The 277,487-nt window shown below is 49.7% G+C and overlaps 14 protein-coding genes and 10 non-coding genes across 35 annotated transcripts in view; 10 read left to right on the plus strand and 14 right to left on the minus strand.

Annotated features, from left to right (window-relative positions):
* The first annotated feature begins 713 nt into the window (after positions 1 to 713).
* Positions 714 to 9,520, plus strand: LOC119155856 (E3 ubiquitin-protein ligase HECTD3-like). Of its 2 annotated transcripts, XM_037404951.1 has the most exons (21): positions 714 to 1,144; positions 1,235 to 1,395; positions 1,947 to 2,039; positions 2,475 to 2,610; positions 2,977 to 3,092; positions 3,332 to 3,445; positions 4,533 to 4,615; positions 4,827 to 4,992; positions 5,571 to 5,652; positions 5,927 to 6,109; positions 6,207 to 6,256; positions 6,377 to 6,441; positions 6,718 to 6,821; positions 7,086 to 7,205; positions 7,332 to 7,421; positions 7,514 to 7,720; positions 7,980 to 8,109; positions 8,559 to 8,633; positions 8,905 to 8,986; positions 9,114 to 9,185; positions 9,362 to 9,520. In XM_037404951.1, the coding sequence occupies exons 1-21, from the start codon at positions 827 to 829 to the stop codon at positions 9,444 to 9,446; spliced, it is 2,532 nt and encodes an 843-aa protein (XP_037260848.1). In that variant the 5' UTR covers positions 714 to 826; the 3' UTR covers positions 9,447 to 9,520. The 2 variants fall into 2 exon arrangements, with proteins under 2 accessions (XP_037260848.1, XP_037260849.1); XM_037404952.1 differs by lacking the exon at positions 3,332 to 3,445.
* Positions 9,521 to 10,054: 534 nt separating this feature from the next.
* On the plus strand, positions 10,055 to 112,243 carry EIF2B3 (eukaryotic translation initiation factor 2B subunit gamma). 2 transcript variants are annotated; one of them, XM_037403995.1, is made up of 12 exons: positions 10,055 to 10,146; positions 10,373 to 10,521; positions 12,975 to 13,114; positions 29,731 to 29,890; positions 35,534 to 35,645; positions 60,267 to 60,356; positions 78,785 to 78,915; positions 79,565 to 79,758; positions 83,922 to 83,999; positions 84,707 to 84,855; positions 100,558 to 100,661; positions 112,027 to 112,243. In XM_037403995.1, exons 2-12 carry the CDS (start codon positions 10,374 to 10,376, stop codon positions 112,077 to 112,079), a joined length of 1,359 nt encoding a protein of 452 aa, XP_037259892.1. In that variant the 5' UTR covers positions 10,055 to 10,146; position 10,373; the 3' UTR covers positions 112,080 to 112,243. The 2 variants fall into 2 exon arrangements, with proteins under 2 accessions (XP_037259892.1, XP_037259893.1); XM_037403996.1 differs by lacking the exon at positions 60,267 to 60,356.
* A 13,365-nt stretch (positions 112,244 to 125,608) lies between these two features.
* On the plus strand, positions 125,609 to 146,640 carry PTCH2 (patched 2). The gene is given in 26 exon segments (XM_037404740.1): positions 125,609 to 125,678; positions 125,681 to 125,829; positions 125,831 to 125,932; positions 126,249 to 126,441; positions 136,445 to 136,634; positions 136,757 to 136,826; positions 137,059 to 137,150; positions 139,111 to 139,306; positions 139,407 to 139,528; positions 139,891 to 140,038; positions 140,267 to 140,398; positions 140,476 to 140,631; positions 140,755 to 140,847; positions 140,936 to 141,061; positions 141,141 to 141,259; positions 141,381 to 141,786; positions 141,871 to 142,183; positions 142,456 to 142,598; positions 142,688 to 142,868; positions 143,389 to 143,672; positions 144,227 to 144,364; positions 144,514 to 144,656; positions 144,929 to 145,028; positions 145,589 to 145,822; positions 145,992 to 146,405; positions 146,523 to 146,640. Coding segments are annotated over 25 exon segments (4,314 nt in total). The 3' UTR covers positions 146,523 to 146,640.
* A 1,988-nt stretch (positions 146,641 to 148,628) lies between these two features.
* Positions 148,629 to 155,467, minus strand: BTBD19 (BTB domain containing 19). Its single transcript, XM_037404742.1, is given in 9 exon segments — positions 148,629 to 148,786; positions 148,916 to 149,041; positions 149,239 to 149,370; positions 149,671 to 149,739; positions 150,999 to 151,058; positions 152,559 to 152,612; positions 153,045 to 153,282; positions 155,248 to 155,357; positions 155,360 to 155,467. Coding segments are annotated over 9 exon segments (1,032 nt in total). The 3' UTR covers positions 148,629 to 148,651.
* A 1,847-nt stretch (positions 155,468 to 157,314) lies between these two features.
* Positions 157,315 to 157,992, plus strand: DYNLT4 (dynein light chain Tctex-type 4). Its single transcript, XM_037403518.1, has one exon. It carries the CDS (start codon positions 157,321 to 157,323, stop codon positions 157,990 to 157,992), a length of 672 nt encoding a protein of 223 aa, XP_037259415.1. The 5' UTR covers positions 157,315 to 157,320.
* An 825-nt stretch (positions 157,993 to 158,817) lies between these two features.
* Positions 158,818 to 166,104, minus strand: PLK3 (polo like kinase 3). 2 transcript variants are annotated; one of them, XM_037404823.1, is made up of 15 exons: positions 165,866 to 166,104; positions 164,989 to 165,096; positions 164,786 to 164,902; positions 164,223 to 164,352; positions 164,048 to 164,135; positions 163,433 to 163,528; positions 162,540 to 162,735; positions 162,074 to 162,200; positions 161,568 to 161,677; positions 161,371 to 161,500; positions 161,179 to 161,262; positions 160,822 to 160,984; positions 160,564 to 160,693; positions 160,237 to 160,344; positions 158,818 to 159,847 (listed from the first exon to the last, which is right to left on the minus strand). In XM_037404823.1, the coding sequence occupies exons 1-15, from the start codon at positions 166,016 to 166,018 to the stop codon at positions 159,653 to 159,655; spliced, it is 1,935 nt and encodes a 644-aa protein (XP_037260720.1). In that variant the 5' UTR covers positions 166,019 to 166,104; the 3' UTR covers positions 158,818 to 159,652. The 2 variants fall into 2 exon arrangements, with proteins under 2 accessions (XP_037260720.1, XP_037260721.1); XM_037404824.1 differs by having other exon boundaries at positions 159,653 to 159,847; positions 161,371 to 161,488; positions 165,866 to 166,018.
* A 4,864-nt stretch (positions 166,105 to 170,968) lies between these two features.
* On the plus strand, positions 170,969 to 173,319 carry LOC119155823 (chondroadherin-like protein). Its single transcript, XM_037404867.1, has 2 exons — positions 170,969 to 171,015; positions 171,311 to 173,319. The coding sequence occupies exons 1-2, from the start codon at positions 170,997 to 170,999 to the stop codon at positions 172,543 to 172,545; spliced, it is 1,254 nt and encodes a 417-aa protein (XP_037260764.1). The 5' UTR covers positions 170,969 to 170,996; the 3' UTR covers positions 172,546 to 173,319.
* A 1,641-nt stretch (positions 173,320 to 174,960) lies between these two features.
* Positions 174,961 to 179,064, plus strand: BEST4 (bestrophin 4). Its single transcript, XM_037404946.1, has 9 exons — positions 174,961 to 175,112; positions 175,394 to 175,488; positions 176,009 to 176,242; positions 176,563 to 176,717; positions 176,814 to 176,891; positions 177,222 to 177,374; positions 177,667 to 177,747; positions 178,193 to 178,347; positions 178,650 to 179,064. The coding sequence occupies exons 1-9, from the start codon at positions 174,961 to 174,963 to the stop codon at positions 179,062 to 179,064; spliced, it is 1,518 nt and encodes a 505-aa protein (XP_037260843.1).
* Positions 179,065 to 181,544: 2,480 nt separating this feature from the next.
* LOC119155885 lies at positions 181,545 to 181,674 on the minus strand. The gene has a single exon (XR_005106892.1). It is a non-coding gene; the product is annotated as a small nucleolar RNA SNORA35 (small nucleolar RNA).
* A 683-nt stretch (positions 181,675 to 182,357) lies between these two features.
* On the minus strand, positions 182,358 to 187,443 carry RPS8 (ribosomal protein S8). The gene is made up of 6 exons (XM_037404218.1): positions 187,336 to 187,443; positions 186,385 to 186,491; positions 185,900 to 185,999; positions 184,336 to 184,511; positions 183,257 to 183,386; positions 182,358 to 182,516 (listed from the first exon to the last, which is right to left on the minus strand). Exons 1-6 carry the CDS (start codon positions 187,337 to 187,339, stop codon positions 182,407 to 182,409), a joined length of 627 nt encoding a protein of 208 aa, XP_037260115.1. The 5' UTR covers positions 187,340 to 187,443; the 3' UTR covers positions 182,358 to 182,406.
* Positions 182,730 to 182,801, minus strand: LOC119155874. The gene has a single exon (XR_005106882.1). It is a non-coding gene; the product is annotated as a small nucleolar RNA SNORD38 (small nucleolar RNA).
* LOC119155873 lies at positions 184,014 to 184,086 on the minus strand. Its single transcript, XR_005106881.1, has one exon. It is a non-coding gene; the product is annotated as a small nucleolar RNA SNORD38 (small nucleolar RNA).
* Positions 186,091 to 186,194, minus strand: LOC119155875. The gene has a single exon (XR_005106883.1). It is a non-coding gene; the product is annotated as a small nucleolar RNA SNORD46 (small nucleolar RNA).
* On the minus strand, positions 186,559 to 186,645 carry LOC119155872. The gene has a single exon (XR_005106880.1). It is a non-coding gene; the product is annotated as a small nucleolar RNA SNORD55/SNORD39 (small nucleolar RNA).
* A 569-nt stretch (positions 187,444 to 188,012) lies between the features above and the next one.
* On the plus strand, positions 188,013 to 188,127 carry LOC119155879. Its single transcript, XR_005106887.1, has one exon. It is a non-coding gene; the product is annotated as a U5 spliceosomal RNA (small nuclear RNA).
* A 741-nt stretch (positions 188,128 to 188,868) lies between these two features.
* Positions 188,869 to 188,983, plus strand: LOC119155888. The gene has a single exon (XR_005106895.1). It is a non-coding gene; the product is annotated as a U5 spliceosomal RNA (small nuclear RNA).
* Positions 188,984 to 189,282: 299 nt separating this feature from the next.
* KIF2C (kinesin family member 2C) lies at positions 189,283 to 207,439 on the plus strand. 3 transcript variants are annotated; one of them, XM_037404248.1, is made up of 21 exons: positions 189,283 to 189,461; positions 189,598 to 189,692; positions 191,292 to 191,393; positions 191,604 to 191,652; positions 194,281 to 194,400; positions 195,154 to 195,270; positions 195,670 to 195,770; positions 196,021 to 196,116; positions 197,291 to 197,345; positions 197,432 to 197,594; positions 197,853 to 197,943; positions 199,545 to 199,608; positions 200,718 to 200,809; positions 201,013 to 201,155; positions 202,612 to 202,816; positions 203,238 to 203,348; positions 203,846 to 203,913; positions 205,463 to 205,568; positions 205,646 to 205,762; positions 206,125 to 206,251; positions 206,709 to 207,439. In XM_037404248.1, the coding sequence occupies exons 1-21, from the start codon at positions 189,398 to 189,400 to the stop codon at positions 206,783 to 206,785; spliced, it is 2,163 nt and encodes a 720-aa protein (XP_037260145.1). In that variant the 5' UTR covers positions 189,283 to 189,397; the 3' UTR covers positions 206,786 to 207,439. The 3 variants fall into 3 exon arrangements, with proteins under 3 accessions (XP_037260145.1, XP_037260146.1, XP_037260147.1); XM_037404249.1 differs by lacking the exon at positions 195,154 to 195,270 and having other exon boundaries at positions 189,285 to 189,461; XM_037404250.1 differs by lacking the exons at positions 189,283 to 189,461; positions 189,598 to 189,692 and adding an exon at positions 190,018 to 191,185.
* On the minus strand, positions 201,132 to 212,070 carry LOC119155493 (armadillo-like helical domain containing protein 1). Of its 2 annotated transcripts, XM_037404251.1 has the most exons (6): positions 212,015 to 212,070; positions 210,981 to 211,053; positions 209,882 to 210,036; positions 208,955 to 209,032; positions 208,076 to 208,184; positions 201,132 to 201,204 (listed from the first exon to the last, which is right to left on the minus strand). In XM_037404251.1, the coding sequence occupies exons 3-6, from the start codon at positions 209,942 to 209,944 to the stop codon at positions 201,176 to 201,178; spliced, it is 279 nt and encodes a 92-aa protein (XP_037260148.1). In that variant the 5' UTR covers positions 209,945 to 210,036; positions 210,981 to 211,053; positions 212,015 to 212,070; the 3' UTR covers positions 201,132 to 201,175. The 2 variants fall into 2 exon arrangements, 1 of the variants encoding a protein (XP_037260148.1); XR_005106740.1 differs by lacking the exons at positions 201,132 to 201,204; positions 208,955 to 209,032 and adding an exon at positions 204,800 to 204,829.
* On the minus strand, positions 211,772 to 211,886 carry LOC119155889. The gene has a single exon (XR_005106896.1). It is a non-coding gene; the product is annotated as a U5 spliceosomal RNA (small nuclear RNA).
* A 360-nt stretch (positions 212,071 to 212,430) lies between the features above and the next one.
* LOC119155868 lies at positions 212,431 to 212,546 on the minus strand. The gene has a single exon (XR_005106876.1). It is a non-coding gene; the product is annotated as a U5 spliceosomal RNA (small nuclear RNA).
* Positions 212,547 to 213,420: 874 nt separating this feature from the next.
* Positions 213,421 to 213,535, minus strand: LOC119155887. The gene has a single exon (XR_005106894.1). It is a non-coding gene; the product is annotated as a U5 spliceosomal RNA (small nuclear RNA).
* Positions 213,536 to 214,312: 777 nt separating this feature from the next.
* Positions 214,313 to 216,698, minus strand: LOC119155572 (armadillo-like helical domain containing protein 1). Its single transcript, XM_037404384.1, has 5 exons — positions 216,537 to 216,698; positions 216,061 to 216,191; positions 215,376 to 215,542; positions 214,416 to 214,557; positions 214,313 to 214,316 (listed from the first exon to the last, which is right to left on the minus strand). The coding sequence occupies exons 1-5, from the start codon at positions 216,696 to 216,698 to the stop codon at positions 214,313 to 214,315; spliced, it is 606 nt and encodes a 201-aa protein (XP_037260281.1).
* Positions 216,699 to 220,313: 3,615 nt separating this feature from the next.
* TMEM53 (transmembrane protein 53) lies at positions 220,314 to 224,735 on the plus strand. Of its 3 annotated transcripts, XM_037403818.1 has the most exons (4): positions 220,315 to 220,334; positions 221,004 to 221,116; positions 222,344 to 222,497; positions 223,001 to 224,735. In XM_037403818.1, the coding sequence occupies exon 4, from the start codon at positions 223,037 to 223,039 to the stop codon at positions 223,661 to 223,663; it is 627 nt and encodes a 208-aa protein (XP_037259715.1). In that variant the 5' UTR covers positions 220,315 to 220,334; positions 221,004 to 221,116; positions 222,344 to 222,497; positions 223,001 to 223,036; the 3' UTR covers positions 223,664 to 224,735. The 3 variants fall into 3 exon arrangements, with proteins under 3 accessions (XP_037259716.1, XP_037259715.1, XP_037259714.1); XM_037403819.1 differs by lacking the exon at positions 222,344 to 222,497 and having other exon boundaries at positions 220,314 to 220,332; XM_037403817.1 differs by lacking the exon at positions 222,344 to 222,497 and having other exon boundaries at positions 220,316 to 220,410.
* A 5,107-nt stretch (positions 224,736 to 229,842) lies between these two features.
* The window catches only part of RNF220 (ring finger protein 220), a 229,237-nt gene continuing 181,592 nt past the window's right edge, over positions 229,843 to 277,487 (minus strand). For all 4 annotated transcript variants that reach the window (XM_037403813.1, XM_037403812.1, XM_037403814.1 and 1 more), the window contains 7 exons: positions 263,637 to 263,733; positions 262,608 to 262,694; positions 260,882 to 260,937; positions 259,081 to 259,159; positions 243,839 to 243,947; positions 242,612 to 242,686; positions 229,843 to 232,969 (listed from right to left, as the gene is read on the minus strand). In XM_037403813.1, coding sequence (XP_037259710.1) covers positions 232,898 to 232,969; positions 242,612 to 242,686; positions 243,839 to 243,947; positions 259,081 to 259,159; positions 260,882 to 260,937; positions 262,608 to 262,694; positions 263,637 to 263,733 — 575 coding nt within the window. In that variant the 3' untranslated portion in view covers positions 229,843 to 232,897. The remainder of the gene's footprint in view (positions 232,970 to 242,611; positions 242,687 to 243,838; positions 243,948 to 259,080; positions 259,160 to 260,881; positions 260,938 to 262,607; positions 262,695 to 263,636; positions 263,734 to 277,487) is intronic.

A 277,487-nucleotide genomic window follows, 5' to 3' on the forward strand; every position in this document is an offset into this window, starting at 1 on the left:
GGGACTTTTGAGCTCTGCCAGCCTGGTTGTTTCCTGATACCTCAATGCAGCTTTTTGCACCCAGCCTGGAAAAACTCAGGTAGTGTGGGGTGGAGTTGAGTTGTTCTTTGCCACCGCCTCGCTGTGGTATGCAACAGGCAGGGGCGACACTGGGTGACACACTGCCAGAGTTCTGGGGTGGGTGCTGGAGTTGTTGCTGGCCGTCATGGCTTCGTTCCTGCTGCCAGGATGCTACCGCTGGCTGGGATAAAGCTGTCCCTGGACAGGGAGGGCCAGCATCCTCCCCAGTTGGGTGCTTGGAGTCTCCCCACCCACTGCAGGTCTGCCTGGGGCAGGAATGTGTCCCCTGAGCTAGCTGTGAGCCGGCTCTGCCCGTAGCGGGATGCCTGCTCCCTTCTTTTTCCCTGTCCATGCCAGAGGTGTAGCCCGGTGCCCTGCACCCCCCCAAGGAGCCCCTCTCTGCTTGTAGGGATGCAGGCAGTGACAAGGGACGTTGGAGGCCCGGAGGGAGCACAGTCCTAAGCCGGAGGCGAGGGAAGGCTCAGCTCCTGCTGGCAGAGACCGGGCTGGGGATAACACGGACATCTTGGCGGAGGGGGGGATGGGGGCGGCCCCGCACCCGGCACCCCGCTGGGGAGGGCTGTGGCCCGGGAAGGGTGTAGAGGGGCTGGGGCGTGCCGGAGGGCACGGGCGGAGCGGCGCCGGCCCGGGGAGGAGGCGGAAGCCCCGGAGGCAGGGCAGGGCTGCCCGGGGGGGAGGCTGGCACCGCGCCGGGCACGGCAGGAGCCGCACGGCCGGGCGGCGCGGAGCCGGTAGCCGGTACGCGATGCGTGCGGGCGGGGAGGCGCCGCACCAGGTGCTGGGCCGGCTGCGGTTCCTGCTGCAGTGCAGCGAGTGCTTCCGCCGCGCCCGGGCGCTGCCCGCCGCGCTCTGCTACGTGCCGCGGGAGGTGCAGTACAAGATCTGCAAGGACCCCGCCGCCGCCGCCGCCCGCAGCCTGCTCAGCGTCTGGGACAGCCCGGGGCCGGCGCGGGGCGGCAAGCGGGCGGCGCGGGCCACCATCGAGGTGCGGAAGGGCGGCTGCCTCCGCGCCACCGGCGAGGAGTACTGCAACGGCGCCGGGCTCTGGGTCAAGCTCAGCAAGGTAGCGGCGGGACGCGCCCCGCCTGCGGCCGGCGGCCGCCCCGGGGCCGTGGGGTCTCGGTGTGGGCGACGAGCCGGGCTGTGCTTTCAGGAGCAGCTGGAGGAGTACGGCAGGAGGCATGGCCTGGAGGAGGGCTGGCTCCTGGCGCAGCGGTTTGGAGAGGGAGGAGATCGGCTGGTCCCGGTTAACTCCGTGGAGAAGACCCGGTGGCAGCACCGAACGCTGGGGGTTGGTTACAAACCCGCCGACAGGTACGGCCCCTGCCTGCTGTGCCCCGGGTGGGGACGGGGCTGGGGGCGCGCGAGGCCGGTACCCACGGAGGCTGTGTGACCCAGCCATCCCAAATCCCCTGGGCACGTCCAGCACAGCCCCCCTCACCCCCCCGCGCCCGTGGGACACATCCCTGCCAAGCTGCAGGCGGGCCAGCAGGTGCCCCTTCCTGGGCTAATCCTCACGGCTCGTGGCAGCACCAGCGCAGGGTAAGGATGATGCCAGGGGCTTTCTGAGGCACTCGGGTTTGGGCTGAGCAATGTTGTGGTGGTGGAATGGTAATGGGAAAGCTCATATTTGATTTTCACGATGGAAGGCCACGTGCAGGGCTGGATTCCCCCCTTCTGCTCCAGCCTGCACCCAGGTGCAGGGATGCTCATCCCCCCCCACAGCTGTTTCTGCAGCCCCTGGGTGCCATCCCCAGTCCCCCACCACTGCTGCCTCTGCCCTAGGCTAAGGCAGTAATGCTTGGGCACACTGAGCACTGACCCATCTTTTCCCTTGGATGACTCCTCCACCGGTGCTGCTCCAGCTGGGAACAAGTGGTGGACCTGACCTACTCCGTGCACCTGGGAAAGAAGCCCAGAGTTGTAGAGCAGGATGAAACCGCGGTGCAGAAGTTTCGGTATGAGTGCGTTGCCTAGAGTGGTACTGCAGCACCCCAAGGGGTGGCTAGCTGTGGCCTGGACATGCCTGCAGGGCCAGGACTGGCTTCAGGGTTGGGTGTGGGGAGGATGGGCACCATGAGATGCCTTTTACATCGATACCATTTGACAGTGCTCAAGCAAAAATGGCCTTTGCTCTGTGGAGCATCGGAGTGACTGCGTGGTGCTATTCCCGCTGGGCTGGGTGGCCATAAACACCTGCTGGGCTGGGCGTGGTGGTGGGCAGATACAGCCGTGCCACCTGCCTGCAATGGGGACAGCTGCCCAGTGCCATCTGATGTGGTGATCGTGAGATGCTGCAGCCAGTCCAAGCTGGGACACCTGCACAGTGCTGGTGGGCAGGTTTGGGGCAGAGCTTGGTGTCCCCGTCGCATTAACACAGAGCCCTCCTGCAGGTCCGTGCCCCCAGGCTGGAGCTATGAGCATGACATGGAGCTGGGGCGCTTCCTGTATGATCACAGTGAGAAGAAGCTGCAGTGTGTGGACTGCATCAAGGAGCACGTCAGCAGCATCGAGGTCTCCTCGCAGCTGGTGCGTAGTGGGGCTCCTCTGCAGCCTAAAATCAGCGTGAGACACATGAGCATCACCACTACTGCAGGCAGGAGTGCCTGGTGGTGGCAGTCCCCTCCACAAGGGGCAGGGGATGGTGGTGGGGTTTTGCTGCTCTAGCAAAGCTGCCAGGAATTGGGCATCTGGAGCAAAACCCCATTGTGTCTCTGGAGCACTGCGAGGGGTCCATGGCCGTGTCCAGTTTGCCCTGTGTGGGAGACCTCGTCCACCCGCTGCCTAGTGAACCAAGGGGCTGTCCTGGTCCTGGCCCCATGGGACCATGCTGGGGTGGCCACAGCATGCCCAAGGATGCTCAGCTCCCTCCCTCCACTCACTGCACTCTTGCAGGAGGACTGCGGTGCAGCCCATCTGACGGACAACAAGACATACACCTTCTGGGAGAGTGACGGGTCTCCAGGGCAGCACTGGGTGCGGCTCAACATGAAGAAAGGCACCATTGTCAAGTGAGACCTCGGGGTGCCCCCGGGCAGGGTATGGGGCAAAGCACCACCTTCCTCCTGAATGCAGCTTTCCCCAGGCTGCAGCTGGTGGCTCAGGGCTGGTGTGGGGGGCAGCTGCCACCAGATACACCCAAGGAGGACACAGCCTTGTCCCTAGCCCCAGGACATCTCTGGAGGCATCTCTGTGCCCAGGCAGCTCAGGAGGGGAGGACAACACTGCCTCTTGCTCTTCTCATCCCCAGGAAGCTGTGGCTATGGCTGGATGGGCAGTCCAGCTGCTATGTACCCAGGCGGGTGGCTGTGTATGGGGGGGCACCGAACAGGCTGCAGCACCTGAGAACCATCCTAATTAATGAGTGAGTAATGACTGAGGAGCAGCCTGGGCCCAGCTTGGGCCAAACTCCTGAGCTGTCTCTGCATCCCAAGCAGATGCTAAGGAAGGGCTAGGGTTGGTCTTGAGTGACCTGCTGGTGATGGTGGCACTCCAAGGGTCAGGGCTCCCTGGGTGCAGGCTACATCTGTCCCCATATGTGTGGTGGTCCCCTACCTCGATGTGCCAGCTGAGCACCTTCATCTCTACTCATGCTCTTCATCTGTGCTGTGGCAGCTGAGCTGCAGCATGCTTCCCCCTGCCTGATGACTTTGGGGGTCTTTCCCCCTCCTCTTCCTCCTCCTCGCCTCTGAGGACATGTGCCCCTGCCATCACCTTTCTGAGCATCTCTGCCGTGCTGTAGCCAAGAAGTCCTGGGGTGCTTCACCTCTTCCTCTTTGCCCTGGCTCTGTAGCACCCTTCTCAAGGTTGGCAGGGGTTTACACAGAGGTGCAAAAATCTCTTCCTCCTTCCCCAAAATTTGCCTGTTTGCCTTTTTTTGGCTGAGCAATGAGATCTGTCTTTGAAGAAGCACCTGCAAGACCACTGAAGTCTCCTTCCTGGTGGCAGGAACCAACTCCTCAGTGTGTCTGGGCAGTCGCAATGTTTTTTCCCTACATGCCCATAGGTCTTTGACAGGACCTTGCTAAAGGCTTTGGAAACACAAGTGAATCACCAAATTGTTCATCTCTGCAAATCCCTGTTTCCTTCAAACACATCATCCTTGCGTGACCAGCTCAGCTTGAAGGACGGTTGTGCCGGAGATGCGCTGGGACACCCTGGGAACAGTGACTCACTCTCAGCCATCTCGCCTTTCTGTTCTGCTTTGAATTTATGCTGTTTTCTGGCTATTTGGATGTGGCTTCCACCTTCTTCAGGACATCTCTGTGCCTCTGACAGCCTCTGCTCTCTACTCTGTCCCCTTCTGCTGTAGCCCCGGTGAGGCTGGGGGGCTCTTGCCATGGGTCGTGGTGCATCCTTGGCTGGGGGAGCCAGAGTGGCCCACACCTTGCTGGCCGCCTCACTGTGTCTGTGCCTCATGGCTCTGCCATCTCCCTCCATGTTCCATGCAGGAACAGCTTCCAGGATGTCTGCATCCTCCGCGATGTGAAGACTCACCTGCCGGTGCTGGAGATTCGCATCCTGGAGTGCCGGGGTGAGCCTGCACTGCTGCGGCACTAAACCTGCGGCTGGTCTGGCATCTATGGCTTTTCCTGCCGCACTGGCTGCTTTTCAGGATTCATTGGAGGGAAAGCTGGGGAATGAGCTTCATTTGGGCTGCTGCAAGCACTGTGGGCTCCTTGCCCCCAGCTGAGCCATGCCAGCCTTGCAACCACGCATGCAGCATCGCTGTCCTTTCTTGGCAGACCAAGGGTGCAATGTCCGCCTGCGAGGGATTAAGATCAAGTCCTTCTGGGAGCAGGACCTGATCCTCAACGCTGACATGTTCCAGCCAGCCCGGCTGGTGCGCTACCCTCTCCTGGAAGGGGTGGATGCTGATGTGCTGTACCGGCGGGCAGTGCTCATTCAGAGGTATGGCACAGGGATGGCACCGTTCCCACAGCGAGCCCAGGCCCTGAGAAGGATTGTGCCCTGGGCTTTAGCAGGCGGCGCACGTGTCTTGCTTGAAGTCTGCCAGCTCCTTTTCCATGTGTGGCAGGGACTTCAGCCTGCGGCTCCCCATCCAAACACAGCTGCTTCCGATGTCTGGGGAGCATGGTGGCAGCACGGGGCAAGGGGGACCTGCATCATGTGGAGTCCCCCACCCTGCTGCCTGCAGGGCAGCCCCAGGCTGGGGTCAGCACTGGCCCCACAGAGACACCCCCTGCAGTGATCCAGCTGCAGCGCTGCAGCATGAGCTGGGCTGTCCTCGTTTGCAGCTTCTTCTTGGGGAGAACAAAATGAAGTGCTTGGCCAGAGGGTGCTGGTTGGGTGCTCCTCTTGGTGTGCTGGTGTTAACTGATGGGCTGGAGGAGACCCACATGCAGCAGCGTGGCACCCAGGCTTGGTGCATGCCTGGGGCTGTCAGCGATGAAACACCACAGGTGTATCAGGCTCCACATGCTCACCAGCCCCCTCACATCCTTACACTGCTCCTCTCCGGTCTCCAGGTTTGTCCAGCTCCTGGACGGTGTCCTGCATTACCTGATCCCCCTCTCCGAGGACAGCATTGACACCTTCAATACGCTCAGGGTGAGCGTTTGCTGGGCTCCCCTGCGATGGTGCCAGTAGGAGCATCTCATCACAGGCTTGGCTGGTTTTGCTGGCAGCTGTGGCATGTCCCACTTGATCCAATGGGGACAGCCCAGCCCAGGGCTCATGCTGAGAGCTGCCATGCTGAGCTTTGCCAGAGGCATGGAGGAGCTGAGCATCTCCTGCAACACCAGGAGCTGCGCTTGGAAAGGGGGAGAGAGGGCATGCAGTGGCAGGATCAGGTCTGTAACCATCCCTGCTCATCCCTTGCTAGAGCATGAAGCCGTTTTTGCTGCTGTGCAAGCAGAGCACTGCCCTCCTTGCCCACTGCCTTCGGTGCTCAGAGACCGCCCCCCCACAAACCCTGCCAAAGCTGTACATCAACCGGCACCTGGCCCGGGAGCACCGCGCCAACCCCACGCTGGACCCCAGCTACAGGAATGCCGTCTTCACCCAGGTACAGCAACGCCATGCCCCGTGCCAGGTACCTGCCAGTGCAGCATTGCTTGTCCCCGCTGCACCTCATCCCCTTTCTGCTCTGCTCCTCTCTCCAGTTGTATGAAGGTCTCAGATCTTCCAAGAACAATCAGCCTCTGGACTACAGGTAGGTCTTTAGCATTGCATTTATGGAGTGTCACCTACCCGGAGCATGGTGCAGGGGGATGCCAGGTGCTGCTGGTTCTCTTGGAGAAGGGATGTGCATGGGGCTCTTGCTTCCCTGCAGGTGGCCCCTGAGCTACAGCCAGTGGTGGGAGTGCGACTTCATCACTGAGGGCATCGTCGACAATGGTGAGAGCTCTCCTGTCCTGCCCCAGCGCTGTTCCCTGGGCTTTCTTATGTTGGGGTGCAGCTTGGTGGGTTGCCCGCTGTGGCAGGGTGCTCACATTGTTCTAGCTGCTCTGTGGGAGGCAGCCCTGCTCTGCATATGTGAGGTGTCCCCTGCATCTCCCCTACCCCACCAGCACTGCTTCTGCCCCAGAGAGCACGGGCACCTTGGCCAGATGCTGTGGCTCAGTGTCTTGCCCTGGCATATCAGGCACTAACCAGCCTCTGCCCCTGCTGCAGGCGGTGGTTTTCGGGACAGCCTGTCAGATGTGTCGGAGGAGCTGTGTCCCAGCTCAGGCGATGTCCCCGTGCCCCTGCCCTTCTTCGTGCACACCTCCAACCAGGTTTGGCACCCTGCTGTCTGCCTGTCTCAGCCCTTGGGGAGCAGCCAGCAGAGCCCGGGGGCTTTTGGGGCGTTAGTCCTATCTTAACGCTTGCAGGGCTATTGGCCAGGGGGGCTGTGCTTGTACCTGGGTGGTGGAGATCTCTTGGAGGGATGTGAAGGGCAGGAGATGCAGGCGAAAGGGCGATGGAGAGGGAGGCTGCAGAAGGGACGTTGCTGGGCTGGTCACATCTGTGTCAGCAGTTCCTAAGCCTCTCTCCCACAGGGTAACAGCAGCAGTGTCACCAGGGACATGTATGTCCCCAACCCCTCCTGCAAGGACTTCCCCAAGTATGAGTGGATCGGGCAGCTGATAGGAGCAGCCCTGAGGAGCAAGGAATTTCTGGTAAGCATGGCAGAGCCTCCCTGGCCAGTGAGGGGGCTTGGCAGGGGCCACTGTCTCTCAGGCAGAGGGGCTGCCCTCGGGAGATCAAGCGGTACAGGGAGAATGTGTCTCCACTCCCTCTGGCAGATCCTGGCCCTACCGGCCCTGGTGTGGAAGCAGCTGGCAGGGGAGGAGGTCAGCTGGAGCAAGGACTTTGCTGCTGTGGACTCGGAGCTGGTGAGCAGGGCTGAGGGCCAGCAGGGCAGTGCCACATGCTCCTGTGGCTGCTCTGGCTCCGCTGTGATGGTTTTTGCCTGTTGGGGTTGCAGGTGAAGCTGCTGGAGGTGCTGGAGGGGGTGGACAGGGAAGCCTTTGAGTTCATGTTTGGCAAAGAGCTGACCTACACGGTGGTGCAGAGCGACCAGCGGATGGTGGAGCTGATCCCCAATGGCAGCAGCACCATTGTGCGCTACGAGGACCGCAAGGAGTTCATCCGCCTGGTGCAGAAGGCTCGGCTGGAGGAAAGCAAGGAGCAGGTAATGCCATCCCCGAGGGCTGGCATGGCTCCAAGGGGACCCTGCTCCTGTGGTGAACCCTCCTGGTAGCTGTGGAGTTGGTGGTTGCGAAAACGTGTCCCTAAAACCAGCTCCAGCCAGGCGGTTTCTCTGTGCATCCCGTGCTCAGGATGCCCATGGGCCTTTGGGGTCCTGCAGTCCCTGCCCGGGGTGTCCCATGTGGCTGCCCCAGGCTCAGACCCACCGCAGTGATGTGGGGCCCCTACTGTGTCCCCCCAAGATCGCAGCCATGCGTGCTGGGCTGCTCCGTGTGGTGCCCCAGCCTGTGCTGGATCTGCTCACCTGGCAGCAGCTGGAGAAGAACGTCTGCGGGGACCCTGAGATCACAATGGCCGAGCTGCAGAAGTTCAGTAAGTGCCAGGGCCAGCCCAAAGCTGTTCCCAGCCCCCTCCATAGGCAGCCCCCCCTTGGCAATACTCATCCTGCACACGCATCCTGCCCCATGCTGAGTCCCTGGTTGTGGGGGAGGATAAGCCAGAGGGCCCCTGGAGAGGGATGCTTTAGGTTTAGCTGCAAACCCCACCGGTCCCCACTCTGGTCCATGCGGTCCTCAGCCGCTATGGGCAGAGGCAAATGGCCACCCTGCAAACCAGGATCCCCATTTCTCCCCCTGCCTTTGTGCAGGGTACCGGCCCCACTCAGGGGTGCTGGGAACGCTCAGGGGCTCCCTGAGAGCAGAGGGTCTCCTCCTTTCATGCTTGCGCTCTGGGCTCTCAGAGAAGGGCAGGATGGACGTGTCCCGTGTCAGTTTGCTTTGCTAAAAGTTTCCAACAAAGCTGTTGTGCATTCTTCATCGCAGTCACGTTTGAGGACTTCCCCTCCGATGACACTAGTATCCAGACCTTCTTGGAAGCACTCAACAACTTCACCAGCAGTGAGTGACCCCAAGCCTTTCCTTGCCCTTTATGTGCAGCGGGGTGGGTGAGGGGACTGGGTACCCTCTGCGCTGCGCCCGGGGATGCTCACCAGGTGTCCCCCTGGGAGTCAGCTGGGGTCATCCCACCTGGCCCTTCCTGGGGGATGCTGAAAGAATCCCTTAGCTTTGCCCCATTCTCCTGGGATGATTCTGCAAGAGCAGACCCTGCCACGACAGCAGGGACTGATATGGTCCTGCCCTTCTCCCTGAGCCCTGTCCTTTCCCTCAGAGGATCTCAGCCACTTCCTCAAGTTTGTCACTGGCCGGAGCCGCCTCCCAGTTCACATCACCGTCTATCCGGAGAGGACGAAGTGAGTCCATCTTGCCTGTGCTGGGGTCCCTGGGCCAGGCTGGGGTCTCTGCATAGTGCGAGATCCCCGCAGTGTGCCAGGGTCCCTCTGCCATCCTGGAGTTTGACTCTCTCTCCTTTCTCCCAAGCTCGGACACACAAGACCTGATGCCACAAGCCTGCACATGCTCCTGCACCTTTCTCTTGCCCAACTATTCCTCGTGAGTCAAGCTGGGGACAGGGGCAGGGACAGTCCCCCCTCCTTGGGGCTGGCACTGGGGTCTCCTTCCAGGCTCCCCAGGTCCTGCCCTGCGGGGTGTCTGGTGGGTGCGGGGAGGGAAGTATGAGGCTCCTGGTGCCCAGCACAACAGCCGTGACCCAGTATTCCCCCCACCAGGGCCAAGGCCTGCGAGGAGCTGCTGCGCTATGCCGTGTACAACTGCCTGTCCATCGACACTGACAAGGACCCCTGGGATGAATGAGGCACCCCATGCCACAAGAGCCACCTGCCCTGGGGACACCAGATTCAATAAAACTGCAGGGCTGGATCTTGCCATCTTGCCCCAGGTCCCATTTGTGTCTGTGCTTCTCGAGGGCTGGGACTGGAGTGGCCAGCAACGGGGGGGGCCCAGCATGGCACTGTCTGCGAGGTGCTGTGCTGGCACCGGGTGCTGCGGAGTGGAGAGCAGGGCGTGCACGTGGTGGCTGTGGGTCCTGTATATCTCCTGGGCTCGGTCTGCGTGGGGAGCACAGCTGCAAACTGCCCCCCTGCCCTGCAAGCTGCTCCCCCCATGCACCCTGCAAAGTGCACCCCCATGCACCCTGCAACCTGCCCCCCCTGCCATGCACCCTGCAAACTGCCCCGCCGTGCGCGCTGCCTGCAGCCCCACCTCTGGCCACCTAGGGGCGCTGTGCCGCCAAGCCCCTCCTGTAGCCGGGCAGGAATCGATGACTCGGCGCTCCGCAGGCCGAGATCCTTCCCTCGGTGTTCCTCTCGCTGCCCTGGCCGGAAGGAGCAGACTGCAGCAAGGCGAAATGGCGGATCGAGCCTATCGGCGCTCTACCGCCTCTGTCCGTGATCGACCCGCTCGGCTCTCCGCCCGCGCACGCGCGGTGTGCGCCGGCGCCGCCATTGCTGTCCTGTCAGTGAGGCGCTGGGAGCCGGCGGCCGCCAGAGCGGAGGTAACGGCGGGGCGGGGGGCGGCCCGGTGCTTCCGCACGGGCTGTGAGGGGCGCGGGGGAGGCGGGGAGCCGACGCACGCCTCCGAGAAGTGCTGGCGGCTAAAGCTGGGCCAAGTGGAAGCGAACTGGTCTTAGCCCGGCTCGGCCTGTCCCATCCCGGGCCGGTCCTGCCCTGCCCGGTTGTGCCGTGGTTGAGTGAGGCCCTGCCCCTGTGCTCCTTCTGCAGCATGGAGTTCCAGGCCGTGGTGATGGCGGCGGGAGGCGGTTCCCGTATGACGGACCTGACCTCCAGCATCCCGAAGCCGCTGCTCCCGGTGGGCAACCGGCCCCTGCTCTGGTACCCGCTGAACCTCCTGGAGCGTGCCGGCTTCGAAGGTGAGGCACCACGGTGTCGTGGGGAGTGGAGGCGACACGCTTACTCTGGTTTCTTCAGGCATCCCGTGGTCATCTCCGCCGCTCCCGTTTGTCGCCCCCTCTTGTTCTAATGTCTTGTCGCAGGTGCCGTGTTGATGGGGGCAGGACATCTCTCTGCATTGGAGCTGTGCTGTTGGCCCATGTCACATCCCTTCCTTTACTTTAGGCCGCGTCTCCTGTGCCAGCGCCCCCCTTCCCCCTCTTTTCCCCTCACCAAGGCTTTTCCTATCTATATGCTTTTCCCAATTTTGATGTCTTTCCCAGTCTTGTTAACCAGGAGTTTCTCACTCGTTGCTTTCTCTCAGTGATTAATGTAAGCAGCGTGAGAAGTGTGTCGATCTCGTGGGATATCTCTTGGTTTGTTGTTTCAGCCTGGCCTGAGGTTCAGGGTTACTTGCTCTGTCTGAGGCATGTAGTCCTTGTTGCGTTGTAGAGCCAAGTGCTGGGTTTTGGACAGAGCACGGAGGGGGAAGTGGCAGACTCATAATGCTTGCCTGTGGGCCTTGTTTCATGGGAGGGCTAAAACAGTATTTAGCACATTGTGAGGTTCTTCAGTATTTTCTGGGTTTAGGTTTTTGTTTGCCTTTTGAGTGGTGGACCAAATCTCTCTGTGGTATTCCTGCTGCTTCTTATAAAAAATTTTCCTGACACACTTCACGTCTCTTTTTTTCATGTTTATGTTTGTCCTTTGCCTTTCTGCATCTCTGGTTTTGCTTCTCCTGTATGATTGTATGATTATTCTGTACTCTATCCTGAGACTGTAGCTTTTCTCCTGACTGTTTTTTTCTGTGAAGATGTAAAGATCAGATCATGATTATCCATGTTAGTCTCTTACTATTTAAGTGTGAAGGAAGAAAAGAAAGAGCAAACTTAAGATTCTGCCTGTATTTTGTTTCATTAAGAAGTCCTTAAGAACTATTTTTCTCTTGGAATTCTTTGTTGCCTGTTTGTTGGAATCTGTTTCCTGAGTGTCTGCTTTCTTTGACTGTTCTCCTGTCTCTTTTTTTTTTTTTGGACACGCAGAGTTGTACATGCGGCTTCAATAAGCAAACTGCCACCTTCCTGCTCTTCCCTTGCTTCTGGCCCGGGACCAAGCTATACATTTCTGTGTTAATAATCCAATGGCACGAATCCTCTCCCTGGATCATAATTTTAATTAAATATTACATAAGGCTTTAGCGCCTCATATTTGCTTATGTTAGTAATTAGGTGTTCCACAGGCTTGTTCACTGCATCCCTTTTGTCCTAATTGCAAGTGCTTCATCCCTTCTAATACTTAGACCTTTGTCCTGCTCACTAGATTTATGCTAAACTGTGTGGGCTTACAGCTTCCACCCGACACCAGTTCCTTCTCCACTGCTTACTTATTTCCCTAATTCAAGGTTTGCTTTCAGTGTGCTTTCTCTTAAGTTTTTCAGCCTGTTTTGAATCCACATTGGCATGTGGTACAGGAGTGGGAGAGCAGCCCTCCCGTATCTTCAGTACCAAACTGCCACACAGTTCTCGTGTTTGCAGTTCCTTTCTCTTTTCTGTTAACAGATTGGGAATGAGTTCAGTTTTAATTGAAACAGTTTTACTCTTAGTGTGCTTTTGTCTTACCGCAGGAGCTTCCTAGGCTGAGGGCTGTATTACTTCCCATACTTCTCTGCTGTATGTATGACATACAATGTTACAGTGTTGGGGTTTTGGGAATGTGGGATATTTTAATTTGAAGGTTTCACTGTTGCTTTTCCTTCCAGTTCTTGAGGCCACGGGAAAAAGTGTCTTGCTGGGTTTTTTTCTTAATCTTTTCTTTGCAGAGCTTCTGTTCTCACATTCTTCATTTTGGAAAGTGTGCTTTCATGCCACTCCTGATAACCTTCAAATATGAGTTTACCTTTTTTCTTTTGAAGATGGAATGAGGTTGTTGCTCACATATTACGCATACCACTCTCTTGCCAAGCTGGTGCTGAGAAATAGTTTACCCATTGTATTGTAGTACTGTGGCTGGTGGTGTTGTCCACAGAGAATTATACATGACCAGGGTGGGCAAAAAACAAAGCTCTAGTGTTGGTGACATTAATACAGGCTCTCATTGGTCTGTTTGAGATCATATGGTTTGAGGTTGCTTGCTAATGATAGAAGACGCTTCTGTTCTGTCTTGCTGACTCATGCCACTCACATGCATACATCCATTTCAGTAAAAACCTCCACAAAGCAGGAGAGATTGTTTCAATATTCATTAGAAGTTTAATTCTCTTCTTCAAAACTTACTATTGCCAGAAGAGTTTGGTTTGTTGTAGAACGCAGTTATGTTACTCAAGCCTTTTGACAGTTCCATCAGCCTTTGTAAATAAAGAGTGTATCCTATTTGTGATGAATGGTTTTTGGGGTTTTTTTTCTGCTTGATCTGATCCCACTTTCCTCTGTCCTAGAGGTCATTGTGATTACAAGGAAGGAAATCCAAAAGATGTTAAACTTGGACACAAAAATGAAGCTGGATTTTGTGTGCATCAGTGACAACATGGACATGGGTACAGCAGATTCACTGAGGCATATTCACCAGAAAATTAAGGTATTACTGTCTTTTATTGAGCTTGACTGGAAGACATTTGTTTGTAATGATTTTTTTTCATCGTGTTTTAAGAGTTGTCCCATGTATTGATATTGCAGGTAACCAAACTTCAGAAAAGCTGAATTTTGTAAAGGTCAGCTCATGGGGGAACTCAAACAAAGACTGTAAATGAGTAGAACTGACAGCGAAGAAGGCTAGAGCAGATCCAGGCTGGGCACTGGCTGCTTCTTAGTGTGAGCTTTCTGGCAGGTTAATTAAAAGGTTGGATTTGTTTATACATTTTTTGATATGATAATGCGATCGCTGTTGTCCACTTAGTGCTTGGGGAAGTAGTTCTGCACAAATGTTCTTTGTAATCTTAACTTAAGCAACATGCCAGTATGTAAGGAAGTTTATGTTCAGTTCTTGGCCCTGCCGTAAGCTTGTCTGTGCCGTTATGCAAGAGACTTGCTCTGTGCTTCAGTTTTTGCTTTTGCTATGCTTTGCTGTATTGGTTATATGGTAAGCTCTTTGGTAAACAGTGCCCAAATGTGATAAAGGGCTGCTGTTGTAATAAAAATGCCAGTTTATAGAATCTTAATTTCCAGCTGTGCAATTAAAACACTCCCATGTAAGGCAGAAATGTTGCTCAGAGCTCTTACCATGATCTGGGATGGAATTTTATTTTGTCGTTGTCATGCACTTAATCTTTCTGATTTCTTCCCTGCCTGTTTAGGCCATCTTAGCCAAACTGGCTATTTAAATAAAGGTTGCAACAGAACATCAGTGAACCATTTAAGTCCTGAGGTGTCTTTTTTTGTCTTCAGGCTCTTTTTGAAGATAATAAACTGCAGTATAACAGGCTGTGTAGTCCCAGGAGAAGGACTCTAGCTGAGACAAGATGAAACTTTCCAGGCACATATGGGTGTCTAGATGGCATAACGAAAGAGATTCTGCGAGGGATTGATGCACAGACTAGAATAATTTAGAGGGCAAAGAGAAGATATAAAAAGGAAAAGCAAAATCGACAAAATCAGTTTAACTTAACTGAATGTTTCTGTCATGTGGAGAATTGCTCTCTGTCATAACTTAGTTTGGCAGTATTTTTTAATTACATACATGCAGTAAGGAAATATCTCTGCACTGCAAATGGTGACCCTGACCTTACAGTTTTATTGCCTGATCACAGTGATCAGTCTGGCTGGCTGAGTGTCCCTCTTTTTGGTAATTCAGGCAAATTTGCTTAGGGGGAGGCCTGGAAGACAACAGTAAAGCTTGGGGAGGTGAGAAAACAGACTGTGTCTTTGGGGGCGGCAGTGTTGATCTTCTGTTAATTTTTCAGAAAAAAGACTTAGGGAAGATGTGAGGTAGTATTGGAAAACATGCACCTTTTCTTCAGCAGCTGTTGTGTTTGAATAGCAGCAAGTGCTTCTGCCGCCCTTTTTATTCCATGTCTTGCTTGCCTGGCCAGAGGGGACAAAGCGGTCTCTTATTTGAAATAAGCCTGTACCAAGTTCCTGAGCAGATTGCTGCACTGTGTGTTTTGGAGTCATTCCTCTAGTAAATGCATAACACTGTACACCCTTTTCAGGGTATACCCTCTCCTGTGTGATATAGGTGAGAGAACTACACCGTGTTGAGGTCGCTGAAAAGCTGCTGTATGTTGGCTGTGTCTGTACTATAGTGGGAGAGGGATGTCACTGAAGAATGAGTTTCCCTGGTGAAAACAACTGCTGCCTGTGGCCATAGTTTGCTGACTTTTTGCAACCCATGCCAAAAGTCTGATGAGAAGTTTAAACTGATTGCTGAAACTTAGTTGTTGCAAACTGAGTTAACTGCCCACAGACAGAAGAACAACTACGCTCACTAAAAATGAGGTAACATGGCACAGTATAGACAGCTTGCTTGTGTGCAATGCAAGCAACAGGGGGTGCAGCCAAGATTATAAATGCACAGTAAGAAATACATCTAAGGGTAGCTGAGCCGCTGATCACAAATTCTGAGATATGCATAAATGTTGGACCACTGTAAAGCATAAAATCTCATGACCTGCTGCCTTGTCTAGCATTTGACTGAGGGAGTTCCACCAGTGCAGCATTGCTGCTTGCTGTGCCTGCAGTTGCAGGCCTTTTTGTTGTGTTGCACCTTGGTTAATGAAGCTTGATACTTTACAGATTATATGTCGAGATGAGATTTACAGAATTGCATTCAATAGTAGCATGAGAATACATATGTGCAAAGCCTGTCAGGGCTGAGAGAAGGTAGCTTGGGCAGGTAGGACTGTCTTGGTTAACAGTAACAAGCAGCTGACTACCAGTCTTAGTCTTCCCTGGTTGTTCAGAAGTTCACGAGCGCACACAAAAAGCCTTTCAAGTTTTTGTTTGCTATTCACCCACTCCACACACACAGGATTTTTGACATTTTTACTGATACAGTCTTCTGGTTATTTTTGATGGAAAATTGGTATATTCTATTAGCCTACACCTGATGGACAATGTAGCATTAGGATTTTTATGTTCATTACAAGTCTGAATGTATCCTTTTCTTGGATCCTTCACACAACAAAAGATGATAGCTAAACCTGATTCTTAAAGGCACCTGCTTGAGAAGTAATGAACAACGAAGAAGTTGGTATAAGTTGCACTTTCTGGATTCATGGGCCTGGCTGTCAGTCTGGTCTGTTCTTTACCAGTAGGTCTTTATTTGACTTTTGTAGTGGGTTGTTTTGTTTGTTTTCACTTAAACATTCAGATCTGGGGTCTGAATAACTAACACCATTAACCATTATGTCTTCACAACTCTTTAGCTGAGAACTGAGGCTTAACGAGGTGCAGTAATTTACCTAGGATTGTTAAATAGATTTGTAACAGTACTGGAAACTGGATGTCTGTCTCAAATCTGTCATGGTTTCATATGTAAGATCATCTTTCTATACTGTGTGCATATGGCACGCTTTGTTTCCCCACCTTGAAAAAGCCAGCAGGACAAGAGATTAAACACAAGTTGAAGCTGTTTTAAATGGAAACTACTGAAATAGAAACTTCAGTAGAGCTGCAGTCCATTACCTGAATTGAGAGTGCTGATTTTTCTTCAGTGTGTGCTAGATTGTGACTTTAAAAAGGCACTCAGTTCGAGAGTGTGTCTGTCTAAATGTAAGTAACTGAAAAATCATTTTGCAGCATACGAAGTAGAAACTGATAGGGATTTTTTTTTTTTGCTTGTGTTCATATTATTTTTGATTGGGTAATATAACACTTATCAATGTTTTGCACTAAGTTGAGCACTTAAATTGATGATGTCAAAAAGCAAGAAGTGGGTATAGGAGTTATTTGTTAAATATTTTGTTTTATACAGGGATGTGAAAACAATTTGTTTAAGGTCTTTTTGACAATCATTGATCAGATCCTTTAATTACTCTCCTGTGGACCATCCCAGCATTTCCCTAGAATGCCGTTGGCTTCAAGATCCTGCTATAGTTTCTGTACCTTGTGGCAGTTTCCATGACTATTATTTTAATATCCAGTCTTTGGTTTTTATATACTTTTAATATCACTCAGTTTTATTCTTTTGGCTCAAATTTTAAGTTCCTAGTTTTCTGCTCATCTTTTGCAGGACTGATAATGAATGGCTTTTGAAAATACGGAAATGAAAGTGAAGCTGCAAAGGTTTAATTCTTTTCTCATTTATATATAGGATCAGAAGTGGTAGGACGTAGACCGTGTAGACTCACAGTTGATGGTGTAATAATGCTGTTGTAACTGCAGCTTCACCATCGTAGGGGTGTTTATAGGTCTCAAGATTAAGAGGCTTTTAAATGAGATCAGTGTTTGGCATTTTTAGTAAAACAGTATGTTCAGCATACTGCTGTAAAATAAGGATGATATCACAGGTGTGACAGAGCAGGTGATAAGGTGTAATTTTGTAACTTCCATGTTCTTGTTTTTATTTATTTTTTTTAGCATCTAAAGCTTTCTAACTGCCCAGAACAGTATGGAAGGAGGCCTCTGTAAGAGGTGTGGCTTTTATTTTTTTAAAATCATGTATAATTGCTTTGTCCTCAATAACTGTCACTATTGGTAAGCAGCACTGGCTGGAGCTTTGACATGTTTCAGTCTGAATAATAGGGAAATTAGTAAGAGTCTTGACAGTTTGACAGTTTCAGTGGTGATATCTGATATGCTTTATAGCAGGAGAAGAGATGCGAACACTGTCTGCTGCATGCTGCGGTAGGAGATGATGTGGTTTTGTAGTTTTGTTTTGTAGGCAGCTCATATTTCAGTGGTGATACACCCCACCTCACCCCCAATTGTGGACAGTCTACTGCCTTTTAAAAAGTTGACTTATTTTCATGTCTCTTGTAATCTCATGTAACGAAATCCCCTGGCTCACTTGGGGAGGCTTTTTCCTCTGTCTGGTGTTAGTGGACACACTTTTTTTCAAGTTACAATGTAAAGTCTTCTGATATGTCCATCAGGGCTTTTTAGTGGGGTTATTCCCTCCAGTATGTTGTTCTGTGACTTCTTCAGTCCAGATTTATGTCTTCATTTATTTGACTTCTACTACCATTCTTAAAGGCCTTCTCTTGCAGTTCAGTAGACCTCCTTTGGATCATTCACAGGACCAGTATGCAAAATGTATGTGCAGAGACTTGCCATGTTAATAGCACAGTAATAGTGTCAAGACTGCAGAACTCATGATTTGGGGGATTAGTAACAAGAAATTGTAATAGGAGCTAGGAGCCCAAGAGTAAATTGCAGCGTCTTAGAGTGTACTAGTTGAAATAGAGTGATGGTGGGCAGCCACTCTGAGGGAGGAAGGAAAGGTAAACACAAGACTGGAATGTATCAGGTAAAAGTATTTTTTTATGGTAAAGATGAGAAATCAGTACTATTGCTTAAGGCAATGGGAGGATTTTTTTGCCTAGAATACTGCACAGGTGTGGAACTCCGATGCACCAATGTGGAATAAACACTAGAAGAGGCGATATTCAGAGTGGAATATAATTGGGTTTAAATTTGCTGTGAGAAAACAGGCTGAAAATTACAGAAGGTTTTTAGTTGTTGCATAATAGAATTGTGAAATGGTCTTCCAGAAGGAGTAATCAAGACAAAAATCCCCTAAATTTATACTAGAGTGAGAAGCTGGGGTTTTTTGTTATTTTGGTTGGGTTTTGTTTGTTTTATTTTAAATAAACTAAGTAATGTGTACCTGAAATGGCAGCAGGCTAACCTCTGACTCTGGAAACCCCTTTGTGAACTGTGTTTCTGTGACTTTCTGCTCGTACCATTCATCAGACTGCTGCAGACCTTTTTGTGAGTTGTAGATTATTGTTGATGGGAAAAAAAAGGGGGGGGAAAAGGCAAGGGTTGAGGAGGTGTCACTGTAGTTTATAAATGAGCTCCTCTGAATTTAGGCATCTCTAATATTTGACCATTTTGTTTCCTGTGCCAAATTTTACCAGACCCACACAGCTGCTGTCTGGCGCCACCTCCCAGGCTGGGGCCTCTCCAGGCAGCAGGTTGAGAAACCTGGTTAAATCATGAGTCTGTGTTTCAGTCTGAAACAGGAGGTGGATTGGGTGTGCCTGGATCAAGCATTTGTCTTCGCTGAGTCTATATTATTTTCATCTTCTGTTAAGCATTTCTCTCCCTTGTGTCACTCAACTACACTCCAGCCAGTGATTAAAATGTGGTGTTCCAGCAGAGTAACAGCGATGGAACAATTTCACATTTTCCTTCCTTTATGAGCCCTTAGTTGTGTTAATGGAAGCCCTGACTAATATGGTGTGAATTAATCAGCATGTCTTCTGCTGCTATCACTTGTGAGTGCTTGCGTGTGAAATGTTTCATCTCAGGTGGTCCACCTGGTTTTCTCAGTTTCAAAAAGTAAGATTTGAAAGTAATACAGCTCTTAAAAAGCAAAGCAAAACAAACCCTAAAAAGCTACCAAAAAGAAGAAGAAAAACCAACTTTCTTTGAACAAATAAACAAAGATTGAAACTCCAGATTCTTCTCTTGGTATGTGCATCTTTGGGAGCCATGTTGTGGAAAGTGTGATGTCACGGTGGTGGTCTGTATGCTGCTGAGGGTCACTGATCCGTGGAGTCTTGGACCGCATGGCTAAGCGCTTCACTTCCTCTGTTGAAAAACCTCCTTTGCAAACACATGATGTAAGTAAGCTTGCTGTAACGGCTGGAAGGTGCAATCTGAATCCTTTTGGTACAGCTGAGTAGAGTTTGGTGAGCATGGAAAGAAAAACTTCAGTCCCCACAATACATAGTTATGTATTTTTTTTATACTGTCAGTGGAAATAAAAAACCAAATTAAATTCATTTGTAAGAGGCAAGGTCTTTATATATAAGAGCAAGACTCAACTAAATATTCTGTTTATCTATTTTGAAATAGTAAAACCAACTTAATCAGTTTTTTTCCAGCAGACCTGACGGAAAATACTATTACTGGAATGTCTAAAATGGAAATAAAAGTTGCTGTCTTGCTGTTTTTTCTGATTCTGCCTTTCAATGTTAGTGCTGCGTGGGAAAAGCAGATGTATCAGATGGTGGGTCACAGGGTGTGTAGCATCTTGTTTCCTTCTCTACCTCTGATTGAAAACTGCCGCCACTGAGGCACTAGGCAGAATTTATTAGGGATTGCATGCTCAAGTCCCATTCCCAAAGCACAGCTGATTGCCTCAGTAGAAAGCAGCTATACTGGCAGGTGCTCAGGCTGCTGATGTTGCTGGGGGGAATGATAGTGCTGCCTGACTGTGTGCTTGATGAATGTGTCCAGGACTTTGCTCTGATCTTTATTTTTTCTGGCAGGCTAAGAATTAGAGAATTAAACAGTTGTTGGTGGTTGGTGTGTTTTCTGGGGTGGGTTTTTTTGGTTGTTTTGGGTTTGTTTTGTTTTGTTTTTTCAAGTTACTCAGCTTTAGAAGAATGTAGCTACTTAAATTAATTGTTTTGCTGCCAGGGTTTACTATGGATCAAGGCTAAACCACCAGAAGTTTGAATGAGGCAATTAGCTTTATAGGTTAGGATCAAGAATTTTTATTAGGGCGTTTGCTATTCTGCACATTGTTGGCTAAAGAAGATGCCTTTGTTACACATGCAGGCAAAACCTTAGGTGTTTTGCAAGGAGTCATTGATAGACCTGAGGTGCCTTTCAGTTTCAACTGTTGCATCTTCCACTGCATGTCCTTATCCTTTTCATGTTCCTGGCAAATGGAGGCCTGTGCTCGTTATGTTAACCAATGCCTCTTGTTTCCATGTAGAAGTCAATTGTCAGCATTTCTCTTATATTGCAGTATATATTTTCATTTAGACCCTATGTGATTTCTGATGAAGTACATGGATTCAACCTATTCTAATCGCAGATATGGTAATCTCTTTGCACGTGTATATAGCTGAAATACTTTGTTTAAAAGTGTCCTGGTAAAAATCTTTTCCTTTTCATTATTTGGAAATAAATAGAAGTTAGTGTTCATTTTTGTAAATAATCCTTCATTTTCCCTGTTTAAAGTATATACAGTCTTCTTGTGTACTTAACTTACTATGCTATGTGTTCAAGGAAAATTTCAGCTTTAGTAAAGGAAGCTCAAAAAACATTTTGCACTTTGTCTTTAACAACACTTTCATGGACACATGAAGGCAAAGAAGAGTTAAACATCCTTTGTTATCAGCTTATGTTATGAGGCATAGGAAGCCTTTTACATGATAAGTCAAACTTCAGGTTTATAGTTTTCAAAAGCTGTTCTGTGTTGAATGTTCAAAGAAATGAAAAGTCTGTGCAAAATGAGTTTGTGCATCTTATTTTCTTTCCGAAGACAGAGTTAAGATATTAAGAGTGTGGGGGGAAAAGGTTAGTCAGTGTCTTCCAGCTGTCATTTTTCCTTGGTGCTGTCAGTGGAGAGGGCAAAACCTTGTGCCATGTATGAACCTTGAAAATGTGACTGTCACCCATGCCTGGGTGAGGGCATGAAGGGTGGTGGGAAGGCATCACTGATGTCCTGGACTCCACAGAGCAGGAGGAGTTGTGTAGGGGCTCCGCTGGATGTTGCTCAGTGATGTACTTGTTCTCAGTGTTAAGTCACCATCTGGTCTGGTGTTTTAATAATTTTTTGCTTGTTATTGCCAATGTCCTTGGCCTTTCCCCATGAGATTCAAGGTCTCCCTAGCTTCAGGTAGGGTGATACTTGCAAGGAGGCATTCACAGCTGTTTGTACATTTTTCTGGAATAATATTGCTGTCTGCAGCCTTTTCACTTTTTCTAGCCTGCATGATTTCTACTTGTGTATTTTCCCCATGTTTGGATCTGAACAGCCCTTCCCTCATTGGAGGTTGGGGCTTTTCATGGCATTTGTGGGCTGTACAGCTGTCACTGTTGCAGGTGATATTCCACAGTAAGTATTCATCATTTGAAAGAGGAAATTTAATTGTTTAGATCAAACACAATTGCATGTGTTGACCCAAGTACATAGTTCCAGTTATTGGGGAATGTGGGAGGGAGCAGATGCCAAACGTCAACCCATGGAGTTACTGTACTAGAGAGGATTTTTCCCTGTGTCTGTTTTTGTAGCCTGGTACAGTAGTGTAGCATTGATAATGGGGAGGTGGTGCTGTGAACAGCACAGGGTGTCCCAGAGGCTGTCAGTTTGCTCAGCACTGGTTTTCTGTAACTGTTTGATTTGGTGAAAGCCATGGTGAAGAGTTGACTTGTAGGACGCCTGGATTTAATGTTGCAGTTTTGTCATGTTATTGTAACTGGGAACCCCAAACCCATAGAGGTTACCTATTCTTTTTTCTCATTTCTGTGCTGAAAAGGGAAAAATAATTGTGTATTCAGATTTTCTTGAAACAAATTGAGGTATTCTGCACTATAAATTCTCTTAGCTCCTTTGGGATGATGGTGAAAATTCTGAATGTAGACTAATAGTGCTGGAAACAGCAGTGGAGGTCTTGAAGTTTTCATAAGATTTTTCTTACAACAGCAGTTGCTGCAGGCCAAATATCACTGGAAAAATTGGAGAGGTGCTAGAGGAGAAATAGTGCATGGAGGATAGTACAGGTATCTACTGTTCAAATCAGTACTTTTATTTAACATAGTATGATTGGTTTTTACAGGGAAACCCACCACATTTGAACAAAGCTAATCAGGTTTCACACAAGTGGACTCTCACTTCATGCAGGCTAGTGTGAAATAGCAATGCCATTGAGCTGTGTTTCAAAGAGCATTAGCTTTTGCTAATAATGCTTTGCAGAGAATTAGCATTTGGGTTTTCTGTTGGAGCAGGGTTGAAACTGGGTGTTGTGTAATGATTTGGTTTGACCTTGGAAAGAGTTTCACACCATTTTTTTTAATTTAAGATCATGCTAATACTAGCAGTGGGATGGCAGAATGATTCCTGAGGACACATCCTGTATATGTCATGGTTTTCATTTGTAGTCTGGTTTGAGACTGCAAGGAACCATTATGATCCTCTCGTCTGTAAGGGAATTTGCACATGGTAATTAGGGCTCTTAGCCCCAAAACCTACAGATGACTTAATGTGTTTCTGAACGATAGCAAGGCTTTATTCATATATTCTACTAGATGAAGAGGCTATTATATTGTTTGGTATTTTATTCCAGTTTATACTTATTCTCCCTCTTAAACCACTTTGTCTTTTATTTCTGTGCTGAACGCTGATTTCTAGCCACCGAATCCAGTTGTACCTGCTTTTTGTTGTGTGGCTGAGAGATCTGCTGTTTAGGTAATTGCAGGCTGTGGGCGAAGGCCTTCTCTCTGTTCAGTAAGTTGAGCTGGTTAAGCTTCATTAGGACTAGTTTTTATTATTATTGTTTGTATGACTACAGCACCTGACTGCCTAAGGCTCTGCTTACATTAAGCGTTAAGCCTGGGCTTGAGCTCTGGGCTTTGGCAGCCAGCCTGCTGTGCTGCTGCTGTTGAGATTGGAGCCCGACTGCAGTGTTCTTTCTGTTCATGTGAGGCAGAGTCCAAGATCAGCTGCGCAGCAGATCTGGTAGCGCTGCCGTCCAGGTAGTCCTGGAAACCTGCCTTCCAGGAACAGGAGTGACGAGGAGAGTGCCATTTGTTTCTAGAGCTCTGCCTGTGAAGCAGTTTGTTCATGCAATGCATTGAGCCAGGGGAGAATTTAGCTTGCCAGTCTCACCCTCCATGAACTGGTGAATTCAGTCTGGGTTGTGGGGTGCTTCCCTGAGCTTTAGCAGGCATGGTTCTCATGAGTGATGGTGCGTGCTTTCTGGATGCCTTTAGATGGGGGGAAAACAGTCTCCTCTGTGGCATGCTTAGGTTCTGGACATAAACCCAGGAGGTGACTCCTGACCTCAGACAAATGAGCAAGCCTAGCAAGACAGGCTGATATGTGTCAGTATCAGCCTGGTGCCCCAGTGTACTGATAGTCTGATATCGTCCGTTTTCTGTAAGTGTAAGGGTAGTAGATTTATTTTTAAAAAAAAAGTAAAAAAAGTTGATGGAGCCTAAAACCATTTTTTTTAGAAGGTACAAGTAGGTAATAGAGTTGGCAGCCTTTATTGAAGTAAGGCAGAAGTAGATTTGGTAAGTACATGGTTAGTGGAAGGGATAGGCTATTAAAAGGAGGGTAAACAACTTGTGCTTGATATGACAGAAAATGGAACCAGTGAAGCAGAGTGATGTGGTTGGAGGAGGAAGCGTGGAAAATGATTTTTGGAGTACTATGTAAGTAGGACTAAGTTGCATTAGTTGGAGCCAGAGGAAAAGGTGGATTGCAAAGATTATGTTCCAGACCAGAATTTTTACAGTTCAGTGTCATATCAATGTCCTACTTTGAAAACAATCTTAATAAGCTGATGAACTTGTGTTCATCTCTAAACTTTTGCTTTTGGTTGCTGGTAACTGAATTACCCTTTTCCACCCTATGTGTCAGTTTGAGCAATAGGTAACAAGACTTCCTCCTGGGAGGAGACAGGATGCCTTCTGGGCTTGAATATCTTTCCTGTTCCTAACTTATATGTATGTAAATTAAAAAATATTGATTTTGGATGGTAGCTCTTGAGATACAAAGATAACCTAAAATGGTGTTTTCATTGTATGATCCCATCTGATACAACACATAGGATGAGCCATATGATGGGACTGGGGTTAGGTCTCCTCCCCAGCTTCTGGCATCTTTCTTCCAGCTTTGTTTGAGAAGATAAACAGTGATGCTGACAGGTTACATATGTGAAGGCATTCACATTGCCTTAAGATATCCTCACCTGATGAATTCAGGGCCGTCCAAGAAATTAAAAGAGACTCCCTTGGCTCCTGCATTAGACTTTTCTGTTTTCTTTTTTAAAAAAAAAAAAAAAAAAGCTTCTTTCACATTACACGCTGTCTTTCAGAAAAAAAAAAAAGTTTCTTCCATTTTTTAATGGGGAGAATTTGCTGCTGGATTTCAGATGGAGGCACATCCTGTGCCACCACTGCCCTCTGTCCTTGAGAAGAGTTACAAAGGTGCTGGTCTACAGCAAACTTGCTGCTGCAGAATGAGTGCACAGTAGGTAAGTGCTTCATGTCTGCTAACAAAGTAGTAAATCATTATTTTCTTCTGAATCTTGCTATCAAGGCCATTACAAAAGCAGAGTGGGAATTCCCAGCCAAAAGCAGCCATTTTGGTTGGTAGCTAAAAAGATCCTACAGACATCAAAAAATAAATGAAGTTCCCTGCTCCAGTTACAGCAACAGCCATAGATCTTCAAAGAGGTCACAGGTGTGGAAGTTGGAGGACTCTTAATGGAGACTAAGATAAAAAGGCATTATTTTTTAAAGCCTTGAATGTAAGTTTCTGATCTGAAGAGTGGTGAGTGATGCAATTGCTTGGAGGTATCTTTGGCTTTGCCTGGAGCATGCTAACAAGCAATCAAAATGCTTGCCCACAGCCAAACTGTTCTTTCCCTTTCCACTCTTTAGAATAATAAAAGCATTACACACAAACCCCACTGTTAATGCAACATGTGGGTGAAGTTCCAGGCTATTGTGTATAAAACTCAGTCTTAATTCCAGCAGTAATTATAACTTGTTCCTCTTTCCCCTCTTGTATGGTGACATCGCAGGAAGTGATGCAAAGTTCTCTGTGCATGCGTTAACTTAGGCTGAGTGTAGGAACAGTGTCTATCTAATTTTTTGATTATATTTTTTTCACTTCTTGTCAGTCTCAGCTGTAATACTCTGCAGTTGGAAACTTTCAGCATTTATGTTTTGTCTGTCTTCTGTTAGGAGCTGGGTCTACTGCTCATGGATATTTTGCTTCTTTTCTGTTTATAATGCGATCTAACATTTGTTTTCCTCTATCTCTTGAGGCTGATTTTGTTCAAATTGGAAATTTCCTTGCAACATGTTTCCTCATCTTCTAGTTTGCAGTTTTTGAGGCCATCGGCAGTTTAGGCTACAAGGTCCTGCCCTTGTCCATACTTAGCATAGAAAATGCCATTAAAAATGAATCATTTGCTGCCAGCTATCTGCGGTAACCTTGATATCTCCTGTTTGAACGGAAGGGATCCAGCAATTATTGCTGAATATGAAAGAGTTTTTAGCATTGTCTTTTGTGTGCAGGGTGTGAGAAAGTCTAAGGCTTTTTATTTATGCTGGTATATTACACCATATAATTGTATCCATCTTTTGATCTGTGGTATGAATTAGTTCCATTGAAAACATGTTTTCTATTTTTAAATTGGTTGTCTTGAACTCAGTTCTTGAAACATTCTGCTTTTTGGTCTTGTTTTTGTGTAGATTTTCCATATTGTGCTGGGTTCAATATAATTGTTGACATGCTAGTTTTGAGGGTTTTTTCTTTACTATTTTTTTCTCTATTTTATATGAATCTCTTGATGTTTTATGTTACAGTGCTGCGTTTATCCAGATTGAATATGTAAGTTATCTCATAATATGTGAGCATTTCACAGTTTGGAAACGTTTGATGGTGAAGTGCCATTAGCCAGTGTTATAGAAAAGGAGAGCAGAGATCTGGAGGTCTTAAGTGCCGTGTTTCCATACTTGATTTGACTGAACACTCAGTGTTCCATGATAGCTAGACTGGAAGCCCAGGGCTCCATCCATGGTCAGTAGGACCAAAGAAACATCTTCTTGAAACTAGATCATAGGTAGAATGATCTCTGCAGAACCTCATTTTTCTCCATTGATCAGCAGCCAAGTCTAAATTCTGAACTTGAGCGCGTAAATTGAAAATTGGAGGTTAAGTGGGATTACAGAGGCCCAAGTGACTCTTCCAAGGAGTGTCATGTTCTTCTCTTTTCTGTGACTCCTGTGATGCTCAGAAAAAACTGTAAGCTGTGCTGCCTGCATGCTAGGTCTGCTGTACCTGCACCTGGGTAGCACTGTAGTGTTTTCTTGTGTTCCCCAACCCAAAGTAATTTGTTGTTCTCTTTTATTATGCTTGATGGTATTTTCACCTGGTCTGTTCAGCAGCTTCTGTGGTAGAGCCCTGGTCTGTAACAAGGGCTTCTCTGTGTCATAAAAGTAGTAAACAAAATGGCACATACCAAGTTTGGCAGAGCAGGAAAATGCCAGAAATTCCAAGCATTTGTTTCATGTCCCATCCATTAGATGGTCCTCCTTGAGTTAAGACCCTTTCCGTGTCCTTCCTGTGGTTGTAATGGGTGTTGAGTGTGCATTTGTGCATGTGTTTTTCTGCCTTTGCAAGTGGTTCTGCTTGGGGTGTGTGCTTGCTGGGTTTTTTTAATCAGTTCATGTTGATTCTTATCATCTGTTTGTATAATAGTTTGGGGTTGATGTAATCATTGTTACATGTAGTTTATTAAGAAATGTATATGTGTGTGTACTTAGGTGTTTGCATAATTCATGAAGTCAAGTATGTTCACATACCCCTTGTTAGCACATGAGTGCATGTAGTAAGTACGTACTTCTCTTTGTATCAGTGGCTCATTGGGAAAGGTGCACTTTATTTATTTGGCATGTATATATGTACAAAACCCACAAGCTCTACCATTTATTTTCTTTCTTCTACACCCACCCTAAAAACGTAAAGAAAAACACACACTTCTGCTAGGGTTCTAGGATAGTTTATTTTTTCATTCAGCCATTAGTTTATTCGTTCAGGAGTTGTACACTGGAAAAAAAGTGCATCCATTAGACAGTGAGGGCTTTATTGGGGGGGGGGGGGGGGCTGTGTTTCAAAGGGGAGGCTGTCAAGTCCCAAAAGAGCCTTTCATGGTGTATTCTCAGCGTGCTTCTGAGGCCACTGCTCTGCTCATCAGGAGGAGAGGCAGAAATGTGGGCTTTACAGAGCAACTGTGTGTTTCACTGGTCCCTGCGCTCACTGACGTTTATTTACATATTGGGAGAGTAAATGGGTAGAACAGATGGCAACCAGACATTTGGTGGTTCTGTTCCCGTATGCTCCTCAGGGGTCTTGCATTCAGTTTTTGCAAAAAGCTTGTCTTATAGTGAGGAGAAAAAACCCAGGAGCCGGTTCACAACCATGAAATGCTTGTTGGATTTTTGTTATAGTGACAGATTAAAGCATTTAGTAAAATGTGAAATAATTACAAGGTTTGTTTTACAAGTCTAGATACTTGTTCCTTAGGATAAATCCATTGGTCTGTCTGTTTCTCTCTTTTTATTATTATTTCTTATTTCCACCACTGGAGTGAATGCATTTAGATTTGAAGCTGGTGATCTCTTCCTTCTACAAACTGAGTTTGAAAAGTACAGGTCTGTTTATGTGCGCCTTGGATACCTTTTGGCCTTTTGTGCAAATACTGTAACTCAGTTGTGCTCTTGTAAAAATAAAATATCTGAAAATTTTGCAGGCTTTCCCAGGATATTTAATATATATTTCTTCACTATTTACAGTTATGAAGCTGGAGATTTACTTCCATACCAAGTTGAATTTTTTTCTTACTTTCTTTGTACACACTGGAACGTTGGAGCAGGGCAGCTTGCTTTAGTGGTTTAGGTTGTTTAGGTTGGGGGGGGGTGGGGGTGGTGTCCCAATATGTGCATGTTGTTTGTTTTAAGGAAGTGATAATTAAAGCACTTCTGGGCAAAACTGTAATATAAAATACACATTTTGAAAATACGTTAAAAGGGGTGATGCAAGTCAGGTTTTGAATGTGTAAAATTCTCAACCTGCACATTGTTCCTTCCTGTAAAGCAGCCAGGTGTTTCTCAGTAAAGTGGGGAGAAATCAAATGGAAACTGAAGAGCTTGACCTTTTGCACAGCATGCCAAATCAGCAGTTCTAACGGTTTGTGATGTGATGAATTCCAATGACTTATTGGTAAACACAAGAAATTGGCTAGCATTTGTAGGAGAACCTGTCAAATAATGTACATACCAGACCTCAGTTAGTCTTACCTACAGTGTGGAATCTGCTAGTATTAGATAGTCTGTAAAGCAAACCTTTCTATAATAAGTCTTTCTGTTAAAAAAGGTCAATGCTAAACTGGTTCGCTTTTAATGAAAAAGTAGAATTACTGATCCTCCATGAGTTAATACTGGTTTTACCAAGTATTTTCTCGTGCCTATCGTTATTTAATAATGTCTTTTTAAAAGACAAAACTAAGAAGCCATGTCATGCTCTGCAGGGGGACTTACCACAGTAGATGGTAGCACAAAAAGTGAAAATGGTAAATGTCAAGAAAGAAACACTATCTTCTTTAGAAGGTTGATCATTAACAAAAAATAAAGTGGAAACTTGCTGCTTTTCTGTAGGCCATGCTGCACAAATATTATGTTAGGATTAGTTTAAATGAAGATAATTGCTGAACTAGTAGATTTTTGGCAGTATATTCCACAACCCACGTGAAATACAGAAAATTGTTTCTAAGTAAGAGTATATTGATAGTGTGCATGGTTAATGAAGCTGCTAGGTCTCGCTCAATATGTGACAATGTTTCTGTGATATATGCACAGTTCTCTTAAATACTTTGTGAGGCACTTTGGAATCCTTTGAGATCAAAATTAAATAGGACCTAACTTCCTCTTTTTTCTTTTTCTTTTTTTTTTTTTTTTCTTTAATATGGTCTTGCTGGTTTTAGGAAATGTATTTCTAAACTGAGCCCACCATCGCAGTGCAATTACTGAGTAAATCACATCCTAGATAGTCTTTGCTTTTTTTTCCCTCCAGTAAAATAACATAGTTTAAATATCTTTTCCAGCGGTTTGTAGCCAGATGCAAAGTCAGCTAAAAAAGATTTCTTCAGAAAGATTTCTTTTCTACATCATTATGTAACTAAAAGTAGCAGTTGTAAATACTGCAGAATTTCATGGCAGTCTTGAAAGCCGTGGCTTCTGTGTCCAGGTTCCTTCCCTTAGGAGCAGATGATGGCAGTTTAGATGGTCACATATTCTTTATAGTCCAGAGCTGGATAAGCATTAACTAAATAACTAATTTAGTAACAGCAGGACTCAAGAAAAGTGAACTGGCGAAACCCAGTAACGATTTTCGGAAAAGTATGGACCCTGTGTTTTTTAAAGTAAAAACCAAATAAAATTAATTTTTTTAAAAAAAGGAAAAAGTTATGAGTGGTTTTGTTGTTGAGTCCTCAAATGCGAATCCATATGTGGTCATTTGTATCTCTGAAAGGGTTTGGGGTTTTTTTTCTTCTTTGACAGACGGATGTCTTGGTGTTGAGCTGCGATCTGATCACAGATGTTGATTTATATAAAGTTGTGGATCTCTTTCGGACACATGATGCTACTCTCTCCATGCTGATGAAGAAAACTCATGAACCCACAGAAATGGTACCAGGACAGAAAGGGAAAAAAAAGCCAGGTATGTAGATAGGAATACATACATTTATTTATTAATAAATTATAGTGAAACCACTGGTATGTATGATATGTTTAGTTATCAGTCCCAGAGCGAAAGAAATAAAAAAGCTACAGATACCCTATTTTTCCTTAGATTCCCTGGTGGGGGTGTGACTTCTTTTTTTCCAGCTCAGAATTAAGTATTAGACTCGTGTAATCTTGCAGGCTCTGATCCAAAGCTCACAAGAGTTAAGGGAAAAGCTCCAGGTGACTTCAGTGAGTTTTGGATCAAACCCTAAATTTTTGTTACATATGAACATTAAAACCGTTAGGTTTTTCAAGAGTGCTAAGCATCAGCCAAATTGTAGCTGGGAATTCTACCACTTACTGTAGGGACCAGCATTAGGTGAGTAACAAATACTTCTAGAAACTCTCCCCTCTTGTGGTATGTACTGAATTACTCTTCTGAGATCACATGCAGGAGCCTTTTGCTAGGCAAAATTCCCACTGATTTCAAGGACTTGGTTAGATGCTTATCTTGTCCCTCTTACCATAATATCTTAGTACCTTGTAATCTTCAGTGTATCTATTCTCACAACACTGCTGTAAGGCAGGGCAGGGCTATTATCCCCATTTTACTTATATGCTAAAAGTACTAAATACCATACAGTTATTCCCATACCATACCTCACATTTTCTTTTAATGATATCTGTTAAATTGCTGAGGCTTGATTATTGCCAGCTTAGTGGGTCCTGGTCCATGATTAAAGCTCAGAGGCATTACAGTAATATGAATAAGAAAGCATAGCTTCAAACTGTTTGAGAGGGGAGTGAAATGCAAGCCAACAGTTGGACTACGTGTGTGTCTGAAAGTGGAGGAAATGTGTTTTTAAAAGAAAGCTGCTTAGACTCTGCATGAAAAGATTTTCTGGAGCAAAGTGTAAGGTTAGTAGGGCTGAAAGCATTTAGGACTTGGACTCTCAAACAGCTCTGAATCCTCTATTTTTGAAAAAGCAATCTAAGTGATAATGGCACATAAAACATTGTCAAGAGCACTACTACAGCCACAGAGTTGAGCTTTCAGGAGTTATAAACTAGTGGGTTGGTGGTTAAACATCATAGAGCTGCCCAGTATGTGAGCTCTGAGCACAGAGCGAGGATGAGGAGGTCTATGAGGATAAACAAGATCATCTGAAGATTCTTCACAATTGTAAACACATCAGGTTGCACATACATTCTTAATTCACTTGGTTTTTAATGTCTGTGTGCTTGACTTCCGTAGCATAACTCTTCCTATGTGACTTGTTAAAATTTGTGTGTGATTTCTCAGATCTGTGAAAGACGAAACTTGAAAACATTAAAATTCCATTATGTGGAAGTGATTTGACACCCACAGTGTCTTTCTGTGGGTCTTGATGCTAAGGTCTCCTACTCAAAACTACTCAGCTTGAGCTGTCATGGATAGCACTAGTAAGTTGTTCTCTATGAACTGCCTTGGATGAGACATGAACTCTACCAGACCTTTCTCAATCATTTGCTGAAAACAGGGGAGTGCCAAGACAGGAATTCAGCGTTTTTCTCCAGGTTCTGGAGAGGGGCAGTACGTTTTAGGGAGTATCAGACCCTCCTGCCTTTCATTTCTACTTGACTGAATGCGTCCTGTTGCTGTCAGCATAGTCCTAGCTCATCCCTATTTCTTTCCCCATGCTGGCTTCTTGCCACCACCAGCCTCCATTCTTATTCTTTGCTAAGTCTCGGGCTTCAAGGATCTTTGTCAAGAGTCCAGCATCTCTTTCTCTTATATTACTCTTTTCTTTCACTACCAGTCCCATTCCCTGTTCCGCTTCTGACTTCTCATCTCAACCTGCTTCATTTATTTGCCAATAATCACCCTTTTTCCTTCTCTTCTGATTCCTGTCTCTGTGGTCCAGTGTCCTTTCACAGGCAGTCCCAATTTCTACCAGTTTTCAGGGACTGCTTTCCCCCCTCCTTCCAGCTTGTTTTGCAGAGTCCTCATTTTTATGCTTTTCTTTCCTCTCACCCTTGTGAGCTTATGAGTTTTATTTCCTTGTAAAAAACAGGTTGCAAAAACAGCACATCAAGCTTTTTCCCCTGGAGCAGTCATCACAGCGTGGCTGTGGAGTCTCATGGCTTGTGTGCTTTGCTTGTACCACCTCATGGTTACAGAAGACCTTATATGTCACCTGCTGTTTGATCAGTTCTAGGAACTGAGGAATTGAAACAACCTTTCTTTAAGAATAACGTGTAAAAAAATTTGCAGCAAAAGTAAAAGTCTTGAAAGAGCACATGAAACTGCAGTTTTTCAAAGATTTATAGTGGAGTCAGATGGCAAAAAGTACACTCCTGATACACAGGTTAGCAGCGCTTACTGAATGTCATGCTGCTTCTCTGAAGAAGTGGAATACCAGAGCTTTTCAAGGGAAGGGCCACCTAACCATTTAAGCTTATACTAAACACTTTTCTTTTTTTCTTTAGCCTTAGAAGCAGCTGAACTGTTCTCACTGAATTTTCCAAGCATTCCTCTTAAGCCAGGCACCTGGCATTGGAAATTTCATTCCAAACAGTTAAATGTGATGAAGCTTATAAGCAACTGAGGACAAGATACTAACATGGAATGTGCTAGGCAGCTTTTCATAGTATGTGGCATTATCAGCGCCTTCTCTAAATGTGACATATACATGCTTCTATGTACTTGCACTGTACTGTTCAAGTGTTTGAAATGGATCCTTAGTCCTGACAAGCCACTAGATACATCTGCAGCTTTATTTATTGTTTCACGGTTCCTACAAATTCATTCACTTTTTGAGAAGGAGCAAGACTTTTATTTCACATGTGTCATGGAATCTGATATAAAGTTGTTGCTTTTGCAATATTATTGAACATTCAAGAACTGTGGTAGAAGGAACAGTTTTTAAATTAACATGAATTTCAGTGTTAAGCAGTTATCAATTCATACTGGTGGTTTCTTGAAATGCTTGACATTACTCAGCTGCAAGTTGCAGAGTGAAGTTCATTGGTTTTTATATTTTTTTATGTTGGCAATAATAATCTCATTGGCTTTTTTAATTGATTAATAAGAGGCATGGCAATAAAAGATAAAAAGGCAGAGTGCTAGTGAATGTTAGTAACCCAAATAAACAGAGTGTCAGGAGTTCAGACACCCAGAATGGAGCCATGTGCTTAAAGATGACCTGCAAGGGACTGAGTGGAAAAGAGTGTCTGAACCTTTCTGTGTATAAAGAAAGGCAGAAAAGATGGGGATGGTGACTCTTGTCTGCTTGTTTTTCTTGTCTTGAAAGCAGCAGGCATGTCATCACTGGTATTCCCTGTGTTTGCCAGAAGACCTCTTGGTGGTCTTGCAGGCTGCATCGTGTGAATTCTCTCCCTTTAATTGAAAGGGTGGGGATAGTGAATCTTTAACAAAGGTGTCTTTTTCGCAAGTGTCAATTAATTACATTTGATTAAAAAGCATTTTAGAAAATCTGACTGAAAATTATTTCTTCTCATCTCTGAATTGCTCAACTTCCATTCTTTTGTGTTGTCATGATTTCTTTAGGTCTTTAAAGCCCTTAAAATTGGTGGGGATCTAATTTCTAAGGTAATTAATAAATGGCAATAGCTATGTCAGATCCTTATTTATCTGTTTTGAGGAGGAAAACCACATCCTGCATTCCATTTTTATACTTTAAACAATTTTGTAGTTACCATCACTGCAGCCTTAATGTTTTTTTCTCATACTTATCTTGCAGTGAGTTTGTAAACAAGTTGTGTTTGTCGTTCTGCTTATTTACTCCTTAGTAATTAATGCCAGTATGATTTGAAACAGCACTCGTGTATCTCTGAGTATGACTGATTTTAGTCATAAGTTTCGTCTTTTCTAAATTACAAAAGTAATGCTGTTTATTGCCAGCATACAGGGAAAAACCTGACCTGGCATCTGCTACAAAAAAAAAAAAAATTTAAAAAAATAGTGCTCCCACAGGGTTTTGCTGTCTGTTTCTCACCTATCCACACAAGTGAGAGAAACCGGTTTGGTGGCATGTACCATGTACCTGCTCTTGTTGTCATCAAGTTTCCTTTTTTCCTTTTTTCTTCTTACGTAGAGCTTTGCTATAGCAGTGTAATATGTTGTGTTACTGTGGGAACAGTCAGAAATGGGCAGCCGAGACCTGAACTTTGAGAGAAGTAGCTTGATGGAGGAAAACTTGTCACTGTTGTGTTTCTAGCCTGTCAGGAGATCCCAGTTAGGTGGCAGTGGCAATGATTGATTAGTCCCTACTCTCAAACTTCATCACCCCTCCTTCGCATGAGTTTCAGCACTGCTTTCAAGACTTATTTCTGAATTCGTACAGCAAGTGAGCTTTATCCTAAACGTACTTAATTTCTTATGAAGTTACATGTTCAGGCCTATTTTTGTACTTCTTTGCTGTATTATTAATTTCTGAGAAGGGATGGGGGGGATTCGTAAAGAGGGTATGTTTGATCACTTGGATCAAAGACTCCCAATAGGAGAACTTTCAACAGGTGCGTAGATTTGACTCTATTTTGATAGCTATTGCTATAGTAACTCTGAAGGAAAAGGTAAAATAAAAAATGGGGCTGAACTGGGGAAAATGGGGTTAAAATAGTTTGGCTGAGAAAAGATCTTAGAGAATTAACTACTTAAAGAGCATGCTGTTACTCCAGTGTGGTTAAAAGCTTAGAACTTAGGAGATTGAGTATTTGCCAGTTTGGCCCAAAATAATAGTATTTAGTGGGAGAAAAGAAGGTTTTGTTCAAAGTGTACCATGGCATTCTTGTACAGTCTGTGTTCCTGTAATGATGGTTGCCACCAGAGTGATGGCTTATACTACAAAGTGCAAGTTACAATAAGCTCCCACCACTGCATTCAGATGTTGTGGAAAACTGTTCAAAAACAAGTGCTTTACATGTCAGTAGACCAAAGTCACTATTGATACACAGTCAGTGATTGCAGGAGGTGGGAATTGCCACAATAATATATGTGACTATGAGGTATTCTCTTGGGTGGCGGTTTTATAAATAGGTCTTTAAAGCAAGTTAACCCACCCAGAAACATCAGCGGTAGGAGTGTTAGAATCTATACTTTTATGTGTTTTTGTGTATGTGATTTAAGTTTTCTATTGCTATCAGTATTTATTTGAAATAGGAGATCAGTTGTAAAGTAGTTATGTCTTAACTGAAATAATAATCCTCTCCAGACCACCTGATTCTAATGAGTGATTTACGATGGGGAAGAAGCAGTTGGACTTTGAAGAACTCTCTGCTTGCCTTGGGTTTGTTGTTGTGTAAATTCAGGTACCAGTTTTTAAAAAGAGAGAGAGACAGAAGGAAAGCACAGCTCAACATGGGAGTGTTGCGTGTCAGGACTTGTAGTTGGCATTTTCATAAAAAGGATGCAAAAAGCTTGCAGGGCCAGAGTTGTGAATGTTATGCTGTGTATCAACTACCCTGACTGAAAATAAGTTAATAAATATTGTGGGTAACTTTCGTAAATTCACTGATTTGCTGGGTTAGTCTGAAACCTAGTATTTCATATTTCGGGGGTGGTTGGTGGTCCCATTTGTCTTTCCAGCCTGCATTAAGACAGGGTTATATAATGATTGTGTTTGATTTTCTACTTCAGTGGAGCAGCGTGACTTCATTGGAGTGGATGACACAGGAAAAAGATTGCTCTTCATGGCTAATGAAGCTGACTTGGATGAAGAACTTGTCATTAAAAGATCCATCCTTCAGAAGTAAGCTTATGAGTCCTTGTTACAGAAGCTGAACGTGGGATGGGGGAAAATAGCTGTGTACTAGGAGTGATGGTTAAAGACCAAGTAGGATGAGAAGGGAGGAGGAAAAGCAGCTTCTGCAATATTCAGGGAGCAGTATTTTATTATTCATTACATCATTACAACCAGCTGATAGGCTTGTCTGATACCTTTATTGTGAAAAATTCCAGGGACAGAAAAGGAATGGGTGCAAAGGTAACTCCTTGAAATGAAGCCAGTATTATAGCTCAGATAACAGTTTAGATTCAGAAATGGTAGACCTACGTCCATAAATGAAATGCTAGTCTCATTGGCAAAGTCCCAAATGGATTTACAGACTATCTGAGCTAGGCCCTCAGGATTTCATGGCACTCTTCTGCATATAAGGTACAGAACCTCAGCTATCTTTGCGGGCCCAAAAGGATTCATTAGAGAATCCATGTTTATATCCACCATTAAACTGCACTGGGGACTTGGATGAACTTATTAAATACGCAAGACTAGCGAGCTTCCTGCACAGTGTAATTCATATCCATTAGTAGAAGAAGGAAAGATGGCTTGTTGCTCTTTACGCTGTTCTCAGCAGTGGTTTTAGTTTTCTCAGACACACGTTGTCTGGCATCTTCTGTAGAAAGCTCTGCTGGCTCCTTGAGAGGCCAGCCTTTGTAGTCTGTCCCAGGCTGACAGACTTTCACCTCTGTGAGATTAGACACCTGTGGGGCAGCCATCTGAGAGCTGGGAAATTCATCCATGTGAACCCTGTCAGTTAAGGATGCGGACATCTGGGGTCTGCTCTCAGATAAATCTCTTCTGTGAAAATGCCTCTGGTGTGTGCTGTAGGCCACAGCTAGGTGTAATCTTTCCTTGAACATCCCGCTACCAGATGCGAGGGAGGTGCTGTATGCCCATGGAAAGATGAATGCTCTTCTGCCTAAGTTTAAGGATTACCCTTGAAGGAAGGTAGTCAAGAGTGAGCCTGTTAACTGCTGTGATGGAAAGAGCCTGTCCCAGCACGTTTCCTCCAGTGGGGCTCTCATGGGTTTTTCTTGGGCATGGCAGGGACCAAACTGCAGACAAGCCTTCTGTATGGTTCTATATAGGCTGATCTGCGTAGTGTAGGAAGTTCAGCACTGTTGCATTCGGTGGTTTTGCACAAACAAAGGCTAATAGATCTATGTAGGGCTAGAGAGGAATATTTTTATCTGTTGTTAGTCGTGGGCTTGTCTTTATGGTTTTCTCCTAGCACTAGCATGGCTGTGGTATAACAACTTAGAAATTGCTGTAACATGTGTGATCTTAGTTGACCTCTGATTTTACAGGTTCATCTAACCAGAGGATTCTCATTCCTGTTACCCTATAGCTAAATTAATCAGGCTTTATCCTGCAGGCCAAATGTTGCTTTTAGGAACACCTGTTCAGTTACATTGTCTTCAGCAGATCTTCTTGAGCATAACTGTTTTGTGTTTGGTAAATGTAGTGTTGGTGATATACAGATGGGATAAAAATCTGTGTCTCCCTGTCTTTCTTAGATTTCCATATGCACAGCTATGAAAGGTAATGTAAAGTGTTAGCTACCCTTCAAGTAAAGCCCATAAATGATATGGTAGTCTGGAAGCACAAGGAGAAAAGATCTGCTAAGTGTTAAAAAGAAGGGCAAAAAATTAAGATGCTTTGAAGCATCACGCAGAAGCATTGGGCCAGTATCCACCTGGGTAAGCCTCTGACATCTGGAACTGCTTGCTGTGGGTACTTGTGCGCTCTCTCTGTTTTACAGCTGCCATCTTGGAGAAGCTCTGAGGGAAGCAAAACAGTATATGGAAATTGTCAAGTATTTTCAGATGAGGCAATTTCAGGGTAGCAACAACTGTGGGAGCTCTAGGAAGACAAAGTGTTGGCAGCTAATGATGTTTTAACCACTGTGTTGTCTAGACCTGCTGAAGCCCTGAGTTTCTCATGTGAGAAACAAAAGCAACACTTAAAATGATCTTTGAAGTCTTCTTTTTTTTTTTTTTTTTAATACATCATAGTAAAGCAAGGGGGGGGGGGGGAGCAAGCCCAATCTCGCCATCTTCATGGATAACTGGAAGTGACTGCCTTTCAGCTACCATGTTGGCCGTTTCTTGATCTCTGGACTTTGTTTTGATGAAACAACAGGCTTTGTGGCAAGATGGGAGAATTTCCAGTACACTCATTTGTTCCTCTGTAAAATACAATAGACATCTTGAGGGTGTTTCTTTTGTTTGTTTTGCTTTTAATGGTCCCTTTGAAGGGCTATAGTGGTCTTGTTACATGAACTCTAGAACTCGTTCTGTGCTTGTTCTGCTCTTCAGATCCTTTTCTTTTTCTATTTTCTTTTTTCTCTCCCTTTTTAAGGAGGGAGGTGGAAGGAGGGGACAAGGAGGGAGTGGTGAAAGGAATGGGAAGAGGGAAGATTAGCTTTTCTTTAAAGATAGGAATCTTGTTACTGGTAAAAATCTAGATCCCATACAGAAATGGTTCAAAAGACCTTTGGCTTCCCCTCCTCACAGGAGGGAAGTTGTTGACAAAACATCCAAAGCTGTAGAACGCTAATTTAAATCCTTGAAGAAAAACCTTTTTCCTGACCTTTGCCTTCCTCCTATCATTGGATTTCACGCTCTTCACTTTCCTGCCATAAAAGAGCAGCTGGTGGGGAGGGACAAGGGAAAACACACATTCTCCTGAGTACCTGTTGAGTATTAAATATTTATTTGCTCTTGACTCAGGCATTTTGTAATAGAGTGTTTCAGAATGAAACATTTTAATAGGATTTCTAGGTTTGTGGTATAACCTGTTATTCTTATTCTCATTTTGGTTAGGATTTCTTTTCCAGATTTGTTGTTTTGATTTGTTTTGGGGTTTTGTGAGTTGTGGATAGCCATTCTGGTTTTGAGAATGCCTCTCCTTGTTACGCCACAGAAAGGAGTCTGGATTCTGCTCCTCTGGGCAAAGCTTTCCATCCTTCCCCCCACCCCCCCGGTGCTGTTAATCACCCTAATGACAAGTCCCACAGGTAGCATCCTCTCTCCAGTAAACAAGTGCAAAACAGTATCAAATACATCCATCCAGATCCATTCAGGCACGTTTTGGTGTGCATCAGGGTAGGGCAGGAGACTAATTTATTGGTGGTGCCTAGAGAGACTAATGCTGCTGGGGGAAACATTTTCAAGGAAATGGTTCCCTGTTTGGGTAATGAGAGCTTATAAAAAGCCATGAACAGCCTGTGCATGTCATTCACTTTGGCAAATAGTTGCAAGATGAGATACGAGAATGAAAGAAATACAGTTTGGGGAAGTTTTGAAGCCAACAGGGCCCTTTGAAGAGAAAAAAATAAAGTTATGTGCTCATCCCTGGAGTCTGGTTTTGCTGGTGACATCTCTCTGACTTGGATCTTGACAGGATGAAGGAGTGAGGAAATGATGAGAATTCCATAGCTGCCTCCTTTGCTTTCGGAGGGGGCAAAAGTATTTGTTTTCAAAGCACGATTACAATGGACAGGGAGCCTTTTTGCTCCACCTCTGATATTTACGGTCATGCAAAGTGAGACAGTAAAAGACACCTGTTGGAGCAGGTCTAAATTTGGAGCATTTCCTTTTAAGATCTTGTGGGCTGTGTAAGGGTGAGTTCAGCCTTCGTGGGTGTTCTGTCTGCACAGACGCAGGTGCAGGGCTTCTCCTAGAGAATATGTTAATAAATCACCGTGACAATTCCAGCTACTTATTACCTCATGTGCTTCAGACAGAAAGGAATACCTCATCTATAAATATATACAGTACTAACATTAGTAACCTTGAAGTAACAATACAGATCTGTTTTTAAGATACTTTAATAAAAAGAGGGGGGTAAGATGGGGGAATTTTTCTTCCTTTTACCCTTGCATCATGAGACTAAAAATGAACTGTGTAGTATAATTTTAAAAGTCGGTGTTGCCAAGTAGGTAGGTAATGGGAGTTCAGGAATAGCTTTGATACACTTGATTTCCTTTCTGTTGCCTTGGGATATTGCCTTTTTTTTTTTTTTCTGCTGATAATTTGTTTTAAATAAGTGGATCGTATATAAACACCCTGCAACTTCCTTAGTGTTTCTGTTCTCTGAAACTGCACTCCTTGGGGAATTGGCATCTCTAAAATACTCTGCCACTCGTATGGTGGTTCTTTTGGGTTTTTTTTCATTTAAAATCTACTCTGTGAGAAAGGCTGGGAATGACACAGACATAAGGAGATGTTCCACTGTGTAAAGCATCCTAAACTAGATGATGGGCAGATGTCCTTTTTCAGATCCAGCTGTGCTGATGAAGGGGACCACCACCTCCAGCTTGCCCCAGCTGGGTGTATGATCGAGTGCTTCATAAGCCACATGTGTCAAAATGAGTTTCATTATGTTTAATAGATTAATCAGCAGGACTTTGATAACTTGGTTCTTTATACTTTATGCATTAGGGAGTGGTCCCCACAAGCAGTGCCACTGGCAGGGAAGGGAGGGATGCAATAACCTAACTCCGTAGGAGAATCCTGAGGAGCAACTCAGGACAGACCAGGAGCAAAAACTCTGCTGGGCTCAGCTGTCTACAGGATGAATCTATATGTATTAGCTTTGGTGATGGTCCCATGTTGGAAAAATCAGTAGTTTTCGCTATTAGAAAACCTGTTACTAAGTTTCCTTTTGAATTCAAGTGGTATTTTGAAGAATGCCATGGAAAGATGTTGGGTATATCTTCCCCCCTGCCCCCCCCCCCCCCCCCCCCCCCCGCCATGTGACTTTCAGAGAGTGGTGTGTAGATCTGCATGTCTTTCCTGTTATTTCAGATCTGCTATTGTCACACATAAAAATAAAATTTTTGGACTAGCACCCAGAAAATAAGTCAGGTTCTTTTTGGCTTGTCCATCACAAAAATAGAAATTGTATGTGTTGATTTAGGTAATAAACCTTTTGCAGATGCACAAACCAGAAAAGAATCTGGTTCCCCTTCCCAGAATTGAATTGGTTTCACAGTACTAGTAGGAATTTAGAAAGTTGTAAAAAGTTATTTTACCAGTAAAGCAAGCAGATCTGACTGTGAATCAAAACAGGGGGACTAGGACTATTGAATAAGAGGGTGTGATTTTTACACACTTAACTTCTCAGACTATAACCACACTTTAAAAATGTTGATGTAGCTTTAATCATACTTCTTTACAAAAGAGGATTTTGCTGAACATATCAGAAAAAGATATTGGCCTCTAAGTTGTTGTTTGAGCCATGAGTTGAGAGTAGATGTTCTCAAGATGCTATTGGAGGTCTTGTGTGCCTGTTTAGAATTTTCTCAGTTCACTAAGAGTAGCTGCTGTAAATAAAAGGCATTAATTTTCTCAGAAAGTTTGCCCTTTTTATTATGAGTTTAAACTTTGCTCAACTTGCTCTGCTTTTTCTGTAAATATATTGGGGATGAGGGTAGCCTTCAGCTTCAGAAACAGAGTATTTTTAAAATGATTTATTATTTCTAACATGGATGTAGTCAAATATAAGGAAAATATTTTAATTTGGTGCTTTTGTATGTTATGCTTGTACAATAAATGTGAACATACTATCAAAGCAGTAAGTGAGACATTGACTTCATATTTTAAAGAACATGCTGCTATTACCGATTTTAATACTCTTGCTTCCACGGGATTTTATTGTGGTTTTCTGCTGCTGTGTTATTTTGCTCATTCATTGGAGGGGGGTTGAAAGGAATGTACAGCATATCCAGGTCCTGCCATGTCTTGACAGCTTGTACAGGTAAGAGGCATGAGTTTTTGAATCTGGGATATTAGCAGGAACTTCTATTGAATGTAGCTATAGAAAGACTTATTGGCAACAGATTTAATTTTGCTGCAAGATTCTTGCCAGCATTACAGTATGTGTAAGACTAAAAGCAGAGTGTGGTGCTCAGCATTTGGTTTCTAATTGTCAGTAAATGTATGTTGTGCGGATTGTCATTTGTCTTGTCTGTCTGCTGCAGTCTCAGACCAGCACTTAGCCTGGGATTCGGTTTTGCTTTTCAGAGGTTCCGAAGGAGGGAGGGATGACTGTATTGCTTGGACACCCTCGAGTCCATGTGACTTGGTAAATGCAGTGCTCTGGATGAGTCATCAGGTTGGACAACACTGAAGCTGAATCTCATTGTTACTCTGAGCCAGGCTTGGGTCTTGAAAAAGACGACAAATGGTCTGTTTTAGAAAGGTGTCTTAATACTTTAGTACAGTTGCCACTGTGTATTTTTTAGCAATGTTGTGAGTTAATTGGTTTCACAGATTTGATGGGAAATGTAGCCATCACCAGTTGTTTTTGTAACTTATTTTACCCCGATTGATCTAGGTGTAACCTATATGATCTAAAGTTCCTCTGAATGGTTTGGTTAGGGGAGACACACAGAATGATCAATTATTTGCTTTCAGTGTATGTTTTCAGCCATGGTGGGAATTCAGTGTAGCTGCCTGCTGAAATCTTAGCGTTTCAGCTTGTGCCTGGTGATCCCAGAATGACCAGTACGCAACAGAGGGGCACAGACTCCTTATTGTGCAGTTGCGATGGTACAGAGAGGAAAAAAAGCCAAAGGTCAGAGGAGTTATCCCTGCTTGTGTGAGCGCTGTCAGGCTCTCCCCTACCACATGTCCGCCATGTGTTCCTCATCAGCGGGATGTGGAACTCCATGACGCAGAGCAGACTGGAATGCGGAGTTAGTTAACACCCGCCGTTGGGGAATTTATCAGCCAATGTGGACTATGGGGGGGAGGAAACGACCTAGTTTAAAGCAAAGTAAGGGTGAAATGAGGCATGTGACTGTTCCTCTTCAGTTAAAAGGCCTGATTCTGCTTGGGGCTGAGGTCCTGGCTCATGAACCCAGCCAAAGGTTGTGGTTCCCTTACTGTTCTGTGTTTCTGGTGGTTTTATTAATCCTGTACGTTGTCATGCCTAGCAGTGGGCTGGAGGGAAATACCCTTGGGATTTTTGCAAGGAACCATTCATCCAGTTTATTCTAAGAAACCTGGGCTTTGAAGAGCCTTTCTTTCATCCTGGTCATTGAGATCCCAAATCACTAACTTGCAGGGATACATAGAAGTGATAGCCTCTCCATTAAAATTAGCTACACTTGCTATCAGCTGAGCTGTAGTTGCATAATATTTTTAGTGCTGATTTATTACACTTACTTCATGGCTACTGTGAACTCTAACCTGGATGATTTACTGTAATGTTTAGCACTGCTAAGAATATTGTGGAAGTCCTAATGGAAGGAGTCAGAATACACAGTTAGCTGGTTGAAGGTATATGTGGGCCCACAATTCTTATCGGGATCATGTTCTGCTTTACTTGCAGCAAATATATATCTTTCAAAATGTTTCCATTCATTCAGAATACAATGCTGAATTCCCTCTTGAATAGCCGTAGTGTGGTTCTCCCCAAACAGCATTGTGCTGGCAGTTTCTGGAATTACACAGGAAATGAAGAGCATAGCAAACTTTCCTTTCTCTTGCTAAGACATGCTCCCCGGGAGTTCTTCCAGTAGATCAAGTAAATAGCAGAGATCTATTCCTAAGGGCAGCATGTCCTCTATGTTTCTGCTTTGAGAAATCCTAATTTTCTCTGGCTTTAAATCCTTCCTTTCTTCATCAAATTTATTGCACCATTTCCCCAGCTAGAGAAGATTAGATAGAGATTCTTTTTACAAGCAGTAAAACTTTTTATCCACTTGTCTTAGAGATTTCTTACAGGACTCTATGTAGGATATACTCTGTTAAGAGGAGGTAGTTCTTAGATCTTGATATGTGAACTGGCAATGCAGAATGCTTTATCTTGCACAATTACTCATTCTAAGTGTAACTTACATGTACCTGCATATTAGCTGGCAACAACTGCTGGTATTATTTGGGTCGATCATCATGAAATTGTGTAACCTTTTAAACAGACCTGTTGGTGGGAGGGGGTGAGTGGAGGCTGAAGATTTTGAAAAATCTGGGTCAGACAATATAGAGAGATTTTAAAGGGGAGCAATTTAGGGCCTTCAGACAGAAAAAAAATTGGCTGACGGACTTTAATTAAACTCCAAGGGTTGGAAGCAAACCAGTAAGAAAGCAAGGGAAATTTAAGTTAAAGCTCAGCTTCTAGTTTTTCTGCATATAAATCTTCCAGCAGCTGGTGATATTTGCAAGAGCACAAGAGACTGTCTTTCAGTATTTCCTTTGATATTTGCCCCCCCTTTGCTTTATTATTCCCAAGGACTAACATTAAATATCATTTCAGAGGCCATGTGTGTCCCTAACTTCTCTGTCCCATCTCTGTGGTACGTGTGTTCATACATGTATACATATATGTGTAATATATTTTGTTCACTAACGCATTGGTACAGCATTTGTAGAACTAGGTGTAATTTTTTTGTTGTTTTTTTTCCTGAAACGAGCTACATCATTTCTGAATATACCTCTGAAATTCCCACTTCTGTGACTTTGAGCCTTAGCCAGGTAGAATAGTAATAACAGAATCACAGCCAGCAGTGCCATAAATTTCAACTAAAGTATCAGGCAAGAAGTCTGATTTCTGTTTGTACTGTTGTTAGAGATATTTATGCAGGGCAAGTCTTTCAGCAAGTGTGATTATTTTCAGAGAGGCCCTCTCTCCACTCTTGCATTAGAATGTGCTGGGGATGTGTGCAGGGAACGGCACCTGATGAACAGCAGCCGGACAGAAGGAATAAAATCCCTTGGGAATGAGACTTTTCTTTATGGCCGTTTTTCACTTCTAAGGCCACTTGAAAAATATTGTTCTTCAGGTAGATCTCCTTCGTAGATCCCTGGGTTAGCATTTGGGTGCTTGCCATTTTCCCAGACCAAGAAGCTACTGAAGACTTAAGCTCTTCCAGTAGAAAAAGTATGCAGGCACCTATTTTGCAGCAGCAGACACTATTGAAAGAATAATGGACCCTTCCCACGTTCAACTCCATTCTTGCAGTTGGTCCTAGACCTCTGGAGCCACTGTGCTAGCAAATGATTACATTCTGGTTCTCTTCTGTAACTCTTCTAAACAAAATGTTGAGACATTGATTTATAGAATTTAGATTCTTTTGTTGTCAGTGTAGCTAAAAGTAGCCTCTGGCTATTGAGGGGATAGATCAGTGAGACACATTAGTGCTTGCTGGTTATGCTTTTCTATATCTTACCCTTTGAGGAAATAGTATATATTTAAGATTTAAGGAATAAGTCTCTTGCATGTGTTTGGTTTAGATGTACCCCATGACAGTGTAGCTCTAGAATGTAGGTTTCTGTGTGTTTTCTGATTTACATTATTATATGAAGAAAGCAACCAGAAGAAAAGTAGTCTTCGGCATTTTTTTTGCTATGCCCTTTGATGTTTGTCAACTGAAAATAAGGGACTGTGATACTACGGATGTTATGTAGATTCCAGGCTTTCATAATGTGACAGGGATAACCTCATGCCTGGGGTGAAACATTGACTTCTCATGTCCTGGGCAACTATTGACTTAAAGGGTTTGCAGAAAAGTTCTCCGACCTTACTTCTCAGTAATCTATTCTTGTCTTTGGAAAAACCCAAAGTGTTAATCTTTTTGATGGTTGTAAAGGACCCTTGAAATAAGCAACGTTTGTATTTACAGAGGAAGAGTTTTCTTGTTCTACAGGTGATCTAGTGCTGGATAGGGTAAAATTTAACATGTGAATTGATGGGCTATCACCTGTTTACATTAAGAATGTTGTGTAATTAATATAGAAAGAGATCTCCCTTCTTTGCGGTCTTGAGAAGTCCACTTAATGTTTGTCTCTCGTATTTTCTTCACTTTTTAAAATTAACACAATATTACTGTTCTGTCTCATAAGGGCATAACCCATGAATGTTTATGTCAGTAGTGTAAATGTAGAATGCTGCTCTGAGTACAGGGTATTTAATTATTAACTTTCCTATATTTAGAGTCAGAATAGTTACTTGTTAAAATGACCTGCAGGAAGCAGCTAATCTAACACATACAGCATGAGCTACAGATCGTGTTTAAACCTGGATTTTTAGTTTCAGCACTTTTATTTCTTCATGTCAGATGCCAGTAGTATTTAAAGGTATTATTGTATAGTTTATTGTGTGTTAACATTGTTGTGTGCTGCTATTCTTATCACTTCACTGTCTCTGATTTCTTACCACTGTACTAATTCTCGTTTTTCATACAAAAGCACTGGTCGTACAATGAAAAATGAAATATGTTTTCTTTTGCATTAACAAGCCACTACTCCTGAGCGTACATGATCAGATTTGTAGATGGGCATTCCTTGCGTGCGCATGAACTGGTTTTACAAATGCTGGCTCGAGTCTGGCACAGCTTATTGCAGTGCACCTGAGCTAACATGCGAGTGCTGCTGGGGCCAGGCTGGGCTGGCAGTGATATAGCTGGGAAGACAGAGCAGCTCCTGAGCTAGCAAGTGGGGGCTCAGGGCACACTGTGGAAGTGCCAGAAGGACTCAGAAGGAGCCAGTTCTGGTGCAGAAACAGCAGTGTCATCTGGGCTTTCTTGGGTCCATATTACTCTGGATAAAGGAGAAAAAGCAATGTTCATGTTTCTTTAGTCCTTGCATTTGTTCGCTGCTCTCCACTTCCAGTTTGGCCACCTGAGGGCCAAAAAAAATTAAATTCTGGAATAAGAATTGTGTTTTTGTTACCCATATGTACAGCTTTGGTCAGCACTTTCAGGTTCCAGCAAAATGCAAATATCATACAGGAGTATAATCTTCTATAGTTCTTCAAATAGCTTACTTTTCACAGTAGAAAAGTAATTACCTTTTAGAAGGTGATCATTCCAAAGACTAACTGCTTCCATTTCTCCTAAACAGTTTAAAAGCATGACAACTATCTTTTGCAAATGATCTGCTGTAAAACATATGAGTTGATTGGGCTGCTGTGTGTGAGCGGCTTCTTCATTTTTTAATGACAATTTTTTCCATAAAGAAGAGTTAGTTTTCTGAATGACAGGTTATGGTAATAAACCAAGGTAATACTGCTCTGCTAAATAGTGGCTTTATAAAGATATGATGAACCTGTAAGTCAAGAGTGCCACAAACAGCAGAAATGCCAAATACCAGAGCTGAAGCACAGTTGAGTAACCTGCTGCAAAAGAGTCTGTCACTTTACCTGTTCCTTCATTTCTGTGTTTTGAATTTGTAACTGATTGATTTACCATCTCGAGGGCAGTGGATGCAACAATATGAACTTGTACATATGAGAATGGTGTGTGGATACAAGGATATGAACTTGTGCATCTCTGAGAAAGATATCTAGTACTGAGCATGCATCTTTGAGTGACTGAAAGCTCATAGCAGACTGCAGCACAACAACGCAAAGGCTGGTTTTGCTTTGATGCTCTTTCTGTCCTTTGAGTTCTTAATTTTTCCTAAACAAAAACACGTGTCTACAGTGGAGGTGACTTGCAGATTCCATTCAGGACTTCTGGAAGGCTTCAGTCTCTTGCCTGCCACATGCCTGCATACCTGCTGATGATTTTGGCTCCTCCTGCAATTACAGTAAGAAGACTGGCCATAAATGTTAATTAAAGTCTCAATGGAAGTACCCAGGTCTTGGGTATCTTAGGATACTGCTGTTTCCTAAGGTTTCCAGATATGTTGACATGTAGCTGATGAGTGTTTTTCATCATTGGTCATTGCCTGAAAATTTACTGTATGGTGAAGAGGTGAAAGCTGAACCAAGCTATTCAGTATCCAAACACTTGAAATTAATGGGGATTATGGGAAGCTGTGCTGCACTGTAGTGATTTGAGGCCACAACCAATTTTGTGCTGTGCGCATGGGAGAGTCGAGGACAGCTTCAGTGTGCAAAAGTGGAAGACATTGGGGCCCTGTCTTTGCAAAGGCTGATCAGATTTCTGAGTGTAAGTTTGCTGGTCCAAATTGTTGATCCCTGCTTGCTGCAGGCTGAGTAGAGCATGGGTATGGAAAATTAGACGAAGTTATGAGGAGAAAAAATGATGAGCCTCAGAAGCATTCCTTACAGATTGGCACTGACTTGAACTTGCATGTTGTCTCTAGAAGTGGATAATAGCTTCTTACACTCTTGGTTAAATACTTGTTCCCAAAATTCTGGGATGTTTTGGCTTTTAAGCCTAACGTGAAGAAGGACAAGCAGCCGAAGCCTGCACTAATGTGGATCAAAATAAAGTAGAAAAAAAGTGTATGAGAACTACTAAATTCTTAGTAGTCTTGCTTGTCACCTTAAGGAAAAATGTCCCCCTCCCTGCCATTGTTTGTGCCCTGAAGAGAATCCAGTGTTCACATATCTGAGGAACTAATTCGTCATCCAGTTGAATAGTAAGACCCAAAATTGAGATTAGCAGTTATCAAAAAGTAAGAAGCAAGTGCTCTGCTGTTACTTTATAATTCTGTGATTACTTGCTAAGCTGAGATTTTTGCCAGTCGCATTTTTTTTATGATTTCTGAGTACTGTTCATTAATGTAGTTATTTTAGTGCTGAATGACAGCATGTTTTTATGCACTGCTGTCACTTCTAGCTTCATTTCGAAAGGAGAGGTGATTCTTCTTGCCAGAAGTGGAACTGTTCTGCAGTATGGTTTGTACTTCCAGAAGTTCCTTCAGGGCTTCAGTTTGTATCTGATTTTTGGCTGGTTTGCAAGAATATATGATCCAATCGATCCAGTCACATTTTTTAATTAAAAACATACGTAGTTTGTAGATATTAAAAAAGGATCATTTGCATGTAAGGAAGAGCCCATGAAAGCATGTTTTGAGAATTCTTACCTGCACCTGGGCATAGAAAAAGTTTAGGAAACTATTTTGTGTGTGTCCGTGGTGTATTTGTTTCTTTTTTATCAGTGTACGTCAGAGGTCTGAATACGAATAAAGCATGCTATGCAGGCTAATTAAATCAATGCCTCTGTGGAAGAACTTAGTTTCTGGAATTGCTGTTGTAAATCTGAGATGTAAACAAAAACCTAGTTATTTTTATATCATTTCCCTTTGCCTCGTGTACGTGATTCTGGAAGTTGGAGAGTTATATGTTTATGCCGCTTTTTATAGCAGAATATTTGCGTGGCTGAATTTTTATTGAAGCATAATTCCTGGTTTCCTTAAAGCTGAGCAAGGCTACTGTACAGTGGTAACGCGCATTAATTTGTGTTGCTGTGAAAGGCTTTTCAATTTAAAGCTGTCAAGGCAGCAGATTGTCTTCAAGTGTTTCTTCATTAAGAGTTGCTTGCCACTTTTGCAGAGATGGCTGCTTTAGCCACAGCATGTAAATCAGGAGATTCACCTGAAAGAAGGATGTGCAAAGAACAGCATTTAGGCCATGGAATCTTACTGTCCCTCCTTCTCCTGCCCCTACATACCTGGCAATGATGCTGGTACCACGGCATTTTATTCTGTGTTATTTCACCTTTGTGCTGAGATGAGCAGTCTCCAGAGGCTCCTTTTATCTGAGGTTGGCTTTAGTTTGTTCTTTTTCGTTGGTTTGTAGCTTCCTGATAGACTATGAGCTCATTGTGCTGGTTCCTTTGAAACATGGAATGCAAAGATGCTACCTGTCCTAAAAGTTGGAAGTCTAAATGGACTTTACTGTTATGGATATAGCCCTTGCTCCCACTAAATATGGAATTCCAGCTCTTCAGAATAAACCTATTTTCTAGTGAATTCAAATACACTAAAAATCTACTATTTGTGAGGAGTGCGGCTTCCGTGGTGTGAATAATCAGACTCAGTTCTTCTGTTGAAGTGCAAAAATTCCCTTTTGTTTATTAGCAAATTATTTTGAGAGCAGAGCCCAGAAGCATGGGACTTCTAGAAGTAAACTAGTCTTTTAAAGCTTCCTGTTCGTTTTGGTTGTGCTTATTGCTTCTTACCTCTCTCTGATTTATTTATTTTTTTTTTTAACTATTCTCTGCAAAAGCGACCATTGTAGACTTGGCACTTTTTAATATTACTAATATAGTCTAGAGGGTTAGCACAGGTCTTTATAGTTACAGATGGTTTCTAATACATTTTTTTCTGTATAAACTAAGGGCAGGACTGTACACGAAATCTCTGTTATTGTATTTGTGCTTTGTACTCGTGTACTTGTTGACTGTTTTACAAGCCAGTAACGTAGTAGCCACAGGCTAGGAAGCTTGCCCAGAAATCTGGCATATTTAATTAGTGCTAGTAAACAAGCAGAGTTTCAAATTTAATTTTTCCTTCTTTAATTCCTATAAACCTCAAGCCATTTAAAACTTAATTTTGACACTAGTTTCGTTTATGCAGTTGGATAATACTGAAACAGTCCACAACCACAGACGGAATAGTCCCACTCTCTTCCAAGCAAGAAGGGAATAGAAGTTGTTTTGTTTTAATAGTATTTGAGGTTGCCGTAAAACTGTAAATTATAATCTTCAGGTCATCCACTACCCATTTTCTTTTTCTTTCTGTTAAGCAAAGTGTTTTTAGATGAGAAATTGTCCTACCATGGGTTTAGCCTTGTCAGGGAAGAGGATTGGATTTGTTGCCATTCTGGTCTTTGTAGAGAGCTGTTCTAAGAGCAAATTATGGAGGCATCTGAACTCTGTTACTTGCCATAGCCAGTTCATTGCTTCTGGGCTGTGAGGTTTCACTTGCTACCCCAGGTGGCATAAGCAACAGAAGGGTCAGTCGCTGTCTTCTCTCTTGCTTTTCAGTTTCAGCTTGTGAACAGTGGGGAGGATGGTTCTCTACTACTGCTTTTGCTATTAGGGACCACTGCAGTCTAGGCTACTGACATTTCTCCTATTTATTTCATTGCTGAAGCCACATCGTCTCCAGACAAGTAGTGTGCTGATGTCTCCTTATCACGGCAATATAATTTTGGCCAAAATCTCAACTTTGTAACTGCAGCCAAAAAAAACCCCAAAATCAAAAGATTAGTATTTAAATTTTAAAAGTACGCAGAGGAGCAGTGTCTGGGCAGCTTTGCATTCAGGAACATGGAGGGGTTTGGGTTGTTTTGTTTTGGTTTTTTTTTAAATGATCAGACTCCTGCTTATTATAAAGGCAGCTCCTACGTACTGTATTAAGAGAGTTAGCAGGTGCTGGGCTGTGCAGAGCAAGACTCTTGTTTCTGTGAAGTTTCTCAGTCAGCAGTAACCATCCCAGGGAAGGAAGTTAAACCTACTGCTAAGTACCATCTCACTGCGTTGAATCTGCCAGGATTGTCTTCTGTTCTCTGCAGTATTCTAATTGCCATATTATCACTGATCAAAAGGAGGGAAATTCCCTCTGGCCCAACCTTAAGCTGTTATTTAGACCCTAGTAGTGGGTGGAAGATGGAGAAAGATCTGGAAGTCCAGCTCTATCCTCAGTACAGTGTAGATTTTTGTTCGGTTGGGCTTAATTCTGTAGTGCTCCAACTTTAGCATCCTCCTGAAAGCATTTTAGGTGTAAGCTCAGTTTCTTATAGTAATATGAAGCAGCAACTTCTGTTATAACTATTAACAAATCTGGAAATTTTAAATCATGAGTAATCTGGTCTAACCAGAAACTAATACGGTGTGGTTGTAACCACTGTAATTACTTGTTTTAAAAAAAAAACAACACAGATTGGGACTTTGGGTGGATGCTAAGCTACTCTTGTGGTAACGATGGATTTTTCTGTGTCTTGCCTTTTTTCCTGGTTTGTTTTTTTTTTCCCCCTGATACTTATGTTCATCATCCCATGGTGTTTCTAATGTATTTTGTAAAATGCCAGTTAGCTATTAAAAGAATTAATCATAGTGTTCTTTGGGGTTGAAAAGACAAGATACGTCTGCAAAGTGGCTCCAGTCGGACTTTATTTCTTAGTTTTAAATTCTGCTGTCACTGTGCAAAAAGAATGCTACATGTTCTAATTTTAAGGCTTTGTTTTAATGAAGTTCTTATTTGATACCATCAAAATGATAGCTGATAAATGAAACAGTATAGGTTATTTTAAACTAGAAAAGAACACAAGTATCTCTCTGTTTCTTGTGTGATGTTCCTGTTACTTGGGGTATTTTTTCACTGCAGAATTGGGCTGAGTCTAATGCTGATGATGTCCCGAGCCCTGACAGGGCTGAAATCCCCTGTCCTGAAATCTCATGGCTCAAGGCTGATGTTGCTTTAGATCCAGGCTAGCATGCTTCTGAGGATGTATCTGAATACATGGGCTGAGTCATAACTTCAGTGTGGCCAAGTTAGGGAAACCCCTCTGTTTTTTCTGTAGGGAGGCAGGATTCGTCAAGTCTGACTGCTCATACCTTAGTGTAGTTTCCCCTAAAATTTATCTTTCTTCCATGTACCCAGTCAACATTGCCAAGATACGGAGCAGCCTGTGTGCTGGCAGTCACAGCCAGGCTCCCACTGCAGTGGCAGCAGTGCCAGGTTCTTTGCCCGCTTTATTTTCTGCCTGAGATAAAGCTGTTTTCATTATCTGATTAAATATTTGATGCTTGCGGTTGTTGGGATCTCATCAGGGTGAAGTGTGGTTATTATGTTGCCAAATGCTAAAATGTTCAGGTTTCAGTCTACTTGAGATGTGAAGAGATACAACTGTAAAAGTTTATTATGAATCAAAAGTGAGGCAGAAGCAGTATGTTCCAGGGATGGAAATCAAAAGGAAACAGGTCAAAGCATCAGCTGAGGAAGCTACAGACCCTCGAGGAGCAGGAGCCGAGTATAATTCACTTAGAGTAGATGAAGGAAACGAGCATTGTCAGACCTACTGTGGAAGGCATCCTACATGGGCTGGATTTGGGTAGGGTTTGGTAATTTAAACCATTACACCTGAATTTTTCCCATCTTTGGATTCAAAGCGCATGTCGTCTTGCTTTCTAGACTGTAGGTGCTGGGGGGAGCCAGATGCTGCCTTGTCTTAACACACACGTATTACTCGTCTCTCTCCCTCTCCTTCCTTCTAACCTTGATGACCTTCTACCAGACTCTTGTCAGGTTGTTATTCGTTCCCATGAAACGTAACTGTTTTGAATGCCAATATCTTCTAAAGAAAGGCTCACGTACATGCACCTTCTGTCATAAGAGCCCATTTGCTTGTCCGGCGAAGATCCTAGCAAAGGCAAGTGAGTGATCAGGTATGGCCTATCCACAGTAACAGGCTTAAAGAGACATTTTTCATTTTAATAAACTGGTGGTACAGAAGTAGGTGATTTTCATGAGGTACCTGGAAGGCTGCTCACAACAGGAAACCCAAAGGTATGTGTGACAGCTCCAGTTTGTTGTACTTCTGGGCCCTGTAAAGTGAAAGGGAAACACAATGATTATTTTGACTTTGTTTTTTCCACTTCTGCTTTTACTTGCAGTTTAAAGTTGGGGTATGGAGGATTTGTTTTTGCCTGTGTGGTTTAGTAGTCCAAAGGTATGCCGTTACCTTGAATTCCCAGATTTTGCAGATCATAGATTCTGAATAAAACCCACCTCACTTGGGAGGTGCAGAAGGTCTTTGGAGCCTCATCGAGCCAGGCTGCGATCAGCCAGTCACACTGCCAAGTACAGTTTTGTTTGCCTGAGTCTAAGCCAGTGACATAAAGAAATTGTGGCAGCCTTGTTGTGTTTAAGCTATATATTGCTAGTGACCTGCAGCTTTGACCTAGTATTCAGTTTCACTGTTTCCCATGCATTTACTGTAATTATTTGATTTAAGAAAATATATCATATGTCTACTGCGTAGCCCTTTGGGAACTGGTGTAGGAGGGATCAGCGGGAGCTGCTGTTCTTCAGTAGCCTCTGGACAATCCTCCAGCCTCAATTGTTTGCTTAAAATTTGTTCCTCATATATTGTCATCCTTTCAGCCCTGGTGATTTTAGGGAACAATTATTTACTAAGGTGAGTTTTCACGAAGCAGGAAGCAAAATGAGCTGAAAATTGGAAATGATTAGGGTTTCCAGGTGCAGACTTTTTAGTTCTTTCTCCTTCTTTAGCAAAGAAAGCATTTCCCAAAGCTTGATTAAATCTTTTAAATCATAGTTTAGCCCAGCATGAGAAAAAGAAGCTCAAATACCAGATCTGAACCAAATGACTAAGCCATGTCCGTTGTGTTGGAATTGAATTGGTTATAGTGCACAATAATCTACTTTATTGTCATCCTGGCCTTAACTGTAGCATAAGATGATTACATTGAATGTGTATAATAATAAGGCTTACACTTTGTATATACTGCTTTAAATATTTTGGCAGACCATAGAAAGAACCTTTACGTGCAAGGCTTGATTAATCCTTTTCCTCTGTGTATAGAACAAGTAGCTGCCAGAGCTCAAGGGTAAAACCTATTAATAATGTCTCTGGCAGTCCCCGCCCTCCTTCACAGCGTATTCTCTTCTGTTCACACTGAGCTCCAGACTTATTATCATTTTCGGTCTCTCTCTTTTGCCTTCTCAGTTTCTACATAGCAATTGTGGTATTCTAGCAAACTTGAATCTAGTATCAAAGTGTCTAGTATAACATATTTGCATGAACTCTGTTTTTCCAGTGACAGGGAAGGAGAAGAGGGGCAGGGGCATTGTGGGGAGCCCAGCCCCTGTGTTATTTCCTACAGCTGTTAGCACTCAGTACGGTAGAGAAGACCCTTAGAACCACGTTTAGGGAAATGCTTTCCCCAGCAGCTGTGTCTGGTGTGCTCCCAGGGGATGCATGTGCATCCAGCGACATGGGAGCGCTCCTCCAGCTTGGGGTGGGTGAGGAGTCACTGCTGCTCTTGTTTTCCTATGGGGAAGCTGAAACAGGGCAAAGAAAAACATTTTATAGAAGGTCATGGGATAAGTGGGCTGCGCAGCCACTGGCACCCTCGCTGTTCAGTGTCAAAGTCAGGAGAGGTGTTAATGTTGAAGCACCGTGTTGATGCCAAGATAACGACTCTTGCTACGGGAGGTCTCACTGGCTTATTGTAAACCATTTCTGGCCTTGAACAAATATTAATCCTGAGTTCTGACTGCTAACCTATACTTTTTATACTAGAGAAAATGATTTAATCTTTGGCTTTCAATGAAAGTTGGTTCCTTTACCAAAAAGTTTTCAGCATGTTTTTGTTAGAAGTAGGTTCATAGTTTGTATTGTAGTCTCATGGGTATATTAATAATATAATACAACAAAGAAAAATGGCATGCGATGAAGGTTTTGAATGAAAAATATTTATTATTCGGAAGGCTTTCAAGCAACTTGGGTCACTAGATCAATAAAACATTTTCATTTGGAAAGTACTTCCCATTCCTGCTGCAGCCTGGGGAAGCAGCAGCCAGGAGGGTGGGGGGGGGTGTGGCTACCAGAGCTGCCGGTGGGCAGCTGATTCAAGCTGCGAACCTGCCGTGTCCTCCCGTGCCAGGCGCTCCAGGGACCAAATGACGTCTTTGAAAAGAAGGTTGTTACAGAACTGGAGGAAGGGAAGGAGTGAGGGGTGCCTCCGAGCTGGAAAGGGGGGTCAGGGCCGGCTTGAAATCTTGGGTGATTGCCTCCCTGTGCCTCTCTCCACTCCAGCTCGCCCATCACCGAGGTGTGCCTCGTAGCCAGAACCGAACCAGCCGTTTCCACCCGGGAAGCAGCATCGCCCAGCACACGCAGCCCCCCCACCCCGCCACCTTACCGCCCGGGCGGCGGGAGGGGGCGGGGGCTGGGGGGGCCCGGCCAGCGCTGCTACAGCCGCGGCCGTTCAGCCCGGAGGTGGCAGCATTTCACTGGTGGGCAAAGGAGCCCTGGGATACAGTGGGGACATTCATTTGGCTAAGTGCTTGGGGAGCTTTTTGGCCAAAAGTACTGTGTTTAAAAAAAAAATAAAAATAAAAATATTAAGGTCATAAGGTGTCCGGGATTTTTGAAGAGCCAATGTAACAGTGGTCTTTTATTAGTAGCGAGTTCACAGCCAAGAGCTGTCCCGTAAATGAGCAATGCGATTTAGGGATTATTTCCCGCCCCCCCGCCTTCCCCCCCCCTTAAAAGTAGGAATGCTTGAGACATTAAAGGTGATCTGGCAGCTTTTGCTGTAAGACTTCTCTTCGTGTTGATCTGTACACTGGCTTTGTATCCACACGAGAGCATCACCTCCATGCACACGGTCAGGGGTCAGCACCGTGTGTTTGAACTGGATGGCACACTCGTCACACCAGAATACAGTTTGTAGTTTGGGGGATAGGAAGAATGCGGAAGACTGCTTGGCTACATGGACTATGTGAGCTATATGCAATTAATTAGGAAAGAAATGAGCATGGAATGCATAGTTTGCACTTAGCGTTCTGTTATTTATTTACTTATTTTGGAGGGATAGGGAGGAAGATGAACTAACACCCCATAAGCCCACAGTGGATGTAATTCGGATATCTGTTCAGGAGCCAGGTTAATAGCAGATATGATTGGACTTTTATTGTGTCATTGCTCAGATTAGCATTAGAACATGGACAGCCCCAGGTCCCTGAGTTTATTTAAAGACCTTCATATTTTCCGTCAACAGCTGTGTGAAGTTAAAGGGAAAGAGGCTATGGGATTTCTCTTTCTCAGCTAGTTTATTTGTGAGGTGGTGAGGTTAATGTGGCAATATCCCATGCTTAGTAGAGAGGCTTTTTGGCTTTAAGCATTGTGTGTGCTCCCTTCAGATTTATGATTTTGACCCCGGCCTGGCATTATCACACTGTCAGTGGGAGTGCAGGGCTGGTTTGAACCTCCAGCTCTTGGTGGTAACCTCTCTTAATTAGTTTACAGTTGAAACAATTGTCATCTTTTTTGCCTTTAAACAAGGGAAGTTTGCTGTATCAGTGGTTGATTTCCCTGAGGGAGGAAATCCTGAGAGAGGTTATCAGGGAGAAAAAAGCTCTGGGCTCCACTTACAAAGCATTGCCATGTACGAGGCATGCATCAATCCTGTTAGTACTGCTTATTATTTCACAATGGCCTGTCAGGAATTACGGGCACGGACCTTTCTAAGGACTCTGGCAGACCTTTATGCACTCTCATCCCGAGTCAGGATTTTGTGGAATTATGTGCTAATAAAAGCTAATTTTACACATTAAATTGCATTCTTTGAAATTGGTCTTTTAATTGCTGATCTTTCCCTGACTTCTCCACAGATCTCTCTGAGCCTTCTCATTGTCGACTTTCTGCCAGGGAGCCCTCCGTGCCTCATCATTAGGGCTAAAATTTCCCATCACTTAACATAACACACGGAGTTTACAACTGGGAGCAGCCCCCTCCCTTACATGGGAGCACAGACAATAATAGACACTATAGTGGCAGCACCAATAGGAGTTTTACCATGTATTTTAATGACTTGTGCTTGATTACATTTGCTAGATTGAACCGAAGTTCATTTAGTAATTGGTATGATTCTTAGAGGGTTCACATTTGACAGTCCTTGCTCATTAAAAAGCTCCAACAATGGCTGTTAAACTTTCATCTCAATGGTGACCCTCTCAGATACATATCCAGTCTTTTTCTTTTGATAAACCACCCAACCCGGCATTCATTAACACAACCATCTGCAGCCAGCCCCTTCTAGTACCTTCTCCCTTGCTTTGATGATATTATTGAAAGCCTTCTGTATTATCTTCCTCAGAGTGATAAGTCTAGGTGCATCAGCTCTCAGCAAATGCATTGTTTGTTATTTGATTCTCTGTATCAGCTGTTCCTTGCAACAGGCTTATTTTTCATATGTTGTAAAGATTAACTGATGGAGTGGGAGATCAGAGGCATGAGAAGAGAGTGTGGCTTTCGATATTAGTAACCAGATGCTCATTTGAAATGGTGATGGAGTTTGCTGTTATCTGTTAGATTATTTGGCTCCTTTGCTTTTACCTGAAGATAACTGTTTTAAGCAGTAGTCAATGAAAATTAGCATCATCTTTAGTGGCTTGCTATGATAGAGTGCTCTTATCAGTCTGGTTTAGTGTGGCTATTCTCCCCTTAAATCTGGTTTACAGAAATCGAAGCTTTGTTTATGCATGTGCCCAAACTTGCCTGTTTGACCTTTGAAGCTGTGATTATAATATTAATCTATGGGACTATTCTGTTGCAAATCACTTAGGTGGTCTGTATTTCAGAGGATTTTCATTGTGGGACCTCCCTCTTGTCCAGCATGATGTTCTGTTATTGTTAGTATATTCTACATTGAAAGCTAACTCGGAGTGGCATTTCGGTACATCTTGTCTGGCTGGGGTTTTTTTGGGGGGGTGGGGCGGTTTTGTGTGTGTGATGGAGCTGCAGCTAGGATAGCACTGTGCTACTGCCTGTCCACTTGCACTGATTTTGTATAACTTTCTTACAAAGTTGCTTAGCTACAGAAAAACTTGGTACAATACTTGCGTGCAGACACAAACTTCAGCCCACAAATCCTCGGTGTCCTGCGGTGTAGCTAAATAGTGTTATTCCAGTTTGCAGGTGGGGAGACTGTATGTGTGAAAGCTGCACAGACACTGGCAACAGAACCAGCATTTATTGAGGAGTTCCTGTTTTACACTCTTCTACTTGACGTCTAGTCCTTGCAGCCTTCCCGGCCTTGTGTTTAAGGAGGGGTGTGACAGATCTTGAATAGAGAGAGAACTTGGCATTCTGGCACTAAAGAAACTGTGTCCTATTTGTCATCTTCAAGTTAAGAATTGGGGTTTTTTTCCTCCTGTTTTTCCCTCTCCTTCCCATGTTGCATCCCTTTGTATTTTTTTATATTTCTTGCTTTGTTACATTGTTTTGTTCATTTTCCCAGCTTTCCTTCCTGCTCTATTTCTTTCCATTTGTCTCTCACCCATTTCAATAAACTGTTATATTCATTATATAAATACAAGGGAGCCCTTTTTCTCAAGAGTAGATATGAAAATTCTCCTTCATAAATACACAAAATGTGGAAACCATCCCCAGGATGCAGAGCAGGAGGGAGTCTGCTGACTTCCAACTGCAAGACCTCATTAAAATTAGTGGATTCCCTATCCTCTTTGCATAAGGAACATTGCTATTTGGGCTGACTTCCACAGCAACATCTGGGCCACTGATAACATCAGTACTGGAGCATTGCTAGGTGAGCTCATGTTTTGTTAATGAAGTAATCTACTGAAAGTGCATATATCATTTTTTAGTACCACATACTTTACTGCAGAGTGTTGTACTACTATTATAGGAGCTTTCCTTTGCAAGTGGGACTTAAAGAATTTCTTTAAAGTTAATAATATGCTTAACTTGCATTGAATGGCATGCTTGAGAAATGCCACTGAAATTATAAAATGTTAAGATTTAAGTACTCTGGTAGTTCAATGCATTATTTGAGAAATACACTGGAAAATGGCTTACTAGAACACCTGATAGTCTCCTTTGGTGTTGCCAAATATTTGGTGTGCTAGTATGGGGGGGCAGGGGGAGAGATGTGTGCCCTAGTTGTGAGTGATCCCTCTGCTGAGCTCACTAAATAGTAAAAGTGATCATGATCACAACCATCTGACTAGCATGTTCTGAGGTAGGCGAACAAAAGTTGGATGGAATATACTGGTGAGATATGTTCATTCAAACTTCATTACGAAATCCAGGCATCAAGGAAGGAAAAATGAAAATGGAGACAATTTCAGGTGTGAATTAAAATTTCTCTCCTTACAAAGCCTCTGGACTGTGAGTACAGTTACAGATTTCTTGAACAGCCCAGTGTATTCCCTGACCATTGTGTTTTGCCTTTTTTAATTTGCAAGCAAAATATTCTTGTGGCTTTTCTGCCCTGAGACCTGGTGGTGACTGTTCAGGCAGCCAGAACACACTCAAATGAGGCTACAGGTGCGTGGAAGGGAAAGTAATATTGGCATAAAATAACTAGCTACTTTGAGAAAGGTTCCAAAAAGGGTTTCCACTAAGAGCAGGGAATGCATAAAGAGAAGTAATAGAAGTAATCAATGAGTTTTTATGATTTAAAACTTTGTTCTTAAAATATTGAAGCTATTGAAGGTTTCTGAATTTCTGAAATATTAACCTGCCACTGGTCTGAAAGTGAAGAATTCCCTGTTTGCCATTGTTTGGCTAATGATGAGCGGGAATTTCACTGGTCTTTTCCACCTTACTGGGCTGGATAGGCAAACACTTTGTAATTGAGCTTTGGCATTCATTTGTAATGTGTGGTGTAGAAAAGGTGAGCAGACCCCATCTCCTTCCCCTATTACCCTCTAGGAAGTGTTGGAAAAAATACAGTAGCGTTGTTGTGTTTGCTAGCAGAACATGCACAGCCTTGCATATTAAGGCAGGCACTTAGCCAGCAGCTTTGAATTATTGTACCCTGACATTACCCACTGTAACTTTTAGCACTCTGGGCCCATTACTTTGGCTTCCTGCCCAGTAATGTGCAATTTCCACTTACATAAGAAGATGTAGCAGGAGTAATGACTCCTTGGAGGAGGTGTTTTCTTTCGCAGCAAATCAGCCCAGGGCCAGCAGGTGTAAGTTTATAGACACAGTCCAATAATGGCAGCCTGCACTGTTCTCTGTTAATCCAGCAGTTGATGGAAAGGAACAGATCTGCCTTTGCATAGTTTTCACTATCCACTGCTTTAATTGCAAAGTCAAACTCTTGTAAATGGCCACACAAAGCTAAGCTCCATGATTTTTCTTTTTGTTTTTTTTCTTTTACAGGCACCCCAGAATGCACATCAGAACAGGGCTGATGGATGCTCATCTCTACTGTCTGAAGAAATATGTGGTAGACTTCCTTGTAGAAAACAAGTAAGAAACCAAGCAATACATATGGTAGTAGCAGGAGTTTGCATAGACATATGGTTCATACCAGAGCTTTTAAAGGAAGATTTGTTTCATTAAATTGGCTAGTGTGAAACAGAAATGTGAAAGAAACCAGTTTTCAAAATGCTTTAACTACTCTAAAAGGAATGCCAAGCATTATGGTGAGTTTCTTATTCAGACCTTTTTTAAATTAAAAAAAAAGAATGGAAATATCTAATAACAGGATAAGTGAAAGCTAAAATTTTTGCCTCTTTTCTGCATCCCTTTTTTTCTGAATGTATCTGTGTTTTTTGGCTGTTCATTTCACCAGGGCTCCCCCATTGTTAGGGCTGTGAATACATTTCTGACCTTTGATTTTCCCCACCACAGTCTGTTTTGGCCTTTGCAATCACCTTTTCTCTCCCCCTTCACATCCACCATCACTGCAGGTGGGCTATCTCTGTAGCATCCTATGTTTTTAGCTTGTGATGTTCCTCTGTCAAAACTCTGAGACCACCCACTGAGAGTAAGAAAAACATCCATTTATGGAAGTGGAGAAAGATCTTAGCTATAATATTTCATGAAACAGATGAAAAAAAACCCTGTTTATCTTTAAAAAACAAACAAATGAACAACTCCCCTCACAGTAAGTAGTTCAGTTTTGGAAAGATGTCCTGTTCCTAGACTTTTTTTAGTTCTCTCGTAGCCATTACATATATTGAGTGCTCACTGAGTTCTCAAGAGTTTTTCTCCCCTTTTAAGTGAGATGAGAGAAAAAGGGGACTAAGTGTAGTGTTCGTAGGACTTTTTATTAGCAGATTAACTGACATGTGAAAAAACATTGAAGGGGGAGGGATTTGTGTTAGTCTGGACCATATACAAATCTGGTGATGCAGCTGGATACATGATTGAAGGAGCTCTTCCAGAATAAGGTTCTGTGAGTAAGTTAAAATTAAGTGGAAAATCTGTGTTAACCCCCAGGGCAATTTCTTACCATGCATAAGAACAAAGCTTATCCGATACTTTGACTGGCACGTGGGGGCATTGTGCAAGTCATTTTAGTTCCCATTTGTGTATGGGAACATGTCTGAAAGGTAAGAAAGCTTCAGGAGCAGCAGATGCTTTAATCTGAAATAAGCCACTTATTCAGTGTATTTTAGAAAGTTGGTGACAGTTTGGACTTCTTGTATTTCCTGTGGTAGCATGAAGCAGTTTACACCTTTCTTTTGTCATAATACAGCATGTAGGACTTATTTCTTGAAATCCTAGCCCTGTTTTGCTGGGATTAGACATTTCCAGAATATTAGACATTTCACACATTTCAGTTCTTTCTCCTTGGTATTTCGTGCTGTTTTGAATTTAGATCATTAGGTTTGTGGGACAAGGACAATCTTTGTCAGACGTGCCACAGTGCATGACACAATGAAGCCTCTAAGCATAAATAGTAGTAACTTCAGATTTCAAGGCTTTATGCTGTTTCCATTGAAACTGGTGAGATCTTTGGCTTTGTCAGTGGTGAAATTTTACCTTGTATTAACCAAAGCCAGCAGAATGAAATCCTGCTCTGAACTCCTCCAGTTGCCCCCAGGTTCCCCTAGAAGAAATCTACTGACTTTTTTAAAGTAATGGCCAAACTGACTACAGTTGGTTTTGTAGATTATTTTTTTATTATTATTTTCTATAGAGAGGTCATTCTCTGTCTTCGCTATTTTTGGAAGCTGGTGCTGCTTTTCTGTGACACTTCCATGATAAATACATAATTACAGCAGCTAGACAGCATTTCTTAAGACTCGATAGCAATATCTGGCTTACTAATGGCAGGTAGCTGCTTCATTCCCTTTATTACACACATCCTGCTTATTCAGTCAATTGAGAGAGACCATCAATTGCAAGTAATGTGCTTAACTGGCAAATCTGGGTAATGGGACTTTTGCCATGAGGAATAACTTGGGCTTTCAGGCTTCTGGCATTGGTGGGCATTTGCAGTTGTTTTTCTTCTCTGAGGAAGGGGAGGACAGTGCATACCCAAAGATCTTTCCATGTTTGGCAGCAATATGCCAGGACTTTTGAAAGACCTTGTGGAATATTTTTTGCCTCAAAAGTACTGACATCTACATAATTGTTTGGGTTTAAGGATTCTTTTTAATACTTTGTTTTTCAGTCCAGAGAGAACCTAGAGTAAGATTTTGCTCTCTGCAATTCTGCACCAGGACTGGAGAAGCTCAGATGCCTTAAGTTGTGCATGTTTAAAACTAACAGCAGGGACTGAAATGAACAGTGAAGCTCTTGTATGGTGCCAGGAAGTACTGACACAGTGTACTTCCTCAATATTACAATATTTACATTGTGTTAATATTTTAACAGCAGGGTTTGATGGCAGGCAGAACACCTTTTTTCATTGTTTGTAGCTCAGTGAAGCATTTACATTTTTTTTCAGTTTTTATTTTGACATACAAAAGCAGAAAAGACGTTGCCCAGCAGTAAAAAATAGAGATCCTAAAACTGGCTGTAGCTCAGTCTTTTGCACAGGAAAATTATGATTACTTCCAGGTCAAAGAATTACATGAAAACTAATGTAGTTGTGTGTGGGGTCTGTTGCTTCAAATGGGATAAAAGCCCAGTGTAGTCCCAGCTTAGCTGCAAAGATGTGCCAAGAACAAGCTCTCCCCAGGTGAATGTAGTTTGTATATAGCTGCACCTGTAAAGGTAAATTGCATTCTTCCACTTTGATCAGGTTAATACATGCATTGTATATAAAGTCCAAAGTCACTATCAACTACTATGAAAATAGGGAAAAAAGAACACGAAATGGCTAAATCTTAGTTTGGTCTAAGTATGTGAATCTTGGTTTAGGATTTGGGACAACTTTGTGATACGACCCATCTAGAGAAAGGCTGAATTTATTGTTCAGCTCCAGCATAAAGTTATGATGCCAAAACGTTATCATCAGCTCAGCCACTGTCTTGCTTTGAGGTACTAGACAGATCCCTTAATTTTTCTGTGCACTTGTTTCTTCTTCTGGGTGGGACTGTTTGGAGAATAATCAGTATTTGTTTGGCAGCAGTGAGGTTCTACTATGGGGTGTATTAGGAGAGGTCAAAATACTGTTTGGTAGTCTGTAACTCAATTCACATTCCTTTAATAAGTTTTTATGAATTGTTTTAAAAGGACTGAATAGTAGATTCTTCTGCCTTAAGTTTTATTGCACTATAGCAAACCAAACAAATTCTTGAGTTTTAAAACGCAGAGTTTGTTAGTGCCTTTGAATAAAAGTCGGAGGAAATGGTTTGTTTATTAGAACCCCCACAAATGTGTATGTCCAGACAAAAATAAAAAGTATCATGCCACTAAATTTTTTTTAAACCCCTGGAATTTATTTTTTGGGGAATTAAACTGCTTTCTCTTTCCTCTTCTAGGAAGAAAAAATGCATTTTAGCAGTTAATCCCTATATCCATCTTTGTCACCCACTAGTTCAGCACTGGATCCTAGTGTAATTGAGTCCTCAAGGGCAGGACAATTCTCCCCTGTCTGAATTTACCAAGGTCAAAAGCTTGTGGTTCCACAGTGGCTTGGGGAACAGCTGAAGAAGTTCTTGTCCCTAGCAGTTTGTTATTCCATGCAGCTGAAATTTATTCCTTCCCTTCTCTGCACACTCCTGCATCACCAGGATGGGCTGGTTATCTCAGTGCTCCTTAGCTCCAGTGCACTGGCAGCCCCTGGCAGGGTACCAGCAGGGGAGCTCTCAGAGCTCTGCCCTGGGATGTACATCTTCACCCCTGCATCCGCAGCGGATACCCAGCACTGACAACCTCTGGGTCTGTTCCCACTAAACTCACAAGACGTCACAGACCATAGCTGCTACCAGCCACGTCTGCACAGGGACTGTGACCTCAATGTGAATAAGCAGCAGCTTGTTTGGGCTGAATTTTCTGCTGATTGTAACTATCCCTGGGGATGTTTTTCTGCAGAGGTCTTTGGTTCTTCCCCAGGTTCCTTTCTGCATCAATGAAGTTAGAGCTGATGAGGTTGGTCTTCATGTGGCAGATGTACTGAGTCTGCCAAATTGTATCACATCTTTTCACAGGAGGGAGGTCAGTTAAAAATTTGATCTTCCTGTATTCAGGCGAGGGCTTTCATTTCCTAAACATTTCCTTTTTCAGAATAAAGCTAACCTGAGGATCTTACAGGTGCTGCGCGTTGTGGCATGGGGCAGGTGAGCGCAGGCCACGTATGGTGCAGGAGCTGCTCTGCCAGCCCAGGGCAGGGATAGTTGAAGGTGAACACCTGCACCTCATGATGAACTGCACAATTTTGCTTTTCTTAAAACGATCATTACACGAGCTGAGCCAGCAGGCTAGACAGAAGCAGAGGCTGTAGCTGGCTGGGGGCACGGCTCCACCCCACAGCTGGCGGGCCTCACACCCCTGGGGCCCTGGGGTGGCAGCCAGCACAGTAGCCAGTCCCTTTTTTGGCACTATCCTGAGTGCTAGGTTGGAATCCTGCCTCACTGCTGCATTCAGGGCAGATGGAAGAAGAGAGTCCTTATTCCCTTTCCCCTGTGAACTTCATCTGTAGTGGAGGGCAGGATCTAGGCCTGTGCTTCGTGAGCCCAGCGTGTTGCACAGACATGCACCGATATTTCTTTACTGTGTGCTGACAGTTGGCTTGCTAACAATCCCAGCAAAGCTGCTAGTAGAAGAAATGTGATCAAAGTGAAATTGCATGGTAGTTTGTGTTGTGTTTTTCCAGTATGTTTCTAAAGCTCTAGCCTGGTGAAATAAGATACTTGATTTGGGGAGAGCAAGAGGGGGGGAGGCAATAAATAGAAAGCAACCTCTTCCCCTGTAAAGTTTTAATGTGGAAAATTCAAAGCTGCTTTGGAACTAAAAATGTGGAAGATGTGTGTGTATATATCCTGTGTATACACTTAAAAGTATATGTAATATGCATTTATATGTATGCATGAATGCCATTGTGCTCAGTCAGTTGCGCAGGTACAGATGATAACATTTGTTATGTGTAAGCATTTCACCCTACTCACAGCTGAAACCTATAGACATGTGGAGGCTGCAGTTTTCACCTCTCATTGGGCTAGACCAGAAAATCCAAAGCCAGATCAAGACTCCCTAAAACAAAGCAGTATGTGGTCCTACTTGATAAGTTACCTCCCCAAAATCACTTGTCACATTTCATCAGTGCAGAGCTTGTCATGAATATGCTAATCAAACCTTAGTTACAGGTTGGGTACCCAAAAAGCTACATTTAAAAATACTAACTTTGCAAAGTTAAGCACTGGGCGGTTAGGAAGTGCCACAGCTGAGGCTCCATGTGAAACCTTTCGCTTCTATATGTGCCACACAGAATCATAGAATCATTCAGGTTGGAAAAGTCCTTTGAGATCATCAAGTCCAGCCATTAACACAGGACTGCCAAGTCCATCACAAAACTATGTTATGGTATGGTTTGCAGTTATATGACACTTTATGGGTTTTTTTCCCTCTGCGCCAATTGTTTCATTTCAGTAATTAATTCATTGCTGAAGGCAATGCTACTGTTCGATATTGTATGTACCTTCTGTAGTTCAGGTGAAGGCCACCAGCATTACTTGCTGCTTGTCATTTAAACCCTGTTCTGAAGATACGGCAAATACTTTCCTTTTGGATTATTGGTGCTCATCACTGATACTATAATGCTGTGTCCACACTTTATTAATTGTCTTTCCAGTACTCCCATTAATGAAGTAGCAGTCTTTCCCTGTTCTGAAAAGGGGAAACTAAGGCACACTAGCTGAAGTTTGAAGCATCTTTTTAAGTATGCCATTTTCCAGTCCTTAATATTATACAGAGATCTCTTAATACTGAAAGAATCTTTTCCATTGATGATAGCTGTCACAGGGTGACACTGATCAAATCAAAAACATGCTGTCAGTGGCAACCTACAGAAATTAGATTTATGCTTTGCATTCAGCAACATCTGTAAACTCCTCTGACAGAAAGGAACTTTAAAAAAAAATTAGTTCTTCAGGCATCATTCATTTGCCTTAAATATTACCAATTCTTTTCTCCTCTTGTAGCCCTCTGCCTTGTACGTTTAACACACATGTTCTAACAAATGAGGCAGGCATTCTTCTGCCTCATTACACAACCTTGATTCATCCCCAGGGCATAGTCCATCTTTACATTGGGTGAAGAAGAGATCTGAGATTGGGGAGAGCGGAAAAGTAGGTGAGTTTTTTTAAGGATTGTGTCATAATGCGTACACACCAGGTCTTAATTAAGGTTGTATAAGCAATATAGTTCTAGCTTTTCTTAATATGAGTACCCAAACTTTTACTGTGATGTTCTTTTTAAGTGTGTATATATATGTTTATATATGTGACCCTTTTAGAATTAATCAGTGAGGCTACTGTGACTCTTGCTAATGGACTAGCTGTTATCAACATAGATTTATCACCTTTCAGGTCAGCTACCAGAAGGAGATGAGATGCTCTAAACATTGAAGACTATCCAGCTCAGCCTTTGTAACCTTGGCCAAGAGTATACTCTTATTCTGTGGAGTAGTGCATGAGTAGTTCAGTTACCTTGCAGAAAGAGAGAGAGAATAGAGCATGCCAAATATAGGACTCAAAAAAATTTAGCTGCAAAACTGATCTCTTCTGAGCATGTGCAAACAGTGGTTTTTCAGACTTAGCTTGATGTAATATGGGCACTTTTTATGTTTACAAATGTAACACCCTGACGAAAAGACAACCTTGCGCCAAATTGCAGGCATGGAAGTACAAGAGCTTTTCAGTGGAGCAGCTGAAATATTTTTAACATGGACAAAACAAAGTTGGGGTGGTTTTTTTCCATAATTTTGTTCTTGGAAATAGCTGAGACATTTTTGATGAAGCTATCCAAAAGAATTCAGCTTGAGGCAAACACCTGGCATGGGTAATTTCAGCCAAAACAGTTAAACTTTGGCAAAGTTTACAAACAGATGAAGACAGAAACTTACAATAGGAAATGCTGGGCAATTTATCTATAGGCACCCCAACTGCATCACCTCTGAAAGCTAGTCACCTCAGGTTTTGTGAAGGCAGTTGCCACTGTGTGTTTGCTAAGATGTTAGGGCTTCTCTGTTATGCACCAGAGTGGCAGTTGCATTTTCTAATGTAAGGAGATCTATGGACTTTGTTTCAAAAGATTGTCCATGTATCTAAAACGAAGTTGATAGCACACATCTTCCTCTTACACATTAGAACATTTCACGTACTTTTGTGGTGTCCTTCCCTCTTCCCCGCCCCCACCCCCCCTCTTCCTCCTAAAAGCAAGGTCAATTTTTTTATTGTGTTTAGTAATGTGTTTTGCAAATCACCATTTTGTCCTGAGTCTAGTACTTCTGAATTGCTGGGTGTAGAAGCTGCCACTGTTTCCCTTGTACAGTCACCTGGGGAGCAGGCAGCTCCATTTGTGGCCTGAAGGAATGTCGTGTGGTACTGGAAAGGCAAGAATGAAAAACAGCAGCACTGTGGTTGCTTCAAAAGGTCTGAGTAAGCATTCAGAGTGCCTTGTCCTGGGAATGCTGAGTGCTAACATCTTGTTTGCCACCAGGAAAATCCACTTTCCTTGGGGAGCCCTCCTCTCGGGGTGCACCCTGCAAGAGGCTGAGCTGGAGCTAAGAAAACAAATCAGCTCTTCTGCAGTTCTTCCAGCCCTGGAGAGCTGCCTGCCAGAATTTGCCAGCAGAGAAACTCTTCTCTGAACTGAGCAAATTTGCAGTAAGCTTTATAGCCAAAGTCAGTATGATTTGTTTGCAAAGTTAAACACTGGGGGTTTTTTTTGAACTGCTGAAATAAATAAGAGCAAATTGTGTGAGGTCATAGCGCTCTGCCTTTCCAAACTGCTTCAGCTGCAATCCCAGTGCAAGCTTCTCGTCTTAGCTCCCCTCTGCTATGTCCAGAAAGCCTCCGCTGGGCCAGCACTAGGAGGGGAGAGGAAGGTTTTCTGTCTCAGTGCTGTGTTCTGAGATCTGTGGCCGTGAGAAAAGCTGCAGCGGAGCCACCTTCTCCTCCCCAGTAAATGGCAAGGGCAGTATGAGATCTTTGAATACTGGAGGTACAAGTGACTGGTCTCTGAAGCGCCTGCTTGGATGGCTGTGTGCTATGCTGTACACAAAGGCCCCTACAGGTTTATATTAAGGTGCTGCCCAGACTAAACCAGTACATTTTTTCTTTTTCCCCTCTAAATGCCTTTTTATCATTCAGGCTGTCACCTGTGTTTCCTGGCAAGGGCTGCTGGCTGGGGGAGGTCTGGCAGAGCTGAACACCCAGCTTTGGTGGTCTTTGTGTGGCTGCCTGAAAGATGGCTTAAAACAGAACCTGCTCTGTGAATACCTGTGAGTTAACATGTGTCAGCCGTGTGGCTGGAAGGTTTCTCCTTTGCTGTAAAGAGAGTTTTTATAATGAATACTTCCCTTGTGATTAAAATGGGTAAATAAACAAATAGCTCCTACAGGAAGTATACTGTGTAAAGACAGTGCAAATAGATTGTAGCTTTCCAAACAAGGAAAAGAAAAAGAAAAAACAAACCCCCCAAAACCAAAAAAAATATCTCCAAACTCAAGCTCCTCCTTAGTGCCTTTAATCTATTAGAATGTGAAATGGCAATTTATCTTTCCCATTTCCTTTCCTTGTCAAACATATCCAGCTGTTGCAGCTTTCTCTGCTCCCTACTAGAAATGCCAAGACTTGAAATCTGTTGATGTCCTTCTCCTCCAGGGTATCATTACCATTATCATCTTTCCATGGTACCAATCAAGCTCACTCCTGAAACCTCGGGGAAAAAAGTAATGATCCAAACTAGACTTAAACTATGATTTTCAGCAAATCACTTCTGTAATAAATACGATTCCTGTTCCTGTTAGCGTACTACCTGGGAGTAGACCTGTCTTTGGATGTGCTGAATTGGAGCTGATTAACTTAATGAATGGCTACAAACCTTTCTGTGAGATCACAATATGCCATCGTGGCCATGTGCCTGAGATACCCTGAAGCATGCTTGGTCACAGCACAGTATCCTGTGCATGCAAGCTGCTCCTAATGCAGATTTTTCTAAGTAAATGTTAACATTTCTTGTCTTCTGACTGTGATGTACAGCATAAGATTATTACCCTTTGGTTTCCCTATGAAAAGTGAATGTAAGGAGGGCATGAAAAATGTTATTCAGTTATAGAATCACAGAAAAATTTTGGTTGTGGAAGGACCTCTAGCAGTCTCTAGTCCGACCTACTGCTCAAGGAAGTCTTAACTTTTGTGTTGCTCCGGGGATTTTTTGCAGTTGAGTTCTGAAAATCTCCAAGGATGGGGACTGGGCCTTGCCCCAGGACTGTACCACTCACCGAGAAGTTGTTTTCTCTGTCCCAACTGGAATTTCCTTCGTTGCAGCTTGCGCCTGTTGCCTCTTGCACTTTTACTATGCATCTCTTGCAAAAGTCTGTCTGTCTTCTGTGTCACTTCACTTTTGGTAGTGGAAAACTTTAATTAGATCCCCCTGCAGCCTTCTCTTCTCCAGGCTGAACAAACCCAGCTTCCCCAGCTTCTCCTCCTGCGTCACATGCTCTTGGCCCTCTTGATGGCCTCAGCTGGGCTTGCTCTGATCTGATAATAAACATTAAAAATTGTTAACTGTTTTTTCGACTGTTTCATGCAGTTGCAGTTTCCTTGGGTAGCCTTCAGCCAAATTGATTTTTGTCTTCATATGAGCCATGGATTTTGAACCAAGGAGGAACAGTGATTCCTTTATCAGTACAGTGCATTTTCTTTCACACAGCACTGCTTGCATGTAAGATACTACTTCAGGTGAAATTATTATCTTACCTTGCTGGACATCTCCCTGTGGGGACAGAATCCTTATATGTGATATGGTCTGTTTCGCTTGCAGTGGAAAACATAATTCTCTTGTATCTTCTCTTCAGATGATCTGATTGTACAACTTTCAAGAATTTTCAAGATAATGTTTGCCTTTCTTCCCCTCTCTGGTGTGTTTCTAAATCTCTTTTCTTCCACACCACCTCAGTAACTGACTGATCCTTCTGAAATGCTGATTTCAGTAATCCCCTTTTACTCATGAGTTGGATTTTTGGAAAAGAGAGAAAATAGTATTTGTTTTCCTGCTATTCTGCTTCTCATAGTTTTTGTATTCTAGGCATTAGTTCAGTGTCAAATTCCGTTGTGCCTTAGCCAGTCAAATGAAACATGAACAATAACAAAGATGTCTATAACACTGTTGCTGACTTTATTATTGCATCGAATTATCGTGATGGGAGGCTTTTAACTTTCTATAAGGGAGAATAAATACTATAAGGCTGGCAAGGCACACAGCCCTGAGTGGAGTAACTAAGACAGATCTTCATTAAGTCAGTAAATGATCAATCAATCAATAACAATATTCTGAGTTCCATTTTGAATGTGATGAGTAGCTGGAGTATGAAGTAAGGGCTGATCTTAGAACATAGTCTTGAATCAAAGGGGAGCAACTACAAATTTCTTCACTTACATTGAAAAATAAAAAAAGGGAATATAAAATTTTGAACAGCCACAGGACAGTCTATGAGAAATGCTGAGTGCTGTCTAGTTAAGTTACCAATTTGTAAGAAGTCAACAACCTGAATGGGAAGGAAGAGTGACGTTTCCTTAAATCAAAGATGCAGAGATGAACTGTAGCACACACAGCATCTTGCACCAAACTTCTCCAGATGAATACCACCTGGAAAGAACTTTATGAATAAAAATAGGCTGATGAAGAAGAGGAGATTGACCAAAAAGGTTCATCTTAAAGTTCTTCAGGAAATGATAGTGACAAAAAAAAGTTTAGTCTTATTACAGGACAGAAGACGATGTTGCAAATGCCACGGTAAACAGAAGAATTGTCCTGCAGGGAGGGGTGGAGCAAGGATTAGTAATCAATAGGTGAGGCTAGGAATTCATTAAGGGAGAATGATTGCTGGGGGGATGGGTGTAGAAATTGGACTTTTACAGGTGGAAGCAGAACTGAATTATGCACCAGAGCTTCTGTTTATTTCCCAGACTGCTGGAAGAATGGCATGTTGTGAAGTCGAACGGAGAATGGGTCTGTTTGATTGCAGACCACCAAACACAGTATCTGCATGGAGAAACAGAGCAGAGGTGTGGACGTCTATGGTGCCTTTAATGCAACCTCAGTAGAGTAGGGTGAAAGGACTTACCGTGTGAAGCTGCAGCCATGTCTACATTTTTTGACACATTTTGTACAGATAAGTCTGAAGCATTTGACTAACTAAATAAATATTTATGCACCTGAAGTTTACATAGTTCATCAGTTTTCTGGATACACATATACTTTATCAAATGCATCATATGCATGTGTTTGTTTAGGCATATTATCAGAACACCACTGTTCAGTGTACTTTTCAGAAAAGGAGCCTAATTTCAAAGGCATTTAGAAAAAAGCTGGTAACTCACACACAGATGGCTGCAAAGGCGGAGGTGGGAGAGAATGGGGAAAGATAAGTTCTGGCAAGGAATCACATTTGCTGCAGGTGCGCTTGTTTCAGAAGAATGGGATGCTGTCTGGGAATGAATGAGATCCATTCCTTAGCAGCATGTACAACCTGCCAAACACCCTGGGTGGCCTCTGACAGCCTCAGAGACTTTTGGTCAGAGAGAAGTTCTAAAAATGTCTAAACTTGCTGGCATTCCCCTGCAAAAGCTGTATTAGTCGGGAACTGTGGGGTGTTCCTGGCTGTTTGGCGAGTGGGCAGAATTAAGGTTACTTAGATGACCCGAGCTGAATGCACGCACGCTTTCAAAGGATTTGAGTATGTAATTGAGGAGTTTTAATTTCTGTGGTCAATGTTTCAGAAAGCTGCCTTGTTTCCCAAAGGGATTTTTGGCAGAAGTGGAGGTTAGATCCCTGCTCCTTTAAGTGCATCCAGACTTGGTGGAACTTCAGAACAGCTTTTTATGTGGTTTGCATCCATACCATCCCTTCTATACTTTGATCTAGATCCTCTCTGCATTGTGGTGTCTGTGATTGTCACTTGCACGTCGTCTTCTGCTTTTCCTCCATCACCCAGAATGCAGGGATTTCTGTGGTGATTCTGCAGTTTTGCAAAGTCATAAAATTGAGCCTGCAAAGCAAAGCTGTGCAGTTACATCAGTTTGCTCTGCAGTGGCTTTTGGAATAGTCCCACATGCTTCTCTGAACACTGGGGGTACATTGCTGTCAGACTTAAAGGTTTTGGTTAGAAAATAGTATGGAAAGACAAATGAAGCACAAATGCAGTCATGTGGAATTACCTTTCAGTAGAACATTTCTCAAGGTTTCCTTGCCTTCTCCATAGGCTTTTAGCTGCAAAAATAATAAAAGACACTGACAAATAAGTAATTAATATGAAATGTGTGTGTGTGTGAGAAAAATCTTGTTTGCTCTTTTTGTGATAGAAATTTTGAGAATAGAACAGGACAAATAGAATGCAGCAAGAAATAACATCTGCTTGATGCTATGATTGGTGTTGCAGATTATTGAATTAGGCACAAGTAATTGCCTGGTAGTTTACTGGCTTGCCTGATTATTTTGGAGTTTTCCTTTATTATAATTGGTCTTGGGTACACAAGAAAGGCAAAAAGATTACTGCAAGATATAAAGGCAGAATTAACCTTCTGCAGGTATGTGGCACACCCTATAAATTTATCATTTGGTATTTTTTCCTTTCGTAAGTAGCCCTTCTCCACTTTCTCCACATTCTTAGCATGTCTCAGAAATTCCAGCATTTTTAGCAGTGAATCAGTGAGAAGAAGGGGAAAAGGCCTGTAATTACTTTTTCCATTGTGCTTCTTAAAACCGCGTTGTGGGAAATGGACCCAAACACTGTCTTTTAAGTGGTGTTGAGTCTGAGGCAGGTGGTATTAACTCAGGACTGCATTAACTCTTTTCAAATCTCTTTCCTGTTTCCTTGAGGAAACATGCCTGGTGTATATATGTGGCAAGGGCTGTTTGCCTGCCTCTTGCATTGACATTTTAATTTGGTCCATGATATAAATATCATTTCCCTAATCCCCCTTGCCCTGACCCTGTTTTGTCTTTTCTTCAAAGTGAGTTGACTTTTTTTTTTTTCTTTGAGGAGGGGGGAGGAGATGGGAATGGTGGCTGGCTGCTCTAGTTTGGAGCATTAAATGCTTGGGGGAAAAAATCTCAGAGTAACTGTTGTTTCTTTCTTTGTATTCACATGGAAATTTTTAATCTCCATCAAAGGATCAGGAGAAAATAACGTTGAGATTCAACAAGAGAGCTCCCAGCTTACACGGAATTTTTAAATGTTATTTGGCTTTATCCTTTAAGCGATGAGAACCATGAACTATGTACCTACAGGGTTCAGAATTAACTTTTCTCTTTTCTTCCAACACACCCTCTTTTTTTTTTTTTTCCTCCCTCACTTTTGTTTTTTTTACATCTTGATTGTTCTGCATAAACATGCAACTTCTTTTTGGCCAAAACTGTAAGTGCCTTAGGATTTGTTTAGTTGTATTTATGTGTACATTTCTAATGTTAATTATGAGCACCAGTCTGAAATACAGCCTCATGTTCTGCTTTTGATGTGATCTGAAGAATCTCTGTTGAAGGCCACAGAGCTAAGATCAGAACCCAACCTCCTATATGCTTGCATAGTTGTACAAGAGCTAACATCAGCCTGTTCAAAAAAAAGGGGGGCAGAAATAGGTGTAAAAGGACTAATAATCTGCTTGTTTGTAGTGGGGAATTGCAAACACTATCTGCACCTGTAGCTGATTGTGGTAATAATGATAGCAAGGGAGACCCCCTGCAACTAGCCCATGGAGAGTAACAGCAGATTTCACAGGTGGGTGCTGACAGCAGTGGTAGATTTCATGCTTCATCACAGATTAATAAAACAGGGAGGATATTAAAATGCTAATACTCATTAATACTGTTTTATGGTGTTTAACATTAAACATGGAAAATGAAAATGAGTGACAGCCGGTAAATGGAACTGACAGTTGTGTTCGGGGTGTCTGAAGCTGGTGAGCACTAACTGCAGGAAATAAAAGCTGTGGATGCTCCCATTCCTGCTGTGGGTCAAGCCAAACAGCTCTTCCTGGTACCTAGACTTTTGCAAGGTCACCTAAACTTAGACTTAAATAAATAGACTCTTCTATTGCTATAATATATCTGATGAGATTTTTCCTTTACCGCTCTTGGTCAAAACCATTATTTTCTCCGTCATATGAAAGATAAAGTCTACAGCAATATGTATGTCTAAGAGCAGAAATCACAGCCCATTGAAACGTAATTGTGAAATACATTATTTTTTTTAAGTTTAAGTGGTCAACATTTGGGTTTTTCCCCAAAACTGTTCTTGTGTTTCATTTGGCTCCATTGTTCTTCATTTCTTGCTGAAGTTTCAGTAAGCTTCCCTTCATCCCAGAGGCAGTTGCATTTCAGCAACAAGTAAAAGTTGGCCCTCTGTGGGCTTTAATGTATGTAATGTAATATATTATAATGTAATATACACAGATACAAATGTAATTCTGCCATATCACAGACTGTTCTAATTCTATTTGTGGTTAAAACTCACTGAAAACCTCTGCATAGCTGTGTTTAAATATGAAACTTAAAGATCTAGGGTATTTTCACCTAATGGTCTTCACAAGTAAAAATTTTTAACTTAGCATGAACGTTATCTCTGCCTTTGCTGTCATGCAAAAATCCTAGGAGCACTGGGAAGACATTGTAGTGCACAGGGACCAGGGTTAAAGGGATTCCAAAGGCATGCTACTTATGTCTCTCTGGTAATGATAGTACTTGGTAAAATTACAGTTGTCTGACCAAGTATCCATTTTTGTAACTTATTGTTTTAAGTTTTAAATAAAATTAACCTTGAATATCCTAGGTTTGTAATGCCTACATGAGTCTACAGTCTGCATAGCTGACTGCAAATGCCCTGAGCTCTTAGGTACATTTAATGTAGACCTTTCCAGGGGGTTCTTTTGCTTTTAAAAATTTCATCTTCTCTGAATTCCCAGCTGTTGCTTGCACACACACCATGAATTTCAACTGCTCTGTTGTCTTCATTTTCCCCAATGTGGGCACGGTCGCTTGCCAACATCCCCCTTTGTTGGGACCTGCTGCGTGAATGGCAGAATCCTGATCAGTATCAACCCCTTTCAAAATTGCTGCCATGTCCTGTTGTTCTCATGGGACCGAAGCCCCATAAGGTACTGCAGGCATTAGTTGTCCCTCCACTTCCTTTACTAGCAGCATTTTAGCAGCATCCTCAATCTCTGGTGGTTCAATTGAAAACCTACTACTTTCTGTCAAGATGAAAACAGACAGATAAAACTTCAAAAATCAGATTTTAGGGAATGAAAGATCATGAAAAATGCTTGTCACTTGGGCTAGAAGTTATTAAAGCATGTTTATTTTGGCAAATGTTCCTCAAAAGCAGGTTCATTTTTATCCTCTCTGCTGTCTGGATTTTGCTGTGGGGTGTCAGAGCATGGTTACTCCAGGTTGGCTTAGAACTCCATTTCTGCCAAAGTTTTGTGTGCCCTTCTCTCCTTCTACCCACCCCTCCACTCTCTTTCTCTGTGTTATAGCAGATTTTTCCTTGTGTTGATCTCAGTGGGTATTTCGTTTTATTCCTTGGTGCTAAAGAAAATAAAAAACTTTAGAAAGCAGGGAGATGCCAAGTTTTAAAACCTGAAGAGAATAATAAAAAGATTGCTTTCTTCAGCATATACTGCTTTCTTCAGTATATACAGTCTTACACTTATTTCTCCTTAATATAGGCATGTATAGTTCAGGATTTGATTGTAAGAATTTTTAACACACTAGACCAGAAATATTTTTGGGTTGTTTTCTCCTGAATCTAGGTTACAGGCTAGTTGGTTCTTCCAAACTCCTGCTGATTTTTCTCTCTCTTGATGAAGGGTCTTCAGTCCTATGCCTCCTTTGATTTAAATTCCTTTCCTAGTCCCAGCCAGATGTTTGGTTTCCCCCCTCTGTTGACAGATAATATTCTCACGCTATCACTTCGTATATCCACATTTGCAAGATCTGTCCCAAAAAATTCCCAAGTTTTTGTCACTGAGTGCCTTGCTACATATTTTTTAATACTTTCCAAAGGCAAATTCCTTTAATGTCGCATATAAATTGCTTAAACAGCAAGCAAAGGCAAACCTTCCTGGTTTTCCTTTTCCGGTAAGAAGGGTGGGTTTCTAAGCCACATCTTATGGATGACCCAGAGATTTACTCCACCTTTGCCGAAGGAATGTGGCCAGCACTTCAGAGAATTGCAGGAAAGCTGCAGGAGTTTGGCTAAGAAAGATTAAACCATCAAAAACCAAGCAAAACTTTGTCTTTCCCCCTTTCCACTGCTTTCATTTCCTACCGTGTTGTGTTGTCCTCTGCATCAGACTATTTAAGACTGCCAAATGCTTGGATATTTTATAGGTAATATATCTTATAAATGCCATGGCCAGCCTCTGAGGGAAACACAGGATTGTCGGTTTTGGATGGAGTATAAAACCGAAGCAGGAAATCATTGCTGAATGGCACAGCTGCAGGCAAACATTGTAAGCTAGTAAACTGCCCATCTGCACAGCCACACGTGTGTCAAAGCGCGGGGCCAGGGCAGCCATGGCAGAGCGCGCCTGTAAGTGGTTAGCAGGGAGAAATTTGGTGATTAAAGAATGAAGTGTTTTGCTTCATTACTTCCTGAAATACAGCTATCTGAAGGTGATTATAATCTTATTTTCAAGGAGGAGAGACTGAAGACTAGAGCTTTTCCATATCTGAAATAAACAACAAAAGCAGAATTTCAGATCTGGGGTGGGTTAGATCATCCCACAGGACAGAGGACATGACACAACCTACAGCTGAGGACTGAAAGAAAAGATTGTCAAGTATTTGTAGGGCTGAGTGTTTTGGTCCTTAGGTCTGCTTCACTATCATTTACCTGAACAGTGGCCTGGGCAGGTCATGAGCCACACATTTCTTAAAGTTTGAACTGTTGAAGATCCCCCTTTGCTAGGGATTTTGCCAACCACAATCACTTTCAGGATACTCATTCTAGTACTTTCTGGTTTTTAATTTAACCTTCAGTTAGTTTCTAGTTTTGCCGCCTTCCATTCTTACTCCGCTTTCTTTGCAGGTCATCTTTTCTTGAGTTCCTCTAGCCAAGCCCTCTGTGTTAGTTCTCCCAGTCCTTCCTCTGAAGTTTAGCAATTCCTCTTCTATATGCCAAGTTTGAGTTCGTTTTCCACATGATTTTCCCAAGCACTACCTTAAATAATCCACAATTCAGGAACTAAATGCAGATTGTTAAAATAATAAAACAACAACAATAAAGCTCTTTTAAGACTGTCTCTCATGCACTCCAACTGTAAAAACTATTAATTTGGGAGGGGGGGGGGGATCCAAATACTTTATTGGAAAATAAAATTACTTTTTAATAGTCAAAATTAAATTACCAGGGTTATAATCCCATTGTACAGCAGGCTTTCTACATTGATATTTGTCCACTAGGGAAAGTTTCTCTTGGTTCATTGTAATGTACAAATCAATGCAAGAGGAAAGATAATCTAGTGATTAGGGTCCTTGTTTAAGGCATAAGTGGCTTGGGTTCAAGTTCCTGCTTTATCACGAATCCCTCATGTAATTTCTCTACCTCCTAGTATTGGGGTGTCAATATAGTAAAAGTTGAAGTCTGTGTGCAGGGAAGATGGATGTATTGCTAGCTGAAGCCTTTAGAAGTTTTATGTTCACTGATATATTTTGGATCAGGGCACCTAAAGAGTGTGAAACTTGGGACCTAAACTTGTTAAAATGTGCTGATTTCTGCTGGCTAAAGGGCTGAGTCTTTAAAATGTTCTTGACGTTTCATGTGAGCTGGAGGACATAATTTCATTTAAGGATCTGATATTTCATATATCCTTGAGCATTTCCATATTTTTATCACAAAGAAAATGAGCTGCTTTGGTTTTTCCTCTATAGGCACTTTATTCTCTCTTTTCCTGTCAATCAATGCCATTTTTAAAGCCACTTAAAGTGCATCTCAGTTGTCATTACAGTGTTGGTACTTTCTGCATTCCATCTGCACATGAGCATGAGTTGCAGGGTGATGCTGTATTAAATTGTAGGCATCTCTGTTAAAATATAGGGGAATAAGTTCTGAAGATTAAGCTCTTTCCTTATTTCGAATCTTTCTTTATATTTTAATGCATTAGGGTAGCACATGACCAGTGGACATTGTCTTAGTGCCAGCTGTCTTCGAGTACCTGGCATTTTGATTCGTCCTCATGAAAAATGTGCAAAATGTCCAATAAAGTTATGCAAAGAATATGAAGATATGTAAGGATTAGCATTTGTGGACTTCATGTGTGTATCTCCTTCCCCAGGACTATCACATCTCTCCGGAGTGAACTGATTCCACATCTGGTTAGGAAACAGTTCTCTTCTCCTACATCTTTGCAGCAAGGACTAGACAACAAAGAAGTGGACCAAAAGAAAAAAGAACAAGCATCACTAGGTCAGTCAAAGTCTCAAAGATTTGATGAAGGTTTGAAAGCCTATGTGCTACGGCTGAATTATTGGGTAGAGTTCAGAATTAGTCTGAAGCACTACTTTGGGGATTTGGGTTTTTCCCTTACAGTTTATGATAGCAAAGGTTCTAGTAGATGTCTTTTTCAAACAGTATTGTGCATTTTATAAATATTTTTGTCCCCCCTTATTTTGGTGCAAATGAAAAGCAGATCAGCCAGGCACTCTGTATTCTTTTTTTCAGGAATACAGTATAGGTAAATGCACTTTTGAAAGTATAATTTTAGGAGGGAGTTCCTAAGATTGCATAGGGCAACAGAATAAGCTTTAACCACCCTACACTGGGAACTGGACGGGATCTCAGATCTTGGAATTTATTTTTAGCATTTCCGCTGTCTCCTTGTTTGACCTTGGGCAAAACATTGCATCTGTCCTGATGCTTTGATTCACACCTGCAGAATAAAAATAAGCACTTACTCACTACATGTGATAAAATCTGGTAATGATTGCTGAGTATCTAGCCATTCAGATGATGTGAAACAAAGATTTCCCTTCACCAACAGTATTTTAATAGTATTCTTCTTCAGAAAGTATTTCATTAAATCCTGTCTAACTTCATGCATGTGTGTGTTCTTCAGACATTTATAGTTTCATAAAGGAAGATAATAGCTTGCTGAAACCTGCTCCAGATAACTCTTGTTGGAATGATCATAGAGGAGATATGAATGAAACTCTCCATGAAGGAAAAGTGCGCTGCTACGTCCATATAATGAAAGAGGGACTGTGCTACCGAGTGAATACCCTCGGGTTGTATATTGAAGCTAACCGACAGGTGAGAAAAATACAGAACTGCCACGTGGGAATACAGCAGTAGTTCATGGGATATTTTAGCCTCCAGGAGTAGCTCCCGGTGATACAACAGAGGAGTATGTGGGAACTGAACCAGTGCCATGTTATCTAGGCACATCGCCCTACTGGTTGCGGGATGGGGCCATGAGGCCAGGAAACGGCTCTGTCACTAATTCACTCCATAGCTTTGATTTGGCTAAGAAAACCCCCACCCCACAGACTCTTGAAGGTGGCAAGACCTGCAGCCAAAGAGCCAAGAAGTGTGGAAAATAAGGCTGGAAGTAGCTTTTATAGGTCATCTAATCAATATGGTCCATGTCCTAAAAGCAAGATCAGTTCTGCCTGGACTTTTCCTAACAGATGCTTATCTAAGTGATAATGACAAAGATTATTAATGATTTGCAGGAAGACTTAAACTACCCATACATTCAAACTGCCTAATGCTGTCCATTATGAAAGAATTATTTTAGGAAAAGGTTTCAATACAGTAGCAATCCAGGTAAACACAGAGGTGAAGTGTTGATCCATTTGCAGCTTTCACTTTCACAGTACTGAGAATTCATAAGAGCAAAGATCACAGGATAGGATTAGAGAAATCCTGTACTTGCTAATATGCTGATGATTAAAAGCTTTTAATATGTTTTGGGTTGGTTTTTTTTACTACACTTCATTGCTATCAGGAATGGACAGTTTCCTCTAATTTTGAAAGACCGATAAGGAGTACAGTAGGGAAAGACTCAAGATTTCTGGAAGGGGGACTGGGAGAGCGATAAAGTTGTATTTGGAATCCTGGAAATGGACACTGCCTTGCCTTTGCTGTCAGATTGAGTTGATTTCTTTTCAATAAAATGAATGGATGAATTTATGCAAATTAGAATTGCAGCATGGCAGAGTGAGTTTACACACTGGAGGTCTTTTTCCTTGGTTCCTTTTAGAGGAGCACAGAAATAAAGTGATTTGTTTTGAAGTTAGGGGCATGAGGAAGAGGAGAAAGGCATCACTACTGCCAGAAAGGGAAAACTTTTCCCAAGAATATCAGAAGCAAATGTGCCCAAAGGGTTAAGGGAGAACACTGCTTGCTAGGGGAAGTGTGCGTGTACATTTGGCAGCCACCACTTCAGTAAAAAGTTATTGAGTTAAGCCAGTCAGACTCCATGTGGGTTTTTTTTGTGTTGAGGGTTTTTTGGGGGGTTATTTTTTTTTTTAACCTAAATATTCTACATTTTGGTCAGTTCAGGAAATGTGTTTGCTCCTGGGTGGTACATAGAATTAGTGTTTTGAAATCACATTGGGGCCTTCAACGTTGGAAAGGATTTTCTTTGAATTTTTAACTTTTCCAGAATGGTAAAATTTCTAAGGAAACTATGCGGAGGTAAAACGTAAAATGAAGCTTAATGAGGGGTTGTGAGAAAGGAGTTCCTTTTTTCAGTGCCACTGTATTTTGTTTCTCTTGCTAATCCTCATAAAAGGTACACATTAAATTTTATCTGCTTTTTTTTACCTGTTTTGTTGGTCTCTAAGGAAGACTTTTGGTGTCTTGTTTGCTATTATCTTGGTCTTCGTAGACCAGATTCTGATTCCCTCACTGCAAAGCCAGGACTTATAACTTTGCTGTCCAAAAGGACAGACTCATGGAGCAGTAGCAGTCCAGTCCAGTAGCCGTAGGAAGGAATGGCATCCTAACCCACTGCCCTTCTGGTGAGGAAACACTTTACTCACATCATTTCATTTCCAGCTGGGTTTCTGGATGCCTGCAGCCTGTGTGTGTGGGCAGGTGGGTTCAGGAGGGAGTTATCTTCAATAGCAGGAAATAGTTGCTTTGTAAGATGAATTAAATCCAAACACATCTTAAACCTTCCCTTGACCCAGGCACTCCCTCTGACTCCTGCCCCCTATCTAACCTTCCTTTTCAGAGCAAAATGCTTGAGCTGGTAGTTTTCTTGGGTCACCCCTCAGGCTGCACTACCATTGACTGTTTCTAACAAGAGCTTTGCTCTGGCCAGTAAAATCCTTTATTTATTTCACCACACCACCTTTTCACTGAGGAGGGCAAGAGCTTTTCTTCATTTCTTTCCCTTCCCACAGGGCAACACTGGATAGTAGGAATCTTTCCAGCCTATGCTGTAGGTATGCTTTGGTGTGTGTTCCTCTCTTGGATCTATCAGTTGTGGCTGCCTAGCTGTGTGTCAGGTGAGGACAGCATCCCTTCACCAAGTCATCATCATCCAGGCAGATCAGCCTAGTCTGTGGTGTTCTGGTGAGATGGTGGTTATCTGTAGTGCCTGCACCTTGGACTAAAGGATCTAACCTACTCTTTGTTTTCTAGAAAACATAGTGGGAAGGACCATCTTCAAGATGTAGAGAACTGCAAATGTGGAAATGCCTACCAAGGGCAACAGGCAGCCTGAAATGATAGCTCAGAGGTGTGAGCTCATCTGAGCTCATCTCACTCATCTGAGCTCATCTCACTCATCTGAATGAAGCATAAACTGTGAAAATTCTTATTGTGTGAAAAATAGCACTGTTTATCCATCCTTGCATGCTGGAAGGGAAATGAGCTGGTCATATTAGGAATATCCAATTTCCTGCAAGTATCATCTCATTTGAGATCTTGGGATATTTTTTTCTGATCTGATCCCAACTTCTTCAGATCTGTGGGATCTGCTTCTTAAGGCTCACTCCCAAGCCATCAGCTTTTGTTATCCCAGCTTTCTAAGGAAATTGTTTTACACAATCATACTGTATGGCTCTGCCTCCCTCACCCCGCTGGCCACGCTGCTGGGGATGCAGCCCAGGGCACAGGGGGCTTTCTGGGCTGTGAGTGCACGTGGCTTTGGAAATTGCTGGCAACTCTCAGCCAGATTTAACAGCGCAACAGAGATCTCAAAGATAAGCTTTCCTAAGAGTTCTATAAAAATAGGTGCCTGGGTAAAGAGAGACTTAGTAAGTGCCACTCCTCCCCTCAGGCAAACCCAGTTGCACCATCACTGTGCTGATACTCCATTTGACCTCCCAGATGGACAGTCAGTGCATGCATCCTGGCTGGCCAGACAGCTGTGGAGCTCCACACCAGCCACGGCACACGCAGCCTCAGCCTCTCACTCAGGCATATGATTTGCCCTGACTCAGACCCTGTAGCCCTGATTCATCACTTTGCTGCCTTATGCATCTCCCATGTTTCTTTGACAGCCACCTCTGTCTTACCAAGATGCATACATTGCATCACTGCTGCAAATAACTCTGTACGGCACTGTGTCTGTGCAGTGCTGCAAGAGTCCTACCTCCCCTGTAATCCCCATCCATGCTGTCATCACCTCTCTGGTGTGTGTGACCTTGGCCCCAGCCTGACGCCAGGAGATGCAGAATGCCTCAGGCTGCTCTTTCACCCAGAGAAAGAGGAGTGATGGAGTGATATCCCATCCTCCTACAACGCTGGCTTCCCTTTCTTTTCAGGAGCCAGTTCAAAATTGCTCTCCATGGATTTGTTCTTGGCTACCTCATGGGCTATGTCTCTCTTTATTACCATTGCTGCTTTGTCTGCTTATCTAACACCTGCCTTCTCTTTGTCAAGAGCCTTTTCTTCTGCAGCTTTCTACCATCTGGAATAGCCACTTGATCAGCTTTAGTTGCTTCCTTCTTAAACCTCTGAAATACTTGTTTGTTGCCTGCACCTCAGTGTGCTACCTTATTGAGTGGGCTGAACATAGTCATCTGTTTATGCCAGTTTACTGGTTTATATTTGATATTACTTGCTTCCCTCTCTTGCATTACTGAATGGTGTACACCACACTGAGCTACGTTTGAAATGGCATTGTAGTAATCTACAGGGTGTCACAGTGTTCAGCTGGAGCCAGCCTGCTTGCTGCTGCTGATCCACTGCTTATCTGCAGGTGGGAAGCTGAGTTGAGAGGAGACATGCAGTGCACTGCAGTGGAAGTATACCTGTCCTTTACAGAAGGGGAAGATGATAAATCACACATACCTGGTTGTAGATTTAAAATGCACAAACCTATGTTTTCCTTTAAGTTAAAATGTTTACAGTCAAAGCACTAGTGCAGTGGAAACCAAATTCATCTTTGAGGTGTTTATGTAACATGCAGGTACAGCACTGTCATGTTAACTGGTGATGTGGGTTTTTCCATCCAGGTTCCCAAGCTATTGCTTAATCTGGGTCTGGAAGAGCCACTGGTTCATGGATCTGCACAGATCACCGACAGAGGCATGGTAAGTCTCCCCTTTCCCTGTCTCTGCTCTTTCAATACAGTTTTCATGCCCTTTGCTTCAAGAGCTGCTTCCTAAAATTCAGTCCCACTGTCGGAAGTGAAGCTGGGTTCTGAAGTGTGGAATTACAGTGTAGGTGATCCAGCCCGGAGTCTCCTCGTAGGCTCACTCACGAGTTCCTGCCTTTCATTCTCTGTCTGTAAAAATGTTTGGTAAAAATTCTGTCATGCTCCCAAGTCAGACACTGCAGTCTCTTGTTCCCTAATGGCGTTCATGTTAGTTGAGCAGTTTTGCCTCCCAAAGGATGCCAAACTCAGAAAGGTCAGTAGTTTAGCTCTACTTCTTGCTGAAGCATTTTGGTTGAATACCAGCTTCAAACCTCCTTTTCACAGGTCTCACCGGGCAAACAGTGAAACTAGTGAGTACTAGCAGGGCTGTTCTTACTGTGCTTACCTTACTGTGTGAAGCCTACAGAGCCAGACCAGCTAATGGAGCTTTACCAAGCTAAAGGACCTTGGAAAGACTATCCAACTGCCTGCCTATGGGATGGGCCCAAAATTTATACATCTTTCCTATGCCAAGGATCCTTAGGGTAGAGCAGGGTGCACTTTGATGTGTGCTTGAGACATACATTTTGGAAGAGGTGTATGGAGAACAGATATCAGAGAGCGCCAGGTATTTTTGCCAGTTTCTGTTCTTTTCTTCCCTAGGTTGGATCAGACAGCATCATTGGGTCATCCACACAAGTGGGGGAGAAGACATCCATTAAACACTCCATCATTGGCAGCATGTGTACCATAAAAGACAAAGTTAAGATAACAAACTGCATCATCATGAATTCTGTTACAGTCGAGGAAGGGTATGTCATCTCTTTGTATCTCAGTCCTCTTAATCTGCAGTTTCTTTTTCTAGATAGATTCTGAGTCAATAACTTTTGTCCTTTAAGCGATCCTCAGCCACAACAGTTGATACCAGGGGGGTTGTTTCTAAAGACTAAGTCAGAAATAAGTCTCTGTAAACAGACTACAGATGCACAAATGAAATAAATTAATGAGAGGGATGCAGCTTTGGAACATACATTTCTTCTTTTTTAGAGGAGATCGTATAATCTTCAGAATGTGTAAATAAGTTAAGTGTATGTGTGAGTCTTCATAAGATTGTGTGTCATTCTTCCAAACTTTATTTTAGTGGCTGGGACTACGAGTGTACCAGAAATATTTGAGGCACAAAGCGTATTTTAAAGCAGTACACTTACCAACTAGAAACATTACAGCTTCACCTAAAATGTCATTTTCTTTGGCCCTTTTTTGTCATCTTGCAGTTTTGCTTTACCATTGCATGTGCTGAGTAATAGAATAAATTAATAATTTTTTCAAAGGGAAAATCTGCCAGCTAGTAGAGGTTTCCCATGCATTAAAGACACTACCTAAATAGGTAGCCTTGAGCTTTACATTTCCAAATGTGGGAAGAGTGGCCTATCTGTAATTGTTGATGTCTGCATGCCCCCATCTTTCCATACGTGCTGGCTTCCTGTGGATGTCAGTGGAAAGGAAACTGCTGATTGAGTCTGTGCAGGCCTGTATAAATTCGCTGCTCCTTCATGGCTTGAGGTTTGCTTAGGGCCTCAGGAAAAAGGCCAAACTCTTAAAAAATGCCAAGTTGGCTCTTAAAGTTGCATATCTGAAAAACAAAAAACCCCAAAGGATGTGGGGTCTATGGAGGATACTACTGTTACATAACTAAATTACAGGTAAGTATGGTACCTTACTGCCAAGTGTTTTCCTTTAATAGAAATCCACAGTAATTTCAAGCACATCATAAATCAGAATTCCATTGAGTATAGAAAATAGCTGGTTTCCAGTTCAATTGCAAATAGATCCAGTATGGCTGTATCACAAGCACTGCTGTCATAAGAAGTACGGGAACCTTTCTCGTTTGATCATGAGACTCTGTCATTTTGATTGATGAATTGATGCCACAATCGTAGTGGTATGGTTTTGCATATGAGGTGAGCGGCTCTACCATTAAATCACAGTGGCAGCTAAGTATATAAATAGTGCTATGTTTATGAAGAGTCCCAAATCAGCATGTGTTTGCCTGCACTGTTATATAGTATTATTCTCTTCTAAATCCTAAATTCAGCTCAGAGTCATTATCTTAAGCATTCCACAAAATTCCACAAGCGTCATAAAGATGGTGATAAATTATTTTTTTAGAGGGATAAACTAACTTTTGGGGTAACATTTTTATGAATTTCTGGAAAACAATGTCATCCCTAGTCACTCTTGGTGAAAACAATGTAGCTACCATTGAGTAAAAAACCTCATAGTCCCCAGGGTTTACCCCCTTTAGTTGCTCTGTGGTTACTGCACACTGATGCACTGGAGTAAAATTTGTAATTATTGCTTTCCAGCCAGAATTAAGGCTATAGACCAGGGAGCTTTATTTCAAAGCATACTGTAATTCATATTGTGTAGATCTGTACAGATACTAAGCTCATAAAGTATTTCTTATTGCATCATGGTAAGTCTTAAACTTAGAGGGGTATGAAGTCATGCATACACAGGTAGTGAGATACAGAAATATTCTAGCTGCTGAGTTTTGTTGAAGGAAGTCTTGCTTGTAACAGTGAAGAACTTCTATGTATTTTGACCCTCTTTCATGACTTGCATTAAATCTGATAGATATTTTTTTTAAATGCTAATGACTTGCACGTGTTGATGGGTCCATTTGCAACAGGTGGATAAATTATATGTGGTTTTGCTTTAAACCTCCTGCAGTGGAGAACTTCTCTTTACAAACATCTCTTCTCCCAGGTGTCTCTAAAATAACTCAGGCTTTATCTAATCAGTGACTTCAGAAAACATCTTGGACTTTAATTGGAAAGTCAGTATATATGTTGGCTGATATAGGTCAAAATGAGCATAATAAAATGCCTTAACAGAACTGATTCATTTTTTTGTTGCATAGCAAATGTCTGACAAATAAGCCAATTTTAACAGGTCTAAGGTATTATATATTAGAAACTTCTGGAACTGCACTGAGAAGTGGATAAAAACTGTATCATTTAAAGAATATACATTTTAATGATGACATGAGCAGCTCCATCAACTAATGGACTGCCTGTAGTCAAATGTGAGTGGTAGCTGAAGGCCAGGGCCAGCAGTGTTCATTGCAATAATACCAACTTGAAGCAGTAGGCTGAAAAGGCTGCAGTAGGGCCCATATTATGGAAAAGACAAAGCTATTTACATAACTCAGAGAAGAAAGAGAGAACAAGTAAATGGTTTCTGAAAGTCAGGAGACTGGAAATAACCAAATGCAAAAATTGGTCTGCATTCTAAGGTCATTTATGAAGACCTATGATTATACATGGCACTGCCTCGGTAAGGTAATTCCCTTACCACTTCCATCACCTCTAGCTTCTTTGGGTTGAATCTTACCTTTCTTTTTCTTTTTTCTTTTTTCTTTTTTTTTTTTTTTTGCCCCAACTCAGCTGCAAAAGTGATCAGCAACTTCTGTTCACTATGTCAACATAGAGGAAAAAAAAAGAAAAAAAAAAACAACTAAAAAAGAGGTGAAGTTTTATCTCTTGATGATTTTACTGCAACGTGATTTGAGGATCCTGTGCCATAGTTCCCTTGGCTTCAAGATCCACAAATTACATCTCCGAACCAGAAAAAGGTTTTGAATAGCCTTACCACATTTGATACCAGCTTCTGAAATGGATAAATAGATTCTTTCTGGGCAAATGGGAACACCACAAGGTGCTGTGCTTTAGAACAAAACTAGGTTCCTATTGTTAGATTGGCTCACTATTGGAGAAACAGAGGTTATGACCTAAATGATGATGATCTTCCCAGCTGAATAGATGAAGGGAACAGGGTTAGCTTAGACAGTGCCATTGCATACTCTTTGTAAATTATGATCTGTTCTCTAACAACGGCTAGTGTGTTTGATACTGTGAAGGACCCAGTAGCAGGGTTTTTTTGTTTTCTGTGGTGTGTAGGACTTCACAGGAGACATATATAATGTAACAGAAGTGATTTGAGTAGATGTGAATCCCTCCCTTAGAAGAGATTGCAGGGGATTAAAGAAGTTGGGGGCAAAATAATTGGTAGTCCTTTCTTAATGTGTTTCCCACTGTGCAGCTAATTCTTCCATCAATGAGACAATAAAATAGTGAAGATTACATATGTGCTGAATGATGGACATACTTGACCAAGCTGTGAGGGATGTAATTTATACAACAGCACAAGTGCTGATAGATGCTGACTGCTCGGGTGACAGGCTGCAGTGGGGAAATGGTTCTTGTTTCCCTCTGGACAGCTCCCCAGAGCTCAGTGACAAATGACTGCACTGAGTTACATAGTTGGAGAAAATCTACTAATTGAGCTGGAATTATAGGTCACTTGAAAACTCTGTATATCTGAATGCTCCTGCAGTAGCTGTACATGTCCTCAGTCTCTACAGCAGCTTGGAGCTGCTCCTTCTGTTCAGTTTGCGCTAGAGGTGGTGCAGTAGAGCAGAGCCCTGGATTGCTGTCTTTGGTGCAGGAGTCCCCTCATTACAGCTTGCTTGCAAAGGAGCAGTCTGTAACACTGGCAGACTGACTGAAGCTGGTTATGTAGGGAGATTGTGCCATCTGCAAGTGGAAGGTGATGTCTCTGATAGATTTACACACACACACGCACCCCCAATGAGCAAGGCTGCCCAACTGGTAACAACAGATGTGGAGAAGGCTGAAGTACTCAACAACTTTTTTGCCTCAGTTTTCACTGGCAATATCTCTTCCTACACCTCTTGAGTGGATGGACCACAAGATGGGGGCTGTGGAAGCAAAGTCCCCCTGCTGTAAGAGCTCAGATTCATGACCACCTATGGAACCTGAACATACAGCAGTCTATCTATGGGAGCTGGCACAGTGGATGCATCCCAGAGTCCTGAGGGAATTGACTGATGTAGTTGTCAAGCCACTCTCTATGATATTTGAAAAGTCATGGCAGTCAGATGAAATCCCTGGTGACAGGAAAAGGGAAACATAGCACCCATTTTTAAAAATGGTGGGAAGGAGGACCCTGGGAACTACCAACCTCAGTGTCAGACTCACCTCTCTGCCTGGGAAGATCATGGAACAGATCCTCCTAGAAACTGTGCTAAGGCAGATTCAGGACAGGGAGGTGATTCAAGACAGCCAGCATGGCTTCACCAAGGGCAAATCCTGCCTGACCAACCTGGTGGCCTTCTATGATGGAGTGACTACATCAGTGGACAAGGGAGGAGCTACAGATGTCATCTATCTGGACTTCTGTAAGACCTTTGACATGGTCCCTCACAGCATCCTTCTTTCTAAATTGGAAAGATCTGGATTTGATGGGTGTACTGTTAGTGGATGAGGAATTGGTTGGATGGTCGCATCCAGAGGGTAGTGATCAACAGCTCAATGTCCAGATGGAGATCGGTGACAAGTGGTGTCCCTCAGGGGTCCGTACTGGGACCAGTACTGTTTAATATCTTCATCAATGACATAGACAGTGAGATCAAGTGCACCCTCAGCAAGTTTGCAGGTGACACCAAGCGGAGTGGTGTGGTTGACATGCCTGAGAGATGGGATGGCATTCAGAGGGACCTGGACAAGCTTGAGAAGTGGGCCCATGTGAACCTCATCAGGGTCAACAAGGCCAAGTGCAAGTTCCTGCACCTGGGTCAGAGCAACCCCTGGTATCAATACAGGCTGCAAGATGAAGGAATTGATAACAGCCTTGCTGAGAAGGACTTGGGGGTATTGGTGGATAAAAAGGTTGACAGGAGCCGGTAATGTGTGCTCGCAGCCCAGAAAGCCAACTGTGTCCTGGGCCGCATCAAAAGAAGTGCAACCAGCAGGTCAAATGAGGTGATTCTGCCCTTCCACTCCCCACTGGTGAGACCCCATCTGGAGTACTGCAACCAGCTCGGGAGCCCTCGGCACAGGAAAGACATGGACCTGTTGGAGCGGGTCCAGAGGAGGGCCACAAAAATGGTCGGAGGCATGGAACACCTCTCCTATGAGGAAAGGCTGAGAGACTTGAGGCCATTCAGCCTGGAGAAAAGAATGCTCCAGGGAGACCTTATTGCGGCCTTTCAGTACTTAAAGGGGACTTATAAGAAAGATGGGGATACACTTTTTTGCAGGGCCTGTTGTGATAGGACAAGGAATAATGGTGTTAAACTAAACAGAGGGTAGATAAGACTAGGTTATAAGGAAGAAATTCTTTACGATGAGGGTGGTGAAACACTGGAGCAGATTGATTGCCCAGAGAGGTGGTAAATGGCCCATCCCTGGAAACATTCAAGGTCAGGTTGGACAGGGCTCTGATCAACCTGATCTACTTGAAAATGTCCCTGCTTATTGCAGAGAGTTGGACTAGATGACCTTTAAAGATCCCTTCCAACCCAAACTATTCTATGATTCTGACTCCACTCTGATCTGTCCATAAAACAGAAATTACTGCTCTTGGAGCTTGCAGATGATCTTGCAACAAATTATGCTGACCTGAGCATGGTAATTGTTTCATTTAGTATACTTGGGCACACTCAGCTTCCTTGAAATGAGACCTAGATATGGGTGGATGCATTTAGTTTTAGGTTCCTGTTTTGGATTTTCTTTTGGCTGTTGGGTTGTTGGGGTTTGGTTTTTTTCAGACATTGGCTTTATTTTTACCAGTTTTGTCATTTTACTTAGTTTGTTAGCTTCTGGCAGCAGGAACATCTAGATGCTGTAGTTATACAGGACCTTGTGCCAAAGTGCTCTGAACGTGCAAATAGTAGTAGTGTGAAAAGCATGTTGAATCCTTTATTCAATCCCTGCAGATAAAGTTTTTGAAATCTCTTATTTGTTAGTAAAACTATCTCAGTGTATACAGTTACTGAAAGGAACTTGGCCATTTTGATGTGTGCGCACAGTATATTCTTCTTCCTTGGTCATGGAAAATTAACGTTTCCCTGGGAAAGATTCAAGAGATAGGACTACAGTATGGAAAAAAACCCACCCTGATCTTTGGACTGTTTAGAGGTTAGTTGAGGAGGCAAGCATGAAAAGGTCAGATAAATACCGAGTCCACAGTAATTCATGTTTTGAAATGGTCTTGATTGGCATGCTGGCAGTCAGAACCATAGGAGCTCTGTGGCAGATTTAGTCTCTGAAATGAAGTATTTTTTTGCTTTCCTTTTTTCAAGGAAATGCATGAAAGCATACTGCTTCAAGTGATATCTTTATGGAAATCATAAATAGGCTGCTGTGATTATCAGAGAGTGTGACAGCAAGATGCAAACGGACCAAGATTAGCATCAAGATTTCACCTCCACAGCTAGGAAGTACCAGGGAAGCTCAACCTGTTTCTCTATAATTTTGTCAGAAAAACTGCTCATTGGGGATGATTGGTTTTGGACAATGGAAAAGATAAATGAAATGTCTGATCACCTGCCTGGCACAGACCAGAGAACTTCAAGCAATACCTGCTGAGTTGAACTTAGCAGCTGTTGACTTTAGAAGATGGTGATCTTCATTTGAAAGTCAGGAACAATTAGAGGTCTATTGACCATCTCAGGAATCTGTTCCAATGTTCATTTTAGTCTCCCTGCTTCCATTTGTAATGTATAGAGACACATCTCTGTTCCCGAGTGTTTTACAGTCTGCAGTCAGAGATGCTTTGTGTGGCACAGAGGCTTGCCGGCACAGGTGTAATTTGTGGGATGTTAGAATCACAAGCTCTGATGGGCAGGTACTGCCTTCCTCTGGTATTTACATTGCTGACATTTAACAGTTCTCTGGCTGGAACTCTGCAAGGTTTCCCCTTTGATTGTATAACGGTGTCTTTATCCTGGCATCCATCGTGTGGATATACTTTGATGTGATGTCTCAAAAGATTCCTCACCCTTTAACTCCTCAAGCTGTATCCCCAAACTGGGAATAGTAGTGTGAGAAGGAGAGGGTTCCTTCCAGAAAGGAATTTGCAGCACACGGTTCCAGATAGCCTGATGCAGTGGGCAGTCTGAGTTCAGGAACAGTAAGACTGGGGTTGCAGATGTGACTGAGATTATCATGTGTGGGTGTACAAGGGCAGGAACTACTGAACAATAACCTCGTCTCCTTCTTATGTTTGTAAAGCTTTCAGCCTGTTGTTGGAAGTACATAAAAACATACTACCCAAAAAGAACTACTGAAATTCCCCGTATGACTCACTGCTAAGCTTACCTTTTGGAAACGGAAGGAGTTAAAAAGAGAAGCAGATATGGTTTGGGTCAGGCTGCACATAATGGCAGCAAACTGCAGAGCGTTGCAGCATCAGGGAACTTGGAATGCAAGATGGGTGACACCGAGCGTGGCAGATTACGGAAACTGCAGGGAGGTGTTCTGAATATTGAGGACAGAGGGAGAGGTAGTTGAGTCCTACAGGGAGGTGTGGTAAACCTCAGGGAGATCTGACTCCTTGGGCAGAAAGAATAGGCTGGATTAAAAATTTGTGTGAAGGACCAGGTTTATGGAGGAAGGACTGGCACCAAACATTTGTGTCAGCCAAAACTAGCATCTTCCTTGTTCAGTCATGTGAGGACAGCAAGTTGTGTGTTGGATTTTGTTAAAGGTGTTCTGGCTACCTGTGTGAAAGTAGATGGCACAGATGCTGTAACATTACTCAGTGAGGGGACTGGAGAGACCACGTGTGACTGGTTAAAGCCACCCTAGTTTACCACATGTCTCCAATTTATTGCTACTTTCTATGAGAAAATGTACAAAGGAAGAAAACAACAAGCAAGCCGAGCTGGATTGACTACTAACTGCAGATTGATTGTGAAGTTTATTGGTTGTTTCCTCAATAGTGCCAAATCAGCACCTGATGTAGAAAGAGTCCGTGGTTTGAAGCAAGTTCTAATTAAAACCAGGATGGAATTGAGCCTTTATAGGGGTTCAGCACATAAGTAGTCTTTTTCCCCTTGGATAATGGCAGTACAAAGGAATGATCCTATTGCCAAGGCAGCATTTGTTGAAATTGTAAAATATATTTTACAGTACATTCCCTCGTGAGAAGGAATGAGGAGATGAAGTTGTTTCCAGCACCATAGCTTGCAAAGTTGGAAATAAAGATTTTCTTATGCTGAGATTCCCAAACATTTTCTACCTTGAACCTTTTTTAAGATGGCTGTTTTCTTCTGGACACTTTGTCTCACACCACCAATTGCCCCCCTGCCCTGTGCTAACCCTAGAAAGAAGAATGAGTTTAGAATAGATAGCGCAGAAAGCGCATAGGAAGTGAGAACTTGATTCAGAGAAAGCACATGATCAGCCTCAGTGTGTATATATGCAGGAAGTATATCATGGATATGGATAAACATCGGTGTATGAAGAAAGCTAGGCTTTGGCTGTAAAAAGAGCTCTTATTTGTCTCATGTAGCAGTTATGTTCTGTCCTTTCTGTCACACCTCTTGGTTTTAAATTGTTTTTGGTCAGGAACCATAATTTCACTCTACTATTTAATTCAAGTCACATGCTGTATAAGATACTGAATAGAGACAACTGAGACAACCTCTGTCTGGCAGAGTTTGCTTTCAGGAAGACAAATTGAAGAAGAGAAGGCAAGCTAGGAAACCAGTGGGCAGGAACCAGTTGAGCTACCGGCAGGGACAGTTTTCAGCTACTTTCAGCTGAAGTCAAATTCTACTATATCTAATGTATTTAGGATATTTCTCATATAGTACCTGTTATCTTGTGAATGTCTGAACCATTATTACTAGCCACTCTTTAAAAAAAAAAAAAAAAAAAGTTGTTTTCTGGCTAGCTTCCTGGTACATCACTCAGTCTTAAATAAATCACCTGTTCTTTAATCTCAGATGCAGATGTTTCTCTGATAGTGCAGGGAGCTCTTCCCAATTTTCCAAACATCTTGTACATCCAATGTTGAACTCAAAGCACAGGTCAACTCTGAAAAGTAGCATTTTAAAACATCCCCTCTCATTCTGCTGATCTGCTTCTCCAGGTAGCCAGAGTTATGTCTGACCTCAGAGCTATAAATAAGCCTCTGCCTCTTGCTAGCCACATGGGTTTAATTCAAAGAGTATGAAGATTTTCCACAAGCAACTGATTTTTGTTGGGTTTTGGTGGGAATCTGGGTGTGAGTGTCTCTGGTACTCTTGAAAATCTTCCCCAACCTGTGTATGGAAAAGGCAGAAGTTATATTGTGCCAGAATTGTGCCTGTAAGCTCCTAAGGGGACCGTGGGGTTGAACAAGTTTGGCTTCGCTCTAAAAAGCTAGGCTCGGATTGTAAGGGTGACGTTTAGAAAATCCTTTTCCTTGTCAACCTAGCCCGTATGATACAGAAGTTGATTTAACCAATAATGTCCTATGGAGGGCTATAGCTCTCAAGCCAGAATTGCCCTTGAAACACCCCAGAGATTCTTCTACCGCAGAGTCTTTCTACTCTGCATGCCAGTTACCCCACTCAGTTTGTGTCAGCTAGTGATTCTCACTACAGTATAGCTAGCAAACCCAGAGGGAAGTGAACATGTAATTTTTCTGCTTTTTTACCTTCACGTAGATATCAGTAGCTTTTCCTGGGCATCAGCCGAGTATCTATAAAATCATGCAGGACATGGCCCTCCAACTCTGCGAAAGAGAATCTGGAGGGAGGGAGGTCGGTTTTCCTGCGTGTGGGTTTCCTGGTGTAAAACTCCTTGCAGCATAGTTTTGCTGAAGTGTGCAAAACCAAGCTTGCAGCTACATAAAAGGCCACCAATTTGTTTGTTCCAAGATCAGCTGGATTTAGCTGAAGTTTCAGAGGTGAGGTGCAACCTTCCAGACGACCTCCCCCAGCAGCCTAAGTTTCACTTAATAAAACACATTAAGGTAGGTTTGAGGCAATCCTTTAAGGTCAGTTGAACTTTCACTGGAAAATACGAGTGCTGGCAAGTATATGCAAGATGTAATGCAAAATGTTTAGGGTGTGGGGAAGAAGTGTAAAGGAGCCATACCACAGTGATGAGCTTGGCTAGAAAAGAGACATGAAACAAGTTCCTTAGTGAAAACACCCTCAGAGACGGGTGAAGAATTTAGTGGGGTTGGTAGAATGATTTTGTTACCCCCAAGGGGGAAAATAGGAGATCAAAGCCCAAATTCACTTAAGAATGCGTGCTTTGAAATGTATCTATAAATTATAGCACATACTGCTGGCATCTATTGTAGTCTTTGGTATTTACTTGAGTGTATAACATGAGATTCACAGTGCCCTGAGTTCGCGAGTAGAGTTGTGTTCGTGTAAAAAAGTATTGGTGTGTAAAACGTGTTGGTGAAGGCAACATTTTGGGTTCCCAGGTTTCCTAGCAGTGTTTTTGCCTCTTCCCTGTTTTCCCATGGTCTTTGTGCCACAACCCTGTGATCATGTGTCCCAGCCACCAACTCACCAGCTAAAGGGGCATTCATTGAGGGGTTGCTGGTAGGTTTTAGAGCTCTACCTGCCTCCTTGCCACCTCTCAGTGTTATTAAGATGCCGGTTGTGGCTGTTATCTTCTTGGTCAGGGCAGAATGGGATGTTGCTCCCAGGGGAATCCACAGCTGTTACCCCTCAGTCAGCAGAGTAGCTGCCGAGGCATGTCACCCTTTGCTTTTAACTCCTGAATCAGTCTCTCCGTTTCGTAGCTCATCTGGAAGAGCAAGAGACCTGACTTCTTGGCATGGCAGAGCAGTACCAACAAGCTGTCCCAAGCTTTGTGCTCCAGGCTCTTTCTTCCTCATGAGTGTATAGTTTTAAGAGTTGCATTTTAGACACCTCATTTGCTTTGCTGCCCAACAGAGATTATGTCGGGGTTTTGGCACAATTGGATTAAACTAGCAGACCTGGATAACTTCCATTGGCATTTCAGGAGATTTGCTGTAAGGCAAACCTGTGACATTCATACCTTCCTAAGCTTGCACAACTAGGGCGAGAGCTGCAGTTGAGGTCTTGACCTCAGTTACTTAAGCCCCTTTCTCCCAGGAGCGTTCATCACTTTAATCACAGAGTCCTAAATAATCAGTGGGTAGCCTGTAATTAGGGGGTTGTGTCTTGGACTCCTGCAGCCTGCTCCTGGTGTGCTGAGCGCTGCGTATTTTGATTTCCCGTTCCCTCAAAGGATGTTTGATCTCAGATTTACACTTTAGAAAATTAAGAAGGGTATGGCACCTCAGTCCCCTGGCAATCTTCCTACTTTCAGTGGTAGGTGCCTTGCTTTTCCTAAGTATTGCAGTGCTGCAGCGATTGACACACTTGATTTAAGAGTTTGATTTATAGACTGATACTCAGCCTGAAAGTCAGCAGTTCCAGGGCTGCGTAAATCAGCCTGTCTCTGGGACTAATACTTCCTTATTTATAATTTCGACAGGAGATGGAATTCTTTCTCAATTCTTTACATTTCTTTCAGATGTAATCGACCACCCTGTCCTTTGGTTTAAAGCTATGTGACTTTGCCACAAATAGAGGGAGGGGAAAGTAAGCCGAGTCCAGGAATTGCTGTGCTATAAAAGCTCCATATTGTATGCTCTTGGACTTTGCTTTCTCCCAGCTTCCTTCAAGCCCACACAAGAGATGGACTTGAGGTTTTTTGGCTTTCTTCCCCTCCCCCCTCCCTCCATACATACGCTGACCTTTTAGAAAAATAAATAAAAGATAAAGAAGGACCTGGAATGTTGCAGAATGTGTGTACATTTTGCTCTCTGTTGTTTTCTGCTGGGATTAGTTGTTTACAATGGGGGAGAGAGGGAGGGCAGAGGAAGGGAGGTCTGTGGCCTTAACTGAAATTAGTGGCATTTCAGAGTGATCTTGTTAGGTGGTCTGCAGTTTAAAGACCTAAATCCTTGTAATCCCCCCATGCCTCCTTGGCCACTACTCCTTTTACTCTTGTTCTCTCACTTTCAAAAAAAAAAAAAAAGTCTGCCCCTCTCTCTCTCTCTCTTTCCTTCTCAGATACAGGCGCGTAACATACATGCATGCATGCGTGCACAGACACAGACGTACATGCACACTCTCTCTCATATGCTTCCATTCTCACATTGTACCTGTATAACAAATTAATGTCTTAGCTACATCTGTTCCCACTACAGGACTGGGCTTGTAAAATGGTCTCTCTAGAATGCAGACGCACACTGAATATTTTTATTTATTTTCTGAAAAACACCCAGCTGCCAGACTTTCAGTTTGTGATTACACTTAAAACAAATTCAAATTGAAATTTCAGCCATAAATCAAATGCCCCAAATTAGTTCCTCTTGTGGGTTTGAACATGCTCTTTGGATTTTAAGGTCAGAAGATATCCGTTTTCACCGTGCTGAAAAGTTTAAAAATATACTACATTTTTGGAAAAAAAAAAATATGGTTTGCATTATAAAGCAGTACATCAAGAGTGCACGTATGCGCACACACAACAGTGTCGATGAAGCTGGATGCTGTTGGAGCACCTTTGAGGACTAATAGCACCTAATTGTTAAGCAAGGCAGGAACCCCGGTGGCTGTTTAGCCAGGAAGAATAGAGTACCCTGAGATGTGATATTTACCCTGTAAGAGAATAAAAGTTTATTCCTTACTCTTCAACTTAAAAAAATAGTAAAAATTAAATAAACACACAAAATACTTCTCTTGGCAGGCTTTATAACATACTTTTTTTAAAAAAAAAAAAAAAGGCATTTACAAGTGGTTTCAAAATGGCTGTGTTACATCTGTCAGCGGGTGAAGGGAACACCCACAAATTGTGTTTTTATCTCTTGAAGTTTTGTTCCACTTGAGCAATAAAAGTCGGATTCGCTGCTGGTTTGTGTGATTGGGGTAATCTGAGCGTTGAGTATGGTTTTAAAACTTCGGCAGTTGGTTGGGTTTATAAGTTTTAAGAAACTCCTGGGGTGGCAGAGTTCTTGGGGTTTGTTTTACCTTGGCACTGGCGAAGGGGTGGTTTGTGAGCACCTGGCACAGACAAGTTCATCTTGGTTCCCCAGCCTGTCCCTCCCATCAAATGGTTTGGCAGGAACCTCCCTTATCTTTGATGTTAATGTCATCAGCACTTTCTTGGTTACAAAGCTATTCTTTCTCCAGGAGTTGAAAAACTATCCCCAAGTAAAGCTCTGAACACACATCCAGTATTCTCCAGCCTGAACTCCAGACCAGCAGCTTAAATCCTTTTTCTGTTGGGGAATATCCTCCTGCGTGAGGATAATGCTGAGAGGTGTAGTGTACTCATGGTTGCTGTCATGCTTAGAAGAAGTGATAGATGGTGGGAACCTAAAAGTTTGCAGGGGAAGCTCTCGTCCAACTGGCTCGAAGCGGTGGAGGAGGAGGTATTTTGGAGTGTGCATTTTGGATGGGAGCCATTTCAGTGGGAAATGAGCAACCTCTTATCGCCTTCACTAGTCCTTTTGAAAGCCAAGTCAGGATGGCAGCGGTGGACCGTCCTCCCTCCACCAGTTCATTCCCTAGCCCAGCTGCAAATGCAGAATTGCTCTCACTCAGCGACCACTGTTGTGCAAGATGATGGCCTGAGCCGCTGTGCGGGCACACAGAGCTATTGGAAAGGAAGCAGACTGTGACAGTGTGAGAGCAAAGGCAGGCGGGGATCTGCTGTGTATCTTTGCCGCTTTTTATCTTATTAACATGTTAGTAAAAACCTTGCCAAGGCAACCTGAGCTGGTTACTTGCAGCGTAATTGCTCATATTGCCTCCTTATAGGTCAGAGAAGGGGGAGTTTAAGCGAGTTAAAAGAATAATTGTTCAGAGGGGACAGTCTGTTCAAGGAGGGTCGTAACTGCTAACCACTGTGGCTGAGGTCCGGTTTTATTGCTTTTACTCCTGCAGAATTAATGCCGGTTTTGTGGGGCAGATGGTTTCTGCTCTGACTCACACAAGTAACAGAATTGTAATCTGTTTAATGGCAAATTCTGTACACTAGATAATAGTGAAGTGTGAGCGGGAAAATACTAGGAATTAATTTTAGGATCAGTGCTCTGGAGTGAAGATTTATGTTTATCTCTTCTCCTGAGGACCACAGCTGGCTAACTCTCCATTCAATACAGAATTGAGAACTCAGGGGTTTGACCTGATACCAAAACCCTTCTATGCTGTTAGTTCAGATTCCAGGGTAGCAACTCTGTCCACAACCCAGCCTGATGGTGCAGTGCAGCTGTTTCAGTAGTGCAATGAGTAGTGGTGATGCCCATGACCAAGGTGGGGAACGGCTACAGGTCATTAAACTGTGGAACTCACCATGCAGAAAGTCACTGAAGCTAAAAACTTCAGATAGAGATCAGCTGTTCAACTGAGGATAGCAAGAATATCCACAATGGTTGTAATTAATATTATCAGAAATATTGGGGAAAAGATATGAAATGCCATGGATCACAATAAGATTAATACAGGAGAGCAGATTATCTGCATCTCTCTGGGGTGATATATCTCACTTACACCATCCTCCTGGTCAGCTGGTTTGGTTTTGATTTGTGTTAGACAGTATTTTTAGCCACTTGTTAGCTGGGTGCCTTCAAATTTTCTGTCCTTCAATGACTTCTATCTTTGCACATGTGAAAATAAGGAAACAAACTATTTGCATAATTGCTTTTTTTCTCTGTAGCTTTGAAAGAAGTTACATTTAATAATATTTAACAGTACTGATGATGCTGAGTGAACGGCATTTCAGGACACATCACAGATATTGGTAAAGATTCGTAACTTCCATGTTACTGCATGGAGGGCTCAGATCAATGCAGTAGTAACTCAGCGTCTCTCAGCAGAGGAGTTAGGAAGCCAGCACTTGGACTCAACTTCTTTCCTATCTGGGCAATCAAGTCAGCAGGTTTGAAAGCTGGTATTATAGAATCAAATATATTTTGGAAGAGGGTGACTTTTGCTAAAATTCCGTCCTATGTAGCATTTCAGACTTTGTGGTGTCAAAGGTTACGTGAGTGTGAAGGTATCCAAAGCAGGTCCAGTGTGGGTTTCATTGGTTTGGTACTGCAGAGTAATCTTGTTTGGATGCTCAAATGTAACATGAACAAAGCAAACCAGCTGAGGTATTGATCTGCCCCTTCTCGCCATCCTTTCTTAGTGCCTGGCAAGCTGGAACGTATGAATCTTCTCAGCAAAATTCACAGGGAAGGACTGGGCTGCTGCTCCTGTCTTCAAGTGGGGAGTTGAGCGGAGAGGCCACTCCCGCAGTTACCCAGCCTGTCTGTGGAAAACACAAGACCTGATCCGGGTCGCATGTCCCAGGCCAGTGTCCTGCCTCTGAAATCCTCTGGCAGTATTTAATCTGTTAAGGAAATGTAGAGGAAAGCTGTTCTAACAGGAGGTAAAACTGGAAACCCTTTTTTGCAAACCCATTCTGACAGTTGGCATTTCAGTGTTTCCAGCAACTGGGTGTGAGGATCAGAAGAACAGAAGTTTTTGGGATAAGAGCAGAACAGAACTTACTTACAGGATCATGTTATGGGCTCATTAGATATTCCAGTGGATACCTTTGCTTTGTACCTGTAATTTTAAATTATTTTCTTGCTTTACTTTTGTGTTTATGTTGTAGGTGCTGTCTTCAGGGCAGTGTTATTTGTCATAATGCCATGATAGAGAAGGGTGCAGACATCAAAGACTGTTTGATTGGAAGTGATCAGAGGCTGGAAGCTAAAGGTAAGTAGAGAAGCTGTATTTACAGTGCATTGGTAATCATCTTCAGAATTTCTTCCTACAGCTTTTCCTCCTGCTTCTTCACGAAGTGGCAGTTCGACAGTGTGGTGTCCTATAATATTCAGATTTGGTTTTCATGGAAAGTACGGCTTCTTGGCATACGAATAGTTCAGGGACTTGCTCCTTTGAAGCTGGCAGAAGAACTGTTGTAGTTATAAAGAACAAAACTGGGTGCTGAAAGTCTTTTCCCAGACCACAATTAGATCAGCCTGAAGTTGTCCTCAGCAGAAGGAGCCATTATTTTGAGTAGTAATCATTGTCAGTGTCAGGGGCGATGCAATCAAATCATTGATCACACAGACATCCTTCTCTTTAGATGCTGCCAACCCACGGTGCCAGCATACTCCCATTCACCTTGCTCCAAGCAAAAGCTTGAGGTGGAATATCATGCTCGGAGCTGCTGTGCTCAGTAAGAAACACAAGGGAAGCTACATTCAGATCGGCTTTACTGCTATGAAATGCTATTTTGGGGCTTCAGGGAGGTTACAACTACATGGCCCTCATTTGGGCAAGGTTAAGCCATCCAGTGGAAGTGTGTGTGGCAAGGCTCGCGGTAACCGCCTGAGTAGAACTGTTGATTTCCTGCCCTAAGAGATAATGGGCAGGAAATGGCTGTCTGGGTGACTGCATCCCAAGCAGAGGGCTTTTTAATGAATATTTATAGTTGGGGTTTGGCAGATCCCTGCTCTAGGGTGTGGACTGAGGACAAAAGTGAGTTCCTTCACAGGCTCCATGTGAAGTTATTTAGTCAGATCAGGATTTGTTTGCTCGCTTCGTCTTTATGGGTGGATTCCCATTTGTAAGTATCCTGATACAGAGCAGGATTTGCACTTAATGTAGTATAGCGTAACCTATTGTCAGCTATGCATATGACAAATTTTCCTTTAAATTGAAACTAAAAGTGAAAAAGACTCACGAAAACAAAGTATTGATTTTGCAGTTGCACATCTTAGATACTGTAGGGAACACGCAGTGAGTGTTCTGTGCACTGCAGTCTTGGTCCCTGTATACCAGAGTGTGCCTACTCATGGCTTGGCCAGTCACATCCATCTGAATCAGTGGCCCTTGCAGGATTCATCCCCTTGCCCCATCACTGAAGATTTACACTGTTCATGATGCTCCACCTCTGTCCTCCCCTGAGCATAGAATCATAGAATTGTATAGGCTGGAAAAAACTTTTTAAGATCATCCAGTCCAACCACAAACCTAACACTGCCAAGTCCATCACTAAACCACGTCCCCTAAGTGCCACACCGACACATCTGCATGGATCAGCAGGAGAGCTGAATCAGGTCACATTTGGTTGCTAACTTGCAGCATGAACTATGGGGAGACAGGGTGTAGATTGAGCTAATATAGGAAATAGGAATATGTTTGATGTCTTCAGTAGGTTATATCAAATGGAAATATCACCCTTTGACCTTGCTCACACCTGCTTCAGCAGTCTCTTCCAGGGACTTTTCTGCAGGTCCTAGTTTGGTTAGTCTTAGTATGGAAACCATTCTTTCTTCTTGATTGTCCTTGTCATCCTTGTCTGAATATTTTTCAGGGTCTGTAGATGTATTTGAAGAGAGAGTAACAGAACTATAACTTGTGGCTCATTTGCCTGCTCTTGTAGAGTCTACAAGACCTGCTTATCTCTCCAAAGTCTAAAGCCACTTCTTAATGACTCTGTGAGCGCTTTAGTTAAACTGTTCGGAAACGTATGATTGATGTTAGCAAAGACACATTCAGGTAGATTATGAATACACCACTATGCTAAGCAAGAAAAAATAATAAAGCCTCAGTTCATTTCCCTGCCTCAGTTTCCTAACTATTCTGGAATTTCTTTGGACTGGGGCTCAGGTTCTCCTCGGTGGTCTGGGATCTGTCTGCGAAGTTCATGACTGACTTCCTGAACTGTGGAGTCTTCCCAGCCCAGCATGTCTCTTCTGACCTTGGCTGGTCCCATAGTAAACTGGGCCCTCTTTTTCGCTGTGAAAGCATGCCATGACTTCCTTTCCCCTGCCCAAGACTTCCTGTATCTTGTGCCAAGCTTTTGGTGTGGCCCTGTAAGTCTGTTTCCATATTCCTTCTTTCATCAAGACTTTGGCTGTGTTCTGTTTGGTAACTTTTCCTTCTTCAAACTCAAGCCTCCATGGCCAGGTTAGAAAAAAGCTAGTTCTCTTGGGCTGGAGCCACCTTTTGTTGCAAGCTGATCACACTTCAGCAGACGTAAGCGGTAGCAGCTGGCTGTTGACCCTAGTCTGGGAGTTACATGCTAGAAACCTCCTCAGCAAAGCTGCAGACACCTTCCCAGAAACATTAAAAAAATAAAAATACAGCTATCCCTTATTCCAAAGCATCAGCCAGGATTCATCAAAGGTAGAAATATCCCTGAATCATCCTACACAGCCCCAAGCAAATCCTGCAGTTGACTTTGCTGCAGAACTGGCTGTGTGCTCCCTGCTCAGCCATATGAGTCCTGGCCATGCTGCCCAGGCAGCTCAGGGTACAAGAGCTCTTTGAGCCAGTGGTGCACTGACCCTCCTTTCATAAAATGAACTCCAGTCCCATGCAAGGAGGATGGCAGGAGAACAGCTACCACAAATGATAGGCAAACGTAACTCAAACCAGCTCTCATCCTTTTCCTTCTGCGGAAGAATATGGGCATATTTAGGGTGGTCCAAATGGTACAGCTGGGAGTAATGGGATTGAATTAAACACAATTTATGTTGGCTATCTGGAATGTTTTCCTAACGATGTGGTCTGGTAGGCTGTGGGATAATCTCCCTGGGGACATAGTGGGAGACCTCATCACTTAATAATGGGCTTGGCAAAGCTCTGGACACCTAAATAGAGGGAACACTCCAACACTGGTTACTGGGGCAGATCAGATGCAGCCTAGTACTTTCAAACTGAAAAGAAAGTTAGAGACACAGGAGGGAGCAGGTAACTGTCAGCAATGATGTCCCAGTCCTTCCTTGACTTCTGCCATATCACAACACTGGCCAGCAGAGATGGTACTTTTAAGTGACTCTGTTAAAGTCAAGGTATGGAGTTCTGTTAAACTTCTGGATTTGCAAGCCATGTCTCCTGAGAGCCATACTATTCTCTTCCTACTGCTTTTATTACCATGCTTAGGAAGCATCCACTTTCCTTCCTCTTTGATACTTTAATTTAAGGAATTTGCTAGCAGAGAACAGATGGGCTTTGTGAAAGCTACCTCACACAGGTTGCAGTTTGAAAAACATGTTGGTACCTAAGGAAAAGGAGGCAGTTAGTAAAGGGATAAGAAATGGCAGGCAGCAGTTTTGAAATAACTTAATTGTACGGAGTATTCAGTCACTGTTTCAAAGACAGTTATTAGGTTAATGCTCCAGCCTTTTTGATGAACCCATTTTTAGAGGAGCTCAAAAGCAGCATGCACTCATTGAAGCACAACTAGAGAGAGGGAGTACTGGTGATGGGCCAGTTGAGGAGTCAGATGAGCCCTACCCCAGTGAGTAGTTCCCACAGGAGTCTCTAAGCCACACGTAGTAGGGACTACATTATACATCTGGTATAGGTTAGCCAGGTGGAGGCACATACAGTAGAGTGGCCTAAGCTTTCTTCAAAGCAACACCAAGAACAGAGATGGTAAAGACAAGACACATAGCATAGAACTAGCAAAATGGACGTAAAACTCACCACCTTATCCCTCTCCTTCATCTCTGTTGTCATTGGGGCAGGGATGGTTTATGGGCATTGGGAATTAGAGACCCAATGTTGTTTGGGGACAGCCTGAATCACTGCCCACCCAAAAACTGCATTACAGCAGTTGCCACAAAGCCTATGTTCAGAAAGGGAAAAAATACCAGCACTCAGGATGCTGATGTAATCTTACCTTGGTGTCCTGATACATACCTAGTAGTAGCATGTCCTCCTTTCTATGGCTTTTCTGCAACGTTTGTCATCTTAATGCTTCACAATTCTTAACAACCTCATTTCTGCCTTCTCAATATGAACGTGGTTGGTTTTTCCTCCTATTTTACAGAGACCTGAGAGACAGGGAGATTCCAGTCATGTGCCCATTCATTTGGACTGGCCAGCTTAAGTGCTGAAGTTGCATGTTACATGTGGTGTTTTCCTAGTTATTAAAGACTTGACATTTTAGCCTTAGCATTTTCTTTGTAAGTGTTGGGAGGGAAGGCCCAGTCTGCTGAAAAAAACCCCACCCAAACAGTTTTATTATACAGAATGATGTTGGCCCTTGCATGGATCATTAGCAGTGTCAGAAACTTGAACTCCATTGTACAGCTTTCTGCTGCTTCAGCTGAAGGGAACTGATAGTAGTGGGTCACCTTCCTGAAAGGGAGCTGGATCTGCAGTGGGACAAGAGAAACTCTTTGCCAGGTTTCACGGATGCCCATGGGCATCAGCAGCCCTGAGACGCAATCCTGGTGCTGGGAGAAGGCAGCTGTAGTTCATGTAGGCTTTACTGCTCCTGCCCTCAGCATCAGCTATCGGGCCCTAACTACATCACTTAAGTCCTACCTGATCCTGACTCGTGCTTCAGAGCTGCCTGCTATGGCTTTGTCCCAGTAGCAGACTCATCCCATTCCTAGCTTTTGGAAAAACCTCTTTGGTTTTTCCTCTAGTCTTTGTCCCATGGAGATTCTTGGTTTTCTCTCTTACTTAGTTATTCCCAGACACCCACCTGACGACTCCTTGGGTCTGACCATAGCTGCTGTTTCCAGTCCCCTTGCCTAACAGTCCTATGCTCCATTTCCCATCTGGCACTTGCCCCCTGACTGCTTTGAGTCAGACTGCATCCCTTTCCGTACCACTGTCGTGCCTGAGCAGGATCATTCTGGGCACAGGAGCGAAGCAGTTGTGTGCAGAGTGCACTGGTCCATAAAGCAGGGATACAAGCACTGGGGAAGTCCTGCCTTCCTCCTGTGCTTCCATGGTCCAGAGTGCTCACTGCAGAGTCTCTGGAGCTTTTAGCTGCCCTCCTGAGAACACGTGCAAACTGAGATTTTTTTTTTTTTCCAGAGGTTTATCACATAGCCAAAACTGTGTGGTTTCTCACAAGAACAGAAAAAGGCATATATCCAGTGAGGACTGGCTCCCGTTTCCGATCATTTTCCAAGTCATGTTCCAAGCTTGGAGTCCTAGGACTTCTCAATGAAACAGAGTTAAGACTGTTTTATTGTAATGAGGGCCAAAGAGCACATTTTTCTTTAATGTCATCCTCTGAAGGCAGGTACAGTTTATCAAACCTCCACATATGAATGGGTGACTGCTTGTGAGGATGCTTTGCCCCAGCTGAGATTTAGCAGGATAGGGACAGGAAGGAACTGAGGGGCTTTCTGATGCTCTCACTGCATTCAAGTAGAGACAAGCATCTGCTCTTGCAAGATGCTGAGTACCTCCTGGTGAAGTCTTCAGGAACTGAAAACACTTAGCACGACACAAGGTCGGGATCAGAAAGCATGCTGCAGTGCAGATGGGAGTTATGAAAGCTCATGAAGAACAGACACAGACTAAACAGTGCACACATGTATATTGTGCACTGGGGTGCAAGATGAGCTGGAGATGATGTAGGAACGGTGTAAATTTATAGCAAAACTGACAGGTCCGTAAGATTTGCTCCCTAAAGTAGTTTAACTACTGAGTGTCTGTGACAAAGATATTGTTGGCAGTTAAAACAGGCATCTCTTAAATAGTTGTCATTTTTGTTTCAGTGACTATGCAGCAACTACATTTCAAACTGATCCTAATAAGCCTCTTTTCCAAGTTGTATAAAAATGGTTTATGAGTTCTGGCCTTTGCAATGGCATAAAACTTCCCTAGAACATCCATCCAGCAATGCTTTGTCCTCCCCTCTGCCACAGGGGACTGTCACACTTACGCATACTGTCATTCTCAGCCGGGGAAGTTCAGGCTTCCTGAGTGAGCGGGTTAAATGAGCTGCCACATTCGCAGCATGTTGATTGTGAAGTCTACCCATAAGGCAGCAGTTCGTAACCTTGTGGAAATATTTTTACATGCTGCACGCAGAGAAAATAACCACTTGTGCTCTGCTAGAGCTCAGCCACATGAAAGAGCCAGGAAGAACACCCCAATGGATGCTGAAAAAGGAAGGGGACCTCTACTTGCATCCAGCACAGTGGGCAGCAGTGTCCAGCAAATATGGCATCTCTGCCATCTTAGCAGGAAGTGTGGACAGAGTCGTTCAGACTGACGTTTCTTTGAGATTTGCTTTGAGATGGTGATACCCTGTGGGAGCACATCGACCGGCACAATCTAGTCCCTTTCTTAAACACTTTGCTAGGACGGCGCCCCAATATTAGGGCTCAAGTGCGTCCCCCTCCCCGAGGAGCTTGCTCTCTTAGGCACATCCCCAGCTTTTGGTCTCCTTTTCCTTTACTAACCTTCCTCTTAAGACCCTGACTGATCACTTTCCCATACACCTCTATTTCTAGTTCCTTCACTCCCCCCACCCTTCTCTAAGCCACCATAAATTCATCTCTTTTGGGGCACTGAATTCAGTGTTGCCTTTACTTTACACTCCCAAGACATGTCTATTCCCTAGATGGGTTTGAGGGTGAAAGGGTTAATCCTGGTTGAATACTATGAGAAAAGCCTCAGCTGAAGCAGGTGAGCAGGCACTGTGGCTGGTGGTTGCTGGAGAGGAGCGAGATCTCTACTGCCCACTTGTTCCATGGGTCAGAGCTGACCTGCCTGGAGCTACTGCCAGCCCCGTTCCCAGTGCCCCTGTGGTGAGCTGCACATCCCACCCTGGGAGTTGCTGGGGCACCCAGCTCAGGGAAGCATCGCTCCCAGAGACCCCTGGGCTCGGCTGATGGCTGCACAGCGGGCTGACGTGGCGCTTGGGAGAAATCTGAGACACTCCTGGCCTTTGGGGCCACAGCGTGGTCACCCCCAGATCTCCAGTGATCACGTAAATAAAGTGTGGCTGGGGAGAGAGCAGGCCGTGACTGGAAAGCCCCACTGCTCTGTAAACACAAACAAATCAGCCCCCATCACCTGCTTCCCTTCTTTATCTCTACATGTAATTTAAAACACCCTCCAGCCTCCCAAAGTCAAGCTTCAGCTGCTTCCCATCCCCGTAAGCCCCTTTAGTTCCTCTCCCCTCCAACCTGGCTGCTTTTCCAGGGCCAACCATCGCTGCAGAGACAAGTTGCTCTCCTCTCCCACTCTCTGATCCTTTCTGTCCTGGGTGAATGTGGTAGGAACCACCCACAGCGTGTGTTTTCGTGCATGCGTTTCTACAGCCACCCCTCCCCCCCGCCTCGTTTTTTAAGTTAAACTATCTCTTGCTTTAAAGAGAGCAAATACACAGCAGTGGCTTTCATCACTGCTGTATAATAGAGCAGTAATTCTGTGCCAGGGACTGTTTTCTATTTTATTTTAAAGGGTTTATAAAACAGTGTATGTAATTGAGTGAGTAAACTGAACGTTTTCTGGAGCCCCTGAGGGCTGGAACTTCGTGGTGGTCCTGGGCCTAGGCCCTAACCCTTTTTTTTTTTCCCTCTCTCTCTTCACCCCCCCCCCCTTTCCCCTCCTTCCCCTCCTCCTTTACAACCCAGCGTTGCCACCAGCAGCAGCAGCAGAAATCTGTCTGGGGCTAATTGAGCAAACAACAAGGAGATGCTTTCACATGGCTTTTAAAGGAATGCTCCGGCATCCCCTTTCTGTGAGCAACTTGGCAGGAACCTGCCGGGAAGGCTGGGGAGCTCAGGGTCCCCGGCCGCTGCTGGGGTTTGTGCTGGGCTGCGCAGTCATTTCCGCCCCTCTGTTTATTTGCATTACAATTTGGTTTTAGCCAAGCACCAAAAGCTGCTCTGCTCCCCAGCTCTCTAGCTCGCCTTGTGTGTATGTTTTTAAGGGGCTAGTGTACAGTATGTGTAAACAAATGTCTTCCAAAGCAGGAACGCATATATAAAGAGTGACAGGTTTTTGATTTACACTCAGTAAAATCTCTGTGGACCCTCGGTTCAAGCACCCAGGCTGACTTCAGGCTGGGCTGCGTCAGCAAGTTGAAGCAAAGTGCTAATCAGGAGGTTGAATGTGTTGATCAGCTCTGGATTTGCTTAGCACCAGATGCTCCCAATCTGAGAAGATCTAGTTGAACATGATTTAAGGTTGCAGAGTCCAACTCTAAGGCTTTCTGAAAGTCCTTTCTCTAATCCCTCTTCTTTCTCTGTGGGCTGAATGCATCTGTAACCCTGCCAGTGTCAGATAAAAGGCAGCCTGGTAAGAAATCCCTAATGGGGAGCTGGGGAAGGAGAAGGGAGCTGAACAGCTAAGCATGTGAGATACTTCTCCCTCCTCCCCCCGAGTTTCAGGCAGAGTTTCTGCATGAACTGAGCTTGCTGGTACCAGCCAGAGCCACTGGCAACTGGCAGCCACGGCTGATAATGAAACGCTATGAAACGCTATCCGCAGCTCAGCTCTCTGGCACACACAGTGGAGTCTGAATTCCCTTCCCTCCACAGGGGGGGCTTTGGGAAGGGAAGAGGGAAGCAGGGTGAATCCTTATCTGCCTATCGCATCCCCTCGGGGTGCGGAATCAGGCTTTGTTTCTAGCAAAACCATTCCCTTTATCGCTTAAAAACTTTCTCGCGGATTTTGAGGCAGGCACGTTCATGTGTTTTCTTTTAGCCTGTACAAGGAGAAATGAGTTTGGTGATTTCATGCGAGTCTCTGAGGTAGCAGTGACATACCGGGCAGGCCGTGTGTGTGCGCTTCAGGGAATCTGGGCCACACAGATCAAGGAGCAGGCGAAACAGACAGAGGGATGGGAGATGAGGGAATGTGTGCTCTTGATTTCCTGTGTGGCTTCAGCTACTTGAACTCCCTAAACTCACTGCTGCCTCAGTTTCCACATCCACAAAATGAGAATGCTCTTACTTGCCCACTCTCAAAAAGCATTTTGAACTCAGCAGGTGTAAAATGCAAAATAACCATAGGGCAGCTACAAGCATGTCAGTGCAAAATAAAAATAGTTGGTACCACCTCTGCAACAAAGTATGTGACATGACCCATCCCAGCTCTGTACATTTAGGAGAGTGCAGGATGCTGTCTGGAATGAAGGAAAAAGTTCCTTATTAAAAAGTATTGCTACAGATAACCTATATATAGAACCATAAATCGACATGGCTCTTTATAAGCCTAGATGAAGGCATGTTTAATCTGCAGAGGCATAACGTAATTACTCTCACTGGATGGTAGCCAGGGTCTTATTCACATCATAGAAATCAACATGATAGGTAGTCTGCTTGGAGGAGGTTCAGGAATGGAGTCACAGGAGTTGCTACAGGGCCTGTTTGAGATATATTGGGAAAGTTGTTGGGGGTGAGGAATGTTATAGCAAGAAGTGCTGCAGGTTGGATTTGAGGTACCTTGGCAAAGCTGTGTGGGGTCCAGGACGGGAGGGGAGAGGCGCTGAAGGCTGGACTTGGGGCTATTGGCAGAGCTGTGCTGGAGAGGTTGTGTGGTGCTACCTACATCACACTTGCACCTGGCACTTGTACAGTCAGTCCCTCATTTTCCTGAGCGCTGCATCCAGCTCTGCTCATCCTGCCCAAAGTGCTGGAGATTGGGTTCTGTGTTCCAACTTAAAGCTCCAAGATGTTAGCATGTAGCTTCAGGATTCATTATCAGTTGTCGCTAAATACCTTCAGCAAAGAACTGATGCTGAAGATGAGAACCAGCTCCTTGATCTCTTCATTTTTGCCTTCAGGAAGGGGTCTCTGAAGGATGCTCATGTGGCAAACCCACTCTGTCCCCCAGGCTGAGGAGAGAGCAGGATCCGTACGACTGTGGGATCAGGGGTTTAGTGGGAAATTATCTTGCTGCAGTCCAAAACTCCTTGAAGTTTATAGAGCAGGTTTTGATCAAACCTTTTCTGGAGCAATGGTTTGCATGGTGCAAAGGTAATGTCTTGAATTTTAAACCAAGAGAAGCATCGTGTTGGCCCGGCCAGTTTGGGGATTGCCAGGAATTTCTTCATTTAGCCAAAAGTGGCATGTTTGTTGTTTTGCAGCAGTCTTGCAAAATCTGCTCCCCTGGGGGGAGGAGTTTTAGGTGGGTAAATAAAACACAACTCCTTATTTCCATGCTGGGGGGGGGGCGGGTAGGAGACAGCACAGCCTCCAGCAGTGTATCCCAGAACCTCACAGGCCTTGATGCTTTATCCCAGGCTCCAGAGCCAGTTGTTATTCCTAATGTGCAGAAGGGGAGATGGAGAGCCTAGGGGCATGGGTCGAACCACCTGAGCTCCACCTGAATAGGTAGCCAGCTCCCAGAGAGCAATTTAGATTCACTGCCTTCCCCCACGGTACCCTGAGGATACCCACTTTGAGCACACCGGCTTTGTGTCATGCTCTGAGGCCACATGGGTTTTCTAGGCACTGGGCTTTCAGTTGCATGTTTTTATTATTTTGGCTTTAGATCCTTTATTTGCAGTCCTTCGCTGACAAGCTGCTTTTGCATTTTAAAGGGAAGGCCCTTTCAGTACAGTGCATTAACAGTGCTGGGGCAACGACTGGCACCTTAATGTGTCTACTGGGGCTGTGCAGAGCTCCTGGGAACAGGCAAAGGAGTGACTGTAAAAATTGCCCTTCCAACAAAATTGCTCCACAGGAGTCCAAGGAGGGCTGTCCACCATTACCCTCAGAGATGATAACTGTCCTCAGAGACCTTGCTTCACACAGATACTTTTGGAGAGGCTCCATCCAGACCTTAATGCAGGAAGGAGAAGCCAGGTTTAAATAAAATCTTTTAAAAACCACCAAAACTCTATTTTTTTAAGCTGCCAGGGCTGAGATTGGATTGCTGAGAGGATCTCACGCTGCCTCAGTGATGGTCCCCTGATGCTGAGCAGCCCCTCTCCCCCCCAACCTTCATGCAGTTTGAGGGCACACAGCATTCTTTAGGGCTGGGGTAGATTACTGATCTTTAATTTTATGTCAGATCTCCATGCTGGATGTTGATGGTTCTTTGCCCCAGCCTAGGTGTGCACCTGTCAGCAGCAGCTGTGACTTCCATCGGGTCTCTCTTGTTTAGTAGTGACACACGTGAAAACTCTCATTAGAGAAACCTCCTAATGTTTAGTCAGTTGTTTAGGCTTTTGCCATGTGGGGAGGGATACTGTCGGAGAGATGCTGGAGTCCAAAGAAAGACAGCAAATCTGTCTTTGAGTTCCCCAGAATCTGCTTTTCTCATTTGTTTTAAAGTTGCGGATTTGAAAAACGCAAGGTCTGAAGCACTGCTGCAAAACTCAATTCCTCTGCTTTTCCTCCCTCTCTCTTTTCAGCCAAACATGTTAATGAAGTCATTGTGGGCACCGAACAGCTGATGGAGATATAACCCGAGTAGGTTTTAAAGATTATTTTATGGAAGCCAGCAGCAGAACCAGATGTTCAAGCATCATAAGATCATCCATACAGATCAGTACTGGCACGGTTTACCCTATCATTGCTCCTTTCCTGTTCAGCTTTATATTTATGTCTTAATAAAGAAGTATTTACAGAGCGGTGTGTCCATCAGCCCCTCCCCCCTCATTGGGATGCATGCGGGTTTGTGCCGGGTAATATCGGTTCCTGCGCGCCCGGCGAACGCACTGTACTTTTCCAGCAGAAGGGAGAGTGGGGACCACACAGAATGCGCCCCCTCCGAAGAATGACTTAGCCACCCTCCCTGCGATGTAAACCACATCCCTGCAGTCCTGCACCACCATCCCTGAGCCTGGGAGAGACCGCTCGGGACACTGCTTGTGCATCTCATCAACACAGCAGGCGGGCGGCGAAACACAGCGGTAATGCGGGCTGCTCTTTGCAGCCCGGTGGCTTCACCGGCCTCCTCCTCCTCCTCTCTCTCGTGATGCTGCCCCATAGCACAGAAGTGTTGAAGCTGTGCCTCTTCTCTTCTGTAATGCAGTTGAGGAGTTTGGCACCCATTTCTGTCAGGGCTGTTTGGTCTGTTACTTTGAAATCCTGCCCAAGAGCAAGAATGTGAGAGGGCTGGAGGGATGGGGGAGTGTGGAGGGAAATGGGGTGTAAGCAGTGGACATTGTCTGCCTTATTTTGGTGGTTCTTTCTCTTGTCAGCCCGCTGTTCCTAATCCCAGACAAGAGGTCCCTCCCCACATCTAGATGATCTGTGGATGACTATACCTACGTCTGTGAGATGAGTCGAGTGTGCTAATGTGAAACGCGTAGCTTTGTGGTCAGGGGTTGTGCCAGGATTGTAAAGCACCTGGATGGGATTGAAACACAAGCTGTTCTCTAACGTTTATAAATTGGACGCAAGTTCCTACCTAAAAGCTGTTTATTAGAATCTGGTAGGATTCAACGGGACATTTATCTGCCCCTGGCAGTTTGACATCCAGAGGTGCTACAGCAACTGGCTGGGATGGTATTTCATTAACTGAAGTGATAAATTTTAAATGTGTGCTTCATGGGCACCAGTGTCCCCTGAGGAAAATTACCATTTCCTAGCTAATTTGACAGGAGAAAGATTATAATCCAGACATTCCCTGAGTTTCATAAACAAAATCCCTGCTCTAAAGGACCAGATTGGGATGGCAGGTATGGGTAAGGATGAGCTTCAAGGCCTTTGACAAGCTGCAGGAAGAAGCAGCGCGCTGCAGTTCGGCTCTGGCTTTGCGCTAGAGGTTTTGCCTTGCATATGTGTGCAAACATGTTCCTAAGGTATGAAGCCTTTTTCATCCAAGGATCGCAGAGGCTTTACAAAGGTTAATTAAAGAGAGTTCTTGTCTCTGTGTGCGGCAAGGGAGCGAGGCATCCATTTTGGGTGTGTAGGAACAGCAGCAGAGTGGAGCGTAATTACCTGGCTTTGCATTTTACCAGAAGGCTGTGGCAAAGCCGAGAGAGGTCCGCAGGGACTTTTACTCATGGTCCTTTTGCTTAAACACAAAGCCTTCTCCCTCTCTGGTTTTAGAATACATCTTAACTTCTGAAAAGTTCGCATCCCCTTAACAGCTACAGATTTACCTCCTTGTGCCTTAACTATATGTTTCAGGCTCAGTGCCTTTGTTTAGCTAATTTAAGAAGAGGGTGGGGGGCTCTTTACTGTGTCAGTTAGAATTTAGCATTAATTTAGTGTTCTCTGACACTTGAAAACCTGGCCGGGATTTGAGGCGTTTTCTTTTCCTTTTTGCCTTTTACGACCTGCAGGTGTTTGGTGTGAGATAAAAGTAGATCCCAAAGTGAGATTTCACAGCACAAATTATCAAAGTGAAGATTCACTCTTGATGTAGTCTACGTGTGTGGCAGTAATTATGAAAAATAATTTGGGATAATAGGGCCTTCAGGAATCCCAAGGCGGGCACTGGAAGGTTAACCCTTCCTCATCTAACCTGGTCTCCACGCCACTGTCATCAACAGGTAAGCAGATGATGGGCTGAGCCAGGCAACTTTACAAACCAAGTGATAAATGCTGCGGTCTTCAGGAAAATCGGGGAGGTGATCGAGGAAATGAAGTTCTGTTCCCAGGTATTTCTGGATGTGGTCCTAGGTCATACAGAGCTTCAGGAAGGTGTTACTGGTACGGGCTGCTCACCAGCTTTGAGGAACAGGCCATCTCAGATAGCCAGTTACGTCTCCTCACTTTGCCGTTCTGTCACACGCAGGCAGCTGAGCACTGCAGCCCCTGCCTGTCACAGTGCTATTGGCACCGAGGTGGTGCTTGATGGGCAACATTTCTCTGAAAAGATGGAACTTCCCAGCTCTGTAGATGCTGGCGCTTTCTGGGCAGGTTTGTCCTGAACACTTCCTTGGCAGATGTACAGCAGGGGTTGATGCGAGAAGGTTCTTGCAGTGGCATGTCACGTGCCGCGGCCGCACGTGGTACAGCAGAGGTTGCTGTGGTGCCTAGCGAGGTCCCCAGCTGGCAGCACGTCTGGGTCCTGGGTTTTGCTGTGCAGCAGAATCCTGCCAGCAGATCATAACAAGGCTTTTTCCGTGACCAGGGCAGCAGGTTGGCGTAGGTGCAGAGCCCAGCAGCAGCGTGTGTGCCTACCTGGCCCATACTTCTCCCTATGGGTCCTACACCCCTAGCACACTGTGACAGGGGTACCTGAAGCTCCCTTGCCCTGCCTCCTGTGAGGGGTGGGTACCACCTGCAGCAGCTCTGCAGCGAGGTCCTTCCCAGGATGTTTGCAGCCAAGCCCATTTGCAAGACACAGGTTTGGGAAAAGCGTTGGCTGGGCAGTTACAGAGCCCAGAGCCGTAGCTCTCCTGCCTCAGCTGCTCGTGTTTGCTATTGTAGGTGACTGTTGCGATCTTGCAGGAAGCAGCAGCTCATCTGATCCCTTCTGCGGTCAAACCAACGTGGATGGCTCCCATCTTCTGGGCAGCCTTGGAGCGGAGCCACACAAGGGGGAGGCGAGCAGCCAGCCATTCCCCGGGACAGTGGGCTTCTAGCCGAGTTCAAAGGGAATCAAAACCTTCTTTGCACCAGGCTTTGATCTCACTTTTGGGACACTTTCTTGGCTTGCGGGCAGGAAGAGAAGAGGAGCGCCAGGCTAAGCTGTCATATGGCCTCTGGTCCACAGGTCTGGCTCCCCCATCACCTTTCAACTGATGCTGTGTGTACAGCCCTAGCAAACGGACTCTCCTGAACCTCTTGGAGCTGGCCATTATAAGGGCTCACCAGTCTTTTACTGCCTCCAGTCTGCAAGGTTTATCATGCAGAGCCATGTTGCTTCTGCTGGCTTCCTTGCTGGCTTCTGGACCCCACTTTGCTTCTTCCTCTGGCTGCCTGGACAGAGTGGTTTTCAGCATGCTCTGCCCATCTTTTGGACTTTGCTGGTGAGACCTTCCTGTCCCAGGAGACCAGAATTTTCCTTATAAAACCCTGCAGGTCTGGGGAACACCAGTGTTTTCAGGAGGTGTCTTGCTGCCCACACTGGCCCAAATCTGCAGTGATGGCCAGTGGTTCCTCTGGTTCCTGCCCCGGTGTCACTAGGGGCAGGGTTAGATCGAGCCCCAGGGGAGGCTCAGAGGGGAATCGCTTGTTGCACTGTGCGTGGTGTAACCTGCTCCCTGGGTACTGCTGGTCCCGGGACACTGCAATGGCCACCAGTGCCGCCCACCTGTCACATGCAGCCATTCCTGTGGCCTTTGGGCACCTGTTTTAGAGGGCTGAAGATTGCAGCAGGCAGTTGGGGCAGGGTCCCTTGGTGTTACAGGCTGCCCACCATGCCCCAGCCCAGCCCCGCTGGTGCCATGGGGGGAGTGCAGGGCACAGGTCCCTTCTCACTGGGCAACCTGTAGGGTTAATCTGGGGATGTGGGGGTTCCCTCACCAGGGTCTGGCACCCAGCAACCCCCCCGAGCACCCCTGCAGCAGCCTGCCTGCAGCGGCCGGCGCGGTCTCAGCCGGGCGGCTGATTTCTGGATCCTGTCGGTTTTCACTCCATCTCCCGGGAGCCAAGGTCCACAGCCGCGCCTGTGCCTCCCAGACGGGCCGGCAGACGAGAACTTCCTTCCAGGCCCTATAGACAGACATTTTATATACCTTAAAATACGTGTGTATATAAATATGGAAAGCAAGAGCTTGGGAGAGCTTGAGTCTAAATAAACTTGTATGTTTAAGGCTTTTAAAATGCTAATGTTGAATTTCAGGGGAGGGGGGACACAAGGGGATTGTTGGACTGAGCACCAAGACAGCTGATGAGCTTGGATCAGTGCCTTTACAATTCAAGGAAAAATGGGATAGTTTGGGAAGGAAAAAGGGATTTTCTTGTTTTTGTTTTTAGTAGAAAATAAAAGAAGCTGCCTTCTTATTTGCCTCCCTCCCCCAGAGCCGGAGCAGCAAGCGACTGGTGTTGTATGCATAAGCTATTCCTTTGTGCAACATCTAAATGGTTAATTGTGTTTGAGGAAGATGTACGGGCGAATGGAGGGACCACCCAGCAAGAGACAGACAAGAAAGAGCGATCTCTGAAATGTTTAACCAGAGAGAGAGCAAAGTTGTTTAAAAATATTTAATTTACAACATTCCACACTGCTGATTATAAATTGGCCGTCCAAAAACACTGCTGTGTGCGGGGAGGGATCCAGGCAGCATGAAACAAATTCTTGTGATTGTTTTTCCTATCTTCCTCCCTCCTTTCCTTGGGGAGTTTAACCCCGTGGCAGGATGCGGGTTGCCCCAGGCAGGGAAGGCAGTGACCAACGCTGTCCCCCAGGACCCTGGTCTCTGGTGTCCCCCAGGACACTGGTCGCCAGTGCGAACACCTGTGCCCGGGGCCGGGGCGCAGCCGCCTGCTGGTGCTGGGAGAGCTGGAAGGGATGGTGAGGAACGACCAACTGGCAATGCCAGCAGTGGTGACGGGCACTTTTGAGATGGCTGGCGGGTAATGGCGCTGCAGCCCCTTCCCACTGATTTTCACCCCAGCGCCAGCATTCCCCCAAAGTATCCAGCCCTGCTCCCAGGCAAGGAAAGCCCAGGATCCTCTGGTGGTGGACTGGGAGTCGTAGGGAGCCAAACCTGCTGGGCTGTGCTGCCCACAAAAGGTCCCTCGCCACCATGACGGTGGCCGCTCTTCAGGTTGGTGGCACTCGGCCACATCACCCAGCCATTCCCAGCGGCGCTGGGAAGCAGTGGGGATCTGGGCCCTCGCAGGGTCATTGAGCAACAGCGGTATCTCCCCCTGCTTGGGCCTTTCTGTAAAGGGAATGGCTGGTGCCGGATGCTGGGAAGAAGGGATTTGGCCGTGCTCTGCTTGCAGCCGCTGCTGATCCATGTCTGGCTTCGACGCACCCAGCCGCCCAGCTCGGCTACCCCCGTGCGTGCGAGGGGCTGGGGCTGCTCTGCAAGGAGGGATGGTTCCCTCTGGGTGGTGGCCAGGCTGTCCCCCCCCATCACCTGGGGATCACTCCTGCTCCCACCAGGATGTCCTCTCCAACCTTCATAGCCCCTGTGCCCCCCGCAGCGAGGGAAACTGGGGAGAGGAGGTGCCTGGGCTCCTTTCTGCGCTGCCCCCAGGAGACTAGGCAGGCAAAGGATGCTTGTGGTGGGGCTTAGTCCCTGCTTCCCCAGCCAGCATCAACCCTGCCATTGTCCACCCTCACAGATGTCACCCGAGTGGTTGGAGAGCCACCGTGCCCCTGGAGAAGGGGGAAGATGCACAGCCCCCTGGCTGGTGACCCCACGCTGCAGAGGGGACCTGAGCAGAGCTGAGGGACAGGGGGATGCAAGAGGAGCCAGGATCCAAAGGCGGTGGCTGCTCTCACTGCAGCTCCCTCCTTGGCATCTCCTTGCAGATCCTGCCTTGGAGAGCGAAAGCCACAGTGCTTTCCCACCCCTGCTGCCCCAGGACCTGGGCCACGCAGCCAGACCCCAGGAGCCCTGGGGACCCCCGGCCAGAGGGGAGGGCAGGGGTCTTCCCAGCTCCTGCTAACTCTCCTGGCAAGAAGGGGGCATGGGGAGGGCTGCAGGCTCCTTGCCGGGGATTGCCACAAGTTTCCTAACCCCTAATCAGCTGGGAAGCCTCGCCGGCCACCTGGGTGCTTCCTCGCGTGCAGCGAAGGCCTGTGACAGCCCAAGGAGCTGGGGTGGGTTTGGCTGCTTGCCCCGGTGGCGAGCTCGGCTCTCGGTGGCTGAACCGCTCCGGGCCCTGCCAGCCCCAGCCGGTGCCGGGAGCGAGAGCAGAGACAAAAGAGCTTGTGTCCGCCTGCCAGCAGCCGGCCCCGCCGAGCGGCCGCCTGCCCAATTAAACCGTGCCCGCTTCCCATGCGGCAGGGGCGCCCGGCGGCCTCGCTGGCCCCCTCCCACCGCCCACCAGCCCCGGGGGACCCCCACCCTGTGGGGCCTCTCCTGCCTCCCTGCAGGCGCCGGCGCTTCGGCAGCCCTTGCCAGGCACGAATACGCTCCCTTGGTCCCCCAGCGAAGGCATCTCCAGCGGCACATGCTGGGGATGGCTCACCCCATCCCTGAGCCTTTCCTGTTGCCCTGCTTTCCTCGCACCTTGGGGCTCACAGCACCTGCCGACGCAGGCAGTGGGGTGCTGAGCATCCATCCCTACTCCCACTCCCCCCAGGGGCCAGGTCAAGATGAAACCTGGCGGCAGCAGCTGCCACCACGGTGGGAGCATCCCCACACCCTGTCCCGACGCGCGGGGCCAGTGTCACATCCACTTAGCTGGCTCCAAAATCCCTCGCCCTGACACCTTGTTAAATACCCACCAGGGGTCACAGTTCCTGGGTTTCTTTTTCCTGCTTTTCCTTTACCCTGCTGAGACGTTTCGGTTGGCAGGAGCTCCCCCCCGCTATTAGGTATCTTTCAGGGAACAAGAAACCTAGATCACTTACAAATTAATTTGGAGTTAAACCTACAGAAAATGAGAAACATGCTGCTTTGCAGGAGAGAGCTCTTGGCCAGCAATCAAGAAAAATACACCCAAACCACCCGATGCAGCGCGCTCAGCGGCGGCTGGGGATGGGGGCTGCGCTCTCAAGGTAGCTGTCGGCTGCATTCAGGCGCGTTTTAATGGGGCTGCGGCCTTTCCTCCCAATTAAAACCGTAGCAAATGAACAAAAGGGAGAACCTGCTCCCCAGCATGCGGGGGGGTGCGTGAGGGGGCGTAGGGAAGGCTGGATGGGGAGGGAGGAGGCATGGGGTGCAGCACCGCAGCATGGGTGTCTGCCTGTCAGTAGGAATGGGGACCGGCCACAGGCACCGCTTGCCCCACAGCGCACGGACACCTTCACACCGGCATTTCCCACATCACCGTGTCCCCGCAGCCACAGCAGCTTGCGCCAGGGCTGGTCCCCAAGGGAGGAACCCGTGTCCCCTGGAGCCACGGCACCTTGTTGGCCAGAGGGGCCACATCACAGCTCTGCAGCCAACAAGGCACCATGATGCAAGGGGATGTGGGGGGATGTGGGGGACCCCAAGCCCCCTGGAAGGCGGGTGGGTGGGTGGAGGTGGGTGGGAGCAGCCCCCTGGGTGCTCCAGGAGGGTGACGGGCGTGGGGCTGCCCACCGCCACACATTGTGTCTGTGGCGCGAGCGGCTGTGCGGGAGGGGGCCAGGCGGGGAGGCCGGGGCGGCGGAAGAGCAGTGATAAGATAAAAGGTCTGCTTTCCCATGCCGAGGAGCCGGGGCCGGGGGGGTGGGGGGGTGGGGGGGGTGGGGGGGCGCAGGGCGAGCGCCGAGGCCACCCAGGTTTCAAGCACTCGGCCTCAGCGCCTGACCCCGGCACATTCAGAGAGCACTTCCTAAATTTGTCTCCTGTGTTCCTGACTCACAAGCAATTTCCTCACCCATAAAACGGCGTCAGCATGAAAGGACTGGCCGGGACACCAATTACTTGTCACTGTTTTACCACCCTGCTGCTCACCGGTTCACAGCCCCCGGCGGTGCCCAGCCAGGATCTGCCCCCTCCTCATGGACCCCCTCTGCCCTGCGCAGCCAGGGGGACGGGGAGATCGGGGTCCCCTGTGCCGTCGGGAAGGGACCGTGGGGCAGAGGGATCCCTAGTGCCCAGCTCCTGGTGCTGCCCCCAGGCAGAACCATACCATGTCTCTGGTGCTCCTGGGCTTCCCGAAGGCATTTCCTGGCCCAGCCTGTGATGAGGCAGACATCGAGCATGTGCAGGTCCCTCAGCCCCACGCTGGTGTTGTCCCCATGCTGGCATTGTCCCCGTGGTATTAAAGATGTGCCTATGTGGCTGCACAGGAGGGAGCAAGGCTCCATCATTGCCACCATGGTGGCACCAGACTCACTGCTGAGCACAGCCAATGGCCCTGCCATGAGGCACAGGGACCCTCGCTGGCACAGGGCTTCGCCATCAAGGTGCCGCTGTGCCCTGCCTTGTCCCCACTCCCTGTGCCTCTGTGCCACCTTACCTGTCTGCCTCTGCTCCCCAGTGCCATCCCCAGTGCTGGCACATCCCCAGCTGCTCCTGTTCCCAGGGGATGTGGATGGGCACGGGCTGGTGCACAGGGGTGGGGAATCACGGGGGACTCGAGAGGGTCTGAGCACAGCCAGGACCCCCAGGAAGCCCCTGTCCGCCTCCCAGGAGCGGGGAGATGCTGCACAGCTGCAGCCGCAGCCCGACCTTCCCCAGCAGCGATCACCCACCCTCCCCACAGCGAATCGCTCCCGGCTTCATGCCGGCAGTGGGCGAAGATTGCCCAGGGCCCGCCAAGCGCCACAGAGGCTGCTAAATGGGTTTTATGGTGGGATTTAGGGACTTTTCTGCTGGGTAATTGATTTGCCCAGGCAGTAAAAGATCAAGGCAGGGACTCAGACGGTGGCTCCCGGCATCTGCCTACCGAGCAGGCCGGGGCGCGGGTGGCTCAGGGCACGGCTGGAGCCGGTGGTCCTCGATGCCAGGACACATGGCATGGGGTGCCACAGCCCCACAGCGATGGGATGAGGGCTATGGTTCCATCCAGGAGCCCCTTTGCAGCCCCCCCCCCCCCTCTTCCCTGCATCCTCGCATCCCCCTCCCCAACCCCACCACAAAACAGCCCCCAAAGGAGACAAAAGGGGCTGTTTGGGGACCTGCCACCTGCTAGTCCCCATCCTACAATACCGCAGTAAAGAGGCACCAAACAAAGGCCTTAAAATCCTAAAGGGGCCCATTCATTAGGGTGACAAAGGGGGAAAGAACTACATTATCATAATTAATCCCGGTGCTGGCGGTGGGTGGCAGGGCTCTCTGTCTTCCAAGGTGGTGTGGGGACGGCCGGTGTCACCACGTCCACATGCTATTGTGCACTGTGGCCTTGCGGGGCTTAGGCGTTTTTTAAGCTCTGTAAACACCACGGGATGCGCCCCCCCCCGCCCCCCGCGACTGCCGGGGATGCCGTCCTACCCTCCGGCCCCTCCCCAGCCCTGTTTGTCTGCTCGCTGCAGGCCCCCCCCAAATCCCAGGGCTGGGATGGGTCTGTCCGTGTCCCCTCGGTGCACCTGCCCCCAGGACCAAACCACTGGGGGCTGAGGAAGAGCCCGGACCCCCAGGTCCTGCTGGCGGTGCTGGGACACGGGCTTGCTGGACATGTCCCCTGTGCCGTGTCCCATGGAGAACTACCACAGGTGGGATGTGACGGGACCCCGCTGCTCCCTGCAGGGCTTTCCCTCACCTCGGAGATGGGGCTTTAGCCCTTCCCTGCTCTCTCCACCGTGTCTGGGGGGACCAGGTGGACTCTGACTTGGGGACCAGCCAAGAGAAGATCCCCCCACCTTCACCCTCCCGCTGTTGGGGAGGTGCAGGGAAACCGAGGCACGGTGCAGCACAGAGAGACGCATGGAGGTTTTAAGGGACGTGAAAGCCCCATCTCTAACCCCCTCCGGTGGGATGCTGCCTCCCTTCTCCATCCCTTGGGACACACCCGGTGCTGGCTGGGGGCAGCAACGGGACAGGGGACACCCTGACCCCACTGGTCGGCCCGGGAGCCCCCCCCCCCCCGCCCCCCCGCCGGGTCCCTGGGAGCCTGCGGCTGGCCCGGGGCCGCGGCCGGGGGGCTGTGCCGGTGCCCCCGTGGGCACCGTTTGGTTTCCAACTACCGACCGGCCGGCGCTGGCTCCCGGTGGAGGAGCTGCGGCGGCGGCGGCTCACAGGGCGCCGCGGCCCCGTCCCGGCCCCGCCAAGCCCCGCTGCCTCCCCCGGCCGCGGGGCGCTGGGGCTGCATCGCGGCTGTGCCCAGCCCGGCTCCGCGCCCCGGCCCCCGCCCGCCGCCCGGGGGTGCCGCTGCCCGCCCAGCCCGCTGTCCCGGGCCGTCCGTCCCCGGGGAGCGCCCGGCCCGCCGCGCCGCGGCTCCTGCCCGCAGGGGTTTTCTCAGCCCCGTTGCTCGACGGGGTGGGCCGTGCGGTACGGGGACAGGGTGGGCTCCCCGGGACAGGGCGGGCTCCCCGGCCACGCCATCCCCTCTCCGGGTGCTCGGTGGGTGCGGTGCCCCGCGCTCCCCGGCTCCTGCCACATCCCGCCGGCTCATCCCGGCATCTCCCCGCGGCAGGGGCGAGGGTGGGCAGGGACCCCCGGGTGGCCCCGGGCATAGGGCAAAGCCCCGGCTCCCGCCTCGCACCCGTGGCTCTCGCAGCCGCCGGTACCGCAGAGACACTGCGCAGGGTGAGGGCTGCGCGGAGCCATTTGCCTTTAATTGAATTTATTTGTTACAACCCCAAACAATGTAAAGCAGGCTTCTCCCAGGCTCCAGCTGCCTGCCTGCCCATTAAAATACCATCTAGAACAGCAAATCCCCCCTCCCGCTTTGATATAAACCAGCCGGTCAGCAAGAAGCAGCAAGCGAAGTCTCCCTGCGCACGAGCTGCTCCCCCACTCCCCAGCCCACTCCCCAAGGCCGGTGGCCCGCAGGGCTCCAAGTCCCCTCATGGGTGGCTCCGGGGGAAATAAGGATCCTACAGGGAGACCTAAAGCCCCCGGCTCAGAGCAGACCCTGTGTCTGGGAGCCCACCTCTGTGGCGTCAGGGCAGGGGCAGTCCTGCCCACAGGCGTTTTTCAGTTGGGTTTCAATCCCCGTTGGTGTGGCAGGATCTGGCACCGTTACTGGGGTTGTTACCCTCCCTGCAAAGCCGGGATCCCCACGCCAGCTGCCCTCCTGCCAAGCCCTGTGTCCTCTCGCTTGGGGTGCAAGTCACCATGCCAGCCTTGGCCAGGGCCACGCGGGTCCTGGGCAGGCAGCTGGTCCCTGGGGAGCATGGATGGTCCCGGGGGAGCATGGAGGCAGTAGGTGGGCAGTAGGACAGGGCTGCATGGCTCAAAGCAGGCAGGGGTGCAAGGGATGACCCCAGCACAGCCAGTCCTGCGTGATGCTCATGCGGTGCAGGAGCCCGGTGCCGGTGTGGGTGAGCCAGGACGGGTTCGGGGAAGCCAGTCCTGCAGCACCGGGAGCCCAGGTCCTGTGGAAACCCATGGGGCACCGGGATGGGGGAAATCTGGGAAATCCAGCTCAGCCCTGGGCCCCATCAGACACCAAGTGGGGTCTCCATTTGACCATCCCACAAATTTTCCAAGGACATGGATGGCATTTCCCTGTCTGCAGGGCACCGGTGGGAGAGCCCCTGGTGGAAACCAATGGTGACAGGTAGGAAGTGGATAGAGAACATAGCTCAGGGGAACCTGCGGTGCTGGGGGGGAGGATGACAACTTAAGTTTTTAAAAAGTCTGGTCATAAAAAGCAGCAGCTGCCCAGTGGTAGTGCGGGTCCACAGAGGAAGAGGAATGGTGGAGCTGTTAATAGCAATCAGGCAGCAGAAGTGCTGAATAGCCATTTCCCTTCTGTATTTGGGGACAGGCCAGATGCTACAGGCCTATCACAGGATGAGGGAGAAACCCTCTACGTGCCGCCAAGGCCCAGGAGAGCCCAGCAACAGCGGGTCAGGCAGGCGGGGGCTGTGGCCGGGGGGGTGCAGAGGAGCCGCCTGAGGAACAAGCAGAGTGTATTTATTGGGGGCTCCCCCATTCTTGGAGACACCAGGATGAGTATCACCACCGTTGCTCCAGGGGACCAGGGTGGGCAGCAGGCATGGGGACGCACACAGGGTGGGTGCTGTTCCACGTGGGTTTACCGACCTCCCTGGGTGCCCTCAGCAGCTCCTCAGGGCACCGTTCCCAGTGGGAGCAGCACCAGGTCTGTCTGATAAAGGCATGAGAAGGGAGTAAAAGGAGCAGAGAAATAATCCTAATTAAGCCACAAATTATTGGCGACAATTACCCCTTGCCCTTTTGCCTGCCCTCTGCCCCACCGATGGGGGTCTTGTGCCCCCCTGCCTCCATCCCTGGGGTGCAGGGCTTGCCTCTGCATGGCAGGGGATGGGGCAGCACTTGTGGGCACACCCAAAGAGTGGGGTGTCTCCCTGTCCCCACCATGGCCCTGGGGGAATGTCTGGCCCTTGGGGAGGGCAACTGGCATTTCAGGTGGGGGACACCCCGATTTTGGGGGGATGGTTTGTTTTTGGGAAAAGGCATCGGGGAGGGGGGGCGGGATACCTGGTGCTTTGGGGGAGGGCAACTGCCCCTTGAAGGAAGGATGCTCATATTTTGGGGTGGCTATAGGAGAGATGCGCAGACTCTGGGAGGGGGCTGCCTATCCCTTGGGATGGCTATGGGGTGGCTGCTCAGCTCTTGGGAGGTGGGCGTAGGGGGATATTCTGCCCTTAGGAGGGCTGCCCATCCCTTGGGAAGTGGTTGTGGGAAGATGCCTGGCCCTGGAGGGGATACTGGCCCTTGGGGCAGCTACGAGGGGTCTGTCCAGCACTGGGTGGGGGTCTCTGAGGGGAGTGCCTGGACGAGGGAGGGTAGCTATGAGTGGGTGCCCATCCTCGGGGAGAGGCTATGGGGGGGACATCCTGCCCTTGGGGCCCCCTTGGGAGGGATGTCCATCCCTTGGGGCAGCTCCAGGGGGCTGCCTACCCTTGCGGGGTAGCTGTGGGAGAAGGATGTTCCTTCCTGGGGGTGGCAATGGGGGGGCTGCCCTGATTATGGGGTGCCCGTCCTTGGGGGACAGCTACGGGGGGCCCGCCTACCTTTAAGGGGAGTGCTTACAGGGGGATGCCCAGCCTTGAGGCTGGCTAGGGGGGGCTGCCCTGCTTGCGGGGTGCTCATCCTCGGGGGACAGCTACGGGGGGGCTGCCTACCCTCGGCGGGGTGGCAGCGTGGGGGTGCCCCCCCCTGCGGTGCTGCTGGGCGCGGGGGGGGGGGGGGCGGACACCTGCCCATCCCTGGGGGTGTCTGTAGGGGGGCCGCCGGCGCGGGGCGCGGGGGGTGCCGTTGTCCGCGGGCGGGGCGGGACGCGCTCCCCCCCGCGGCGGGGCCGGGCCGGGCCGTGCGGGGCGGGGGGGCGGTAGGGGGTGCCGCCGTGTGTGGCCGCCGGCGGCGGGCGCGCCGTTGCCTAGCAGCGGCGATGGGCGCTGCCGCGGCGGCGGCGGCCAATGGGAGCGGCGGCGGCGGCGCGGCCCCGGCGCCCCCCGCCCCCGCCTCCCCTTTAGAGGCGCGGCGGGCGGCCGGCGGCACACAGCTCTCCGCACCGGCACCGCGCTGCACCGCCACCGGCCCCGCCACCGGCACCACCGGCCCCGCCGCGCGCATGGGGGCCGCCGCCGCTGCGCTCGGCCCCACATAACGGGGGGTGCCCAGCCCCGCCAGTCGCCCCGCCATGCCGGCCGAGCCCCCCCGCGCCGCGCCGCCGCCGCCGCTCCGCGCTGCCCGCCGCAAGCCGCTGCCCGAGGTAAGAGGCGAGCATCGCCCGCTCCCGCGGGGGGCTCCGAGCCGGGCTGGGGGGGCGCCGAGAGCGCGGAGGAGCCTGCGGGGGTGTGGGGCGGAGGGGGTGTGGGTACCCCCGTGTCCCCCGGCTCGGGCACCCGCTCTCTCCCCGGCCGGGGACCTCTGGCATCGCGGGTGCCGGAGGGGTCCCGGCGCCGCTCCGCAGCCCACGGAGAGCGGCCGCCGCGGGCGTCCCGCCGCGCAGCGGACTCCCCCCCACCCCTCCCCGGGCCAGGGGCTTCCTTCACCCGCTCCCGGTCTGATCCTCGCCCTCTCCCCAGGGCCGGGCCGTGGGCCAGAGGGCTCCGCTGTGGCTGCGGGCCCGCTTTCAGGCGCTGCTCTTCGCCCTGGGCTGCCGGATCCAGCGGCACTGCGGGAAGGTGCTCTTCGTGGGGCTGCTGGTGTTCGGGGCGCTGGCCGTGGGGCTGCGGGTGGCGTCCATCGAGACCGACATCGAGCACCTCTGGGTGGAAGGTAAGCGCGGCCCCGCGGGAGCAGCCCCCCGTGGGCACGGGGGCGCGGGCCGGCTCGCGGGCAGGTGACAGCGCGGGGCGGGGGGACGGTGCCGCCGGCGGGGCCGTGGCCGCCCGCGGCGCGAGGTCCCGTCCGCGCGGGTGCGTGGTGCCGTGTCGCGAAGGGACCCCCCACGCGTGTCCCGCCCGGGGGTCCCCGCCGCCGAGGTGCGGGCGCGTCCCCGCGCGTGCGGTGGGGCGGGTGCGTGGCGGCGGCGGGCGCGTGTCCCCGCGCGCGCGTGGGCACCCCCTTCCCCGCGGGCAGCGCCCCCGGGGGCGGCCGCAGCCCCGCAGCGCGGCGGGGCCGGTGCCGGTGCCGGCCGGGAGCCCTGCCCGGAGGGGACGCGGCGGCGGGCAGGGTCAGGCGGGAGCAAATCCCCGTTTCCGAGTGGAAGCGGCTGATCCCCCTCCTTTGTTATTAATAACTCCGGCGTGGATTTTCTCTCCCCTCTCCCTGCAGCTCTGCTTCCCGGCGCTGGGATTTACTTTCCCTGCGCTTCCCTCCTACTTTGGGGGTCCGGGGGAGGGGGGGGGGGCAGCGCCTCGCATGGCGCCCCCGCTCCCCATCCCTGCCAGGCGCGGGCCGGGGGGGCTCTGGCAGCCTGGGGTCCCCGGCGGGGTGCTGTGCAGGGGCAGATGTTGCTCAGCGGAGGGGTGTCAGCCATCTTTGTGCGGGAGCGCTGCCTCCTCCCCCACGCCCCGCTCCCTGTGTGGTCCTCAGCTACTCTTGGATTTGGTTCAACAATAGAAGCAACTTTGCTCTCCCACCCCCTTTTTTTTTTATTAAAAAAAAAAAAAAAGCCCTGCTCTCACACAGATGCATGCACGCACCCCTGCCCAGGAATGCCTGGCTCTCCCACCTGCTCCCCACTCCTGAGGAGTGTTCGTGTGTGTTGTGTCCCGTCCCCCCATCTTGTCTCCATCACCCCTTTCCTCTGCAACACGTAGCAGAGAAATCCAGTGATACCTCCTGGTCCGGCCGGCGCCTAAGTGGTGGCTGCTGGAGGAGGGACGTGCTTCTTCCGTGGTTCCTTTGCTCCGGGTCGCGGCTCCAGCTCCATTGGATTTTTATTGTGCTTTTGGGGTTGCAAGGAGTCTGTGTTTTGTGCAACCACGGCCGGAGCCAGGGAAGCGGCTGTGGTTGTTCCTGTTGGGGGGGGGGGAATGGGACTTGCAACGCATCAGGGTGGAGAGTAGGGTGGGGATGTGGCTGAGCCTGGGGATGGCTGGAAGTGCCCAGAAACCCAGCTTTTCTTGCGCGCATGCTTTGCGCCCCACCATGCTTCCCTGCCTGTGTGGGTACAGCCAGGAGGGACTGTGCCTGCTCTTGGGGCACATTTCCCCTGCACTGTGGTATGGGTGTCAGGGGGCCTCTCTGAGGAGCCGCCTCTTTCTCATGACTGGGGCACCTTTGGAGCTGGATTTTTTTTTATTATTTATTTATTTTTACACCATAGTGAAAAACTGCTAACCCTGGGGTGTCCTATCCCTTCCTGGGCAGTGGGTGCGCTTGGGTCGGCACACAGCTCCTGCCCTGGATTTGTAGTGCTTGGGGTGGGGGTGGTGTGCAGTGCTGGGGGTGCTCTGTGGGGTGCTGCTCGGGACCCCTCTTGGTCTTCCTGGGAGGGCTTTTCCTCCAGGAGTGTGCATTTGGGGCAGACCCTTCCGTGCCTTGCTCCTGGGTGGCACGGCCCCAGCGTGCTCAGGGAGGCTGTCCTCAGGCATTGGCACTACGTGCGACCACCAAGGATGATGTGGCTGGTGTGGCTGTAGTCCTGCAGGGTCCCTGATGGGCATGCGTGAGCCAGGGTGTGGAAGAAAGGTTTGCAGTGGCTCTTTCAGTCTTGTGTATCAGCTGTGGGACTGCTTCCCTTCCCCATAACATCTATGGGTCCTTGCCTCTCTGCTGGCCTCGGCGTCTGCCTTTTCTGGTGTGATCAAAGCATCCCCTGGTGTCCTCAGGTGTAGCCAGCCCTTCCTGATCTCTGGACCCTGTCCTGCTGGTGTGGAGATGTGCATTACTGGGAGGCAGGAGGGCTTGGGCTGCCCCTGGGGAGCGGAACACAATTTCCCAGACTGTGTGGCTGGATCCTGAGCACTTTAAACTGCATCGGGATTTTCTCAGCCACTGCTTCTTCCCATCCCTGGGTGTGCAGGGGCAGATGTTGCTCAGGCTCCCTCTGCAGCAAGCCTGACATTTCTGTGCCAGGTCAAGGCAGTGCTGCTGGTGCCCCATCAGCCTGGCCCCAAAGCTTTGAGATCCCCAGAGTGCCAGGTGATCCCAGCTCCTTGCCTCTCTGCATATGTAAGGAGATGTTTGCAGGAGCAGGGTCTGTCCCAGCCCCGAGGCAGCACCGTGGGGTGTCTTGAGGGGCAGGGTGTGTGTGCAGGGAGTCCTGGTCCCATTGTCCTAGGCCAGCAGGTTCCAGCTCAGAGGCAGGGTGGTTGAGGGTCCAGGAAGCCTCTGATGACGCCCTGCAACGGTCTGTACCTGATCACCTGCCTCTGCCTAGCCAGGCCGAGGGATGTGGGTTGGTGATGTTCCAACACAAACCACCTCACCCAGGTGAGGTCCCAACCCCACGGGAGTGGAGCGTGACCCTGTACCAGGCTGCCCCTGCTGGCTCAGCCCCCTGGGAGCTGGTGGGCAAGGGAGGGACGGGAGCTGCTTTCCATGGAGGCACCCACCCCAACGCCACCCCAAAAGGGGGACAGGGTGGGCAGCCCTGCTTTGGCCCCATGGCTGGGGTCAGCGTTGGGGCCATGCTGGTGGCATGTCCCCCTGAGCCTGGGCTGTGACCCTGGCTGCCATGGGAAAGCACAAACTCCCATGTCCCAGTTTGGGGGTGTAATCCTCAGCCTTGCAGACTGGGGGCTGGCTGGGGAGTGCTTGTGGTCTCCTGGGGTTGTGCCTGACCCACATCCCTGTTAGGGAGATGGAAGGAGACTGTGTCACCCCATAAATTGGACTCGACTGTGGAAATGTTCAATTAGGCTCCTCCGAAGCAATTAGCCACTCGGAGGCTTTGAAATCCTGGCTAGCGGCGAGTGTTGAGTTACCTCTAGACACCTGGCAGCTGTTCCCGGCTCTCCCAGGGAGTCTGTAGGGCCAAGGGGCCGGGGTGGCGAGCTCCGGGCAGGCAGAGCCCTGGGTGGTGAATGGGTCTGCCTGATTTATAGTGCTGAGGGCTGGTTCAAAGGAAGGCCGGGTTAATTCCTAACCGGAACAGCCGAGCACCCCGCGCAGCCGTTGCACTCTCAAAGAGCTGCCGAGTCTCCTCGGAGAAGACCCTGTCCCTTTCCTGGAGGGGGTCAGGGACACCCCAAATATGCTGGTGGGATGAAATGGGCTGTGTGGTATGGGGGTGAGGGGAATTTGTTGCCTTGTTCCCAACTTGGGGCATGAAGCCAAGACACCCCCAATCCCCTTGGCAATAGCTTTTGCCTTTCCTTGACCTCTGCAACAGGACTTGGCACAGGGCACCCCCTCCCCAGCACCCAGGGCAGGGTTGGGGCGCAGCCTGGGGCTCCCCTTGTGGCAGGGGCAAGCAGGAGAAGGGACCCTGGCTGGCTCCGTCTTTGCAGAGATAGGGGTGTCAGGGATGGGATAGGCACAACAGAAAGCCAAGGATGGGGATTGAACGCCCTCCCCACCCTGCCTGCGTCCTGGGGAGACCATCTGTGTGGCCATTCTTCCCAGCCCCTGTCCCCACGGTGCCTGGTGGGACCCACGGAGTGGGGTGTGTGTGGGGCAGCAGTTGTGGAGGGGAGTGGGGTACTGTGGCCATTCCTGGGTGGGCATGGAGAGAGGTGGGTGGTCTCGTTGCTACTGGCAGGTGGGTTTTGTGGGCGAGATGTTGGCGTGGGGGGCAGAGAAAGGAGCAGGCGAAGCCAGGGTGCAGGGCAGGGGGGCTACGTGGGGCTGGTGCCAGCAGCGTGGGGGCTCTAACGGCAGCTTGCCCTTGCAGCTGGGGCAGTGAGATGCCCACTGGGATCTGGCCTCGTGCCCGAGGGATGGCTTCTGGGCTGCCATGTCCCCACTCCATCCCCAGATGGGCATCCTGTGGGGATGGGGTCCCCACTTCTCTTGGGGCATGGTGACACAGGTATCAACCCATGGGGACAGAAGGGGCAGCCCAGGCTCCCTGAGCCCCCCTCCTGCCTGGCCTGATGAGATTTTTCCTTTGGGACCCTGCAGTCCTCTCTGTTTGCAGGGTCTGGGTATCCTTGGGGACCCTGTGATTCCATCCTTGGGGGCTCAGGGGAGTGAGGGGCAGCTGGGGTGCTGCTGCCATGAAGTGCCGAGGTCCCTGTTATCCCAAAAACCTGCCTGCCTGGCTCTGCAGTCTGCTCTAAAGCACATTCTCCCTCCCAGCCCCAGCTGGCTCTGGAAGGACCTTTCTTCTTGGGGGGGCTCACCCAGAAGCCCCCCACCCGCCCAAGTATGAGGTGCAGGCAGTTTGCCTTCATGTATCTTTGGGAGGCGAGTGCAAAAACCTCTTGCTTTTCCTTTTTCCCTTCCTTGACAGCTCAGTCAGCTTTTTCAGGCTGGAAAATTTTGCTAATTAACCCAAAGAGACTGGGAGACTCTTTACAGATGGCTGTGGCTTATCTGCCCCTATCCATTTTGCTTTGCTTTTCAACTTATATGTTGTTTTTTTTGTATTTCCTAGAAAGTGGGGATTTTGTGTTTTGGTGGGGGTTTTGTGTGTGTGTGTGTTTTTTGTTTTTTTTTTTTAACTTAGACATATCCATGGACTTAGGGAGGGGGGCTCTTTTTTTGCGTTTTAAATGTTATTTGGCGGCTGGGAGGGGGCAGCGCCAGGGCCCGAGAAGAGGGTTTTATTATCTGCCTCTCCCTCGGGCCTGGAAAAGTGGTCTGAGTTCAAAAAATTCATTTCTTGCCTGAATGAAGCCAGCAATGTGGAAAAATTTCACCATTCAGAGGGGGATGAATGTATGTTTCAACCACACATTAAGTGACATTAGCAAGCAGTGGAGTGCCTAATGTGGCCATTTTTCACAGCAGCCAACAGAGGGGGTGATTAGCATAATTAGTACAGGCAGCCCTATACATATGGAAATGGCAAATGCCTAAATGCCAACACCAGTGGAAATTTATGTCAATGCTGACAGGAGTCTTAGCGGTGAATAGTTCCCAACTGAATCCCCTCTCCCCCCCTTTTTTTTCCCCCCCTCTTTTTCGGGGGTTGCGCTGTCCCCTCGGTGCCGGCCGGGGCGGTGCGAGCCCCCGGCTGCCCCCCTCCCTGCGCTGGGAACCGCCACCCCGCGATTTGGGGTAATAAAGACATTAATTTAGCTTTGCTGTTAAACAAAAGGGGTTTGGCTGTGGAGCTGGCCCCAAACGGGCCCTTTCAGCCCCTCTGCTGCTGGCTTTTTAAAGGCAGCCCCCTCTTCTGCCACCCCTCTTGACTTAGCCGGGTGGTGGGAGCCCCTTTGGTGGGGCTGGGTTTGGTGGGAGCTGGAGGCACTGGGCCAGCAGCGAGCCCTCAGTCATCCTTCGCGCTTCTGGGGACACCCATCTGCCACCCACCTACCCCCACCCCCCCTCCCCTTCCCCGGGGCCGGCCCTGCGCCGTGGGGTGAATGGGGCCGGGAGGACTTGTTTTGACAGGACGGGGCTGCGGGGCTTTTGGCGAGGCTGGTGGTAGCGGCCAGGACAGGTAAAAATGGCTCTTTCAGCGTGCCCTGGGCGAGACTTCCTCCGGAGCAGCATGGGTCCTTTCACTGCCTCCCTAATCCAGCTAATCCGCCCCACAACACTTTGAAGGTGGCCTCTGGCTTGCGCGCTGCTCAGCACGGGGAAGCGGCCAGCCGAGGGATGCTCGGGGCGGTGCCTTGGGACCCCCTCCTGTTGAGATGCAGGAGGGTATACGGGATGCAGGATGGTGCTGGCATCTCCCCAGTGCCCCGGGATGCAGGATGGTGCTGGCATCTCCCCGATGCCCCTGGGAGCTTTAATCGCCCAGGAGTGGGCATATCTGCCAGTGGGATGCACTTGGTCTGTGCTGTGGGATGGCTTGACAGTCCAGTGTGTGCCCCTTGTTGTGGTGGTGGGGTGCTGCAGAAGGGGGGATCCCTGTGGGGGATGGCTTTTTCCAGGGGATCTCAGCATGACCTTCCCCCCCCCTCCCAGCTGTGGACTTGAGTCAGGGTTTCTAGCCCTGGCATTAGGATGTTGTGGTGTGGAAAAGGGGCAGCTCCCCAGGGAACACCACCACCCCCTTACTGCCCACAGCTTTTCACTTGCCAGGGGACATGGCTGGAGCTGGTTCAGGGTTGCAGGATACCCTGTGGACCAGCTGAATCTGGGACTTGCCACATCCCATAGCCCTGTTACACCAGGCAGGAGGACAGGGCCTGATTATTTTTAATTTTTTAGAGGCCAGGTGAGGATGTTTACCCAGGCATGCTCCCTCCCAGGTCACCCAAGCACTGGTGACAGCTGCTGGCAGTGCCTGGGTCCCATCTGCAGAGCAGTGGTACTGCTGTTGACCACAGCCTCCACCTGCCCTGGGGATACAGAGTGGTCCTTGCAACAGGATGCATCTGCTAGGAGGGACACTGGTGCCTCTCCATGGCCCCCAGTACCTCTCATGGCCCTCCTTTGCCCTTGCCAGGCAGGGAGGGCTTGGTGTGGGGCTGGCAGCCTGCCCTGACCCACTGCCCTCCCTGTGTCACCCGGGCATGCTGCCCCGGTGTGCTCAGCCTGCTGCCCCCCACCTGTGGGAGCTTGGAGACAGGGCTCTTGTGGGGTTTGCCCCCCTCCTGCCCTGGCTGAGCATGGTGGAATGTCAGGGTGGCTTGTGTGGTGGTGACCCCTGTGCTGGGGGGCTTGCAGCTGCACTGGGGCAGCAGGACCTGGCATGGGCTGCTCTGACCCCAAACCCTCTGAGCTGGAGCGGGGGGTGCTGTCTGCCCCGGGGAGATGTGGGGTGAGCTTGGATCAGATCCCTTCCTATGCAAGGGGGAAATGCAGGGGCTAGGGCTCCGTCTTGGCTAGGAGCAGCAGCAACCCTGTCCCTCCCCCACCCCAGCCTGGGGCTGGGCGGGGGGTGGGGGCATGCTGGCGCTGGGCAGCGGGTGAAGCAGCTCTGGCACCCACCAGGACAACCAAGGGCACAAGCTGGTCCCACTGGGTGAGGGTGAGCTGGTTGCAGTGCCGGGGCTGTGGCTGTGGGTCCTGTGCCAGAAGGGTTTGGGGAGTGGTGGTGGGGGGTGGGGGGGTGGCTCAGGCAGGGTGGCCGGGAAGGGGGCAGGGAGGCTCCCGCCCTGCTCTGTAATTTTGTGGCGGATGCTGCAATTACGGGGAGTGCTCCCCCGGCATGGCCGGGGGGGGGAAGCTGCACACACAGCTGCCCTTGCTGCCAGGGTCCCCATCCCCACCCTGGCACCCATGCCTTCCCCACTGGGGCACGGTGGGAGCCTGCTCTGCACGCTGGCTGTTTGGCCTGTGGGTGGGCTGGGGTCTTATCCACCCTCTAGCCCACACGGTTGTGGGACTGCACCCCATGACCCCCCAGCCAGTGGTACCCAGAAGTGGTACCCACCCCTGGGAGGATGCTCACGCAAGGCACTGCTGCCTCCAGGGACTGTCCTGCCCCCAGTCCCCACTGTGGTGTTTTGGGGGGCATGGGGGTCAGTTTGCCCAGTGGGGGGGTCCAGGGGGGGGTGAAGCCAAACCGCGCCGGGGAGCAGAGTGGGCTGTTAATAAGCAGGACCGGAGCGCCTGATTGGAACCAGAGGGCCCTTTGCATGAAAAAGCCAAGGGCTCCCTTTGTTAATTGGAATTAAAAAAAAAAAAAAAAAAATTACATACAGTTCCTCATTAACGTACTCATTGTTGGTATTGGGGTGCCCCCCCCAGCCCCTTCCCTGGGCTGGGGGGCTGCGTGCAGCGTGGGGTGTCTCGCCCCGCTCCCAGGCTGGCCGGCCGGCGGGTGCGCACCCGTTTGAAGTGTCCTTGGCAGCCCTGTGTGTGCTGCCTTGTCTTTTCATGTTGCTCTTTGGTTAATTAGGGTGTTGGAATTTGAGGCTTCCTCATGGCCTTTGAAGCTTGCTGACGGCTTGCAGTGCCCTGTTCCAAATTAACACTAATTACAAGGGACGGCTTTTTATTTTCTCTTCCCCCCCCCCCCCTTTAATTTTTTGAGGGGCTCCCCCCAGCCCCTCCCTCCATGCTTGCAGATGTGTGGCTCCTCCTGTGGCCGTGCTGGGTGGAGATGCCCGTGGGGTGCAGCAGGATGTGTCCCCTGGGAGCGGTGGCGATGCTGAGCACCCTCCCATCGCTGTGTCCCACCACCCACCCGGGTTCCGCGTGGGTGGCGCAGCTGAGATCAGAGCAGCTCGGTACACCTCCTGCCTGACCTCCCAGCCTGCCAGGAAGGGGATGGGGTGTCCCATTCCCTCCCACTGTGACACCCACCCTCCCTGTGTCCTCGTCCCCTCGCCCCAGGCGCTGCCATCCCCTCTGACACACACACAAAGGCCGTGGCAGTGTCGTTCCCCCCCCCCCCCTTCCCAGCCCTGGCACAACCTCCACCCCAACTGGCATCTGATGGACACCAGCTGCTCCCCAGCCCAGCCAGGAACAATAAAGACGCTTCCCCTCCCGGTTCCCAAAAAGCAGGGGGGGGAAAAAAAAAAAAGCCAAAAAAACACCAAACCATATAATAAGTCATTAAAAGGGAAGATTCTGCTCCTTATTTGTGGTCTCGCTCCGGCCTCCTCGGCGCTGGCAGGGGGCCAGGCCCGCCGGGGCCCCCGCCTCTTGCTGAGGGAGCATCCCGGTGCGGATGAATCCTGACACCCCCCACCACCGCTTCCCCAGCACCCGGGGCTGGGCAGGAGCCAGCCTTCCCCTTGCCAGCAGCACTGCCTTGGGATGTGCCCCGATGCCAGGCACCCTGGGGTGTCCCTGGTGGGTGGTGCTGGGGTGGGGGCTACATGCAGCATCCCTTGCCCTGGGCAGGGACTTGGGAGCAGGGTGGCTGGGTGTTGCACTTGGTGTCTCGAGATCGGCTTCCCACCCTCCTCGGGGGGGGGTGTGTCTGTCCCCCTTTGCTGTGCCAGGAGGGATGGGAGCCCCTCGTTCAGCGGGGATGGGGCTGGCTGTCCCTGCGATGGCGCTCTGCCGTGCAAAAGGCCACGCAGGGTTTGATCTCGGCCCTGCTGCGCTGGCCGGGAGGGGATTTCTCTTCTGCGCTGAGGTGGCTGCAAATGGAGTTGGCGGCTTCTCCCGGAAACCTTGGCCCTGCCGCGCTGCGCTGGGAGCCTTCCTGCTGCCATTGGGGATGGCTCCCAGCGCCTCGGTGAGAGGAGAGGGGTCCTACGGAGTTCCCCAGTGCTGTGCCCCTCCCCTGTCCCCAAACCCCTCATAGGGCACTCTGCACTGTTGGGGACTTGGGGGTGTCCACCCCTCCCCACAGCCAAAACGCTGCCCACCCTGGGGTGCCAGGGAGTAGCTTGGCAGGGATGGGGAGCGGTGTCCCCAGTTCTGCTTGCTGCATCAGGAGCTGGTTGTATTGGGCATCTGCAGCACACGCCACAGCACACAGGTGGGAGCAGGGCAGGATGTGTCCCATCTGCTTCATCAGCTGTCGGTCTGCAGGGTTCTTCCAGGGAAAGTAAAGCCAATGGGCCTCTCTGGGGCTGGAAATGCCTGTGCTGGTGGGAGGGGGGTGCCTGGTCCGGTGTGGGCTGGGGTGCTCCTTGCTTGGGTGCGCTGGGTGCAAGTGCCCAGAGGATGCAGCTGTTGCAGAACCCCATTGCAAGAAGCGCGCCCCCCCCGCTCCGATCCAGATTCATGTGGCACCATCTGATGCTGTGGGGCCTTGATCCAGCCCATCCCCTTCCCTGGGCATCCTGATGGGCAGGACAGGGTGGTGTAACGGGGGCTCTACCAGCCTTCGCACAGACAGGGCACATTGTGGTCCCCTCCGCAGCGGGCAGCCGGGTGAGCCAGGAGCTGCGCTACACCAAGGAGAAGCTGGGTGAGGAGTCTGTCTACACCTCCCAGATGTTGATCCAGACCCCGAAGAGGGAGGGGGAGAACATCCTGACGCAGGAGGCCCTGCAGCTCCACCTCGAGGCGGCCCTGGCCGCCAGCAAAGTCCAAGTCTCGCTGTACGGAAAGTGAGTCCGACTCCGGACAGGGTGGGATGGGGACCCCCGCTGTGTCCTGCATGTCCCCCCACCCTTTGCTGTGTCTCCTGTGGGATGATGCTCATCCTCATCTCCTCCTCCTGCCTTTCCAGATCGTGGGATTTGAACAAGATCTGCTACAAGTCGGGTGTCCCCATCATTGAGAATGGCATGATCGAGAGGGTGAGTGCTGGGCACGGTGTGGCCCCCAGGGAGTCCCCCCACAGGCAGTCGGTCCCTCAACAAATGGGCAGGTGGGTCGTGGTGGGAATGGGGCTTGCCAGCCCCAGGCGCTGCAATGGCACGGCCAGCTCCGTGCGGGAGGGCACAGGTCTGGGCAGCCCAGCAGGGCTGGGAGGGAGCAGGGAGGGCCTGATCCATCCCTGCTGACCCCTCGCATCTCCTCCTCCCACAGATGATAGAGAAGCTGTTCCCCTGCGTGATCCTGACGCCCCTGGACTGCTTCTGGGAAGGTGCCAAGCTGCAGGGAGGCTCAGCCTACCTCCCGTGAGTGCAGGGGGCTGTGCTGGGGTGTGGGGGGCCACGGATGGGAGCAGGGACCGGGGGCGCACTGCCGAGGGGCTGTGCTTGACGTTCCTATGCAGCTTGGCCCAGCCACCCCAAGGTCCCTCGGTGCTGCTGCTTGTCCTGCTGGGCCCTGGGATGGTCCCATCACCATCACTCGTCCTGATGGGTCAACACCTTGGAGACAGGTCCCTGGCCTCATCCGCCTGGCTTCGGTGGCACTGGCAGGGCTGCACGGCCGCAGGGGTTCTGCAGCCCCTGGGTAGGAGCTGCCCATCCCGGCTGTTCCACACTGCACACCAGGGACGGGGACACAGGGGCCGAGGCTGTGCCGCAGGCAGGTCCCTGGGGGCTGCTCCCTGCCCCCAGCGCTTTGTGGGTGCCACGGTAGCGAGGAGGCACCCAAGCTCCTGAGCTGTGCCCAGGGACACACAGGGCACAGAGTCCCCGGAGTGGGTGGTGGGTGACTCCCATCCAGCTCCCCACACCGCAGTGGTGGAGCTGGGGACCCGGGCTGGGCAGGGGGAGCCTCCCCCCCCCCCACATTCCTTCTGTTTACGCGTGTGTTCGTCCGGGAGAGCCGGGGAGGCTTGTGCATTGTCAGCAAACGCAGCCCTGTGCTTTCTCATGCTAATGCTGCTCTGAAAGCTGCCCCTTGCCAAACAGATGAAATAGTGGCCTTATTCAGGCTGCTGCTGGATGGGAGGAGGGGGAAGGGGCCGCAGCATCCCCAGCCAGGACTGGGGGACTGGCTTTGCCCCCCCAAGATCTCAGGTTCCCCCCAGCCCAGCCGGGGGAGCAGCCAGGAGCCGGAGCGAGCAGCGCCAGGGTGGCCACGTCCAGCAGGATGCTGGTGGCATCATCTGCCCGGGTGGGCAGCATCCTGGTGCTGGAGTATGTGGCAGGCAGGGTGGCACCCGCAGTAGCGGTGGGACTCATCTCGCAGCCGGCCGAGCGGGTGCCCAGGTGGGCACCCCGGCTGAGCACCAGCCAGCCCATGGGGACTCGTCCCCCTTTTTAACGCCTAGGGGTGAGCGGGGCGGGAGCTGGGAGAACAAAGAGCAGCAATCTATGGAAAGACAAAAGGATTTGCCCTGGCTCAGTGAAGCAAGCGAAAGCAGATAAAAGGGGCTCTCTTTGGAAGCAGCAGCAGCTCCGGTTGGTATGTGGGAATCTCGAGCGGCCGGCTCCGGCCCAGCCAGCCTTCATGAATTATTAGGCTGCATTTCTCCCCAGAGCCCACACTTGCTTGGGGCTTTTTCTTCCCCTCTTTGGAGCGCTGGGCTGGGTTATTGGCTTTTTTGTGTGTCCTTTCTGTCTTAAAAAAGAAGCCGAGTGAGGCTGGGAGCTGCCCCCCAGCACCCCGGACTGGGATGGAGGGAGCAGAGCATCCACAGGCAATGGAAAAGCTTCTTTTCCCTGTTACCCAAGTCCCACGGGGTCCCACTGGACCTCCAAGGACCTGGTCTGTGCCCGGCTCTCAGCACCATCCTGAGCCTCCGGAGCCTTTGCTGAGCCCCAAAACCTCCAGCCTGAGGCGAGATGGCAGGAGGGGCTGGAAGGGATACCTGGAGCCCCCTTGCCTGCCTGCTCCCCTCTATCAAGATGTTAGCCTGCGGGCAGTAATCGGCCTGACTGCTTGCACAAAGCGGGGCCAGGCAGCGGGGCCAGCTCCCCCCGCTTTGTCCCAGCCTAACAGGATCAGGCACGCTACTTGACTCGGGGCAGTGTTGACTCGGCACGGCTTGCTGCGCTGTGCAGGGCACGGGGGATGCCGCAGGTGGCCCCCGGAGGGGGTAGGGGATGCACTGGGAACTGATGCTGCTCCTCTGCATCCTTGTACCCTGCCTTCAAGGGTACCCATGGGATGAGATGGCAGTGGTGGTGGTATCACGTGTAGGTTTTGGCATGCCTCGTCACCCCAGTCCTGCTCTCTCCCCAGGGGCCGCCCGGACATCCAGTGGAGCAACCTGGACCCTCTGCAGCTGATGGAGGAGCTGGGGCAGTTCACATCCCTGGAAGGCTTCAAAGAGCTGCTAGACAAGGCAGAGGTGGGGCAGGCTTACATGGAGCGGCCCTGCCTGGATCCCCAGGACCCCCAGTGCCCCCCGAGTGCCCCCAACAAGCAGAGTCAGCAGGTGGGTCACAGCCCGTGGGGACCAGGGGGTGTGTGGGAGCTCGCTGCTTTCCTGCCTGCCCCACAGTCCTGCATCCCTGACACCTCCCTTTTACCCACAGAGCCCTGACATCCCAGCCGAGCTTTCGGGGGGCTGCCATGGCTTCTCCAGGAAGTTCATGCGCTGGCAGCAGGAGCTGATTTTAGGTGGCACGACCAAAGACTCCCAGGGCAAGCTGCTACGGTGAGAGCCACTGTGGTGTGGGTACCCCAGGCATGGCACAGGGGCCCAGCTGTAGCACTCACCCCTCGGACAGTTTGGGGCAGGATTCCCTTGTCCTCTTCCTTATCTGGTGCCCATGGGAACCTGCCCTGGCTGCAAGAGGGGCTGTGGGGCTGTCTGGGAGGTAGTGTGAGGCTGGCTAGTGTATGGGGCTGGCAAGCAGGGCATTGCTTCAGAGCAAGGTGGGGGATGGAGGGAGGGATGCCTGAATCCTCTCCTGGGTGTCCGCAGTGGGGCTGGGAGCCGTGGGGTGGGGGACGGACCCATTCCTGCATCCCGGGGCACTGCAGCCGGTCCCAGCGAGATGCATGCCTGTCCCCCAGCGCCGAGGCCCTGCAGACCATGTTCCTCCTCATGAGCCCTCGGCAGCTCTTCGAGCACTTCAAAGATGACTACGAAATCCATGACATCAGCTGGAGCGAGGAGAAGGCGGGAGCCATCCTGGAGGCCTGGCAGAGGAAATTCGTGGAGGTGGGCACCGGGAACAGCCCCTGCATGGGGCTGGGCAGGGATGAACCTGTATGTGGCATACCCCCACACGCAGGTTTTCATGTGGCCATGAGTCCTGGCACCATTCTCTTGTAGTCTGGTGGGTCCCATGGGACCGTTGGTGGTGGTGGTGATACCCTGGGTGGCTTGGGAAGGGGTGTACCAGGGAGTGTGGGAGGTGACTCCTCTAACGGGGTGCACCTCTGGCAGCTGGCACAGAACTCCATCCCGCCCAATGCCACGCAGAGCGTCCATGCTTTCTCCACCACCACGCTCAACGACATCATGAAGTCCTTCTCCGACGTCAGCGCCATCCGGGTGGCTGGGGGCTACCTCCTCATGGTGTGTGTGCACCCACCCCACCCCCCACACCCCCTCTGTCCCCTCCCCATCCCCACTAACCCGCTGTGCTCTTCCAGCTGGCCTATGCCTGTGTCACCATGCTGCGGTGGGACTGCTCCAAGTCCCAAGGGGCTGTTGGCCTGGCTGGGGTCCTGCTTGTGGCTCTGTCAGTGGCCTCTGGCCTGGGGCTTTGCTCACTGCTGGGCATCTCCTTCAATGCAGCCACCACCCAGGTATGTGCTGGGGGAAAAGCTGGGTACTGCAGGGCTGGTGGGACCCTGGGGGCTGCAGGATGGTCAGTCCCCTCCCAGGTGGTGGCCATGTGCCCTCCACTGACACCGGCTGCTCTCTGGCAGGTCCTGCCCTTCCTGGCCCTTGGCATCGGTGTGGATGACATGTTCCTCTTGGCTCATGCCTTCACCGAGACCAGCCAGCACATTCCCTTCAAGGCGAGTGCCCAGCCCTGCCTGGGGGCTCCCTGGCCCCCTCCCACCTCCCTGTGGCCCCTCTTATCACCCCCTCCCTCTGTCCCTGCAGGAGCGGACGGGCGAGTGCTTGAAGCGCACGGGGACCAGCGTGGCTCTCACCTCTGTCAGCAACATGATCGCTTTCTTCATGGCAGCCCTGGTGCCCATCCCTGCCCTGCGTGCCTTCTCCCTCCAGGTAGGGCCAGGGTCCCTGTCCACGGGGAGCAGGAAGGGATGGCCAGACCCCACTCTGACATGTCCCCCTGTGCCCGCAGGCTGCAGTGGTTGTGGTGTTCAATTTCGCCATGGTGCTGTTTGTCTTTCCTGCTATCCTGAGCCTGGACCTCCACCGCCGGGAGAAACGCCGGCTTGACATCCTCTGCTGCTTCTACAGGTACCAGTGCCAGGCTGACGGGGATGGGGCTGACCCCGTGGGTCCCCCCCGAACGGGGTGACTGCTCCTCTCCCTCAACATCTTCTCATCCTTTTCTCTCTCCTTTCCTCTTTCCCCACAGCCCTTGCTCCTCGCGGGTCATCCAGATCCAACCCCAGGAGCTTGCCGATGCTAATGACAACCATGCCTGCCACCCGTCCCCTTATGGGCACCCCGGTGTGGCCACCAGCACCCAGATTACCACCACTGTGCAAGCCTTCACCCGGTGTGACCCCTCAGGCCACCATGTCGTCACCGTCCTGCCACCCACCTCCCAGGTGTGCACCTCGCCCGCCGTCCTCCTGCCCCCCACGGACCCCCTGGGCTCGCAGGTCTTCACCCCGTCCAGCTCCACCCGGGACCTACTGGCCCAGCTGGATGAAGCCAAGGGTGGGAGGGAGTGTGTCCCCCTGCCCTTCTGCCGCTGGAGCCTGGCTGACTTTGCCCGGGAGAAGTACGCCCCGCTCCTCCTGCGGACCCGGACCAAGGTGAGGAGGGGAAAGTCCTGGCAATGCCACCCAAAGTGGGCCGGTGGCACAGGACCCTGCCTGACCCCCCTGCTGTCCCCACAGGCGGTGGTGGTGGTGCTCTTCCTGGCGCTGCTGGGGCTGAGCCTCTACGGCACCACCATGGTGCACGATGGGCTCTATCTGACGGACATCGTGCCACGGGACACCAAGGCGCATGCCTTCATCTCAGCCCAGTTCAAGTACTTCTCCTTCTACAACATGTTCATCGTCACCAAGGGTGGCTTCCACTACCCAGGTGCCCAAGCCGCCCTGCTCAGCCTGCACCAGGCCTTCAGCACCGTCAAGTATGTGGTGCGGGAGGGCAACCGTGACCTGCCCAAGATGTGGCTCCATTACTTCCAGGACTGGCTGCGAGGTAAGGGATGTCCCTCTTTGCCATGACATCACCTGCCCAGGGACCCCCCCCGCAGCCTGCATACTCCCCACTGGCCTGGGAATGCCTTCCCTCGTGTGTGGCACCCCGGGGAGAGTGGTCCCATGGTGTCCCCAGGGTGCCCAACAATGCCAAGCTGAGCCCTGGGGTTTCTTCATGCCCATCCTGCTGGCACCATGCTCCCCAGGGCACACGGCATGCGGTGTGGGGTGGTGTGCCCCAAGGCATGCTCACCCCCCACAATGTGTCCCCAGGGCTCCAGGCCACCTTCGACAGGGACTGGCAAGCTGGGCGCATCACCCATGACAGCTACCGCAACGGCTCTGAGGATGGGGCGCTGGCATACAAGCTCCTAATCCAGACTGGCAACAAGAAGGAGCCCTTCAACTTCAACCAGGTGCGTGGGGACGGGGCTGGGGCAACTGGGCTGGGGGCAACTCTGTGCCCACCGCCCAGCTCATACCCACTCTGACTCTCTCCCCATAGCTGACCACCCGGCGGCTGGTGGATGAGAATGGCATCATCCCCCCTGACACTTTCTACATCTGCCTGACGGTGTGGGCCAGCAACGACCCTCTGGGCTTCGCTGCCTCCCAGGCCAACTTCTACCCCCCGCCGCCGGAGTGGATCCATGACAAGTACGACACCACGGGCGAGAACCTGCGAAGTGAGTGACGCGATGGCCCCTTCCTGCCCCCTGGCATCCTCCTCCAGAGGACCCCGCTCCCTGCACCTCTCTTGACCTGCAAGCATCCCCCCCGAGAGAAATCCCCCACATCCCTCATCCCGTCAGCATCTTCTGGTAGAGAAACTGCCTTGCTTCCCCGTGCCCCATGCTTGTCCCCTGCACTCCACACCCTGAGCACCCCACTGTGCCCTTAGCACGCAGCAGCACACGCTGCTCCAGCCCATGAATATCTCACCGCAAAGAAGCCCCTCCACTCTGTTTTCCCTCTGCCCCACAAACATGCCCCTGCAGAGAACCCCCTGTTTCCCGTTACCCCCTACCTCACAAGCATCCTGCTGGCAGAGAAATCTTCTCCTTTTTGCCCCCAGCCTGCTCCCCACACGCTGCCCAGCCCTGTGGTGCCCAGACAGCACTCAGGCTGGTGTGGCTGAGGTGCCCCCATGCTGCCTGCGCTCCTGTGCTGCCTGTACCCCCATACTGCCCGTGCTCTCCTCCCTAGTCCCAGCAGCCCAGCCCCTGGAGTTCGCCCAGTTCCCTTTCTACCTGAGCGGGCTGCGTCGCACAGCTGACTTTGTGGAGGCGATCGAGAGCGTGCGGGCCATCTGCCGGGAGGCTGCCCAGCGCCACGGGGTACTGAGCTACCCCAGTGGCTACCCCTTCCTCTTCTGGGAGCAGTACATTGGCCTGCGCCACTGGTTCCTGCTGGCCATCAGCATCCTGCTGGCCTGTACCTTCCTCGTCTGTGCCCTGCTGCTGCTCAACCCCTGGACGGCCGGCATCATCGTGAGTACGCACCCTGATGCATGGGGACGGGGCAGGCAGCTGGCCATGCTGCCCTCTTGGTGCATGGGGACAGGAACATACAGCCCTGCTCCCATCCTGCTGGGTGGTCCTGGGCACCTGCTTTGTGGGGATGGGGTGCTGGGGTGGCCAGGGGCACCCTGGGTGGAAGGGACACCCGTATGGAGGTGGCAGTGGGTGGGACACACCCGTATGGAAAGATCAGGGGCATCGCTGATGAAGGGAACATATGGAGGGGACAGGAGTCTGGGGATATCCATGCAGAGGAGGTTGAAGGGAATACCCATACGGAGGTGACGGTGTGTAGGGGACCCGTATGGAGGGATCAGGGACACCCCTTATGAAAGGAACATGTAGTGAGCATGGAGGGTGAGGGCCACCCCCAAAAATGGGACAGAGGGACAGCCTGAACAGAGGGAAAAGGGGTAATGGGGTGAGGCTGCCCTATATGGAGGGGTAGGATGGGGCATGACAAGTGGAGGGACAGAGGGGACAGCTGGTCAGAGCCACCCCTCACTGACCCCCCCTTGCCCCAGGTCTCCATCCTGGCCATGATGGCAGTGGAGCTGTTTGGCATCATGGGGCTGATGGGCATCAAGCTAAGCGCCATCCCTGTGGTCATCCTCATCGCCTCAGTGGGTATCGGTGTAGAGTTCACTGTCCATGTGGCCCTGGTAAGCACAGGCAGACCCCCTGCCCAGCCTTAGGGCACCCCAGTTCCCACTCCCTGGCACTCTCATCCCCTTGGCCATGTGCCGATGAGTGGCCACGTCATGGATGGCTCATGGGGATAAGCCCCGCGTCACATCCCCATCCCATGCAGGGCTTCCTGACAGCTGTGGGGAGCAAGAACGTGCGCTCAGCTGCAGCACTGGAGCACACCTTTGCCCCCGTGATGGATGGTGCTGTCTCCACACTCCTGGGCGTCCTCATGTTGGCTGGCTCAGAGTTTGACTTCATCATGAGGTGAGCACTGGGCCTGGCGTAAACCAGCCACTTGCTGCACCCCAAAAGCTTTGGTAGCGGAGGCTGCTGAGCATGGCAGCCCCCCTGGCTGGTGGGGGGGAGGTGGGGCAGCTGGCGAGAATGTGTTTTGCTGGGCACATCCACCCCGTCTTGCATGGAGGCTGGGGAGACATGGAGGGGCTAGAGTGTGTGGTGTGGGAAGCTGTGTCTGGGGTGGGACGGGGTTCGTGATGGCTGTGCCTGCTTACCCTCTCTGCCTGTGGCCCACCCAGGTACTTCTTTGCGGTGCTCACCATCCTGACGCTGCTGGGGCTGCTGAATGGGCTGGTGCTACTGCCAGTCCTGCTCTCTGTCATTGGGCCACCCCCTGAGGTACAAGACCCCCCTCCCATCTCTCCCTGTCCCTCCTCAACTCTGTACCCATGTCTCTTCATCCCCCATTGCCCCTCACCCTGTCCCCCCTTCACCCTATACCCACCCTTGCCTTATCCAGTCCAACCTTCCTCATACCCATCTCAGCCCATCCCTCACCCTGTACCATCCCTGCTTTACCCCATCCTGTCTCTACCGCATATCCAACTTGCCCCATACCTGCTTGACCCCATTCCTCACCCCACACTCGACTCCCCCCATCCCTCCCTGACCAATTTGACCCCACGCTTGCTTCACCCTGTATCTCCCTCACCCCACACAGCCCTCACCCCATCCTTGCATCACCCCATGCTCCCTGCTGCCCCCACACTTCTCCATCCCTCTATTCCATATTCTATTCTCCATCCCTCCATCTACTTCCCTATTCCATATTCTATTCTCCATCCCTCCATCCACTTCCCTATTCCATATTCTATTCTCCATCCCTCTATTCCATATTCTATTCTCCATCCCTCCATCCACTTCCCTAGTCCCTCTGACGCTGTCCCCTCTCTCTCCAGGCATCCCCGGCTGATAACGTCCCCCGCCTGCCCCCACCAGAGCCGGTGCCCCCATGCCTGGGCCCTGGGGGGCTGTATGTCCGGCGTGCCCCAGCATGGCCTGCCACCTTCCCTGACCCCTCGGACGCAGATAGCATGGGACCAGGCAGCCCCCGGGGGCCGTTCATTGTGCCCCCAGCCCCGGCACACATCTTGTTGGAGGCCGGCAAGGACCCCAGCTTCCCTCGCATCACCGTGAGTGTCTCTGCCCACCATGGCATCACCAGCTGCCTGGCATCCCCTGGGAGAGGGTCATGGATAAAACTGGGAATGGGGGCTCGTGGGTGCCCTGTGATGCTGCTGGGGTTGCCAAAGGGATGCTCATCGTGGCTGGGGGCCCTCATGCTCCATGTCCCCCCTCCAGGTGCTGAAACCCTACAAGGACAGCCCAGAGGTCCAGGGGAAGAAGGAGGCTCCCGGCCCACAGCCCGCACCGCCCCTGCCCTTCGGGGAGCCGTGCCCCACACCACCCCGAGATTACCCACAGCCCTGCGCACCGGGCGCCCGGCCAGCCCCCGCCACAGCCCTGCCCTCCTACAGCACCCACCTGCAGGGTCCTGCCGGCAGTTACACCACCGTCACTGCCACTGCTTCGGTGACGGTGGCCCTGCACCCCACACTGCCTGGCTCCTACCCCAACTTTGGCCCCGAGGGCTTTGCTGGTGGCGAGCGGGACTGCCTGGAGGAGCCCAGTGTACCCAGCACCAGTGGCACTGCTGGGCCTGACACCTTCGAGATGCAGAGCATGGGACGCAGCGGGGCAGGCACCCGGCGCTAGGTGAGCTTGGGGGCACAGGCACCCTGCCCCGGGGCTTCTGCGTGGCGGCGTGGGGGTGCAGGGTGGGTTTGGAGGGACCCAGCTGACCGCCCCTCCCCCCATTCTCTCACCCCACAGGTTGCTGGCTCCTGGGCAGAGCATCTCCCCAGCGCCCAGCAGGCACAGGAGGGTGCAGAGCAGGGTCGCCCACATCGTGCTGCTAATCGCCGGAGCGGCGGTGCCCCCCCGGTCTCGGCCGAGGGGGACTGGCACCCCCACACCTGCCCCAAAGGGGCTCGGCAGGGCAGGCTGGCACTTCTATGCAAGCTGTGTGCAGGCCACCCTGTGCCTGCACGTCCCTTAGCGGGGGCTGTGCCAATGGTGCTGTGTCCCCTCACCCAGGGTGTGGGGTTTCCCTGCCCCGGGCTTGTTGCCCCCCCCCTCCCCCTCCCCGAAATGGAAGCACTAACCCCTCCTACCCCCCCCCAATCTGTTTCTGGAGCTGCTGGCAAGGCGGGCTTGGTGCCCTACCAGCTCCCCCACTGCGGGGTCTCTGCCTGCTCCCCATCACCTCCTCCTGGGACCCCCAACCCGGGCCACAAGCTGGGGTGCTCCAGTAGGGTGCCCTGATGCCCCCCATCCTGATAAGGGGGCAGCCCCAGAGCCAGCTGTGCCCTGGGGTGCCATGGGCAAGGCCTGGGGCGGGCACCCCCCACCTTTATTTATTGCAAAGGGAAACTATCTATAGAGAGATATATATTTTTAAGCTTATTTTAAAAGATTTATTTCTTCAGCCTACAGCCCCGCCCAGCTGCCCGGGGTGCAGGCAGGGAGGGGGCAGCCCCTTTGCCGGTACGGGGCTGCCCACCGGAGGCAGCGGGAGCCCAGGGTAGGGGCACACACCTGGTCCATGCCCCGGCTCCACGGGGTGCTGGGCGGCCACGGGCAGCTCACCCCTCTCCGGTGTGCGGCTCCGTGCCTCAGTTTCCCCACTGGCGAACACGGGAGGGCTGGAGATCAGGGATGTGCCGCGGCGGAGCCAGGGAGCCTGCGGTTTCCACCACACGGGCAGGGTTTTGCGGGGGGGTTTGTGTGTGTGTCCTTGGGGTGGTCCTTGCTGTCCCCGCACGTCAGGGCTGTCCCCAGGCCAGCCTCTGTCCCTGTCCCCAGCCCCATCCCGGGCACCGTCTGCACCGTTACCCAGCACTTTAACTCCAGCGGTGTTTGCTGTGCCCACAGCCCCAGCCGCCCCGGCCCCCAGACACTGCCACTGAGCTGGGGTGGCCCTGGGGACCCCGTCCCCGTGCCAGGCGTGGGCACGGCGGGCAGCTCCCCCCCCCCAACACGCCATCTAAGTTATTTATATCAAAGAGAGCAAAGGTTTATTTTTGTAGTTTGTACAGGCGGTAGTGGGGACCGAAGGTTTATTTTTAAAGAGTAAATATATATATTATATATAAATTACCTGCCGTGTCTAGCCCTTTCTTCTGGGGGGCAGAGGTGGCGGGGGGGGAGGGATGCTTGAGACAGACCCTGCTGTGTGCACACATGCAATGGGATGTGCAAACGTGCAAGGAGGGGCGCACGGTGTGGAGTGGGGTGTGTGGCACGGGGAGGGGGGGCTGTCAGCCTGTCCTGCATGTGTCACCAACCCCGGAGCCATGAGGGGCTGGGGGCTGCTGGCAGGGCTTGGGGTGAGGTTCCGGGGGTGGGTGGGGGGGGGAGATGTCACTGGCATTGGTGCAGCGGTGCTGGGTGGGTGCAGAGATGCCAGGGTCTCCCCTTCCATTTGCCCCCCCGCGCCCAGGCCCCAGGCTCCCCATCCCATTGAGACCCCGCCTCCCCCGCTGCCACGGGGGGGGTGTCCCGGTGCCAGCGCCCCGCCCGCTGCAGCACCGCCCCGCTGCCGGGGGGGGGCAGCACGGCGCCGGGGAAGGGCCCGCCCGGTGGGGGCGGGGGCAGCAGGGGGCGGGGGGGGGAAAGGGGGGGCTCACCCTGCGGCCCCACCGCCCCCGGGGTCACTGCCCTCCTCACTGCCACTGGTTGTCCTCACACCCCCCGCCATGGCCCAGCTCCGACCCCCTCCCGGTCCCCCCCCCATTTCTGGGGGTCACCTGGGCATCCTGCCCTGACCCCAACGCTGTGGCACAGCCCTTCACTGGTGCTCTCGGCCACGGCAATGTCAGCCCCGCTGCAGGGCACCCGGCCGGGGGGCACTGCCGCTGCCCAAGCCCCCTGCTCGGGCTGGGGGCACCCCGGTGCTGGCCCTACTTGGCGTGTGGGCCCAGGTGCCGGTGGTGGTCGCGGGGCCGCGTGCCACGGCGGGGCCGGCAGAGGCGCGAGGGCACCCCGCTGCCCTTCCGCAGCGCGTGGGACCGCCAGGCCGCCGCGATGCTCTCCACCTACAGGGACGGGGAGAGGGACGGGGACATCAGCGTGGCCACAGCATGGTTCCCCCCCAGACCCGGCCCTGCAGCACCCTCCAGCCCCAGAGATGAGCCACGGCACCCCGAGAGGAGGCAGCAACTCACCGGGATGAGCAGATCCCGCTGGTTGTGGCTCTCCAGTGTCACCAGCTCGCTGGGTGCCAGCAAGGGCAGGCGCAGCTCCCGCACGGGCAGGGCAGCCACCTCGGGCACCGGGCGCTCTAGGACGGCCTGCCAGCCAGCGGGATAGGCTGGTGATGCCCTGGGCACCACAGGGTGTTTGGGGGAAGCGAGACAGCCCTGGGGCTCAGGGACAGGGTGCCTGTGTTCCCTGCCTGGGCTGGTGGGAGTCCAGGCACCCCTGGGTGGGTCTGCCTGGGGGTGGCCAGCCAGAACCACCACCCCGGTCACTGCCACATTGCACTCACCGAGCTGACGTGTGCCCACTCCCGCACAGCCTGCACCAGGTCCAGTTCATCCACAGCCAAGCGGTCGCTGCGCAGCACCTGCGCCAGCACCACGTCGGACAGCTCGTGGAAACCCTGTGTTCGCACCACCTCCTGCCAGCACACCGCGGCGCTGGTACCAGGACCCCCACACCGCTCCTCCCTCCGCTCCATAGGCCATCAGACCCAGGCACCCCCCTACCCAGACCCCCATCCCCTGGCACGCCCCCAGCCAGCCTCTACCTGGCACCCAGCACTGTCTCCCCCACCACCCTTTGCTCCCTTTCCACCCCTGCCCAGCCTCCAGCCACCCCATTCGTCAGGGCTGCACTCCCCTGCCACACGCTGTGTCCCCCGCTGCTGCCCATGCCCTGGGGTACCCCATCCATGCTCCCCCATCATTCACAGCCATACCACAGTGCAACCCTCGATGAAGGCCAGGCAGTGCTGCTGGAGGTCTGCCTGCCCGTAGGTCACTGCAGCCTGTGGGACAACACAGACACCTGCAAGGGGGTCTGGAGCAGGAAGGACCCCCTCACCAAAGCCCTACAGAGACAGGCACGCCCAGGGACCCAGGTGAACTGAGTATCCCCGTGCTTGGGTGCCACAGTGCGGGTACGGTGTGGAAGGGGCACCAAGGACCTCCTCCTTTCCTGGCATGCCCCACAGCAAAAGGTTTGGTGCCTCCACCACCCACAACCGTCACCCAGCCCCACCGTCTGCAGGAAGCATCTGATTTTCCACTGCTCCTTGATGATGTCACCCATCCCTGGGAGAGCAAGGGGCCCTGGCATCAATCTCACAAGGCCACACTGCAGGGACATGTAGCCATCCATCCCCAGCGCTCCTTGCATGGGCACAGGGTCAGCTTAAAGCCCCACCATGCTCCATAGCTGCCATCTCCCAGTGCAGCAGGAATCTGGGGTCCTCTCATCCTCACCCAGCCCTACCCAGCGATGCTCATCCCAGGGCTGGCATGGCCCATCTGGGCATCAGGAGGACACATCCCTGTCCCCTGTGGTGGCAGCCCCTGCATGCCAGGGTACTTGGTACCAGCACAGGCAGGGCAAGCATGGCCTCCCTCACATCAGGGGACTGGTGTTGATGCAAGCAGGGAGGAAGGTGAGATGTTTTCTTCGAATTTGTTTTGTTCTGGGGTTTTGGGGGTTTCTGTTTGTTTCCTCCAGGCCAGTTTTAGATCTGTTTATGCCGTGGTGGTCTGGCACCACCGCTGGCGGAAACTTCTGTGCTCTGGGGCTGACATTTTGCCGCCCCAAGAGCATTATTTCAGCCAGTGGGAGATGGAACAAACGCCCCTTCTGTGGGGAGCAGGGTCCCATCAAGCACCGTGGCAGGGCCACTGGGGCTCCCCCAAGGCTATTTTTAGGTGCCCCAACTCTTAGCAGGTTTTTTTGGTACTGGCCTCAAAACCATGAGAGCTCCCAGAAAACCAGTGCCTCCCAGTTTCATGCAGATGATGGCAAGGTCCTGGCACCGGGGAGCTTGGGCCAGCCCTGCTCAGAGCAGCATGAAGATACTTCCCTGCCAGGCTGTGGTGGCCCTTGTGTTCCTTGCAGCCTGGTACAATGTGCCCAGGAGCTGGCAGGGCAGCCGCTGGGCCAGGGGTGGGTAGGAAATCCTGCCCCGCCATCCAGCCGAGAGCAGGAGGGTCTGGCCACCTCCTGCCCCAAATCAGATGGGTTATATTTGACCCCCTGTGACACCACTGGGGTCACACTCACCTGCAGGGCCTCACAGACCTGCTCCACACTCAGCGTGTCCTTGATGAACTTGACGCAGAGCTGGAAGGTACATGGGGAGAGGATGAGTATGGTGGAAACCCACCAGCACCACAACCACCCCCAACTCTCAGCAAGTCCCGAACCCCCCAGGATATGGGACATGGGGTGGAGGCACAGCCAGCCCCCCAGTGTTTCGTGAGGCAGTGGGGTGGGCTGTGGGATGAGGGCTTGTAGCACAGCCTGTGGACAGCCTGCCAGGGCACTGATTTAGCCAGGGACTGAGCCTGATGTAGTGAAACCCCAGCCAGCCTCATAGCCCCAGGTGGGTCACTTAACCCTGACCATCGTCACCAGCTGTGCTCTGCCACAGGGGACAGCCCTGGTGCCAGCTGCAGCGAACTGGGGGTGACCCCAACTTTGCCCAGCTCTGCCTGCCAGCTGCTCTCTGCCTATGTCTGCTGGGGGACCAGCATCTCCGGCTGCAGCTCACACACGGGTGATGCAGCCAGACAGGCATGTCTGTCAGGGAGCAGGACTTCCCTCCTGCCCATCTCAGCTGCGTCCGTCTGTCCAGCGCAAAGGGGTCAGAGCCCCCGGGGAATCCAAGGGGATGTGACATGCAGGAAGGAGCCATCAGCTGGAGCAGAAGGGCCCTGAGTCATTGGCAGGAGGGACATGAGGTCACCCTGCAGCTGGGGACACAGCCAGGGCCTTCCCCGGCTGTCCCTGGTCATCCCCTTTCCCTCCCACCCCTCTACGGCTCTCCCTGCTGCAGCTCATTCCCTGAGGATGCATTTGCTGCGTGGTGGGGCGCGGCTGGAGCACCGGGTCCCCCTTTTTTGCAACACCGTTTGCATCCTTTCCCTGCCCAGCCAGCTGTTCGACAGCCCTGTGCCACATCTGGGCTTCTGCTGACCTTGTCCCCCGCAGGGTGACGGGGCAGGTCCCGCCGCCTCGGCACGCCGCTCAGCCCCTCCGCAGGGTCCCTCCCGGCGCGGTGGGAAGGGAGGGGAAGTCCGGGCGCGAGACGGCAGGTCACGCGATCCGCCGCAATTAAGGAATCATTGATGACGTGGCCTGGCCACCCTCCCCGACGCAGAGCTGCTCCAGCTCCCTGCGCCTCCTTGTCTGGCTCCCTCCCCTGCTTTGCAGTCGCTGCTGTCCTCCCAAAGCCTTCCTGCCCGAAGCGGCACCGGGCAGGGGTGCTGAGTGCTCCCCAGGACCAGGGCTTTCCCTACGGCATCATCCTGCCAGCTGACCGGAGGGCAGCGTGGGCGATGGCTGAGGGGCTTTCTGCCGTGTGGGAGACGTGAGGCCCCGTGTCCTTCCCCGGGATTCCCCAGCCCCTGTGGGGCTCCCGGCCGGTGCTGCACCCCCTCAAGGGAGATCCCACCGGAGAGACCCTCTGGGATCGAGAAGCAGGGGCTGAGCCTACACTGGACCCAGCTGATGCTCCGTGGTGCCATCCTCAGAGCCACCAGCCACGCAGGGACCATCTTGGGGTGCTCCTCAGCACGGGGGCACTTGGGGACCACCCCCCCAGTGTAAGCAGGGCCATACCTTGCACAGGTCCTGCAGGCCATACTCCACCGACGAGGTCAGCACCTCCAGCGCCTGCAGGCAAGACAGACCTTGTGAGCATCGGTGTGCAGGGCCACAGACAGGCATGGCAACCCAGGGGCCAAGGGCATGTGTCCTCCTGCCCCTCTGGGAGCTCCCAGATGGGACATGGAGGGGGAAGGGGCTGCCCCATGGGGGCATACAAAGGTGTCCTGCTCTGGTGTCCCCATTCCCAGCACCTAGGGTGTGCACAGCCAGCTGTCCCAAGATTGGGGCAGACACATGTAAGACAAGGTGCTCTGGACTCCCCACTGTGCTGTGCTGAGACCCCACACTTGTTACACTGTTAGCCAGTCAGAAAGCATCATTCAGACCACCCCCACCACCACCTTTGGCACCCCAGGAGCTGCAAAGCACCTTGTGCACCTGCATCCCCCCCTTGTCCCTCTCACGCCCATGGTCCCCGCCAGCCCCAGCCCCACTCACAATGCAGCTGTTGAGAGTGACGCTGTTAGTGTAGAGGAACTCGATGACGGCCAGGAAGACCTCAGGCTGCACATTTCCCAGGATGAAGGGGCCCTGGGGTGGGATGTTGCTGGGGGACTCCTCACTGTCCACCGGCCCCTGGCTGAGCATCCCCTGGAAAGCCTGGCAGCGGCACGCCAGCACACAGCGGTGTGCAAACACCTTCTGCTGCTCCTGACCCACCACGAACGTTACATCGCTGTGGGGGAGAGAGGACCATGAGGGATGGGGTACCTGGGAAGCCAGGGGACAAGGTGCCCTGGGGCTGGGACAGGGCACATGGGCAGGCACTGGCTGGGTGCCTGTCCCAGCAGGGTAGTGCCCTTTAGTTTTAACTGAGGGACTTTTCCCAGCAGAGGCAGGGAGGGGTCCTTGCTGGTGGCTCCCTGCAGCCATCTGAATGCTGCAGGCAGGGTGAGCAAGACAGGTCCTCTGGAAAGCACAGACAGCCACGGATGCTGGCACAGAGCAGGGCAGAGAAAGGCCAGGGACAGGTGGAGAAAGTGGCTTTCTATTTTGGCACAACAGAGCTGGGGAAAGCTGGCTGTCACCAGACTCAGCCTCCTTGACTCACAGGAACTGACTCATAGGCTCAGGGATGTAAATCTTCCAGCATCAGCAGGGCTGGCACTGGCCCTCCCAAGGCCTGCAGGAGGGGTCAGCTTGTGCATACTGGGGCACAGGGTCCATCCTGCTGACCTGGTCCCCCATAGCCCCCCAGCATGGCTCCCCAGCGTTGTGGCCCCAGGAAAGGAAGGCAAGATTGGAGGAAAGGGAATGGGTAAAGGGGCAGGGAATCTCCAGCCTGTGCGCACCATGCAGCCATGGCCCATCCATCACTTTGTCCCCTCCTCCTCTCTTCCTCCACCCCAGCAGGGCAATGAGCAGAAGACATGCCACCCAAACTCTAGCGGTCATGAGGCTGTGAGTATATACTCACAGCCTGACCCTCACAGGGAGATGGATGTGCCCACCAGAGGGAAGAGCATCTAGAACATCCCGCACATCTGTCCAGATACACACAGCTGGGGTGTGCTGGGCAGCGTGAGCAGAGCCCAAAAGGTCCTCCATGACTGCTGCTGCAAGGGAACTGAAATAAACTGTTCCATGGCTATGGTCCACAGGACCAGAGGAGGAAGCATGGTGCAGGCTGTGAGATGTGGGATACAGTCTGCAGTTATGGGATGCAGGCTGAAGCATGGGTGTAGAATGAAGGTTGCAGGATGTGAGATGCAGAACGAAGGTTGCAGGATGCGGAATGAAGCCTGCAGGCTACAGGAGGAAGGATGCAGGATGAAGCTGATGGATGCAGAGTGCAGATCTCAGGTTGCAGGATGCAGGACAAAAGGTGTGAGATGCAAGATGTGGGCAGCAGGATATGGGCTGGGGATGACCAGGCACTGGCAGCCGCTTCCCCACTGCCTGATACTGTGGGTGGGGAGTTTTCACTGGGATTTCTCTTCTGGGTAGCCAAAAATTTCAGCAGGGATGGGGATTTCCTCAGATAGCACTGGCATTTGTGCCAGGTCTCAGCATGAAGCAGGCGAAGAGGACCACACAGCTAGCCAGCTGCCAAGCAGGAACAGGCCGTGTAGGTGGGAGGTGGCCAAGGCAGTGGCTTTCCATCTCCACTCCGCACTCCAGGGGGAGGTAACAGGAATGCCAGGTGCTGTGACAGGGCCAGCCAGGCTGCTGCCTGCCTTCCAGGGTGCGAGGAGCTTGGAGATGTCGAAGGACAGTACTGGTGAAGCTGGGGTGGGAAAGGAGCTGAGCACAGGCGGCTGCCCCTGGGCAGCACAGCAGCTGCAGTACCCCCACTCCTGGCAAGGGCAGGACCCCCAGCGCAGGGTTTAGCCTGCGACGCTGCCTTACCCTGCTGGCACCATGCACCCAGGGACCTTCCCTCCTCCGGACAGCCGGTGGCTGTCCCAGGGGGATACACACCCAGCAGCCCTGGGGGCTCCTGCTGCTGTGCAGATGTGGGGGGAGTGCTGCAAAAGCCGTGCGGGATGTCCCCACCGTGCCAGATCCCCGGGGCTCCCGCACTGCCCAGGGGCTCCAAACCCCCCCGTCAGGGCTTGGGACCGCAGGAAAACAGCACGGAGCAGGCACTGGGGGCTTCGGCATGGCTGGGGGGGGGGTGATGCCCCCCCCGGCCCCTCACCTGAACTGGGGGTTGTTGACCAGAGTGCGGAGGGCGGCGGTGAAGGCTGCCGCTTCGCCCTGCAGCTGCGCCGAGCAGAGTCCGGCCATGGGCTGCCTTGGGGAGGGCGGCAGAGGAAGGCGGCGCAGGCAGGCGGGAGGCAGGCCGGAGGCAGGCAGGAGGCAGGCCGGCCTGGGGAGGCTGCTGGGAGGAGGCTGCCGCGCTGTACGACATGGCCCATTGCTAGGGAAACCTGGCAGGCAGCATGTGGCCAGGCAGCCAGGCAGGCAGAGAGGGGGTGGCGAGCGGCAAAGCCCACCCTTGCTGCTAAGGCAGCTCCGCCTGGGTGTTTGCTGGACTGGATCGGAGTGGGGAAGCAGCCCTGGATCTTGATGTGATTAGCATCTCCCTGCCATGGCTTATGGCACAGCCCCAGCACCTCCAGCTGCCCTCCAGCTGGTGGCTTTGCTGCAGAGGAGCCCATGGATGGGGCAGATAGGGGTGAAGAGAGGTAGGTAGCTGGGATTTTGGAAAAGGCAAGACATGCACAGGTTAAATGCAGAAAGATCACTCCCACATCCACATGCACAGTCCCTGTGGAAAGCTGCCAGGCATGGCTGGGTCGCCGGCACCAGCAGTGGAGCAAACTTGAGCCCAGAGGGGAGATCTGCCTCCTGAAACAGCAAAAGCTTTCTCTCCTGCCGATGCTCCAGGCCAAAGCCCTGCAGCTATCATGTCTGCTTAGGACACAAGCAATCACAGCCAAAAAGTATAACCAGCCTCACCCAAACCCAAACCAAGAGCTGTGCCAGGGGATGCCCCATCCCCTTTCTCCCAAGTCTGACTGGCCCCAGACAACCTGCATGCAGGGATGTGGGGAGGGTGCCCACAGAGGGACCCCACCTCTGCTTGCCAGCAGTGGTGGGAGCAAGAGGGAGGAGCAGGGCCCGCAGCAAGTGCAGCACCCTGAGGGAGCGGGGTCCAGCTGCCAGCGTGCTTGGCAGCGCTAGTCAGCGTCAGGCTATAAATACCTCTGACGGGAGATAGAAACACAAAAGGCATCTCCACTTTCCTCAAATAGCTCAGCAGCCAGGCCAGACAAAGGCACATTGATGGGGTGGCTGTGGCGTACCAGCTGGGCTGGGCTCCGCCAGCAGAGAGAAACCTCGCCCGGGGTCAGGAGCCCCCAGCAGAACTGCCCTCTGGAGCAGGGCATTGTGGCAGCAGAGCAGGGCTGCACCCAGTGAGTGCTCACCCGCTCAAACTTTCCCTTAGTGCAGGGGAATAAGTACCCAAAAGATGCAGACCTCTGGGTAAAATCAAGCTGCTGGAGGTCCCAGCCCCTTGCATCCCATAGCTGGGGTGCAAAGTGGTAATCCCAGTGGTTGTTCTTCACCCCCTGCTCTTCCTTTGCACATTCAACATCAGCAAATATTGTTCAGGCTGGCAGAGCAGCCAAGGCTGGAGGACATGTGCTTGGAGCAACCATGTCCCTGTGCTGGCACAGCTGGAAACACAGACAAGGCAGGAGTAAGGGGATTGTGCTGTCCAGGGACCAGGAAACAAGGAGTTACAGAAGCCGTGCCCTGGAGCAGCCCTGGGGAGTTGCAGTGTCACATAGCAACTCTTCACACTCCAGGAACACAACAGGTTCGCTGCCACTTGTGGGAGCAAGGTGGTCCTGGGCAGTTGGAAGCACATCAGCCAGAGACAAGTCCCCTGGTTTTACCCTGGCAGGGCAGGTGTAAGTATGGAACCAGATGCAGGCAGGAGGGCTGGGGGGGGGGGGGGGGGCTGGAGAGGGAGGAGCCACTCACAGAAAGGCTGGGGATGGTAGAGCAGAGGGCTGGATGGACCACGCTTAGCTGTGCCAGATCAGTTCCAGCTGGCTGAGGCTGCTGGGCAAGGGAAGGCAGTGCCATGGTCTCCCCAGCCCCTCTGCATCCAGCCCTGCAGGGACCTGTGTGCCAGGACACATGGGATTTACAGGGGTCAGGGAGAAGCAATGCAGAAAGGTGGTGGAATAGAGAAGCTGGGGGAAAACCCACCTTCCCCTGACAACTCTGAGCCATGTCTCCTTTCCAGGCCACCTGTATGGCTGAGCAGCCAGCCCCAGAGGCAGGCCTGCCAGCCCAGGTGACTGCTGTAGACAGAACTGAAGCCCCTCTGCTCCGGGCCACCCGCCGTAGCTCCCAGCCCCCAGCCCGGGGCACCGAGGAAGGCAAACCACAGCTCCTGCCCTCCCGCTGCAGCTCCATCCTCAACATGCTCCCAGCACCATTGGCCAGCCGCCGCAGCTCACTTGGGGCTGCCCCGGGGGGTAGGCGCCCCTCCATCGGGCCCTGGATGCTCCTCAGCCGTGTGAGCTTCTCTGGGCTCCCTCTTTTCCAGCCCATCCTCAAAACCCAACTCGAAAACACTTACAGGATGCAGCCAGATGAAGGCTGCAAGTTCAATGCAGGGCGGGTGCAGCAGGTGCTGGAGTGTGCCCTGGCCAGTGCCCTGGGGACCATGGTCTATAGCCCCCAGGGCAGTGCCTTGCTAGCCCAAAGCCTGGCCGAGCTGCTGCAGAGCCAGGTGAAGGAGGTGGTGCCACCCCGCTACAAGCTGGTCTGCCATGTGCTGCTGGGCCAGCGGGGCCAGCAGAGCCTGTTGGTGGCCAGCCGGGCACTGTGGGACCCCGAGAATGACAACTTTGCCTCTACCACCTTCTCCAATGCCTCGCTCTTTGCTGTGGCCATAGTGCATGGGGTCTACTTTGAATAGTGCCTGCCTCTCCCTCCACCCAGCCTTGCAGAGCTGCAGGGGGAAAGCAGCTGAAATAAACAGATATTCTCCAGCTGTGGCTCATACCTGAAGTCTTTGGCCATGGCGTGCGCAGGGGGCAAGGTATGGATGATGCTCACTACAGCCCCCAGCCTGGACTCACACCCACACTATACCTACTACCATAGACTGCAGAAAGACCCAAGCTGCAGCAGATACAACCCAAAAGGCTGCACTGCTCTGGAACAGGCAGCTGCCCAAGGCTGTGCCACAGGGAACAGCCCAGGCCGCTTCCCACAGCACAAGCTGCTCCTAGGCAGATTGATTACACCAGTGCTGGGGAGGGAGGTGACAGACCACCTTCAAAGCAAGCTCATGGAGCAGATTCAGTCCCTCCTCTTTCCTGGCTTCATTCCCAGCTCATATCCCATCACACCAGGTGTCAGTGCAAGGACCCAGGCAACACACAGCCCAGGGGCCACAGCTCCTGCCTTCTGCAGCTCAGCAAAAGCATCAGAGCTACTGGGTTTGGTCCAAGCACAGAAAGGGAATGATGGTTTGGCAGCAGCAAGGAGAAGCTGAGGCAGCTCCAAGGTTCCACAGGCATCAGCAAGAACTAACTCCACCCCTCCTGCCAGCCCCAGGAAGGGCAGTGAAGGTACTCCATGGGCTCCTCACACCCATCCTGCCTCCCTGACCCCGTGCCCCAGCCACAGCCAGTGCCAAGAGGGGGTCTTGCCTGACAGGCAGAAGCAGCCCTGGAGTAAGGATTAAGATAATGACAAAGCCCTTGTGCAGCCCCAGGTCCAAGCAAGGCAGATGCAGTTTGACCTTACACAAGTTTTTATTAAGGTGAGTCAGGGACAGGGGAGCTGCACATAGACAGATCAACAGGAAAATAAATAATTCCATATAAATAAGACTCATAAATAGCCCCCCATGGCAGAGACTGCCTTGAAACAAGAAACCTCCCCAGGTCCCAGCAAGGGCTTCTCCAGGCAAGCCCTCTAATCCTATCCCCCCCACCCTTTATCAAACCTCAGGTTGTACCAGACAATTCACAAAACAGGGCATGGCTGGGCCCAGCACAGCCCCCTCCTTAGTGTAGCAGTTGTGGAGTAGTACACACCAGCCCCACGCAGCCCCTGGCAGGGCAGGCAGTGCCCTTCACCCCTGTCCACCTCTGGGAAGAGGTTTTCCCTATCCCACAGCAGCTGAGCCTTCATGTCAAGGCTGTGCTGGTCCTCTCCATGTCATGCAGAGGGTCTGTGCAACTGGTGCATCACCCTGGGCAAGGCAGCCCAAGCCCTCACTGCAGGCAGCTGCCAGCCAGGGCACAAACAAGGCACAGCCAGTCCCAAAGCTGGCTGCAGGCCACTCACCCACCCCACCCCCCCGTGCCACCCCAGTCCACTCTGAGACCAGCACAGCCACAGCAGGAGCTGCCAGCAGGAAGGCAGCAATCTCCCAGAGCCAGGAAGCAGCGAGGATGACCAGACCTGCTGCTGTAACTACATCCACATGTCTTAGTCCAGAATCCAGCTAAGCACCAGGATACAGGGTGCCCAGGTGGGCAGCAAGCACCACAACATACCTCCCATCCAGTAGGAGGGCAGGGGGAGACCTCTACATCCAGAGAGGGTCCCCCCAAGGTCCCATGCTAGGCCTCAGCCTGTTCTTGGAGGAGCTTGAGGATGTATTCGAGGCGGTAGTGGAGCTCAGGAGAGCAGCCCAGCTCCTGGATGCTGCACAACTTGTAGGTGTAGGAGTTGCGCTCACGGTTGATGTAGGTGACAAGGCAGGACTGGTCAGGTTTGCTAATGATCACCTTGGTGTGGTCATTGTAGAAGTTCACCTAGGAGACCGGTTGGGCTTTGTTTAACCCATGCTTCATGCAGCATGTTGGGAGCCAGGATGGAGCCATGCTTCCTGCCTCAACCCTTCCTGCCTCGACCCGTTCCTCCTCCCCGACCTGCCCAGGGGTATCCCTGCTCCATGCCCCACAGCAGCAATGCACTAGCCCCAGCAATGGGGCAGACTGAAGCAGCCAACTGAAGTGTCATGTCCCCCATGGGCTGGACAAGCTGTGACCCAGCTCCAGGTACTGGAGCAGCACTCACAGCCGTTTTCATAGCTGGGCCCTGCGTTTGGGCTGTGGCAGACAAGATCTAACACAAGCCAGGAGTCCCCATCTAGCCTCTTCCCCACGGGGGTCTGGGCATCTCCGCTGTGCCCAACACGTACCTGAAGGGTGCCGCTGCTGAAGAGCATGAGCAAGGCTTGCTCAGTCTTCACCCACTGCAGAAGTAGGGCAGGCTGCCCAAGGTCATCTATGCTGGGCAAGTCACCTCCCTTGGAGAGAAGGGTCTGTGTAAGCCACTGGTCCCATACATGGGAGCTCTGCCACCAGCATACACACAGCCAAACCTGGACACACCCCCAGATGGGTCCCCACTCCCAGGACAACTCTGGGTGTCCACCTGGCCGTAGCCTGTGAGCAGGCAGTCCTGCAACATCATGCAGTGTGGTCAAGCCATGACCCAACGCCCAGCCCAGGATCCCAGCACCCACCTCCATGAGATGCTGCTCCATGTAGGATGCAAAATAGCACAAGACACTCATCTGTCCCTGCAGCTGCTCAGGGATGGCAGCCACAGAGAAAACAAGGTGTTTGTTGTTGGTCGGGTTGTAATGCACAGTCCTGGGAGGGAGCAGACCATGAGTTTTGGGGCCAACCAGCACCAAACCCCACCCCTGGCACAGCCTCCCCTTGCCCCTTCCCACCAGAGGGGCTTCCCCAGAGACAGCAGCTCCTTCCCCACCACTTACCTGAGGTTGGGGGAAAGGGTCATGTGCGTGCCGTTGTTGAAGAGGACCCCAATGCTGCGGTTGGAGAGCTGGTAGCCAAAGCCATATTTGTTGGAGTAATCCACCCACTTGCTCACCCAGACAAAATGCTCATGGCGGGCCAGGGAAGCTGGGTTTTTCTCCGCTGGTGGGGAGGAGGGGGTGAGCAGAGCAGGCAGTCAGCCCTCTGCCCACCTCACACCCCAGGGGGGAGTAGACCCTCCTACAGCATCCTTTGGCAGCATTTAAGGTACCCCAAATAGCAGCCACACCTTCATTTCATGGTGAAGGGGATGCACAGCACCCTTGTCCCATCCCAAAGCAATCCAACCAGTTTACCTGGGGGCATGGAAGAGAGGCAGGTCCGCAGGAGCCGAACCGCTGACTCTATGATGGTAGAGGCAGTGATGCAGTCTTCAAAGGCTGTGGAGAGAAGATGACAGGCTGAGTCAGGCAGCCGCACTATCAGCCAGGGCAGGACAGGAAGCTCGGGGTAGGCTGGGGTGGCCTGGGCAGGTGGGTATTGCTCACCCTCACAGCTGCTGGCCATCGTCCCCCGGAGGGAAGGGGATGCAGACTTGCGAGAGGTCTCCTCTATCACTGTCTCCACAGGACTAGAGCTGGCACTGCGGCACGATAGGGGGGTGACCTGTGGAGGGACCTGGCGTTATCACCATCCAGCCTGCTCCCCCAGAGAGGGGTGTGCACAGGCTCAGGAATGTTCTCACCTCATTCCCTTCCACTGTTTTATAGCTCATCTGCCGGTAGATAGAGGTCTTCATCAGCCCAGTGACCAGCCTGGAGATATCATCCTTGTCCTCCAAAGAGCCCTTCTTGGCTGAGAAGGGAGCAAGCAATAAGCACACTGCTAAGCACAGGGGATGAGGACATCTGGGCCACTGCTCCCAGTAGCTCAGCTCTCCCTCATCTGCTCCCATGCCTACAGCGGTGAGGACTGTGTCAGGCAGCTGCCTCCCACTTTCACTTCCCAGTTCTCATGCAGCACAAGGGTTTCCAGGAGGAACTGTCCCCATGTGTGGCAGCACAGCATCCGCTCTCCAGGCACACACCCATGTCAGGCCACCATCATCAGAAGGGCAGGGGCAAGCCCAACTTTTACTGGCCCCAGGCAGGGGGTGCATGGAGACCCATCAGGACCATCTCTCCAGGAGGAGCCCACTCCTCACTAGAGGAAGGGTCACACAGACACTCCTGGGCAAGTGTATGGACTCACCCTTGGATGACTTCTTCCCAAAAAGTGTCTTGGTGACTTTAGCAAACAGACTCTTTGCTGGGTTGGGGGGACTCAGCTCTGGAGCCATCACACAGCTGCTGGGAGGGAGCTTCTCAGGCGTGTAGCCCTGCAGAGAGGTCAAGGCAGAGGTTTGGTTTCCATAGCCCACATGCTCCAGGCAGAGCAGCTGCCCTGGGCTGACCACAGTCATTCAGAGCCTTCCTGACAGCCAGCTTGCATTTCCATCATGCCTTGACCCCACAACTAGCATCAGTACATGAAACAGCCTATGCCATAGGGACAAGGTGGCAGGAGCACACTAGGTCCCTCAGTTCCCCTGGCTGGCATTTGGACAGGACAGCAGCTGCTTCCTTTGAAGGACTGAGATTTGGGCTCAAAGGACAGCACCCTGCACTGCCCCAAATGCCTCATCCCACCTGGAGAAGGGTCAGGGCCACCCATTCACCTTGAAGAACTCATGGTCCAAGATCTCCTCAAGCGTGAGGCGGTCCTGGGGGTTGCGTCTGAGGATGCCAGCAATGAGGTGCTTGGCAGGCAGGGAGAGGAAGACAGGGAGGGTGTATTCCACCTGCTTGATACACCTGTAGGTCTCCTTGAGGTCAGAGGTCTCAAAGGGAGGGTTCCCACACAGCAGGGTGTACCTGGGAGGGGACACATGTGCCACTGTCACATCCCCACCAAGCTTGTGACTCAGCAGCACTTACAGCTAGGAAATTACTAGCACTAGGCTGGCCACACCTGGCTGGGAGCACCACTTCCAGCCGGGGTGGCCATGCTCACATCCGGCCACGCTTCCTCCTAGCGACTGTTTAGAGCAACAGGCAAGGAGCCCTGGGGAAGGAAACAAGGCTGGCAGGCAAAGACTACCCCCTGCCACCACCGCTCCCATCCCTGGGCAGCTGCTGAGGCGGGGAGCAGCGCAGGAAGCTTGTGGGCAGCGCCCAGCCGAGGGGCTGGATGTGCCGAAGCAGCACAGCAATCGCTCCCCAAACAGAGCCGCAGCCGCCACCAGCCACCAAGATTTTCCGTTGTTTATCAGGTTCACAGGGCAGTCAAGCCTGCTCTGACCCAGAGTCAAGCACGGCACAAGAACACCTGCCCTCTGCAGCTCTGGCTCGCGCAGCCCCCCGGCAGCCCCCGCTCCGCAGAGGGGCTGGGCAGGATCCAGCCGCTCGCTCCCCTCCCCGTGCCTTTCAGCAGCCACCGCAAAGGCACGAGGCAAAGCACAAGAGGACTTGCAAGAGGACTTCCTCATTGGGGTGGCTCCGCAGCCCAGCCCCCCACCCCAACACAGGCAGGGCTGCCCAGCCCCCCGCCCCCCCAGAAGCACAGACTTACATGACACAGCCCAGAGACCACACATCTGACTCGGGCCCGTGGCCCTGCCTCAGCAGCACTTCTGGGGCCAGGTAGTTGGGGGTCCCACATATCGTCCTGTGGGGCAGAGCACCACGTTAGCACACACTCTGCATCCCCTCACAGCCTCTCCCCTGTCAAGCCCTGGGATTTAGCTTGCCGCCTGTCCCCTCCTGCTCCATTTTGCTCTTTGTGGCTCAAAGCCCTCCCCCCATCTCAGAGCCCCATACAGACTCTCCAGCTCCCAGGGGTCAGGAGCAGCAGCTGCTCCTGGGGAGCCGGTGGGAAGTGCTTGTCCTAGAGCTGGGGAGGAACAGAGCCTTTGTGTCCCAGCCCCACGCAGCCGGCAGGGCAGCCAGGCAGGCACAATAGCGATAGTCAGCACATTGTTCTCCCCGACGGCTGCAAGCTTACTCCAGGAGAGGCCACAAAGCCCCTCCAGCCCCCTTGCCTTGCCTGCAGCTGGGACAGGAATTGCTCCCCCACCCCAGGAAGGGGCCCTAATGTTTCCTCTCCCCAGGCCAGGAGGGACCAGTCACCCCTCCACCCTCCCAGGAAGCTTCAGGAGGAAGAGTAAGAGTGAAACCTCAAACTTACTTTTTCTTCTGGTCAGAGGTATGCTGGAAAGCAGCTAGCCCAAAGTCCCCCACTTTCAGCTCCATGTTTTCATTAATGAAAAAGTTGCCTGCAAGTCAAGGTCAACACATCACCACAAGTCCCTCTGGGGCAGCCTGTTCCCCACACTGTGCCCTGCCTCAACCACAGCACTCACCAAGCTTGAGGTCTCTGTGCAGGATGCCCTTGAGGTGAAGGTATCTCAAGCCTGAGATGATCTGTTTGAGGTAATAGCGCACTTCAGGCTCCAGAAGAGTATGGCGGGCCTTCCAGATGTGGGCCAGGGACTGCAGAGGGAGACAAGGCAGCTTGATGATAGCAGGCAGGGAGAACAGGCGGCCCTGCTGACTAGGCATAGGGCAGGCAGGGTCAAAGCCAGTTTTTCCAGAAGTTGCACATCCACAAACAATCCTCCTTCCACAGCCATGACCTCAGACTCCCCACACAAGGTTGAGGTTGCTCAGCAGAGCCAGGGGAACAACTGGATTTATGGTGGCCCCACCAGGAGCTACAGGCTTGCAACAAGAACAGGCAGCCAGCAGTGTCCCCAGCACCATGCAAAACCACATGGCTTATGGCTGAGCTCAGGGGGTGCGACAGAGCTGGCAGCAAGGCAACCCAGGAGAAAGAATGCTAACAAAGCAGCTCAGGTAAAACTGCTTCAACCAGCTATGGCTCTGCTAGGAGATCCTTTGACAAGGAGGCCACACCAGTGCTCACCTTCCTACTGCAGTGCTCCAGGAAGATGTAGATGCTCTCTGCATCCTCAAAGTAGTGGGAGAACTTGACAATGTGCTTGTGGTGCAAGTCCCGGTGCAGCTCGATCTCATTAGCTATCTGAAAGGGAGCAGTAGTACCGAGTGAGTACAGGGCACCCACTGCACCCCACCAGCCCAGCAGCCCACCAGCCCCATGGCACCCACCTTCTCCCGCTGGTGGGGTTTAGCCACCCGGCTGTGAGGAATGACCTTCACAGCATAGGTTTTGTTGCTGGAGAGGTCTGTCATTTCGTAGCATCGGGCAAACCCACCCTGCGAGGGAAGAGGTGGTTATGGATGGGTAACAGACTGCTCCTCGCCCCTGCCTGCTCACAAGCCTCCTCCGTTCCCTTGCAGCGCAGCCCTGCGAGCATCACACACTCCTTCCTGCTGCATCGCCCACTAAGATCTGAACTGTGATGCTCTCAACCAGAGATTTTCTTCACCCAGTTTCTGTAAAACCTTCAGGGCGTTTTTCCTCCCGTCACGGCCGGATTCTGCATCTTTCCACATGACAGATCGACCTGGAAAGTCCTGCGCAGGGCGGGAGCCCGGGGACCGGAGGCCACCGAAAGGCAGCCCCATGGAGACAGGTTTTTCCTGCCGTGATGTCAGCCTCCCATCTGCACACTCAGCCGCCGAGCGCGCCCGGGCCGGGCTGGGAACCGGCACCCGCCTCCCACACACGCCGCCGGCAACGGGAGGAAGGGCACCCCTGGGAACCGGGGCACCCGCCGGCCCACGCACACCCCGCGGGGCGCCCCGAAACCGATGTGGCCCCGATAGCCGGCGCGGCACGCGGCCAGCCCGGTGATTCACGGCTCCCAGCGCTGCCGCGGGCCCGCCGGGAGAGGCGGGGAGGGCGGGGGCGGCCGGTAGCAGCCGAGGGGCCGCATTCAGCCCCGGGCCGCCCCAGGGGGTGGTCGAGCCGGCGCACAGCCCCCGCCCCTCCCCGCACCGGCTCCCAGCCCCACTCCGCCCGGCACAGCCCCGGCCGGTGCCCCCCGCGGCGGCTCGCGCCCCCAGCCCCGTCCCCCGGTACCTTTCCCAGCAGGCGGCCCTTGCTGTAGGAGCGGCCGGAGATCGGGTCGGTGACGATGCGGGTGGTCCCGGCCGCGCGGTGCGGGGGCGCCGGGGCGGGCTGCGCGGGGAGGCAGGCGGCGGGGAAGGGTGGGAAGAGCCCGGTAGGCTCCATGGCGGGCGCGGAAGACGGCGGCTCGCGGGGCTGCTCGGGCGGGTCGGGCCCCGCGCACGTGGCCCCGCCGGCGCGCGCTGCCGTCCCGGGAATCCCGCCGGCTTTATCAATGGGCGCGCTGACGTCACCCGAGGGGCCACGCCCCCGGGCGGCCCCGCGCCGTCCTTAAAGCGACCGCCGCACGGCGGTAGGGGGGTGTTGTGCACCCACTCGTGCGCCTTTGCTGTGGTGTCTCGGGGGGAGCCTAGCCACGGTCCTGCTGCTTCCCACGGCACGGGGCCCCCCATGTATCCACAGCCCCTTCCCGGCACAGGGGCTCCCCAAAAGCTGCATGCCCCCCTCGACACAGAGACCCTCCAGACAGGCAGCCCCTCCCTTGACACAGGGACATCCCCCGGAACAGGCAGCCCCCCCTTGATGCAATAGCCCCCCCCCCCCAGACAGGCAGCCCCCCCTTGATGCGATAGCCCCCCCCCCCAGACAGGCAGCCCCCCCCTTGATGCGATAGCCCCCCCCCCCAGACAGGCAGCCCCCCCCCCAGACAGGCAGCCCCCCCCTTGATGCGATAGCCCCCCCCCCCAGACAGGCAGCCCCCCCCTTGATGCGATAGCCCCCCCCCCAGACAGGCAGCCCCCCCCCTTGATGCGATAGCCCCCCCCCCCAGACAGGCAGCCCCCCCCTTGACACAGAGACACCCCCCCCTGACATGCCAAGGCCCCACAGACTCACAGAGACCCCTGATCAGCTCGCGCCCCTCCCTCCCAGGACACACAGAGCTCCCTCCCCATACACTCTGTGAACACCCCACATATGCCCACTCGCAGGGCACCTTTCCTCGCAGATGTAACCAGCTTGTGTCACATGACCCCTGGGGACTGGGGACCCCACACCTACACCCCACGGAAAGGCCATGGCCAGGGTGGGATTTCAAATCCCGCATGTTCACTGTGGGCCCTGGCCCACCACCCACAAATCTGGATGCAGGCAGACACCCCCCCCTCCCGAGCCTTTCACATGTGCCAGAGGGAGGGGGGTGACAGCCCACCCACCCTGGGCGGGGGTGGGCACACAGGGGACAGTGGAAGATGCAGGTGAGCTCCCTGGCTGGGCTGTCCCCTGGGTAGGTGCCCCTCGGCCATGCTTTGTCCCAGCTCCAGCCCAGCTCTGTGGCCCAGCGGCCCTCAAAGAGCCCTGGAAGGTCAGCCCTCCGCAGCAGCCCACGGTGGCCAGTCCAGAACTGGGGAGCTGTAGGACTGTCCCACTGGGGACCTCCATCCTTGCCCCTTGGCTCCTGGGCTTCCTGGGGTCCCTGGTGTTGCGGGGTGCGCCTGGCTGCCACGTGCGGGCAGTGTGCCATAGCGGTGCTGCTCTCTAATGGCCATGAGGAGGACATGTCTCTGTCACCCAAAACAGGTCATAGAAGGATGCGGATGCGGGGCACCGCTCCCTCCCCACATCCACGGGAGCTGGCAGGGGCCACAGACCCACGGCCCCCCCAAGCCTGGAGCAGCAGCACTGCTTGAAAGCAGCTCCCACTGCCCTTCCCCTGCTCGTGTTGCACACAGGGTGGCTGCGTGCGTGTCCTTTGCTCTGTGCCTCCATGTCCCATCCCCGCAGCTCAGGGCTCTCATCACCAATGCTTAATGTACTCCTGAACATGATGAGCGTTTTGCATGAGCACCCCTGGCCGGACAGCCCCGCTCACCACAGCACCTCCCCCTTCATCCCAGGGCAGCAGAGAGGAATTAGCCCCTATTTTTTGCTGGAGCACAGCTGAGCAAACCTGCCTGAAGAGAGACAGGAAACAGCCGAGATCTGTGCTTTTTTCCCCAAGTTTCCAGCTTTTTCAGGGGAAGTGTGTGCAAACACACCACCTGGCAGAAAACCCGCTCCAGGAGCAGGCAGGAGGCTGCAGCCCCTGGGGGAAAGCTGCCTGCTTCCACCAGGGCCTCAAGGGCTCCCTGGGGTGCGGGTGCTGTCACGTCATGGGCGATGCTGGTTTTCCGATGGAGGCCCCAGCTTGGGGCTGCTGGGAGCTCCCCGGGCAGAGCTGAGTCAGCAGTCTGGAGGCAGCGTGTGGGTGGAGGCACTCAGGGGTGCAGGGAGGCCCTGGGGACCAGTCTGGGGGTGATGGGGTGACGTGCACCAGGCTTGCCCCAAGGTCCCCCACAGAGCCACAGTGGGGACTAGCGAGGTCCCATTGCTGCTGACTCTGCTCCTGCTCCCCACTGGCTCTGGGCAAGCTCTTGGGCTGGGTTTGGGGGCACAGATGAACCCCACAGGCCATGTCCCGCCAAGGCTGAGGCACCTCCTCTCCAAGAGGGATGGAGCCCGGGAGCAGCCCCTGCTCCACCTGCAGCTGGGGTCCGTGGTGATGCAGAGCATCACAGCCCGGGATTTTCCGGTGGGTCGGTGGGAGGAAGTGTGGTTTAACGTAACAACCTGCCCGACCTGGGGAAGGGAGGCTCTGGTGTGATCTCTTGGCTGCCTGCAGCTATTTAGATGGAGTTACAGGAAAAGGGAGCCAGACTGTTTGGGAAGGTGCACAGTGAAACCAGGACAGGCACCCGATGCAAGTTGCATCAAGGGAAATTCCATCTAGGTATTAGGAAACTTTTTTTCCCCTGTGAGCACAGTAAAATATTACAGAAGCCCAGAGAGGCTGTGGGATCTCTGTCCTCTGTGATACTGCCCTGGTCCCCCCACCCTCACAGTATTCAGGGATGCTCAGCAGCCTTCTCAGGGAGGGGGCTGCCCAGTGGGTGGTGGCATGTGGTGCCAGGGCAGCAAAAGCAATGCCAGCGAGAAAACTTGCATCCCCTCCAGCCCAGGGTGCAAGTGAGCTCCGCAGGATCAGGGTGACAGCCCTGACCCCCTTGAAAGTGGGGGTTTCCCCTCCCTTGGCACTCTCACCCGTGAGCTCCTGTAGAACATGGGGCTGCAGCCGCCAAGGAGGGAGAGGGTGGCTGGTCCCTCGGGTGAGCCAGGTGAGGAAGAACCAGCACCAGCACCAGCTTCAGCACCAGCAGAGGCCAACCTGTCCCAGGGGCTGGCTGGGGAGGTGCAGAGGGGAAGCTGCAAATCCAGCGAAGCTGCCTGGAGGGAGAGATAAAAGGACCCGGATCCCTCCGGATTAAGGAAGCACTTGGATCTGAGGTGGTATGCAAAATGTCAGTGCTGGAAGGTACCCCCTGGGAGGCAGGATCTGGCCCAGGGAGGCTCAGGGAGCCCTCTGAAACCTCCTGCAATGGGGCTCTTGGCTCAGCTGCTGCCCTGGAGGCAGAGGGGGAGCAGGGCAGGCTTTACCCCAGGCAGGGTGTTAGCAGGCTCCGGCCCGTGAGTACCAGCTTGATGTCCAGGGTACCCCGGGAAGCAACTGCCAGCCCCCCAGGCCAGCGCACTGCCGGCACCTCCCTTCCCGAAAGGGCCAAACAGCCGTTTCCTGCGTCCCACCCCAGCAGCCAGGATTCAGCTGGCCCTGCTTCCCTCCCTGCTCCATGCCATCCCATCCCTGCTCCCCAGCAGAAACCCCTGGTGCAGGGTTCGTTGCTGTGGCATTTGCTGCGCAGTACGAGGTGCTGGCACCCCAAACCCACTGCCCACGAGGCAATGCCTGCAGCAGGACAGGGCAGGTCCCACTGCCAGAAACCCGCTGACTGCCGGGGTGTGTGGGTCTGGGACAGACCGAAGCAGGGCACACGGGATGTGGGCGATGGGTCTGTGCCAAGGGGAGCTGCCGCTCTCCCACTGGGGGCTGGAGTGTCCCTGAGCTGAGATGTTAGAGCAGCACCTGAGGTGCCAGTTTTGAGCCGTAAGCAGGAAATCAAGGGAAGAAACTCTTGAAGCCTGGTGCTTTCTCAAACATCGCTGCATCCCCTGAGGATAGTACAGGTGGGCCAAGGAAGCCTGAAACAACCCAGCACTTTTATTACTGGTGTGCTGGGCTTGCCAGGCCTCTAAGGTACCCCAAATTTGCAGCACATAGGGTGTCCCGGCACTCTGCACCCCAAGCCAGGCTGAAGAGCAGCTGCCAGAGCTACGCCCTGCTGCAGTCACTCCACCGGGCTCTGGCACCATGGCACGGCACACGTGCTCAGGCCAGGTCCCATCTCACCCGCCTCCCACCAGCACCAAAGCAAAGTGCTGTCAGTACCATGTCGTGTGCCTCGGTTTACCCAGCTCACACTGTGGTGAGTACAAATGCACTTTCAGGGTGTGGAAAAACAGCTCCCCTCTGCAGTGTTGCTTCCCTGCCAGCTGTAGTGCTCATTTCTGGGTCTGCTCCTCCTTCCCAGTCCATGACTTGTGTGAGATGGAAGGAAGCCATAAGGGGTCCAGCGAGAGAAACTGGCCCCTTTGGTTCCCATCCTGCAAGCATGTCCACCCTGCATCCTCTGCCCCGTGGGGTTGGGAGTTACCCCGTGCATGGAGATAGGGAGCAGGCGGGCAGAGCCCCCTCTCCATACTGGAGGGGGGGGAACTCAGCAGAGCCCAGCCTGGCCCCTCTCCGGGAGCTTGGGGGGCTGATGTTGGAGTACAGAGAGGGCTGGAGGACACATGGCTTGTGGGGAGCCAGAGCGGGCTGAAGGCTGGGGGATGCTGGGGGCACTGCTTCTGGGGGATGGAGAGGGGAGGGATGGGGAAGGGATAGGGGGCTGTGGTTTACGGGGGGGGGGGGGCAGAGGAAGGGGGGCCACCGGGCAGATTGACTGCAGGGGGCCGGGGACAAGCTTATTCTGGGGGGTGCTGCTGCAGAGCGCGGCTGGAGAGCCCGTGGCGGGCGGGAGCCCGGCGAGGGCACGGGGCACAGGGGGCCGAAGGGAAACCGCGTCCCTCGGGGCGGGCAGCGGGCGCAGGGGGAGGCGGCGGGCGGGCCCGGGCCGGGGCGGGCGGGTTGCGGCGGGGCCGCCCCGCGGCGAGGCGGAGCCGGGGGCCGCGCCCGGCGGGAGCGCGGCGGGGCGCGGAGCGGCCCCGCGGGATGGGGCGTGCGGCGGCAGGTGAGGCCGGGCAGGGCACCGGGGGGGGCGGCGAGCGCAGCCCCGGGGTCCCCCGTTGCCCCGCGGGCACCCGGCCGGAACAGCGGGACGTCGGGTGTGAGACAGCCCCGTGCTTGCGGGGGGCGGCGGCCGCGGGAGGTGTCTCCGGGGGGGCTGCGGGGACCCGGGTCCCTTCCCTGGGTGGGGGGAGAAGCGGGGTTCATCCCCCCGCGCCGTGGCGGGCTGCGACAAAGGGAACAGGAGAGCTGGTCCCACAGGGGGGTCACTGTCCATGTCCCCGCTGCTCTCCCCGCAGGTGCCGGGCTGGGGACCGTGCCCCTCTGGGGCAGCCTCTTGCTCGCTGCTGGCCTTGCCCTCGACCCAGCACCGCAGGGCTGCAACTGCACAGAGCCCATGGACTTCCAGGAGTTCCAGGAGGCTCCGCTCCCTGAGAGCTGCTGCCTCAACTTCACCAGCTCCAACATTACCCACCTGGACTGGGGCATACTGGTAGGGGTGCAGGGGTTGCGGGAGCTCTACCTCTCGCACTGCAGCATCATGGATATCAGCAATGCGCAGGGAGTCCCCCCTGCCTTGGAGGTCTTGCACTTGAGTCATAACCTGCTGGAAAGTCTCCCTGGAAGCTTCCTGGAAGATGCTCCTAATTTGAGGGTCCTTTATCTGGACAGCAACCAGCTCCAGGAGCTGCCCAAGTCCTTCCTGAAAGCATCGACCCAGCTCCAGGAGCTCTACCTGAGCTTCAATGCCCTGACCTTCCTTCCCGCCAGCCTCCTGAAGCCGTCTCTGCTCCAGCTCCAGCTCTCCAACAACAGCTGGGACTGCAGCTGCGCTTTGCTCAGCAGCCTGGAGGGTTGGCCCAACCTGACCACTGAGGTTATCTGCCACACACCGGAGCGGTACCACGCCATGGACCTCCAGAGCATCCCCCGGGATGAGCTGTGCCGCTCACACAGCCTCACTGCCCTCTTCATCTGCCTGCCCCCTCTCCTCATCCTTGCCAGCATCACCTGGTGCTTCTGCAGGCAGAAGAGAAAGACCAACTACAGCCTTCAGAGCAGGTCCCAGAGCCACCTGGCCGCAGCAGAGAGGGGCAATGTGCCGGTGCCTGTGGAGCCCCACCACTATGTCCCCTATGAGCTGCCTGCTACCCCCTCCAAGACTGAGAAGAAGGTGCTGCTGGGGAGCCAGGTCCTGCTCCAGCCTTCCATGGACCCACTGGAGAGCAGCAGAGACCTCTACGAGGAGGTGGAGATCCAGGTGGGATCCCCCAGCAGTTCCCAGGTGCCAACCCATGAAAGGCAGTGGGCCACAGCGCCAGGCAGGCAGCAGGACACCCCAGCACTGAGGACAGAGCAGCTGGGGGGCAGCGAGCCAGAGGTGGACACTGTCAGCGTGAGCGAGGTCCTGAAGGATTCTGCCGACCGGGAGAAGATCTACATGAGTCAGACAACCAACTATTACAACCTGGTACACGGCATTGAGCTGGAGGATTCGGACAACCTGGAGTATGAAAACATTGACCTGCACTGATGCCGGGACTTGGGCTGCGTCTGGGACATGCCAGGAGGACAGCAGGGGCCGGGCAGTAGTGAAAGCTGGCAGAGCAGGAGCAGCATGAGCTGTAGCTTAGAGCGGCTGTTTGCAAAGCTGCACCCCCAAATTCCCATCCCTTCCCCTGCGCTACCATGTGCACCCCTCGCCTGCCATGTGCTGCAGCTGGGCAGGGGGTGTGAGAGTGCTTTGGGCACTGGGGACCCTGCCACAGGCTGGCGGTGTATGGGGACACGTGGGCTGGCAGTGCCCAAGGAAGAACGGGGAGAGGAGGTGGTTTTGGGGACCAGGTGACAATACTGTGTGTGCCAGACCCACTGACTAGGGCCTCCATCCTCTCACTGGAGCCAGATGGCACCTGGCATGGGCCTGCTGCTCCCCAGCCCACAGAGAACAGGGTCTGGGGACATGAAACAGGGCTGGCCCTGCCTGTGTGGTCTGCAGGGGGTGTCACGCATGGATGGGGTGCCCTTGGCTGGACAGGGAAAGCCTGAGGTGGCCCTGCCTGCTGCCCACCCCACATCCTGCCATGTCCTACTGTGTGGCACAGGGGCTTGAAACGACTGGTGCACATGTGCTGCTGAATGCATGAGCCTGCATGCACACGTGTGCAGGGACTGTGCACAGGTGGATGTCCACGGGTGTGCAAGGTGCACACAGAGAGGGAGGCACTGGAGGGGGCCCCTTGCAGGCTCCCCTGCCCGATATGCTGCCAAGCCCTGTAGGATCCAGCTCACAATAAGAAATAAATCGTTTTACTCCTGGCAGTTCGGGTCCATCCCTCCGTCTGTGTGGTTTGGGGTGGTGAGGAGCCGATGGATGGGATGCGGGGGAATGCAGAGATGGGGGGCTTTGCTCCTACCCCATCCCCCCTCTGTGCTCTGGGTGATGCCCCAGTGTGGGTCTCATCCAGCAGCCCTGGGGCCGCTTTGCCAGCGTGGCAGAGCAGAGCTGCGCACTGGCTGAGGGTGAGTGGAGCCTCTGCCTTGCACAGGATTTACAGCCCGGCTGGGGAAGGCATCAGCCTGCTGTAAACTCCGCAGCTCCTGGCAAGGACAGGGACTTGTGGGGCTCCTGGGAATGGGGCAAAGGCTGGGGATGCTGTAAATCATCCCCCTGCACAGGTATCCCGCAGCGAGTCTCACCCATGGGTGCTCCAGCCCTTCTCCAGGGATGGGGCGATGCAGGCACCCTTAAGCCCTGTCCCCACTGCCCAGGGGGACATTTCCCATGCTGTGAGCCCCAGCAGCCACCCCACTCCACACTGGAGTCATACTGGGCCTGGGCCTGGCCCTGTGCCGGGGCAGGAAGGGAGGGAGCCAGGCTGGGCAGGACGTGGCGCTCCGGCCGGCAAAGGAAGCAGTGTTTCCTGCGGAGCGCGGCATGGCCTCCGGCAGCCCACAGTGGGACAAGCCGAGGGCCACAGCAGTGCTCAGTCCTGGCCCCAGCCCCAGCACGGGTCAGGGACAAGGATGGGGTGATTTCCCTGGATGCCTTTCTGTCACTCAGGGATGTTTCCCACTGGTTTATGTCCCACTGGAATTTTTCCCTTGCCGCTCTCTCCCAGGCCCTGGGAAAGTGGCCTGCTGCCAGCCTTAAACATGCATCCATCACCCCTGCCAGGTGCTGCAGCCAGGGTATCCCGGTGTGCCCTAGCTCATGTCATCCCCAAGACCCCCAGGGACACGGGGGGACCAGGAGCTGCCACAGTGCGGAGGCAGGACGGGCACGGCTCAGCCAGCCATCCCCAGGGGCTGCAGCCCAGCCCATGGCCGCCGGCACTGCCTGCTGCTGGCAGCCAGGGCTTGGGGACTGACGGGGACATTTTTCACCCGTGCTCCAGAAATATCCCGCAGCCCTCCCTGGGTGCCGGCTCTGCCTGTGCACGCCAGGGTCCTATTCCCAGGGCTGCCCGGAGCGATGCAAGCCTCCATCCTTTCCCCTCCTTCCCACAGAGCCGAAGTTCAGCCACCATGGCTGCAAAGGGGGACGACTCAAACCGCCCCACCGGGTCCTGCCCAGCCCCGGTTCTGGCACCCGCAGCTCCCACTGAAATCTCCAGCTGTGGCTGGTGGCAGGGAGGTGTGACCGACCTGGAGTTCCCTGTTCCCTGCCTCTGACAGCCCCAATTCATCACGGGGAGGGCTCAGGTGCACAGGCCACTGCTGGGGTATTTAGGGGAAGAAGCACGGGCAGGACACGGGGGAGCCGGCAGGGAGCCGGCGGTGGCTGTGGCAGGCGTGGGGAGGGCAGGGCGGCTGCATGGGGTGTAGCGCTTGGCGTGGGAGCAAGTGCGTGTCCCCAGACCCCGCAGCCTGGGCCACGGTGGGAACCGCAGCTCTCCCCAGTCAGTGAGGGAAGGATTTTTCCACAAAGGTGTAGGGCTGAGCCACGATGACCATCTCCTACACGCTGGAAGTTGCCAACTCCCGTTTTGGAGGTTTCTCCAAGCTGCTGTTCCGCTGGAAAGGCAGCATCTACAAGCTGCTGTACAAGGAGTTCATCGTCTTCATGGTGCTGTATGCTGCGCTCAGCTTCATCTACCGGTGAGCAGGGTTGGTGTGTCACCACCAGCTGTGTCCTTCCCTGCTGACCCACTGGGCTGTGCAGAGATGCCCCATCAGTCATGGACTGGGGTCTCTGTGGGGAGGGGACAAGTCCAGGGGACTCCCCCAGGGAGGGTGGGAGTAGGCAGGGAAAACAGGAATCGGGCAATGGCTTTTTGTGGAGGTCAGAGGCAGCGCCCCAGTCCTACTGCTCACCCTGGCCCCATTGCGGGTCCCTGTCCCCACTGCATGTCCCTGACCCTGCTGCACGTCTGTTGCAGGCAGCTGCTGACCGAGGAGCAGAAGCGCCTCTATACCAAAGTGGCTCAATACTGCAACCGCTCCACAGACCTCATCCCCATGTCATTCGTCCTAGGTACGCGTCCCTCCCCTGAACCCAGGAGCTGGGGTCCCCTGCTCTCCCTGGTGCTGGCAACTTGAGGATGCCCCCACTGTCCGTCCTGACCCCATGCCAAAACATCACTTAGACACCATCGGATGGGGGCTGGAGGAGCCTGGTGCCCCAGGCATGGCATTTGGCCCCCAGACCCACCAAATGCGGCTCCCTGACCATGGGGATGCCAGTGGGAGGCTGTGATTTCCCTGGCCCGCTCTGCACCCTCCTCCCCATGCCCAGGAAAGGGGCATCTTACCTACAAGAGATGCCTGTCCTGCCCTGTGCCACCCATGCCCAGGACAGGGAAGAGCCAGGGACATCCCCACCTCCATCCCTAGGGAGGGCAGCCCAATGGGAAGCACAACGTGCACTTTCTCTCCCGGTCACAGAGAAACCTGTCACCCCTGGTAATGTGGCAGCTCTTCTGGCAAGGGCCCATCCTCAACTCGACCCCCTGCCCAGCCGCTCTGAGCCCCACACACACCGTCTCTTGGTGCAGGTTTTTATGTCACCCTGATCGTGAACCGGTGGTGGGCCCAGTACACCAGCATCCCCCTGCCCGACCAGCTCATGTGTGTCATCTCCAGCAATGTCCATGGCAAGGATGAGAGGGGCCGGATCCTGCGGCGCACCCTCATCCGTTACGCCAACCTGTCGGCGGTCCTCATCCTGCGCTCTGTCAGCACCAGGGTGCTTAAGCGCTTCCCCACCATGGACCATGTGGTGGAAGCAGGTGAGGAGCTAAACTCTAGGGGTGATGGCTCGCAACGTGGGGTGAGAGTTGGGGGCCACAGATGTGTCCGTCACCAGGAGGGTGTGCTGGGGGCCAGGATCCTTGCAAGCATCCCTGTCCCAAACTGCCCCAAACATAGCATCGCATCCTTGCACAGATGTTCACCTCCAAAGAGCCCCACATCCCCTCTGCCCAGAGCCTGTCTCCTGGGGCTGTAGTTTCACCTGGAAACATGCTGTGTCCCGGCTGGGCGCAGTCCCCAGAAGGGCTCTCCCGCACAGACATGGGGGCTGTGGCACTGAGCCTCTGCCCCACCGCAGGCTTCATGACGCAGGATGAGTGCAAGAAGTTTGAGAGCCTCCACTCCGACTTCAACAAGTACTGGATCCCCTGCGTCTGGTTCACCAACCTGGCGGCCCAGGCAAGGGGGGATGGCCGCATCCGTGATGATGTGGCCCTCCGCCTGCTCATGGACGTGAGTCAGCACTGTGTGCATGGAGGGGACCAGGGGTTGCTGGGGGGGGGGTGTCATGCAAAGCCCTGGCCACCCATCCTTGTCCTCTCTGCCCAGGAGCTGAATCTCTACCGGGCCAAGTGCAGCATGTTGTTCCATTACGACTGGATCAGCATCCCCCTGGTGTACACGCAGGTGGGTACCCATGCACCCCATGGGCCCAACAAGCCCAGATCCCAGCTCCTTCCATCCCATGACGGCAGAGGAGCCCTGCAGCCTCCTCACCTCCACTCTGATGAGGAGCACTTAAAGCACTTTACTCCCCCATTGAATCTGGTGCCGGATCTGGCACAGCCGATGGTTCACAGCCCTGCAGGGATGTGCAGGAGCCTGGGCGGTGGGGTTTGGCCTTAAGCCTGCAAGAACATCAGTGACTGGCCAAGCCTCTCGCATCCTTGCTGCTCCTGTGCTGAGCGTCCCCTTCGGCTGCCACCCTCACTGACAGCTGACCCGCACTCCCGGCAGGTGGTCACCATCGCCGTCTACTCCTTCTTCGCCTTCTGCCTCATCGGGCGGCAGTTCCTGGAGCCGCTGGAGCCAGGGCAGGAGGGGGACCTAGACATGTACGTACCCCTCTCCACCCTGCTCCAGTTCTTCTTCTACACCGGCTGGCTGAAGGTGAGACATGGCCAGGCAGCTGGGCTTTTCTTTATGGGCTGAGGGTGGCCAGGTGGCCCTGAGCACCACCCTGGGCTGAGGGGCTGGCTGGCCCAGGGCATGGCACCAACCACGCCACTGCTAGTTTTCCCTGGGGACACGTCCTCTGGGCACAGCTCCCACACTGGGGCACCACAGAGCTCCAAGTCTGCACATTTCATGTGCCCCATGGGTGGACCAAGGGATGCAGAGCCCCATGGGAAGGTGTCCCTGTCCCTGCTCCACTGCCTCACCTGGCCCCCTCCCTCCCCAGGTTGCAGAGCAGATCATTAACCCCTTTGGAGAAGATGATGATGACTTTGAGACCAACAAGTTGATAGACAGGAACCTGCAGGTGGGTCCTGTTCTAAGCTTGTGTTGTGTGGGGCTGCTGCAGTTGGCGCACAGGGACATTCCTGCCCCCTGGCAGTGCGACCTGTGCCCTGCTGGGACCTGGCCCCCTGCCCTGCTCCTGGCCACACAGGTCCTTGTCCAAAATAGATTCCCATGCAGGAAGCAGGGCTGCACCTTGTCCCTCTGTCCCTGTCCCCACGGCAGGGTGAGCACCCCCACAAGGGACACTCAGCAGCCTGGCACTGCTGCACAGTCCCTCACCTCTGAGAAAAGCATTCAAAAGAGGAAAACCCCAAATGCAGCCAGGGGATGGTCCCAGAGCCTCCCTGGCCCCTCGCAGAGCCCAGCCCTACTCCTGCCAGGCTGGCACGGGGAGGATCTGCAGCCACCCATCCCACTCATGTCTTTGCAAAGCCACCCCTGTCCCTTGGCTTTGCCGTGCCCAGGTGTCCCTGCTCTCCGTGGATGACATGTACCAGGACCTGCCTCCTGCTGTGAAGGACAAATACTGGAACGAGTCCACGGCTCAGCCGCCCTACACCACGGCCACAGCTGCTGAGACCTTGAAGCCCTCATTCCTGGGTTCTACCTTTGACATGCGGTGAGTGCGCAGTGCAGCCCTGGGGCTGGAGGAACGGGGGCCAGGGCTTCAGGGTGACAATAGCACAAGCAGGCTTGTCCCCCCTGGGCCCAATTACGGTGAGCAAACAGCAAATCTGCCCTTGGAGTGTGTTGCCCAGCCCCTGTGGGGCTTGGGGGCTGCACTGGGTGATGGATGAGCTGCTGGGGAAGGGTTGGAGCCTCCTGGAGCCGTTCCCTGCTTGAAAATGCATTGGGATGGAGGTGCTGGGCATCCCTGCGGAGGATGGCAGCCTGTCCCTGTCACCCCACCATGCTCCTCAGCATGTGCGAGGACGTGGAGCAGAGCCAGCTGGCAGAGGCCTCACCAAGCATGCCCCGCATCCAGACACCTCTGCTCAGCCGCTTCTTCGCTGCTGCATCCCCCGCCATCAGCATCAAAAACTTCGGTCGGGGCAGCCGAGGTCACCCCCACCTGCGGCGTCCCTGGGCAGATGGTGGCTTCCCCTCCCCTTGCCCCAACCGCTCAGAGGACCCTGAGTCAGTGTCCCGCATCGAGGAGGAGATGGAAGATGAAGAGAGCGGGGCCAGCAAGCCCACCATTCCTGGCAGTCACCCAGTGGGGACCAGGTCACCGGAGGCCTCTGAAACACAGAGGGAGGAGCTGCCGCTGATCCAGGTGAAGGCACCATCCAGTGAAAACATTGGTGCTGACTGGCCGGAGGCCTGTGAGCCCTGAGGCTGCCCCAGAAGCCCCCTTTCCTGGGGGCAAAATAGCTGCCCCCATCCCAGGCGCTGCCACTGCCAGCCACAAAGCTCCCTGTCCCTGGACACCCGTCTTGGACCCCCTGTCCAGAGCAGGACATTACCAGGTCTTTTGTCCCTGAGACCTGAGCCAAGATGTGTCCCCAGGTTGATGGAAAGATCCTGGTGGGTTTGGGATTGGGCAGACAGCCTTCAACACTAGCTGTTAACCCCAAAACTGCAGGATTCAGCCCATTTGTGTGATGATGCCACTGACTTGCTGCTGGCCAGGCTTACCCCCTGATCCCATGGCCCAGTGCAGGGGACAGGGGACAGCCCAGACCCCAAGCAAGGGACAGGACAAGGGCATTAGTCTTGCAGAAAACCAGCACCGTGATCCAAATGTGCCCTCAATATTAATAAAGTTACTGCTAACATCAGCTTTGAGGTTCTTCCTTGTCAGTGCTAATCATCCCCAGCAGTGAGACAGCAGGGGGATCGCATTTATGGAAAACGTGGGTCATTTTGGGTTTTGTCAAGGAGTGTGCACCTTCTGAGGCCAAAAGTGCACAGCCCCAAGGACTGACACCAGTGATGGTTGTGGGGTATTAGACCAAGTGATACAGCCAGGAAAGAAAAAAAAAAAAAAAAAAAAGTGCTTTCAGCTCCTGTAGAAGGGTTCCTGCACTCAGACCTGTTTCCCCTGAGAATATTAGCAGAACTATTAAAAAATTCCCCTTCCTGCAAGCCTCCCTTTTACCACAGTTACCTCCCTTTTAAAACTCCCATCTCCCCCAGCAAGCCAGCCCCATTCCTCCTCCACTACCCTCCTGGGCACTGCTGGACCTGTTAAAGCGTAACCAGGAGGTCATCTTCTGGGCTGGACTATGTCCCGTGGAAATACCCCAAAGCTAATATTGCGTGGAGCTGAGAGCCACTCGGCAGCAAAGAGCAGCACTCGGGATGACGAGTGACCTCACTTGGGTTATGCTGCTGGCTGCTCACCATCATAGAAAAAGTAGCTTTTTTTAAAATTCAGCCCTGGCACCTACCTGCAGAAGTAAGCAAGGTCCTTAGACCAGGCTTTGGCACCTCAGAACCCCAGCCCCGGCCCTTCCCTTCCTGGCTCAGCAGGGCAGCTCACCTCCTCCCAGGCACGTAAAATCCCTGTGCACATCCACAGGGCTATGCCAGGGCCAGACCAGAAACCACACACCCCACAGCCCAGCTGCACAAGGTCCCACAGCCTGTGCCACCGTGGGAGCCAGCTGCCACCATCCCGTTCCCATGTCACACCTACAGCATGGCTCCAGTGGGCGATGGGTGCTGCTTTCGTTCCCACGGGCTGTTGCCCTTGGCAGCTGCGTTTTTCAGAGCAGTAACTTTATAAGCAGCATGAATTGATGAATTGGCCGCAATCCTGCTCATCAGGGGCCAGTTTTACAGCTCCTGCTCCGATGCTGAGCTGGCACTTGCTCTGTAAGCCTCAGTTTCTCCTCCACCTGTACAAAGTCCCCCAGAAACACACCGAATCCTTACTGCTCTCTGTGGAGGGCGAGGGGAGAACAGAGGAAGCAGCCGTGACACATCCCTCTCAAGTGCCCTTCACTGCCCCGGCCCCACCTCTCTGGAAAGCAGGCGTCGCTGGAGAACAGGGAAGTTTTTACCCACATCACTATGGAGAAGGAATGTGCTTGTGCAAACGTCCCACCCAGGCCAGGTCCCACTGCCAGGGACTCCAAGCGCCACAGCCAGCTGGGTACGGCTGTTTGCAGAGCGCAGAGCCAGGCACACAACCACCACGCTGTAACCGCGCGCCATCCAGGTAGCAGGTACCACCTTCTGATGTGGTTCGTGTGTCTCTCCATCTGTGGCACAGGCCCATCCTTGGCTCCCTGCCAGCAAGGCAGGATGAATCCATACCGCCCAGGCACACCTGAGCTCGCTGGCACCTCCTGCTGCCACACACAGCTCTCAGGGCAGAGCACCTCAAGAAAAACTTTTTTTTTTTTAAAAAAACCTATTGAGCTCAAACTATTTGTGGAGCAGTTTGCATTTTAAGACACTAAACACGGATCTCATCATGCCTCTGCCTAGGGCAAGATGATCACAGACCACGTTCTTCAGTTCAGAGAAAAAGCAAACCCTGTGAAGCCGGGGCTGCAGGCAGCCTGCCTTGCACCAGAGTGCTCCTATGGATACATGAGGCTGTTGTAAAAATACGTAAGTGGGGCAAGCTGTGCAGCGTGTCCCAAGTCCAGCCTGGCCCCAGGACCAGCCCTTAGATGGGCTCCCAACTTCACCCCCAAATACCTGCACAAACCATTTGGCAACTGGATGCAGAGATCCATCATGCTGGCTTTCTTCAGCCAGCAGCCCCAAGGAATATCTTCACCTGCCCCAAAACATCCTGAAAAAGCTTCTGTTCACCACAGCTTTCCAATCCCACCTCAAGTGACGGGGCAGAACACTGGAGTTTGTGCCCAGCTTTCGAAAGGGACAGACCACAATGACAGCCTGGCCCTTCTGCTAGAAGGAATTTATCTTGCACTGGAATGAGACCAAGGAGGTCAGCAAAAGACCAGCTGGTCATTAAGCAGTGCAGCCAAGTTTGGTTAAAAGGAGATACAAGACACTGGAGGCAGTTGTACCACCAGGCAGAAAACACCCAGCAATGATCAAAGGGACTGCTGGCCCAAACCAGAGGATGGGGACACGTGTCATCTAGGAAGTGGAAGCAGCAGGTACCAGCTGCAGAGGCTGGAGGTGTAAGAGCTGGGAGTTTTCAGCCAGACTTGGCACAAATGCCAAGTATAAAACACAGCACTGCAGAGCTGCTCCCTGGACACTCCTCTCCTGAAGCAGCAGGGCCCCCTTCCTCACTGACTCACCCCAGAACTCCAGATGCAGCACGTGCTGACCTAACACATGGGAAAAGGGGGGACTGTGTGCCCAGCCAGATCCCGACAGCCCCCCCAAGAGCCAGGATTCTTAAATGGGGTGGGCATTTGCACCTTCCTCCTGCTTGCAGGTTTCAAGTACTGGAAGTTCTCCACCTCAGCCAAGTCTGACAACTCTTTTCCACACCCACTTGATCCATTACGTCACCATCCCAGAATCCAGGGAGATGTTTTAGTTGAGAGCATATAGGGTCAGAGCTTGCCTGAAGACACAAAAGCACTCAGGGATTCCAGGAGATCTTTCTTCCTTCCTCCACATTTTACAGGCAGGAGGAGCTACACAAGCCCCCTCTACCCTGCAGACACAAATGAGCACACAACCCTTTACTGTTGTAGACTCTTGGTTTTATTCGTTCTCTCAGCAGAATAGTTTTCATTCATTTGCCTTTCCGGGCCTTGATCTTCCTCAGGTAGAACTCTAATTCCTTGCCTTCCAACACATAGCCATCAGCTCGGCCACACTGTCCAGGTCTAGAGGCAATGCAGGCTGCAAGGAAAAGTCATCCAGTTAGAAGTTTAATAATTCACTACCCCCATATATACAGCAACTGAAAGAAACCCTGCATCCAGCCTCTCTGCAAAGGCACGGACCAGCAAGTTACTAGTAATGGATACACCAGTGGTACGTGCTGGCTTCAGTACCTCCCCCTAGGGTACTGTGCTCGTGAGCCTGCTCTGCTGGAATGAGTCTCTATGAAGTCCTCTTCAGATCTCCAAACTGTCATCGCTCAAGTTCAGTAGCAGAACTGGACAAAGGTCTCATCACCAGAAGACTTCAGAACACTGAACTGTTCGCCAGAACTTAAAACTGGTCAAAGCCGTTGTGTTTGTAGGACATTTTTCTGACACACAGTGCAGCCCATGGGTCTTCTCTCATTTTGCAAGTCTCAAGCCCCATTATTTTTCTCAAAGGCCAACCAGGAATAATCAACTCCAGGAGCCTGACTAGGACACGTAGCAATCCATGCTCCAGAAACAAATTTCCCCTTCCTGCCAGAAGTCTGCTATCTCCAGAAAAGCTACAAGAACAACTTACATTTAAGACCCAGAAGGGACTCCTGCAGATACGGAGAACACCGCACTGCTTTCACCCTGCAGTTAGCTTTATCACAGGCGAGTAGAACTTTCAATGATCCCATCCCAACACCAAGAATAAGATCTGCTCTGGCACCCTCTTTGTGCCCCAACTCCCTTATCCCCACTCACATTACACTGGCAGGGACTCACCAAGTAGCTTTCCTTGCTGGAACTGCTCCTCAAGAATACTCGCTATCTTGGCATTCTTCTTGCGCTCATCATATTTTTTCTGGATCTTCTTTGAACGCTTCTTGTTCAAGATTTCCTCCTCTTCAGGAGTCTAAAAACAAGACCATAAGCGAAGACAAGATTAAACATATGGCCACCTTCTGTTAGAGCAGGTGGTCCCCACTAATATGACTTCTGTATTCTCAGCACTGTACTATTTCCCATTTCTACCTGGCAAAGGTACAAATACCTCATCCCCATAGAACCAGGTGCTGAGTTTCACTTCTGAGGCCAAGAAGTGCAATGTTGCTAACTACGGTCACTGCTGACAACAAAGCACAGCACCCCTAGGGAAGGGCACTCTTAGACAAATGAAACTGCGAAGGTTTCCTTGATGAATTAATCTTCCTCCAACAGAAGCGAATACTCTTTCCCTCTCCAGACATGAGAGCACTTGGGTGTGGCGCAACTCCTGGCAGACAGGTTATGAGCTCTCCCTGTGCTTCTGAACTACACAGTGCTTCAGATAAGAAGGGCTTTGTTTTTAATGCAAGGAGACACTCTTAAGCTGAGTGCTGCACATGGGGGTTTAAATACCTTTCAGCAGTCTGGGGTTTGGATCTCAAATGAATTAAAAGGCAATGGGTCTGGATAATTTAAAAGACACTTAAAAACATGCTGATCCACAAGCTTCTCATCAAAGCAATCATTCCCAGGCATAAGGACCTGACCTGCAAGTCTTCCTCAGCATCATAAAATGTCATCGCTCTCCCTTCAGCAGCAGAACTGGACAAAGGTATCATCATTAGAAGACGAAAGAGATTGACAGGTAGGTCCTTGCGCACAAATTGGTGCAATGCCTCACAGAGCTCTGTGGTACTGGGTCAATCCAGTAACAGAGCCAAACTCATCCTGCAAACTGGTGGGCCCAGATTGCCCATGCTATCACTGAAGGCTACGCAAACTATTCTGGCAGGCACTGTCCACTCATGATGGCTAACTGCCTCTAGCAGGGTGGATTCTGCAAGGAGTCAAAATGACAATGACAATCCCAGACATACCAGCTTGGCACCCTTCTTGCGTCCAAGGGGCAAGGCATAGTGGGCTTCATACCACTGCCGGTACGGGGTACTGTCCACGAGAACAATGCAGTTCTTCACCAGGGTCTTTGTCCGCACCAGTTCATTGTTGGAAGCATTGTAGACGACATCGATGATTCTGGTTTTGCGAGTGCAGCCTTTCAAAAGAAGAGCATGAACTCAAACCTACAGGAATCAGACAACTGAGAACACAGTACAGCAACTCACACTCATCACCCCATCAAATGTCCTCCAGCCTCCCTGGCACTGAATTAAATTTAACTAAGAGGTGCAACTATTTTTCATCAGTCCAACTTTCTGCTGCTAGGACATAAGCCTACACCTGGAAACTGATTCACTCCAACTGAAAAACTGGGATCTGTGGCCTTGCTGGAACTCATCTCAAGTAAGACTAAGCAAAGCTAAAAAGTCAATTTCTGGATTGGAAGATACCTCAGCAGATGCCAAATAACACTGCACACAGAGCTCAACCTCCTGTATGTATTTGTGTTACTTCCTAAAATTACTGAATCGAGCAGTGTTGGACAGGACTGCTCTGCAATGCATACTAGAAACCATTTTTGTAGGATGAGGGTTTATGAGCAAACTGAGAGGGGAACCTGGTGTTTCCACCTTTTAGGACCCACCTGAAGCATGTGACTGTTTAGCAGGGGCCGGCCCTGCAGACACAGCCCTCCATGTACGCAAAGGCCAGGCACAAGATGGGTTCTCTCCTCTTTGCTCATGTACCTCACCCTTGTTCTGCAAGGTGCGCTCAGCCTCTTCACTCCTGCAATACTGCCTATGAGTAACGGCACTTTTCACAGTATGGACAACGCTCTGTGATGACTGAGGAGAAAGCACGTCCTTTCACCTTTGCACCATGCTGATCACTTGAAACATCACCTTCCTTACTGCTGGTTTTACCATCATACTGAGAAAAGCTGACCAGGCCCAGGCTCAAGTTTCATGGTTTTCACGTTTGTATTCAAAGAAAACCCACCTTGCTCAGGGGAAATACAACAGACTCCCCTCTCGCTTCTGTGCTTCCCATTTTTGCTTAGCAAAGCAGAAGTATGAAGTGAACTGCACATGCTAATGTAACATGGTCCTAGCGGCACACCTTCTCAGAACAACCCTCAACACTGTTCTCTATTGTACAGGATCACCCAACTTAATAATTAAGTCTTCATCGATACATAGAAAGGCTCCGTTTAGGAAGCACTATCTGTATTTAGGTTTTTTACCCCTCTGTAGATGCCCCCACCCCAGTAAAAACGTAACGCGAGCATGTCACTCAGTGTAACTATGACAATCCAATCACTGTGAACTTAGCAGACAACCAAGTCTCCTAAGGCCACATAAGGTCAAAAGTATCATCACTATGCATGCTGCTTCAGACCCAGGACTGCAAGCCCTGGGATGTTCAAACCCAGCCTACAAATCTATACATGCATCATCATCCCTCTACAATGCAGCAGTACCAGAGACTAGCACAGCTGTAAAAGACTTCCCTTCCAACCCACCAGGTTTACAATGCACTTACATTCTGATCCCCAGGAGAAGTTGCCAACATCCAACCGAAGAGCACGGTACTTCTTATTTCCACCACGAACCCTCACTGTATGAATTCGACGTGGACCAATCTACAGTCAGAAACAAACAGGAGGGTGTTGCTGGTGCTGGAATGCTACACAGCTCCTGCAGGAGCCCAGCCAACCCCTAACCTCGAAGGCAACATGGTCAGTGTAACTATGACAAACCCCAGCATTGGCAGATACGGTAAAAGACCAAAACGGTCTGTTGCATCTACCTAAGGTGAAAGTTTCATCACTCCAAATTGCCCCTTACTGCAAAAATGTTGTCACTGCTTTTTAGAGGTACAGGGGAAGTTCCACCTTTTAAAGAAGCAGTGACAGATGTTTAACCACTCACAAAACATGGCATGTATTTAAGCCTCCAAAAGCACACGCAACCAGCAATCAAGAGTTTAAAGACACAGCTAGTGACCACCCTCCCCAAATCACCCACCTTAGTGTTGGCAGGAGGTCGCCCCAACTCATACTTCCTCTTCTTGTGGTAGGGCTTCCTCTTGCCCCCAGTCTTGCGACGCTTATGCCAGTTGTCCCTGGAGATACCTGAATGGGAGCGCAGTGCGGTCAGGGGATAGCATGGACCCCACCTGGCCACAGCTAGGCACAGTTCTGAGTCCTCAGCTCTCCAAGGTTGGTATCCGCACAGTGCACACTCAGCCTTATGCAGCAGTAAGAAAAGCTTCATCATTGGTACTCAGATCTGCCTTAACCTCCGCCTTTCCAGCAAAGTGCTACAAAGCAGATTCCCTCCACTGTGTGACGGGCATCCCCTTTGGCAAGCAGCCTGCCAACATACTTCGTATGCTGAGCACCCTATGGGCAGTGCCAGAAGCCCAGCTGCCAGGCACATCACCGCACACAGCCCATGCTATCGGCTGGGTGTGGCAGGTCCTGTATGGGAAAGGACCCCCATCCCACCTGTACTTACAAGACACCCCAACGTAATCCTGCTTCTGCCCAGCCTGCTGGGTCCCCCAGAGGGACCATTTCCCCAGCGCACCCCACCTCCCGGGTGGCCTACAAGCCCCCACCATCCAGCTAAGTCTTTTACAAGGCCACCCCCCAACCCCTCCTGCTGGGTCCCCCAGAACGCCGTCCCACCTCGTCGGCAGGGTTCCCTGCAGAAGACGCCGAACGCGAGCCCAACGCTCGGGACCCGCAGGAAGGCAATGAGAATCCGCCCGCGCCTCCCCCCACCGTCGCCATGTTGGGCCTAGGCACCCTCCCCCTGCCAGCGGCTCGGCGCCGTCGCGGCCGCTCCCAATGGCGGGCAGCGCAGGCTAGCGGTACCCCCTGCTGTCACCCGGTAAGGGACAGTGGCGGGCAGCGGCAGCGCGCGAGCAGATGGCAGTGGATGGCGGCTGGGCCCCGCGACTGCCCCACTCACCCATGATGCGGCACTAGCGCAAAGAGGCGGGGCGGTGCCTCACGGGGCGGTTTGGCGGGGAGAGCTCTCGCGAGGCAGTGACGTCACCGCGCCGGCAGCGCGGGGCGCGCGCCGTTGCCTGGCGACGCGGCGGCGGCGGTGGGCGGGGCCGGGCCGGGCCGGGCCTCAGCGTGCGTCCGCGCCGGGGCTGCTCTGTCGAGGCATCGGCGGCACCGGGCTCTGGCCGGTGGTCCCGGGAGGGCGGGGAGAGCGCTGTTAGGGCGCTGCCTACGGCAGGTCCGTCCTTACTGCTCCGCCGGCCCCCGGGCGCCCTGGGGCAGGGTCCAGGGCCCGGCATCCCGCGGCGGGGCCGCACGGGCGCAGCGGGTCCCCGCGCTACCCGGGCTGCGGCCCTGTTCGGCGCTGCGAGGCCCCGGCGGCTCATTAACGTACAACTCATTACTATTCTGGATCATTTGCATACCCAGGGTGCACCGCGGGCCGGCGGCGTAGTCCCGGTAAAGATGTCCGCCGCCGCTACCGCGGGGCCGCTCGGGTCCTGGCGCGGGGCCGTGCCGGTGTGCGCCGTCGGGGGCCCGGCCGGCGCGGCGGGGGATCGAGCTGGGGGCGGCGGGGGTCGCCGTGACCTGTAGAGCGCCAGCCGGGGGTGGGTACATGTGCGGGGGGCCCTAGCAGCCATACTCTGGTTTCTCTTCAAATCGTATAAATCTTTCGCCTTTTACTAAAGATTTCCGTGGAGGGGAACAAGCACGAGTGTCAGGGAATTTTTTGAGGCTCCACTTCGGTGGAGCTGCCCTTACGCTGGTCAAAGACAGAACGGTGGTGGTGTCTCAGGCGTGCGGCGGCCGGTGGTCCTTTACTGCAGCGAGTAGCAGCGCTACAGGACAAGCAACACCTGGAGCCGCCGCGTAGCATCAGGCCGGGCCTGCTCCAACTGGGGGAGGGCGGCCGGAGCCCCCGCTGGCCGTGGGGCTGCCCCGTCTGGCGGTGGGAAGCAGCGGGAGGCGCGCAACGGGCTTCCTTTGCATCGCCTGTCCATTGGGCTTTTTATTTTCCTGTTCTTTTTGCTCCCTTTTCCTTACTATTTTAAAAAGTATTATTATTTTATCGCAATGATTAAAGTATTTATATCTCAACCCGCGAGTTTGTCACTTTTACTCTTCCCCCACCCCACGGCGGGGGCAGTGGGCGAGCGGCTGTCCGGTGCTGCCGGCTGGGGCTAAACCACAGCAGGGCGCCCCGGCTGGGGCCGGCGGCTGGGAGCTGCTGCGGGCCCTCATTAGCATGTGCCTCATTACCCGGCGGCTGTTTTGCATACCCAGGGTGCACCGCGGCCGCACCGCGACCCTGTCCGTGCCCGCCGCCGCGGCTCCCGCCGCCGGTCCGGGCTGTCTCGGTCTGCCTGGTTTGTGCGGCCGCGGCGGGGCCGGGGCGGGCCGGGGCCCGCGATACCGGGGGCGGGCGGGAGGTGGTCGCCCTGAGCTGTGGGGCGCGGGGCCGGCGGCCGGTGCGGCGGGGTGGACGCTGAGAGTCATACTCTGGTTTCTCTTCAGATCGTATAAATCTTTCGCCTTTTACTAAAGATTTCCGTGGAGAGGAACAGGCACGAGTGTCGAGGAATTTTTTGAGGCTCCATTTCGGTGGAGCTACTCCTTTTATGGTTGAAAAACAGAATTACGTAGTGTCCCACAGAGAGATATTCCAGTGTGCCCCCAGCGCTTTAGCCACACACACTGTTACCGGTCCCGGTGCCCTGCTCAGGTACTGACGGCGGCGGTCCCGCTCCGCCTTTCAGCCGCCGGCAGGGGCAGGGTCTCTTGCGCACCCGCGCCGAGCGCCACGCCCTCCCCTCCGGGCAGCCGGCAGTGCCGGTGCGCGCCCCGGGGCACGCCGGGAGCTGTAGGCGGCCGTGTGCGCAGAGCACGCTGGGAGGTGTGGCGCTCCGCCCCCCCCTCCCGCCGTGTTTCCCGGCAGGCCCCGCGGCGCGCGGCGTTTAAATCGGCGGCCGTTGCCCGGCCTTGGATTTCGCTGCCGCTGCAGAGCCGCCCGCGCTCCCCGCGCCATGGACTCCCAGCTGCATCGCCACGTCTGCCCCGGTCTCGTCATTAACATCCAGCGGAGCAATGGTGAGGCGCGGGGAAGGCAGCGGGGTGCCCGCGGAGTCCTGGCTGCTCCCCTCTGCCCCGTACCCCCCTCAGCAGCTGTGGGGCGGTGCTGTGGGGTGGCCGGGCTGGGCCGGGGCCTAACGCCGGCCTCTTCCAGGCTTGATCCATAAGGCGACGGTGAAGACGGTGAGCGTGGAGCGGTCCTCTGTGTCGGTGGAGTGGGTCGAGGGCGGTGCTATCAAGGGGAAGGAGGTGAGTGGCGGCTGGGCGGGCTCCCCCCGGGCCAGCGAGGCCCCGTGTGCCCGGGGGGGGCTAGGGCAGGCCCCGCGGTGGTTGCCCTTCGCCCCCTGCCGCAGCCCGCTCGGGGTGCGCTTGTTGCAGCGCCGCGCACGGTCGAAGCGCTGCGGGGGGGCCGAGTCGGGCCTCCTGCTGCGGGTGCTGGGTGCCCCAGCCCTGCTCCCCCCCGGGCTGCCCCCCTGCCTTGCCCGGTCCCCAACGGCATCCTCCGGCCCCAACGCTGTGCCGATGTCAATAACTGCTGTGGGGTGGGATGGGGCGGGGGGCTGGGTCCTCAGAGGTGGGTGTCGCTGCCATTCTGATGCTTAACAAGATCTCTTTTGGTAACCGAGCAAACGTGCTTGACCTGCTATTTATCTGGAAACATAGATGCTCTAGAGTTTAGTTGGAATCTTAAAGTTGCTGTCGGCTGGTTCTTTGAAACTAGATCTTACGCTGTTTTCTGCATTCAGACCCATTTTTTATACGACATTCAAATATGCAAAATGTGCGGATTCAGATGTAATTAATTGCTGGTTAAATTGCATGTATGTGTTATGATATTAAATGTTTATGAATATGCTTCAAAATCTAGCAATGTTCTCATATGCTTATATATACAGTGTATATATACTGATATACACTTATACATTATACTGTCCACGTAAAGGTTTCTGAGGTTTCCAATTGGGTACTTACAGATTCCATACAAATATTTTATAGAGGCTAACCTACTTGAGTTTGCTCTTTTTGTGGACTTCTATTTTATTCAGGTAATTTAAGAGTTAAGAACTTCCTGGAGTGTTGCTTGTGGTGTTACCTTAGGTGAATTCCAGTGCAAGCTGCTGAGATACCAGGGTTTTTGTGTACACTTGCTTTCAACCTCTTCTGCAGGGTTAGGTTTGAAAAACTGACCCAGGAGAGTTGCTGGGTTTTGTGCTGGAGCCTGCCCTTGGCTGTCTGCCCCCGCATCGCTCCCCCTGCCCTGTGGCTGCTGAGAATGTGGTGAAGACAGGATTATGACTTCACTGGAGGGTCAGGGAGGAGGTGGTAGCTGGCCCTAGGTGAAATCGCTTGCAATAGCAAGTGAAAATGCAGGTGAATTGACTTGTGGATTAAATACTGAATCCTTCATTTCCCAAAGTCTAAGTAGCTCTTTGAAGTTTATTTCAGTAAGCGCAATCACGCAGTAAACACTTAATGCTCTCCTAGCACAGAAGTCACAGAGCAGCTGAGATTTACTAAGATTAGCAGTAAGAGATTAAAGCAGTTGATGCCAAATGTGCTTTGCGCATCTCTTCAGAAGTGCTCTATGGCACCTGCATGGTGTCTGGCAGATGAGGGTAAATGGCTTAACTAGCACATTTCTTCTAGCATATTTGGACATATAAGACTACTCAAACGGAATATGAACTACTCTCCTGCCCTTCCAGACAATTGTAACTTAGTGTTTGGCAGCAGTGGGTCAGGTTTGATTGCCTGTACTGAATGTCAAGATTAAAAAAAAAATTAAAAAATGCTGTAAGTGGTAGCAGCAAATTTCCACTCTGTAAAATCCTGCCCTTGCTCTTGTAGATTGATATTGATGATGTACTAACAATAAATCCTGAGTTAGCAGAACTACCTGCTGCAGATGTGAAAGAGAACCTTCCTTTGCAAGAGAATGTAACCATACAGGTAAGTGCTTTAAAGTGATTTGGTCTCTCCTAAGGTACTAAAGTATTAACAGCATAGGTTTTGTTATAAATAATATCCTCAGTCTTAAAGTTTGAGGTCTCTAACTTGTCTTCTCTGTCTCAAACTTTAGTCAGAAATTCTTGTTTCAGTCAGTGCTGTGCTAGGTACTTGCAGTTTACTTAGGTTACTTAAAGTATTCATTTTTTTCAGAAAGAGAAGCGTAGAACAACCCTTTCAAAAATTCCTGCTCCCCGGGAAGGTGAGAAAATGCTTTTCTCCGCTATATCCCTGTGACACAGTGGTGATCCTTCATTGTAGTCATAATATTCTAGTTCAGTGCATCATAAAGCTGCTCAGTCGGGCAATGCTAATAAAGAGCGTACTGTTTCATACCAATGCTTTGGACTCCTGAGTGCAGAAACCTTGCTAACAGATTGCTGTCCTGTTCCTGTGAGCCAGGGTTTGTTGATGTTTTGCCTTTTTCTGCAGCATTGCTGCAGTTATTCCTTCATGCTGCTTTAACTGTCACTAGGCAGTTACTGTTGCTGTGAGTTTTAAATTTTTGTATGGAGCTTTGCAAATGCCACAAACAACAAAAAGTGGCAGCTATTAAGATTGCCAGTGTCAAAATGAGTGTAAAGTGCAAGAAAGAAATAGCGGTGACAAATGGATGTCTCCTCTTCAAACAGTCACCTTAAACAGTGACTAGAGCTTTATCCTTGGAGACATTTCAGATGAGGCAGCCAAAGTGCCAGCTGGTGTGCCATGGCTCAGTGATTGTATGTCAGTACAATGTTTTGAGCAAAGCCAGAAGAGAAGATAGAGATGTGGGATTGCTAAGGAATTGTTTTTCCTGAGGTGTCAGGAGCTGGAAAAATCCCATGTTTTGATGAGATGAGGCTGACTCTTCTGGCTTTTTGAATTGCAAGTGGCAGCATTACAGGTTTATTTATAATACACTTGTGTGATGCTGAGGTTGAATGGTTGCCAATTTAATTATTCTCTTAAAGCACATAGTTAGCCAAAATGTGTGCTTTTCCATGCAGCTGAACTGTAAACAAAACATCTGGGTTTGTCTGGCCTCTTGTGCTGCATGTGTTGCAAGAAAGGAGAGCTGGTACTGGAAGACAACAGTACCAATCCCCTTGCATTGGAGAGGCAGTAATAGTCCCAGCAGCTTAATGTTTCAAAAGCTGTTCTGTACTTGAATATCTTGATCTTTCTCAAATCGAGAGAATTTTCCATACATTTTTGTGAACTGGCAAGTGGAATGATGTGGTAAAGTTATGACTGCTCTGACAGGTTAGTTAATGGAGCTGAATAGCCAGTTGGAAAAATAAGTGTGTTAATCCAGTCACTGACTGATGGAAAAGTTTCCTCAGAGGTCATGGCTTTCCTGAAGTATAGAATCTAATTGCAAATCTGAAATACCTGTTGCCTTTCCTACTGGCACAGTCTTGTCCCTGAAGATTTGCTTAGAGTACAAGAGAAGCAGCGTTTCTAGTATTCCTCAAATAATATTCCTCACATATTCCTCAAAGTTATAACTAGCCAAACCCTATGAGTGTCAGTATCTGTCCTGTTGCAAACTCTGTACTGCACCAATCTGAAAGCTTATACTGGCTTCAAGTTTTGGTGGTTCTTAGACTAAAGAAATTAAAGAAGATCAGGAGCTGCCTATCTCCCATCTCATTCAGGGAAGCGAGAGACGCAGCAGCAGTGCTTTCAGAATGAATGAAGAAACAGATATTGCTTCAGTTCTGTGAACCAATAAGAATTTTGGAGGATGCTGAATATCCTCATGTACAAGGATCACTTGGATCAAACCCATTTAGATGCAGCATACTCTCCAGTTGGTACACCTGTCCAGAAGCACTCACATTTACAGAAAAAGTGCTGCTGAGTTGTGATGAGATCAGGCCTGGACATGTGTGACAAAACCAAATGGAATAAAATGCCATCTCTGAGTATAATGAAACTGATACTTTTTGTTCCTATGCAGCAGTGACATCTAATGTCTCTGCACCTGAGCAGAAGATTCCAGGTAAAGAGTTAACAGATAGGAGCACTGAATTTTGTGGTTATGGTTCTAAGGGCTTTGATCCAGAATTGAAATTAACCTTTGGTATGAAACAGATCTGGTGTCCCCTGAAATCATACCAATTGATTTTGGATAAATTCTTGTGATCACTGGAGGTGAAGGTAGTTTTAGCTTGCATATCACACTATTTTTTTTATATCAAATTTCTTTACAAATTACATACTGAGGTGTATGTTCCAGTTCTTTCCCTAGGAAGCTCTGTGATGGACTTTTGAGTGAAGGCAATATCTTAGCATGTGACAGTGGAGACTGCCTACAAAAGGATATTTTCCAAAGATTTGCTGTTGTGATTATATAGTCTTTTAGCTGAATTTAGTGTTGTCAGGCTCCCACTCCACTGTATACCACACACACTGTGCATGGGTGCTTGTGATAGTGGGCATGATGCTGCCCATGGCCAGTTGCCAGATTGCAGTAGTACTGGTCACCATCAAACTGCTAATTCACACAGCCCTACCAGTGTGAAGCTGCAAAGAATTTCTCAGTTCCCCAACTTGTAACTTCTTCCTTCCTAGGTACTAAGGTTCTGGAACTACCATATTAGTGAGTTCATTAGTTCACTGGAACTAAATCTAGAATAAACTGTTTGCTTTTCTGCAGGGGTATATTTCATGATCACTTTTCACCAACCTGCATTGCTTTGTCCTGTACTTTGTTAATGTATCAAAGATCTGGAAAAGGTTCTTTTAACCACACAGTGTTCCCCATTGTTCTGCATTTTGTGAGCACTTTATTACTTGCAAGCGTTTGAGGCACGACGCTGACCTTGAATTCCTGTTTCCAAAGCTATGCGTGGCCGTTCCAGGATGTCTGTTATCACAGAATCTCAGTGCAGCCTCCAGGAAAATGAGATGGGGGTAGATCCCTGTACCTCTACACAAACCAGAAACAATTCGTCAGTTCCTGGTGAGTGGAGAAAGAACCCTGTGCGTCCTTACTGTGAGGCAAGATGCTTTGTGTGCATTTAATTATGTAAACTGCAAATCCCAGGGGGATGGGTAACCTCTACTCCTTCACATATAAAACAAGAAAGACCTAGAGGCCTGTTGCTATGTAAATATTCAGGGCTCCTACCTGAAGGGATTCTCAAAGGACTTTGGAAACAATGTTGTTGAATAATGATGCGCTTTATTAGCCAGAGCGCCCTGGTTATGTGTGTGGGTGGATGTGGTATCTGCTTAAAGGCATAAAGTGGTATTCACTTTATATAAAGGGCTTGAGAGGGAAGAGAAGTGCCTTAACACTGCTGACAACATGCTCTGTAACTATACTGGTAGTAGTTTTACCTATCCCGGCTGAGTGAAGCAAGAACTTGAGCCTACTTGAATTACAAAATTTTCTCTACCAGCCCTACTCTATCAATAGCTGAGGGCATGCCTTGTGTATTAAGTTCTGCAAAGGTGTTGAAATAAGAGGCTTGATACTAAATTCTTGTCTAGTTGTTGTGGCCTTGATTTGTAGCTTTGAATAAAAGCTGGTGATCAGCAAAGGATTAAAAAAAATTATTTGCAGACTTACCACAGGTTTTAGCTAGTTCTCTCTCCTGATCCAGAATTGGAGCTGAGAAATGTCTGTGGTCTATGAGGCTTTCCAAAAGACAAAATTATTCTTGACCTTTGGAATCTTCATTATTGGTTTTGGTCTGGCTTCTTTATGCAGCTGGCCAAACCAGGACTAGCAGGACGAGCTGTGCTCCAGAAGCCTCAGTGACAAATGTAAATGGAAATACAGAGGATCATCTGCCCGCTGCTAGAATGAGCTCTTCAGTGAGCCCAGGTACCAGGGAGCCAGTGGGTAAGAACTGACTCACCAGTCAGCAATGCATCACTGTGATTGCTGCTTTGTATACTACGAGACTAAAGGTTGAAAAGGTGGCTTCAGCAGTAAGGCTGAATATTTTGAGTCATTTTAATACAAATGTGTAACTGTGGTATAGCAGTATTGCCTCAGAAAAGCTGCCTTTACTTTGGAGTGGGGATGAGACTTCCTAGGTGATTTCTGTGGTAGGTAGGTCTAGTTTGGGAAGGAAGTGTTGCAAAATTAATGACCATCCTTCTGAAGGTGATTGTTTCCTGTACAAGCTGGTCAGTCAGCAGCCTGGAAAAGTTGAAATACTTGTATTGTGCTTAAAATCTAGTATGAAAATTTAATCCAAGGACATGTTTTTTTATCTAGTTCGGAGAAAATCTAACATTGTGAAAGAGATGGAGAAAATGAAAAACAAGAGAGAAGAAAAGAGAGCTCAAATTAGTGAAATCAGGACAAAACGTGCACAGGTGGAGTACTCTACTATACACCAGTAAAGGGAAAGTCTATGTTGACAGTACCACAATAGTTGAAACTAAAACATATTTTGGTCAGGCTTTGTTCTTAAAAAGCTGTATGTAAGGATGGATTGACTCTAGTTTCAGAAGTTCTCAATCTTGTGAAATATCTCTGATTGCATATAGCTGATTGTTTGGTATGCTCTGGGGCTTTTTTCTGTAACAGGTTAATTACCTTCTCTTCTGTGTTTTTTCCATGCAGGAATTTGACAGCAGCTGCCCAAACTGGGAGTTTGCACGGATGATCAAGGAGTTTAGAGCAACTTTAGACTGCCAGCCAATATCTATAACTGATCCAGTAAGTAAAGACTGAGGCCACTAACTGCAGCCTGTAGACAGTTCTTTATTTTGTACTGAAGATTTTAGCATATGAGCAATGTAGTGCATCACTGCACCTTGGAAACAGTCTGAGCATGCTGTGATCTTGAGGCATCTGGTGGTATATGTGACTTCATTTACTTTCTCTATTTTGGGCTAAGCTGCCTTGCGCTACTTTGCATATGTCACTAGTGAAGAGCTTGCGCTTTGACAATTATGCAATGATTTGTGTGGTAACATCAGTATCTTTCAGAGCTTGCAAATGGCAGAGCCTGTAACATAGTAGCTTAACTCATTTAGGTATAATTTAAAATGGACTATTGCCCTGTAACACAGTGTACTGCGTGTAAATCCTATATTAAGTAATTTTAAACTAGGTCAAAAAGCGGAGGAGCAAAAGTAAAGGTCAAAACCTAGAAAAACAGGCTTGATTCATATCTTCAGCAATTATGGAGGTAGCATTGTTTGATACCTGAGAACAAGTAGTCCTTGTCTCAAAAAAGCCTTGTTATAGTCAGTGAAAAATGACAGCATTTAAATTCAAACAAAAAAGTGGGTGTGAATTACCTTAGAACACTGAGTGGTTTGTGTGCTTGCATCCTGCGGAGCTGGGAACCAGCTGTTTGTGTACGTATTACTGCATGACAGAAGTTTGTCATTGCTCTCTGCTTCACCCAATGGAATATGCACTTTTTCAAACTCAACTGCTGTGTAGCCATGCTGCACAAATAGCTAAACTTGCTGCATCAGTAAAGAACTTCAGGTCAAAAAATACCTCTGGGGTAAATTAAAATAATAATTTGCCTGAATTTGACCATAGTTGCAATATTGATATTACAGATTTTGCTGGAAAGCTGGCCAAGGACTAAACTTGTTTCTCATTCTGATACAGAATATTTGGGGCACTTTATATAGCATAGCAGCATTTCTACCTGATATGCTGGAGTATGCTATGTAAAGGTTAATTGTTTGTAGTGTTTCTTTTGCGCTAAACAGACTTTAAGACTTGCATCCCTGCATGAGTGGGTCTGAGTACGGTGACTGGTCCACCATATAGAAAAGTAGATGTGAGGGAGCACTGGATCCTTCTCTCTGTAACACTAAGCAGGTGTGGGTATAATTAGGAAATAATTATTACTTTTCTTTTCTTTTAGATAGAAGAACATAGGATTTGTGTCTGTGTGAGGAAGCGCCCTCTCAATAAACAAGGTGAGTGTATTGGCCAAGCAGCTCTATCGTGGAGCAGTTTGACATTGCTTACTCTTGTTAAAACTGAGGGTCTTCTCTGTCAACAGAACTTCTGAAAAAGGAATGTGATGTGATTACTGTTCCAAGCAAGTGTGTCCTGTTGGTGCATGAGCCAAAGCAGAAAGTGGACCTAACAAAATACCTTGACACCCAAGCATTTAGATTTGACTTCTCATTTGATGAATCTTCTTCTAATGAAATGGTATACAGGTAATGCTTTCTTCTCACTGGGAATGACTTGCAAGATAAAAGCATGGAGCTATGGCTAGATGGCATCCTGACTTAAACTGCCACCTGAAATATTGAAATCCTTTTTGGACGAAACCAAAGGACTGAAAAGTCTAAAGTTTACTTTTGGCATGGCCTTGCTGATTCCCTAAGGATTTGCTTTTATTTGCACTTTTTGAAGAAAATTGGTGAAGCAGGGTGTGAAATGCTTGCCTTAACTTTTACCTTCTGAATATCCAGGTTCACTGCTAGACCTCTTGTAGAGACCATCTTTGAGGGTGGGAAGGCGACATGCTTTGCATATGGCCAGACAGGCAGCGGCAAAACACATGTAAGTTTTTATCAAAGGTCTCAAATTTTCTACTTCAGATAAATTAATTTAAAGCTCTTTGATGTTGATAACGAGTAGGATTGTATAAGGAGTTTGGGTCTTGGTGTTATTGTCTTAAAGTTAATACTTTGTCAGTTGTTAATCCTCTTTTTCTGTGGTTTGATGTATTAGTGGGTTTCCTTTGAGGTTGCGAGGAAAATCGTACTAAAATTCCCCCACAGCTGTTTGTTTTAAAGACTTAGGATGTCCTGACATGTTAGTGTTAGTCATGGGTATTCCTTGCCTCAAATGGCTATCGCTGCCTAACTGCAGTCTGCAAAGTGGGACTATTAGCCTACGTCTGAGCCAAAGGCTATTGTCTGTGCTGTTTAGAGCTTGGAGCCATTCCAAAGACATTAGTGATTATAGAAGAATAAACCTCTTGTTGCAGTAAACATTTAAGTGATTCGGTATTTTTTGTGAAGTGGACGAATTATTCTTAGTTTTCTCACCACTCCTTCCAGTCAACCAGCTGCAGTTTCAAGAGACCTGAAGATTGTGTTTTCTGCCACAGAGGTGACCTGCTCTGAATTTTCAACTACTGTGTCGTCTTTTGAACTTTCTTCTTCTGGAAACTATAGGGAAGTGGGAAAGTCTCTCCCCACAGCATGATAGCAGAGTCAAATCTCTTGTCTTGTTCTGCAAGAAGCCTTTCCCTCAAACCACAGTGATCTGGACTGGACTAGGCTAACCTGCCAGTCTGAGTAATCAGTTGCTGTCATTCCAGTGTTAGAGTCAAGTTTTAGGCTAGGATCTCTTATTGTTAGTGCCATGTGGTGAGCTGCAGGTATCTTCCAGCAATCCAGAAGGAAATCTGGAAGTTTATAGAAGTTTGGACATAGGCTGCCTCCATTGCCCTGGAATGGGCAGACAAACCTGCTCATCTGAGCATTGCTACGCTACAGGAATACAACTGTGAGGCACTAAAATCATAGGCAATGAAGTTACTTTCCCTTTCCGATCTTAGGGTCCTTGTACTAGTTCTGTACAATAGCTGTACCTTGAGGCTGGACTGCTGCATATTAAACCCTGGAAGATTGAGAATGTGTCATGGGATTGAGTTGTGTTTTAAATAATTGACTCTGTCTCATATCAAAGTGGCAGAGCAAATCGCCAGGATAGCACTAACTGAAATTTGGTCAAAGGAGTTAAAAGTATTGTCTGATCTAGAAGTTTGATGTGTTTTGATATCATGTGAGTTTTTGCAAGTAGCAGTGAAAATGTTACTCAACCTGTGTCCTAGAAAATGAGGCTTTGCTGCTTCTGACCAGAGGCTATTTGGCTGCACTGCCAAGGCTGTGCATTTCCCCTTGGAGGAACAGCAGCTGTGACTGTGCTGCGCAGCCTTACAGGCATTCAGCTGTTGCTTTGCATAGTCCAGATCTTCCTTCTGAATTGACAGAGAAGCAGCAAACTGATTTTTATCCTGAATTGCACTGTGTTCTAATAATCTTGCTGACACTGGAACATATATATGGTAACTTCCTCATATGTTCTCTAGACTAAAATCAGGTAGCCTGATTAAGGTACCACACCTTACCTCTAGCCTTTTCTCTTCACAGACTATGGGCGGAGATTTCTCTGGGAAAGCGCAGAATGCCTCAAAAGGCATATATGCTTTTGCATGTAAGTTGACTTTTCTTCAGATAACATCAATTTAGTGTTTGTTTTTCTTAAATAGATAAGAACTGGTTTTGTATGGTTATTTAAAATATTTCCAGTAAAAGATACATGAAGTATTTGTGTTTTCAGTAATAGGTAGTCATGTTTGTTGCAGGAGGTATGATTGGTTTTTTTCAGTTTCACAAAATATTTTCCATCCAGCCTGTAAGTTTCTAGATCCACACTTGACTCACCAGAAGATATTTGGTTTTGAGGCAAAGAGTTGACATTTTCTAGTTGGGCATTTTCTGGGCTGAACCACCTAATTTTGATTTTTCTGCTTCGCCTTTGTCTCAGATTAGGGATGGTGTTTGGGAATACCTGACTTGAATGCAACACAACCCTACCCATTTCTGATATAAAGCTTGTTATACAGAAAGCATGTGAATGTATGTTTCTTCCTGTAAGCATGAGATGCAAAAAACCTAGCACATACAAAATTATTTCAGAAAACAGATGCTTAGAAAACACAATGAACCCTGACCACTTCTACCTTCCCTTTAGAAAGGCATATTGTGAAACCTGTCTGTGTAGCAAGGCAGTTGAAATGAGCAACTGTTTGTTAGTTTCTGAAAATTAGTTATGCCTGGCCCTGAAGGAAGCTCTGTTTTTCAGCTCAGAGTCTGAAGCCTAATTGTGAAAACTGCACTGGACCCATCCAAAGGGTGAACTAATCTGGTATGCTTCCTCTAAACAGCAGCAATGCTGGTGCTCAGAGATTCATGTTTTCTAGGCTCTCCAAAGAAGTGCTTGAAACTCAGATAAGCGACTTTCAGGCCTGTCCAAACCAACAGCAGATCCCTGGGTTTTTTTCCCCCAGATCAGTAAGGATTGCTGTCTGCGGGTGACACTAGCAGTAGAAACCTCCATATTCCCCTGGATGAGGAGGATGTTGCTGAAACCATTCTCCAGATGGTAGCACAGGACTAATTGTTTCACTAGCATTTGTTTAGGATGACTGTCATTCAGCTGCTAGATACTGCCTTATGGCTGTACAATATTTGAAAGTAGATCAAGTAGCAATTAGAATTAGTTTTAAACTAGTTCACTAAACTTCTGCCTTTCCTCACTAGCACAAGATGTCTTCCTTCTCCTAAACCAGCCCAGGTACAGGAGTCAGAACCTGGAAGTCTATGTGACTTTCTTTGAAATATACAATGGCAAGGTAAGAGTTTTCTTAAATCTTGACCTGGCTGGTTGAATGCTTCATAAGTAGCTGAGTGAAACTTACTAGGTTCTGTAATAGTCTGTTGTTCTTGATGTGTTTGGAATTGATTTGGAAGGCTATGTTAACAAAGCTATATAGAAACAGCACCTTTAAAAGGAGACCTAGTTCAGATTTTCCTCAATCTTGTTGCCTGGATATAGGTGTTTGACCTCTTGAATAAGAAGGCAAAGCTTCGAGTCCTGGAGGATGGCAAGCAGCAGGTCCAGGTTGTTGGTCTCCAAGAAAGACAAGTCACCTGTGCTGAGGATGTCATCAGAATGATTGAGATGGGCAGTGCCTGCAGGTTTGGTGCCTTAAAAACCATTAAGTAGTGTCCTGTTGTATCTTCATGTCTAGAAAAAATACACAATGTCTGTATCTGGTGCTTTGGGAATTAAACGGAAGCTTGCTGTTTCCAGTAATAGGCAGACACTGAGCAACACCTCTGCATGAATACAAGAAGGTGGTTACAGAATAAAGGGCTAGCAGGAATGGGTTTAGCCTGCCTTCCATAGAGAAGGTCAGAGTTCATGGTTCATATGTCCTCATGTAACTGTAAGAAGAGAGAAACTAATCACATGAGGAGATGGCTGCCCTGGTGCTATAGCTAAACAGCAGTCTAGCTGTTTTCTAGAAGTATCAGATAGTTTACAGGAACACGGGGAACTAACTGCCTGTGGGCTTGTAAGATCAAGGAAGAGCAGCTGGCATCAACTTACAGCTGCAAAAAATTTTTTGGCTTAACTGCAGGCCAGATGAGCAATTCCAATGGCAACGAACAAAAATGCTGCATGTTGTTCAGGGATCTTGTCTAAAGAATCCTTGAGAGCAGGTGCCAAGGGACAGCCACAGGCTTGGCTTATTGTTCTGGCAGGAAGGCTGTGGTGGGGGCTAAAATCTGTATTACCCAATCTTATCTGTCTCTGCTAAGTTGCAACTGCTGTGAAAACATTACTAGGCAAATGAGAACTTGGCTTCTGTATTAGACTGCATATGCACATCCTGTGAAAGCTTATTCAGCACTCTGCTAGGCATGCCTTTTCGGCTAACAATTCGGTCCAGAACTGTTCAACACTTCAGACTCCTGCCTCACTTTAGGACAACCTCCCTCCCTTCCCCTGGCATTAAAGACACAAGTGATACCGAACCTGTCAGCCTTCTTAGGGAGTAAATGACAGTGAAGGTCACAGGGAGGTTTATGGTAACTTGTAAGACTCCAGCCTGTGTCTTGTAGTGATGGGGCAGGTGCAGCTGCACAGCAGAGGTGAAATGCCAAGCCAGCTTGGCTGAAGAAGGGGATTTAACATGACTGTAATGTGCTAGCACAGCTAATGCTGTTTAATGGGAAGCTTGGCTGAGCTTGCTGTGTAATGGCAGATGCATTAGGAAAATGACATGTGCCCTGCTCTGAGGCAGGGACATGCGGTGCTGAAGGTACGTCCTCCAGCTCCAAATGCATGTAAGGCATTAGCAGTCAGAAAGGCATTCCAGTGTAGGCCAGCTGAATTGAGCCAGGCAGCTTAAGTAGCCTTAAATCTCTACAACTGGGGTGCAGGTTCATGTTTCTTACAGCAGTCCTTCTGTGCTCTTGTATCAGAGGTAATTCCGGAATTCAGGCAAACTTGAAGTATTAATGTGTGGGATAAAACATGGGAGGTTAAACAACTTAATTGAATGGCTGCAGGTCTTGCCTAGTGCTGTCAGGACCTGTTGTGCCTTCTGTGACACAATTCTAACACTTGTTTGCATCTTTGCTGTAGGACATCTGGGCAGACTTTTGCAAATGCTAGCTCTTCACGGTCACATGCCTGCTTCCAAATCCTACTACGCCAAAGAGGGAAACTGCTTGGCAAATTTTCCTTGGTGGATCTGGCAGGAAATGAGAGGGGTGCGGACACATCTAGTGCTGATCGGCAGACACGAATGGAAGGTGCAGAAATCAATAAGAGCTTGCTGGCTTTGAAGGTGAGTTATAGATCAGGGAGCAAATAGTGGTAATCAACACATGATTCCGTTCAACTGTACGGTTATCTCTTCTGTTTCTTTCCAGTGCAGGGGAAAAGGATAGCCAAAAAGATCCTAGTTTAGTATGTTAACAACCCTGAAAATGGTTAGAATGTTTCCAGGAAAGCAGTGCAGTTTTGTCAGGCCAGACACTGGTACAGCCATTTTGAGCTTCACTGGTCTTTTTTCTTTGTGATGGATATACCAGCTGTCCTGTAACAGTCAAATCTCTGGAGTATATTTAAAAGGCTACGAAGCACTTGCAGAGTAATAGAGATGACTATTCTCTAGCCTGTTGGGTTTACCAGCAATTGGTGATAGCTTGCAGAGCGGTTTGAGAGGAGATGCAGACATTGCATTCACAAGGCTTGTCTTTTTGTAGGAATGTATCCGAGCTTTAGGGCAGAACAAGTCTCATACCCCTTTCCGGGAGAGCAAGCTGACCCAGGTGCTAAGAGACTCTTTCATAGGAACAAACTCAAGGACCTGTATGGTGAGTATGCGCGTGGCACAAACACACACGCTGCTTATGGATTCTGCAATGTGACCACATAGATGCATGCTCCTCTAGAGTGAGAGGACTTTGAAGTCAGAAAGCTTCAATTCTCTGCAAAGAAAAGTCAGTTTCCTCTTCTCACCCACGGTGACTAAAAAACTGGTGAGCTGTGCCCAGCTCCAGCAGCAGCAAGGCTGCCAAAGTCAATTTCATGCAGTGAATCTACAGTAGAGCCTGGAGTGCCCTCAAAGGGCTTTGCTTCCTGTGGAGGGTGCAGCATGGTGGATGTACACGAAGCCAGTGGGAAGCTGGATACAGGGCCACTGGCATGTCCTGCAGAAGCTATATAATTAAAAAAAAATGGACCTGACAGAATATCTCAACTCTGACCCTTTGTCCTAATGTGTCCTAGCTGTCAGCTGAGATTTGTAGGACCATTAACATGAGCAAAAGTCAGATGTGGGAGTCACTGAGGTCTTCTGTTCTGTTTGCAGATAGCAATGATTTCTCCAGGCATGAGCTCGTGTGAGTACACCTTAAACACACTGAGATACGCTGACAGGTAATGGCCTTTCTAACTTGGGGATTCTACTGTTGTTGCAGAAGGCGTTTTGGCTGCTTTTATTCTGACCTTTGAAATCTAGTTCTCTTCTATTGCTTGTAATGGTAATTTGGAGGTTGGTTGTTAAAAGCAAGTTATCTCAGAGCTGTCTTATGAAACTAACCTGGGTGTTCTATGTGTGAGACATAATAGAGATTGTATAAAACCATGACTGTCTCCTTTCCTCAGAGCAGTCTCTCATGCCAGACTTCAGACTGCCCTGGTTTTTGTAGGAAGTTTACACTGTCCTCAGTGGTTACCTCCATGCTCTTTACTTTTTTTTTAGTACTTTGGGTTGCACCTGTAAGGGTAGGCTAAGAATGTGGCCCTGATGTGGCCCTAGAGATGGCACAAAACACTTGGTGTTCTTGAGGGACTTTGATATGAACTAATAGGGTATGGCACCTTGGATAATTTGGGTAAATCTAAAGGACCTAGAGAACTCAAATGCCTCTAAGCAGATGGTGGGAGTGTGTTTTGAGGGCCACATGGTTGACTTTGGGTACCTGCAAGGCAAGGCTTATATTTGCAGGGACTGAGCCCCAAGTTTCCCTGGGGGGTCTTGCTGATACCTGGAACACCTGTAACAGAGTAGTGAGTGCCTCCTGGTCTCTCCTTTACATGCCCCTGCACCTCTCCAGTGAGGTGACAAGTAAAAAGACACTTGCACGTTTCAGGCTTGGTAGCTTTCCTTCATTTAGTTCACAAAAGGCTGCTTAGTTCCTTCCTGGAAAGCATTCCACTCTGAAAGGACATATGGTAATTCTTGTTATAAGCATTCAGGAGCACTGTGAATCTTGACATATTCACAGGTGTGGTTCTGGATTGAAGTTGCTTTTTTTTTTTCCCCTTCTGGTGGACAGTCATTCCTGCTCACCTGAAAGTACAGTACAAAGTGCTACATCTGACTTGGTGTACTTCAGCAGGATTCTAGTCTTGAGTTGGGCCCATTGGGTTCTTAGCCAATGTACAAGGCAAGTTCAAGCTATAAGAAAGGGGGTATTAGGCTGAAACTCACTGGAAATATGACGCTGACATGAGTAACTGGAATGAAATGGCTGGCTGGTGTCTGACACCTACCTCTAATACCATGTCATCAGCCATGACTTTCATCCTTATTATAGACCTGTTGTGGCACAGTGGGTCTCCGGGGAAAAATCAACCTTATTCCTTTTCTTTCCATACTAAGTTCTCTCAGTTGCTCATGACAGACCAAGCTGACATGTGGAAGACAGCTTCTGTGAAAGGCTTTGCTGGCAGTTAGCATTGTGTACTTGGACATTTCTCTCCAGGAGGGGTCCCAGATTTGGCATGGAGATAAACATTTCTCAAGCTTTCCTTCCTATAAGCCTCTGGGGTTTCTGCCCGTGAGCTTGTTCTGGGGGTGGCAATGTGCAACTTTTAAAGTGCAGCTGAATGTTTGTTGCTGAGCACTGATTGATTGTGGTAGCTGTTTTGTGATGCTGTAGCCTATAAGCTGCTGGAAGATTCACAAACTTTCTTGTTGCAGAGTGAAAGAGCTCAGTCCTCATAATGGAGGTGGTGAAACACGGAATCAGATGGAGACTGAGGATGAGGAAGGGACCTGTGCAGAAGGCTTAGGTCTTCAATACAATGTATGTGTGTGCAGCTGGCTGAACAGACCTCAAAGCTGGGCGCAACATTCTGTTCTTACTTGGACTGTTTCTTGCAGCTCTCCAAGGATGATGATGAGGACTTCTCTCCCCACATGTCCAACTTCCGTGAGGCTATGACTCAAATTAACGAACGGGAGGAGAAGCTTGTAGAACAGCTTAAAGAACTGAGACAGGTATGTGGAAAAGGCAAGCCCAGCCCAGGATGCCTTCTACAAGTTGATAGCAGCTTGCCTTGTCTGAGCCAAGCGCTCCTGGGGAGGCTGTGTGCTGTAGAGATGCAAGATGCTGTACAATGCTGTGCGTTTTTTTTTCCTCACTGCCAACTTTTTTGTGTGGTTTCCTGCACAGCTGGTTCGGTGCTTGTGGCCAGCCAGACCCCTTTCCCCTGTACAACCCCCTGGCAACCTCTCTGTGCTGCCAACGAGCACTGACTGTTACTGGTCTGTAGAAGCTCAGCTCTGTTGATTGATGTGCCAGATCTGAAAAAACTTTCTGGAAAGTCAATTTCTCATTACTGTTACCCTTGTAAATATAGCGAATGGCTACTGAACTTGACTACCTCTTGGGAATCACGGAGCAACCAGACTATGATCTTGAGACCTTTGTGAGCAGAGCCAAGTACTTCACAGAGGAGAGCTCAAGAAACTTCCTTAGTGTCAGAGGTATGTTAGTGTGTGTCTCAGACTAGTGCTGTCACTAATCTTTTTTCAAAGACCTGAAAGTAACACCAGTATACCTGTGGAGGTTTGAGCACCCAGTCCTTCTGCATAGCTTACGGTTCAGATCAATTTTCCTAGGTGATCTGAACAGATCTGTAACGTCCTATTGTATGTACTACCACCCGCTCTGCCTTACAGACCAGGGAAGTCTGGCCCTCTGGGATGGTTTGATTAGTGGCATCTAGTTTGAACTGCAAACTGCAGGATTGAAACTATCGATGAGTAGAAATGAACAAGTACAGCTGAAGAGCTTTGTGGGACCATGCAGGATTTGAAGCTGGCTGAGCAGTTCTTGCCCAGGCCCCCCGTGGCCCTTGCAGAGCCCTGCTGAGGGGGACAGCTGGGCTGGGGTGTTCAGTGTCTAAGTCAGTCACCCTGTCACTCCTGTCTTTCTGTACAGAAACACTGGATGCCCTGGGGGCTGCCATGCAACTGGAGGAACAAGCCAGCAAGCAGATGAGGTGGTGGAAGCCTTAGTAAATACAGCAAAACCTGGTTCACAAGCAGTTTTGTGTATGTCTTACATGTTTGTCAGTGGTGTGTGTAACTCCTGTTTTAAAAAGCGGTAGAGTGTCTGCAGGTCATGTGCCTGAAGGCAGTGAACTTGGCAGCCTCTGTCTCCTCATGGCCAGGTATCAGGCTTCTAGTGGAGTGCTAGAAGCAACTCCCATGCAAGGCTTGGGGAAGGGGGGGCTGGGGAGTCTGCTAGATGTGTCTAGCATCTGGCCCTTTGCTAGTGACAATGGTTTCATCTAATAGAGCTAGATACACATGTATAGTTTCCTAGTGTACATATAACCTTTCCAGATGTGCTTGAATCATTGCAAAACTTGCAAGTCTGGCTTTTCTAGAAAGAAAATGTACTATATGTAATTGTAAAAAAAAAAAACAACCAAACAAACAAAAACCCCAAAACCCATCAACCTAGTATTTTAAGAAGTTTGGTAAATAAATATTCCTGGATTTAATTATCTTCTGTCTTAGAAAATATATTTCTTGTTGATTTTGGTGAAGTCTGACAGCCCTTAACAACTGGCTGCTGGTGATTTCTTGAAGTTTCTCTTTAAAGCCTTTACACTTGGAATGTTTACAGAAAAATCACTCAAAGTAAATTTTGGTTCTTAATGTTGAGATTCTGCTGGGTAGAATTAGTTTATCAAAGGTTTAGAGGGTACCTATCCTGCACCTGAGCTTTGACTCTGCATGTAGTGAGTCATTCAGCTCTTATGACATCAGGTAAGTAGGAAGGGCCCTGTGACTCTCGTGTACCATGGGAATTTACTTGGGCTTTGAAGATGGCTCCAGGATGCTACTTTTTTTTCACATATTTCCCAGGGCTAGCATGCCACATAAAACACACATCTTCAGCAGTCCACCAAAATCTGTATCTGAGGGCAGAAGTGCAAAGCTGTCCCTGGCTCAGGTGCAGGGAGGTGCTGCCATGGCCCTTGTGTGCAACCTTGGTCCAGGTGGCCCTACACAACCTGTCCTCTGGGAAGGAGTAGACAGGAGGGGTAGGCTGAGGGAGGACAGATGGGAGGCATGTTTCCTGTTTGTTCAGCTCACTCCAGGGTTTGTCTCTGAAAGGACAAATGGCCCTGTGAGCTTGGGGCCCAGCAGCCATGCAAACATCAGATTACAAAGGGATCCTTCTGCCATTACTCCCTCTTTCCCTAGACCCCCACACTGGCTTGCTTCCTGAGCTGCCTTCTCCCCTTGAAAGTGAAGGGTGTCATTTTAAGTGACTGTCCCTAGCTGTGCACATACCTGCTGTGGACTGCATCCCTGCCATGTCTCTGGGGATGTCTACTGTATTGGAGACTAGTTCTTCAGCCTGGACTGGATCCATTTTTGTGTACCAGGTCTCAGGACTGTCCTAGGAAAGGCAGCAGAAGAGTCAGGATCTTAATGAAATGTGGGCAAACAGCAGTGACAAGCAGCTAGAGAAGGGATACTTCAACGCAGACAGCTAGGGCACTTTGTGATCAACAGTTTAGGTGCTGGGCACAGTGTGGGGCCGAGTGCTCTAAGGGTCTCTAAATCTTCAAAGTGGGCTGGTACTTGGGCTTTGCCTGCATCGTATTCAGATGGCACATCCAGAGTAAAAGGGCTGTTGCTGTTACACCCTACTGAGTATGGACTAAAGCAAAGCAGTCCTGTTTCACTTCGGATATTACTACCCTTGGGTTATCCAGCCTTGCCCAGTGGTGTCTTGGGATAAGTAAGGGTGGGCCTGGGTGCAAGGAACAAAATGTTGCCCCTTGTTTGTCCCACCCTACCCTGACCTAACATTGCTTACTGCTTTGTATATTTACTCCAGGAGCTAGTCAGGAGGGACCTGATCTGGAGGAGCTCAGGTTACCTCTTGCCTCAATGGCCTTTCAGCTCACACTTCTGACATCAAGTTCCCACTGTCACAGAAGCAGCAGTAGTCTGAGATCCCTCCTTGCTCTGTCTTGGGGCTGAGTCAGAGCAGTTCTCTTCCTGAACACCTAGATTTGAGGGTGAACGCTTCTCAAAGGATGGCTTGGTTTATTTTTGGGTACTTGTGCAAGACTGGATTTCTTGTGAAAAGAAATCCAGTCCCTGCAAAACAGACCAAGGTCCTAGGGCCACTAATAAACCCTGTAAGGATGGTGTGTTTACCATAAAATGCTGGAATAGTGTGTGTCCTAGTGCCTTCTTTATGCACTCCTCCATGAAGGGAAATGCGTGGACAAAATACTGCAACAAAACAGAGAGTTGGTGTGTAGGGAGAAGGGATGTGAGTGTATGTATAGAGGGTAGAGCTGCCTGGATGGTGTGGCTCCCGATAACCTGGGTCACACGTCAGCAAGTCCCTCACCCACCTTCTTTAACGCTGGTGCTACTGATGGCACTTCATGAACACCCAAGAGGAACTTGTGGGTCCCTGCTCAAGCATCACCTTGTTCCCTTCTGTCCTTCCCCCAGTGCCAGTTCCCACCTTCATTGACAAGAGGCGGGAGGGTGTTTCAGTGAAATGATTGCAGCGCAGTGGTTGCTAGCAGGTTCATCCTGCCATGCTGTCAATACCTGCTCAGAAGAACTGATCCTCTGCATGACCAGGTAGTTTTCTAAACCCTTTTTCACCCTGAGCAGCCTGTTCTCAGCCATCACTTACTTAGCCCTTCATATCTACTGACAGCATAGTCCTTCCCTGTGGCTGTTACACAGGCAGAGCTGTGCGAAGGCAGGCCAAAACCCTTTACCCAGCACCAGCAGGAAAAAAACAACCTGCTTATAATTCTGTGCTAGTGTCTTGCTCCAGGCAAATTGTCATGGTTAGGCCCTTAGCTCTGTCTGTGCTCGCTACCCAGGACAGAGGTATGAGGGCTAACACTGGCTTCCCAGCACCCTGTGTGTGGAGGGGAGGCAGACAGGAGAGGAAATACTGCTCTTCCCTGAAGGGTCACTCCTGTCTTTGTGAATAAACCTGTGTCTGCTATGCTTAGGAGAAAAAACCAAACCATAGTGTAGGGAGCCTTTCTGCTCGGGTGCTCTGGGAGCAGACCCAGTGCTATGATGTCCACTGCCATGTACCACCACACTCACCTCCAGGGAGATGCTGGCATGTCTCTGGCTGGCCACGTGATCCACGTTCCCCAAAGCAACCATCAGGCCATGTACCACTTTCAGATGGATCAGGTCTTCAGCCACTCCTGCTAACTCCTTGGCTGGTACGCTGCAATGAGACAGGCCATCATCCCCTACCCCATATGGGGGAAGAAGGACACAGCAAATTAGGTCTGGGCCTCTTGGTGCGACCCCCAGAGAAAATGATGTTCCTACCCTGCCCTAGCGGCACCAACAGACAGAAGTGTCTCAAAATAAACACTGCGCACGGATTAGCAATCATCTAACGTGTGGGCTTGCTGAGAACCATTTTTTTAATGATTAGCAGGAGCTTTCTTGTGTGTATTCAATGTAGCAAGTTACTTGTGCGACTATAAAGAACCCAGGCCCCAAACACTACCATCATTACTTCTGTGAACATGTCCCTGGAAGACTTGTGTGTCTCCGTACCCACCAAGGGTTTTTTGTCATCTGCTTTTGCAGGAAAAATGTTCTGATAGCACTATCTTGTGGACACTGCAGGAAATTCATACCGAATGAACATTTTAGCACAAACGGCTGAATTTCCGTAAGGGCTCTGCAGTCAATCATAGGCGCTAGATTCTTCCATTGGGTGGCTGATGTTAAATAAGGGTGTTTCACTGCTCACTGTGACTCCCAGCTATGTGGAGAATACAGTGGCCATAAGCAATACAACACTCTTCAGCCCTGCGGTGTGGCAGGGTACACACATTGCTGCCAGGTCTAGCCATAAAGGGGACACTGTGACAACACACAGGGCCAGAGCAGATAGGCATCTCCCTATAAATAAAACTTCAAGCCAGCTCCAATATCAGCAGCAGGGAGGGTCTGATCACTGCTACCTGCAGGCAGTGGCTCTGCCCCATTCCTCAACACATCCCATCTCTAAAGAGCCCAATACTGGAAATTTGGCAGAGCTGGGGTACGAGAGCAGTGCCAGAGGTGAACGGGTGGATGCTCCCTGGGAGGAACATTCCCAGTCCTTTCCTACCCAAAGGAAGCCACTGCTCTAAGGTCCCTTTTATGCTCCTGTACATTTTGCTCCAGAGTTTCTTACCCAATGACTTTTGCAGCAGCTGCCTGCTTAACGTACGCCAGCACAGGCTCCCTCAGACAAAGTCTGGTTGGGTCTGCATGAGGAACATTAGAAAGGTGAGAATGATGTTTTCAAACACTTCTAAGATGTTAGAAGGGAGGGGAGGTGAAGTTACACTGTTAGCATGACAGAATGATGTAGTTTTCCAGGAAACATGCCTTAGGAAAACCATGTGGCTGTATATCATACATAGTACCCTGCGTGTGCATGATGGACACAGCTCAGCGAGCATAGGCTGCTGCATCAGGGGGAAAAACACCCGTGGCAGGACCTGCTCACCATCCCCATCCAGCAGCAGCCCTGCAGCGCCCTTGCCTCAGGGGACAGCCCCTGCGCCTCCCCTGAGCCCTGCAGGAGATGGGGGACCCTGGGAGAGCCTCCCCCGGTTGCCCTGGCAGGCACAGCCTGCTGTGCGCTCGGGCCAGCTCCTCAGCTCCTCAACCTTGGGCGCTCTCACGGCGGAAGGCAGGCGGTTTCTGGCTGGCTGCAGCCAGTAACGCAGCCAGGCCCTTCAGCCGGGCGGGCCGCGCCTCCAGGGCCGCGGGGGCCTTCAGCAGCCGGGTGGGTGGAGGGGAGAGAGGGGAGCGGGTCAGCGCGGGGCCGGCCCCCCGGGGCAGGCGGGCGAGAGGGGCCGCGGTGCTTGCGCGGGAAGGGGACAGGGGTTTGCTGAAGGGAAACAGCGGCGGCTGCACCACCGCCGGTGACACTGCGACCCCGCCGCCATTTGTTCTGTCTTTGACCAGCGTAAGGGCAGCTCCACCGAAATGGAGCCTCAAAAAATTCCTCGACACTCGTGCCTGTTCCTCTCCACGGAAATCTTTAGTAAAAGGCGAAAGATTTATACGATCTGAAGAGAAACCAGAGTATGACTCTCAGCGTCCACCCCGCCGCACCGGCCGCCGGCCCCGCGCCCCACAGCTCAGGGCGACCACCTCCCGCCCGCCCCCGGTATCGCGGGCCCCGGCCCGCCCCGGCCCCGCCGCGGCCGCACAAACCAGGCAGACCCGGACCGGCGGCGGGAGCAGCGGCGGCGGGCACCGGCAGCGTCGCGGTGCGGCCGCGGTGCACCCTGGGTATGCAAAACAGCCGCCGGGTAATGAGGCACATGCTAATGAGGCGGCGGCGCGGTCGACGGAGGCGGTGCAGAGGGGCCCGAGATGGGCGGGCTCTGCTGCTGCCCCCCTCGGTCCTGCAGCGGATCCCTTCCGCCGCCAGCCCCGACCCCTCAGCGGATCCCTTCCGCCGCCAGCCCCGACCCCTCAGCGGATCCCTTCCGCCGCCAGCCCCGATCCCGCAGCGGGTCCCTTCCGCCGCCAGCCCGAAGCGCGACGGCTGCCCCTTGCTACTGCCGCAAGCAGGTATGCAAGGCTCAGTTGTTTACTCTCGCTCTGCTTTTGACCAAATAAAGAACAGCTCCACCAAAATGGAGCTTTAAAAAATTTCGACAACACTCGTGTTTGTTTCTCTCCACGGAAATCTTTAGTAAAAGGCGAAAGATTTATGCGATCTGAAGAGAAACCGGAGTATAAGTGCGCCCTCCCCCCGCACGCATACCCAGCCTCGGCCGGCGCCCCACAGCACACGGCGACCATTACTCGGAACCCCGCCGCCCTCCGGCCCGACACCGGCCCGTCCCGGCTACGACACCCCCGCTGGGCCCCAGACCCCGGTGCCGCCGAGCGGGGGTGCCCGTTGCCGGTGTCACACCGCGCCGCCCGCGGGGCACCCTGGGTATGCTAATCGCAGCCATTGCGGTGAGGGACATGCTAAGGGCGCGGCGTTGCCGGCCCCCGGCGCCGCGGCACGGACGGGGACAGCGCTGAGTTGGAGCCGCCGGCGCCAGCGAGCCGAAGCGGGAAGGACCGTGTTGCACCCGGGTTGGGTCGTATCGTCCCCGCGGGCAGCGCCGCGCAGAGGCCAAAAATCGGCTCCGGGGGAGGCCACCGGCCGCCCTCACCGCCGCTTCGGCCGCCACGGAGCGGAGCTCGGCGGCGAGGGCGGGGCGCGGCTGGGCCCCGAGCGGTACCGACTGGGCCTGCCCGAGAGCCCCGCGGGGCCAACAGCGCCGGAGCGGCCGGACAGCGCTGCGGAGCCGGCCCGTCGCACCAGAACAGGTCCCCAGCTAACTGGTCGTTCCGGGGCCCGAGCCGCCGGCAGGCAGCGGCCCCGCCGCACCGCCCGGGGCTGGAGAAGGGCCCACCCGAGCTCCCACCTGGTCACCCGCTCATCATTTGAGCAGGCAACGGGAACGGGGCGGCCGCGGCGCGGAAGGGCCCGAGCAGCGGCTCAGCGCTGCGGAAAGCTGACGGCCCTGGCGTAGGTGTCACCTCGCCCACCGACCGCCACTCCCGGTTACAATACTTCCCGGTTTATTCGTTCTGTCTTTCACTAGCGCAGAGACAGCTCCACCGAAGTGGAGCCTCAAAAAATTCCCTGACACTCGTGCTTGTTCCCCTCCACGGAAATCTTTAGTAAAAGGCGAAAGATTTATACGATTTGAAGAGAAACCAGAGTATGGCTGCTAGGGCCCCCCGCACATGTACCCACCCCCGGATGTCGCTCCACAGATCACGGCGACCCCCGCCGCCCCCAGCTCGATCCCCCGCCGCGCCGGCTGGGCCCCAGGCGGCGCACACCGGTACGGCCCCGCGCCCGGACCCGAGCGGCCCCGCGGGAGCTGCAGCAGCGGCGGACAGCTTTACCGGTACTGCGCCGCCAGCCCGTGGTGCACCCTGGGTATGCAAATAAGGCGCATACTAATGAGCACCATGCTAATGAGCCACCGTGGGCCTGCAGCGCTGTGCAGGGCTGTAGCCCAGCAGGAGTTCGGCCTCTGGGGTTGCTGCGTCCGTCCGGCCCCGCCGCTGGTCCCGGAGCTGCACGGACCGAGGCCTCCTGTCCTCTGCCCTCCGCCTGCACCGCCCTTCCCCACACCTCTGCCACACTTGCCCGGAGATGCCCAGCCCCAGCCTCCTGGAGACCCCCTTGGGCACGGCGCAGGGTGGCTGGAGGGATCCTACCTATCTTCGTGCTGGACCTCCAGGTTCACGGAGCACAGCGTGCCCAGCACGGGCTCCACCAGGAGGGATGGCGCCTCTCCCACCACGTCCTGGGGGGAAAAGGACAGAGTGACAGGGACAGTCTTCACACAGTACTCCAGGCTGTCCTCTTCCAAGTACTGGAGCTGCCCAGTGCAGCTTGCAATGCCAAGGAGACTGGCGCAGCTCCTGTCAGGGCAGGAAGGACGGACACAGAAGCTAACGCTGCCCTTCGCCCCCAGGGAGGCACGCTGCCTACCTGCATGGCCCCCAGCGTCTGCAGGGCCAGCTGCTGGGCTCGGGGGGGGGGTGGGGGGGTGGGGGGGGTGGGGGGGCTGGTGGGGGGGTGGTGACATGCAGCAGCACAGCAAGGAGGCCTTTGTAGACTTGGTTCTGGTACTTGGGATTGCCATGGTCTGAAGGGTCCAGCAGAATCTGCATATCTTCTTGAGCCTCTGCTGAGCTGGAAGTGGCCAAGAACTTGGCAAGGGATCGCACCCCTGTGCAGAGAAAGACACAACAACTCATGTGCCTGGATGAGTCTGGGTCACCCATCTCAGCTGTTTCACTGTCATCCCTGAGAAAACCCAGTACCAGATCCCACTTAAAGTGTGGCTCGAACAGAAGCCAGCAAAAAAGTTCCTTGTCCTTGTCAGGAGCCACACCACCAACTAGAAAACCATTTGGCAAAATTCACAGCTGGAGTAGGTAGCCAAAGCCCTTCTGCAGGTATTTAGACATGCAGAGTCTGACACTGGGATGCCAACAGTGCTAAGGATCCCTCTGCTGATCCTGCCACTTCGTCTCTCTTGGAGCTGTGATGGCAGGTATCACCCCATAGCATCTGACAACATAATCCAAACTACAGAACAACTAATGGGGTCTGGCTTCCACTGCCCAGGAGAAAAAACAGGAAAAAAACCTGTTGCAATGTTCTTTCAAAAGATACAAGCCACAAGCTCCTTCCACCCCCAGAGAGGAAGTCTGGAAAAGTTTGCAGTAGGTGAACACTGCAGGTAAGAATGGAAAATGTTTTAACCAGAGCAGTTGCAACCAGCGGGACAGCAATATCACATCAAAAGAAATGACCGTAAAGAAAGCGAGCTCATTAAAAACTGAGAGAGGGGATGAAATGCAACTGCTCAACAATAGCCGAGACTCTGAACTCCTTCCAGCCAGAGAAACACCGTGGCAATCTGCTGTCTGGCAGGTGGAGGGAAGGGAGTGGCTCAGCGTGGCAAGCAGCCCCGGGGGCCAGAGGTCAGGGAGAACATCCTTGCCTGAATTAAGAAAAAGCACAGATGGACATGCTGCCTACCATAGCTTTCACAAATGAGCTCCTTATACTTCCTGCCAGCGTCTGCAACAAGCTGCAGCAGCTTTAGAGACTCCCTTTTGTTCTCTTCTTTCAGGTGGTTCAGCCCTAGTACTTCCAGGAGAATCAAGATACCTCCAGGCTCCAGAAATTCAATAAGATATCTGCACCTGCAAGGATAGGGGGAACAAAGCCAAAGTGTCATCTGCCTTGGAGCCCGTCTTCCTCTGTCAGCATGCTGTGCTCCAGGGAACTATCATCTCTGGCCTCGCTGCAGTGGGTATCCTGTGCCCAGGCAGTAAACACAAGGAGGCTCACCCTAGAGTGCAAAGGCAGATGCTCGCCAGCAGCACGCTTTGCTGCCAGCAGGTCACCAGCTCCTGTTTTACTCTGTGCTTATTTCAGATATTGAACCACAGGCACAGAAAGCCTTGTTGCCTCACTCAGACTCTCACCACACTCTTTCCACATCGTGACCTGGTAGCTCTGGAGAAATGCACAAGCAGTGGATTTGGTTTTGAGAGCATTTGAAATTCCTACCACAAGCCTCACTGGGGCCTGTCTTGCCTGAAATGCTCACACAGCCTTCCCAAAAGATGCCCAAGGACTTGTTACTTTATGTAGTCACCCCCTCACCCTTGTGTGCCTTTCCCGTGGCACCTTTCACAGAGTGACATTCTATACTCACCCACTTGCAGCAGATAGGAGGATGCCAATGGACTTCAGCAGCTTGTCAAGGCATGTGCTGTAAGTGTAGTTGTTTGTCAAGGCTAAGGAGAGATTTACAGACCATCGTGGTGCTCCCCAGGCTGCCTTTGACTATGTGGAGGTCTGAACTGGGAGAGAGCATGGACCTTCCTCTCACAGGCAGAGAGGCAGCACGCTCATCCCGATATGAGAAAAAACATCAGTTCTAGGTCCCTGTGAGACAGGTTACGTGGCTTTCCCTTCACTTCCATCTTTAGATTGCCAGTGGTTTTTTTAACCCTGCAGAACACGGTTGGATATGGATGTCTGCATATAGAAGCTTATTCTTTAAACAAAATTTCAGTAAAGAACTTTCTCCTCCTCTCCATCTCACTACCACATGCCATCTCCAATTGTCCAAGGAAACAGATACGTCATCCTGAGCCATGCTGTTAGGCGAGCCAGAAATAAGCCGGCTCCCTGGGAGAGCTCCAGCTCCAGCTCTGGTTCTGTCTTGCCATCATTGCTTTTAATGAAGTTGTCCAGGATGCACCTTCGAGCAACTTTGTGGGCACTATCCCATTTCTGCAAGGAAACCATGAGCTTTCCGATGGCTTCCTGCTCTTTAACAGAGGTCATGATCTGTTCTGCCTAGACAAAAGTGAGAAAGAAGTTAAAAAAGGGCTTTGAAGCTAGAAAAAGCCTGTACTAAGGAATTAACCACCAGAATCACATTTAAAATGTCTGGCAAATAATATTAAAGCACTTACTAGACATTAATTTAATCTCATTTTCCTTTATACTTATTTCATAGATAGGAAACTGGGGCAAAAGGATTGCTCCTGGTATGTCTGAAGCTGCACAATGAATCTGCGACAGACTTGACATTCTTTTCCAAGGCAGGTGGCTTCACCACAGGAGCCCTCTTCTCTGCTCTGTTAATAAAGTCATTTTAATGTTACCCATTACCCCAGTCTTGGTTTCTCGCTAGCCTCATGATATGAACACTGCATCTCATATCTGACCTGCCAGAGAATAAATAGGGTGAAATGAGAGCACAAATAGGTATGGATTTATGGGGAGTGACAGGGTCAAGGGGGCTGTAAATGCCTGTTAGCACAGCAGTACAGCATGTCCTCCCTCACGTGATGGAGCGACAGTCGTTTGGACTGGGCCCATATTCACTCCAGGAAGATGTGCTTGGCCTTGGCAGTGGGAGAGCGCTTTGGGACCCTTTGGTATGACAGACATTTGCTCTGTTTTTTTCTTATCTAATTTCTACGGAATGTTTTAAAACAATCTAAGAAAACCTGAAATGATAAGAACTAATAAGCAAGAAGACAGAAGCTCCAGAAACATCCCTTGCCTGCATTTCCTTCCATCCCTTCACACAGGTGTTAAAGAAAGCAATCCATATTTTGCCAGATTTCTTTGGCACACTTTTGGCTCAGTATTCCAGCTTGAAAAATGTGAAGGTGTGCTTAGTAAGGGGATGAAATGTCAGAGGATTATGCTCTCCATTCATTCAGGTAGGTGAGAATTCCACTGACATGTATGCCTTTGGCTTTAGGACACTGACCTATCTCTAGGAGCCACACAGTTAAACATCAGTACCTGTGTATATACACAGATGCAGACAGAGCGACAAGGTCACAGACAGCTGCATTAACACAGGTGCGTTGCTCTCCACCAAGCTGTATAAATGTGTCTGAAGATAAGAAAGGAATTCACGCCTTGTCTAATATAGTTCTTGGACTTCCTACATCAGAAAAGCACAATTTCAGGTTTTATTTAAAGTGTTGTTTAAGAGAAGTTAAAATGACATAAAAATCTTTGGGTTTCAGAATAAGAAGTTTATTTCAATATAATACAAGTTGCTAAGATTATCAATTTCCTATCTACAAAGTTCTTAAGCCTTTTTTCCTAGAATCTGGAGCAAAATTCCAAATCAGTTCCAGAATATCCCCAAGATACCTGCTCAAAAATAACTTTCTGTTGCTATTATCTGAACCAGACTGAAAACAATGACCAAGAGGTGAAGATGTACCTCAGTATCTGAAAACAAACAAACAAAGTCTTCAAAAAGCTGGCTAGGAAACAACGTTTGAGAATTAAGATGAGATGAAATTTCACTGGGGAGTTAACGGTCTGTACTGTATAAGGAGTCTGTGTCCTTGGCAGGGCATTTTCAGGATCTCCTTTGTGGGGAAGCAGGTTTAAAATAAATCCATTTTCCCAAAATAGTTGTGATTGAAAATGTTATTAGCCATAACAAATGTTAGTGCTGACAGGAGAATGGCCTGTTAGGGGCCTCTGGTGAAACAGTCAAGTGAAAGTCATATTTCACATTATTGCTAGCATTTTCCTGTGATTTACAGAATATTTGTGAAACATTACTTGCAAGGCATATGATTGATATTGAAAGAACAGCTAGTGTGTAGGGGGAATCTCTATTTCACAGAGACTGTTTGCATGAAATTTACAGTCCCATAAAGTGCTCCTCTGTCCTCAACAGAGATCTAGTTAAAAGAACTTTACAGTCTGAAACATCCCAAAATTGATTCTAAATTAACGTTTCCATATTTATGTTTAAGGTGCTGGTGGTGTAATGCTATCCTATTTTTATTATAAAGCTGCAGTAACCCCCCACTATTCAGAAATACCAGCACTAGCCTTTGGACGTGAGGATTTTAGTTATACAAAGGGCTTGCATATGAATCAACGGCAAAAAAAAAGAAGAGTTTGAAACAATGATCATGTGAGGCTTCTGAGAATACAGTGGTATCTGTCCCTGGCTGCTACAATAAGAGCATCTGCTGACATAGTAGCCTTTAGAGCCAGCATTGCAAAGTACCGGGAAAATGTATATGAATATTTTTATCATGACCATTTTATACAGGGGAACATACAGACACAGGGAAGTTAAATGACTTGCATGTGTTGTTTATCAGTGCTAGCATCAGCACATAACTCCTGTTTGTTGGCTTCAGACTCTGCTCTCAATAGTGCTGGGCTGCCACCCCAGTCCATTGGACCTAATAATCAAAACAAGGCTGGGTCAGGGCAGTGGTTTATTCCTGCCAAGAAAAACACAAGTGATTTAGGGACTGGCTCTGGCAATTCAGCAGTTCTTTACATCCAGAGTGCTGCTAAATCATCAGATTGAGATCAAAAGGCAAACTGGTGCTGCGTCAGCCTCAGTCCAAGTGTGAGGTGCCAGGGACTTACGGGCTTGGACTCACGGAAGGACAAAGTGATAGTGATTTGGTGTTAGCTTTGCACCTTCAACATCAAGGTTGTGCCCAGCTTCAAACAAAACTTAGAGCCTCTGCTTCCCTAGCAGGTTTCACCCTCTCCTGGCAGACCTCAAATCCCCCACAGTCTTCCTCACACACAATGCACCATCCTCAGTGTACCCCAGTGCCTTCTACCCAGCCCCTATCAACCCACAGTGCCACTGGTCCCTCTCTCACCCACATGTCCTGCCACCCAGCCCCACTGTTAACCCAGTCAAAACTCCAAACCTAACTCTGCACTCTCCTCACCAAAACTCCAAACCTAACTCTGCACTCTCCTCACCCCCAGCCAGGCCCCGCACTGATCCCTACACCCACCCTGGCCCCTACCTCCCCTAATCCGCTGCAGTCTCAACATTTCCTACCCCAGAAACAACCATCCCACCAGGCCTGATCCAGCCCAACCGCGGGCCCAGTGGGCCCCCACAGTCCCAAACCCACCTTAGGCCCTACAGCCCCTCACGCACTCCCTGACCCCAGCGCCCACCCCCAGGTCTGTCTCCCTGGCCCAAATGCCTCCCTCAGGACCAACAACCCCCTCAGTCCCCACGTCCACCCTATCCTCCAGCCCCCCTGACTGCGATCCCCACTCCAGGCCCTACAACTCCCCTCATCCCGACCGCCCCAGGCCCTACACCCCCCACGCCCCCCCCACGCCCCAGCGCCCGCCTCAGCCCCTCACTCCCTCTCACCTTCCCCGAGGGGGCGGACTCCCATCAGAATAACTGACACCGCGGCCGAACCAATCGCGGCCCGCCTTTGACCCTCCGGCCCAATGGGTGGGCCGATTTCCCTCACCAGTGGGCGGGGCGGCCAGCCCGGGCCGGGTGCTAAGGGCGCGTCGCTAAGGAAGTAGGAGGCGGGAAGGTGAAGAGCCGGAGAGCGGGGCGGGGCGGGGTGGAAGCTCTGCCTTTCTATTGGCTGCGGAGGGGCGTGGGGGCGGAGCTTCCGGTGGCGAGAGCGGAAGCGGCGGTGGGGTGTGAGGAGGGAGGGCGCGGCGATGGGGGTCCGCGGGCTGGAGGCGGCGGTGGAGCTGGCGCCGGGGGAGGCCCGCGGTGCGGGGGCGAGCGAGCATGGGGGGGCCCGAGGATGGAGGGGGGGCCCCGAGGATGGAGGGGGGGCGGGCCCGCGGGCCCCCTGTGACAGGAGGGCCTGTGGGACCCCTGAGGGTGGGGGGGACACCGGGCCTGGGGGACCTCTGAGGGTGGGGGGGGCCGGGCCTGGGGGGACCCCTCAGGGTCGGGGGAGAAGGAGCCGTGGAGACACTTGTACCCTACCAGGTGTCTGGTAGTTTCTGGAGAGCAGGGCGGGACACGTCCCTTTTCCCCTGGAAGGGGGCAGCAGTCTCTGATGCCTCCCCTCGCCCGGGAGGTGTGAGGAGGGGGTCTCTGTCCCCGTAGCCATCTTCACACCGCTGGCTTTGCATCAGCGGAGAGCTTTGTGAGGCTGCAGGGACTGAAACTGCTGTCCTCCTCAGCACGCCCACACAGTGAAACTGGAACGAGGCAGTGTTCGTAACAGACTTAATAAATGAAGCTAATACCAGCTTCACCATTAGTTTTAAACTTTATTAACCAGGCAAGTTGCCGTAAGTTCTGATTCTGGTAGACTGGTGGACAAATATCTTAAATCTTGTGATTTGTTTCAGGAAGCGGTACAGAGAGGGGGCACGCAGATGGTCAGCCTGTGGTGATCCTTTTAGGTTGGGCAGGCTGCCAGGACAAATACCTGGCCAAATACAGCACAATCTACGGTCAGAAGGTGGGTAGCTTATTTATATTTTCATGATACTATTATACAACTCTCTGAGAAACTGCTTCTTTTCTCCATGTTGGTGAAATCACTCTAAAGCCGCTCTCAGTCTGAAGAGTCATTGGGATTGAGTGGCAAGTTCTCTTGTCATTGAAAGCTCCTTGTCTGACAGTGTGCAGGCAGCATTATCTAACAGTTGGTGATGTCATCTCTGTGCGTGCAGCTGAGACAAAAATAGTTCCTTGGAGACAGTTGCTGCTGTTTTGTGAATCGCTGGAATATTTTAAGGTTTTTAAAGTTATGAGATTATTCAGGAGTGACATGAACTGTGTAAACTTTCCAAACAGGTAAATGTAGGGGGAAAGATTATGCGTTTACTGCTTGCTAATAGGCCACAGCACAGACTTGGGGAGGCCAGGTTGACAAAACATGTCAACACCTGTCATTCCTTTGGCTTTTTCTTCCTCTGAAGATGATTCATCTAAATATTGTAATCCAGATTTATTTTATCCTGTCTGTGAAGCACACATCCTGTGGTAGTCATACCTGCTCACTAGGAAATCCTTGTGTTTGAAACAGAGAGGTCTGTCTGGCTGCTAGTTCCCTAAGTTACGTTTTCTTTTCTAATACTGTATTTTACTGGAATGACCCCAGCTTGTAGTATGGGGACCCAGTTAGACATTAGACTTTTTTTTTTTTTTTTTTGTCACCATACAAGGATCTTATATTTATCCAAGTCTGTTTCAGCTATAGGTGGCAAAGTTTGTACATTAACAAGTTTATTTAACAATAAACTTGTTAATGTGTAATCCAGTGCAAGAGTCCTGAATTGGCTTGTTCTGGTGAAGAATTAATTACTAAGTGACTGTTATGACTGAGGTGCTGCTGAGCAGATGAGGAGCTCATTACATGGCAGCATGCCAACTTCTCTGAAAATACTCTTCTATCAGAAAGATGATAGGAATGGGAAAGGAGGGAAAGGGTTTTATTGATAGAAATGGGAAAGGAGGGAAAGGGTTTTATTAGCTCCCTAATAAGGAAGTGGCTGCAACCATTGCAAGATGGTACAGAAGACTTTGATTTAAGAACTTGATATCCTCTTCTTTCTTGTTCACTACTTAGGGAGCTCTGGGCAGGAGGGTTGTGTTGGTGACTTTGCCTTGTGTTTGTCAGTGCGTTTAGGTGATAGAAAAGACCTAAGGTATTCATAAATACAGTTCCTTCTGCTCTGTTTAGAAACTCCTCCAGGATCCTGTTTCCCAGGCTGCACCTAAGTGTAAGGGTTTGGCTGTAATGGCAATTGTTTGGGCATTCTGAACCAGTGCTCTTCATTTGCACAGCTGGAGCATTTCAGAAAGGCTCATGAAAATCATGTCAGTGTTGATTGTGGGTGAGTCTTAGAGACCGCTGCAAACAAGTACTACCCAAGGACAGGAAGAAATTCCTCCTCCAACTCCTCCTTGCATTTATTTCAATGTCATGAACTAGATGTGTAGCAGAAAAGGCCCTTCTTACTAAAATGGCTTATACTGAAGGTTTGTGAATCAAGGAAATGGTTTTCTCTTCCTGGGTGAAGACTAAGACTCATAAAACTTGTGTGGCAATGTCCCCAGGGGCTGTGCCAGTTAGCACAAGATTTGAAAGGATCTCAAATGTCATCAAGTCCAGGCCTCTGCTACTGCAGAAACCTTTTCATAGTACTGTGTGCTGTTATGATTAATATAATCCTATTCATATTGGTGCCTCACTACTGACACTAAAGACCACCTTCTGGCCCTGTGGTTTCTGGTGGAAACCTGTTCTAAATTTTCACGTTCTTTGTACTGATGCTTCCTTACTCCTTGTAATTTACAGCACAGCCTAAATGTCTGTGGGGTCTCTTTCTGTTCTTAGGGGTGTACCGTCATCCGCTACACGGCTCCATGGAGGATGATATTCTTCTCTGAGACCTTTGGCATCAGATCCCTCCAGACCCCAGCCAAGAGACTCCTGGAGCTGCTCTTTGACTACAGTGTAGAAAACAGACCGGTTCTTTTTCATGTTTTTAGCAATGGTGGTGTCATGCTGTACCGTTACATCATTGAGGCGCTCCACACTCACAAGCCATTTAAGAACGTCAAAGTAGCAGGCACCGTTTTTGATAGTGCCCCTGGCAGAAGAAACTTGAGGGGAGGCCTTCGTGCCTTGGCAACTGTCTTGGTGTCCACAAATGTGCTGCTCAAGTATTTCCTCTTATTCACTTTTGCTACTACAGCTGTTGTACTGCGGATCTTGCTGTACCCATTGACCCGCTTCATCCATGAGAGCCATTACGATGCCCTGCTGAAAGCGCCCTCACGGTGGCCTGAGCTTTACCTCTATTCCCAAGCTGATGCCATCATCAAGGCCAGCGAAGTTAAGCACATGGCTGATGCCCGGCAGCAGCTTGGTGTCTCTGTGAAAGCTGTAGACTTCTCGGATTCAGCTCATGTCAGCCATATGCGAGCATATCCCACCTATTACAGCAACCTCTGTATGACTTTCCTGTCTGACTGTGTTGGGGGCTCACCTCGTTAGTGGTATAATGACCTCCAGTGTTTGCAGTGTTTGCCTCTGCTTTGCTCAGCTTGTATGGGAAATGTCACCCCCTTTGCCTTTGTGTCTTTGGAGGGAGGAAAGTAGAGACTTCTTAGCTTCCCCCTGCTGCCCCCCATATGGAAGTCTGAAAGCCTCTGGGCTGGCCTTTGGGCCAGCCACGTTATAGCAGAAAGTAAATGTGGATTAGTTTAAAGTACTGAAGGTAAAATCCTAGCATGGTTGACGTCGATGTACATTATCAAGGTGTGTCAGCCAAGAATTTCACACAGAGTGTTACCTCTTTCTTTCTGTCTCCTGTTCTCTGCTTTCCATGTTTAGTTGTCCCTGATGTCCAATGTGCGTGTTCTGTTGCCTTGTACTGATTTTACAATATAGCTCTTTCACGTCTGCTGTTTTTTTCCTCTCCGCCATTTCTTTTATGTTGCAGTGAGCAAACAGAAGCAGCTCTGCAGGACTTTTCTCTTGTTGTATCCCAGATCTTGTTATACTCCTTGCTGGAGATCAGGCCCAGAAATCAAGTGTAAGACCTGGAAAAAGTGTATATAGGGCAGTATGAGCAGACTGTCATCTGATTCCTTTAAGTAGCTGAGATAGAGCAAGCAGTCAAAGCTCTGATCCTTGGTGGGAGCTCAAATATTTGTGGTAACTTCTGTGTTCTTCAACCAAAAGAGTTAAGTTAACCTTTTTGAATGTGTCTTGTTTTGTTTCTCTTCCCTCCAGTCTATTGTGTGTTCTCCCGAGCAGTTTTGCTTTCCTGGAGAATTGCTCATATATTACTGTGTGTCTTTGAGCAGCCTGTATTGTGCATCTGGAAATACAGGGAAACTGGCACAGCTGTAACCCAAAAGACCTCGGAAACAGAAAGGTGCAACTGCAGAGAAAAATGAAACTGTCTCTTGGAGCTATGATTCATACTGGATGTTTCTTAAATCACTTCCAGCCCACAAATGACCATGAAATTCAATGTTTTTCCCCCAGTGTTCTCTTCAGATGATCAGTCTTTGCTGCCTGTGCAGCGCATACTAGTAATACAAGAAACTAATTCCTTCCACCTAGTGAAAAAGTAGTTTATTGCACTGCGTGTCAGCCATGTTTGGTTTTGGGTTTTGTTGTTTATTTGGGGGAGAAGTCGGGGTAAAGACAGAGGCGAGCTTGCAAATATGTTTATGTTGTGTCACAGTATTGCAAGCTTCTTAGTAATGTGGTGGACAGTATTAACCAGCATCAAATTCCCAGCCAAAGATTGCTGGGAACAGGCTCTGGAGGGCTGTGATATGGGCCTGTTTGAACAGAGGACTGCCCTTGAGAAGGAAGAACATAAAAAACACGAGGATTTTTACAGATGTTTGCTGCCTCTGGTCTGCTGTGCTTGTCCTGCCCATCCTTGGGGTGCTGTCATCCACAGTGACAAATCATTTGCTGTTCTGAATTGAAACGGAGAGAGGGAGGTCTCATGGGAAGCACTAAAATAATTCGTAAGTATAAAACAAGAACCATAACACCTCACGGTGGAAGCACAGGGTGAGTTGTGGTCAGTGGCTGGCACAAATGTTTTTAGCAGGCTAATGTGACAAAGCTTACTTAAAGCAAAGAGTAACCCCATGTTGGGCATAGTTTTAAAGGGTGGACTGGGGTGTATAGGGTAGGTGAGAATTAATGGGAAAAGAGCTGATGGCCTGGTTTGTCTTCAGGTTTTTTTTTTAAAGTGAAAACTGGCTCCAGGCACAGGAGCACTTGTTTCTTGGGGTCCAGTGTTCTGTAGGTGTGATCCCAGTTTCAGCTTCCAGTGTGAAGGTAAGCTGAGGGCTACACTGCAGTAAGATAGCCTTCAGCCTGCTGCTTTTCATGAAGAAATTCTTGTTCCTAGGGTTTGGACCTATAAAATCCAGTCATGGTTCCCTATCCCCAGAAAGCCCATCAGAGATCTCTTAGCTTTTTAAAGCAGGCCCCTGGTTTGTGCTGTCGGTGCTGTAACTCCCGAGCTGTGATCTGTTTGCCTGCCTTCCCGGAGAGATGGGCTGTCTTCTGAGCATCCAGCCTGTTTGTGGCACTGAAAACTCTTAGGGAGCAGAGGTGATAAAGGTTATTTAACTAGTGCTTGCTCTCATGCTGGTTTCTACAGGTTCAGTATTTACAGAACAGTTAAACACTCCATAATATACACTTCTGAATTAATACAGTTGTGCTGAGCTGGGAATCTGCCGTTCCTGTTTATTGCTGTGGGCGTTGGATTTCTGTTTAAAGACTCGGGCTGTTGCGGAGCATGGCTGGCAGGAGATGGAGCTAAACCTTCCGTCCCCGTGCGATGGGATGGTGAAGCTCCCTCTGGAAAGACCCTCACATGTCCGCTACACCTTCCATCCCCACCTTCAGCTCCCCACCACGGGATTGCTGTTCCCTCAACTCTGTCCAGCTCTGCTCCACCCCGCCGCTTTACGGGACGGCAGGGAGGGAGCAGGTGCTGCCTGCTGGCGCTCCGCAGTCGGAGGTGCCCTGGGCTTCGAAAATGGAAACCTGCTCACAGGCATTTCCAGGGCTGCAAAACTGACTTGAAATCCAGAGCTCATTTGTGTACACACCTCTCTAAGGGCAGGGGGATCTCAAGGAAGCCTGTGGTTTACAGAGGAAGTCATCAGTGCCAATCTTGTGGGCGAGTTCCGTTTTCCGTGCCCCAGCAAGTTTTAATTATGATTATGAGCAGTGTGTTAAATGTATTGTGTGATATATTGCCGCCTTCTTTCCTGTACAGCATGTATACTCACCCCTCCACCTCCTTCTGCCTTCTTTATTTCTGTTGCTTGTTATTTGAAACAGAAGGTTAATAACTTGGAGCCCGAAGGCACACGGCCAAGAACTGATCCAAGCACTACTGGATTTAAAAAACCCTAGCCTCAAACCCTTAATCCTTGCTAAACTGTCACAGTTTGGTGCAGCCTGTGTTCCTAAAGAGCTTCAGCCTGAACGCTGAAGGCCAAAGGCTGGGATATCGTGGCAAATCCAAGTAAATCTCTGAGATAAGCCGTGGGAGGGGTATTGCAGATCTGTGCTTTGGGAGGAAAAATGCAGTGTCCTTGGGCTTGCCTTTGGGTTCGGAGCGGGACGTGGCACCGACGGTCTCATTTCCCTGCAGCACAGACGGTGGAGCAGTGTGGGCGAATCACCAGCGATGGTGGGAGAGGAGGATGCCCAGGGGCCAGCTGCTGCTGTTGGGCGTTTCCCAGCCAGGTGCATTTTGCAAGAGCACAAACGAACCTTTCCTCAGCAACAAAAGCTGTTTGTGAGTGTTTCCCATGAGGGAGCTGTCTGCTGGCTCACTCCCCTGTGCTGCCTTCTCTCCCCAGGCAGCGGTGGTGTTACGGGAAGGTTTTGAAAAAGAAAAAAAGCTACTTAGTGGTCAGAGCGGTTGTGTGCCTGCGCTGGAGGGTGCTGAGCTGCTGCTGCCGGGCCGTGGGAGGGTGCCCCGCAGCACTGGGGGAGGGACCTGGGCAGAGCAGGGCCGTGGTCCAGCACAGCCAGGGGTCACGTTTCGGAGCTGGGGCGGCACCTTACAGCACCGGTAATTCCAATCAGGACCCTGGGTGAAGACTGACCTGTGCCCACACCTAGTAAGAGTGTTTTAAAACAAGTCAGCTGTTGTCTTTTGTGTGCTGGGGCAGCAGGTTGTGTGCGGGCTGAGGTCCTACCTTTGTACGCGTGGGGACGTGGCAGGTGTACGTACATCACCGCCCCGTGGGGTGATGGAGGGAGCCGGCGAGGGCCGCTCGGAGCAGGGCTCCACGAGGTGGCAGCAGGCCCCTCTTCCCTGCATGGAGAGCCTTCTGGTTCGGGAGAGGAGCACAGCAGGTCCTGGAGAAGACCCCCAACAGCGCGGCTCAGCCCAGCGCTTCTGCGTGCCTGAGAGCATCCCCCGCTAAACGTCCCCTCTCGAGGCAAGGAAAGAGACCAGCGAGAACGGACTCCGACGACAAGAAGCAGAGACCGTGAGTTAATACGGAACCGCATCCAGCCCTAGAGCTCTCTGCCCCTGCAAGTTGTACTAGATCCTATTTCTCAGCTTTAACTGAATGTTAAAACCAAAAGCCCAACGTCATGAATAGCTTTACTGCCTTCCCAGCATCAGCAGGCCAGGTTGCACCACTTCCCTCTCCGTCACCCAGAGCGGGCTAGCTATTTTTAAGCAAATCTGTGCCATATTGTGGTTAGACAGACCCTGGTCCAACTTCTAGAACCCCCCAAAACTGGGACTGTGGAGCTCCCTTGTGTTCCCTGCAGCCCCCGGGCCTGGGGAGGGAGCTGGGCTTAGTGCTGCCCTCCGGAAAGGCTGGCAGGACCCCCTAGCACACAGGCCTGGGGGCTTGGGGGGCACTTAGGAAACAGGACGGCACAAATGGGGGTCACAGCCACTGACACCTTCCCCCCCGCCCTGCACCCTACCAGCATGCCCTATGCACGGCTCCTGCATCCAGTCTGGGGCACAGGTGAAGGAGGCAGGGGCTCACCCACCGGGCAGCTGCTTGCTCTGCCTGCCTGGCATCCCTCCATCCCCTGGCCTTTGAACTTGAGCCCCCATCCCCTTGTCTCTGCATCCTCACATGGCTGCAAGCCCACGCCAGTACTGCTGGCTGGAGATGGGCTGCAAGAGAAGGGCTGGGGTGGGCAGAGGCACGGCATCCTTCGGTCACCCTCCCAAACCCATGGGGGCTGGGGCAGGGAGAGCTTGGGCAGCCCGTGCCCTCCCCGGGTGATGAATGAGCTGACAATAGGGTATTGATAAGGAATTAACCTTGAGCCCTTCTTGCTTCAGTGTCAATAGAGCAGGAGCCAAGTACACACGTTTCATTGGAAATCTGTGTTTGGCCTCCGCTGCCTCTGCGCCCGGCGACGTGCTGGAGAGATGAGAGGGGGATGTGAGCTGCCCTGCTGCCCTCCCGCCGGCCGGGACCCGCCGCAGTGGGTCCCCCTCGGCACCCCCAGCCCGGTGCTGCTGGGGCTGACCATGGGCACCCAGCCCTATGGAGCTGTGGCAGCCTCTGTGCCCCCCAGCTGGCATGTGGGGGGCTGGATACCAGGGCCCCCTGCTCCCCCAAAGGGCCTGTGCCCATCCTGCTCTGGCCTCCACTCCGAGCAGTTTGTTTAATTAAGTGTTTTGCCTAATGGGATTGCCTCATTTCCATAACAAACTGGCAGGCTGTCATTAGGTGGGCTCCCTCATTCATTACTGTTAATTAGATATGGATCCCCCAGAAGGCGGCGCGGGGTGATGAACGAGGCCCCTGACACACGCTATTACACATTAGCATTTTCTCAATACATCCGATACATCATGGTCCTCCGCTTCCTAAAGATATTTTAAATAAAATATTAGCAGCCTGCTGCGGGGTGGGTGGAGGGGAAGGGAGGGAGGGTTCCTGCCCCTCACCCTGGCCTCAGGCCTCCTCCGCTGGGCTGAAAGCAGGCTGGAGAATGGCTGAGATGCTCTATTGCATCCAGCCAAAAAGGTGGCCAAATCCACCCCTCTCCCCATCCTTGCCACTGTAGATGGAAAGAGGTCACTAACACCCCTGCTGCCCGCTCCCCAGCCTGAGGACCCCCCTTGCCCCATCCCTGGGGGATGCTGCCATGGGGAGGGGTTTGAAAACACCCCATTGACCCGTCTGCAAAATGTTTGTAAACCAAAAGTGTCGGCGCCAGCCCTGTGGTGGGGGGAACCTGACCTCTACCCGCCCCTGCCCTAGCAGCTTCCCATCCACGTGGTGGGGGGTAACCCTATACCATGCCGGTGGCCCCTAATGCAGGATGTATAGATCTGTTGGGGCTGGCCGCCTCCTGCCCCCGACTAATGCAGCTGATGAGACTTCCTTATGGGGGTGTCCCCTGACGTGTGCCCTTTGCCCTGCACTCCTGGCTCTGTGGGGGACACACACACACACACAAGTTGGGGGGACCCCATCTGTGATGGAGCAGAGATGTATCCTTGCAGGGGATGCCGGGGCAGGACCCCTGGAGACCCCCCAGCACCTCCCCCATCCCAAGTAGGACTGTGGCTCCCCTTTGGGACATGACCTGCACCCAGGGGCTGTGGCATGTGTAGGGGGGTGGCTCCCCTGCTGCCTCTGACCTGCCAAAAAGGGACACACAGAAAGGCGGAAAGCGCCTGAGAAGATTTATACTTGTTTAATTAATGTCAAATGTAGTTTACAAACGGGAGTGACAAGTACCTCTTTGTATAATATACACCGACACACAATCATCGACACACTGGAATATCGCTTTGTGCAACTGGGATTCTTTGGGCAAAGATAGGTAACTCCGATATTTCAAAAAAAATGTGTTTTTTTTTTTTAAAAAATCATTTAAACTCATTGCAGAAGAGGGGAAGTGGCGGATGCCTGCTACAAACCGGGATGCCTCTCTCCCCAGCCTTCCCCCCTGCAGACCCCCCCTTGAAAACAGGGGATGGCTTTACAATTAAAAACAAAAAATAAACAGAAAATAAACCCCCAAAACAAAGAACCAATGACTAGTTACATATGGTTTTACACATACGTACATAGAGCACACGGCTGGTCCACAACACCTGCCAGAAAGCCTGGCTCCCTCCCAGGGCCTGTTTCCAAGGGCAGGCTGGGGTGTCCTGCCCTCTCCCCCTTTCCTGGCTGCCTCTCACCCCCACCCCCACCCCCCCACCCCCCTTCCTGCACCCTCTCCAAATCCATCTCAGAGACCCCAGCGCTGGCACTCAGGCACCACGACTCTGGCTGGGTGGCACTCGCAGCCCAGCTATACCCCCAGTTTTTCCCCCTTTACAGATCCAGACCCAAGTTCTATGTGCCTGCCCTTCCCTTGCCCAAGTGCTACCCAGCAGCGACAGCCCCCTGCTGCAGCCCCTTCCCCTGCCCACAGCCTCCCCGGGGAGGCAGGACCCTCCTGGGGTGCCCCAGCTTCCTCTGGTCCCCAGCGGCTCTGCAGGGATGTGTCCCTGAGCAGGGGAGGCTGCAGCTCTGGTCTCAGAGGCCACCACGGCTGTGATGAGCTTGGAGACCCAGGAAAATCTCAGTTAGGAATTGTCACCTTTTGACGAGATGCTTAAAAAATAAAAACCACATCTCCTTCAGTTTGGGTTGTTTTTTTTTTTTGGGTGCAGTGGGATCATTCTGAAATCACTCAGGAGATGCCAAGGACAGCAGCTGTTCTCTGCAAAACAGAACCAAGCTCAGGGCAGAGAAGCAGTGATGGGATGGGACCATCACTCCGCAGGCATCCTGCCTCCCCAGCCCTTCCCTCGCCAGAGCACCCCAGCGATGCTGGGGTCCCAGCTCCAAACCCCTCACCCACTGCTGTTTCCAGACTGTCTTAAAATGCCCCAGCCACGCTGTTCTGCCAGGTGGGATCTGCTTGGAAAGACCTTGCAGGAGCAGGGGAGATGAGCTTCCCCACCTCCCTGTCTTCTGGCTTCGGGAGGCTGGCACCCCACGACTGCCTGGGGAGCTGGGGCAGGGCCGCACAGCACGGGACTGAGAGAAGTCAGCACATGGGGCACGCATTCACCTTGGGAAACGGTTCAGCATCTGTTTCTTAGGTCCTGAAAGTAAAAGAAAAAACAACAAAAAAACAGGCCAGATGGCAGCTTTGGTTAAGGCTGAGGATACGGGAGACAGGGACAAGCATGAGGGACTGCGTGGAAGAAGCTGGGGCTGCAGGGACCCACTGGCTCTGGCTGGAGGCATCGCTGCTGGCCGCGGCCTGCCGGCGAGCCCCGTGGTGGCCACGGCCATGAGGCAGGGCTGGCCTGGCTCTGCCCCGCTGCCGAACCCGCTTCTGGAAAAGGCCGGCTCCGGGAGCGCGGGGCTGGGCTGGCTCTACTGGGCAGAGTGGGGCTCGCTGCACAGCGCAACCCGCCGAGCCTCTCTGGGCAAAGCCACCAGCAGGGCCACCCTGTCCCCTGCCATCTGTCCCCATGCCCGCTGCTTCCCCACCCCCTGCCTCGGCAGCAGGCACTGGGAGCAGCTCAGGCACCCACGGCCAGCAAACGCTACCGGAGGGGAGGAAAGCAAAGCCCGGCAGGGGCAGGGGCTACAGAGGAGGCACGAGGGGGTCAGCCGGACCCTCCGGACCCTCGAGCAGGCACTCCTGGCCCAGGGGAGGGCAGCGCTCTGGTGGGCTGCATCCCTCCAGCTCTGCACCGTTTGCCCCTTCCCCAGCTGGGAAAGGCAAAGGGGGCTGAGCCAGATCCCCCCGCCCTGCCCGGTCCCCTGGCGAGGAGTTAAAAGCCGTGTCTTTCCGGGGATAACGATTCTATTATAAATAGCCCCATTAGCTACAACTAATGACAAAAATCCACCTCCTCTACTCCCCATAAGTTCTGTAAGTTATAGGCAATGCTACAGCCATTACTAAAAGCTGTTAACTTCATATCTGAATGAGGAAATATACACCACAGAACATTAAACCATTTATATTATATATATGTATATATATACTTTTTTTAAACTAATGACTTTAATGCCAAAACTTTGCTGAACCAAGAAAAATATGGGTTTAATGTTCTCTGCTCATTTTTTTTCTTTAAAAAAAATACAACCCAAAAAAAAGAAAGGGAAACTTATTAGTATGTAATGTTTGAGTCTATCCCATTTATACACAACATTGTAAACATATATAATCTATATTACATGTGCTTCATTTCTGCCTGGGTGTGTTTTTTTTTTCTTTAAACCTTTTTTTATCACTAGAACACCACAAAAAACCAAAACAGAACCAAACCAAACCCCAAACCAAAACAAATAAAAACAAAACAAAAAACCTGAACAAAGAACACAAGTTACAGGTTATTTAACATCTTTCTCTCAAGGGTCCCTTCCCCAGTCTCCTGGGGGCAGTGGTCAACAACACAGTCCAAAGGAGGGCTCACGAGCCATCCCCGATGCAAAGCCAGCTCCAGGGAACAGGTGAATGGGGAATACTGGTTTTAAAAAAGGGGGCTTCACAACAAAGGGTTTGGTTTTGCCCGCTGCAGATGCTGAAGGAGGTCTCAACATGCGGGACCTGGGAGCCAAGGCTCCCCACTGCTCCTGTATCCTCGAGTCCATGTCTGGAGTCTCTGGTTTGTTTTTTCTTTAAGTTTTAAAACGTCTTTTTTTTGTTGCTGTCGTTCTCCCCCTTGGTGTGATGAGCTGAGCTGAGTAGCTGGGTCCCACCCTCCTGCTGGGTCCTTCATAAGTAGATGCGCCGAAGGTCTCCGGGAGACGTGATGGTGTTACACTGGGGACAGAGCTTCTTGGCACCCTGCAACCGGCAGATGAGATGAACAACGTGAGAAGGACAACCTGCGTGACCTTGCCCTTGGCCTGGGATCTCAGGGGGAGCAGCACAGGAGCAGGGGCACCAAGGCCACCCCCTTCCCCTCCAGGCAGGGCCATGCCCTCCCAACAGTGGGCACAAGCTGTGAGAAGGGGAGGTGCCATCACCTTTCTTGCCTTCCCTGCAGCCCTTCGTCCCACTCCAGTCCCAGGCACAAGGCAGCTGGGCAGGCAGGAGCTCTGCAGGATGCTGAAACCCAGAGCCAAGGTGTCACCAAACTCAGCAGCTCCGGAGAGAGGGGTCTCTACAGACAGACTGGCCCAAGCACCCCCCCCATCCCTGCTGTCACTGCTGGCTGCCAGGGAGATCTGCTGCTCCTTTCTGCTTCCCTTGCTCACCTGCAGCCCTCGATGAGCCAGTTCAGGTCACTGAGCAGGCAGAAAACCAGCCCGGCTGGAACAAGTGCAGCTTTTAGTAGCTGGGGTGACTGAACTGGTTCATGGTGGGGATGGACCATCCCTTTCAGGGCGGCACACTGGGGGACTGCCTCAGCAATCCTGCAAAAGCCCCAGAGCTGCTGGCATGAAGGAAGCCCCCACCGCCCACCCCGAGCTTGCAGAGATGCTGCGGAGACAAGTCCGTTCTGCCAAGGTGAGTTGAAACCAGCAAACTGCAACGTGAGCTGGGGTGAGGTAACAGGCGGCCGACATGAACGCTACATGAAATAAAACAAGGGCTGATGTGCCATCTGTCACTGGGCCTGACAGCAAGAGGGTGTTAATAAGCCTCAGAATCGGGGTCAATCTAAGCTGGTCATCATTAGATTGGCAGTTGTGACAGACAGTTGATGGGAAAAATGACAGAAAGTTGGCTCTGCTGTGAGGCAGCCTCCTGTCTACAGCACCAGCAGTGCAGGAAACTGGGGTGCCCAAGCTTTCAACACTGACCCCAGCCTCGACACAACCTCCTGCCACACAGAACTGAGCACCCCAAGTTGTGCTCACTGCTGTCACAGGCCCTTCCAGCAGCTAATGCCCAGTGCTCGGTGTGACAAGTGAGACGACAGGGACGTAACATGCCGTGTGAGCACCTGCTGGCTTGCACAGGGCTTGCACGCAGAACTGAAGCCATTCGGTCCAGTGCTGCGGCTGCTCTCCCTTAGCAGGGCTTGTTTCAGTACCTGCAGCAGTGAGCACTGCAGCTTGCAGGATTGCAGGATGTGGACTGAGTGGCAGGGCAGGACTGTGACGTGCCACACTGCTTTGGTTACTGCTACCTGCATTTGGGTACATCCCTAGCAGAGGAACCGGCACTGCTGCTTACAAGAGCCAAGCACCCTTAGAAAAGGTCCTCTCTGCTCTGTGACAACACCTGCAGACACAGGACAGGGGCTTTCTCCCCTGGAAGCTCCTTGGACTAAGAGGAATCTAGAGGAGAGAGTCCCAGGAACAGAAAATTTACACAGGTGCAAGTAATTCACAAGGATACAGCTCCAAAGAAGTGCAAGTCATGTTTGCTCTGTAGTTCTGAGTACTACCGAAAAGCCGCCACAGACCAGCCTTACAGCAGCTCCCCCCCTGCTCCCAGTGCACATCACTCCTGGCAGACATGGACTTTGCACACCCGCTGTTCCCTGAGCTTTGGGCTTCTGAGCAATCAGGCTCTCATTTGACACCCCTTGCTGCTAGCGGCTGAGGTGCTGCCCTGACACAGCGGGGAACCAAGGGCACTTGCACCTGAGCTCCAGAAGAGCCACTCACAAAGTCCTGTTGAACTGGAGTTTTATGAAACGCGATGGACATTCAAGACACACCGGACATTACTCTCAGGGTGAGCAACAGACCACTGGTGGTCTGGATGGTGCACCTAACTCTGGTGCTGATGCCTGTGGGCGCATCCTTCTAGCTGTCTGGGACCTATCTTATCCCTTCTTTAACTACTGTGCCTGTTCAGATTTTCAGCGTTCCGGGACAGGGACCATCTCACTGTGCCTGGGCAACGCATCAGGCAGCACCATGCACTGGTCTTCACAGAGCGGACTTGACATGCTGGATTCTGGCAAAAGCAAGCACAAACCACAACTCTAAGGCCAGGCTTAAAACCCTGCTGAAATCCAAGGCTGACTGCACTGGCCTTTAACAGAGCCTGTTTATATAGCACACCCCTTTGCCAGTGCTCAAGACCAGAGCTATGCATCTCTGCCATTAAAAAAGGGCAAGCTCTAACCCTGCATGTCCCAGTAAAAACTCCCTGCAGCAGCAACAACAGGTAGGAGAGAAAAATCTAAACATCTGCCCCTTCTGCCATTGTGGGCTGGGCTACACAGGAGGGTTGCCAAGGAGGGTCTCACTAATCTGGATGCAAATACCACTAAACAGTCCGTTTCAACTGAGTCCCTGCTCAGGTCTGCATCACCATGCAGTTCCCTGGTCCTCACAGGGGCCTGTTGCATCTGGTTGGCCTCTTGGAATCACCTTTTAGCTTGGAGGGTCCCAGGAGAAGTGGCAGGGAGGTGCTGAAGAATGAATTCACAGCAGGTTGTCAAAGGGGCAGCAGCTGGCAGCTGCCCGTTCAAGCTTTCCTGTGTGCCCTGACAAGCAGAAGTGTGCATGGGGACTTTAAGGCATTCCAGATGTGACCACCACACACATCTGTGTCCGTGCTCTCCTTCCCAAGACAAGCACAGCTTACTGGCAAGAGGCAGCAAAGCATCCAACCAAGTAGCTGGAGCTTCTGCCTCTCTGGACAACGCATGAAGGAGAGGCACCTTCTGCAAGACCAGTCCCTGACCCATCAAATGCCTCAGCCTGCCTTCAGTTTGGGGTGAAGGAAAGTGCTTGCTGCCACCTAAACCCACATCCCTCCATTCCTCAGTGCTCCTGTGCAATGCTGAATGGCATTTCAGCAGTTATTTTCTCATAGCTCTGCTGAAGTTGGAGGTGTTTGGCTGTAGGTGGCTGGGGAGGAGCACAGAACCCCCCCGAGTTCATTTTTGCTAAAAGCAAACCTCAGCTGCTGCCGTCTCACTGTCTTGCATCTCATTCTCTATCCTGGGATTTGGAGGTGGACTGAGACAGCTGCAGGCAGATGTGTGTGATGACGCAGGGGCAACCTCACTAACACAGACTAGACAGCTCAATGTGCAAAATTTCGGAAGGACAGATTCCTGGAAAGCCAGTCTGCTCGTGTCTCTCCAAAGGCTGCACACAGGTGCTTGCTCTAAGCACACGTCCTCCACATTCAGCCCACAGGACAGCAGAACAAGCCTAATTAAACTGACTGCAGCTTTGCTCCTCTCTGTTGTGGCAAAGCAAGGTCAGGTAAGCAATTCCTTCACACCACAGGGCAAGGAAAGATGGGTGGATTTGTCCTGCCACACCCTGGGATCTCCTGCACCACATGCTGATGGCTTTAGGGGGATCCACTCTCCCCACCTAAGGCTGAGAGCTGCACGTGGGCAGCCAGCGCCAAGTTTTCATCCATGCTTGAAGTCAGAACCTTCTCTGACCCGTTTTCTGCAAAAGCTACGTGATTGCAGATTGATTTAGGGCAGTGGTGGATGCTGCTTCATCTGCACGTGGGAAAGGCAGCTCATCTGGAGCTCTGAAGCCCGGGTACGCTGCGGGGAACAACGGCATCCTAGAGACCTGCGGCAGCCTGGGCTGAGTGCTGCGCAGGCTGACTGCTCATGGCACGCCGGGCCCAGGTCTCTGGGTCTCCCTAGTACTTAAGCTTGGTATTAAACGGTTCAAGCAAAAATAATGACTTTGGACCTTTGGGGTAGCCTTTTTCTTTTCTTTTTAGAATAAAACTGTCATCCTCTGCACACATAAGCATGTGTGTTAAATTCAGAACTAAGTCCTGACTTTTTCTTTTTAGATTGAAATTGCTTAGAACCTCGTTCCTTACATCTGACTTTTCCATGTAGGTGTACAACATTCACTGGCACTAGCATTTAAGCTCTCCTCTCTTGTAGAGAGGCACATAAGCTTGTACACACACACATGCTGGCACAGGCACAATGAAAAAGCATTTGCTCCCCCACTGCTCACCTGCCAGCTGGGGTTACTAAACTTTTCCCTTGAAATAAAAATGCTGTGGAATAATAAGTCCCACCTGTCGGCCATTTCTTTCTTTCTTTTTTTTTCCAGGTCCTTCTGCTCCTTTCATCATAGCTTCATGGAAAAGCCTTGATGTGTTATAGCTGCGTGTGCTAGAGTAAAGGCCACCTCAGCTTTTCCATTATAAACCCCAGTTTTGAGGGGTTTATAAAACTCTGCTGCAAGAAGTTTGCTCCAGGGCTGTTACAAAGCAAAGAAAAGGGGCTGGAACCAGGATGGAGTTTATTTTTTCTCCTCCTTTCTTAATTAAAATTTGGCAAGTGATTGATCCACAATACAGGCTAATCACTTGGGGTAGTAGTTTGAAAAATACATTAACGAGAGCTGAGATGTCGAGAAGTCGTTAGGGCTCACATGGTGCCAGGAAGGATTGGAGTATTTTGTCTTAAAGTTGCCTCTTAAAAAAAATGGTGTGACGTCTGCTATAAATTGGCTAAAGCAAGAAAACTCAAAAGGAAGGATTTAGGCACTTCCTGCTGTCCTGTGGGTCTAAAAATGGGTAACTTCCAAGCAGAATATGCTACCAGGCATAGAGAATAAAGACACACACAGAGAGCAACTTCACCTACACAATGCCACCATCAAACGTGGGCTCAAAGCTTGCCTATTGTAGAGGACTGAAAACCAAAGTAAAGAGATGACAGGAGGGATGCAAACCAAGAGCCAGCTTCTGCCAGAAGAGAAACTGAACTCCAAGATCCAATTCTCAATAAAGGCAACAGCCCCCTCTCTGACCACAGCCTCCACACGAAGTGGCAGCTTCTCTGCCCGCGCTAATTCCCAGCGAAGCAGCCGTTCACCACTGCCGTTGTGGGGTACCTCTAGCTGTCAGGTAATGGGGTTACAGCGATCAGGAGAGCAACCTTTTCCACAGAGCCTCCCCAAAGGGTAGAGCTCACCTGCACAGGTTGTTGGAGGCGGCCAAAACTGAAGCACAGTAATAAATAACCAGACAACCTCACGGAAGACAGGAACATCCTGAAGGATCAATTGCAGCATCCGCCATGCAAGCTGCTGGCTCAGGAGGTCTCTATGTTGATGGAAGCACTAAGGAATCACCCAGAAGGATTGCTCTCTGTTTCTTACAAAAATACTCCAGCCTGCATGAGATATACGGTATTATAGCCTAGAAAAAGTGACAAGGCTAAGAATGTAGTAGTGTAATCTACCAAAGATATAAATGTGTCAACTGCAGAGCATACATATCTATCGATGTATACCCTGGAAGCGTATTCTGTGAAGAAGGCGGCTTTTTAGAAAGTTATTTTTTTCCTGCTCTTGCGGTTGTCATTTTCAAATAAGCCCGAGACAGACAAGCACAAGCCTGGGGTCAGCAAATACACATAGGAAATGCTGGCTCTGCCTGTACAGGCGGTGGGGGAAACACAGCAAACTGCACATGCTCAGATAAAGCAAACCTGCCCTCTTTCAGCCCCTGAACGCCCGCACCCACCAGCAGCTCCATCACTGGCCAACAACATCCTGACTTGGAGCTTTTAACTCCATTTACTTCGTAAGGAAAGATACTGGGGTTTGGGAGATCACAGACCTACAGCTCAGAGGGATATCAAGACCTCACCAACCCATTCCCCTGGCAAGATCACTTCAACCTGAATTACGGCTGACGGACATGCATCAAACCTGTTCTCACAAACCTCCAAGGATGGAGGTTCCAAACCGGCTCAGCGAAGCACTGCAGCAGACCGCCAGTCTCTACTGTCACAGCACCCTTCCCAGGAGAAGGAAAATTAGTACCACACACTAGTAGTTGTGGGATCCTTCTTGGTTAATGGGGAAGGATAGAGAAGGGGCAAACAAACCTCCTCCAGAGGGAGATTCATCCCTCGTCACCCAGCGACTCAGGGCTGCAGTCCAACAACCAGCTGAGGATGGACACCTGCCCCACGGATGGTTGATGTTCAGGGAAATGAACCCCACTGCCTGCTGCCCAGGCTGAGCCTCTCTCCTGCAACACCGTTTCCCCTCCTGTCTTTGAAGAACCTGCATATATGTTTTCAGGAGTTTCCAAAAGCGATCACAGGGAAGTCCTCCGGGCTTGTGTTGCAGTTTCTGTGTAACTTGAAGATACCAACTAGCTCTCTGCAAGCAGGATGGATGAAATGAAAAATGTCCCTGTGTTGAGTGCCCCAGACAACCAGCAACTAGGGAGCAGCAAGCTCAGCGGCGTGGTTTGACACAGCAATACAAAACCAGCAGACAAACCCAGCTGACAAAACAGCTAACATGATTTCCTGGGATCCCAAGCACGATCATGTGGCATCAAGCAACGTGTTCTTGCATCCCCCTCCCTATCTCCATTCCTGTTGTGCCTAGAACCACAGAGCATGTGCATGCACACAGCACATGCATGCAGCATACAGCACACCTTTAGCCTGTGGCCCCTGGACTGCAGCCCTTGGGCAGACCAGTTCTGCTCACGGAGCAAGTGGAAGGAGAGAAAACCACCCAACTCAGCACGTCCTTTTGCTGGGTGAAGGGACGGTTCCTTCCTTGCTCCATGGCCACCCTGAGGAGGACCATCTAACCAAGCAGCTTCTGTTGGAACTGAGGCGCTGGCCAACGCAGCTAGCACCACGGTCTCAGTTCTCTTTCTGCAGGGTCCCTTTCTGCAGCCCCAGCCTTTCCTTCACGCCAATCCAACACAGCAACAGGAGACAGAGATGGAGTCTGCTCTGGTGAATGTTTCACGCCCAGAACCTGAAGCCAGTTTGATGCACTGAGATCTGGTATAACGGTACCTAAGCTAGAGAGCCCAGCCGCCATTTGTAGAGTTGGTGGTTGAACACGTCTCCCCCTCTCCCTTAGCAACAGAGCAGTTACAATTTGGAATTGAGCATCAAGAGCCAAAAGTCCAAAAACTATTTTCAGAAAGCCTAAGCGCTTGAAAGATCCAACCCTCATCAGTGCCCTTGACACCACTGAAGTCAAAGGATACTAGGGATGCTCTGATCACTGTAGCATCGTATCCTAGAAAATGTTTAAACCTTAAACCTTTTAAAAACCACTTCACCTCCTCTGGTCCACAGACAGATGTGAGCATCAAATTTCACCCTGTCTTCGATACCTTGCAGAGGTTTAGAAGTGCTCTGTGCCTTCAGTTCCACGTCCTTGTTCAATACAAGGTCCTCCCTCTCTCTCTCAGACACACTCACACTCTAATTTAATATTAGATCTTGGCTGGGCACATAAACCACAGGCGCACAGGAGAAAGGGGACTTTTCACCAGCAGGGATGGCAGATCTCCAGAATGTTCAAAAGGGGCCGGAAGCCCGACACAACCCACCCGCCCCAACTCCTATTAATTCCAACAAATTGTTTATTGCACAACAGAAGAAAAATGTTGCCCCGCTCCCCCAGCCAAGTCTTTCCATGTGTGCTGCACGCGCAGGCTCCCCCCTCCTGCCCCCGCTGGGGAGCCAGCTTTATACCCAGGGAAAGGTAACAGCGGCGATTATTACACACACTATCCCACAGCTCCTCGCTTGTTAAAAAAAAACAAGAGTCTCTTTTGTGCCCGAAATAAAAGGAGATACCTTAATTAGAACAATGCAGGTTGGTGAGCATTAAACACTGAGCCCAGCTGCTGTATGCCATTAAATTCATAAAAAAGGAGGGGGGAAGGAGGGCAGTCTTAACGAGATTACACACATTGACTTTGATCAAGACACAAAAGCACCAAGGCGTTCCAGGGTTTTTATTGCTGTCTTCGGGCTACATTTTAATGGTTACATTAGAAACATGCGAACACAGGCTGGGAGATTTTTTTTGAGACGGGAGAGGGAGTGCAAGCATGCCTTGTGAAAAGGCCTGGTTTAATAAATTGGGGGCTGCAGGGAGAGGCTAGGGCTGGGGAACACATGAGTAGCCACTTATTAATTGCTTCCCCTATGCAAGTGCCAAGTCCTAATATGATGTCTTGCTGGACTATTCCCATCCCGCCTGCCTGGATGGCAGAAGAGCCACGTGCGGACAGCACGCAGCCAGCTCCATCTCTACCTTCCTCATGGAATTCTAGGGGGGAGATGGCTCCCCCTCTGCAAGGGTAAATGCTAACCCCTGAGCACCTGGAGTGGGGTTTCCCCGTTCTCATGAGCAGCCACCACCACTGTACATGAAACAAAGGGGCTTTCCTGAAGCTGAACTAAGTAGCTGCTGAGCCTGTGAACAGCCTGAAATCGGTGCCACAGATTTAGAAGATGACTTGAGGCTGGTGGGAAAAGGAGAGGACAAAGACTTCAGAGTAAAGAAAATGAAAAAGAAATTAGTGCTTTACCCTCAGCTCGTAGCATCACTGAAGGACAAGATTACTCTTCACTTAGCAAAGGTGGCAGAGCACACATTCATCCAAACACCTCACAGCTACATACCCACATATGTGTCTTTTATAACATGCTGCTAAAATGTTTACAAAAGCTTGTATAATCTAAATAGTGACGGGGTGTAGCTGAAGAGCTATAAAATACAGCCCAAGGGATAGCCAAGTTATTGAGTTGCTATTAGTACTCAAGCCCACAGGCACTTCACCGTCCTGGTAACTTTTCTTGGACAAGAATTTTAAAAGGCAGGATTTAAAGGAGTATGATCAACTTAATCGTAATTCCAAGCACACAACGTGTTCTATAAAGTAGATTTTGTAATGCCTTACAGGAACAATTTTTAGGAGTGGCATTCCCTTACGTTTTTTGCAACCCAACACTGTATCATCTTGCTAACAGGAGAACTAGAAAGCATAACTGACTATTTTCCACTCCCCAACCTGAGGAAAATGAAAGCTTGAAAATCAGCTGCACAGGGGACATTAAAGGCTGATTATAAAGCCCACAGTTTTAACACAGGAAAGGAAAACACTTTATTTAATAACACCTTAAATTTTAACCTGATGTCCTTTAATACATGTATAAATTACTACTGCAATGGGTCACCTATTCAATGATCAAGGTAGTCCCCAATCTTCCAGACAGAACAGCGTATGCTTGAAAACTGCACACTGCTATTTCAAATAAACTGAAAAATACAGATTCATATTCATAAAAGCTCCTTTCCATATCCTCTATCCTGAAGATGATTCCCCTTGCTCCAGGGGAATATTAGGTTTCTCAGAAGCTACCCATTCCATGAAATCTCAGTGGATTTGGCCTTCGTTCTCACAGCTTTACCTCTCTGCATGGATGACCCACAGGAAATTACTGTAAGGCAAGGCTGTTCCCAGCACAGAGCTCTTGCATGAGCAATGGCTGTCCCCACGGCAGCAGAGGAGCAAGCAAGGGGCAGGACTGCACTTTGGTCATGATGACTCAAATGAGACTCACTCAAGTCAAAGCTAGAGCGGGGTGTTAACCAGCAAGGCTTCAGAAGCCTGCATGCACAGCACTTGGATTGTTTAAAATGAAGCAAAAAGCATCCTTCCCTGTGGTGGTTTAAAACAAGTATCCCAGAAGAGAGAAAAAAGCCTGTAAGTCAACAAGAAAGTAGCCAAGAGCCTCACCAGAGTCCGCAGCCAGCATTCTTCACAGTGCACATGCCAGCACTGAATGGAAGTCAGGGGCATTGTGTAGGAGTCCTGAGAAGAGGAAGCAAACAGGTTATTTCCACTGCAGGGATCTACTGATTCTTCACTCCTACCCCACTGCAACACCTTTCTTTGTAGATAACACTGCCTTGTATTTTCTATTAAAAAAAATAAGCTTGTGTAGTATGTAAGTTTGTATTTTTGTAACGCTTGTGTAGCCAGAGGCAGAAAGTCTCCTGCCGTCCCTTTTTCTGGCTTCCCAGAATTCCTCTTGGAAGCCCATAATCCACTCAAGTGGTGACCTGGCTCAGCACAGTTATCGCAAGAGCATCTGAAGATCTGAAGTTGCTGTGGCCACCTGCCATTATTCTCATCAGAAAGGTCACCAGATCATAAAAAAACAGCGACAGGGTAAGATTAACCCTTATCACGACTCTTAGCTCTGCAGGAACAGCTTAACTACATCCCAAGCATTCTGCTGCTATTTCAGTAGGCATGCCTTTTTCTCTGGAGTATTTTCTATCACTGCTAATAAACCTCTGGACATCAGCAGCAAGTTGTCCTCCCTTCTGTAGGATGAGAGGCAGGCGCTGCACTCCCGTACAAGTCGTGAGCTGGGAGGGAGAGCACCATGCATCAAGCTGCAGTTGCAGAGGAAGCCCTCCGCCAAGCAGAATTTTCTCCTGCTATCAGCAGAATCAAAACTTAACCGGACACGCGAAGCTTTGCGGGCTCGGACCATCAGAGGGAGCTGCTGCCCTTCTTTAAGAAGGCCACAGCATCACCACAAGCAAGCAGGACATCCACAACTTTTAAATGCTCAGGCAACATTCCTGTTCCCAAATCATATGGTGTGTCTCAGATCACAGATTTTGCTCTCTCCTATGTATGTAAATCTGCACACGCAGGAAGAGGACGCTGCTGTCTGGGAGTTTTCTATAGGAAGGCTGAAAGTCTTCTGAAGTTGGGGCTTTCTTGCCCCCGATACAGCCAGCCAGCTAGAAATACCAGTAGAATAACGTAATGCATACAGAAATTTCAATTGCCCAAAACACTAGCACCTTCGTGTGGAAAGCTAATTGGTGTACAGAGACAAAGACGACCTCCCCAGCTCCATCCAAAAAAAGGAGAAAAGCTTCTTCCCTCCTCGGCAAAGATACCAAGACATTTCTGATTCATTACCACAAGTGGAGTGCTACTCACCATGCAAATGAGACATTTATAGCGGTCCCCACGGGAAAGCTGCCTTTCTAACTCACGGACACGAGCCTTTAACGCTTCAAATGTTGTCACTGCAGAGTCTTCTGTAATTCTGCAAAAGACGATGGAGAGTAAGCATCACTGAGCACACAAGAGTGTTAAGAGTTTGTGTGAAAAAGGATCTCACAACAGGTACCGCACAGCAAATGGCAACATTCGAACAAAGACATCCCACTTGGGGTGAAGAATTCCTGAAAAGCCCGGTGTGAATTATTTGGGGCGTCTTACTAAACACTTCCAAACACATCAGGTCAGAACAAAACAGTGCTGAGGTTGCAACTTCATACAGAGAGCAAGTTTCCTCAAGACACGAACATTTAAAGAACAGATTTGTTTGGTGGGGTTTTTTTTGTTTTGTTTTCTGCCTCTTTTCCTGTCTCCCTTAAAAGATTCCTTAGGACCAAATGCTTTGGACAAAGTTCTGTAAGTTTCTCTACAGCAGGTGAGATAACTTTCTGTGGGCAACGGGAGTTGCTCTTTCCCTTAGAGAATGGAGGTCTTCACTGGCCATCAACCTTGTGAAACACAAAATCAGCTCATTACACAGGATCAACACAATGCTTTTATATCAAAGAACCCCCTAGCTTTCTGCGTTCTAATACTGAAATAAAGGAGAAACTAAAAGCAATGGACACTGCGCCAACAAGGTGGCTATAAAAGCAGCTTCACAGTCTCTGCTTTCCCATTTCTTAGGGTCATTTTTGATGGGCAGCATTATCTCTTTTGTCACAGAGGCACTGTGCTGAGGGCAGGCAAGTGTATTTTCATGGTTCTGCAAGGCTGGTGAAAAGAGCAACTTGCCAACCTAAAAAAGCAAGGGCAGACAGCAATGCTCAGCAAATGAGATGCAGGGAGCATTATAGACAAGGATATGTCACTTCAGCATGCTGCAAAGTCCAATTTCTACACAGGGAGACATAAGGAGGGGCCCTCAAGCATTCCCCAGAAAAGGTTTAAGAGTACTGCATTGACATTAAGGCTTTCACTTCTACGGGAAACCAAAACAAAACAGCAATTTTCACGTATGTCAGTGAATTTCAGGCCTGTCCAAGCAGACTCCAGCTCAGAAGAACCTGAAGAGTACCTTGCCCCCAGAAGTTGCATCAATCACAACATAACCTGCAGCGGCACCTACATGTTCTACCTTTTTAGAGGATGATTCATCAACAGGTGGCTAAATATGGGTTGAGAGAATTACTACAACGAATAAAGTGAGCGGCAACCTCAGCACTCCAGCTGCACGCACACACTCGTTCTTTTGTTCATTAGTCGCATGTTGCTGGCACACAGGGAGGGACCTGAGGTATCTCCTATGAGGTGATTCTTCTGGCTTTTCCCAGGGCTCTGGAAACAGAGCTAATCAAAAAGATCTTGAGGATTTTCCTAATTATGACACTTTAGAAGAAACTGGAGCTGCAGGAGTACATATGATTAAGTACCAGTGTTATAAAGCTCCTCCAACTTCTTCCTACCTTTGTAAAGATCAGACGCTCTGCAAGAGCTAACCGAGATCTTCATCAGAAGGAGATTCATTGCAAATGACACTTGCTAGGAAATGATAAGAGTTTTAAAACTGCAAAAAAGGCAAAGAAATACAGATCCCATGTCCCATGATAGCCTAGCGGCTGAGGACTGCCTGGGGACAGGGACACTGTGCATTCAAGTCCTGGCATCAATAAATATTCTCTAGTTCAGAATGAAAGAGCTTCAGCAGGAGCCAACGCTCCCTGCTGTGAAACACCCACTTGCTCCTACTCATTGATATAAACTATTATCGTATCCCAGCTTGGGTTCCCACCCTCAAGGAAGAGTTGTTAGTTTTCAAAGAAAGTCTAGAAAGGTGTTAGTTTTGTCGAAGAAAGAAACAGAATTATTTATTTTTAGCGTGAAGATTATTGTCAGATGAGAAAATTGTTTCCCTTCCAGTCTGGCTCGTTAATAAGCTGCTGTTGGATGGAGGCTGCGGTTGAATTTGACTTTCTGGAATCCGTTTCTCCTTCCTGCATGCATAAGGGCACTGGAGGCGTAAAGGCAGTGAGTGTGGTTCCTACCCAGAGCAGGTGGAAAGCAGAACCTCAACCTTTTGCTAAATTTTACTACTACCATCTGTGGAACTACTCGTCCTCCTTCTGAAGGGCAGACGACTCAGCAATGAAAGTTAAAAGTTGATTCCTTGAGCTGATCCAAGCAAAGGCCAATTCATCCCAGTCCCAGCCCAATAACAGTCAAAGCGTGAGAAGGAAAAATTTGCCACTGCAACAACTAGGAGATAGAAAATGGCTTGTTTATAGAAGTCTAAATGGCTGACCCCCACCGGCCAATTTCGGAAAGTCTCTGAGATAATCGCCCCTGTCCAGTAATAAACGAATGAATCAGAAAAGGAGGCTGAATAGAGGTATGAGCAATAATGCTCAGAGGCTGCCTGATACAATGGCCAATCAATAGGAGGGCTGTAGATCAGGGTGCTAGTTAGCTGGAAAATTACCGCACCGCTGCGTGCGTCACGCTGTAGGGATCCTGGACAATCAATGTGGGAGGTATTGATTTAGTTATTATCACTTCATACGCTCCAGACATTGTTAAATATACATTTATTAACAAGACTGGGGTGCATTGGTAAGAGAGGGAGCTTTAGCCACTGCAGCATCTCCCAGCGCTGATCAAAGCTCTGCTGTGACACTTTTAAAGTCCATGTTCTCCCTGCCAAGCATGCTCTCAGGACAAATCCTGACGCACAGTGTAGCGCTGAAGACACAGCTCCTGTCTCACAAGAGAGAGGTTTTGGCCACAAGTGAGTATTTTGCACTTGAGATTTCAGGAAAGCCTCTTGGAGCAGCAACAACCAGGGATGTGGTGGCCAAGGGTCAACCCAAAGTGAGCGATAATTGCATGGTTGCTTCCGAAAAGCCGGAGGAAATGAGGTCAAGGGAAATAGGGAGAACATTAGTAAATAAAGGAAACTGGAACTACCTCCAGGGATGGAATAAAGACAAGAGTCACTTCCCATGTGTCTGGCTCCTGTGGTGGCCAGCACACTTGGGACACATGCCATTCCATTTAGCAACATTTTACCGTCAACCTGCTGATTGTATCCTAAAGATAAGCATCACTTAGGAGCAACTCTTCCTGCACCAGTAATCTTGGGAACTCCCTCAGGCTTCCCTCTTGCGTGCACACCTTGTCTGTGCTTGCCCGGACACAGCTGGGAGCAGCCTGAGCTGTACTTCAGCAGGGCAGTGCCAGGGTGGAGCAAGGGTCAGAAAGCCAAGCTCCGTGGACCCAGTAAGGCTGTGTGCAAGCCACTCTGCCAAGGGAGGCAGAGGGAATTGCAGGGAAGGAGGAACTGGCTTCCACAGCTCTGCTCTCCCAGCTCTGCCTTGACCTTACGCTGGATCTAGGAGGACTCTCGTAATAATTTTGTGCCTCAGCGCTCTGATTTGACGTGTTTGGATAACGTCATTTACCAGCCTCCAGAGAGATCTGCTGAGCACAACCACTGCCAAGAGCAATGCCTTGAGCCCCAGTGGTGGGGCTTCTTCAGCAGGTGCAAGTGGCCTTGCAGGTACCTGAATTGTCCTCCCTGGCTGAGAACACATCTGAGGACACAAGGGCACATCCACACTCTACTCACGGTCGACCTGCATCACCACAAATAGGGGAGCCAAGAGCAAAACATGAAGGGAGGGTTCCTTGAGGAGGAAGCTCAGTCCTGCACTTCTCTCTGGACTTTGTGGTTAACTCTTCAACAACCTGGCAGTCACACTTGAGGATGCTGGGTACCAGGGAGCAAATCCCTGGGACTTAAGCAGACGGCATGTGACAGTTTTCAGTCTTTGTACCTAATGCACGTTTTCCCACTTCTCATAGCATCTTTCCCTGAACACTGAAAATAAGATCAAACTTTCTTCCTCTAAGCAAATCCTTGCTTTGTTCAGATAAACGGCCAGAAGAAGGGCACAAAAATACTATAGAGTTGTTACTCAGCAATCATCTCCTGGGAAATCTCCCCTGGGAATTGGCTGCCCCCCTCTTTGCAAAAAAACTTTAACCCAAACACTGGTTATTTGTTAAACATTAGCATGCATGTGATCTTTGTTTCTCCAAATTAAATCGAGCAATTCCTACCCGCCGTCCCAGTGGGCAATCACAAGCAATTCCGTTAATTAAATTATCTCTGATTCTGCAGCTCTGGAATCTCTCAATTGACTAAGTCTGTGCTTTATCATCAACAAAATACTGGACCAAAAAGGAAACAAAAAATGCTGATGTCAAAGTGATTGGCTTCAGTTAACCCTTCCCAGCTGGATATTAAGGGCTGCTCAAGAAACTGTTGGACTGGAACGAGCCCAAGAGCGAGAGCCTTTACCAGAGATGCTAGTAGCAGCTGTTCACTTGTGTTTCCTTTCCATTGCACAGAAAAAAACAAAACACCATACCATCCCTGTGTCCAGCATCCTGCCTGTTCCAGAGCCACTGAAAGATGCAAACTGTTAGCTGCTGAAGAAGCAGAAAAACACCTCAAAGATCAGTAAGCCCCTGCAAATACCCCATCCTTCCCTCACCTAGACCTCACTTCACGTACCCTACTGTTGAGTAGTCTCCATAAAACATTCCCCTTTGGTTTATTTCAACTGGATATAAATTCTCCTTTCTTCATAAACAGTCACACTGTACACAGTATTCTATAAATTTTTACAATTCTACTGTTTGTATGTACCTTGTAAAAAACGCTTAGCACTGATTAAATGCACCACCAATAAAATTCATGGGCTACTTTTGACACTTGATATTCTGACCTTCCTCTCTCTTCCTCATACATTTATTTTTGGGTTTGTATGCCTGTAAACACAGAGCAGCAGAGGGGAAAATGTACAGTACCACTGACAAACCTGCATGGTGTCTTTATTTTTAAACAAAGTCTTTACCTTCCCTTGTCCGAGGTAGAGAACCTGATCCCAGCAGAACATACATGCCATTTCCCTGCACCAGTGGCAGAGGTCAGGTCGCTAGCGGCTTACATATCATAAATATTAGAAACAGACTGGTCAATGCTTCGAAGGCAGAGTCAAGCTACAGTAAGATTCCAGGAGCAGAGAAATCGCTCCTGGCCACATCCAGCCAGAGATGACGATTACCACAGCCACCACTATGCTGCAGAAGAGAAAGCCTACTGCAGTCCTTGCTTTTACTTGACAAAATGATCCAAAAAATGACTCCAACATCAGCGCACAGTCATTTAATTGCAAGCCTTCACTCATAGCCAATTTAGGTTTGGGTGAGGGGGCAATTTCTTCAGAGAAGAGACCATGTTTAATTAGCCTGTAACATGCTGTGCATAGCTGCTGTGACACTGGTCACGTTGTGCAATGTCACAGCCCGATGATGCTGTCTTGGTTCTCACTCGTATCTGTGTCTTCAACACAACTCCTTCAGTATCTGAGTTTCAGACACTAACTAAAAACAACCCTAAGTTTTCTGGGACACAAATTGCTTGTTTTCAACCTGGTGAAAGATTTTGCCCCCTCTTTTGACTTTGCAAGCATCACCTGCAGCAAGCGCTATACTAACAATGCGGCCAGTTTATTTTGGCATTACTAAAGTCAGTGGGAGATACACAGACACAAAGGCCTTTTGCATTTATTGGAGTGCAAGAACATAACAAAGCTGAAAAAAAAAGTTTGTTACTAGCAAGCAAAACACTTAAACTGATAAGTAAGTTGTTGAAAAGTCACAGGTGGCTTTAAAAGGAAACAGACACAGCTCAAGCATTTTCAGTATGTTAAGTCTGTGAAAGAAGTCCAGTGTCAGGCACCAGTGGCAGATTGACTGTGAATCACCCCAGAACATGCGGGCTACCAGACTGGCACGATGCGCTGCAATTTTATTTCACTAGATGAGCTGGCTACAGCAGAAGGGGCCAGATTCCTAGCAGCAGAAAACTGCCCAGCAAAGCTGTTTGCAGTAGAGCTGTGTCAAATCACACTGTGACATTTAGACCCTCAGTCTGTGAGTGCCAGTGCTAAAAGCAAATCTTCTGGCAAGACGTCAACTTTTTAGGAGCTGGTTTCCCCTTTATTTAGCTAAAAATCTCATTTATTGGGTTTATTTGTTTTTAGCCTAACCTCCTTTAAAAAGGCTGACTTATAATCCTGTAAAACATTGTCACATGTATTGAGGAAATTGGCAAGGATGCTAATTTATTGTCCTCTAGGAAAAAAAAAAAGCCCTCTTTCCTTGATTAATGTATGTTTTTGTATTGTAAGATATTAAAGAACGTTGCTTCACCTGTAATTACAGAGAATAGTTTACTTTGGCAAAGTGCCCTGGCTTCTGGTTGCCAAGTTATGAATAATGCAATGTTCCCCATTCTAATTTCCGTGTTCTAAGTTGTGAATTTGGAGCGGGGTGCATGCAAGGGCACACACACACACGATGCCGAGGCTCTCTCAAGTCACGAGCGCCTCTATTTTATACTTGCTTGCACAACTTGTTAATACTGGCATCTGCTTGCCAAATTCAGAGTTTGCTTCTGACTAATTTCATCTTGATGCAAACCAAAAATGTTGTCTCTTTTTTTTCCCCTGCAGAGGAATTATTTCTCTTACACGTGCATGCACCATCGCAATACCACTGAGGGGAGCTTACTGCTGCAAGAAGGCGTTTTAAGTCGCATTTAGTAGGGACTCGGGTAAAGATTCCCCAAAGAATTTAATGACAGAAGAATTCATTATGCTTTCATCTCTCCTCCGCCTCTGTAACACAGAGCCCAACAATGTCTTTACAGAAGCGGGAAGTAAATTCAGGCACTGGCTCTTTCTCTCTCTCTTTTTTTTGGCCCGTGTTTCGCTGGGACACATGTGCCCAGCCCCAGTGAAAACAGAGACAGATGGCACCACTGATCATTCAGAATAGAAGGAGCCTCGGAGTCAGCATGTTTAGATGCATTTGTAGGGCTACGCAGTATCCACTGGCCACTGGGACTGATTTAAAAAGGCGGCTAGTGAAAGTCTGAGCTTGCGCCAAAATTTTAAATGTGCCATTTGAGCAATTATGGTTCGACATGAAAGCTGGGAGAAAGAATGCATGGGTCATTCTGATTTCGATTTAGAGACTATGTCCCCTGTTCCAAAGAGAAAATAAATGCAATCCCATTGCTTTACTGGAGCAGCTTTGGCGATAAAGGAAAAAGCCATGCTACGGGAAAGTATTTTGCTGTAATAAGGTTTTGTTGAGGCAGCACAGCCTGAGTTAGAAAATGATCCTCTCAACAAACTTCCTAAATAGAAATAATTGCACATCTAATGTGTGTTAATATCTCAGCTCACTTTTCAAATGTATCGTTCACCTTGGTGACCTTAATTGTATTCCCAGCAGATCTGTGAAGGTACATGATGGTCTCCAGCTCAGAACAAGCCAGGGCCACAAACGGCATGCACAGAGGAAATGGAAAATGCAGCTCCTCTCCCTGCTGAGGCACACAGATTAGAGGTTCCAGCCTACTGAAACTTGCCTCCATCTACAAGTAAACATGTCTGGATTATGACCAAGCTCCACATATAGCTAGGCAGGTATATTTTTCTAGTGGAAGACTTATGGCAACTGTAACACATCATCTTACTGTGGCCTGGATGTGGTCTGGGATTATTGCTTTGGTTGGACAATCAGGGCACAAAATTCTAAAATATCTCTGAAGTGAAAGAGGAATAGCTAATTCTTCAGGCTGAAAGGTGTTCAGAAGGTTGGACACGCAGCCGAGTCTTGCACCCAGCCTCTGCGCAGAACGAAATGCCTTCTACTCCCATGGCCTGCATCCAAACGGCTGAAATAAACAGGAAATATCTATGCTACTACAGCAACACTTGGATTCATCTGTGGCCTTTTAAGGACTTTACCATGGAGGTGATATGCTTTCCAGAACTTCCATTCATGACTGCTGATTGGAGGTACACAAGGGCAACACGATAACACATCCTCCAGACAGCTTCCTACAACTGCTGCTGCCGCCCTAGAACTTTTACACTGTTGCTGTTTCCTTTACGGGGAAAGAAAGGATCAGAATTAGCATCATTTAAGGTAATCATGCCTTCAAAAAGAAACATGAGGCTATTAAAGAAGGCCACGACACAGTACTGCATAAGCAAATGTGGTCCCAGAGCTAGAAGAGGAAACCAGCGATGCAGAGGAAGGACAGGTCATGAGCCGGCTATCTGACAGAAAAGCAGGAATGCCTGTGCAACTGAGTGGGAAACAGCAGCTTTTTGTGGACAGAAACTGTCAAAAAGGAGGAAAGAAGTGGTGAATGGATGAATAGGATGCAGCGCCTTGCAGTGGTGGGGAGTGAGTAAGGGTAGGACAAGCACTGACACTGAAGCGAGGGCAAAAAATCAACGTGGATATTAAACTACACGGATTACATTACTTGCTGTTACACTGCTTCTGTAAAGGCAGTCTGGATTCTGTGTTGCAGAAGAGATAGGAAAGCACAATGAATTCTTCTGTCATTAAATTCCTTGGGAAATCTTTACCAAGCTCCAACTAAATGTGGCTTAAAACTCCTTGTTCCAGCAATAAGCTCCCCTCAGCGGTATTGCAACTGTGCATGCAAGTGTGCAAGAAATAATTACAGAATCTACAGTTGTCCCAGACATGATTTAGTGAGGAGTAATATAAACTGGGTATTTTTTGGGTACTATTTCATATTTACACTTACTAACTATAGTCTAAGAAATGCATAAACTACCAAGAGCCATAATTACAATCACCCTGTTGTTACACAGCAGCTGGCACAGCACAAACACTTACTGAGTCCTGCCACAATAGTCAGTAAGTGCCAAAGACAGCAGTAGCCCTATTAGCGCCAGCATGCAGACAGCCTGCGCAGCCAGGGCTGCCCTTCAACAGATGCACGACAGCGACAGCAAACTGGCAGCGGATGGGGCACAACATGATCCCTTTTCTGCTCTTCAAAGGAACATTTCCATCCAAACAGGGAATGCAGCCTATGTAAAAATAACTGTTACTTTTCTCTTGAGAGCATCTGGGCACCATACAAACATTTCCAACAACAAAAAAAAAATAAATCAGTCCCTGCCTCTTAATTCTTGCAGTGTAGGTAAGGGATGTGGATAAACAGTCACATCCTCAAAATATTTTCAGAAGGAACACAGCAGGATCTACAATGCTCCATCAGAGACGTTGTTAAACACAATAGGCTAATTTTAGGGACGAGTCCTCTCTCTGACAAGCTGCTCGCACATCTAAGGGCAGAATTCATCTGCTAGAAGGCAGCTGTTTGTGTTTTATAAGCTAAAGTTTCTCTTACCTATGGAATAACTCCAATATTTCACAGGGAATCATCATCCATCTAACTGAAGTAGCCTCTAACAGACCATCAGCCTCATATCCCCTTTGAAATAGCACAGCTGAGCACTTGCTGGGCCACGATTTATTTTTTACCTTCTAAGACATCTTGCTAACTCTATAGCTCAATAGTGACAGTCGAATTTCACACTGCGATAGCCCCCCATCGATTTTTCATTCCCAGGAAGCAACTCCACAAATTAAAGTTAACACCAATTTCTGAAACTAAGGAAAAAAAGATAAGAAAAAAAAGCAAAGAAGGGGCGGGCAAAGAGACATGAATGGCAAAATGCCTAAACCATGCCCCCAACACAGGAACAGAATTCCTTCCTAGGGTTTTCACCAGTTGTGGGATAGGGACGCTACTGCCCCCCAAAAGCTGGCAGCCACCTTGGCTTTGCAGATGCTTCTGCTATTAAAACATCACAGGTTCAACATACAGAAGAGTCCCTCCCGGTTATGAAGATGTCAAAATCTACAGAAAACTGCCCCAAGGCATGGTAAGTAGACCAAACCTCTGGACGCAGCTGCACTAAACAGAGACACCACCTTCCGCCAGGTCTGAGCTCATACAGTCAGCCAGCCTTGCCGAGCTTCGTTAACCGCTAGCCTGTGCTGAACCACGACAATGACACAATTTCAGTGGTAATAAGGTCCGAGACCATCATTGGCACATGCACCTTCTACCGAACAGTTAAAAGAGGAAGCAGGATGAAGAAATGCAGCCCAGCACTGTGCTCTCCACTGCCACAAGCTAGAGGATGAAGTAATGCCAAAGTCTCGCTTCATAAAGAAATGGAGCATCTGCCTATTGCACCCTTTCAACACTGAATGCCAGTATACACGACAAGCACATATTACATACTACTAAAAGGAAGAAGTAAAACCTACAAAAGATAAAAATCTGGACACAAGCAGCACAGCCCAGCAACACTTTCTCAGCCTGGCTCTGACAATCCCATGCTTCAGTTCAGTTTCCTGGATCTTGTCTCAAATGTACAGGGGCTAACCTAGGACTGGGCCCACGAGGAGCAGCACGCTCTCTCTTTGCAGAGCACAAAGGGTTAGTTCATTTATGACTCAATTTTTTAATTCTGTCTTCGCTATATGATGTTCCTGTCTCCCACCAAAGCCTGTTAATGGTGTGACACTATGGGGAAGGGCTGGGGAGCGCTTATCCTCTGGTGTAAATTCACAACAGCTTCTGTTTCCCTCTGACACACCAGCTTAAGTAGCTCCTTCCCTTCCAGGCCTCTGCTAATCCTCTGGCTTCACACCCACTCTGCTCCCATCTCGACCCGTCTGCCTGGGAGCAGAGTCCCTGCGACAAGACACTGCCACCTCCCCAGCTGCTCTCACATGCCTGACCCTTTGCACAAGGACTCCAACCTAAACCACAACCCCAGTTTAATTTTAACTGATGCTTCTTCCTGTGCTGCTGTGCTAGAACCCCTCTGGAGCCAATGCTTTCGGAACAGCTGGATTGGAAAGAGGTGAGGTGGGGGGGAAGGGGAGGAAAGAGGAGACAGGAAAAATAAAACAAACACAATTGCTTTTTGTCTCTAAAACCCTCTTTTTAACCCAACAAGCGTCTCATCCAATGAAGCATGATGAGCATGAAGTGTTATATAAAGAAGATAATTATAAAGGGATTTAATGCTTGGCAGGCTCGTATCGCAAGGTTTATAGCGGTGGTAGCATACTCACTTAAACAGCCTTGTGTCCGGGTTTGCTATTATGCGGGCAGCGTGGCTGGGGCCAAGCGAAATCAGAAACAAGATTTGTTTTACGAAAAAAAAAGGAGCACAGCCCCCTTCCCACCAAGGATGGCAGCTCCAGTCCCACCTCCTTCCACTTCTGTCCCATCCCTGATTAATGATGTTGTCTGCCTGATTTATGACCCACCCCAACAGATTAGAGTTTCCCTCTTCAACCTCCCCCCCCTTTCACCTCCCCCAGAAGGCACAGCCACACTCCGCTGGAAATATTAGAGAATTATTAAATAAACATTCATACGTCATGTCTCTTCCCATACTGAGCTCATCGTAGTCAACGCTCAGCGGCCGGGTCCTGTTTGCTTTGGGGCTGACACCAAACATCTGGAGTGATTCATGGAGAGGCTGGCTACAATGCTCTGTGCCATATATCATGCTCGCAGCGCTCCCTGCCCCGGCGGAGATAAACTGATCAACCACAACGGGCTGGAATGAATTTATGACAACACAAAATTGAGGAAAACAAATGGGAGGTGACCCAGTGGGCCACTAACCCAGACTCTCTTGCTGGCCTGCAATCTAGTCTGGTGGCAGAAAGCAAAATTGAACATTGGCACTCTGAATTAAGATGCTGGCTTTTAACCCCAGGGAACCTCAGTTTCAAAATGGCACCAGACCCTTGCAGGCAGCATCTCGGGAGGGAAGGGGGAGGAAGACTTTTTGCAGGAAAGGTGCTTTTTGCATTGCGCTCTGCACAACAGTGCCTTGGCTGAGAGTACAACGTTGGCGGAGGAGTCTGGGAGGATACCTGGGCAATTAGGAACTGGCTGCTCTCTCCGAGCAAAGCTGCATCTTGAGTCAAGGTAAATAAGCGTTGCACCAGCTGAGCTCTGCCTGTCTGCCGAGGACCACTGTGGCAGAGCTCAGCCAGTGCGATCCTTAATTACTTCTCCCCACGAGCCTTCAGCACCCCAAGGTGTCTCCCAGATACCTCACATTGGCAAGATTAGAAAAGCTCAGCAGGGATGAGACACTCCGCAGTGCTGAGAAGGAGAAGTGGGACCACCTCTCTCATTACCAGTGGCTGCTGTCTGAAGTTTAACGCAACACGGATGAGGTCAACCTGCTCAAGCTGCTGATGACCTGGCACGGCACAAGGAGTGGGGCAACAAACACAGACTTACCTCAAACTCCATCTACTTGTTCTACATGCAAGAGACTCTTCCACAAATTTAAAATAAATCAGCTTGCTCAAGCAAAGAGCTTTAGCTGCATGCCAAAAGGAGGACCGCCTGCTGTACTGTATTAAACAGATTAAAAACCAAACAAGCAAATCCACACCGCTCTCCTTGCCTAGACTTATTTTTGGAAGAGGGGAGGGGGAAGGAACGTCATTCTTATGAGAGAAGGATCAATACGCAGATCGCTGCTAACTCTATTAGCCACTGCTCTAAATGGAGAGTATGGCTGACACAGGTGGTAAGCCATGTGCTTCTGGACAATTTTAAAAATGCTAATCAGATGCTACACGGGGTTTAACATGCCAATCAATAATGCTCAGATTTAAAGGCAAAAATTAAAGTTACAAACAATGAAGTAAAGTGATGCTGCCAAAAACTTCCTGTAAGCACCACCCAAAACAAGAAAAATGAAACCAATTTAGCTCCAGATTAAGAAACAGGAACTAGAGATGAATCAATTTAGCCTGTTGGGCTGGGTCGCCATATATCATGGCTCAGCAGTGGAGTGGGAAGCAGCCAGACAGTGTGAAACCCTTCCCCCTCCTTTTCTGTAGGCTTCTAGCTCTGATCCCTGTTATCAATTAATTTAACAGAACCCCTCTACACAGACAAGCACACAGAGCATTCAGACTTCTTAAATGGCAGGACAGAAACTATTTATCACACATGAATCTCAAAGGAAAGGAGGGGTGGAAAAAAAAAGCAGCTAGAAATTCTCCACCTGAAACACCATCTTGTTTTCTGAACCTCGTTGAAATAAAGCACCTTAAATAAAAATCTCTCCCTACTACTTTTGAAAAAAAATCAACATTATTGGGAAGATTCAGCAGGACACTTAAGGCTTTCCCTGTATTTTCTAGTGGGTTTTGCTGACTTTTTGCAGAACTGAAGCTTTACTGGGGCAAGGTTATTGTGGCACACGTGCACACACGCATACACACTCCCCCCGCTTCACAGCAGTGTTAGCACAAGTGTTGTTTGGAAAGGATTCTGGGATCCTTCAAAAGGTGCTAGCTAAAGCCTCTTTGATCAGATTATTAAAGCTATGTCAATTTTATCACTTGAGCTCAAGTGTTCTGGAAAATGTCAAATCCTTTCAGCTCCCGCAGTTTAAAGATTTTCCATAGGAGCAGATCTGGGAGGGTGGAGGGCTGCTGGGCTGACAGGCAGGAGGCCCAAAGGGAAGCCAAGCAGTGGCTGAGACAGAGGCTGACAGATGAGGGCAGAAGGGATGAGTCCTTGCCATCAAGACAGCATGCAATGGTTGGCTCCCTCTAAGGACAAAACCGCTTCTGCATCGACCTGCGAGCTCCCAGATTCACTGGTCCTTGGCTGGAGCCTGCTCACTGAGAAGCATCAAACAGTAGACAGCCCATGTTTGGGACATGCTAATAAAAAGCCTGTGCCAAGACAGCAAAGCAGTGTTAAAGTTTCCTCTGCAGCAGGGAGTTTCCTCAGTTAATCCCTGACTGTGAACATGTGCTTTGCCAAGCTGAACTGCCAGAGATCATGAAATGTGCCAGGGCCACGACGCCTTGAGACAGGACCAGGGGCAGGAGGAGGAGCACAAACTACATTAAAAAACCCTCAAAACATAAAAACTTCCTGTAAAGTCATCTTAACACAACCATTTTTTCCGGATCCCAAATTATCGATGGATCTCATCCCCAAAAAGTAAATGCTGTCTGTTTAAAACCCACAACTACTTCATTGCTTCCACCTTACTGAAGCTGTTTTCTCTCTCATTTATCTTGGGGCAACATTTTATGTCAGGCAATAATCAAGTTAAACGCTGCTCCATCCCAATTAATGCAATCCACAGCAGCAGTGAAGAGCCTGTAGTTTTAGGCTTGGATCATCGAATCTGCTTGAGCAGTAAGTTACCCTAGGAGCATGTGCAAGGAGGCTGAGGATAGAGGTTATTACTCAATTGCACAGTGCAGATAAAACCATTTGTTTCTACCCTGGACTAGGCTGCAGGATATCCAGAGAGCAGAAAGGGACAGGAAAGCAGATGGCCAGGAGCCTCTGCACGTTGTATATTCAAAGACTGGGACTTAAAACTTCTGAATCAACTGAAAGGACTGCAGGTAAAAAAACTCAGGAACTGAGAGATTATTTCTGTTAGCGATCATTCAAAGGTGAAACCTGTATCTTAAGGGAAAAGAAATTCTCTCAGTGAGGCTTCTGCCAAGTTACTGGGCTTCTGGGATTCCCTTTTGCTGGAGAGATGAAGGGTGGAACATGCAGGTACCATGGAGAAAACAGAACTGAGACCATGTGAAGGACTGTCCTCAAAACCCAAGATGCAGTGGTAAGTTAACTTTTCTAGTAAAAGCAGGATCCCATGATACATTGATAGCTGAAATCTTGCAGGGGGAACAAAAAAAGGCATAGCCTGACAAGCCAATGGTTTTCGTCTGGTTAAAGTGAGTCTGAATCTTCACCTCGCATCAAGTCCCAGCTCTAGTCTAGGCTGTTACGCACCACACAACATACTTGAAAACCCACCGTAACTAGAATATGGTAGAAAGCATGGATATATCTATCGACGTGTTCTAAAAGGCAGCAATTTGGAGTGGAGAAGACCTTTGGAAGCTGTGCTCAATTCCTTGTCACTGGGTACTGGACCACACAGGTACCTGGGGGAGAGCTCCCTACAGGCCCTCTGTGGACACAGCAGCACCGAGCCAGGACACCAACAGCTCCAAGTTCAGGCTTCATGTTGGACACCATTGTACAACTTCCTTCTCAGTGGTAAAAGCTTCAAGTATGTTCACCCTCAAACCAGTACTGCTTCTGGGAACACCAGATGGGACATACGGTTCCTTGAATCAAGAAAAATGAAAGCTATCCACTTTACACTCACTTTTCAATGTCACTGTTCTTACAGGTCTTCTGCATAGTCTCCTGTTTACTGCTTTCACCATTACTCGTTGAGGGCATTTCTGTTGAGGGAAGAACAGACAAATTAGTGAGAGAACATTTGATCATTGCAATGAAACAGTCTGAGCAAGTTACAGTTTCAGAAGCAGAGGACTTTGATGAGTCATTTTCATGCTGATTCTCGGAAAGAGAGAGAAGAGACTGATGCTACGTGTCCCTGTCTAGCAGGGAGGCCCTCTCACTGGACACCACACTTCTATGATTCAGGGCTGAAGATACAACCCCTACCCTCTTCTCCACTTCATAGTAACTGACCCTTACGGATGTACCAGTTGTTTAAGCCGGGATTTAATTCAGAAAGGTGTGATGCAGCTGCCAAGGCAAAGTGTACTTCCAGAAAGGTGGGTCTGGCGTAATTCACCCAGCCCAGATCCTCCTCTCAGCTTCTCCCTTTTCTGGAGACCCCTCAGACACATAAAGGGAGAAAAATGTATGCCAGGTAACCAGTATGACAGAACAGCTTGCTCATAGCTCTCCTAGTGCTAGCCGTCCCACGGCTCCTCCCAGCACTGGAGGGGGTGTGAGATACCAGTTAGAGATGAGCCAGATGAACTGTGCTGGGGCCAGCCCCAGGCTGGTTCGGCACCATGGCTTCAGGGAAAAGGTATGATGAAAACTGCTCATAGCAAGTCATCAGGGCTGCTTCCTCATCATCCCGGTGGCTGCAGTTACTGAAGCTGAACGCACCTACAAGCAAGTGCTCTCACATCACAGAAAATAAATGCGATTGCCTATCCCACAGAAGAAAATGCCTGCGATAGTTATCCTATGTTCTCCATTTAATCATCATGCCCTTGGCAAAACCGGTTCTACCCACTTATTTCCCTCACTGGCAAGAGGTTATGTCTTGTAGGTACTTTCAAGGCTAGGAATCAAATGCCCAAAGCATTACAGTAACAGAACAGAGAACAAAATCGTTGGGACAAGTCTCTTCAGGTCGCTGAGCTTCAGTTCCCTTCCTAAGGGAGCCAGAGCAGCACTGCCCGGCTCTGGAAATGGATTTGGCATCTACAGCTGGAAAGCGCCAGGTTTTATTATTCTCATATTTCCACTAGGTTGCTGCTTACACTTCCAGTGCTGCTGGCATGATAAAAAAACCTGGCAGCTGAATGGGTTTAACACCCCCCCCCCCCCTTCCCTTAATGCTATGAGCTTTCAACTACAGGTCATGAAGTAGGGCAGATCCTAGGGTTGTGACTCTAAAGGTGCAGGCTTCAGCGCTGCAGGCTTTTCTGGCTATACAGAGGACAGCAAGGACAAGACCCACCCAACAGATCATGACACAAGACTCTAGCATACCCTTTTAAAAAAGGGAAGATGATAAGAAAGCAGTTGCAAAAAACCCCAAGCAACATGTCTCTGTATAGTTTAAACCCCCAGAAGCTGAACACCACCATCACATAGTCAAGCTCTGATGGCTCCCCCTGTGACACAGCAGTCTGTCTGCTAGTGACACGACAGCAAGTCAATCCAATCCCTATCTCTCATTACCATGCCAGTTAAAGTTGCATTTTTGGGAACTCCCCCAGCTGCCACTGGCTACAGTTAATTGTGCTGTAAAGTTTCAAAAAGATAGCGTGATTGTATGTGCATACACATCTGCTGGTACTGTGCAAGGGCGTTTGTAACTACTATTTGCCTAATTACTGGCAATCAGAAGATATGGAATATCTATCTGCCCTCCTGTAGCATACAAATTAATAATTTACAAGTTCAACACTCACCATCGCTGGCCCATTTAGAAAACTCCGGTGTTATTCGAGTACTGGGTGTGCCACCACTAAAAGAGAAAAGGGCAGAATGCTAAAGGTTGAATATGGAAAATTTTGGTGCTCAGGAAAAGCTACCCCTTCCACCCACTATTTCTCATGCAATACTTCTATCCATCAGTCTAGGCTTCAAAATTTGAGTGGCTGGCCTGCTGCAGGTGTGTTTTTGTGCTGGCCCGCTTTTCCACCAGTGTTCTCCCAACCTGCACTTCTAGCTGCAACCTCTGTGGAATCACGTGGTGGTTGTGATACTGACTGAAGGCCTGGAATTCTCAAACAGCACCTGTGACGCAAGGCTCATTTTTGAATATGTAGTTTCAAAGATGAAAACCTTACTTGTGACCAGAAATCCTCCGTGTTGCAATACCTTCCCCCTTTAAGAACAACTTTACACCTTCATAAGCCCCATCTTTTCCATCTTTCCATTTGAAGCACAGCAGCATCGAAGTACCGATAACTCCTAACCCTGTCCGTTCACTTTCAAGCCAGTAACAGAGACTGTAAGAGAAAGATCTGCAGAGCCGGCTGCAGACCTGTGGCTGGGTAACATATCAGCTCTCAGAAGGTAATATAAGCTCATGCTTCAGGCATCAGCTACCCTACCGCAATTCTACAGAAACTTGCCAGAATTTCGAAGTGCTCTTACAAGCAACATCACCTCTCCTCATTTAGAGATGGGCAAACAAGTCCAGAGACACGCAAGGACCTCGCCCAAAAAGCAGAACGATGTGTTAGGTGCGAGCCATGTGAAGAAACTGGGTGTCCATGTCTCAGGTCCTTAGTGGTCTCACCAAGCACTAAGTGTCACAGCCACTGATTAAAGGGTACCCCGATACCCTCCTGCGACAATATCACTGTCCTGGCTGTGAAGGAGCTTCAGCATCTTTGAGGCCCTGCCTACAGACTAGCACGGTTAGCAAAGCACCGAACAGACCAATGGTTTGGATCCAGTGCAGCAAATGCCACTTTTCTATGGAGTGGAACCTAATTTTGAACTAGTGTTTGTGACAGGCTAAGCAGTAAGAAAACTTCATTTCACTGCTCTATCAATCACTTCAACCTTGACCCCACAGGATCACTCAGTCAAAGAGATAGAGGGGTAATTTAAGCCCTGTTTTATGCAGGGCAGAGGGCTTAGAAAGCAATCCTACCTCCCTGTTAAGACTCATTTTATTTGCCTGAAATGCTTCCCCAAGTGCCCTGAATGCTGGCTGCCTATATCCTCCACACATGTATGTGGGCAGAGCACGTGTCCTGCCCCAACCTCAGAGCCGAATGCCAAGGAATTAGTTTGCGTACCCCACATACATAATGGGATGCAATTCAGACAGCACCACGCATCGTGTTATACTACTACTGAGAGGCCACATTTCATCATGAAGCAAAATGACACGTAAGGCCTTAGTACAGCACAGTTTCACCATTGCCAGAATTCACCTTCTGTCCAGCACTGTTCAGGGAGAAGACAGCACTGGCTGTGCAGTGCAGTGGCTAAGGGAGGGAGAGTGTGCAGGAAGGCTTTGCGACGCTGCACGGGTAGAAATGGAGACCCACACATCACACGATACTTACTTTGTAAGTCCCTCTCGTCGTGATCCTTGCGCTCAAGTGAACGGGTATTTTGCACAAATGGAGACTCCCCAAAAGTAACGAAAGCAAATTAGAAAGGGTCAGTACTTACTTTAAAACAGCACCTCGGAGCGCCTCCCTCTCTTTGGCTTCACCTGGCTCTTCCCCAGTGCAAGGGATAACGTCTGCCTCTGTGTACCTGAGCACAAGGGGTTAAGGAACGTAAAGCCTCGTTGCAGACAGTGGAAAGGCTTTTGAGATGGTCAGGACACTATCTGGGATACAGAACAAATTCATTCCAACTGAGGACACATCAAAAGAAGAGGGGCTGGTATACATGGAGGGGTTTGCTTTTTAATTCTGGATTTAAAGTTTTATTTTGGGTAGAAAGAAAAGTCTTTTGACTGCAACATCACAGCCTCTTAGAAGGGGAAAACCAATTCCTCAACCTCTGCAAGTCTAACTTGCACAATTCTACTATTCCTGTTTGAGGTACAGAGATCTTTCACTGGCTAAGGGTTGAGGATTCAGTTTTAAAGGCTGGTACAGATTTAAATAAAATCTAATTTCATAGCTATACATTCCCCCTCATCATAGCTGAGCCAATGTCTGCCTAATACCCTTGCAGGAATTTCTTCTTGATGGCTGTGTCTCCCAGAGCGCTCTCTGAAGAGTTTGGCTCCCAGAAGTTCCCCAAAACTGCCCTTAATGAAAGTTTTACAGCCTCTCAGAGCAGCAAGTGAATAGTGCGCAACCCCCCTGAAAACAAAGGGGTGTATTGTAGAAAATAAACTCAATTTCTGCTCATGAAGCAGGAAAAGCTATCCATACGGAAGCAACTTGGATGGAGACAACAGATTGCTTATGAAGCAGAACAGAGAAACACTAACTTTGACCTCCTGCAATGTCTCTCCTACTTCACCAACCAGTCTGAAGGAGTGCTGCATCAAAAGAGGGATCTCAAAGTGTGTAGCTGGGAATCCCTCCTAGTTCAAATAACACGGCAATTGGAGAAGGCGGTGCCACATCCAGTAGGGCTAGAGACAGATTATCCACAACTACCCAGGGCAGTGCCGTATGAAAGCCAGCTGAAGATGCACCTCTAGGTTCCCTCTCAGTAAGAGCCTTTCAAAAACGATACTGTGGTTTCCCGTATTCAAGTGTGTCGTCTCCATCCACATCCAGGTCAGCGTCGCTGTCTGGATTCTCCTTGCCACTGCACATGATAAACCCAGAACCTGGAAAAAAATAAAACACAGGGATAAGCATCTGAATTGGAGGTGAAGTGTAGGAGATCTCCCAAGGATGGCGTGACAGCACCAGTCTGCAGGCTGTCCTTTCCTCTTAACAGCTTCACAAAAGGTACCATCTCCAAAGACTGCACAGGAAACACAGAAATGCTTTAACTTCTGGATTTTATGCTCTAAAATGCCCCTCAATGCTGAAAACAAAATATCCTTGACCTGTTGGTCTCAACACAAGTTAGTTGAAGGCACTGGAAGGGTCCCTCTCAAAGGCAGAAGAAAATTGAAGCAAAATAGGGAAGACTGATTTTTCACAGAAAACAGGGAAGACTGACTGATTTTTCACAGAAGTGGTTAACACAGAAACTACACTACTAGCAGGTAAGAGAAGGCCACAGGGACATTCTGAATTAGTCAATTCAGATGCAGAGGGCAGGCAGAAGCTAAAATACAATTAGAAATACCTTTTTCTTTTTTAAATTCATTTAGTCATGCCTGAGATTTTTAAGACGTAAACCATTTAACAATAGGAAACCTGTTTCTAGGAGGAAAAAAAAAATAATCAGACTCCACAGTCATTAACAGCTCCTTACAAGCACTTCTTATGTAAGCAAACTGCAGTGCAAATCAATAAGAGTCCTGCACTTCCAACACGGGTGGATCAGGAATGAGCCCAGTTCCAACTTCAGCAGGAAGCAAGTATGAACTGTTCCACCCCAGACTGAACTGGGTAACAATTGCCACCTTCTACCAAAATATAAATATATTTTGGTTCCCAAGCATTTTGTTGACTGTGTTATTGCTGATTGTAACCAGGCTTCTTTTAATTGAACCTGCAGACAAACACCTACAACGATGAACCTTCACGTGGTATTTGCTGCCTAAGGTTCATTAACAGAAGAGAAACTAAAGGAAGACATATTTACTCCTTATGAGTACATCTGAACTGGATATGCTCTCTCCCATGAGAGTGGAAGTTAAGCAAAGATCCCCTGAATCCTAGGGTGGTGCAAGGTCCTCATTCACGTTCAATTCTGCAGCAGATCTAAGCTGTTGGGCAACCTAAGCAATGCTGACAGAAATTTGGTTGCTCTGGCTGCCTCCCGTACACTCCTTCACTTAGCACCCCACTGTCCAAACAGCAGACCTGGACATGTGGCTCACGGATAGAGGGTACATGCTGGAGCCTGGAGGACGTGGCACATCCAGATGGCTGGTGAGCTAAGTCTGTGGCTAGACCAGGGAGCACATCCCACCTGCAAACACTGAAAGAGTAAGGCAGACATACATGGCCTTGGCTTTGCACAAATGCCCCAAAGGGGGTACATTTCAGCACTGTGAAGGTGGCTCGAAATGCAGAAGACAGGCTAAAATTAATGTAGAAGCACTGAAAACCAGGTGTGTGCCTGAAGAATGAGGACACTGCCAAGTCTTAGGGTAGTCCTTTTAGCGCTACAGGTATCTGAGCCTGTTCACCCCACTGGGCTCTCACCAGCACACTTACACAAGCTCATGCAGTCAGCAGCAAACTTGCACTTTCCCAGCCCAGAAGAGCGGGCTGTATTTCTAACAGTCTGCAACTGTACAGAGAGCAGGGCAAGGTGAAGGTCTCATTTCCAAGGACACCATGCAGACACTGTTCTTTACTGTCGTTCTGGAGGAACGGATGCTCTCACCGATTCATTAAGACCCCAATAAAATTTGTTTATATGGATTTGATATTTCTCTTCCCTGAATATAAAGAAGGTCCTTAACGTGTGATAACCGCAGCATGACAATGATTTTAAGACTAACCTTTCCCTAGAAGCATAAACTACCTTTTACTTCAAAGTAATTGCCAGCCTTAATTTTTAGCAGAGGTAACACAACTAGCATCGACAATGCAGCATCCACCGCCTGCACCAGGTACTGCAGGTGCCATGCTTGTAGGTCAGCTCTGCAGTGTCACTGGGGCAGCCCCCTTGAGCAGACCCCTTTAAAAGTATGTCACATACTGGGCTGCACACTGCCAGCTGACATGTCATGAGCCGCCTTCTCTTGCTGCAATGGCTTATCTAGTAAATCTTGACCCCTTCAGTTCATTGCAATGTTTGGGAGAAGATTTAGAGGAGTAAGAGAGACCTGTCAGAGAAGCTGGATAGTCTTTCAAAGCTTCCTGAGAAGTCACAGTGGGCGATGGGGCGGTAATTTACAGGCATGGCATTTAACCTGCAGTAACACCATCCCCTGCACCTGGCATTACTTTAGCCCATCACTTCTCAAAGGCCATAAACTTCGGACACACAGGTCTTCATTTTTCTTGTAGCTGTGGGAAACACAAATCATGCAAAGCTGGAGCTGTGACTTGGCCAGTCCCAGAGGTGATCTGAACATTAGCCAGACAATGAACACTTGGAGGAAGTGCCTTGGAGGGTGGAAAAGGCGCCCCAAAGAGTGAATGTATGTGGGACTGCTCCCGGTGTCCCTCTCTCCGCAAGGATGCCAAGCACACAGCAAACACGCACCTTTCCATCAATTTTGTTCCCAAGTGACTCAAGCCAACTAGTGGTTTATGGTTAGAGCTTAAGAAAAGAAGATCTGCTTACTGCGATACAGTTAACAAATAAAGGCACCTTGACTTCACAATCCTGGTGTCCTTGCTCTCAAAACCTTTGAATTTAAGAAAATCCTTTTAAGTCTGAAAGGAAAATTCTCCAGAGCTTTTGCTGAATCTAGCTCTGTAATAGGAACCACTGCACTGCCAACAGACTACTATCCTCCCTATGCAGGGAGGGTGCAGGGGAAGGGTTTGGACAGCGTGTTATGAAGACAGATACACACTGGGATCATCTGAAAGAGCATTTCAGTCACAAAGGAGGGCATGGCAGAAAAGTTCATAGGTTAAGATGAGGGGCAGGAGAAGGGTAAATTTTCTTCCCTGATCAAACAAGGACTCCTAGGCCATCGCCTAAAGGAAGCCACCATAAGGTGATTCAGCTCTCAGATTTTCACCAGATATGGATTTTAGTTGTTTTTTTTTTTTTTTTTGAACATGACCAAGTACAGTCCATTGCAACACAGTAAAAAAAAAAAAATACTGATTCAGAAACTATGCTAAACAAAGTAACCTCTGTGAACCCAGAAAAGACTTTGAATGTAAGCTGTGCTGAGTTTTAGGACTTCAGAGGCCACTTTAAAAAAAATCAGGAAAAACAAAATCCACAAGATATGTTTCCTATGTGAATCAAAAGGTCCACAAATCCCAGTACTGCCACTGCACACAAGATAACACCAAAGAACAGGATGCAAAGCTCAGTCCAGCATCAAGCTCAGTCCAGCATCACCTGTGGAGCGAATGGCCTGTCACTGGCATCCTAATGTCCTTTCATCTGCAGCAGGGATGGATTTTGAGGCCAATTCCAGCAGGCTGGGGTTTGGTGCCACAATTTCAACCTGACCCTCCTTGTCTAACTTCCTGGGGTTGCTTCCATGCACAAAGCCAGTGAAAACACCCACGCAGCTGTTCAAATATTTGACGTCTGAACTGCTTGACATTATTCATTCATCTCAGGCTCATTCAAACCAGATTTCTGAACAAGTACTGTTATAAATGGATTAAGAGGACCACTAAATGCAAGGAAGGCCTGATAGGATCACACCTGCTTCTCACTAACTCAGCCCAAGTGTAAAGAGGGCTCACAACTTCCAGTCCTGCCAGCAGTGTACTCTGCCATCCAGGAGCAAGGAAAATGTGAAATGGAGCACGGAGGGTGTCAAGCAGAAATGGCCTTTGCAACAGCATTGTTCTGGACCTACTAGAGGAGAACAGGAGCTTCCAGAAGACCCACCATCACACTCAGGTTATTTGCAATTCAATAGCGTGCACTGGGAGTGGGGAAGGGTTCTTCCAGCAAGGCTCAGCTTCTGAAGGTCGCACAGTAATTCATGGCTATCAGCAACGCTGCCTAGAGCAGACCTCTAAAGTCAGTGCTGCTCTCCAGAGGTCAATGTTCAGGACCAGAACTTTATCCTAATGTGTTAACAAAGTGAAATCGAACAACTGAATGTTAAGTTGTGAGTTTGACCTAAGAATTCACAAGAGACACAATCTGTTATTCACAGAAGCAGCTGCGACTCTTACAAGGAGAGTCACCTAAGGCCTGAGGAACGAAATGCCACATGTGGATTTGAAAATGCTACTTTCAGATGAAAAAAAAAAAAAAAAAGAACCACCCAAAATACAGACTCTACTATATCTTTCCTTTTCCTTGTGGAAGATTTTTTTTTTGCTCTTGCCATGCATTTGGTAGGAGGCAACTGCTCGTCATATGCTGCCAGCCCTGATACAATTAGCTTCCCAATGCTAAAGCAGCACAATCCTCTGACAATCTTAATCCCAGCTGCCTCCTTAAGGTCCAGACAAACAGGAGTGAGCAGGCAGGTCAGATGCTGGGGCCATTAAGCAGAGAAAAAACAAAGTTACAGCTCTGTCTCCAATCCCCATTGCTCTTGTAGCCAGGTGCTCTGACAAGCAATTCCAGCACTGGTATTGAGTGGCACCTCTATAAACCCTGTGACAGTTTGGGAGACAAACTCGCCCATCAATCAGAATGTACCTATCAAGATCACTTACCTAGAGCGCCCGCCACCCTCCAGCACTGTGTACACAGCTTTGCTTGGGTTGGCCTCGGAGCAGCCTGCCTGAACACCAATTCCAGGCAGTTTCTGAAAAATTTAGGTACTCCACGCAAGCAACAGTGTTATTGAAATACTGACTCAGAGGTCTGAAAAGCAGAAAAATTCGCATGACTCTCTGCTGCTGCCAGGCTGTAGGCACCGGCAGGCTACAGGAATCAGCTGAGCTTGAAGGAGACTGGAAAACACTTCCCACTTTCTTCCATGTGCCTATTAATAATGGCTGGAGATAAATCTCATCAGAGATCCTTTTCTTCCCCTTTTTGTAAGATGTCATAGCACTTTTTTTCCCCTAAGCCATCCCCTATGCCTAAGCATGCTCTCTGACCTCTGCACTGCTTCTCAAATCTCACCTCCTTTGTGCAACACCCACCCCCACCCCCCACCCCCCGATGACCGGTCATCTCAGCATCTCTCAAGTGAATGGTGGCTCAAGCTAAGATCGAGAGTCATTAACATGATATATAAGCAGATTCACAGAACAAAGGGCCTCACATTCAAGTCCCTCCTTTTCTCCATCATGTTCAGTAGCAGATGGTCAAAGTGACAACATATGCTACTTCAGGTGTTGGCAGCACTGCCGGCTCCTGCGCAGGCATGAGCTCACACAGAGACTGGCAGTCTCAGGAGCAGAAAGGTAAAGACAACCAGCTCAGAGCAGACCCAGATGACCACAGCCAAATTTCATCAGCACAGCTAGGAAAGCACAGACCTACCGCACCCCACCGCTGCTCCTCAGCTCCTGTCCAGGCTGCTCAGTCAGTTCTGGGGACCAGGTGTTCTGTATATGTTCAATTATGTTCAATTATCGCTCCAAACAAGACTAAGGAACAAACCTAAGATGTTAGTATTATTATTTGCACGACCATTATGAATGCAGCTACTGGATGCTGCTCATGCAGAGGATCAAATTCATCTGTACAACTAGCATTTCTCCTGTCTGGCTCCCAAAGAGTGGGGGTGGAGTGGGTGTCAAATCTATATTAGATATATTCTAGAAATCCAGAATTTTGAGTAAATTCTGTGAAGTGGGTCTAAATCCAAATCCATCTCGGGGGCATGCAGCTCTACTGGGGCCTGTTTTGGCTGGGAAGAGGCATTCATTTTGCTCACTGGTAATTTACACGTTTCAGGAAAGAAGACAAAAAAGCCTCCCGTAAATCTCCAGAACTGGCCTTTGCTAATTACACTCCTTGCAGTGACCCCCTTCTGCCCAACCTCCCTTTCCAGCACGTTCACTCTATTTTCTTAACGAAATGTCACTCGTTGGCTTCTTGCAGAGTAAAAACAATGAAGGCAATAAAAGTAGTTTATGCAGACACACGGCCAGGCCTCACACATACTTCCCGAGAACGGCTTTAAACTGGGTTTATTTCATCAGCTGCTGAAGTATCCCAAACTAGTACTAAGAGGACAAGGTGGCATGGATGCTGTTTTATTTTAAAAGGCATTTGGGAAGAAAGAGAAAGCCATTAGAGATTCTTGAAAACAAGAGGAAGGCAGAGATGAGGCCATGCTGAACAGCAGTCTTTCTGCAGGTCTGTAACACGCCCTCCCAGCCACATTTTTAGGCAGTGAAATTGTTCCCCCATTTTTTCCTAGCACAAACAGGGACAGAATAGTTCTTCTGGTGAGCTTCCCAGCCTGTTGCAGGAAAAAATGACGTGCCATGAAAAGCTTCCCAGCCTGTTTGCAGGACAAGGGTTTCAATTCTCTGGAGCCAGAACCATTTCAAGCAAAACAGTGATTTACCTGGAAAACTGACACCCAACTGTGTCATTATAGCATACACCTGAAACAGCAGATGCATCCATCTGATGCCATCTATTAGCTCCCACAGAGCCACAAATGGGCTGCCAGAGACCTGACTGCTTATCAGTGTCTCGGACACTTACAGTGATCTTTGCTAACAGATCAGAGGAACAGCTGCCTTTAAAGAAAGGGGCCATATAATTTTATGACCATTAACATCATTTTGCAGCGGCGTGCTGAACAAAGGGCAGGCAAGCTCCACTGTACGGGGTAAGAGCCAGCTGCTGCAAGGCTCAGGGGGAAGAGGCTTCCCCGCCCCTCACAGCACCAAGGAGTATTCCAGAGATTTCTTTTATGCCTCTCTGTAACCCATCAGGTATGAATTGTGGCTACAGAGGGGAAAACACACTCGGACCAAAGGTCTGATCTGGTGTAGCCATTCATGCACAGCTGCCTCCTAGAGACTCACACCAGCGCGATGCACTAAAGTGAGAACAGCCTCACGTGTATCTCAAAGGCTGCTCTTCAATACCCACAGCTGAAGTACAAAAGCAGCAGCAACAGCCATGGTCTTTGCAGCTATGGCTTGTTTTTCACAGTCAGGGGAAGGTGGATCTGAAAGCCTTTGCTCCCCTGGGGAGAGGGTGGAAACAAACAAAAAAGGAAGAGGGAGAATTAAAGTAATCTTGAATCACTAAGCAGATTCACATCACTGGATCAATAAGCACCACTGACAGGGATCACAGGAATGTCGCAACTTTGCCAATAATAAAGCAGCACAGCAGAGCTTGGAGGATGACTTTTCTAAGGCAGCCGAGCATGAAGCAGCAAGGCTGGTGAACAGCTGAAAGTGACACCCTGGCTTACAACAGGCTGCTGCCAGTGGCGGGGCTCAATGCAGTTTGCTTTAAATAATGATGAGCACTGAGATTGTATTTGTGAGCGAAAGGCAGCCAAGGACTGGAAAAACCAAGGGCTGAATTTTACAGGCCAAACCCATGTGCTCTTCCCCCCAAACTAATTCTTTTCTAGGTTGGAAAGAAGAAAGAAAAATCAGTGCTAATTTAATCAATTGATCAGCCTATTGATTGCAAAACTGGAGCTGCTAGTTAGCCATGTGCTGTAATGCCCTCAACTCTGAAACCACAAAACACACCATTGATTTGTTCACTTCCAGCTCCAAAATACAAAATAAAGCTGGGATTTCAGCAGAAAAGCAACTTCCTCACCCAGGGAGGAGATGCAAGAAAAGAAGAAGAGAGGCCAGGAAACAGGGACAGCCACATCTTGCGAGGTTCAAACTGAAATTAGTTACAGATGCAGTCACAGTGTTTTGTGTAAACTCTATCGATTGGGTGGCTGACAGTCTTGGGAGCCTCCATACTAGGACAATCAATCCGGCTGCAGTGTCACCTGCCACTTTGCTGAACAGTTGACAATGCAATTATCCAGTGTGGAGGCAGGGAGTTGGCGTGTGTCAAACGCAGTTAGCCACTTTCCGGGCACTACTCGATAATGCGTTTCACCGCCAAGCGTAAGAGACGACATGCGGAGACAGGAGCTGTTTAGAGCCATTGAGACCCGTGCTCCCTTTTTCCTTTAGAAAAATCTCACTGCCCCTGACTTAACAACTGTATTCTAAAATGCTATTAAAATCACGTCAATCAACTACTGTGTGCTTAAGGCTGAAGTTTGACCTGAGTGTCCAAGAAGTAGGTTGCAGTTCTAGCAAAACTGCAGACACTTGGAAAAAACCAGAAATTATAAAATGACTGTCTTAAAGCCTGGGACTTTCAAAACCAGAGCAAACAGACCACTAGAAAAATGTATGGCAGAGAGCAGCTACGCAAGTGCAGATGGAAGTTGAAGATCCTATGTTGCATGTCTCAGATCTGAGAAAACTGAAGTTTAAAGGGATGCTGTCAACTTGAAACCCAGTCAGTTTAAAAAAACTGACTAGTTTTAGGTGCTACCTGCTCCCTTACTCCCCCTGCCAATTTCACAGTGTTACAACCACATTTTCTGTCTTCTTTTTAATTATTTTTTTTCCCTCCTTCCTCTGATGCCGGGTGACAGACATCACTTTTCCTCCCCCAAGCACGATATGTAATACTGACAAATGGAGAGAATTCCCCTTCCTCCCACAGATAAATCTTATCGTAAATCTAACAGTGAGGTTTAGTTGATTGTACCCCTTTCAGCTAATGAATTCTGGCAGTTTGAGCATAAAAATTAAGGTTCTTAAATTTTTGCATGTGTTCAAGTTAATGAAAATGTACTATCAACAATCAGGACTTTTAACAGCTATAAACACTAGTATTTTTTTTCCAGTTAAAGTGATTTTTACTTTGCTAAATCCCATTGATTACTTTGTGTTCCAAAATGAAGCAAACACTGTTCCTTGAAGCATTATATGAACTTTAAACACACATGATATTGAGCATCAATTACATGGTGGGTCACGCTGCCTTGTGTATGTAAGGTAGGAATTCTGAACTTTTTTCTTTTTAAATCATGTACTATTCTCATCTGTTTTTCCTGCTCACTGAAGTCAACTTCTGATGTTAATATACAGTACAATACCCAGGAGACATTTATTAGCCACAGAATCCCTCAAATTCTGTATGTGAACACAAACTACGAACAAATACTCAGGTACAGCCCACCTGATTATTGTATGTAATGCTATGCAAACAGATCTGTTAGCATTTTTAGGTCAAGTACTACCTTATGGACAAGCACTTGCTCTCAAAGGAGAGAGGTGCAAACATTAAGGAGTGGTTGGGCTACTCCATCAGACAAGTACAAAGTACTGTCCTTCAGCAACAGAGGGATTACCAGGATTACCACCGTTTTACACAAGGGCTGAGGTAAGGCATACGAGTGCTCTGGGACTCAGCAGCCCTCTAAAGGGGGGATAAGGCACAGAATAAGCACTTGAGAAACATGAAATTTATACATCTCAGCTACTTGGAAGCTTACAGCAGGCAGAAGCGATCAGTAGAAGGTATCAAACCAAATATAGGAAGGCTAAAATACCAAGACTGCGAGGCTGGGAAGGATGCTCAGATGTATAAATGCATTCACCTTAGAGACTAAGCAACGAGGGGCGTTGACACAGGAAATGTTACAGAGAAAGGCACTGAACTGAGCTCTTGCTAAGTGGGAGGAAGATTAAGAATTTCATTACGGCAAAGATTCCCTACACTTTTACCACAGACCGCTCTTGCATCCAAGCTGAAGTTTGCTTTAGCCTGCCAGGGTAAAATGAATGAATTCTGACTCACCTACACAGAAATGGGGAAGATGATTCTAGTTACTAGACCATTCTTCCAAAAGGTCTAAATATGCCAGCAACGCTTTCTTTCCCACACACTCTCTCAGGAGAAGTCACACTTCTGTTGTTCAGCTCAAATTCTTTTGCTGAATTTCAGTATTTATACCCTTACTAGTATCACCTTAAATGCAGCCTGAACCTCATGGCATGGAAAAATGGAAATTCTCCTTGCCTCCTGAAGCTTTTCTGTATGCCTCATTATATTTTACATGAAAAAGAGGGCACGGCTGACTACTAGGTGAGATTCTAGAGCAAGACTTTTAAGCTCTGTTGCCAGCTTCACTACTATCTTCATAACATTAGAGAAGATGCTTCTCCATGCTCAGTTTCCACGTATGTGTCAAACAGATTTTGCAGAGTTTTGTTGTAGAGCTTGGTGTTGATGAAATTACACTGAGAAGTGCAACTGAGTTTTGCTCTTCTATTTGGAGCTTTCTGCCAAGCAGTACCAGACATGAGCGAAGTCACTACGTTCACAAACACCTGCTACTGAAGCAGAACTGAAAAGCATCTACTTAGATTTTGAGGACAGGACCTCACACCTGAGGGCATGTTTCTGATATTGCATGTATTTAGAAGGAGAACAAATTGGCAGAGAATATAGCTATTGCCTCAACGCTCTTTCTTGGACAACTAACTCATGCTGGGCAAAGGCTGGCCTACAATATTTTCTGCTCAAACCAAAGCACATCTCGATTCTGCAGAGACAGAAAGCTGACAGAGGGACTGCAGCCATCTGTCAGAAACTTTTAGGCATTTTAACATAGTCCCACTTTCCAGGCAGCTGCTCTAATGGGACACGACATGAGATCCAATGCAAATGGGCACCCAAGGGTAACTGTAGTTTGTTACAGCTTATAAGGCTTTACTCAAGTCCCTCGATGCATATGCCAAGTCGTGCTGCTCTTTTCCCTTGGTAAGACATTAACAAACAGATACAAACCCTTTGGTAGCCTGGGAGGAGGGCAGCATGGAGAAATAAAGAGAAACTTCAGAGTTAAGTAATCCCTGTGTGTTTTTCCTTCTTCAAGAGTTATCGCAATCTATCAGACAGATCCTTGTCATGTTGATCTTTCTTAGAAAGTATCCTTCCCTGAAAATGCCCTGCTTACCATTTTAACATTTTCAAAGTCTTTCTCTCTTCTGTGTTATTTTTGATGCAACTGATCTGCTGAAGGAAAAGAAACCCAGAAGAGCAGTGGTGACTACCTTGCTACTGTGCCCAGAGGAATGCTTTTTTCTGGGGGAGCTGGAGGGGAGAAGAGGACGACGGGGTGGGTGGAGAGAACTTAGCTACAATTCTTCAATTCTTCCATATCTAAAGAGGACAGCAATCTCTGTTCTATCAGACCACACAGTTCGTGCTTTAAATGGTACTTGCTGCCAGCTTGCTTTCCCCGTCTCTGTCTCTCTCCCTTTGAAGCAGACTGGACAGCTTCCTCAAGCTGGCGTTATCACTCCCTCTAACCACTCTTGGCAGGCAATCTAATTCCCCCTGAAAAGGTCACCGCCATTTTAACTGCCTTTCAATCACATTAAGCACGCTGCCGCTCGTGCTCAGAGCACTGCGCCTGCAGCTCTCCTGACTGAGGTGCGATCGATAAACTGACATCCCGCCCCCCCATCCCATCTCCCCAACCGCCCCATCCACCGCTTGCCTCCTTCCCCTCTCCTGGACAAGCCATCTTCCCGGAACGGACAGCGAGAGGCCAAGTGACAAAATCCTCTCCTCAAATCCGAAGCAGCAGAAGGGAGCTGCTAACCTGGCATTTACTAATCTTTGTCCCATCTGCTAAGAAACAGAAGGGTGCAAGCATCCCCCCCCGCCTCCCCCTAGACCTACAGAGGCAGAGACTTCACAGGACAGTTTGCTTAGGCGCTGGTCCAGACACCTTTGAAGCTGTGTTACAAAGAACAAGCCTCCCTCAAGCTTCCCTCAATGCAATCATTACCGTTATCTCTCCCCCCACCCCCCCAACCCGTGCTGCTGCTTTTTTTTTTTTTCAGTTACGAGTTATGTGTTCCACCCATCGATCCCTGTGTAAGACACTGTTTTAAGTCCTCTTGCCTTTTGACTGCGCTAAGCCGTTTAAGCGATGACAGCGGCTTCTATCAGCACGGAGCTGATGTGATTCTTTTCAGATAAAGCACTTTTTTTTTTCACTCCCCCCCTCCCTTTCCCTTCTTTCAAGTAAGAGACATACACACAAAAAGAGACACTGAATCTTTCAAAGAAAAAAAACCCTTTTGAACTTCCCTCAGGAATTCTTTAAAGGGATAACCTTACAGTGTAAACACTGAGGGTAACGTGCATCCATTCTGGAGAGGAACAGAAGAATTGCTACAAATATGTTGAACGTTAAAAAAAAACACATCAGAGAGGGAGCCACTTGATGCTTTCACTTGTGAAGCCTTGTTGGCTTCCTAAACACAGAAACTCATTAGACAAAGATGGCATGAAATAATCCCCTATAACAAAGAGCTTCAGAGGGATGATTCAGAGACGTGGGGATAGATGGTTACTGAACGTTCAGGTATTTCAAGAGAAATTTCAGTCTTGTGACACTGTACAGAGATAGGGAAATATTTGATTATTTTATCTGTATAGCTTTTCACTCTGAAGCATGTGATTGATTTAAACAGCGTTGGTATTTCATGCTGGTAGCCTTCTGCACCTACCCAAACAGAAGCAACAACTCTCCTACTCTAAAGCCCTATTTCAAGCAGGACCCTCTGCTGAAGCAAAGTGGTTCCAAATCCCATATAATTGCAAATAATCTTCATTTACGCCCTGCATTCTTCCAGTTTTGGGTAAGCAAATTAAGTGATAGCAAATGGTGCTTTAAGAAGTCAGACGGACAGCTAAAAGTATCAAGTATTTCCTGACTGAACACCTTCACCTAACCCAACAGCTTAAGAGACAACATACCGACCCCAGAGCTTCTCGGTTCTGTCATATTCCTACTTGCTGCTATCTCTTGTTCTTTCCACCTGCTGCCTCAAATATGTCCAGTTGTGGCGGGCCAGGTGGTGTGCTTTGGCTCTGCTGCACTAGACCTGACTGGGGATCTGCAGCTGTAACACCAACACAGAAGACTATTTCCACCTTCTAAGACATCCCCCCAGGTGACAGGAGCAAGTCTTCCCTGCAAGCGCTCTGGAAGCAAGTATCATCCTAGGAACCACACAAGTGAGAGTTTCAGCCTGTGATTGATCCCAAGTATTAGGCCACCTTCCACAAAATCTGAGCAGGGCTGTTCATTTCCATGCCCTTTCTGTTTTCAAGAAGAAAAACCCCAAGATTTCCCAACCTTACTCCACCTGAGAACCTGGAAAGACCTTTCATATAAGTAGCAAAGAGTTTTCCTCACCTTGAGGGTGTTATGAACTTTATCCACTAACCAAAAATGATAAAAAGAGTAAGCCAGGACCTGCGTTAAGTTTGAGTCACTTCTGTAATGCTGCCCAACGGACTGACCGACTCATGCAATACACGCTGGCCAGCATCCTGCTCCCCCTTCGCCCAGCTGTGACATCTCCTCAAAGCAACACACCATTAAAACCAAAATTAATGAGACACACGGCCATCTATTTTCCCCTCTGGTTTTATGTATTTCCTCATGTCATCTCTTTAGACACTGGTGACATTCCTGCAGCCTGGCAAAGGCTGTCTGGCATTATAAAAGGCCTTCGATTTCCACATCGCTGCTACTTCTCAGCAAAGGGAACAGAGCCAAACACAAAGCCTCGGGTGACGGGGGTTAACGAGGGCCTTGCCAACTCCAGACAAAGCAGTTTTAAGCATTGGAAAGCATCTCCAAAACATTGCGCTGTGCTTCAGGGCTGTAAATTAAGAATTCTGTCCCTAAAACAAGGCAAGAGCCAACACTGGCAGAGAAAGGAAAAAAGACAGTCACCTTAAGGTTACCTGAGAGTACACAAAGCTGGCCTGACTGATGGAGACCTCCGAATGCCAGCAGCCAGA

This window comes from Falco rusticolus, chromosome 11 (assembly GCF_015220075.1).
Source record: "Falco rusticolus isolate bFalRus1 chromosome 11, bFalRus1.pri, whole genome shotgun sequence".
Classification (NCBI taxonomy): Eukaryota; Metazoa; Chordata; class Aves; order Falconiformes; family Falconidae; genus Falco; species Falco rusticolus.

Excerpts from the sequence above, each read along its gene's own strand:
- PLK3 (XM_037404823.1), bottom strand. The coding sequence starts at position 166,018 with ATGGAGCCTACCGGGCTCTTCCCACCCTTCCCCGCCGCCTGCCTCCCC. Across the intron at positions 164,136-164,222 it reads GCACAGAGACCTCAAGCTTG|GCAACTTTTTCATTAATGAA; the intron begins GTGAGTGCTGTG and ends CTTGACTTGCAG. Across the intron at positions 161,678-162,073 it reads TGGGAAGAAGTCATCCAAGG|CCAAGAAGGGCTCTTTGGAG; the intron begins GTGAGTCCATAC and ends CTCCCTTCTCAG.
- BEST4 (XM_037404946.1), top strand. The coding sequence starts at position 174,961 with ATGACCATCTCCTACACGCTGGAAGTTGCCAACTCCCGTTTTGGAGGT. Across the intron at positions 175,113-175,393 it reads GCGCTCAGCTTCATCTACCG|GCAGCTGCTGACCGAGGAGC; the intron begins GTGAGCAGGGTT and ends CGTCTGTTGCAG. Across the intron at positions 175,489-176,008 it reads CCCCATGTCATTCGTCCTAG|GTTTTTATGTCACCCTGATC; the intron begins GTACGCGTCCCT and ends CTCTTGGTGCAG.
- EIF2B3 (XM_037403995.1), top strand. The coding sequence starts at position 10,374 with ATGGAGTTCCAGGCCGTGGTGATGGCGGCGGGAGGCGGTTCCCGTATG. Across the intron at positions 35,646-60,266 it reads AAAAGATCCATCCTTCAGAA|GCACCCCAGAATGCACATCA; the intron begins GTAAGCTTATGA and ends TTTCTTTTACAG. Across the intron at positions 60,357-78,784 it reads GACTTCCTTGTAGAAAACAA|GACTATCACATCTCTCCGGA; the intron begins GTAAGAAACCAA and ends CTCCTTCCCCAG.
- TMEM53 (XM_037403817.1), top strand. The coding sequence starts at position 220,356 with ATGGGGGTCCGCGGGCTGGAGGCGGCGGTGGAGCTGGCGCCGGGGGAG. Across the intron at positions 220,411-221,003 it reads GGCGCCGGGGGAGGCCCGCG|GAAGCGGTACAGAGAGGGGG; the intron begins GTGCGGGGGCGA and ends GATTTGTTTCAG. Across the intron at positions 221,117-223,000 it reads GCACAATCTACGGTCAGAAG|GGGTGTACCGTCATCCGCTA; the intron begins GTGGGTAGCTTA and ends TTCTGTTCTTAG.
- LOC119155856 (XM_037404951.1), top strand. The coding sequence starts at position 827 with ATGCGTGCGGGCGGGGAGGCGCCGCACCAGGTGCTGGGCCGGCTGCGG. Across the intron at positions 6,110-6,206 it reads GGAATGCCGTCTTCACCCAG|TTGTATGAAGGTCTCAGATC; the intron begins GTACAGCAACGC and ends TCCTCTCTCCAG. Across the intron at positions 6,822-7,085 it reads TCGTGCACACCTCCAACCAG|GGTAACAGCAGCAGTGTCAC; the intron begins GTTTGGCACCCT and ends TCTCTCCCACAG.
- LOC119155572 (XM_037404384.1), bottom strand. The coding sequence starts at position 216,698 with ATGACCTCTGTTAAAGAGCAGGAAGCCATCGGAAAGCTCATGGTTTCC. Across the intron at positions 215,543-216,060 it reads CTCCTATCTGCTGCAAGTGG|GTGCAGATATCTTATTGAAT; the intron begins GTGAGTATAGAA and ends CTATCCTTGCAG. Across the intron at positions 214,558-215,375 it reads GCTCATTTGTGAAAGCTATG|GGGTGCGATCCCTTGCCAAG; the intron begins GTAGGCAGCATG and ends TTCTCTGCACAG.
- KIF2C (XM_037404248.1), top strand. The coding sequence starts at position 189,398 with ATGGACTCCCAGCTGCATCGCCACGTCTGCCCCGGTCTCGTCATTAAC. Across the intron at positions 189,693-191,291 it reads GTGCTATCAAGGGGAAGGAG|ATTGATATTGATGATGTACT; the intron begins GTGAGTGGCGGC and ends TTGCTCTTGTAG. Across the intron at positions 196,117-197,290 it reads CAATATCTATAACTGATCCA|ATAGAAGAACATAGGATTTG; the intron begins GTAAGTAAAGAC and ends CTTTTCTTTTAG.
- DYNLT4 (XM_037403518.1), top strand. The coding sequence starts at position 157,321 with ATGGCTGAGCAGCCAGCCCCAGAGGCAGGCCTGCCAGCCCAGGTGACT.
- LOC119155493 (XM_037404251.1), bottom strand. The coding sequence starts at position 209,944 with ATGGTTGCTTTGGGGAACGTGGATCACGTGGCCAGCCAGAGACATGCC. Across the intron at positions 208,185-208,954 it reads CACTATTCCAGCATTTTATG|GACAGTCCTGAGACCTGGTA; the intron begins GTAAACACACCA and ends TGCCTTTCCTAG. Across the intron at positions 201,205-208,075 it reads AGGGATGCAGTCCACAGCAG|ACATGAAGATACAACAGGAC; the intron begins GTATGTGCACAG and ends TATTTTTTCTAG.
- RPS8 (XM_037404218.1), bottom strand. Across the intron at positions 186,000-186,384 it reads GACCTCCTGCCAACACTAAG|ATTGGTCCACGTCGAATTCA; the intron begins GTGGGTGATTTG and ends TTCTGACTGTAG. Across the intron at positions 182,517-183,256 it reads CCAGCAAGGAAAGCTACTTG|CCTGCATTGCCTCTAGACCT; the intron begins GTGAGTCCCTGC and ends TTTTCCTTGCAG.